A 210,990-nucleotide genomic window follows, 5' to 3' on the forward strand; every position below is an offset into this window, starting at 1 on the left:
TTGAGACAGCTTATAAGCAACAGCTTATAACCATCACTTTGCACCAGAGGCAGAAGTTTCCAGAGAGATGACTGCAGCCAGCAAAAACTCACTTTGTAATGTATTGTTTTAAGTTACCTTATCATAGTCCTGAGTGGAGTTAATCCTTTATCTTGTTTTCAGCAAACTCATTTGGTTATCTTTTCACTTTGCCTGAAGTAAAGTCTTTTTATTTGCTTTTGCTTGTGTCTAAGGCTGTTTCTGGCAAAAGTCTAACGAACTGACTTTTTTGTAATTTGTATGATCTGAATTTTAATGTATTTTATATTGATGATGTATATTTGTTTTTATCTTACTGCATTGAATCCTCTGTTGTTAGTCGGCCTGAGTCCCTCTCCGGAGGTCGAGAAGACTGCGTTATAAAAACTCTAAATAAATAAATAAATAAATAAAACTGGACAGGAAGAAGGCGGGACACACGGCAACTGCCCCAATCCTCCTTCCCATCTTCCTCCTTCTATCCTCGGGCTGTCCTCTTGGCATTATGCTGGGAGTAGTACAGATAGGCAGCAACTGAGTATGTTTCAGAGGACTCTCGGCCACTGCATGCCTTCCTTAAGCTGTCCTCCTGGCATAAGAATGGGGTCATTTGCAGCATCCTTATGCCGAGAGGAGGGTGAGACACAGAGTGCCTGAGAGCACTTCAGAAGGCTCTCAGCTACTACGTGCCTTCCTTCCCCATCTTTTTGGCCTAAGGACATGGCGAGCCACATTATCTGCTTTGAACTAATAATAATAAATAATAACACTTTATTTATAACCCACCACCATCTCCCCAAGTGGACTCAGAGCAGCTTACATGAGGCCAAGCCCAACAACACATCAGTAAAAACAACAAAGCAATAAGCAAATACAACAATACAATTAATATAACTTACATATAGACCAGGGGTCCTCGAACTAAGGCCCAGGGGCCGTATGCGGCCCTCCAAGGTTATTTACCCTGCCCTTGCTCAGGGTCAACCTAAGTCTGAAACGACTTGAAAGCACACAACAACAACAACAACAACAATCCAATCTCATCAGCCAAAAGCACGCCCACACTTCCTATTGAAATACTAATAAGTTTATATTTGTTAAAATTGTTCTTCATTTTAAATATTGCATTGTTTTAAGTGTTTTTTGCACTACAAATAAGATATGTGCAGTGTGCATAGGAATTCATTCATGGTTTTTTTTTCCAAATTATAATTCGGTCCTCCAACAGTTTGACGGATTATGACCTGGCCCTCTGTTTTAAAAAGTTTGAGGACCCCTGATATAGACAATAACACGCAGCGATTAAAAAACCTATGGCCGGGCCAGATGTAATAGTTAAAATTTTAAAAATAAACGCTGGGCATGAAAAGAGGTAGGATATATCTAGTAGAAGCGTTTAAAAGAAATGTAGGGAGTGGAACCCAACAGGTAGTTAAAGTGCTTCTGAGGACATTTTGCAGGGAATTGTTTCCTTTATTCAGGGAAGGCACACTGGAACAGCCACATTTTCAGGCTCCTCCTAAAGACTGCCAATGTGGGGCTTGCCTGATATCCTTGGGAAGTGAGTTCCAGAGTCGGGGGGCCACCATAGAGAAGGCCCTCTCCCTCGTCCCCACCAATTGCGCCTGCGAAGGGGATGGGAGCGAGAGCAGGGCCTCTCCAGATGATTGAAGAGATCGCATGGGTTCATACACAGAAATGCGGTCAAGCATTTAATATGAGTCTACACTGCCATATAATCTAGTTCAAAGCAGATAATCTGGATTTTATATGGCAGTTTAGATTGAACCTATTGCTGTGAAAGAGATAGAAATCTCAAAGAGACCACTATTTTATTTATATGTCACATTCATATCCCAGTTTTACTCTGTTAGGAAGCCATTTGTTAACACAAGTGGAAATGCCATTTAATTTTTTTCCCAATGTGATCAGGTCTTGGAGTCTACAGCAGTTTGCTTTTACTTTCTCTCTACAATGAGTTTGTTCCCCTGATTTTCAGAGCCAGGTAGAAGAAAGCAGTAAAACGACACACACAGAGCGTCACTAATTTATTGCAAGATTGCTGTTTCCCAAGGATGTGATCTAAGAACCAAGTCCCTTAAAATGTCAGATGCCCACACTTTGTATAATTCCATCTTCTATGGGAGAATAAGAGCCAGGGCTCAAGTGGCCATTGCCATGTAGCCGCTTCCAGATTCCTGCAGCGTGAGGAGGCTGTCTTTGGATGCTTGCATCTTCTTCATGGTTTTCAGAGCCCGGATGGTGCTCTCTGTGGAGCTTCTGAATTTGCAGTAGCGTGTCAAGAAGCAAAATGGAAGGGTTTGTGCAATGTAGTTCAAGAGGGCATTCAAGTTCTCCTCCTGCAATATTTTTTCCCAAACTCCGGTAAAAATCCTTTGGCACAGATCCTGGAGGCAACGGATCGTAGCAAGTGCCAGCTGGAGCTCTTCTAGGATGTAAGTGGCTTGAGGAACATTCTCGACCATCGTGGCCAAAAATTCATCAATGGTAAACAAGATGATCAAGTAGATGGTCCTCAGTGGGAGTGTTATTGTGTAGTACAAGGCTATCAGCCAAGCCTTCCATTCCTGAAATGCAAAGATACAATGGAAAGAATATAACTGGGAATGCAGAAAGAACATAACTGGGTTTAGTCTAGCTTAAAATTGTTGACACTGACTGGCAATTTCTGTCCAAGCATTCAAAATTTGATAATTTTTCAGTCCTATCTGGAGATGTCCAGGACTAAACCTGACTTCTGTGAGCAGAACACATGTTCTGCCACTGAACTATGATCCTTCTCCCCATTCAGAGACACATTTGGATATTGGAAATATGAGACCTACTAGGATGGGGTTGACAACTTAGTATCTTGATCCTATCTTTAATAAGCATGGTTTGTCCCATAGTTCTTGCACTCTTTGTAACAAAGAGCCCCTTTGGCCTGTATCCCTACCAGTCTCAGCAGTCAAAACTCAGATCTAAGGCAAACATATCAATCTTCTCCATACTTGCGATGACCATTTTAGCTCACAGCAGTATCTTCCTCATTGCAAATGGATCAGTAAACTGTTACAGCACAACAGAAATCCTGAGGTCATCCAACTTTAAGAAGTCTTGGGAAATCTGCTCATTCCCATGACAGGTAATCGAAGTTGAGAGTAGGATGCAGAACAATGGCTTCAAACTACAGGAAAGGAGATTCCACCTGAACATGAAAAAGAACTTCCTAACTGTGAGAGCTGTTCATCAGTGGAACTCTCTGCCCCGGAGTGTGGTGGAGGCTCCTTCTTTGGAGGCCTTTAAAGTAAAGACTGGATGGCCATTTTTCATGGGTGCTTTGAATGCAATTTTCCTGCTTCTTGGCAGGGGTGTTGGACTGGATGGCCTACAAGGTCTCTTCCAACTCTAGGATTCTATGATTCCATGAGTTTTTTGTAACCAAGGAGACACAACAGAGTGGAAAACCATCTCTACATTGCCTTTGGACCTTGCTTCTGATGAAAAAGTGCTCTAGCTGACCAGTGAAACTCATTCTTTCCATGTAGCAGATTGCCTGCAATCATCTAAATAATTCATTAATGTTTCAGGTGGAACCACTGATGGTTCCATGAGAGTTTAAAGAATCACTATCCTTCACAGAAGATCCTGGACTCAATGGACTAATGGCCTGATCCACAATAAGTCAGCTTCATGTTCCAAAATTGACAACTCCTTTCTCTATCCAAAACAAATGATGCTCACTTTTGTAGCCTTTCAGCACAGAAACCATGTGGTCAATCTAATCTTTGAGGGTCAGACTAAATATTAGAGGAATGTGCATTCCCTACAATTAAGTCCAATGGAACTTCCTGAAAAACAATGGAGTTTCCTGAAAAGCATTTGCTTTAGGAATCAGGCTTACTTTCACATGATTACTTATAAAACAAATTGCATTAAATATAATATACATATATGAAGAAAGTCATGTGACACAAAATGTCTTCCACTACATAGATGAGAATCGCTGTTAAAGAAAGATGCTAAACAACAACAATAATAATAATACCAATCTATATTTGAGTATAAGCCAACCTGAATATAAGCTGAGGCACCTAATTTTATAACAAAAAACTGGGAAAAACTATTGACTCGAGTATAAGCTGAGAGTGGGAAATGTAGCAGCTACTGGTAAATTTCAAAATAAAAATAGATATCAATAAAATTACATTAATTGAGGCATCAGTCGGTTAAATGTTTTTGAATATTTACATAAAACTGTAGTTTAAGATATGACTATCCAATTCTGATTAAACCATTATTCTAACCATCTTCAGTGTAAATGTGCTTAGGTATCCTTCCAATAATAATAGAGTAAAATAATAAATGTAATAAAATAATAATAATAGAGTAAGTAATGGAAATGTAATAATAACAAAAATAATAGAGTAAAATAATAATAATAATAAAGAGAGTAAAATAATAAATGTAATAATAACAATAATAGAGAAAAATGATAAATGTAATAATAATAGACTAGAATAATACATGTAATAATAATAGAGTAAAATAATAAATGTAATAAAATAATAATAATAGAGTAAAATAATGTAAATGTAATAACAATAAATAGAGTAAATAATAAATGTAATAAAATAATAATAATAGAGTAAAATAATGTAAATGTAATAACAATAAATAGAGTAAAATAATAAATGTAATAATTTTTTAAATAATAACTGAGTAAAATAATAAATAACCTTGACTCGAGTATAAGCCAAGTTGTGCTTTTTCATCCTAAAAAAGGGCTGAAAAACTCAGCTTATACTTGAGTATATGCAGTTGTCAGGCCCGTAGCCAGGATTTCGTTTCGGGGGGGGGGGGGGCTGAATTTTTTTCAGGGGGGGCTCGGGGGGGCTGAGTTTCGGGGGGGGGGGCTGAGTCTGAGTGAAAGAGGGTCTAGCCTAGCAAACTTTTTGTATCATTACCCCAATACCCCCATGCATATGGGATATATTGAGTATGGTGATCAGATCATGATATGAATAAACATAACAGTTTAAATAATGCACCAGTAAGGCCTTTTCGTAACCACCATGAGAATTTCGGGGGGGGGGGGGGGCTGAAGCCCCTCAAGCCCCCCCCCCCCCCCCCCCCCCAGCTACATGCCTGGCAGTTGTTATTGTTATTTTTATTATTAGAATCTAAACTGATGCTGCAGAATGAGTTTGGTCTTTAAATCCTTTAAAGATGATGATGATGATGATGATGATGATGATGATGATGATTAAACTACGGTACTCCCTTTTTCAAACCAGCATGATTATTATTCCTGTATCTACTTCAAAACAAAATAGAATGTGGAAATAAGAAATCCTGGGCCTTACCAGATACTGGTTCTCAAGTACTCTTTGGAGGTTGAGACTTACATGCCTCATATGGTGCTGAGATTGCCTGGAAGCAGCATGGTGGAACTTATTCAGCAGGGAAATCAAACAGGACAAGTACCCATCACATGCTATCTGTGTCTGTACATGCTGCATGGAATTCCCTAGTTTTGTTTGGTAACATCTTTTAACTTCAACTGAAAGAAAGAAAATCACAGTATGATTGTTAGATGAGGTCAGAGAATATAGCAAACACATTTTCCCTCTGTGTGCCTGGGACTGGCACCAAATCTGTGTCGATTGGCTGGTGTTATATATTTCCTTTCTGTGGAGATATCCAGCCACTGCCAGCAGATGGCATGGGGGATGGCACCAGTTCATGGACCACCACTATGGGTATGTGGAAAGCAGTTTCAAACAGAATAACTTGAAATAATCTTACTGGCATGATGAACACTGTACTGCTGCCAAACAGCTTTTACTATCAGGTAATTAGTTCATCCTCCTCCATAGTTAAAAACATTTTTTTCAGTGGTGTTCTATTTGCGATGCCATTAAAATCCCAAACATTTCTATAATATAAAAAGTAAATCTGAAGTCAAACTCCAAATGGAGTTCTTACTTGTATCTTCATCAGCAACAAGGAGGTAGTGGTCCAAGAAGGCGTGGGACCTGCCCAGCATCGCTTCCACGCTGTTCTTGGCCATCTGTCCCATTCTTGTTCCCATCACCAGACTCATACTGCCAGTCACCATGGATGTTGTGGTTTTCACACCACCCTGCATGGCATCTTTGGTCATACACACCATCCCTGATAGTTTGCGACTGACAGCATTTTTTGCACCTGTGACTTTAGAAGACATCAGCTCTTTGGTATCAGAGACAACCTGCAGGAGGTAAAGGGAAGGATTGATCAGATTGGATTGGATTGAAAGCAGAGCAGTCACCCTTTGATTGTAGTCTCTGTCCCATGGGGTTGATGTTTGTTTTTCTATAGTAATTGCGTATCTTCCCGTATTGACTACTGCAACGCTCTCTATGTGGGGTTGCCTCTGAAGACTGCCCGGAAGCTGCAATTAGTCTAACGTTCAGCAGCCAGATTACTAACTGGAGCAGGGTACAGGGAGCACACAACTCCTTTGTTGCACCAGCTCCACTGGCTGCCAATTAGCTTCCGAGCACAATTCAAAGTGCTGGTTTTAACCTACAAAACCCTATGTGGTTCCGGCCCGGTTTACCTGTCCAAATGTATTCTCCCCTATGAACCATTAAGACAATTAAGATCTCCTTGTGAGGCCCTGATCTCAGTTCCGCCACTTTCGCAATCACATCTGGTGGAAACGAGAGACAGGGCCTTTTCTGTGGTGGCCCCTTGGCTATGGAACTTTCTCCCAATTGAGATCAGATCTGTCCCCTCGCTCCTGTCCTTCAGGGGGCTGGTGAAATCCTGGCTATGGAAGGAAGCATACCCACAGTAATGGTTGAAACCGGCTAGAGAACAAAGTTATCGACCACAAATAAGGACTGAGTTGGACATGATTTTATCTTGGCAATTTGGCTTATTTGTAATTTTAATCGATATGTATTTTAACTCGTTATTATATGATGTTTTTAGATTGTACTGTTAGCATTGAATCCTTGTTGTAAGCCGGTCTGAGTCCCTCTACAGAGGTTGAGAAGATCAGGATATAAAAGTTTTAAATAAATAAATATCTTCAAGTTGTTTCTGACTTTCAGAGACCCTAAGGTGAAGCTGTCATGGGATTTTCTTGGCAAGATTTGTTCAGAGTGGGTTTGCCTTTAGCATCCTTTGAGGCTGAGAGAGTATGACTCACCCAAGATCACCTACAAGTTTTTCATAGTCAAGCAGGGATTCAGATTCTGGTATCCCAGAATCATGGCCCTATACTCAAGACATTATTATACAATTTACCTTTGTTTTTCTAAAGGTGTTTTTTTTCCCAAGCCCATTTTCCTGTTTGTGGATGTCTATACAGCAGAGTCTCGCTTATCCAACATAAACGAACCGGCAGAACGTTGGATAAGCAAAAATGTTGGATAATAATAATGTATGAAGGAAAAGCGTATTAAACGTCAAGCAGTTCAATACATGGTAAAGTTATGTAATAATTACTGTATTTATGAATTTAGCACCAAAACATCGCAATTATTGAGCAGCTGTGGATCCGGGTGGGAGGCAGATGGCATTGGATAATACAGAACGTTGGATAAGCAAAGACTGGATAAACGAGACTCTATGTATTTTTGATAGCTGTGCAGGTGATGAAATTTTGGTTTTTACAGCTTTTAATCTATATAAATAAAATGTAATGTTCGTTTGTGGGATTAACATAACTCAAAAACCACTGGGCGAATTGACACAAAATTTGGACACAAAACACCTAACAGTCCAATGAGTATCCATTACCCCTAAACACACACACACACACAAAACCCCAACGGAACAGACTTAAAAAACCCCCAAATACATCATATATACATGTACACATACACTCATATACATACACACATGCACACTTTCATACATACACACATATATATGCACAAATGCACACAAATATACACATATACACACATATACACATATATACATATACACATGCACACACAAATATACATATATACATACACATATACACATGCACATATGCATGCACACATACATATATACATATACACATGCACACTTTAATACATACACACATATATGCACAAACACACACAAATATACACATGCACACACATATATACATATACACATGCAGACACATATACATACACATTCATACACACATATATACACAATATTCATGTTCACACACACACACATATACACACACACACATATATATACACAAATATATACACACACAAAACACATACACAGACTGGGCCACAGCAACGTGTGACAGGGGATGGCTAGTACAGAAATAAGAATAGCTATGCCTGTTTAAGCAACACCCTCTTTGGTACAGCTACTCAAAGTTTTGGAACTATTGCAGGTCTTGGTGTATGATAACCCCCTTCAGTGGTCTCTTATATCTTCTTCCTTTCTCTAATGAATTATAATTTCACCCATTCCTCTTATATACTGTCCAAATAGTGTCATATTAATTGACTAAGGCTCAAAATTAAAAATATAGTGGTGTGCTGGTGGAGCTCATGATAGTTCAGAACGTTTCCTATCTGTAGGTCTCGGTCTGTTGTAGAATGGATTGCCTTTCCAAGGAGCTGATCACTTTTTCTTATGACTATCTGCCTAACTGTTCAGAAACAATTCGAAGACAAACAATAGCTACCTGATCAGCCGTCTGTTGAAGAATAGGTAACTTCTCTTCTACTGTGTCTAGGCCTCGACAAGCGTACTTGTTGGCTGTTGCAACTGATAACAGAAAACATTTTTTTCTGAAGTCATTTTCATAGCCATTACACTATTTACTCATGATTTATGGGTTGGGGTACCAAAGAAATTGTATTAGTAGGTCGCTTAAGAAAGGTTCAGAAACATTGCAATAGAGAACTTGAAGACCAAAACATACTCTGATGGTGGAATTTGCTTTTATCTTAGTGTACTGTTAAACAATGAACAATAACTGGATAAAATTGTGTTTCTAGGATATTCCAGAAAACCCACATATTCTCCTTGAAAATTCCTTGCAGTTATCCTGAACTTGGTGTAGTTAGAAAATATATTTATATACAGATGTGCTGTCATGCGCTGGGCCTATAGCAGTTGGCTTTTGAACAGGACGTGCTCTTTGTGCCCAGCGGGAAGCCGGGGTGCCTCGAGTGAGAGGCCCTAAGGATTTTCCTATACAGAGTCTTTAGAAGCTTGAAAGGTTTAACGAAGTCCTTTATTAATGCTTAAGTCTTCAACAAACAATCAAATACTTCTCAGATCTTCAACAAGTTAAACAAATGCTTCAAGGCTTTGAATCAACTGGTGGCTTTCTTAATCTTGTCCACAAGGGACAGGCAACTGGCTTCGTGAACTGTTTCTTTTCTTTAAGAGGAAAACCCTTTTTAACCCCTCCTTGGCCAATCTACTTTCTAAACTTTGCTGGTGTGGGCTCTACTCCCGGCTCCAAACTGCTTCTTGAGTCCCGAGTAGACCTACCAGTAAAGGCTTTGTAGATTCTCCAGCTGGAGTCCTTTGGAACTGTTTCCCCCCGGAATTTCCCCCGGATGCTGTGAGAAATGAAGCTTCTCTACAGGTGGAGCTAATCCACATCCTGTAGCTAAGCTTTCCAATGCAAGACTGACCTAAAATGGCCCCCTCTCTTCCCAGAGCCCTGGGGAAAGGGGCGGAACCAAAACTTAATAATGATTGATGGGTCATTGGCCCTATAATTGCAAACCAAGGGAAGCCACCTTATTGCAAAATGCATGGAACTTTGGAATACATGCAAACACTCAAAGAAAGAAAAGGAAGTTAGAGCTTTTGGTACAGCCGTACCAGCACAACAGATTAGTTTCTAACTACACCAAGTTCAGGTGTAGTATATATTTAATTTAATTTATTTATTTACCTCACTTGTACCCTACCCTTCTCAACCCAAAGGTGACTCAGGGTGGCCTCACAAAAGCAAAATTCAATGCAGTTTAGACACATGCATATTGGTAAATAACTGCATTAAAATCAACTCAATTAAAAACATAAACATCAAAACATCAGTTAAAACCACAAAATTCAAATCATATAGTATATAGAAAAGAGAGGAGATTTGAGGAAGATTGTGGGTGACTTGACCTTAAATGTTTATTGTCACACCTGACCATTATAATGCAACCCTCCAAATGTGGCAATCTGCATCTCATTTTGACTCACGTTGGGGTTCAAGTGTGGTCAAAAGTGGCTGTGCCCTGCTGACTGCAGCTCCAGTGATGGATTTCACACCTTTCTCTGCCCCATCACACACCGTCTGAAGATAGGAATTTTTTCTTTTCATGGAAACGTAGTTTGAAGACACCAAGTCACAAACAGAGCAAACCAGAGGCAGGCTGCCAACTCTCTTCAAGATATTCTGACATGGAAACACACAAAAAAAAAGTCACAAGTGGCATACAAGCTAGGCTGGTTTTCCAAACTGAATGGCTCCAGCCCTTCAAACACAATTTTCTGCCCAATATACAGATAGTTGTGTGGGATGGGATCTGAAGGTTTTTTCTAGTAAGGAAAATAGTTGCAGCAAAGGGTGCAAAATTGTGCTCTTCTAACTCTTGCCTTGAAATTGGATCTACATCCAGAATTGCTTTAGATTGCTACACTGAAAAATGGCAAGAGCTCCTGTTCCTTTAATGGCTCTTTAGAAGAGGCCACTTCTGCAGGTATTAACTTATCACAGTCTTGCTTATTACCTGGTTTTGACAAGCAACACCTGATGAAATGCCCTCTTCCACACAGCCCTTGCCAGTTTTTAGTCCAGCAATCCTAACAGCTGAAAGATTTATTTATACCCCACTCTTCTCAACCCCGAAGGGGACTCAGAGTGGCGCACATAAAGGCACAATGTCATGCATTACATACAATACATATCCAGAAAATAAAACATTTACATTAAAACACACACTAAAACATATCAACATTAAAATTATAAAATCACACAATCCAATATCATAGTCCAGGCCATTCCAGTTAGCATCACACCATTCCATGTTTACATATTCCACTAATTGATTATCCAAATGTTTGGGCCCACGTCCAAGTTTTCAGTTGTTTTTCCCCTTAAGGTTAGGAGGAAGGGGGCTAATCTGATGTCACTAGGGAGGGAGTTCCACAGCCAAGGGGCCACCACTAAGAAGGCCCTGTCTCTCGTCCCTACCTGTGAAGGTGGTGGGATTGAGAGCAAGGCCTCCCCAGATGATCTTAATCTCTGAGATGGTTCATAGAAGGAGATACACTTGGATAGATTGGGGGGATGAATTATCCCTCAAAATAACACTTATCTCCACCCATTAAATATGTTTTTCAGCACTGAAGTGACACCAATTCTCTTCTTCTACCACTATTTACAAAAAAATTACAGTAATTTTTAGCAGATGTAGAATAGTGTGATTATGAACATACACAGTTTTTTGAATGGATAACAAGGATTTTCATGCTGGCAAGTATCCATGACCACTGCTCACATGACTGTTGTGAAATTACTGCTTTATGGGATGAAGTCCTCTTTCACATTCACTTGGTTACTTTGCCTGTCTCTTTTCCTTGGGTGGCCAAACTACATTTCAAAAAGCTTCTAAAAGTTATGGCAATGTTAGAAATGTGGGCACTGAAGGGGCATTTCCTTATTGGGAACAGAATTATTATTTGGAGGGCCATGCCTTCATTTTATCTTCCCCTCAAATCCATGTATTCCTGAAAGAGAAATGAATGTGTGGTATATAGGCCTGGGCAATCCATGGTTCTAAATAGTTCTAAAGTACTTACAAAACTCAAGTTCTGGTGGTGAAAATTTCAGAACTCTAACAAAACTTTCAAAATTTAATTATTATTTCATTATTGGCGATTTTTACGACAGAATCAATTAGGAACTGCCATTTATAATTAAATTTTGAGAGTTTTGTTAGAGTTTTGAAATTTTCACCACCAGAACTTTAGTTTTGTAAGTACTTTAGAACCATTTAGAACCATGCATTGCCCAGGCCTAGTGGACACAATTTATATGGAGAAATTAGAAATATCCAAGTAAGTTAACTTTGCATTTGGAAATGTAAAATTAACTTATTTGGGTATTTTTTATGCAAAATGCTTGGGTCCAGAAATGTTTTGGATTTTGGATTGATTTGCTGAATCACTGTTAAAATATATATTGAGATTTAAATTGAGTTTGTGTTTACAGTATTCAGTATTAAGTTATAGTTGGCATAATAGAACTTTGAGAGAGGAATATTATCAGTGTTTGGTGAACCCTACTGAGAAGGAGTTAAGACGTCTATGAAACATTAAAACACGGAACCAATAAAAGCCAAAGGAACCTAACAGACAACTTTGCTTAAAAGTGGTGCCTCTGCTTGATCTTCCCCACTTCTCTCTTGAATCATGTGAGAAGATGAATTCAAAATATGGAAAGCAGTCCTCAGCTTAAAAATTATATATTCAGTTATGTGGAAAAAACTTGTCCAATTTTGCACGGTCTTAAACCAGAGTTTTGTCAGCTGCTAGCTAGAGGAAACAAATTTGCATTAAGAGTTTTAAAGGAATTTATCCAATATGTGGTCTGCAGTGTGCATGCACACATCTTTGGGGCTCCTTTCATTAGGAAGAAACATGCAAGCATCAGACATTTTTCTTTTTTAATTACAAGCACACAAAAGTAGCATATTTTTAAAAAAGCTGTGTATGAAACATATACATATTTCAACACATTTCATTCAACAGGAAAGTATAAAATGGGTAGATCAGTAAAAAGGTTGTACTAAAGTATACAGAAATTTTAATGTGGGGAAAATAAAAAAATCTCATTTGCAAAATTTGGATAGTATGATTAATGATGGTGGGTTTCTCTGAAACTGTTTACATCCCAACTGCCTGCTATAAAGTATGATCTATGGGACCAGTACCCATGGCTTCACCTTCGCACATTCAATAAAATATGTCTTCTAGATATTTTCTATTGTCACGCGCCAACATGCATCTGTGATACGGTGTTTGCTTTGTAGTTTGGCCCTCTTGGTTTTGTGTACTTCTAAATGAGATGCAATAGCTCCCCCCCCCCCCCCAGTGCTATACTTGTTCTGAAGGAAACATGGCTGCTCAGCTCCTTGGAACTTATCATTTTTCACTGACTGTTGTATGACGTTTTATAAGGTTTACCTGGATTGAAGTATCTGGAAGCTTATCTACGTCTCCTCGGTCAAGTTGAACACTGTCTGACAACATATATTTGGTTTAAGTACTGATTAAATAGAGAGCTACAGGATGCTCTCACAACCTCACACTTGCAACCAAATTATTGAGTCAGAATATCTAGGTTATCCAAGCAATTATGTGGTTTCGGTCCATCTTACCTATCCAAACGTATCTCTCCTTATGAACCATCTAGAACGTTAAGATCTTCTGGGGAGGCCCTGCTCTTGGTCCTGCCTTCCTCGCAGATGCGTCTGGCGGGGACGAGAGATAGGGCCTTCTCAGAGGTGGCCCCTCAACTGTGGAACGCCCTACCTAGAGATATAAGATTGGCTCCCTCCCTCCTGATGTTTCGAAAAAAGGTGAAAACGTGGCTTTTTGAGCAGGCCTTCCCAAATACAGCATAGTTATCCGGAATCATGGAACTACTTAATAACGCAATAGAATAATGACTAGGCATGGAGGCGCTCACGATAATGTTTTAAGGTTTTGTACTTTTTAAATATTTTTATATCATATGCTATTGTTTTTAACAGAATTTTATGATTGTTTTTATTTGTTGTGATTGTTGAGGCATCGAATTGTTTCCAATTTGTGAACCGCTCTGAGTCGCCTCTGGGCTGAGATGGGCGGTATATAAATATGGTAAATAAATAAATATATTCTGCAGAAGTCGCTATAGAGTTGCTCCTGAGAACCTCTCTGTTCCATTTCAGTGGAGTTTACTATTAGTCATGGTTTCCTGTTTCCATAGTTGGACTAGGAACATTTCCCATGTGGATATGGAAACCATACTGAGGATATAGGGATCGTACAGGCAACACTTCCCTTGAGATACTCATTTTCAGGATTTTGCATTCTATGCCTTTATTTGCCCAATATCCATTCCCTTTTCTCCCTTTATTTTAAAAACACTCTGCAAGTTATTTTCTGGACTACCCCAGAAACATGTAATGTCTCCCCAGCCAAAACAGTAGACAGACTCAGTCATAAACCTTCCCAGGTATAATGGCATATTAACAAGTTTGAGCGGAATTACCTCCTCTTCAAGACTGTCATCAGAGGTCTCCGAAGACATGATATGTGGTTCTGGCTTCTTAGTAGACATGATGGGCTCACTGGCCACTGGATGAGAAAACAAATGGATTACGTTAGAGACAGTAATGTCTTAATTAACAGACAGAAAGTGACCCACAAATTAGCTCCAGTGGTTGGGCAAGACTCATCAGTGCAAACGATAAGAATTCAGATCTCACTCAGTTATGAATTTTCTCAAACTTCAGTTCAGGGTATTCTTTCAGTTCACAAGATGTTCCTTCTAGAATATACAAGTCTCATACACAATTCTAAAAACTTAGGATAGAAACCCTAAATACTAGGGTTGCCACAATAAAAACTAAGACTTCTCCTCTACCTTTAATGCTTTTGTAGGGGACAATTTAAACAGATTCTGTTTCCTATCTGGTTGTGTGACAAATCACACTTGCTGACATTCCATCATCTATATGAGATGGAAGAAAAACTGCTTCCTGTTTTCAACCTGGCAACCATTAAAAAATATCAAAATACCGTATATACTCGAGTATAAGCCGACCCGAATACAAGCCGAGGCACCTAATTCTACCACAAAAAACTGGGAAAACGTATTGACTCGAGTATAAGCCGAGGGTGGGAAATGCAGATTCCACTGGTAAATTTCAAAATAAAAATAGATACCAATAATATTATATTAATTTAAGCATCAGTAGGTTAAATGTTTTTGAATATTTACATAAAACTGTAATTCAAGATAAGACTGTCCAACTCTGATTGAACCATTATTCTAACCTTCTTCAATGTAAATGTGCTTACGTAGCCTTCCAATAATAATAAATAGAGTAAAATAACAACAACAACAATAATAGTGTAAAATAATAAATGGAATAATAACAATACAGTAAAATAATAAATGTAACAATAACAATAATAGAGTAAAATAATAAATATAAAAATAACAACAATAATAAAATAATTCATGTAATAATAAAAACAAAGTAAAATAATAAATAACCTTGACTCGAGAATAAGCTGGGGGGAGACCTTTTCAGCCTAAAAAAAGGACTGAAAAACTAGGCTTATACTTGAGTATATACAGTACTTAAAAATATATTTCTCAAACCAGAAGATTGACCTCTTAGGATGTTTCCTAAAGAAGACAATGATTTTACTATCACACCAACACTGTCCTTCTTTCACATTTGACAATGAAAGGGGTGTTGTGTGTGCTTGTTGCATGACAAATGTGCTCAGGAACATGATGTGCTTGTTGTACAACTGTGAAATTTCGTATTTAAATTACCATGTAACCGTTGTGGTTAAAAGCATCCTCTCCTAAAGTAATCCAGTGTTCAAGTCTGTCTTGAAAACCAAAAGGAATTTGGGACTCCACCCCCAACACCAGAGGAAACACAAACCCATTTTTCAAATGAATCCAGTAGAGGGAAGCAAACTTCTTTTCACATTCTGCTGCTTTGAGTTTGGGACATTTTAGTTCTTTGGGTTACATTACAAGTTTGCTGGGAGCAGGAAAATCCATCACTTTCCCCTAATATTTTTGCAGGTTTGTCAAAAGTCATTATGAAAAGGATGGTGAACATCATTTAGACTGGTAGAGGCTCTTTAGTGGGAGATTAGAGGTTAGCATGTTGTGTGTAGAATAATAGGACTTGAATTTCTCCACCCCATTTGCGAACAAATAAGTTTCATGTGTTTTGTTGATTCATTAATTTTTTTTTCTGGAAGGAAATACTCTCCAACAGTTTCTTAAGTATCAGGGTAAGGAGAGTAGCAGTGGGTTGTTGTAGGTTTTTTCGGGCTATATGGCCAAGTTCTAGAGGCATTCTCTCCCGAAGTTTCGCCTGCATCTATGGCAAGCATCCTCAGAGAGTAGCAGTGTCGGTAGTCTGGCTACCATTTCATATCCTTCAACTATCTCAATTTGGTGGGGGGAAAGTCTAATTTATTTTCTGTGGTTCCATTTTTTCAGCTGCTTTTAAAGTATCCCAGCTTCCCTCCTCTACTCTCACTTCCTCCCTCTAGTTTATTTCCATTGGCATAAACTAAGTTCAACGTCCAAATTTAATTCATACTCAATTAACTCAGATGGGAAGATAGCCAAGGAAAGGGCAGAAGCAAGTCTTTCCCAGTAAAATCTGGCCAAAGATACCATTGCGGCTTCTAGCTCATCTATCCTCCCTTAATAATAATCTTAATAATAAATATCCCATCTTGACCACATTCTAATGTTGCTTTGGCATATCACAGTTTTGATTTGTGAAAATATTGGGAAGTATACTATTTTCCATCAGTCACCATATCCTAATGTCATTTGAAGTCAATAGGAGAAATAGTGCCTGTCACGAAATAAATAAAGGTTGAGGATATTCTGAGAAAATTCTGTGAAGTTTCAGTTTTCTAGTGACAGTTTCTGGAAGGGTGGCAGAGAAAAACAAAAAATCCCAAAAGTTTCATGGGAAAATGCCTTATGAGAAATTGCAGCTCGGTTGTTGAACCAGCATCATCCCCCAATATTGGCCCAGACTCAAGAGCAGGTGGTCTTATTACCTTTTCATGCAGCAGCACCTAGTTTGGAATGGAAGGAGAATGTCTGAATTATTCCATTGGGCTTATTGCTTCCCAATGAAAACTCACTATGTTAACATGTTGGACATTCTCCATTAGTGGGGGGCTACAGTGCTTCTCCAGGAGATGGCTTTCAGTGCCATGCTTTCAAGATGTCATCCCCAGAATGGATGAGGATGTATAGAAGCCAATTCTAAAATTGTCTTAAGACAATTCAGCAGGACAACCACTTAGGAGAACTCTCAGAGTCGTAAATTCTGAAGTTTCCATAGTTTCGTCTGTTTGTTAAGTAGCAAACAATGCAAATCATCACCCAATCAGGTTTCATATGTAAATTGCTTTCATTGTGATTCCTTGTCCACTTGGATTCGACACTAGTTCACCTTTAAGCCATCAGTCCTTCGCTCATTTCCTTGAATGTTGAGACCACTAAATATAGTGAGGTTTCTGTGTGCATTGTTCATGAGACGGATTGTCTCCAACTCTTGGCCATTGACCTGTGGAGTTCCTTGGGGTTCCGTTTTGTCCCCTTGCTGTTCAACATATACATGAAACCATTGGGAGAGGTCACACAGAGTTTTGGAGTGCAGTGCCATCTTTATGAGGATGACACCCAACTCTACTACTCCTTCCCACCCAAATCCAACAAGGCTGTCCTCACCCCAAACCAGTGTTTGTCATCAGTAATGTATGGGATGAGAGCAAACAAATTGAAATTTAATATAGACAAGACAAAGGTGCTCCTGGTCAGTCGGAAGGCAGATCAGGGAATAGGGATCCAGCCTGTGCTGGATGGGGTCACACTCTCCTTGAAGACAGAGGGTTTGCAGTTTGGGGATCTTCCTGGACCTGGCACTGAGGCCAGGTATCTGTGGTGGCTGGAAAGGCCTTTACACAAAATTTGTGTGCCAACTGCACCCATTTCTTGAGAAGCCAAATCTGGTCACAGTGGTACAAGCCTTAGTTATATCCCGTCTGGATTATTGTAACACACTCCACCTGGGGCTGCCTCTGAAGAGTGGTCGAAAACTTCTGCTGGTCTGAAGAACATCCAGCTTGCTCACTGGGGCTGGCCACAGGGAATGGACAAACCACCCCCACCCCCTGTTGCAGCAGCTGTACTGACTGCCAGTCTGTTTCTGGACACAATTCAAAGTGCTGGTTATGACCTTTAAAGCCCTAGACAGCTCAAGTCCAGGCTATTTGGCTGATCACATCCCCTTGTAACAACCTGCCCAGGCCCTGAGATCCTCAGGAGAAACCCTTCTCTCGGTCCCACCTCCATCTCAAGCTCTGTTGGTGGGAATTAAAGAACAGGCTTTCTCTCCTGGTAGCTGCCCTTCCTTGCTGTCTTCTAGAGGCAGGCTAAAATCTTTTTATTCAGACTGGCTTTAAACATTTGTAAGATCAGGGGGTGCTGTGGGTTTTAATCAGTTTTAATGGATTTTAACATTGAATTTTTATATCAATGATATTTAATTATGTTTTAATGTTTGTTTGTAGATTTTAAATTACAATTAAATGCTTACAATGTAAGCTGCTTTGAGCCTTGTGAAGAGAAAAAACAATATATAAATAAACATAAATAAACATAACAACAACAGCAACAATGGATTGGAAAAAGCAATGAGTTCATTTCTGTTTAAGTCCAACTTTATGTGGAGGTAACTAATGGGTTGACCTTGAAATTTTGCCATGCACAAGCAAGAAGAGCATGTAAGAAACAGGATCACCACTGAAAAGATTCCTTGTAGCCTTCACAAAAGAAATTCAGATCAAATCCTCTTCAGCTGAAACCCTGGGTTGAATGTTCATAAGAGGATTTTAGGGCCAATCCAGACCATGAGTGTCCCCAGATTAAATGCAGCCCATGAGAGTACTAAACGATAGCAATGACATACAAACTGGGGTGGATCTACACTGTAGAATTAATGCAGTTTGTCATCACTTTAACTACCATGGTTCAATGCCATGGAATCATGTGAGTAGTAGTTTTACAAAATCTTTAGCCTTCACTATGTAATAGTGCTGGTGTCTCACCAAACTACAACTCCCATTGTTCCATAGAATTGAGCAATGACAGTTGAAGTATAGCCAAACTGTTAATTATACAGTGTAGAATGATACATCCATGTCACAGTTGAGGTATTCAGAAGAAACTTTTCAGCCTCATCACACAGGTGATATCACCCCCCTGGTGACATGTTGCCAGCCTCCATGGCGAAATGGCAGGAACATGGGGCAATCACACTGGAGAAGCACCACTGAAGTGTGCTGGCTGGCCAGCACAACACAGGAGCCTTCCCGTATTAGAAGGGAAGCATCCTATTATGCTTCCACCCTGGTTGGGGACTTCAACAAGTAGTCCAGTGACATTGTGTGATGGGCAGCCTGCCCATCCATCACTGGACTGTCCCTTTATAATCCTAGGATGCGGAACAATGGCTTCAAACTACAAGAGAGGAGATTCCATCTGAACATGAGGAAGAACTTCCTGACTGTGAGAGCCGTTCAGCAGTGGAACTCTCTGCCCCGGAGTGTGGTGGAGGCTCCTTCTTTGGAAGCTTTTAAACAGAGGCTGGATGGCCATCTGTCAGGGGTGATCTGAATGCAGTATTCCTGCTTCTTGGCAGGGGGTTGGACTGGATGGCCCATGAGGACTCTTCCAACTCTTTGATTCTATGATTCTATGACTCTAAAAAAGATATGTGTGATGAGATCCTTAGAAGTACACCTTGAGTGAGCCCCGATTTGAGTGAAGACTTGCTCATGTTCACATCTGAAATTAAAAAATCCTAATTTTATTACTAATTTTATTACTTAGAAAATTATATTTTCCTTCGTGCTAGTTTTGAAAAACAGTTATTACTTTAAACTCACTCTACACTTCTGGAATGTTTCTATTAACAAGATGTTTTCCCTGAATGCCATACTAGTAATGGTTCAATTTGCCTGATGTTCCTTAAATGTTCTTTAGATGCTAGATTTGATTATTTCAAAATTCTTTCTACTGTCAGGACTTTCATAAAGGTCATGAGCCTCCTGCCTAATTACATCGCTTCAGAACCAAGAGAAGGGTGAGTCATCGATTGCAAGCAGGGAAATGAAAAAGTAACTTAATATTCACCTCACACCCACCCAGACTTGCAACAACCACAATATGCTAAGCAAGAGCACATATAAGCAATCTTCTATAGAGAGGCGTCTACAGATCTTTGCATTCCACCATTTCAACACTACGCTTCAATCTTTGGAATACATTTATACACTATCATATTTATGCAGCACCTTGCCATTTATAAAGTGGCATCGGAAGGGCAAGAGACCTTGTTTTTTTTTAAAGATTGGCTAACTGTGAGGGGTTAAGCATTTAGAAAATTTAATGTTTCTTCTGCTGCTGATTTTAGGGCATCAGAAGAAGCATTTCCATGGAGAAATTGGACCTATGCTAGTTCTGTACATTAATTTTGGTATTTCTGCAGCTGATGTGTGAAATCTGGAATCTTGTAAACCAGAACTGGCCAACTGTGGCCCTTCAGATGATTAGACATGCCCACCTAGCCATACTTTGGGCTATGGGTGGATATGGATTTCTACATGCATATCCTCTAAACATTTCACAAAAGAAAACCAAGACACCTGTGGCCAAACAACTTCATAGTATAATCACGATGGGAAAAGTTATTAATGGGGAAGAGTACATAAACCAAGAGAAGTTGCAGCAGTTTGCTGTTTCTTGACTCTATTTCTCCTCTTCTATGACCACCATGACAGGGTTGTTGAAATTTCCTCTAAAAACATCTTCCACCTACCCAACTGCAAAAACCAGACCCAGCATACATCTTGCCTCATATACTGTGGAACAGAAGGTTGATAGGAGACATGACAGCCATGTTTAAACTTTTGAAAAAATGCCATAAGGAACAGGAAGCAGGTTTGTTTTTTGCTGCCCTGAAAACTAGGACTCGGAGCAACAGGTTCAAATTACAGGAAAGGAGATTCCACTTGAATATTAGGATGAACCTCATGAATGTAAGAGTTGTTCAGTGCGGGAACTCTCTGCCTAAGAGTGTGGTGGAAGCTGCTTCCTTGGAGCTTTTAAACAGGCAGGATGACCATCGGTCAGGTGTACTTTGTGTTTTCCTGCATGGCAGGGGAGTGGATTGGATGGCCTATGTGGTGTCTTCCAACTCTATGATTCTTTGAGTCTACTGGACCAATGAGATGCTGAGACAGCCCAAGAATTGTCATTGTCATCATGAAGTCTTGTGCCAGTCCTGTCACGATGAACTTGGTGTGTATGTTGTAATCACCCTAGAGCCACAGTCCTAGGGCTTTCCAACATATTCTCCAAGACCACGTCTGCCAGCAAGGGACTGGTGGGCGGAAGTGTGGGTTTTTAAAATCGCATCAGAAGTGACTTAATAACATACTGCAAGTCACTTCTGGTGTGAGAGAAATTAGCTCTGTACTGAGACGTTGCTCAGGGGATGCCCGGATATGTTAGCTGGGAGGCTTCTCTCATGTCCCCTCTGATTAAGTGTGAGTGATACAACAACAACATCCCTGTTCTGTCTTTCTTGCTCAACACAAGGTTCCAACCTTGAAAATGGATGCCTGGATTTCTTTGTGAGGAAGACTGAATTACTATGGGTGATTGCAACTGCTGCCCATGGCCTTCCAACCCATGTTGGTGCTGCACTGAGTATCTGGGTGGAGCTATCTGGGAGAGATCAACTCCTCCAAGCTTATTTACCCAGGTCTCCATGATACCAGATTGGCCTCTTAATTCACAACTAAGGCCCCTTCCACTCAGCTGTATAAAATCCACATTGAACTGGATTATATGACAGTGTGGACACCGATAACCTGCCTTAATATTTTGGGTTATATTGCTGTGTAGAAGAGCCCTGAGTCTTGGATAGTAGCTGTTTGATTATCAATGGATCTAGCATTCAGGAGCAGCCCCTTTCCTAGTTATCATGGCATCAATGCAAAACCTGGCAGTGGAGATATCTGGGGCAAAGGCCACAGCGGATGCTCTGTATGGTCCGTACCTGATGGGGAATTGCTTGAGACTGCAAACGTCTGAGGTGAAATCATCATAGTAATAGCCCGATGCAGTTTATGTATCTTCAGTTCTAGATTATAAAAAAAATGTAATTGGGTCAAACTGATGATACAGATGTGAAAAGCTTTAAGTTAAGAACTTTGCAAAACATTTGTACACATTTGTAGCAAGTTACAACAAAGGGTGGAACAAAGAAACCTTTTCGCAAGGAACTCAATGTGGTGACATTATTAGCTTCACAAGCAACTGCTGGTGATTATTATTTTTTAATTACCCTTAAAGACCAGCTTTCAAAACATTGTAACAACATTTTTCCAGATTTTACAAGATTGCCTCCTGAAGAAGGATGAGTGAATAACATATAGGTTTATTCGTTGATTGTAAGTATATCCCACCTTTCTCTCAAACTGAGACTTCCAAATAAGAATGATCTCTTCCAACCCCATTTTATCTTCGATCTTCAAATATCTAGCTTTGTAGTTTACTCAAATTTTAACCGGAGTTTTCAGAAATACAGTTTAAGCACCCAAAGAAAATGGCAAGTTACCAATGGAGTGTAGACACAGTAAATATAAATGATCTTGGTCTGAATGAATTTCAGTTTCTCATCCTCTAGGATGACATTTGGGGACTGCAGGAAGATTCTAGGATAGGAGTAGATTATTATTTGTGGGACAATATTTTCATTTTGGCCTCATTATAACTATACCCCTGGGTGCAACCAATCTACCACAAAGATTAAAAGCACAGACTATAGGACATGATGCTGTAAAACAGCCTTCCTTTGCCTAGCACTTTCCAGTTGTGTTTAGGAATAAATGGCACCAGTTCTGGACATAAATTAGATTATACCATTTGTATATAACTGTCATATACCACATGGGGGATTACCAAGATGTTCTACTTGTAGGAAACAGTGTACACCCGAGCATTGATTTTTAGCAGTAACAATAATGATTAATGTGACAACAATTCCGTGTTCCCTTACCCAATGTGAACAGAAACACATTCAATTTTTAAGCTCTCTAAAAGTTAATATATTTTTTAGCTCTTTATTCTGCCAACCCAACCCCTCTGCATATCAACAGATCTTGCCTCAAAAAATGAGAATCCAACGTCAGGATTGTTTCCTTATCATTCTTTGAGAAGAAGAGGGGAGGCAAGATTAGGTCATAAAAACTTGATTTCTCTAATTCTGTCTCCCTGGGTGGTGATTTGCTTGAAGAGAATGTGATGAAAATTATGGCTGAGTGACAAGAAGGTATTTTAAAAGAGGTGGAATTTGGTAAAAATTGGCCTTTATCAATTTTTCAGATCTCAGTGTGGTCACCTGACAGAGCATGTTGTTTCCTTGCTTGGATCCATAAAAAAGGCGATTTGACTTGTAACTACACAATTTGCTGCAATTAATCTAGTGTAAAAAAGAACTGCTATCTTAATCAATGTTTTCTTGCAACAAATGGATGAACATGGTGAGAGCAATAAGGCTTATAAAATATGTAGTGTGTGTGCCCAGTAGCAGAAACACAAATCCTGCCTCACTTTTTTTCCAGAACTTCAGGAATTTCTGGGAGACGTCTCTCTCCTTTCCCCTTCCTTGAAGTGGCATTTCCCTTGTTTGGCATTGTCGCTGGAGGAATTTGGAACCCTTTCATCCGTTTGTCTTCCACCCACACATAAGAACACACCAACAATCCCTCAGATTGTTGCCTTAGAATACTGAGATCCTTAGCAAGATAGCAACCAGTTTGTGTTGCCTTCAAAACCCTCTTTGAAGGTTCCCCCTCTTTCATCCCATTGATGGGACCCAGAATAGCCAGTTCAGGGTCCACCAACACACTTTCAAGCAATTAAAATGTCACAGATGGCTGGAAAGGTTCATGATGACAATGACAACAGTGACCCCAAACTGGTCAAATGACCTGCTTTAACTTCTGGGCTAGCAGACCATGCGATCTGTGAAAGATGTCCCATTCTTAACTAGGAGTACCCTTTTGGTGAAGGCTTCTATTGTCTTAAATATGTGTGTAGTGTAGAATTAGATTAGATTAATTACAGTAGTACAGTAATGACACTTTCTAATGTTCTGGCGCACTTGAAGGCACTTGAAAACAAAATGTTCTCAAACATGCTGTTCTTTCCTTCAGTACTTCTGCTATCAAAAGTACTAGCCCCCAGACCTGCCTTGATGTACGAAATCACTATATGGATTCTGTATGCAAAACCTCTCCTCTTCAAATGCCTAAAATGATGCTACATTATTAACCCAAAACATGATGGAACCTTTTAAAAAATTGGACATAGATCAATTTTTAAGTGCCATTGTTACATTTCAGCACATTAAACAGACAAAGAGGTTTGCATCTACACTGTAGAATTGGTGCAATTTGACATCACTTTACCATGGCTCAATGTTATGGAATTGGGGGAATTATAGTTTGGTGTAGTTTGGAGAGAAGGCGAAAGCTACAATTTCAATGAATCCATAGCCTTGAGCAGTGAGCTAAACGAGGGGCAAACTGCATTAATTCCACAGTGCAAATACACCCATAGTAAAATGTGGAATATTAATATAAATAAGTAGGCCTTTGGTATCCACTGGGGTTTGGTTCCATGATCCCCTGAAGATACCACAATGTGTGGATGCTGAAGTCCCATAATATACAGTGGCATAGTAAAATGGTGTCCCTTACATAAAATGCAAAATCGAAATTTGCTTTTTAGATTTTTAAAAATATTTTCATGACCTCCATGGATACAAAGCTCATGGATAAGGGGGGGGGGGGGCTGATAATGTAGTGCTTTCAGTTAGGACTATGGATAGAGAGATCTGTGCCTGGTGAGCCTTCCCTAAACCAGATCAGTCAGTATAGAGTACAGGCACTCCGGGTTGAAGGCAAAACTACAGAGGTTTATTACAATTTGGCCAAATAGAATGCAAGTACAAGCAAGACGCTTCAAAAGATACCAGCGTAAATTTACAGAAAAATATATGACATCTTATACAGTTTTGACAGCTATTCAGACTTTCTGCTTCCTCCCCTGATTGGCTGAAAAGACAGACAGTCTGGGATCCACACCCAGATTGCTCAGGGATTCCCTTGACATCACAGCCTGCAGGAGGAGATTCCTGCGACAGGAAGAGAGACAGCTGATGGTTGGACAGCTTAAAAAGCCAATACGTTGCAGAGATTCCCCTTAGAAGGGCACAATCCAGAAGGAAATTGTGATGAGGATATGCTGATGAGTCTCTGATTAACTCAAGTGTCCAGTTCCATGTGAAACAAAGGTGCAAAACAACGCTGGTAATTCCAGACAATCAAGTACTTGGTTTCCTGGATAGCGAGTTAATGTGCTCATATATGCTTAGCCCCCTCTTTGGTGAGAGTGGCAGACTCTCAGTCCCAAGTTGAATGAACAAACATCCTGAGCTTGTTCTGGTGACAACCAGGATCATCTATCTGCATATACACACAAAGTTTTTGATATTTATCTGGTTTGGGAAATAGCTGGAAGGAGCTTGGCTGTGATTTCCTTTCCCAAGGGGTTAGGCAAACTAAGGGCATGGAAAGATAGCTGTCTTTTTGATACATTTAAAAAAGTTTGTACAGTTTATACTTTTAGAAATTGACACAGTACATAAAAATACAAGTTACACAAAAATCATCAAATTGATACATTTTATTAAAGGGTTAAATATGATAGAGGTTTTAGGGTACAACTGCTGCTAGGTCCATTCTGGAACTTCTAGTGCTTCCACATTTTGAAACCTAGGGTTTGAAAATAAAAAAAATCATATATCTTGCATGGAGTCCCTTGATGATCTATAAATCTTGGGGCGGGAGGTTGCCATGGCTCGACAACAACAATATCTTACATGAGGCAAACTACGATTGAAGGAGATGAGTTCTCACAGAGAAGTAGTAACTGTAAAAATGCATCCAAGGCTGAAATGTGGTTATTGAAAAAAAATCAGTTGTTAGTAATGCTATATCTGCATTATCATTATGCAAATAAGTAACATGCATAGCTATAATAAATATTTGCAAATTGGCTGCCATGATTAATTAGGAATATAACAATCCTAGAATTTGGGAGATTGTAGTCCAAAACAACCAGTAATGTTTCCAAGGTTTGAGTTCAGCATGTCTTCTAGCCTTGACAGTTATTGATTAGTATCCATATCAGATCGATTTCCAGCGGTCTTAGGATTCATGGTTCATCCTGCAGTTCACACTGAGCTCTGAGTCATCTGCTTAGAATACTGAGGGGGGTGAAAAAAGAGGAGAAAAATAACTGTGCAGCAGCTTCAAGATGGAAGAGTAGAGAGCCTTGTTCTCTAGGGGAGCAAAAATAATAAAAGCAATCAAATGTAACTGCAAATGGCAAGCATAAAATATTTCCTCTTTTTTCATTCTTATTGTTTGTGCAATTTTGTGCTGCAGAATAGCTTGAAATGACAAGCAATTCATCTCAATATACAAGCAGAATTCAGTTTTCCCTTTAGCATTTTGATGGGGCTGTAATTTGGATTGAATTGAGCTTGTTCCCAGCCAACCATTTTGCCTCTGCTTCTGGTTATCAGTTTGTATTACTATTTCCTTTTCACAGGTGCAAAGATTTAGTTATGCATTTTAGGGACTTATAAATCCTCTTTCCATCTGGCTCTTTTGAGCTGCTCACACAGCCAGTTAATAACATAAGATGTTTGGGACCATAATATTGCCTTTTGATTTGAGATATGCCTTCAAATACAGTGGGCCCTTTGCATCCCTTGTGGTTTGGTTCCAGGACCCTCCAGAGATACCAAAATCCATAAATACACATGCTCCATTATATAGAGTGGTGTAGTAAAATGATGTTCCTTATATAAAATGGCAAAATCAAGATCTTCTTTTTGGAAGCTATTTTGAATATTTTCAAGGCATGGATGGTTGAATCTGTGGATGCAGATTCTGTGGATTTGGATATTTGACTGGAAATACATTCTATACTTTAATTGTCAGGACACTGTCAGGCACTAGAGATGCATCTGTGGCTTATCTACTACACTGTCATATAATCCATTTTCTGAATGTAGTGTAGACTGATATAATCCAGTTTAAAGCAGTCAATATGCATTCAGAAGTTGGATTACATCTCAGTGTAGATCCAGCCTACGCTATAGAATTAACGTAATTAATGAACTCCTTTAACGGCTAAAATACTATGGATATCTGGGATTTGTAGTTTGATGAGGCACCAGCACTCTTTAGAACAGAAGACTAAAGGCTTTGTAATTCTGCATGTCCACGACTTCTTTCCTAAAATGGAATAAGCCAGGCTATGGCGCCTCTTTCATTGTCCACCTTCCTGCACGTCCTTATACAACATGAAATTTGCCAGTCACCTTCAATGGGATTATTTTTATTTGCTGATTGGCTTTAGACATGGCTTTTTGCCTACTCTGAGCTGTATTTGATTTGTCCCTTACTGTTTATTGGACTTTTTGGTGTTGCTTTCTCACAACTGTCAAGGTGCATCTATCTATGAGAGGCTTGTTGAGGCACCAAAAGGTGAAGGAATGCTACCCACGTGTCTCACATTATTGCCCAGCTTGAAGTGAGGCAATTCTTTGCTCCAACTACGGACCTCTTCTGATGCAAATCCTCTCCACACTTTTGCAACATTTCAGGGACAAAGTGCCACAGAGCCCTTCACATGACGTTAAACTACTTATGGTTGTCATCCATTGCCTTTCATTCCTGAAATGTAGCAGAACTGTTGAGGGAAAAAAAAAAAAAGGGGGGGGGGGAATTAAGGAAATGGGGAGAAATCATCTTCTAAACAACTGGAGTTTGTGTGTGTGTGTGTGTTTGTTAGCCGGTCTGAGTCCCTCTACGGAGGTTGAGATCGGGATATACATTTTTAAAAATAATAGGTAAAAGTAGTCCCCTGACATTAAGTCCAGTCATGTCTGACTCTGGGGTGTGGTGCTCATCTCCATTTCTAAGCCGAAGAGCCAGCGTTGTCCGTAGACACCTCCAAGGTCATGTGGCCAGCATGACTGCATGGAGCGCTGTTACCTTCCTGCCGGAGCGGTACCTATTGTTCTACTCACATTTGCATGTTTTCGAACTGCTAGGTTGGCAGAAGCTAGGGCTGACAGCGGAAGCTCATGCCGCTCCCCGGAATCGAACCTGCGACCTTTTGATCAACAAGCTCAGCAGCTCAATGCTTTAACCCACTGCGCCACAGGGGGCTCCTTTTTTAGAATAATAATAATAGTAATAATAATAATAATAATAATAATAATAATTATTATTATTATTAATTTGTATCAGGAGCGACTTGAGAAGCCGCAAGTGCTTCTAGTGTGAGAAAATTAGCCGTCTGCAAGAACATTGCCCAGGGGATGCCCAGATGTTTTACCATCCTGAGGGAGGCTTCTCTCATGTCCCCGCATGAGAAGCTGGAGCCGACAAATGGGAGCTCACCCCACTCCCCAGAATTGAACAGCTGACATTTTGGTCAGCAGTCTGCCAGCACAAGGGCTTAACCCATTGTGCCACCGGGGCTCCCACCTGATGTGGGTGAAAATGAGTAAAAGGGGAAAAACACATGGTATTGAATCCATCAGATTCCTGAGGTCGCTTTGGTTGAAGTGACACAGAGCAATAGGCATTCCTATGAGTGTTCTCCTACCAAGCATTGACATTTCCAATCAGAACTTTCCAGGCATCTAAGGGCCCTTCCATACAGCCACATAACCTGGAATATAAAGGCAGAAAATCCCACAATATCCGTTTTGAACTGGGTTATCTGAGTCTACACTGCTATATATCACAGTTCAAAGCAGATACTGTGGGGTTTTATTCAGCTATGTGGAAGGGGCCCCAGTGAGATATTGGTAGACAATTCTGTTTTTCCTATGAGTCATAAAATTCATAACAGTGAATTCAACATCTTCAAAAGTATCATTGTCTGCTTGCATGCTTGATTAGACATGTTAATTTTCCATTACAACAAAGTTCTAGATTTTGCAAAACCATAAATATAATCTTGTGTTCTGAACTCCTTTAACCTCTTTTGCTGGTAACTAAATTATCCGAAGTCCTTGACTACCAGAATTTCATTTGGACTTCTAAAAATATTTAGCAGGGCTAGACTTGAGTCCACTTTGACTGATTGGTGATTCTCTCCATGTCATTCCGTATATCTTGTTGTGCAGGAAATGAAATGCTCAGAACAATCTCCAGATATGATGGATGTGTGTCAGATTGCAGCTCTTCGATTTTAGTTCTTGTTATTAACTAAGAAGGCTCTTATTAATTTTTGCTGTAAGAAAGTCCTTGCCCACAACATTATAATCAAATCGGGTAAAAAACACTTTTGAGAGGTTAACAGCAAGTGTTGGGGGCATGATCCAGGCCAGTACTGGGTAGATGGCTTTAATGCTCCCTTTGCTCCCTAATGTAGCCTCAGTCCAGACACAGGGACTGTCACCTGCTATTTGAACTGGAACAAGTCTTATTATTATTTGTGCTAATGAGTCTCTCTTCCTAGACAAACAACAAATAGATCAGTTCTGGAGGGAGGAGTAAAAGATTCTCCTTTCTACCTGCCCTTCCTTACACATCTTTAGGGTGTTGGTGCTCATCTCCATTTCTAAGCCAAAGAGCCGGCATTGTCCATAGACACCTCCAAGGTCATGTGGCTGGTATGACTGCATGGAGCATCGTGACCTTCCCACTGGAGCAGTACATATTGATCTACTCACATTTGCATGTTTTCGAACTGCTGGGTTGGCAGAAGCTGGGGCTAACAGTGGGAGCTCACGCTGCTTCCCGGATTCGAACCTGTGACCTTTCAATCAGCAAGTTCAGCAGCTCAGTGCTTTAACTCACTGTGCCACTGGGGGTTCTTAAAAGTTTTCCCCTGACATTAAGTCCAGTTGTGTCTGACTCTGAGATTGGTGCTCATTTCCTTTTCTAAGCCGAAGAGCCAGCGTCTTCCATAGACACCTCCAAGGTCATGTGGTTGGCATGACGGCATGGAACACCATTTATTTTCCCAAAACCTTTTGCAGTGATAAATTGATATGAAGTCTGGACTACGATGTCTGCTGTCAATTACATTTTTATATTCGTCTTCCTTTTTAGGGCTACATCTATGATGTTTTAAGACTTAAAAGGTGCCTCAATAACTTGTCAGTGGAACATTTCTAAATGACCATAAATTCATTGCACAATAGGAATAAGCAACAAGGAAAAAAAATGGGACTTGCAGGAACTTCTTTCTGGAAGTGCAGTTAAGCCAATCCTCCCAGAAATATTAAACTCCCTTTTATGAACTGTGAGAGAGAATCCTTGCAATTTGACACTATCTATTTCCCATAAAGGAATTTAATTGACTCATCCAGTGGCACTGCTTAGCACTCTAAATGGGAGTATTTCTAGGACTTCATTGGATGCATTGCGGAGAGTGGGGGGACCGTCCTCTTAGAAATGATCCTTCTATTTTAAAAGACATTATTTCATTTTACAATTCCAATCAGATGCTTTATGTTCTCCATCATTCTCCTGTTGTGTCCCATGTTCTGAACCATAACACCAACAAGTGCAGTCCCCTTCGACTCTGCATTTTTTTTCAAATCAGGGAAAATTTCAAAGAAGATGAATGGATAGAAAGAAGGCAAGAAAAGGAAAAGGAAGAAAAGGAAGAGAAAGGAAAGAAAAGAAGGGAAGGAAGAAAAGATGGGGGAAAAGAAAAGGAAGAAAGAGGGAAAGGGGGAAGGAAAAGAAGAAAGAAAAAGAAAGAAAAGGATGAGAGAGGAAAAGAAAAAAAGGAGTATGAGAAGGAAAGAAGGCAATAAGGAAAGAAAGAAAAGGATGAGAGAAGAAGGGATGAAAAGAGGATTGGAAGGAAAGAAAAAGGAAGAGATGGATGACAAGAGGATGCAAGGGAGGAAGGGAAGAAAAGGAAGAGAGAGGGAAGGGTGGAAGGGAGAGAGTAAGAAGGAATGGCCGGAAAGAAAAGAAGGGTTTGGAAAGATAGATTGTGGCGCAGCTGGCAGAGTGTCAGCTGCATTAAGATCACTTCTGACCAAAAGGTCATGAGTTTGAAGCCAGCCCTGGTCGGAGTGAGTGTCCGACCAATTGTGTAGCTTGTTGTCGAGCTTTGCAACCCGAAAGACAGTTGCATCTATCAAGTAGGAAATTTAGGTACCACCTATGTGTGGGGAGGCTAATTTAACAAAATTTACAAGGCCATAAAAAGACTCCAGCAATGCACTCCAGCAAAAGCAGGCGGGGAATGCGGAAGTACTTCATCAGTGTTGCAGATGGACGGTGAAAGCGACAGCTCCCGTGGCAGCAAGAAAAAGTTAAATAGCCTCTGACTGTCTTCTCTATGTTGTGTGTCTTGGCATTGAATGTTTGCCATATATGTGTACATTGTAATCCACCCTGAGTCCCCTGTGAGGTGAGAAGGGTGGAATAGAAATACTGTAAATAAATAAATAGGATAGAAAGAATGGTTAAAAGGGGCAGATGTGCTTGTGCGTGTGCACGGTACAGGCACAGAAGAGGCAGTGGGAGCACACACCAGCCTCCCTGCCTGCCCTAAGATGCCACCGCCTTCTCCTCCTCTGCTCCCCGGACCTGTGCACTTTGCCTCCGCTCGCCAGGGTCTGATGCCTCACCAGAGCCAGGGCCGCCCTCACCGGCTTTGTGCCACTGGACTGTACCCTCTCCTCCTTGTTCTCACCGCTCCAGGAGGGAGAAAGTGAAGGGGGAGTGGAGCCAGTGGGGGCCATGTGGCCCTGGCTCTGGCAAGGTAACAAAGGTAACAGGTCCTGGGAGTGGAGAAAGAGCAGGCAAAGGTGGTGGCAACTTTGGGCAGGCAGGCAATGTGTGCTCCCACTGCCTCTCCTGTACTTGCCCTTGGTCTTCTCTTTACATTATTATGCAAATGTAATGTGCACCCCAATTTTGGCAAGATCAAACGTGAATATATATTAATGTACATCCAGTAATATAAACAGAACTTCAGATAGAAATATACAGAAAGCCCTCCACTTTCTCAGTGGTTGGGGTGCAGGACCCTATGGAAGTGGAAAAATCATCTCATCTCTCCTTACCAAATGTGTTTCTGTAAGTGGAGAAAGCAAAAGAAAGTCTGCCATTGAATATCATAGACCTTGGGATGGAAGCTGTAAAAGACTTTATAGATCGTAAAAACACTTTGAGTTGGGCCCATGAAATTGTTATAACAAGGATTTTTTTTTGTTTGTTTTGTAACTAGCTCCAGTCAGCAGTCCAGCTTCGATGTCCTGGATCCGATGAAGTTTCTGAATATTTTCCAAAGACAGACTTACACACATTACACAAATCAGGCATGCTTTACCATGGTCTGATCAGACATTTCCCTGGACAAGAGCGTATCATTTTTGAACATTCTTACTTAAAAAATTAACTCCAATTTGTGCTATTGCACTGTTATTTTGACAGCAATCTTTACATAGTTACTTGGAATTAATAGTTATTAAACCCAAAGGCACACACTTCTGAGTAGACATTATTGTACTGCCAATAATGTTTTGCTGTTTAAAAAAGAACTGTGCAATTTCATGCATGCTTCATTACAATTTGTAGAAATGACTTTTAAAACTGTTAAAGAAATGGCATGTGCAAGGTTATTTCTTTTTGGCTACAAATTTACTCCAATGACATTAATGTCATGTGATCTCCCTACTACTGTTTGTCAAATGACCACTCATAAGATAATCATTTGTGTTTCAACTCTTGGCAGTTCTAGTCATCAACATCCTTTTCCTATATTTGCATGACTTGTGTAAATATCTGCCAACATAAGTAATATAGTCCAGCCATTTAATGAAGTTTCAATTGGATTTTCTTTTCAATCCTGATAAGAAGAGAATCATATCACTTGGAATGGGGAGCTGGAGAAGAATTCCACCATGGATTGCCAAAATGACAAATGAATGGCACTCTGAACTCTTCTTTGAAGACTAAACTCTCCTTAGAAGCCAAGATGATTAAACTGAGGCTGTCGTAGTTGGGCTATATTATGGGAAGAAATTACTATTTATAAAAGGCAATATTCATGGGGGACATGTTCCTGAATTTACCATGGAAACAGAATAATAGTGAATGCTATTGAAATTAGCTATTTCTGACAGAGGTTACTATAGAGTCACACTGGAGGACCTAGGAACTCTCTAGAGCAGTGGTTCTCAACCTGGGGTCTCCAGATGTTTTTGGCCTTCAACTCCCAGAAATTCTAACAGCTGGTAAACTGGCTGGGATTTCTGGGAGTTGTAGGCCAAAAACATCTGGGGACCCCAGGTTGAGAACCACTGCTCTAGAGAGGTCCTCTCTAGTAATTTGCTAGGTCCTCCATTGAAATGAGTTACTCTAGACAGAATCATGGTTAGAATCAACTGAAGGACCTAGAAAATTCCTGGACAGACATAACAAGAAGACATTGGTGATTATATATTTTTAATGGTTTTTGTATGGATTTTTATAATGTTCTAAATGTTTTTAATTGAATTTTATGACTATTATGGCATCAAATTGCTGCCAATTTGTAAGCTGCCTTGAGTCGCTTTTGGGCTGAGAAAGGCGGGATAGAAATATCATAGATAAATAAATAAATAATTTTCTGAAATGTAAGTAAAACTGTAAGTTCTGGGCCCATGGGTATGGGGTTGCATTGTAATACTTGTAATGTAGAAGGTAATAGGAAACAAGGAAAAAGATGTTATGTATGGATAAACTCAAACAAGGAAACCATGGCCCTGACACTGCAAGATCTGACTAGGATTGTTGATAACAGGGTGACTTGGGTCATCATAACTCAAAGCTGGATTTTTGGGCATTAACAATAAATTAGACATGGGCTGTATTCCATAGAAGCTTATCCCAGATCAAATTTGTTAGGACATTAGCACAAAGGGTGGATTTTGATGGCACACACCAGATCCGCCCTACTTCACAAACAGAGTCTGCCAGCTCCCATCAAATGATGCTCGTGGGGCTCCATAGGTGGAGCCAACTCATGCCTCTGCCACGATAACACGGGAAGCTTTCCGTGCTGCCATTGGAATCCATGAAGGGAAGCTGCACAATCAGTGCTTCCCCCCATGGGATCACCCTCAACTGGAGCCACGTGATGCGGGGCGTGGGGTGCCAGGTTCCCTATGCCCCCCAACAATGCACAACATTTCTGGTGGGCCTGTGACAAGGTAGTATGTTTTCTAGTTGCTAGCCACTAGAGCAGTGGTTCTCAACCTGTAGGTCCCCAGGTGTTTTGGCCTACAACTCTCAGAAATCCCAGCCAGTTTACCTGCTGTTTCTGGAAGTTGAAGACCAAAACATCTGGGGACCCACAGGTTGAGAATCATGGTAGTACAGTCATTGTTTTTCTTTAGCCAGGGTCAAGTCAGGGCCCATATACACAGGCCTGGAAGAAAGTGGAATAAAAATGGGTGGATCTGCACTTGTTTGCAAAATGGCATGGACAACACATGATAAAAAGTTCGAATAAAATCCAATATCAGGTGAAAAATGAGAGTTTTCTGCGGTACTGCTTCTCATTTCAAAATCCCAAGACAGCTGATGGAGAAATGTAAACAGGTGGCACCATTGACACACAGGTAGCTAATTTTTTTTTGTCGTGTCAGGAGTGACTTGAGAAACTGCAAGTCGCTTCTGGTGTGAGAGAATTGGCCGTCTGCAAGGACGTTGCCCAGGGGACGCCTGGATGATTTGATGTTTTTATCATCCTTGTGGGAGGCTTCTCTCATGTCCCTGCATGAGGAGCTGGAGCTGATAGAGGGAGCTCATCCGCCTCTCTCCGGATTCGAACCTGCGACTTGTTGGTCTTCAGTCCTGCCGGCACAGGGTTTAACCCACTGCGCCACTGGGGGCTCCAGGTAGCTAAATGAAAGTACGAGAGGAAAGCAATTCCCATGAGAACTCTCTCCAGCCATTTCTTTCTTCTCATTTCCTGTGTATTACTGAAAATTACACAGCAGGCACCAGAATGTCACAAGAAAGTGACCCCAAAGGGAGGTGTGGTTGAAGGGGGCAAACCTGGAGGCACCAAGAGTGAGGGTGAGGAGAGATGATGACAGAAAATCTATTTCTGCGCACGTTATTATATCCTCATTGGTGCTACAACATTGGGGAAATGCTTATGAGGTGCAGTGCATCTCGGAGAGTCATTACGAAAAAATAAAGGGAAACTTCCAGTAGTTTTTGTGGTTCCGTTCACTCTGCATTAACCAGATCTTTGTGGATGCTGTGAGACCATTTATCAAGATGAATGGATCCGTGTATAGACTGTCCTTCAGGCACCGGGATTCTTTAATCTGCTTTGCTAGTCCAGATTAACCAGCTGTGTGGAAGGGTTCTGAGAGACAGTGTTCACCTAATTTGCTACTTGATTCTTTTTAACATCCAAAGGTTGGAACTAGGACCTTCTACTTGCAAAGGATTTACTTTATCGTTGTGTTCAGTACCTTTGCACTAAGTCAGGCAAATGTGAAATTTCTTTCAAGCCTACTTTGCCCTCCCCCCAATCCTTTTTCCTTTGCTACAAACTTTTGCACTCTTTCGGAGAAGAAGGTTATCATTTGCTCATTTCCAAAGCTTTCTGCTTTCACTTAACCAAATCAAAGCCATGGGAAATCACTTCTCATTGCTAAGCTGCTAATGATCCTGACATTTTCCGAAAGCTGCTTAGGAGGATTCCAGAGCTCCCTGTTCTTTAAAAGCAGTTATTTAAATGAGTCTCATTTTCACATCCAAGCAGGGTGTCCTCAGTTGGAGAGAATAGAGTGGGCTTATTTTCTGCGTGTGATCAGATAATGCAAAACAAAAACAAAACCTTAAAAAATCCATTTGGATAATGCTGATTATTGTTGTTGATGTTGCAGTATCATCAAGTTTGTAGACAACACCAAATTGGGAGGGATAGCCAATACTCCTGAGAACAGGAGCAGGATTCAAAACGATCTTGACAGACTAGAGAGATGGGCCAAAACTAACAAAATGAAGTTCAAATGGGACAAATGCAAGATACTCCACTTAGGCAGAAAAAACGAAATGCAAAGATACAGAATGGGGACGCCTGGCTTGAGAGCAGTATGTGTGAAAAAGATCTTGGAGTCCTCGTGGACAACAAGTTAAACATGAGCCAACAATGTGATGCGGTGGCAAAAAAAGCCAATGGGATTTTGGTCTGCATCAATAGGAGCATAGTGTCTAGATCTAAGGAAGTAATGCTACCCCTCTATTCCGCTTTGGTTAGACCACACCTGGAATATTGTGTCCAATTCAGGGCACCACAATTGAAGAGAGATATTGACAAGCTGGAATGTGTTCAGAGGAGGGTAACAAACATGATCAAGGGTCTGGAGAACAAGCCCTATAAGGAGCAGCTTAAGGAGCTGGGCATGTCTATGCAACAATTTTTAAGGTTAGCTTTAAGCTGACCTTTAAATCTCTTTTCCTGTCTACCAACATTCCATTTTCTGTTCTTGGGTTGAGAGTAGAGTAACAGTTTTGGAAGTCAGTGATTGGGTATTTGGATAACGTGGCCAGTCCAGCAGAGTTGATGGTGGAGGATCATCGCTTCAATGCCGGTGGTCTTCGCTTCTTCCAGATCACGGTCTTCCCAAGTGATTTGTAGGATTTTTCCATGTTTCACAGGCATATAACTGAGTTTGGAGGACAATGGCTTTATAAACAAGCATCTTGGTCTTCCTAAGGATGTCCCGATCCTCAAACGCTCTCTGTTTCATTCAGAAAAATGCTGCACTCACAGAGCTCAGGCGGTGTTGTATTTCAGTGTTGATGTTGATTTCTGTGGAGAGGTGGTTGCCAAGGTAGCAGCATAAATAATCAGCATTTTCTAACATGATACCATTCAGCTGAGTTTCTGGTATTGCAGAGGGATTGGTTGGTGCCTGCTAGGAGAGCACTTTGGTTTTCTCAATGTTCAGTGAGAGGTCAAGCTTTCCCTATACTGCTGCAAAGGTCTTGAGAGTGGCTTGTAGATTTTCTTCTGAATGAACATATCATCAGCATATTGAAGTTCTATGACAGATGTTGTGACTTTGGTTTTGCCTTTCAGCCTGCTGAGGTTAAATAGCTTGCTACCTGTCCAATAAGTGATTTTCAGTGGAAAGCTTCCTATCAACAAAGGAATAAAAAATCATAGTTATGAACATAGAAAATAAGGTTGGGACAGTAACACATCCTTGTTTGACATGATTCCATTTTAAATTGGTCACTTTGGGAGCCACTGCTGTCCAAAATAGTTGACATGATATCGTCATAGAGGAGCTGCAAGATGTTTACAAGTTTATCAGGGCATCTGATTTTTAAAAGGATGGTTCAGAGAACAATGCAATTCACTATGTCAAATGCCTTTGCAAGGTCAATGAATGCCATTGATTTTGTTCCCTACATTTTTCTTGGAGCTGACACACAATGCAGATCATATCCATTGTTCCTCTGGAGGAGAATGTCTTCTGAAATAGGTAGAAAGCAGTTTGCAAGTATTCTTGCAACGATTTTCCTAGCGAAGGTTAAAAGTGAGATACCTTGATAGTTTTCACAATCTGTTCTCTCTCGCCCCCTACCTTTTTTTTAAAGGGTGATGATAGTGGCATCTAGAAGTCTACTGGGATCTTCTCAATCACCCATACTTTTTCCAATGAGTTAGAAAGATACATAGAATCACATTGGAAGACCTAGAAAGGTCCATAAGCACTTCCAGGAGGCAATGTTTTTGGGAACATGGGAAACAACATAGAACCCATGGGAAAGGGGGTCATACTGTATTTAGTCCAGCTTAAGTAGCTACTTTGTATTTGGCTAGCAGACTTTGTATTTAAGTAGACTTTGTATTTCTAGGCGCAAAGATTACTGCAGATGCAGACTGTGGCCAGGAAATCAGAAGACGCTTACTTCTTGGGAGGAGAGCAATGTCCAGTCTCGATAAAATAGTAAAGAGTAGAGACATCAGACTGGCAACAAAGATCCGCCTAGTCCAAGCCATGGTATTCCCTGTAGTAACCTACGGATGTGAGAGCTGGACCATAGGGAAGGCTGAGCGAAGGAAGATCGATGCTTTTGAGCTGTGGTGCTGGAGGAAAGTGCTGAGAGTACCTTGGACTGCAAGAAGATCCAACCAGTCCATCCTCCAGGAAATAAAGCCTGGCTGCTCACTGGAAGGAAGGATACTAGAGACAAAGTTGAAGTACTTTGGCCACATCATGAGGAGACAGCAAAGCCTAGAGAAGACAATTATGCTGGGGAAAGTGGAAGGCAAAAGGAAGAGGGGCCGACCTAGGGCAAGATGGATGGATGGCATCCTTGAAGTGACTGGACTGACCTTGAAGGAGCTGGGGGTGGTGACGGCCGACAGGGAGCTCTGGCGTGGGCTGGTCCACGAGGTCACGAAGAGTCGGAGACGACTGAACGAATGAACAACAAGAAGTAGCTACTATGATTAATTCATATTTTGATTTTATGGCTGGTTAAGTGACCACTAGAGGGGGACAGTGTTACACATTCAATGAGCAAAGGCAGCCAGCCCACAAAATAGCTATGAACAATAAACCAATTGTTAGAATAGTAGCAACTCTAATGAAGTATGATGGATGAACAGCTAATTGGTATTTAATGTGAAAGGAATGGGCTGTGATTCTGTATAAACCTTTACAGCTTTAAGTGTTCTGTGGCTCAGAAGAGCAGAACTGCTTCAGCAGAGCAATAGGCAATTTGTGGCCTTCCAACGGATTCCATGAGATCTGAGCATTGGATATTCTGCAAAGGGCTGATGGGATTTATAGACCTAAAACATCAAGTTGTGCATCTTGCTTTAAGAACCAAATGCTAGCCAAATTCCATCTTCAAACTCTCTACATTTTAGAGTAATGGTTGTGCTCTCAAGTCTGTGTGAAGATAAAGACACGAGATTAACATGCCCACTCTTATTTGCTTTCTCACAGACACATATACTCCATCCATACACATATCATATCTGTCCATGTTTTCTGAAAGATCTGTGCTTTTGAAGGAGTTGAACATGTCAGATAGGTTGCAGACACTTTTGGGTCTCACAGACTAGAGGTGGCTTAAACACAGGTTTACATTGCTGTTCTTGAAAGCACTGGCTGAGTACTCCTTATCTGAAATGTTTGGATCCAAAAGTGTTCTCTATTTTGGATTTTTGAATGCTTTCAACTATGAGATATCTTGGAAATGGAACCCAAATCTAAACACAAAATTCATTTATGCTTCATACACACCTTATCCACATAGTCTGAAAGTCATTTTATAGATGAGACCAATCTTGATAAAAGAGTGAAGAGTAGAGACATCACATTAGCAACAAAAATCCACATAGTTAAAGCAATGGTATTCCCCATAGTCACCTACGGATGTGAGAGCTGGACCATAGGGAAGGCTGAGTGAAGGAAAATAGATGCTTTTGAACTGTGGTGTTGGAAGAAAGTGCTGAGAGTGCTTTGGACAGCAAGAAGATCCAACCAGTCCATATTTCAAGAAATAAAGCCTGACTGCTCATTGGAGGGAAGAATAGTAGAGGCCAAGATGAAGTACTTTGGCCACATCATGAGAAGAAAGGAAAGCTTATAGACCAAGGGCAAGATGGATGGATGATATCCTTGAAGTGACTGGATTGGCCTTGAAGGAGCTGGGGGTGGTGACGACCGACAGGGAGCTCTGGTGTGGGCTGGTCCATGAAGTCACGAAGAGTTGGAAATGACTGAACGAATGAACAACAACAATCTAATAATTATGCAAGAAATAAAATCTGTGTTCACTGAAGCAACAAAAAAGCAAATGTGTGACCAGACACCCATGCAGGCAATTTTGAAGTATTCTGGATTTTGGAATTTTGGATATGGGATGTTCAACCTGTATATGCTATATGCAGTTATGTGGAAAGTGTGAATGAATGGAGCACTTTGGCTACTGCAGTCATGGTAGCATCTTTCCTAGTTGTAGGTCTTGACCTGAGCTTCTGCTATATTTCATGAGATTTCAAGATGCATGTCACTAAATCAAGTGGCCTGAATGGTTTTCTCTGGCAAAGGAAGCTGTTAACATATTATTGGCTATACAGGAGCAGTACTCAGCTCAGATATGTAACCTGTTGTGCTAATGCAGAAATATTACAGGAGTGATCCACTTTTGTGTGACCCAATTCTTCCATTCTAATTCTTCCCCATCCCTAGTTTTGCTACACATAGAGACAGAACGCCATAGCTTGGAGATGTTACCATTTTGGACTACAGCTTGCAGAAATCTTTGGCTAGCATTTTTAAACTCTGGAGAGGGAAGGACTATCTCTTGCAGATTTTTTTTAGCCAGTATAAATTTGCCCTGAGACATTAACTCTAGAGGCTGGATTATATACAGTACATTGTTTTACTATGGTATTTGTTGATTCGCAAATTTCCTTTATTTCATAGATTGCATTTCATATTAATTTTTTCCATCAAAGAAAAGAACTGATTAAAAAGCTGAAAATAATTCACAGAAGTGTAAGCCAGTTTGACATGAGTTTCTTCAGTTTATCAGATCACACGTTTTCCTTTTAATAAACGAGTCCGCAAATTAATCTATATCTTGATGTTGGAAAAGACAGCTTCTTGGCAGAAAAGAGCTACTTCTTAAAAGCTGAGGTGGCAGAAAGAAATATATTCTCTCTCTTTATAAAAAGGAGTTTGATGTGGTTCTATCAGTATTTTCCCAAACTGTGTGCCAAGTCTCAAAGGCAACCCATGAGAAAACCATGAGAAATAATCAAAATGCTCCTGTGGGGCCAGGACACTGAATCATACAGAGGGGATTGCCTGCTTTATGTCTACATATGTAATAAACTGCTTTAACTTTATCCCAATGTTACAGGTTTATCTGACTCGGGTCCCATGTACTCTGCCATATAATCCAGTTTTCGAATAAAAAATAACTGCATTCTGGATTATATGGCAGTATAGACCCAGCCTCAGTGAACATAGGACAGAAGTATGGCTATGGGACTTGGGTTTGGAATAGCCGTTCTTTAGGAATCCTTCCCATTGTGATTACAACAAGGGGTTTGTCTACACAAGGGGTCCTCAAACTTTTTAAACAGAGAGCCAGGTCACAGTCCCTCAACCTGCTGGAGGGCCGGATTATAATTTGAAAAAAAAAAATGAATAAATTCCTATGCACACGGCACATATCTTATTTGTAGTGCAAAAACACTTAAAAACAATACAATAATTAAAATGATCAATTTTAACAAATATAAACTTATTAGTATTTCAGTGGGAAGTGTGGACCTGCTTTTGGCTGATGAGATAGGATTGTTGTTGCTGTGTGCTTTCAAGTCGTTTCACACTTAGGCTGACCCTGAGTGAGGGCCGGGTAAATGACCTTGGAGGGCCATATCTGGCCCCCGGGCCTTAGTTTGAGGACCTCTGGTCTACACTATACCTCATCACACTAGAGAATGAATCTGGTTGCTGTCTCTTGCAGAATTCTGGGGTTTGTAGTTTAGGGAGGACCCTTTAATAGTCTTACTAAATTACTAACCCCATGGATTCATTCTCTAGTATGATGAAGTAGTACATGGTTATACCTGTTCAATACCACTTTGGGCAAAAATGAGCAACTGCAGAGGAGCGGGGGGCCGGGGGCATTTGTGTGGGATGCAGTAATTCTTCAGCTGTGACTGGAGTGATGCCATTGGTTTGTATTTGGAGTGATCGGAATCTATTTGTGAATTTTTGAAAAGTTGTTTTTAAGGGAAAGGTGGAATCATGGAAAAGTGGGGAGACTTTCATAGCAAAACCACTGTATCCAGTGATAGTTTTGAGCTGTTTCTGCCCCCTCCCCCTTGTCTTCCTGCCCACCCAAAATTGCAAAAATAAAATAAAAAATGAAATATTTTTGGTGGATGTTTTTTTGGTGGCTTTGGGGGATTTCAAAACCAAAAACAGGTCCCTTAAAATGGTATATATCCTATTGTTTACACGTGGCCATCTTTATATTTATTTGGTTATCTGTTTGTTTGATTTATATTCTGGGATTTTCCCTAATGTAGTACTTGAGATGATCATGACACCATCCCATGGAGTTCTGGAATTTGGTTATGGACTACTGAGAAGTTTCGGCTAGGCAGTGGTTCTCAACCTGATGGGCCCCAGAAGTTTTGACCTTCAACTCCCAGAAATGCTGGCCAGTTCACCAGCTGTTAGGATGTCTGGGAGTTGAAGGCCAAAACATCTGAGGACCCACAGGCTGAGAACTACTGTGCTAGAGGATTATGGTTAATTTTCTAGAGCACTAGAGTTCTTAAGGAGATAATTCTAAGCATCCCACCAAGCTATGTATCCTAGGATTTTTCAGAAGAGCATTGCATCAATTAAAATAGCATGAAACTACTATAATTTTGTGGTGTAGGTATGCCAAAGGAATAGACCATATATGTTGTGCTGATGTCGCTAAAGCTTTGAAATACTAGGTTCTTGTGGGTTTTTTCAGGCTATAGGGCCATGTTCTAGAGGCATTTCTCCTGACGTTTCGCCTGCATCTATGGCAAGCATCCTCAGAGGTAGTGAGGTCTGAGGATGCTTGCCATAAATGCAGGCGAAACATCAGGAGAAATGCCTCTACAACATGGCCCTATAGCCCGAAAAAACCCACAAGAACCTAGTGATTCCAGCCATGAAAGTCTTCGACAATACTTTGAAATACTGTTTCAGGGCCACAGATGTTGAACAGTTATTTCTCTCAGTTTATGTGTAGAGAGGAGGTTGTTGCAGCCCTTTGTTAGTTAAACCAATAACAGCTGTGTGTTTAATCAGCCTCAACTGTTCCTTATTTGGGAAGGTGGGAAGAAAGGAACAGATAAAGCATCCCACAGTGGAACTGAATACCTGACTGTGTTTTATGGCATGTGAGCTTGATAGCCCAGGCTGTCAAAAAAGTCTAGCCAGTACCTTTCTGAAATAACAAACTGTTAATATCAGACAGTTTGCTCACAAAGTGTCTGTATGCTGGGAGAGCCTCAAACTGTTACCATATGTATGTCTGTTGTCACAGAATCTGCCAAAATAGTGCAATTGTTGACAGAAAATGCACACATAGAGTCTCTGCCACTGACAACAAAGGTTCATATTTCTCTATTCTGAAATAATTTTCATTGAATCAAGTGCATTTGAGCATTGACGTGTTCCATGGAAGTGACGGCACCTTACTGAAAAGGGGCTGAGATGGCATAACTGAAGACAGTGGAACCTTATTTGGGCATCTTTCTGTATCCTTTCTGATGTTCCTTTCTGATGTTCCGAGTTTAAAACAAGGTAGGCAGTTGTAGGTTACCAACTGAAAAGTTTACTAATGATTTTGCATTTATTCATGGAAAACACACATCCTAATTGACCAATTAAAACATTAGGTAAAGTCTTCATTCTTAACTCATCACCTTTCAATGGAGGCATGAAACATGGATGGAGATTAGAAACAGATAAGAGAGAGAGATCAGAAGAGAGACAGTGGTGAGAAAGGGAAGACTTTATATAACCAAAGGCCCCAATGAAGTGACCAGGGCCACATTGTCTGCTTGCAAGGTATTTATGACCATGCATTTTAAAGGATTATAAGAACAAATGTGGAGATTTAGATGAGAGAAATAAACAGAGGGATCTGACATTCAAGAAATCCTGCTCTGTCTAAAAACCCTGTTACTCTAACTGCACAAGAGGGTGGAGGAGGGAATGCTGTTATTTTCCAACATGAAAGGTGCAGTGTCTGGGCACTGGACTTGAATGGTATCCTCATTGCACAGGCTGGATGTCAGGGTTTCTGGCAAGGAAAAATGCTCCAAATGTTTGTAGCTACTCTGCAGATCATCACCTGCTAACATGTAATCCTGTTGGTACATGGAACAGACTGTCTTGCTGGAACGCCAAAGCCTCTTCTAAAAGCTGTTTCTCAAACAGCTGCTTAATATTTTTTTAAAAAAAGCCAAACCCTGAATGTAGAGTGTGGACTGCTTTAAAAGGAAACCTCTGATCCTCAAATCAATGAAAAAGGGAGTAAGCATGAAAAAAGAAAAACCCTGGGTACATGCCACACACATAGACTTCAAGGGGGGAATTGTCCTGCCAAGTCAAAGAATTAAGGCTGTTCCAGAGATGGGGAAAGGTTTGGCACATGAGCATTCCAAATACTTTCCAGATTTTCTCTCCTTATTGAATATAGTCTGGGATGGGAACTTTTGTGGCCAGATGGTAAGGTGGAGCGAGAGAGAGAAAAGTTACTTTCATATAAATGCAAAATGCTACCCATTAAATTGTCTGGAAATCAGTTATCACATTCAGTTTGGGCATATAAAGTAAATCAAAAATTTACATTTTAAAATAGATTTAAATCATGACAGTGAGATCAGTGCAAAATTCCCACTGACTGGGATAAAATTGGTTCAGTAGAGTCTTGCTTATCTGACATTCGGTCTTATTTGACATTCTTGTCCAGTGTCCCCCTTTTCCTCCAGCATTTCCCCTTCAATTAAAGGATTGTGCCCCATCTCTCCATTCCCAATAAGTGAAAAATACAAGACAAGGAGGAGGAGGTGGGAGGAAAGGGGGAAAAGAGGCAGGACCAGAAGCAGAAGCATCCTCCCTCCTTCCGTCTGTTATTTCCACGCTCCTCTTCCACATCTGGGCACTTTCGGCTGGGCCGCTCTAGCCCTGAGGCATTGGCTTGCCTTAACCCTTTGAGTCCCTGTTGTTAGTATACTAGGTGTCTAGCGCCACATCGGACTAGTAACAGTAGGAGTATTATCTGACATTTACATTTATCCAATATTCTGCCCACTTATGTTGGATAAGTGACACACTACTGTACTATAGACAGGATGAGACTGGTTTGTGATGCTTCACAACCTCTGAGGATGCCTGCCATAGATGAAGCATCAGAAGAGAAGGCTTCTGGAACATGACCATACAGCCTGGAAAACTCACAGCAACCCAGTGACTTTGGTCATGAAAGCCTTCAACAACATATTGAAAATTGTTTGTTTATATAAACATACTAGCTGTCCCCTGCCACGCGTTGCTGTGGCCCAGTCTGTTGATCTGGAAAATAAAGTAATGAGAAAGTGTTGGTTTCTTTTATATGTAATTTCTTTGTGCTTGTGGGTAAACAGGATTTCTTGCTGTTTCTTTGTAAGTGTTGATGTGGAGAGTGTCTGGTTTGCCCACCCTAGAACATGCAACATATCATTGTCCTTCTTTAAGGATCCCTTTCAAATCTATGATACTATATCTCTCTGTGTGTGAATCATATCTATCTATCTATATCTATGGCTGGATGGCTCTTTGTCAGGAGGGCTTTGATTATGTTTTCTTGCCCTGATGAAGAGAGTTGGATTGGATGGCCTTAAGTATTTTCTGTTGGTCATGGGGGTTCTTTGTGGGAAGTTTGCCCCAATTCTGTCGTTCGTGGGGTCAGAATGCTCTTTGATTGCAGGTGAACTGTGAATCCCAGTGGCTACAAATCCCAAATGTCAAGGTCTATTTTCCCCAAACTCCATCTGTGTTCATATTTGGGTGTATTGAGTGCTTGTGCCAAGTTTGGTTCAGATCCATCATTGTTTGAGTCCACAGTGCTCTCTGGATGTATGTGAACTACAACTCCCAAACTCAAGGTCAATGCCCACCAAACCCTTCCAGTATTTTCTGTTGGTCATGGGAGTTCTGTGTGCCAAGTTTGGTTCAATTCCATCGTTGATAGAGTTCAGAATGCTCTTTGATTGTAGGTGAACTATAAATCCCAGCAAATACAACATTATGACAAAATCATAATTTTTTGAGTGATGGTCACTCCTTGTGTTGTGAGATGTTTTGTTGCCAAATTTGGTGTGATTTCGTTCATTGGTTGTTTTATTTTTAAGGTACTCATTATGCACAGAGTATTTATATATAGATAGATAATAATACAGCAGATTTTTAAAGAATATTTTGCAGTATAAAGAAGTGCTAATATGTTTGTTTGGAAACAACTAACTTCAAACTCCATGTCATCTAAGAGTCAAGTTTCTGTATTTTATCTGTGCCCTTGTCTGCTACCAGATATTCTGCTTCTAAAAATGCTGGATGCAATCTAGCTAGAAGAAAATTGAGATCATAGTAATCTCAATGAGAGAAAAGGAAACCCATGATCTTAGTTATTACTCCCTATTACTTCTTTGAAAAGCTTAACTTTGGAGCAATTGTCTACTGAAAAAATCTTGCAGTTATATCTTGCAAAAGCCATGTTAGAAATTTTAAGAACTAGAAGGTTGTGTTAAGGCCTTCCAAATCCTATTGATTTCAGTGAAAGCTAAGCACATGCTTAATTTTAACACAGCTAAATCAATGGGGCTTCAAAGTGTTTGACTTGGGCTAGATGATTCTGTTCATTTGTTGAGCAGATGGGTGATTTATCGCCCTTTCATAGAGACAAGACCCAGCTCTTTGTAAGTTAGTCTCTAAGGAGGTTATTTAGCTCCTCTTGAACTTTGACTGTTGGTTGTAACAGAAAATGCTTTTTATGTGTCTACATCCAGACTTAAGAAGTGAAAAGACAGACAAATCCATAAGGATAGGTGTGGGTGAATGATTTCAGAGCTTGGAAGAGTTGAATGATTTCAGAGCTTGGAAAAGTTGCTTTTGGGCAACCCGAGATCTCCTAACCAGTACAGGCATCGATGAGAGAACTCTGGGAATTGTCTTCCAAAAACATAATTGGGAATTTCTGGGAATTGTACTTCAAAAGTTAAGTTTTTGTTCCATGCTAGTGTAGTTTTCTTCAGTTCTTGAGAGCGTTTTGGGGGACATGGGAGGGCTTCCAATACTGTGAATTGTTTTTGTTTATTTGTTCCGATCCTACAAATCCTCTGAATGCCTATTTTTTGGATCAGGAGTTCCAATGGCAACAGTCCTGTGCTACATGCATGTCCAGGGGTGAAAGCCCTTATTTCCAGGAGGAAATTAAGTTTTGCTTGTTCCTGTTCCCAACAATTCCCACTCAATATTCATAGGATTATAGCCTAAATCTTTAAAAATATGCATTTTAATTCTTGCAGCCATATACAGGAGGCCCTTGATATCTTCTGGGGTTTAGTTCCAGGACCCTGAATGATGAGCAGAGTCCAGTGATTCTCAAGTCCCATGATATACAATGGCCTCGTAATATGGTATGGTGTCCCTTATATAAAATGGCAAAATTAAGGATTGCATCTTGAATTAATTTCTTTCAAAGATTGGCTTGCTGTACGGAAAGGTGAGATTGAAAGGGTTTTTAACAACTGGCTGTATCAAATCAAAGCATCTTCTTCTGAAACCACGACTCCTTTCAGGTTCTTGTTCTATTACAGTCCCGATGGGTAACATAACTCAATAGGTAGCTTGTTGAAAGAAAGGAACAATGTTGTTCATGCTGATTAAACTCCACTGGGTGCTTTTGCTGGAGAGTTATACCCGGAGGAACATCACTTGCTTCTGTAATACATGCAAGCAACAGATCCATTACTGCAATTTAAACATTTGCCTACAGCCAACACACTCAACCAGAGCTGGTTTTTACTATGCCTTTTGAATGCTAATAATGCTAATAACCATTATTCCTTACAGTGGGAACAGAATTCAACAACAGAATTATTCCAAAGGCATTTATTTATTTAAAACATTTATACCCCGTCCTTCTCTACCTCCGAGGAGGGACTCAGAACGTCTTCCAAACAGGCAACAATTGAATGCCAACTTAGTAAAAACACATAATAAATATATCCATATACATTAAAATAGTTAAAATATACATAAGAACCAGTAGGCATTTAATGTTTGCCTTTGTGTGTGTGTATCCTGGAATCCGCCCTGAGTCCTCTCAGGAAGATAGGGCTTAAATTATTATTATTATTATTATTATTATTATTATTATTATTATTATTGAATTCAACATTAGTTTAGTTATTATTTTATTTGTTTGTATGTATGTATAGCTGGTCTTTCCTCTATGGGGGGCCATATGTGTGTGTGTGTGTGTGTGTATGCACCTTCAAGTTGCCTAGCAATTTATGGTGACCTTGTGAATTTCATAAAGTTTTCTTCATTTTGAAGAGCATGGTTCAAATATGTTGCTTGTTAGTATGTGGGACTGGAACTAGGGATCGTTGGCATTAAGAATCATGGTGTCCATATGAATTCATTTAAAATTTCGTTCCATATGTAATCACTGATTAGTCAGAGAGGCACATAATATTTTATGCAGATTTTTTCAGGGAATCTTTATGTGGCTGAAGGGCTTTTCTTTGCATGTAATCCCATCTTGAAAAAGAAAACTCACCCAGGCTAAGAAAAAAAAGCAAATTTATGTAATGGAAGGTGATGGCTCTGGCATCACTAGGTACTGTATGTGCTTCACGTTCCTCTCCCAGTGGTTTTATGTAATTATTACACACCATGTGTGATAGCACTAAGATGTTATGGACTCCATAAGTGAATGCTCAGGACCACATTCTGAGTTTGCCCTTCCAGAGGCCCTTTAACGCAGCCATATAACCTAGAATATAAAGGCAGAAAATCCCACAATATCTGCTTTGAACTGGGCTATCTGAGTCCACAATGCCATATAATCCAGTTCAAAGCAGATGATGTGGGATTTTATTCAGCTGTGTAGAAAGGGTACCAGAAGAACAGTACCCCCAAGTCCCATCCTAAAGAAATGGGCAAAAGGATACCATGATTGATGGTATGGAATACCATTGGCATCAAAAACTGCAAAACCAACAAGGACATGCTCCTGTCTTGTTCCTGATGTAATAATGATGGTTTTATTATTGTTGTTGTTTTCTTACCTCTTTCTGTGTATTGAGGTTAGAAACCACAACCAATAATATAACTACATATGCATATACACAGTTTTATAAATAGAAAATATACATAAACACATCTAACACAAATACATATTTAAATCCATCAAACCATAATTTTAATCTGCATAGGTCTTCTGGAAAAAACTGGCCCTTACTACTGACATAAACTTGGACAGCAAATCAAGCTGATGAATCTTTTGTAGCAGATCATTCCACAGTCTGGGAAGTTACTGGATGAACTATGGATAACATTTAACTTTCAATGTTACCATATGGGCAGGAGGGAAGGGGGGAAAGCAGAGCAGAGCAAAGCTGTGGAAAGTGTAATGTAGAGTGGGGGCCTGTCTTACCTTGGAAAGGTCCATCTTTGGGGATGACCAGCCAAGATGTCGTATGCCAGCAAGATTTATCCCATTGGCAGCAACCAGAAGTGGGATGATCTCCATGGGACTCTTGTTTTGCCAGTGTGCGAAAACAGAGATAAAATGGGGGAAAGGTACAATAAAGTCCCTAGTTTTGGTTGGTGGAAGTTGATGTCTTCCAGAGAACTTGAGGTCTTTGACTAAGGTGATCAAAGCAGTTTTATTCTCACTGCAAAATCTAAAGCCTGATTGAAATCTAGATATCTGTTTAACCTGGAAACTTTGGAGTTGGAATACCATGCAGAACTTGGCTCAAAAATGGGATATTGGTTGATCATGTTGGGGAGTATGGTACTCCTTGCCCAGGGAAGCCATAATGTCCCTCTCCCTGTTGTCCTTCCAGTGGCAGGCTAAAACCTTTTCATTCAGACAGGCTTTTAAAGAAAAGGGCTTTTCAAATCAATTCAGGCAGTGTTGTGGTTTTTAACTTTGATTATGTTTTAATGTTTTTTAATTGGGAATGTTGGGGAGGCCTCCCACAAGGATGATAAAAACATCAAATCATCCGGGCACCCCCTGGGCAATGTCCTTGCAGACAGCCAATTCTCTCACACCAGAAACGACTTGCAGTTTCTCAAGTCACTCCTGACATGACCAAAAAAAAAAACAAAAAAAAAACTGGGAATTTTTAATACAGTTTATATTTAATCCTGTTTTAATGTTTGCATATTTGTATATTTTAAATTTTATGCTGATGCATTTATGTTAAGCTGCTTTCAGTCTCCTTTGGGAGAGATAAAGTGGGGTATAAACAAACAAACAAACAAACAAACAAACAAACAAACAAATAAATAAATATGATGATGAAGAAAAAGAAGCTGAAAAAAACAAGCCTCACCATGGACAGTTCCTTTGAAAAATTGAGAGCAAAATTGACAAGGAAAAAAACATGGATGTGTCTCACAAATTGAGAGATGGGGGGCCTGATTCTTGGAGCCCAAGAACAAGCAATTAAAACCAATGCCATCAAAGCCAGAATTGAAAAGTTGACAACAGATTCCAAGTGTGGACTCCTCAAGAAAGCAGATGAAATGATAGATTACATACTCAGCTGCTGCAAGAAGATCGTGCAGATGGACTATAAGCAGAGGCATAATACTGTTGCTCAGATGATCCACTGGAACTTGTGTCACAAATACCATCTGTCTGTGACAAAAAACTGGTGGGATCACAAGCCTGAAAAAGTTACACAAAATGAACACATCAAACTACTCTGGGACTTCTGAATTCAAACTGACAGAGTTTTGGAGCACAATACTCCAGACCTCACAATTGGAGGGGAGGGGTGGGGGGACAAAGCTACAAGGCGTAGAGCTTTTCCGACCTATGCTCCAATTCTGTGGAACTCATTGCCTCCATACATTAGAGCAATGTCAGAGTTGCGACCTTTTGTAAAGGCACTCAAGATTTGGCTGTTTGGTTGTGCATTTAAGTAATCAGAACTAATTTGCCAAACAGTCACTGTTGGATGTTTTTATGTTGAATGTTTTTATATTGTGTAAATGCTATTTTAGACTGTAAGTCGCTTGGAGCACCTGGTGGAGAGCGACTAATTAAGAAGTGAAGTGAAGTGAAAGCAGAAATGACGAGAAGCAACTGAAAAAGCTGACACAATATGAAGATTTAAGGACATAACTGCAAAGACTCTGGCACAAGCCAGAAAAGGTGGTCCCAGTTGTGATTGGCACATTGGATGCAGTGCCTAAAGACCTTGGCCTGCACTTAAAAAGAATTGGCGCTGACAAAATTACCATCTGTCAGCTGCAAAAGGCCACCTTACTTGGATCTGCACACATTATTCGCTGATACATCATACAGTCCTAGACATTTGGGAAGTGTCCAATGTGTGATCAAATACAAAAACTAGATTGTGATCGTGTTTGCTGGGTACTAATCTTGTTGTGTATCTCATAATAATAATAATAATAATAATAATAATAATAATAATAATAATGTAGAATTTAGAGAGTTTTTTTTAAGTAAGGGCTTTGTGGCAGCCTCTTTTCAGAAGCATGGAAACCTGCTTTGCCATTCACCACTGCACTCACCCACTCACCACCACTTACATAATCACCTAGATCTGATTGAGTATATGTTGACATATCTCCATCACTTACATGGGACCAAAAAGAGAGCTGTGAAGAGGTGGCATATTATATGCCAAAAAACCAAGCTGGAAGTGATTTATGAAAGCACTTTCTTTCCTCCTAAAAATTTCCATAGGTCAAAACTTTGGCACACCTCTTCTTCTGACACTCCTACATGACCTCATCTAAGCAAAAAATCCAACAGAGCCGTTTTGGAAACAAAATGAGTGTAAAGCCAAGTGTTGCTAATCCTCAAACAAATATAAAAGGTTAATCCATTCTTAATGTATGTTTAAAAGTCCTTTTTGCATGAGCAGTCCTTCTAACAATTTAACATGTTGCTCATCTCTCTTCAAACAGCTTTGATAAATGGCAGCATATAAGCTGCTTTCTTCTACCAGCAACAGCAGTGTCAGCCCCACTGTATCCATAAACAGACCCCAGGAGGGAGCAGTTAGAGAAAGCAACTGCAGGAACAAACGATGGGTGTGTTCCTCTGGCTGGAAAATGGCTCAGATGACTCCCTAGTCAGGACTTTGTTGGTGACTTACAGATTGAAATCCCTTATTACAACAGAGTAAATACTTTTTAAAAAGCATTGTGGAAGGAGGTATGCTCTACCTCCTAATGTAATGTCTTGCTCCCAATGCACAACTACACTCAGGGTGCATCTACACCAGGGGTCCTCAAACTAAGGCCCGGGGGCCGGATACGGCCCTCCAAGTTCATTTACCCAGCCCTCACTCAGGGTCAACCTAAGTCTGAAATGACTTGAAAGCACACAACAACAACAACAACAATCCTATCTCATCAGCCAAAAGCAGGCCCACTCTTCCCATTGAAATACTAATAAATTTATATTTGTTAAATTTGTTCTTCATTTTAATTATTATATTGTTTTAAATGTTTTTTGCACTACAAATAAGATATGTGAAGTGTGCATAAGAATTAATTCTCTCCCCCCCCCCCAAATTATAATCCGTCCCTCCAACAGTTTGAGGGACTGTGACTTGGCTCTCTGTTTAAAAAGTTTGAGGACCCCTGATCTACACTGTAGAATTATTGCAGTTTAATTGTCATACTTCAATGCTATGGAATCATGGGAGCTTAAGTTTGGGTTTATTTATCATGTCAGAAGCAAATTGAGAATGTAATTATAATACATACAAAATCCACAAAGTTAGAAGCTTGGCATTGTACTAAATTTCCTTTGACCAGAAGTTGGCCTGTTGGAGTACCTCTGGTGCTGCTATAAGAAGGACCTCCACTGTGTATGTGGCAGGTCTCAGACTGCATTGTAGTAAGGGGTCTGTGGTTTGCTCTTCTCCACACTCGCATGTGTTGGACTCCACTTTATAGCCCTATTTCTTAAGGTTAGCTCTGCATCTCGTGGTCGGAGCGCAGTCTGTTCAGCGTCTTCCAACTTGCCCAGTCTTCTGTGTGCCCAGGAGGGAGTCTCTCATTGGGTCTCAGCCACTGATTGAGGTTCCAGGTTTTAACCTGCCACTTTTGGACTCTCGCTGGTGCAATGCCAGTATAAATTCTTCAGTGGTGTAGGGCATAGACATCCTTTGTTTGGTAAGGTGCCAACATTCTTTGGCAGAGAAGGCCAAAGGCCTTTTAAAACTACAGCTCCCATGCATCAAGCCATGGCAGTTAAAATGGTGCCAGACTGCATTAATTCTACAGTTTAGATGCACTCCCAAATGGGGAAGATGATGACAGAAAGCTGAAGAAACACAGGTTTTTGGTGCTGGGTTGCAGCAGAGCATGCGGAAGGTATGGGGAAGTATAGCATCACATTTTTGGGCCAAATTTGTTCTAAAGGGGTTTGCAATTCATTTGCATGGTTACATATCACGCCAGCAACATGGCGTTGACAAATCTCAGGGATATACATTGTAGCCTCTGATGCAAGGACTTGGCCAAAGATCTAAAATTCTGGTTTCTGAAATAGAAATCTGTGGAAAAGCAAGTGTGGTAAAAGACAAAAAACCCTTCCTGGATGCAATTTGAAAGAAGTTATGAAGTGGTATCTAAAAGGTTCACAATGTTTTTGCTTGCTTATATAAGGCTTACCAGAACTGGTTGTTTCATTCCACATGTACATGTTGTTACTTTTGTATAAAATGTTTACTGAAAAATGTTGGACTGCTTTTCTTTATTGTGGTGTAGGAATTTATCTCTATTCTTTTTGTGGTATTTCTGCCTCTAGTAGCAAATTTTCTGTTAAAGATGTAATGCCTAGGAAGAAGTTTGCTTTGCTCGCTGACATATACCTCTACTGCTTTAGATGAACAAATACACTGAATTGGTATAAGGCAGTTTCCTATGGTTCTGCTGGAAGGCCAATAAATGAAGAACCAAATGTCTTCTAGAAGGGATTGGGTCACGGCCAAGAACAGCAATGTGTTTGATTGTATTTAGAATCCAGCTTCGTGCCCCAAGCCCAAGAAAAAAAATTAAATAAGGAATTGAATTATTCACCAAATGTGAAATATAATGCTAGCAAATGAGATTACAAGGAAACAAAATGGGGAGATACCACGCAGACTGGTGCATTCATCATTTTTAGACAAATGGCCGAAGAAAGCCTTATGATATCCTTCCATCAGAGTCCAAGAAATCCTGGATCATTGCAAGAACAGATATGCTGGCAGAAGGAAATCAGTGTTGTTGGCAGGAAGAGTTGAGAATGCAAAGATGCAAATGTTAATAAGGACTCCCTTCCATCCCTATATTGCCAAGAAGGGTGAGTGAGGTTTTGCGGCAATTATTTCTGTATCCAATCCAGATGGGATCTGAAGCCAGTTCGTTGGTTTTATAAACATCAAGACAAAATTTGGCAATTCTTGGGCAGATCAGAGTCAGAGCAGGGACAAACAATGCCAGATGAAGCCACACATCTGGCCATTGTCAGGAAGGAGTTAAACATGGTTTGTTTCATTTTCTGAAATAATGCTTTGATGCAGTGGCAGCTGGTGACCCCATATCAGAGGGCTTGTAAATCCACTTCAGGGTTTAGTCCAAACTCTTATGGGGCTATCCAAGAAGTTGCATCTATTTTGGAAAAAGGATTTGGTAGCTGGATGGCACCTTTAAGGTCTCGACTGAGTGCCAGAGCAGATGTACCTACCTCTTCTGATACGGGGACTACAAAGGGCTATTTCTTCTCATTGCTAAGATGTATAACTCTAAATGTAACATTTTCTTTTTGGTGGTACAGAGCAATACAGGTAGCTCCCCTGTTCTGAACAAATAATGTCAAGCAACTTATATGATGTTGGGCTCCTTGATGGTGCAGCGAGCTAAACCACTGAGTTGCTGAACTTGCTGACCGAAAGGTAGGCAGTTCAAATCCAGGGAGCAGGATTAACTCCCATTGTTAGTCCCAGCTTCTGCCAACCTAGCAGTTTGGAAACATGCAAATATGAGTAGATCAATAGGTACCACTTCTGCAAGAAGGTAGTGGTAGTGTTCATGCTGGTCACAGGACCCTGGAGATCTCTATGGACAACACCAGCTTTTTGGCTTAGAAATGGCTTAGAAATGTCCAGAATCGGACACAACCAGACTTAATGTCAGGAGAAATCTTTATCTTTTCTAAACTATATGACAGGTTCATTTTAAGGTTGCCATTGGTTGGCAATGACTTGAAGAGGTACAACAAAATATCCAAGAACATCTAAAGGCAATGTGTACCTTATTCCTGCAAATAAAAATCCACATTTGCTCATGGGAGGTCTTGGCAAAAGTGCTGTGTTGCCAGGTGTCTTTCGGAGTTCTGAAAAGTTACTTTTGTTTGGACTGTTCTGAAGATCCTGGCTGGATTGGGTGAGTTGAAGTCCAGCTCAGTAACTCTCCATGCTTTGGTCTGCACTTCTATTTATCAAACATATCTGTTTAATGCATTTTCAAAGCCTTTATCCAAGGCTACAGTGTTCCAAGATTGCTCAAAAGATAAAAATGAAGAGCAAAAGTTTTCGACTTACTGAAACTTCCTGGTAAGCCCTTTTGGTTTAACTGGAATTTAGCAACATGTGTCTCCAAGATCTTAGCCCACATGCTTTATCTGCTGGAGTGGGAAGGGAAAGAGGGGAGAGAAACACTACTACTATTCAGTGACAGAATGTACCAGAACAGAAATTTGGCCTGGATGGCTTGGAAGACACACTTTTCTTGTAAAATTGTATCATAGCTACGTAAACAAGAAGCCAGAAAGAAAAAGTCTAATCTTTTGCAAGAAATCACTTAAAAAGTAGAGCAGAGAGGAACAAAAATGGGTCGAACAGAGGGTTTGTTATGTGGACAAACTTCTGCAAAATGTCACATGCCTTTTACAAGGAGGAAGATGGTGGAGAATGTAATGAATATGGAAATTTAGCCAAAAGATGTGCTAGAAATAGATGTCTTTTAATAAGATTTTAAAAATCACTTTTCTGTAGATTTAGAAAGTCATAGACTAGTGTTCCCATTATATAATCATCCTGAAATGAATGAGGGACCTAAATAGGATTGAATCTGAAGTTAGCTGTGCTGAGACAGGATTTATGTAGTTCTGTTGAGGGCATATATTATCATGGTCTATTGATGGGTGACTGGGAGAAAAGATTTTTTCCTCTGTGTATAGCAGGAAAAGTTTCACTACTTTTCCTGTCATTCAATGTTGTCCCCAAAAGGGATGTGTCACACTGAGAAATCAAGGATATTTTTGAGATTAACTGAATTAAATGTTATTTGAAGGAATTTCTTTGGTTCAAAACCTTGCTTGTCCATATCCATGGCTGAGAAGGAATGGGTTACCAACTTTTAAATGTATTCACTGCATATGATTGATGGAAAATCAATATATAGAAATGTATGCAATTCCCCCCCCCCTCTATTTATGTTTATGAAAAGGACAATCTCCTTAACTTCTGGATATGCTTTTTGTATAAATCATGACAACAAGAAAATCAAATACAGGGGATCTTCCAGTGCATTGAGTATACAAGATCCGAGCAGTGCTGCATATGTGACTTGGAGCCTCTCATTCACAGAGTCACCATAAGTTGAAGTTGACTTGATGATCATTAGTAACAACAAGGAAGTTGTGCTATGACCAGTTTTTCTTTTTCTTTTTGGTTACCTACGTTACTTTGAGAAGTGGATCCTGTGGTGATGAATTTAACAAATATTGCTCCTCTGCTCTTGGCTCTTCTCTGTTTGGAACTAATGATTATTACTAGACTGATTTCTTGCTGTGTAGAAGTATTTATCTTAATTTCAAATTTATTGTGAAAATGTGGGGTTTTTCTTCTTTTATTTGTTTATAAGCAAGATAGTTTTCACAGCTTGGATTGATGAGCCTTATATCGTTTGCCATGTCACTCAGATTATGAAATAATAAGAACCAGATGAAGCAATGTTTTGGACACTGTTAGGTTACTGATGCAATCTTTTCATTAGGATGACTGCAGCAACAAATAAAACTGGGCTAAGGAACTCTGTATTTTGGTCCCGTTCACACTCTTATATCACACTGTGATTCTGCTTTAAATGCCATGGTTCCATCCTATGGAATCCTGGAATTTGCAATGTTGTTGTTGTTGTTGTGTTGTTGTTATAGTTGTTGTATGCCTTCAAATAATTTCTGATCCTTCGGGTGAACCTATCATTTGGTTTTCTTGGAAGGATTTGTCCAGAGGGCATTGACTTTTGGCCTTGTGTTGTGCCTCATGATTTTGTGGGTGTTGAGATGACAAAGCAGTAGAGGCATCTGCACTGTAGAATTAAAATAGTTTGGCATCACTTTAAATATTATGGCTTGATACTATGGAATCATGGAAATTGTAGTTTTACAAGATCATTGGTCCTTTTTGGCAAAGAGTGCTGATGGTTCACCAAACTACAACTCTCCTGATTCCATTGAGTCATGGCAGTGAAAGTGATGTCAAGCTGCATTCATTCTATAGTGTGTAGATGTAACCCAGGACTCTATTTTGTTCTATGAACATGCTATTGTTAACATTCGGTGTTTTTATTTTTTTAAAGGGAATAATATGTGTATCTACATCAGATTATTTTGAAAAACAATAAAGAGTTGCTTTTAAAATCTATACAACATTAACTAAAAAAAATCTGGAATTATAACCATAGCTAATTATATTTCAAAAATAATGTTCCTAAATTATGTGAACTGATTGATTTCTCTACCACCCTCCAAATTCAAACTTTAGCCTTTTGAGCTTGATGGCTGAGTGGGCTTCGAAAAATAACAATGGAATTACAGTCCGTTCTTTTTTAAAAAAATAACTTCTTTTACTTGTTATTCCTCTATTCCTTGTTATTAATATTACTATGCTGTTAGCATTTGGCTTCTTTCCGCTTAGAAAGAGTCTCACTTTGTGATAACCATGGGAGAGCAATTGTTGTTTAATGAAAGTGCGTGTTGAGTTTTGTATGGCAACCTCCACAGCAATTATTTCAAATATCAGAACAAATAAAAAGGCAATCAAAGCACATGCTTTGTGATTATGGAATCTCATATATATGTTAATACTAGTAGACTTCCTGCATCCTTCAATTTGCTCTTTGCCATTCACACAGGCATTGCCTCCTCTGTGTTTTGGAAAAAAATGGCATAAGTTGCAACAGTACACATCTTGTATTGATGGCAACATTTGCTGATTTAACATTATTGGTCTCAAAACTCTGCTGCACAGATGCACCATGGTGCATGCCTGGCATTTGGAGGATACATGGGCTACACAGCTTAATCTGAGAGTATCACTTCATCTTTCAGGTGGGAGCAAACACTAAAGACTTGCCTACGCTTGAAAAAACAAACAAACGCTTTATTCGCTCCATATTTTCTTTATCCGCATAGATCCAAGTATGCCTTATTTGCATCATACAAAGCACATCATGCAAGGCACACACATTGTGGTGAGTTCACCTTATGTGGCCACATATGACCCCTGGGTGAAACTACCTCAGTGTGAGTTTGCTTTTGGAAAACCTCTCTTGCTTGCACTTTTTTCCTCTTCAAAACATGCAGGCAGATATAGGTATTTTCATCTAAGTTGTCATTAGACATCCTGTTATGTGGAGGTGTGCTAATACTGATATATTGATGCACTGATATGTAAGTATGAAGGTTTTCCAGAAAGTAAGATTACAAGGCATGTAGCTCTCATGGGGAATTTTCGTGAGGGGAGGTGGTATCTCTGCCACGTAGTGGGAAGCCAGGTGGAAGCAAGCAAGCGGTTCCAGTCATCAGTAGCTCATCGACTGGCATTGTGTTGAAGGTTAGAGATGAGCATTCTCATTCTGGTTACCTCCAAGTGTGAAGTTCGTGCTGTAATCATTTCAGTTTATGGAGAGAATGTAATGTCAAGACAGCATGTGACAAAATGGGTACGGAATATATTGTGACATCATGAAGAAACTTTGCAGAGCCATCTAAAACAAACATCATGGGATGCTGACTGCGGGAGTCTGTCTCCTTCATGGCAATGAGCATTTGCACACCCAGTTCTTGTGGGTTTTTTCGGGTTATATGGCCATGTTCTAGAGGCATTTCTCCTGACGTTTCGCCTGCATCTATGGCAAGCTTCCTCAGAGGGTGAGGTCTGCTGGAGCTGGGAAAAAAGGGGTTTATATATCTGTGGAATGACCAGGGTGAGACATTTGCACACCGCTCATGTAGCACAAGCATTGTTGACTTCATTTGGTTGGGGTGTTTTAAGCCACCCCTCTCACAGCCTCAATCTCACACCCAGTGACTATCATCTGTTCGCTAAATTGAAGGAACACCTTGATGGAAAACACTTTTTCCATGATGATGAGGTGAAAATCGAAGTGACGAACTGGCTGAAAAAGGTGGAGGGAAACGTCTATGACACAGGCATCAAAAACCCGTCCCACAGATGACAAAATGTATTGAACTGAATGGTGATTATGTGGAAAAATAATGTAGTACCTATGCCACAATTCATGTAAGTTTTATTAAAATATTTTCATTGTTTGTATTTTTTAAAAATCTTGTAAACTTCCTTTCTGGATAACCCTTGTATCTATGCACATGCTCCTTCTTTTAAAAAATCAAAATGCAAGAGGGTACGCCACAAAACTAGCCATCAAACAAACAAATAAACAAAAGAGAACCTCAGCCAAAATGCAGGATAAAGGGCAATTCTTTTAAAAGCAGTTGAAAGGCCAAAGAACTGGTTGGGAAGTGAATCATCATGAATGTCATGGGCCATGGTAGTGGCTGCTACAAAGTGAGTACTATTTTTTTTTGTCTGTGTATATAGGGTCTCATTTGTTTCTGTACAAACTGATTTTATTTTGGAGAATCAGCATGACCTTTTCTTCCCATTTTTTTTTTACTAGAAACTCTTTGTGTTATCAAGAACATTTCATTTTTGCTTTCCATGTCAATTTAATACAGCACAATATTTTTCTGCTTTGCAGCCTGCTTGTATGGATGCAGAATCCATGGATACAGAGGCCGACTCTGTTCCAGAGCCAGCGAAGATATCCACTCTGTTGTAAAACACAGCTCTTGTTTTGAGGACATAGATTCAATTGAGATCAAGCAAGTGAAAAGTAATGTTTGCATCAAAGCAAAACAAACCTAGCATTTAACGAATACAATATTGCAAAAGCACTCTAGCACTTTGATTATAGCTTATGAATAATAATAAATAAGGCTCAGAGGAAATGAGTGAAATTTAATTTTGGGACTGAATGGGATGGAGAGGAGGAACACAAGGGAGAAGGGAGGAAGGGAAACACAGAATGTTTCAAGAAAGTGTTTGACTCTAACTTGGAATTCTGCAGGTGAAATCAAAACAAAAGAAAGGGAAATTAGTGATGCATCTTTGGAAACTCCCTCCTTCAATATTAGGGACAAGGACAGCAAAGGTGATTCACTGCACTTCTTTAAGAGCTCCCAGAAAGAATCTTGCTGGTTGTTTTGGTAAACAAAATGATGGTGAGTCACTTTAGGTCCCATTTAGGGAGAAAAGTGCGATACAAATAAAGATTTAATATTACTAATTAACATTTAGATCCCAATTTTCCTCTAATGAACTCAGAGGGTTGCCATACCACCCACTTTATCTTCACAACATACTTGTGAGATAGACTAGACAGTGAGGTCACCAAGTGAGTTTCATTGCTCAGTGGGAGCTCAAACCTGGATTTTCCAGGCTCCAATTCTTCTGCCCTCTAACTGCCATAGTGGCATTTACTTGAATGAATGTGAGAGCCATTAAGCAGTGGAACTCTCTGCTCTGGAGTGTGGTGGAGGTTCCTTCTTTGGAAGCTTTTAAACAGAGGCTGGATAGCCATCTGTCAGGGGGGCTTTGAATGCAATTTTCCTGCTTCTTGGCAGGAGGTTGGACTGGATGGCCCATGAGGTCTCTTCCAACTCTGATTCTATGAATTATTTTTTTGTTTGATCCCATGGGTATTCTGCCTGGAGGATTCTGGTAGCTGTAATCCAAAAAGGTTACTTTCTTATGCTATGGTCTAGAAGGAGATTAAAAAAAATGACATTCAGCTGAATATAACAGCATGAACCAGGAGAAGCATTCAATAACAGGAAGAAAATCAAGTTCTTCTTACATAAACAAAACTATTATTTGCCTCAAGAGTCAACAGAATTTGGACTAAAAAATCATTATCAGCCCCAAATAGTGCCTAGTTATAACTCCACTTTTCCTGATGATTTGCCCAGAAAGTCAATTAAGAGAAATATAAACCACATTACCATGAAACCCACAGGATATGCAAATATTATGATTAAAGCTGGTCATGCAGGGCCGAGACCTGCAATCCAATACCCAGTTCATACTCTCCAAGTTTGCATTCCATTGGGGCATCTAATTTCTTGGCTATTTAGTCTTCGAAGATTAGTTTGCGTACACCATGAAATGGTTGTCACCTAAATAATCATCTAGACTGTAAATGGCAACAAGCTTATCCTACTTCTACGTCATGCCCAATTCGTTATGCCTGTGTAAAAGAGGTTACAGTAATGGAATGGCATGTATCTCGCCCTACAATGTTAAGGAATTAGTCAAGCTTGACAGCTATATTAAGTTTGGCAGGAGACATTATGTTTTGGAGCCAAAAGGGGTCTTCAAGCTTCTGGGATACTAATATGCCATCTTCTTTAGGAAGAAACATTCAACGCTTGAGTGAGGAACCATTTCCCTCATGAGGACCACATTTCCTTTGGGGAATTTGTTGGGGACCTCATGCTGATGGAAGCTAGTGGAGAATGTATTGCCATAAGTGAGCAGGAGCACCTTTCCTCTTCTTCTGCATGTTCTCTTTGGACCCTTCCATGCTACTCAAGAATAACATCACTATTCAATCTAGCTGCCATGACTGCATCCTATGGAATCCATAGCTTTGTTTTCTTGATAAGGTACTTCCTTGTTAAGAATTTTAAATACAACCCCAACTGCACATCCTAGATTTTCATAAGACAGAACCCTGGCAATTAAAGTGGTATGATGGTGTTGTGTAGTGTGAACAGTCCCTTTGTAAACTTCTCCTTCCTCTTGCAAACAGCAATGAGCAATATATGAAATTAGGCTATAAACTAATTTGAAATCTTGTCTTCTGAACGGACAACTGCTGCGGCTACAGGAGAAGGCACCAATGGTTTCCAATCACTGTCTTAGTCTAGGGGTGTCTTAGTCTAGGGGTGTCAAACTCATTTTTATGGAGAGCCACATCAGGCTTATGGTTGCCTTCAAAGGACTGTTGAATTCATCAATGGAGAATAATACATGGATTCAACGGGTCTACAATAATTTTCTTACACAGTGGTCAATGCTGTTTAATTTTTAGCCAGTTTGCATTCCCAGATGTTATTGAATGACAATTCCCATCACTTTTGATTATCTGCTATATGAACTTAGCATAATGACTGTTTCAATTCAATAGCACTTGTGGCCCTGAAGTTGAGGAAAGGTTAACAGACATCCAGGTGATCCTGGACTCATAATTGACCCTGGAACCCCAGGTGTTGGCAGTGCCCAGGAGCACCTTCTCACAGTTAAAACCTGTGCACAAGCTGAGCCCCTACCTTGAGATGCCTAACTTGACCATTGTAGTCCATGCCTTAGTCACATTCTGTTTGGACTACTGCAACCCTCTCTATGTGGGACTGCCTTTGAAGATAATTCAGAAGTTACTGTTAGTTTGGAGATTGGTAGTCAGGCTACTAACAGAGGATCTGTACAGGGAGAAAGCCACTTCCATGTTGTGGCAGCTCCACTGGTTGCCGGTATGCTTCTGGGCTAAATACAAAGTGCTAGTCATTACCTATAAAGCCCTAAACGGTTCGGGTCCAGGCATCTCCCTATATAGACCGTCCCATGCACTGCGGTCTGCGAAGGAGGCTCTGCTCTTGGTCCCACCCCTCCGTCACAAGCACGGCTGGTGGGAACGAGAGAGGCAGCCTTCTCCATGATCACTCTCTGCCTCTGGAACTTCCTCTCCAAAGAAATGCACCTTGGTGTATGGAGAGGAGGAGAACTAGTATATTCCAAATTAACTCCATCGGAATGCTGGCTAACCTATTTGTATCTTATGGCTGTTATAGTACATTTTAAAGAACAATTATGATAGGCACTTAGACCACGTTTGCACTAAAGAACCAGAAGATGGTTGTGGTAGTTTGTAAATAATGTTTTTAAGGTGTTAGAAATGAGAGTGGCATCCCACCACCAAAGCAGATAATGTTTTAAGCTCGTATTGATTTATGTATTTGGGAGTATAAATGCTTCTGTCGCTTCCTGCCATTAAGCAATCCAGTAAACCTGGATTAAGCCCACGCCTTGAAAAATTACCCAAACTATCATTTCCAAATTCAGTACCTAGAAATAGAGGTTGCAAATCAGAACTGTTTGGCTACTCCTGAGCAAACTGCAACATTACACCCACCCACTTATTTTATATAATCAGACCGTGACTATATATGAGTCACACATATCTTTATGTAGATTGATGAAACACTGCAGAATAGTAGGCAGAATGGGGGCAGCAGCAGCCTTGATATGGTTGTATGATTACTTAATATAAATTTGCGTAGTGCTTTACTGAAGATTAAGTGTCGCAATCATAGATATCAACAGTACTGTGACACTCTGAGACAGATGAAGTGTCACTCCCTCACAAGCAGCACCCCCATGTGAATCTCCAGGGGTCACAAATAAGATTCATCTTTCCTTTTCCAGCATCAGTTTTTTCTAAGATTTCCCAGTCACAAAGAAACTTGGAATCCCATTAAGAAGAACAAGCCTTTAAAGGCTATAGTTAGTAACCAGTACTGGTGGAGCTTCTAAAGGTTGAGAGTTGATCAACCAACCTGCATAAGTCATGAAGTGGCCAGAAGGTTATTGTTGGGACACCGACTCCTTTCCAGCGGACTCAAACTGCAGCTTCATGGAGTTGGCCAGGTTATTAAATAGTCTCTTAGACTGGGCTTTCCTGCTCTTTAACCAGTTCAAGACAAGACTATATTTTCCCTTTAATGTCTTGCTTCATTCAACATGTCTTTTTTGCATTGGAATTCTTAATGTCTCACAGTGCTACCCAAAATTCTAATGAGTGTCCAAGAACGCAGTTCTTTTCTGGACTCATTCAGGAGTATCAAGAGGTTTATGAGTACATGTGTACATCCAGGAAATATTCCATGAAAAACAATCTGATGGCTAAATTTCTGGAAGGAGCTGTGACTACCCATGATTTATCTGATTTCAATCAATCTATGTAGAGAAACCTATCCAGCTTGGACCTCTTTGCTTTATATATAAGAAATTGGCATATCTGAAGATGAGCAATTCCTGTTCATGTAGAGAGGCTCCATGTAAGTAATACTCTTGATTCTCTTCTCTCTCCACCCAAGGTTTGTCCATGCTTGAACAGGGCTAGCACAGCTAGTTAGTAGCCAGCTGCATTAAATCACTATTGACTAAGATGTTTAGAGCTTGAAGCCAGCCCGGGTCAGAGTAAGCTCCTGACCATTAATAGTCTAGTTTATTGTTGACCTATCCAGCCTGAAAGACAGCTGCATCTGGAAATTTAGGTACCGCTTTATGTGGGGAGACTAATTTAACTTATTTATGATGCCATAAAACAGTGTTTCTCAACCTGGGGGTCGGGACCCCTGAGGGGGTCGCGAAGGGGTGTCAGAGGGGTCACCAAAGAACATCAGAAAACACAGTATTTTCTGATGGTCATGGGGATTCCATGTGGGAAGTTTGAGCCAATTCTATTGTTGGTGGAGTTCAGAATGTTCTTAGATTGTAATGAACTATAAATCCCAGCAACTACAACTCTCAAAAGTCAAGGTCTATTTTCCCCAGGCTCCACCAGTGTTCACATTTGCGCATATTGAGTATTTGTGACAAGTTTGGTCCAGATCCACCATTGTGCGAGTCCACAGTGCTCTCTGGATATAGGTGAACTACAACTCCCAAACTCAAGGTCCATACCCACCAAACCCTTCCAATGTTTTCCGTTGGTCATGGAAGTTCTCTGTGGCAAATTAGGTTCAAATCCATCGCTGGTGCAGTTCAGAATGCTCTTTGATTATAGATGAACTATAAATCCCAGCAACTACAACTCCCAAATTACAAAATCAATCCTCCCCTAACCCCACTAGCATTTACATGTGGTTGCATTGGGTATTTGTGCCCAGTTTGGTCCTGTGAATGAAAATACATCTTGCATATCTGATATTTACATTATGATTTATAACAGTAGTAATATGACTGTTATGAAGTAGCAACAAATACAATATGGTTGGGGGTCACCACGACATGAGGGACTGTATTAAGGGGTCACAGCATTAGGAAGGTTGAGAACCACTGCCATAAAACCTTCCATCAGTGTGCAGAAGAATGAAGAAGTACTCCATCAAAGGACCCAGTGTCACAAGTGGACAGTGAAGCGGCAGTTCCCCCTGTGGCTGGAACCGAGCATACCCTCATGAAGCCGGAAAAGCTGGAATGCTAAATTGCCTCTGTGTGTGTCTATATATGTTGTATGTTTAAATGGCATTGAATATTTGCCATGTATACATGCATTGTAATCTGCCCTGAGTCGCCTGTGGGGTGAGAAGGGTGGAATATAAATACTGTAAATAAATAAATAAATAAAATAGCATCACCCCACTTTTGCTTTGTTTATGTTTATATGTTTTTCAATGCTGATGTTTAAACCAGTAATGTAGAAGAGAAAAAGCAGATACTATGTAAACCATTTGAAAGAACCCGTAACACCTCTTTTTCTGGACAACTTCTGGCCTGGGGATCCTGCTGACTGGGAAATGCTGGAAGTTATAGCTTGAAAAAGGAACTTTTCTAAGCTCTGTAAAATTCCAGCCCAGAATTCTTAGTTCTATGGATGTTTGAGCATTTATTACCATGGAGCTAGTTTTGTGTGTTCTGTGAATTCTGTGGGTGTTTGGGAATTGATTGCCATCGAGTTAGTTCTGTTTTGTTACTTCCATGAGTGTTTGAGCATTGACTCCCATTGTTGTTGTTTATTCATTCAGTTGCTTCCGATTCTTAGTGACCTCATGGACCTCTTTGTGACCTCATGGGTTCAGTTATTTTTCTGGATGTTTGGCCATTGATTTTCATTGAGTTAATTCTATGAGTTCTGTAGTGGGTTGCATAGCCAGATGACTTCACATTGCTCCCACCTCTATCAGTCCCAGAATGGTTATTCTGGCAGATATATCACTTTAAAACCATGAACTGCGAGGCTGAGTAATGGAGTTCTATCTGCATTCTGCTATTTTCCACAATGCAGGATCTGAGACATTGAGACCAAGCTGAAATAAACCTACAGTTCTTGATAGACTGTCAAGGACTTTCCTTATAAAACCTGTACTTTTCTGGAAGTGGTTTCAAACAGCGGAGATTCTTGTGTATGGTATGAATGGAGGAGTGGTGAGAATATGAAAGCAGGCAGAGAAGAATGGATGGCAGCTTTTGTGGAAGCTCTGCCTGCCTTTGTCTGCTTTTTTTTTGCTTTGTGTTAATGGAGTTATTAGAGTTAGCTAAAATGTGCAAAGGGAAAAATGCTACTGGAAAGAAACTGATGAATGGTAAGATGTTCCTGGAACTACTGCAGGTTCTGAGAAGAGATGACGTTCTATTTCATAAAATGGAAGCCTTGGAGTGCATCCTTTTTGGGGATTATAAGAAGATCCTGTGTCTGGACCTGCAAAAGGGAAGAAAGAGTAAAGATCTGTCTGTGAAGATCCTCTCCTTATGTTTATAATAAAGGCACCCATGTAGCAATGCTGGCAAACATGACCAGGAGGTGTCTATGGACAGCAGGCTCAACTTGGAAATGGAAAAAGAGCACCTCCCCATGGCCTGAGTAGAGCACTGCCTCCAGAAGCTGGAGATGAAAGGGGAAGCCTTTACCTTTGTTCTGTGTATTTGTGGGTCATTGTTATTTCACTTTTTTATTGTATCAGGAGTGAACCAAGGGTATAGTTGTAATGCAGTGGTTCTCAACCTATGGGTTCCCAGGTGTTTTGGCCTACAACTCCCAGAAATCCCAGCCAGTTTACCAGCTGTTAAGATTTCTGGGAGTTGAAGGCCAAAATATCTGGGGACCCACTGGTTGAGAAGCACTGTTGTAATGTATTTAAAAAAACACGAAGTTTAAAAACTTGGCATTATATTAAATGTTATTGTATTATATGTTATATTAAATGCTATTCCACTGTATTAAAGTCATTGAACGTTTGCCTATCTGTGTATGTTGTAATTTGCTCTGAGTCCCCTCGGGGAGATAGAGCGGAATATAAATAAAGTATTATTATTATTATTATTATTATTATTATTATTATTATTCTGACACAAAAACACAGTATGACACAGCAAACGAGATATATATGCTGGATATTGTATCATAAAATCCTAAGTCAAACACTTCCCAAGTGTTTAGGACTGTGTGATGTATTTTTGAGTGATACTTGCAGATCCAAGTAAGGTGGCCTTTTGCAGTTGACAGATTGGGATTTTGTCAATGTTTATTGTTTCCAAATGCCGGCTGAGATCTGTTGGCACGGCACCCAGTGTGCCGATGATCACTGGCACCACCTGTACTGGTTTATGCCAGAGCCTTTGCAGCTCTACTTGGAGCTTCTTCTTCTTCTTCTTCTTCTTCTTCTTCTTCTTCTTCTTCTTCTTATTATTATTATTATTATTATTATTATTATTTCTTTTCCCTAGGGTGTGCCCTCCAGTCTGGAAAATGATACATCAGGAAATATCAGTCTTCATATGGTGCAAAAATAAAGGTTATCTGTGCTGGTTTTTAAGTTCTTAGAGTGGGGAATGTGTTCCAAATTTAAGCCAAGCAACATGCAAAAACAGGCAATTGTTTTATTATCAGGTACAATACCACAGTATTCCATAACATGTTGGAAATGCCTATAGCAGAGAAGTCTTGAGAGTCTATGTACTCCACATGTAAAATCATCATATCAGCCTCATCCCGCCTGTCATAACTTTCCCTATGCAAAAGCAATATGTCAAAAAATGAAAGCATTTTCCTCTTTTGGAAACAAGAGATGGTTCTTTATAAATGTTTACCAAAAATCAAAATCTATTGAAAGCAATTGGAGGAATGTGGTAAATTCTTTCCGTTGATTTCAAAAGCAGAGTCATAATGGTCTTTCATTGGACTGGACTCTTAATCGTTCATTTCCATGTCACAGGATAAGGTGACTGAGATATTATATTTAAATTCTGGCACCAAAGGAAGAACTCGCGTCCAAAAGCCCAGAGCTTTTAAAATTACACTTTTATTATAGATTAATGTTTCCAAGGGAAATAAAGTCAGCTATGTCAACTGGCTGAGAAATATTGTTCATTTAAAGCCAATATATTTTACAAATGCCTTTCTGTTCTGAAAGACAGCATTGAATAGCTCAAAAAGACATTAAAAACAGAACCAGCTAAACCTCAGACCTTTCATATCCATTTGGCTGAAGTTTTCCAGATACCTTCCACAACACCATCAAGAACAGCAGCAAATGTCTGTTAAAAACAACAACTCCTTGTCTGCTCCTCCAAAAATCAATAAAAGATAATTTAAGATTAAAAATAGCAATGGAGAATATATAGTCTGGATATCAGGGTTTCAATGTCCTTTTTTGCTCCTTCCTGCTATCCCTGTGATGCTGATTAGTTGAAAGATATGGCTGATTGTTTTAACTTGGAAGAGATTCAAAAATTAAAAAAGACAGACGGTACAGTTTGTACCACCTCAAACAAATGTTTGCCTGCAAGTCACTTGTTTAACATAGCCTCTCTGCTACAAGTTTGGGTGTACCCACACGAAAACAGCTGAGATGTATCATGAAGTTCCACCATAGCAGAACTAGGAAACATCTTCCCATGTCCTTCCCACATGATTCACCTTCCTTCTGAGACTGTTACCCTGCACCACAGCCATGCTAGGTGGGTGGAAATCTGGGAGGAAGAATAAGAAGTATAGCTAGATGTACTATAGCTAGATGTACAATGATGACTCTGTCTTCCAGGTCTTTCTGAGGACCAGTGGAGGTTGTGGTTGATGCCTTCATTGTTATGCATGTGGCTATACCTTTCTGGAAACACTAGAGCAGTGGTTCTCAACCTGTGGGTCCCCAGGTGTTTTGGCCTACAACTCCCAGAAATCCCAACCAGTTTACCAGCTGTTAGGATTTCTGGGAGTTGAAGGCCAAAACACCTGGGGACCCACAGGTTGAGAACCACTGCACTAGAGTATCCTTTGGTTTGGGGCAATCTGAAGAGCAGGATTGGATCTGATCCATTGCCCAGATTAGACTTTATGGTGCCATTGCCCTTTCCCTGCACTCATCAGCACAGTGCCACCCAGAGCTGACCCTGCTTAACTACCAAGATCTGATAAAATCTGGTGCATTTAGCGTCTTTAGATCCTGAGCACAGCCTAGTGCTTTCAAAATTGTCAGAGTATATTAATACGTGTGCATTGTTCCCAGAAATCTTCATTTCAGCTCTTTGGCAGCTGTGTTGAAAGGAGTTAATGTAACACAATTCCATTTTGACAGGATTCCCAGTGACAGACGGTAGCAAAGCTCAAAGAGTCTTGATTGCTCAGTGTAGATTTATTTTCCCTTCCTTGAAAGATTGACAGTAATTTCTAACTTTTGTCATGTTCTTCTCACTAGTTAGACGACTCCGATTTCTTATACTTTGCTTGTTCATGTTTGTTTCCTGCTATAGAGCCTTGTAAGCCTTTAGCTGGAGGGCCCTGTTCCTCTACTGAGTGTATGAAAACATTGGTCAGGTACAAACAGACCTTGGATATGTAATTGAGTACACTTCTGCACCATGGAAATAATGCAGTTTGACAACACTTAAATTACTATGGCTCATCTCTTAAATTACCATGGGGGTTGTAGTTTGATGAGGCACCAGCATTCTTTGGCAGGAAAAACTGAAGACCTTGTGAAACCACATGTCCCATGATTTCAAAGCATTGAGTCATGGCATTTAAAGTGATATTAAACTGCATTAATTTTACAGTGTAGATGCACCCTCAGTCAGTTATGACTTCATTGACCACTCCACATCTGGAGGTGCATTGCTGCAGCTACAAACCATCCTTGCTTGCACATTCATGAGCAACCTTATCCTGGTAGGATTGCCATTGGTTGGGAACTGTGTTGAAAAGCAGATGCCTGTCTGGAAAGAAAGGGTGGCAATCATATTTTAACATTGCAGTAGTCGGATATGTTGGGATTTAACCCAGACAGGGATGTAATTATTCACTAACATTCTTCTCAAAGGTAGCAATGGATAAATTCAGGAATTGTTTCCCTGCTGTGAGAAATTCTTCTAAAACTCTGCCATTTTGAAAGCTATTCACCATTGCGGACTGTGCCAAATTCACATATGGCTGTTTTGTGCAGCAGACAGCACTTTCTGCATAGGGAACAGCATTGTATGCATATAAAATAGTATTTCAATAAATATTTATTCTTGCAAAGCAAATGCAATTTTATGTGCAGAAATGAATACGTCTGTGATGAAATATTTTCTGTGACACATACAGATCTGTACCCAAGTCCTTCCCATCACCCTCCTCAAAATAGTGACTTGATTCTGTCTAAATGTTGGATCATCACCCTCTCTCTTACACACATTTGGTTGTGTACAGCTGCATGTTTCTAATGCATATAAAACCCAAAAATATCATGTGCACTCATGCATCTTCAGTCTGTATCAAAATTTCAATATAGAGTTGACCACCACTGCAGTTATTTTGTTGTTTCTCGATGTTGTTGAACATTGAGAAAACCAAAGTGTTCTTCACCAGTCAATCCCTCTGCAATGCCAGAAATACAGCTTAACGGTGTAACATTAGAAAATGTTGACCATTTCCACTACCTTGGCAGCCATCTCTCCATAAAAGTCAACATTGACACTGAATTATAACACTTCCTGAGCTCTGCGAGTGCAGCATTTTTCCAAATGAAGCAGAGAGTGTTTGAGGATTGGGACAGCCGTAGAGATAACAAGGTGCTTGTTTATAAAGCTATTGTCCTCCCAACCCTGCTATACACCTGTAAAACATGAACTGTTTACAGACGTCACACTCAACTCCTGGAACGATTCCATCAGTGTTGCCTTCAAAAAAAACTTGCAAATCTCTTAGGAAGATAGGTGGATAAATGTTAGCATGCTGGAAGAAGCACAGACCACCAGAATTGAAGTGATGCTCCTATGCCATCAACTCTGCTGGACTGGCTATGTTGTCCGAATATCCAGTTGCCATTTCCCTATACTCCCAACTCAAGAATGGAAAATGTAATGTTGGTGGACAGGGAAAGAGATTTAAAGATGGACTTAAAACCAACCTTAAAAACTGTGGTATAGATATCCAGAACTGGGAAGCCCTGGCCCTTAGAGCTCTAGCTGGAGGTAAGCTGTGACCAGCAGTGATGCAGAATTTGAAGAGGTACGAATAGAGGGCGAAAGGGAGAAATGCATGAAAAGGAAGGTGCATCAAGCCTACCCTGACTGGGGCCACCTTCCACCTGGAAACCGATGTCCTCACTGCGGAAGAACATGCAGATCAAGAATAAATCTCCATAGCCACCTACGTATCCACCGCCAAGACACTGCACTTAAAGGGCCATCATCCTCGGGCTATAAGGGTTCACCTAAGTAAGTCAGTAAATAAGGTACAGAATCTCTTTGTAGAGCTATCACACACCAAAAAGGGTTTTCTTTCCATTAAAATCTAGAGACAGGTGGGCACATCTGGCTAGCTTTTGGGTTCATATGGGAGGTTTTTTAAAACATGGGAACCTTCCCTTAATGCAGTGGTTTTCAACCTGTGGGTCCCCAGATGTTTTGGCCTTCAACTCCCAGAAATCCTAACAGGAGGTCAAGTGGCTGGGATTTCTGGGAGTTGTAGGCCAAAACACCTGGGGGCCCACAGGTTGAGAAACATTGCCTTAATGTATGGATTTGGAAAGACAGCTCCACTCCGCATTTCCAAAGACATTTCCAACCCATCAATGGCATCTGTCCTTGACACTCTACCAGCCCCCCTTCCTCTCTGCTAATTCACCTTCATTTGAGGTAGAAGCAAATGGCATGATGCACACATTTCTGTCTTTATGAAGGTTCACACGTCAATATACAGGATTCTTTGGTCACATCATTCAATATAGAAAAAGCTTTCCAATCTCAAAAATAACATCCCTTATAATAAGGGACACCAGCCAATCCTGTCAGTCAAGTCCAAGTTTTCTTTTTACAGAAACCATCAATCATAATGAAATCAGATGCCAGAACAACCTGCAATGTTGATATATTTCAGCATCATTCTCAAAGACCACCAATGGGTTACTAATCTTTGTAATCTACACATATCATTGACAAATATATCTTTTTGTATGATCCATGAGGATGCCAGTATTCAACACATCAACACTAATAAGAGGTGAGCTGATGTGAGCTGTGTCTCTCCCCATCTGAGGCCTGTTTTGAGCCCCAGTTCGCTTTAAGTTAGGAATAAATGCACCAATTATGGACTCAACAAGAAAGCAAAATCTCTGTGAAAAGAGTAATTATTACAAATGCTGTCCAACTTTGCAAAGTTTACAGACATGACACTTTCCAGCCAAGTATATACTTCCTTTTTGGTACAATCTGTTTGCAGCTGGGTGATTGGTTATTGTAACATTTGTGCAATGCATTAGGAAAACCTTCACAGCTGAAAAGCAACGTAAGAAATAAACAAGGCAAATGCAGTGGATTCCATCAACCCATTGGAGAGCTTCCATTAGCTGAGTGCTTGAAGATGTCCTACCAAAATGTAGGTATTATAATTGTCCAGGGAAAGAGACACAATAGAAGCATTGTCATCATTCTTTTAAATTACGATGCATGAGAATATAGTGCTTCAAAAGATCTAAAGTCTATACTATGTCATCCACAGATTGCCAGCAAGATATATAAGCATTCTAAAAGCTTAGAGACTGACTATTGGTAAACAGGTCATTTATCAATGGCCAACTTCACTACAATGAGCATATAGACACCTGCTAAGCTGGTTGCCAGGCTGAAGTGTTCTACAAAGTACAGTGGAGAACACAGCCAGAATCCTGGTAGTGTCTTTAGATTGGTGTTAAGTTCCCCTATGCACATGGTTGTAGATTTTTTAAAACCATTGTGCAATTCCGATGTTCAGAGTATAATCAAGAAAATGAGTATAATGCGGATACACATTTTTGGCAGCTGTGTAACTGTTGAAGGTTTTCATGGCTGAAGTCACTGGCTGTTGTGCATTTTGCGGGCTGTATGGCCATGCTCGAGAAGCATTCTCTCCTGACGTTTTGCTTGCATCTATGGGCAGGCATCCTCAGAGGTTGTGAGGTCTGATCTCACAGTCTCTGAGGATGCCTGGTCATAGATGCAGGTGAAATGTCTGGAGAGAATGCTTCTCGAACATGTCCATAGGTAAAGGTAAAGATTTTCCCCTGACATTAAGTCCAGTCATGTCTGACTCTGGGGGTTGGCGCTCACCTCCATTTCTAAGCCGAAGAGCCGGCGTTGTCTGTAGACACCTCCAAGGTCATGTAGCCAGCATGACTATAGCCCAGAAAACTCACAACAACCCAACTGTGTAACTCTTGTCATTGGGATGTTCTGGTGCTGTTTGGCTTTTTAAAAAATTTGGATGTCATTGCAATGGTAACATGACAACATCTGATGAAGGTAGATATGCATGCATTTATTTAGCATCATCATTCTCTAGAAGAGTGATGTAATGAAGCCATTAGGTAGAACTTTCCCATATGTAATCTCAATCTGGTCATTAAATTCCCAGATCTTTGCTTTCTTGGGTTTCCAGTTATGTCTCATCAATTGTCTGGGTGTTATAGATGAATCATTTGTGAATGATTACAGGGGTATTATGGTACATAGTTGATGGCAAAAGTAACAATCACTGGTAAAAAGTTACCTATAGTAATACAATCAAACTGAAGAGTAACCTATTATCCAATGAAATGTCATCATATAATCAAGGTTGGTGAACATGCTGGGTAGGTAAAGGAGTAACCCATAGGACCCATTCTAATACATCCCTCATTCTCTAAGTTACGTGTGTTTTTTAAAAAGAGAATATGATTTGGCTGTGAACTAAACTGGAGTGGAGCAACTACCCTCACTGTAAAGCTTGCATTACTTGCCATAACTTCAGGAAGAATAATGTGATAGTTTAAAAGAGAGTGCAGAACACATGGAGTGTATTCTTTATTGACTGAAGTCAAGAGCTTGGAAAAGTTATTTTTTTGGGTAATACAGCTCTGAGAAAGCCCTAGCTAACATGGCCAGCAGCCATGCTGTATGAAGGATTCAGGGAGCTGTAGCCCCACAAAGCAAATTTTCAAAGCTCTTTTATAATCTGACCATGTGATCTCTTTTCACCCAAGTTTAACCTATCTCTACAATAAATGTCGAAACACACACACACATATTATTTAACTGCTGATTTTGGTGAGCATCTTGTTGATTGCTTGTTTGACATGAGTGGTTGAGCTCCTTCTCCTGGTCTTTCCTTGGACCATCTTCCGTCGCCGTACTTCCCGGCATAACTCATAAAAGGCCTCCATGATGTTGCCTTCTCCTGTACAAGCAGAGCATTCATAAAATGCACATGCTAGTTCTGTGGCCAGCTTCTCCCCTTCTTCTGTGGTGACCTGCCTTGAGTGGTCCAGGTCTGCTTTGTTTCCAACTAGGATCAAAGTCACGTTTTTTGGCTTTTTGACTTCATCCAGCAAGTTCTTAAGTGGGAGGACCTCTTCAAAGCTTCCTCTGTCAGTGATGTCATATACTAGCACAAAGCCCTCTCCCCATCGTACGTGCCCTTCCTTCTGAATGACGTCTTCCTGTTGGAAAGGAGAAATGAAGGAAAGCTGGGTTTGAAGGCAAAAGAGACAAATATAAGACATTTGGTACCTGGGATAACAAAAACTGCTAGGTTGATTTAGCAGCTCTGTTATAGAGTCTGCCTATGATCCATTAAAGTGTCAGAAACTTCTCCAGGGCCAGGTACTTAAAAATGCAAGTGCTGAACATAGCAGCAGGAGTAAAGCATAATTCTACATTCTTGTGTGACAAGTACTTCAATAGTTTTATGGTGCTTTCCAACATGAACCATGAAGGCATGGCTGAATAAACAAGAAAAGAAACATCAGAGGGCTGGTACAATTGAGAACTCAGGAACTTGTTCTTTCTTGATGTCTGCACCATTTACAACACTCTAACTTGCCACCATGTTATCCAACAAATCTGAATCCTCCTGTTAAGCCAGAGATCAGAGAAAAGTTGTCTTTTGAGATATAGCTACACCTAGCATAGCCAGTGGTAAGGGACTATGGGGAGCGTTGCCCAAAATCTCTGTAGGGCAAAAGGTTCTCCATTTTTTCTTTGCTATGACCTGGTTTATGGTGGTAGAATATAAGCCACCTCATTGATACATACATACATACATACATACATATGCTTGTGTGTGTATGTCTGTGAAATTAGTTTGCTCAAATTGAGTTTGGAGAGCATGTAGCGAGTTAAAAACAGAAAGGAAGCCAAAATGATAAATTGATTAGATTTTTGGCCTTACATTTTGGAGATCAGTTCAAAAACATGCAAATGTGAGTAGATCAATAGGTACTGCTCCAGCAGGAAGGTAACGGCATTCCATGCAGTCATGCTGGCCACATGACCTTGGAGGTGTCTACAGACAACGCCGGCTCTTCAGCTTAGAAATGGAGATGAGCACCACACCCCACAAATGGACTTCATGTCAGGGGAAAATCGTTACCTTTACTTTGGAGATCCAGGTTCAAATTTCTACTGTCCTAATACAAAGAATATTAAATTCTTTGCATCCTTAATGAAAAGGACATACCGAGACACTATCAAATAAATGGTCAACCCCTGTCAGGGCCTTTTTAGCTGGAGGGCCCTGTTTCTGTACTTTGTTGCTGCTTTTCTAGACTGATGGGAGATCTATATCCGGAGGTCCCTAGTAAATATTTTTCATTTAAAGTGGTTGTACCCCACCAAATGGGACCAATTTGTGTTGGGGACAATTCACAAATAACTCGATGGCACCTCTATACTTCTTTTTGAAAGCAATCAACAGTTTCAGAGGATGATAACCACAGATCAATTTGGTTATTCCTTACCCTTGTTTTCTACTATTGTAATTTGGCTTTGATAAAGCTAGCCTTCTTGAACTTTCACACTCATTCGAGGCTGGCCCAAGATATCTGGCATGATAAGATGAAGATGGTGCTCTCCCTCCACTTCTATCTAGAGAAGAACCTGAGGCATTAAGGAGGATATTTGCTCCCTCACCTGTGGATAGTAGACCATGAGATTGCAATTCTTTGATCTTCAACCCCTGCACCATACATTGCCTGAGGCAATTACTCTGGATGACCTGGGTGCAAATCACTGATTTATATTACCTAAGGGCTGGGCTAGATCTAGACCAGCTGACTTCTTAGGAGTCTCTCCTAGGGAAGGAAGCAACCATTGTTGGTCTTTTCCTTTGTAGCCACTGTCACTCCTAAATACACTTTCTGCTCCTCTGAGAAAAGCAATCAAATAATCAGGGGATCAAAAGAGAATCCTTTCCCTCTTTTTTCTTCCAATTGTCCTACTGAGTTGGGATTGCTCCATTTTTTTCCTGTTCCGTTTTTGCCTTTAAAATAGCTCATTGCTTTTCCCTCATGTTAATTTCTATTTCCCGGTGCCAGAGTTTTGCTGTGATGACCAGCAGTTCTTGCTTACCTGCCCAGCTGTATCTAGTATTTCCATGGAAATGACTTCATCATCAATGGTGGCTTGATGACGATAAGTGGATTCTTAAGAAAGAAACACAAACAAGAAGCACTAAGTTAAATAAAACATCTTTCTGCTTGTCTTACCAACTTGGAACCCTTTTCTTCTGTAGTAAAAAAATCTGTCTTTTGTGTTATATCTATATTATCAAGTATTTATTTATCCATCTGTTCTAATATATACATCAAAATGCTTGAGCACAGTGTCACCAAATTTGGTATGTCAGTTAATAAGGTCAATGCAGATTTGGACTTGATCCATCAACTAATAATTCTGAGTACATCAGGCATAAACATTTTGACTTTCTGTTTTTTTTTTGTTTTTTGTTTTTTATTTGTTCAGTCATTTCTGACTCTTTGTGACCTCATGGACCAGCCCACGCCAGAGCTCCCTGTTGGCCAGGGCCACCCACAGCTCCTTCAGAGTCAAACCAGTCACTTCAAGGATAAAATCCATCCATTTTGCCCTTGGTTGGCCCCTCTTTCTTTTTCCTTCCATTTTCTCCAGTCTTCTCTAAGCTTTCCTGTCTTCTCATGATGTGGCCAAAATACTTCATCTCTGCCTCTAATATCCTTCCCTCCAATAAGCAGTCAGGCATTATTTCCTGAAATATGGACTGGCTGGATCTTTTCACAGTCCAAGGCACTTTTTTGTTTTAGATTATATATTTTAAACTTTGATGAAATGACTCAGGTTGATATTCTAAATATTTATGTGAAAATTTGGGACCAACCGACTGACTTTGCTTTTCTCATCCCTATACAAAGACAAATATGACTTTAGAGCAACAGTTACAACACTGCAAATTTCATCACCTGGCCTCTTTAAGTGTACTATACTAAATAGTAGATACAACCTTATAGTTGTGTGCTCGTTATGGAATGAAACTGAGCAGAGTATCATTCAGGAGAATTTGGAGTGCGTAATTTTGTCTGTAATTCATAATTTGTATGTTTGAGTTATGTGGGCCTGTTTGCTATTAGGAAACCACTCTTTAGCCATTTCTGTTCATTCCCTTTAAGTCTATTTTATTTTGTAAAATTAGAACTTTTCCACTTGAAGACTTTGTTAAGGTCTAAATCAATTTTGGAAGTTCTCTACAAATAATTGGAAGCTCTTCATAAGGAAGCATAGAGGAAAACCTGTTTATAGAAACTTTTGTTGGAAATTTCCTTCTACAAGAAAGAAAAAGAAACAATTATTTTAAAGAGGAAATCTGTTTAAAGAAACTTTTGTTGGTACTATAGTATTCCACTGAAGAATATGCCCGTCCAGGGTCTTGTGATAGGGCCCATAGGGCTCCCTAGCCTTCCACAGTTGCCCCCCTTGCCCTGTTTGATCTAGGAGAGCCCTTCTTATAATGCCTTCTGTCCAGAAGCTGTTGGTAAATTAACTGCAGCCAGGAAGAAGTCACTTTACAGTGCCTCCCCTGAGTTGTTACGGAGCTTTTCTTGTGAAAGTTCTTTATCCCAATGGATCCTTGGAATTGGGAAAGCTCTCATCCAAATTAGGAGTAAATCTGAGAGAGGATTTGCTTTGACAAAAAATCCATTGCCTACTCCTTGAGTCTGACACCTTTACTTTGGATGAGCAAGAGTGCCCTTTTGAATAGCAGCAATGAAAGAGAGAGTTCTTTTTTGTTAATAGGATTTGTCCAAGGGACAAGGAATTAATTCTGCATGCAGCTTTTTCTGGTTCATTCCTATGACAAATTGCTCAGACCCTTTTAGGTAATGAGGAAAATGGAATTTCTGCACCTTTTGAGGAAAGATGACTCAGTATTTTACATACCAAAAATAGATGATCACGTTGCATGCATTGATGCAGGGAGTAACCTCTAATTTTCAAAAGTAAATACAGGTTGAATATCCCTTATCCAGAATTCCAGGTAAGGTGGGAGGCCGATGGTTCAATGTACACAAACATTGTTTCAGGAACAAAACTATTCAACATATTGTATAAACCTACCTTCAAGATATGTGTATAAAGTATAATATAGGGGGGGGGGGGGGAGGCAGGAAGCGAGAGCCAGGTTTTGTGTTTATTCTTGAATTCCATCTGTGATCTATCTCATTATGGATGTATATGGAAAAATCGCAAATCCAAAACACTTTTGGCCCCAAGCATTTTGGATGAGGGAAACTCAACTATACCATCTTCAAGTAAATTATTTTTGCTGTTGCTATAGCAGCTGTTTGTCATCACCCTTTCCAAATATTATATCCACTTGCCCAAAGGAGAGAATATTCAAGTCACTTAACATCATACAAATTTAATACACCTTCTGTTGCCACCCTGTGCCCAGGCTTCTCTCCTCAGGCAGGAGGAATTGGGGTAGCAAATGTATCACAGAAATCAGCTTTCATAATGGCCCTGAAGAGATGCTGAAAGTAGCTTCTTGCCTTCTGTATCAGAATGGAAATAAATGAGCATAGCCTTGGGCTTTTTAAGAGCCGGGTCTATAAAGACAGATTCCAGGATGCATTCCAAAGGGACAGAACAGAATGCCACAAAGAAGCCTGAAGGAAAGGAGAGGTGCTGGTGAATTGAACTTTGGCTTTTAAAAAAAATAACAACACTGCAAACTTCCATGTGGCAGAAAGAGAATTGGATCTATTCTGTAGTTTTCACTGTGTCTGCCCCATCTTCCACTTCCCTTTAGGCAATGGACTTACCACAATAAACTGTGCCAGAGATGTTCCTATAGATCTTAGAGACACTCTGGTATTATTTTGTCTAAGGGAGCCAGTGTAGTATAATGGGTAGAGCACTGGATTGTAACTCTGGATGGCCAGGGTGCAAATCACTGATTTGCTTGGAAACCAACTGAGTGAACTTGAGCAAGCTATATTCTCTCTGCTTCAGAGGAAGGCAATAGCAAACTCATTTTTTAGAGTACAGATGAAACATTTTCTGCAGAGTCCACTGTAAAGACTACATTTGTAGCTAATGGATTTGGGCAAATGTCTACATGGCATTCAGAAACCTTTCATTTTTGCCTTTTTTTCCCTACAACCCCAGCAATGAGCTAAAGGGGGATCCCATTTGAGGTTGAAACCCACAGTTTAAGAAGCAGCATCTTAGAGGACCTCTTTTAGGGGGTGAGAACCTATCATAATATAAAGCCATCACTGGGCTGTACCCATTGATGTGGCTGGGGAAGAGATCCAGCATCGTGCAGAGTTTCTACGTGCAAGAACTGCTAATTGTTTATTTTCCAGTGTTCTTATTAACTCCATGGCACAAATCAACCCAGGGGAGTTTTTTCTTTTCTTCCCATTCTGCTTCCTCCTTTTCTTCTTGCAGCTTTTCCCTTCATAAGAACTATATACATCTGGCAATTTGGAAGTAAATTAGTTTGGGAGTAGAAAGGACAATGCACGGCTGCGTTACTTCTTCTGCCTGTTTTTTTACACAAAGGCAGAGCTAAACAAAACTATTGTCTTGGGCATGGATCTAAATATTTAAAGTGTGAGTTTTACATATCTCAAAATATTGGCTTTTTTGAACCAGCTGGGGGAAAAGAATGTGATATAAGAGAGAGCCAGATTCATGTCATCAGAATAGCAACTGTGGGAGAAGGTCCAAAGCAATTGGATTGTCAAATGTCTAGCATTGTGTTTACTTATTACGTCTGTCATTTCATATCGTACATTTGTACCCTTGAGTTGCAGTTCTTTAATAGCTTTGTATTCATTATAATACATATTCACAACAGTGGCACTGTTAGCATGGTTGATAATAATCCTGCCCCCCCCCACCCCCCCCCCCCCGCAAAAAAAAAAACTACCCGAAAAGCTCGCAGATGCAGCAAGCAACAGAGATCTGTACAGCTGGGCAACCAGGGCACAAGGGGTGACATTTCCAGCCACATCCCGCCAGCAAATGAGGTTGCAATGTCAGAAGCAGAGCCCCTGTCCCATGTTCTTATAATACTTGATTCAGCAGTGCAAGTGGGGTAGAAGTGTCATTCTCCTTCTGCCTCGATTGGAAGCCCAATTGTTGTCCCAACAACTTATAGAAGGTACAACACACAGTAATATACAATGAAACATAAGTTTGTTATATGATCCAAAGTAGGGATAGAATGAATATGCAAGATATATAAAAAATGGTAGAATACAGATTTTTCATGTATCGGAATATCCTGATGGGGGTTTTCTAGATTGGTAAGTATCTTCACAGTTTAGGACTTATCCTGCATTCATTTGGAAGGATCACTTTTGTGCGGTTTCTTGAAGACAACAGAATTTTGATCTCTATGTGAAAATGTGCAGTTTCTGATTGCTTTATGATAGCAAGGAAAACATTGCAAAATGATCAATTCTTGCCTTCAAGCATTTAAGTCCTATATGCTTAAATTTCCCAGCAAAGGAAAAAAGAGACATGTTGTGTCTGATTCTGGAGAAAACTTGTATCCATTCACTGTGACTAGTGACAACCACTACCTTTGTCTTCCATGAATTCGCCTGATTTTTTAAATAAAGCTGTTCCTGTTGATGATCTTCTTGCAAACTGATTTTGTAAGTGAGATTTACTACTACAGCTATGTAATCTAAGGTGCTTTATGTGGCATGCACTTTGTAATGATTCTTACCTAATAGGTCTAAAGAAAAGCCTGAGATATCAGTGAGGTAGGCCTCCATTTTGGGAGTGTAAGCAAAGGAAGCAGACATCTTGGGAGTGTAAAGTGAGAAGAGGGGAGGAGCTGGAGATCTCTTAGGACTGGTTAGGACAGATGGGAGGAGCTAAATCCTGAGAGGGAAAAGTGTCAGCTTCACAGAGAGCAAGGAGATTGAATTTGGAAACATAAGAGAGGAGAGGTATTTTTGAGCTTAGGATTTTTCTGACAGAGAGTGTTTGTGACAGGCAAGGCTGCATTATTGGCCAGGACGGTCAAGTAGTTGCCTGGGTGCTTGTGTGGGTTTACACAAGTGGTTTGCTCTCTGGATAGAGTAGATTAGCTATATAGAGAACTCTGCTTAGAGTGGGCTAATTGCTCTGAAGACAGCCTGAGTAGGTTAGCCTGGGGAACTCACTGCTACTGTGTTACTGTAGAGTGAGGAGTTTTGGTAGTGATTAAGTCAAGAAACCTGTTTAAAGAAACCATCAACAATACTGTACTTTAGTAACCATTTAAGCTTTTGTGCTTCATCGAAGAAGTCAGTTGTTTGTTTGATCTTATCAATAAATATTTCAACTTTTAAAGAAGCCTCAGTAATAATTAATTCCTGTGGGAATAATTCTAGTTGCTTTAACATAATAACATCACAGTCATCTCTGGGAGCTAAGGGAGAGCTGGGTGGCAGGAAGAAGTTTACCTCAGTGAATCATCTTTAATATCCTAAGTTATTTTAGGTGGTGGCAGCAAAGCTACCAGAGTTCACACGTTACCTCATCTACATATAATAACTCCGTGTCAGGATCTATATTCTTTATACACTTCTTTATGATCCTTCATGGATCATGAAGAGCATGCCACATAAAGCACCTTCTTCATGGAATAGAATTGGATTGCATACCTTCCAGTTTTTCACACATGAAAACCTAGATGCGTAAGGTCAAACAACACTGGATTGTGGTGAAAATGGAAAATATGACTCTGCTCCTCTTCTCCTCTCCTCTCCCAGCTCTACTTCAGCATTTTCAACTTAGTTTACAGCAACTGAAGTAAGAAGAGCACAAATGGGGAAAGTGGAGGAGGAGAGAGAAAGTGGGATATTTTAAATGAAGCTGAGAAAGCAGGACAGCAGAGGATTAATTAGAGATTGTCTGACTAATTGTGTCAGAACCTTGCGATATGTATTAACAACGTGCTTTGAGTTGAACTCCACAGACACTAATAGAATGGGTTTCAGTAGCTAATCTTGTAAAAGCACAAACTCTGCATTCACAAGATCCCAGGTTCAATCTAACATCTGAAGAAAGGCAAGGAAACAATCACTGCAGGAAATTTTGGGAGATAGTAAAGGATCGCTGCATTAGATGGATCAATGATCTGAGACAGCTTAATACACCTTCCTTGATACCAGTGGTTGAAAATATTACCTTTGGGCTACAACTCCCAGAATCCCCAGCCAGCATTACCTTTGCCAAGCTTTGGGTTCAACACAAAATATATTTTTTTTGCTTTTTTGAGGAAATTATTCTAAGTTGGTCCATAAGTTACACATAGCCCAGCTATGTTTTTTAAAGCTGCCTTTTAACTCCAATGATTTTAGAAAGAAATAAAATGTCCAATTTTATCAGTGCCACTGAGAACCCAAACACATTTGTGAAAACCTCAAGTAATGTGTATTCTATGGATCTTGTTGTTTACAATAATATTGTATCACTGCTGTGTAAAAAAAAAAAAGCCACGGGCACAAGAGAAACATTTAAAAAGCAAAGGTTATAAGTGGTAGAAAAAAAACTATAAAATGAATAGCTTTGTTTCCAAGAAAGATTTTTCCTTGCGTTAATGTTGGCTTATTTTTAGTAAATTTGGCAGTCATCTGCATGTTCTTTAAATTGTACTTGCTTTAAAGAATATGTGACTTCAGAACGGCATGACAGAATCAAAAGAAACTGCCAGAAAAAGCATGAAACAAATTCTGACTTTGCTTGATGCTCTGAAGCACTATTTATTTTGAGGCAGACCACGGCCACAGAGCCAAATCCTTTGGTTTTCAGAGGAGTTTGGAGAATCTGAATCATCACGAAGAGCCAGGAGTTCTCACAAAGAATGCCTGATGAATTGATACTTCAAATTCAGCTCTAATTGCCTTGCTGGAGGTTGAGTCGGATCAAGGTTATATTGGCTAGTGTATTGGCAGGCAAGAGTTCTTTAACAGCATTGGTTTGGCTCATCTGCCAAAATACATTACATTCGTTCATTACATTGAAGGAAAGGCATCACAAGTGTGGTGACCCTTGGGTGGGAATATTATGTACATTTTTAAAAAGATGTTGGCATAGCCAACTCAAATTCTGTGTCAACAAAAGCCAAGTTCTTCAACATTCACCACATTATAAATGCAGTCATATGTGGTTTGATTTATGATTTTGTTTATGTATGTAAGACACTGGATTTTGCCATTATTTTTTGTAAACCTCTTTGAGACCCCCAAGGGATGGGAAAAGTGATATATAAATACTTTAAATAAATAAATATAAACACAGATGTCAACACAAAAATCTGATGAAGAAAATGTCTCCCCAAATTCCCTATTCCATAGGAAGATGGCAACTCTGATCTTGGGGGTTCTCTGGAAATGTTGGGTGTGTGGATCATGAGGACCTCTGTTCTACGTTTTTTTCCATGTTATCTCCTACCCTATGCATTGGCTACTTTTGGCCACAGCCTGAAAAAAAAAATTTTTTTTTGAGCTCTGATCAAAAATACCCCAGTGGGAATAGTGAATTCAGACCAGGTTTTTGTACAAACTTTGAAGGGAACTATCCAAAGTGTTAGATCAATTTGGAGCTAGACTGCAGAACTATGGAGGCTCTTTTAAGGTATGGAAGTCACCATGTGATAATCTTTTTGGACTACCATAAGTCCAACAGATGGGGGAAATGGAAGGAAACAGGAAGAGGGGCCGACCAAGGGCAAGATGGATGGATGGTATCCTTGAAGTGACTGGTTTGACTTTGAGGGAACTGGGGCTGGCCACAGCCAGCAGGGAGCTCTGGAATGGGCTGGTCCATGAGGTCACAAAGAGTTGGAAGCAACTGAATGAAGAAACAACAACAACAAGTCCAACAGGACCTTTTGGATGATAACTGCCAGACCTGAAGTTTTTGAAGCACAACTCTCAGAATCAACCAACTTGCATTCGGGCCTGGGAGATTGCAGGCCTTAAAAGGCATTTTTTTCAGCTTATGGTCCTCTGGATGTTGCTGCACAGCACCCCCCATCAGTTCTGTCTAGGGCAGCCGCTGTTGAAGGGTAATGGACATTGCAATGTAAGGTGGCAATACCTGTGTTGCTCATAAGTATAGAGAAAAATTAGGACCTTCTTCATGCAAAGTGTGTACAGTATTATTGGGTGACTCATTCTTACTACTAATAGCCCAGTTTAGCACTATATACTTTCTTGCTAGCATAGCCTAAAGTGTTCAGAAGAACTTCCTAACTGTGGGAGCTGTTCAGCAGTGGAAATCTTTGCCCCAGAGTATGGTGGAGACTCCTTCTTTGGAGGTTTTTAAACAGAGGGTGGATGGCTATCTGTCAGGGCAGCTTTGAATGCAATTATCCTGCTTCTTGGCAAGGGGTTGGACTGGATGGCCAATGAGGTCTCTTCCAACTCTATGATTCTATTCCATTATTAGAGGCAACAGAAAATAACTCACCAAGTGTAGGGTCATATTCCCATATGAACCGTTTGGTCAGGAAACGCACAACAAGAGCTATGGAAAACAAAGAGAAAAATAATCAGGTCAAAGGAGCGAACATAATGCCTAATTTTATTTAGAAAAGTATTTTGGCACTTTCTCTAGTTACACAGTATTTCAGGTTAGAACCAATGGTGACCTGGATGTTGCTAAACTGCAACAACCATAATCCCACCAATAAATAGGCTTCCTAAACTTCAGAAAAAGGTCATGCCTTATAATAATGGACACCTGGCAACTCTAAGATCTAATGAATTTTCTGTGCTGACAACTAGAAATTTGGGCACAGTTCTTGAAAGGCATATCTATAATACCATGCCTCTCTCTATTGTATGAAACAACCCCCCCCCAAAAAAAAACCCCAAACAAATCAAAAGCAAAATGTAAAGCACACAGTATCTAGAATTTTTAAATTAGGAAACCCACATTCAAAATATTACCGAGAAAGGCAAATGGTTGTAAACACTCCAACTCTATAATCTCACAATATTTTATAACATTGCTGCATTTAGATCACATTGTTCTTTGAAGGAGCTCAAGGCAAAACATGTGTTCTCCCCAATTTCTCCTCATTACGATCTCTTGTGAGCTCTGGCTTAGTCAGAGCTTGTAAAAATTACTTTTTTGGAGCACAACTCTCAAAATCACACAGTTACCCTGGCCACTGGCCAAAATTGCTGGGAGATTCTGGGAGATATATGCTGCAAAAATACTGTTCACAAGCTCTACTTTGGAAAGAGAAATATCTGTTGGACACAACGCAGAAGACGTTATTGTGGTTCTGTCACTTTTCAAGTGTCTTTTACTAAACTAGAGACCTTCTCCAGACGTTTTGGTCTTCAACAGATTCAAAGGTCATTGACAAAATCACAGCTTACCTTCTGCTTACATCTGCTGCAGAGTGTAAAATAAAGGTACCTATTCTAAAGGACCACAACAAAGCTTACAATATGGCTGGACAAAATGTGGTCTATCAGGATAAAAAAAACATTCAAAAGTATATTTAAAAAAAACCCTTTGGCCCTCACATGCCCTCTAAGACAGTGGTTCTCAACCTGTGGCTCCCCAGATGTTTTGGACATCAAGTCCCAGAAATCCTAACAGCTGGTAAACTGGCTGTGATTTCCAGGAGTTGTAGGCCAAAACACCTGGGGACCCACAGGTTGAGAACCACTGCTCTAGGAGATAAATGGGTCATTTTTGGCATGTCTCCTGCCATGTCTTCAGGATATTTTAGGTTCTGGGAAAGCCTTTTTTAAAAACAAGAAGTGGACAGAATGTGACCTATGTTGCTAAGAAACCCCATCTCCCAAACATGTCACTCCAATGGTAAAAATGCACCAAGCCCCTTAGAGAAAGTTTGAGAGAAAATGTCTCTTGGTAGGAGATAATAAAGCCTCTAAAACCTCCTGCAGTTGCCCACTCTTGACTTTCAAGATCTGTGTAAAATGGGCCACTGCTGGGATAAGTGCTACCACCACCATCAACTTTAACATGAAAATGGAGAAAGGTTGCTGTAAGAGCAGCATCTGTTTGGCTACATTAACAACAGAAAGATACCTGACCCAGGTTCAACGTCAATCTCACATGCACTTGTTCTTTGCAACAGACCTTGACAGCCAATTCACCAGGTTCCTGTCACAATTTCGAGACTCAGAGGCCTTGGCCATCAAGAGTGATTTCTCAATTGTTTACTAGTGTAGCGCATAAGGTGCTCACGGTACGGGAAGTGCTTACTGATTAATTCTGACAGTTGTATGGCACCAGCATGGGCCTGTGGTAATTGCAATTTAAAGCAGTACATTTCTTGGGCAGCGTCCTTGCCTGAATCATGTCTCATTCCATATTCAGACATTTCAATTAAAAATCCAGACCTCTTGCCTGTGGACCTGCAGAGCAGGCGATGCAAACTATAACTTTGTCTGTCTTGATGGAATTCATTCCTGCTTTGGGTCTCTTTTATTCCATGTGAAGGGCAGACGCTAATTATCCAGCTATGATTTACTCTTGATGCCCTAAATCCTATGGTTCATTTTGTTTCACATTGATTTCTTTTCCCCCCATTCACTCATTTAAATATCTTTTCCTGCTCCTAGTATAGGATCTAAAGTGGCTTGGAAACTAAACAAAGTATAGCTAAAGCCCTATTAATAAAGAATTACAGCACTTTTCAGCAGTTTAAAAGACGTTTACACCATATTAAAGAAGATATAACTCAACACCTCCCACTCAAAGACATGTTTATTACAAGTAGTGAACATCCAAGGGCATGTCTGATGCAAACAGGTTTTGCCTGCCGGTGGAAAGAGACCAGAGAGAAGGCCGACTGTGCCTCCCATAAGCAGGATTTCCATAACCTGATAGAAGTCACCACAAAGTCCTGTGTTCTCACCAAATGTGTCTGTGACACTAATGAGGGAAAGCCCTTCCCCAAAGATCTCAAAGGTCTGCCAGTCTTGTATAATTTATTTATGTATTTATAGTATTTCTATTCTGCCCTTCTCACCCCACAGGGGACTCTGGGCAGATTACAATGCACATATAAATGGCAAACATTCAATGCCATTTAGAAATACAACATATATAAACAGACATAATGTAGCATTCCAGCTTTTCCGGCTTAATGAGGGAATGTTCGATTTTGGCCACAGAAGGAGCTGCTGTTTCACCATCCACTTGTGACACCAAGTCCTTGATGACTTCCTCATTCTTACCCACTCTGCTGGAGGTTTTATGGTGTCGTAAATTAGTTAAATTAGCCTCCCTGCATGAAGTGGTACCTAAATTTCCTACTTGACAGATGCAATTGTTTTTCAGGCTGCATAGGTTGACAGCAAGCTAGACTATCAATAGTTGGGAGCTTACTTTGACTCGGGCTGGTTTCGAACTCATGACCTCTCGGTCAGTAGTGCTTTAATGCAGTTGGCTACTAATTAGCTGCGCCATAGGAAACATTGGCCAACATTCTGTATCGGATACTGAATTACCATTTTCAGATAAGGCTATAACTGGAAGGCCAGTTGGCCACATGACGTGGCCCACAGGCATGGCATACATTCATGCACAGTGACATAGTTATGCATCTATGTCTTCAGGAGGAGTCCAACTCCATCTAAGGAAGACTCTTACAGTTCCCAGACCACCAAACCTGCCAGTCTACATTTTATTGAGATTCAGCTTCAATTTATTGGCTCTTGACTATCCCATTACTGCATTTGGGCACTGATTCAGTACTTGCACAGCCTCAGCTGATTCTAATGACAAGGAAAAGTAGAGCTGAGCATCATCAGCATACTTATAGCACCTAACCTTCAAACTCTTGCCGGTAGCTTAATATATATGTTAAGCAGCAATACCATTGAGTTTGAATAGAATTGTACTTTGGGAAAATGGCCAACTTGGCACTCTTTTGATCCTGACCCATACACTGCCTGCTTTTGGAATATGTCTCCTAAGATGCTTGTCATGTTGGTATTTGGCAATGGAAGACACTTCCTAACAGAGAAGATGAATGAGGCAAAGAAGCATATTCTGGCTTGAATGCTATTTGTATTCCTGATTAGAGTGGATGCTCAATGATTGGTTTAATAGGTTCAGTATACTTGGGGCCAACCTATAGGACCCAGGCTATCGCTTCCAGTTCACAAATAAAAGACACTTCGTACTCCAAAATGTAGAGAATGAAGATGTGCCAAATTTTGGATACATCAACATGATTTGATGTATCTAAAATTTGGCAGGGGGCTGGACTGGATGGTCCATGAGGTCTCTTCCAATGCTACAATTCCCTTCAAATTAACTTTGTCCTGCCACCTGATCCCATCAGTCCAAAACAGGATGTATGCAAGATTTTACCAAAGGAAGGTTGACTTGAATTTTGACTAGATTTTGAACAGTTTCCATTGGTGTGTGTGTGAATGTGTGTGTGCTTGTCGATTTCCTCTCCTTTAATGCACATCCATCATTTCTGGTTTTGGCTAGAATTAAAGACAAAACCAAAGAACTTACTAAGTATGTTCTTTTTCTTGCTGGATAAACTGACCATCCGTCAACAGGCTGACCTGTTAAATCCTGGGAGAACATCTGCTTTATGAATGAATTGAAAATCTGGAGAGGTTCAGGTAAACACTCTTAACATTTACATTCTATTTTCAAACACCCTTGAAAGCATTCTGTGGTTTCTGTAGCACTTGATCTACATGGAGATAAAGCTTATGAAATAACAAGTCTGAGATTAAGACTGAGTTACAATTGTCATATCATGACCTTTTTACTTCTGTGGTCTTCAAATGGGACACTTGGCAAATGTATTTCTTGCTTCTCCTCTGTCTTAATAGTGTCTATGGAACATGTGTCTAAAAGCATTTTGAAGGCCAGCTGCTTCCTGTTGCATTTTTAGGTCATTTCCTCAAATACTTTTAGAAATCTAGATAGAAGTTAAATAAATACACACTGGAGATGTGGCTTTTTGGAAAAATTCATCAAACAATTTTTGAAATGTCATGTTTCTACTCAGTGTTTCTACAATACAATATTTAAACAGATAAAGGCCCATGTCAAACTACATGGTTCAGACCATTTAAACTGATATGTCTATTTCAGTCCCATGTTCATGTCACATCTTTGCAGATGACACCAAATTGGGAGGGATAACCAATACTCCAGAACACAGGAGCAGAATTCAAAATGATCTGAACAGATTAGACATATGGTCCAAAACTATCAAAATGAAGTTCAACAGGGACAAATGCAAGATACTCCACTTAGGCAGAAAAAATGAAATGTAACAATACAGAATGGGGGACACCTGGCTCATCAGCAGGACATGAGAAAAAGATCTTGGAGTCCTCGTGGACAAGTTAAACATGAGCCAACAATGCCACATGGTAGCAAAAAAAGCCAATATAATTTTGGCCTGCATCAATAGGAGTCTAGTGTCTAGATCTAGGGAAGTCATGTTACCCCTCTATTCTGCCTTGGTCAGACCACACCTGGAATACTGTGTCTAATTCTGGGCACCACAATTGAAGGGAGATGTTAACAAGCTGGAATGTGTCCAGAGGAGGGCAACTAAAATGATCAAGGGTCTGGAGAACAAGCCCTATGAGGAGTAGCTTAAAAATTGGGCATGTTTAGCCTGAAGAAGAGAAGGCTGAAAGGAGACATGATGGGGGCCATGTATAAATATGTAAGGAGAAGTCATAGGGAGGAGGGAACAAGCTTGTTTTGTGCTGCCCTGGAGACTAGGACGTGGAACAATGGTTTCAAACTAACGGAAAGGAGATTCTACCTGAACATGAGGAAGAGCTGTTCAGCAGTGGAACTCTCTGCCCCAGAGTGTGGTGGAGGCTCCTTCTTTGGAAGCTTTTAAACAGAGACTGTGTGGCCATCTGTTGAGGGTGCTTTGAATGAGATTTTCCTGCTTCTTGGCAGGGGGTTGGATTGGATGGCCCACAAGGTCTCTTTCAACTGTATGATTCTATGTCAGGAAAACAACGCCCTAAACTTATAATTAATCCTGTCTAGAGTAAAGCCATTGAATCAATTAGATTTCCCTATGTGTGAGTAAAGGTTTTCCCTTGACATTAATTTTAGTTGAGTCTGACTATAGGGAGTGGTGCTTATCTCAATTTCTAAGCCGAAGACCCGGTGTTGTTCGTAGACACCTCCTAGGTCATGTGGCCAGCATGACTCCATGGAGCGCCATTACCTTCTTGCCAAAGTGTTACCTATTGATCTACTCACATTTGCATATTTTTGAACTTCTAGGTTGGCAGAAGCTGGGACTAACAGCAGGAGCTCACCTCCTGACCTTCCGGTCAGCAAGTTCTGCAGCTTAGCGGTTTAACTTGCTGCGCCACCATGGCCCCTCTACTTATGTGTATAGTAACTCAATTACTGAACAAACAGATCTACTCTCATTGGGATTAGTCAACAGGATTTTAGCCGTGTTACAGATTTTGAGGATGAAACTACCTATTATTTTGTATTAAGGAGATTTTTCCCCCCATGACAAATTTTGGCTACATGATTAATATACAGGAAAAAAAAAATAATCTCTTTACATTTTTGTGTTTATTCTGGGTTTTCCTGATGGGTTCACAAGTCATACATTCAGGGGGGGGGGGGCGTAGCTAAAACCATCAAACGAGATAATAAACTGAGTCTGCTTGCTTCCTCAAATGATTACATTCATCTCTTTAAAATAGCACATGTTTTTCTTTACTTAAGTATCTTACATGTAGCATGCTTTGCTTTATGACTGTTTTTGGTGATAAATATGAGCTTTGATTCACAAATCCGACTACTGAATCATGCAACTCAGAATAATTCACAGTGTGGGAGTTCAAATAGATGTATTGTAGGGAAAACACATTTCCTGTAATGACTCTACAGCTCCAGACTCTATCCTATACCTGTGATTATATAAAGCGGCTCTCTCCAACCTGCTGTCAATTTTCACCTAATACAATTGATGCCTTACAAATCAGGTCTTAGAAAGATTACATTTTAGAATATAACTCCCATAATCCAGTAGTTAATATGGCCATCATGGACCATGACCATATTGCTCAGGTTTTTTTTTCTGTGTCAGGAATGACTTGAGGAACTGCAAGTCACTTCTGGTGTAAGAGAATTGGCTGTCTGCAAGGTTGGTGCCCAGGGGATGTCCAGATGCTTTACCAACTTGTGGGATGATTCTCTCATGTCTCTGTATGGAAAGAAGGAGCTGACAGGTGGGAGCTCACCCTGCTCCCCTGAAATGGATTTGAACCAGTTCAGCTGGCACAAGGGTTTAACCCATTGCACATCTCCTATATTGCTCAGCAATGAAATAAGAGAAATGGATGGTTAGAACAGAACAGATAAGAAAGAACTGTAGATGTGTGTGTGTGTGTTTGGGTATGTGTATAGTTCTGTATTTCAATGACTGACATGAATAAATACTCATCAGTACATTGTATAACCCTCATTTGTTAAATGTTCCCTGCAAGACAACCCGCATTTTGCCTGATTTCTCCGTCTTTTGTGTATGTTTATTCATGTTTATAATGAAGACAGCTGTTCTGCTCTTATTGTTTATCACCTAGCATCTGAAAATATGCAGTCGATAAAATACCCTTCAGAACAGTAAACATTTTTATTGTCACACGAAGACATGCAGCTCCATTAAATCACAGCCAAGGAAATAAAATTAAAAAATCCAGAATCTAAACATCTTGATGGGTAGAAACACAAAACTTCCCACTTGGTAGCTGGAGTGATATTCCAAATGCAACATAGTTTCCAGTGTTTAAAGATCTTTAAAAAGACAAAAGCTCTACAGGCACAAGTTTTCCCATTCACTGCTGAAGATCTCACTGCTTTGGTTGCTCAAAGGGATATGAACCATACCTGATTTGAGATATAATCATGGCACTCCTTTAATTGGACAAAAATGTATATCTTTCTTTGCTCCTCCAAAGCATAGTAGAAGATGCCACATCACAGGGCTTTGTATCCAATCTACAAGGCTGGTTACAAAGTAGTATAGAGCACCCTTGTTTAGCCCAATGGCCACTGTGCTATGGCGCACCACTGAGCCCTATCTTGCCTCTCATGCGCTTCAATATCTATATGCAATCACTGGGAAAGATCATTAGGAGTTTTTGGGTTGAGTGGTATCAATATACTATAGGCTCTACTTCTTGTCATCAGTTAAGATCTCCTGGGGAGGCCCTGCTCTCGGTCCCACCTGCTTTGCAAGTGCGGTTGGTGGGGAAGAAAGACAGGGCCTTCTCCGTGGTGGTTCCTTGGCTCCCTAGTGAAATTGGATCAGCACCATCCCCACAGAAAGAGAACAAAGACATGGTTATGGAACCAAGCTTTTGACTAGTAAAGAGGCAAATATGGAATATGTTCAATCGACATTTGGAATGGCCCAGTCTACGTACATGGATTATGTGATTTTAATGTTTTTATTAGGAATTTTAATTTTTATATTTCATATTTTAAAGGCCCTTTTATCTTATCTTATTGATTTTATGCTTAGTTATATGGTGTTGATTGTGATTTGGTAAATGTATGTAAGGCATTGAATTTTGCCACTATTTCTGTCTCCCCAGGGGTGAGAAAAGTGGTATATAAATAGTGTAAATAAATAAATGAGTAAATAAGATGAAAGGTTTGTGGACTAGAAGGTTTTTTTTTTTTTTTTTGGTCCTGGACTTGTTGTCCTGAATGGAGTTGTTCTCAAACTGAAAGAGCAAGTGCATAGCTCAGAAGCATTCCAGGATCCATCACGGTCGGTGGAGTTCAGGGCCTTAGGGCTTCAAGGGAGTAGCCTCTGTGCCTCATGCCTTGTACTCTTGTCTGCTTTGCTCTTGTCTGCTTTGAGGAACTTCGGGTTAGTTGATTTAGTGCGGTTTTTATTCCTGGTGTGTTTGGCTTCATGAAGAGAGAGAGAGGGAGAAAGAGCAAGAGAGGGAGGGAGGCTGGAATGATCACAGTATGAAGAAAATGATGCTTCTGCCTCTTAACTTTGTGCTTCCTTGGCACAACTTTGTGCTTCTACCATTTTAAATTTGATTCATCCATGTGAATATGCATTTATACATTATCTGTTATTTATGATTACATTTTCTTATTGAAAAATACGTAACAAAAATTGGGGTGGGGGGTCAGAATGATTAATAGCATTTCAATTGGAAATTTGCTTTGAGATAATGAGCATTTTGAGTTAAGAGCTCAGCTACGGGACGAATTAAACTCTTAACTGAAGGTATCACTGTATAATGATTTTAAAATTATGATAGTGCCTGACAATATGTTTCTAATTCCAGTTCAAAGTGCTTGTAGAGTTATAGAATCATAGAGTTGGAAGAGACCTCATGGGCCATCCAGTCCAACCCCCTGGCAAGAAGCGGGAAAATCGCTTTCAAAGCAACATATGGCCATCCAGCCTCTGCTTAAAAGCCTCCAAAGAAGGAGCCTACACCATACTCTGGGGCAGAGAGTTCCACTGCTGAACAGCTCTCACAGTTAGGAAGTTCTTCCTTATGTCCAGGTGGAATCTCCTTGTGATGGCTTTTCAGTTGTAAACAGCCAGGAAGAGTGTTTCTGCCCATTCATGCCGACTCAAGGACTGAGATCTTCTCCCTCTCAACAATGGAATTTATACATTGTGGCACTCAAGTTCTAGAATGACTTCTCCTTGGGTTCATTGTCATTATAAACTGACAAAACTGTAATTTGTTTCAAACTGATTCTAAGTGAGTAGAAATGGTCAAGATGGCAAACATCATTAATCAGGAGGAATAATGAGGCAGCAGGTTGCTTTTGTTTGAGCCTATTGGAAAGGGCAAGCTTCTGCACCTCCTCTGAACTGATTGAACTGAGTGAAACTACATTTGCAGACTGAACTTATTTTTCAGCAGAGGGAGGAAAATGGGGTGATGAGAGAAACTGGATCATTTAAAAAGCAGATGAAAAAAGTAGAATGGCACAGGATTAATTGGAACTGCCAAATTAGGACAACTGAGGCTCTGCCTTCAAAGTTTCAGAAGTTTTATAATCATGAGCATTATGTCCGCTGCTCCAAGGCCATTTGCTAACTGAGCTCAAGGTATTAATTTGGTGCAAATGATCTGCTGCAAATAATTTCCTCCACATAATATGTATAGTTATGTAAGTCTGCCCTTTTTCAGTTCAGTTGCCTTGAATTTCTGACATTTAGTACTTTTCCTTCCTTGTATTGTAACAGCTACTTAAGAGAAATGGGCTTACGAAGATGTGGCAAAGAAAGGGTGATGTATTTGTCCATTGGTTGTTTCCCTGTGAATAATATTTGTTGGAGTGCCACAACCATCTGGCTTCTGTGTTTCCTCAGCTTCAATTCACCAGCGGTGTGGGCATGTAGGTGACAAGGATGGTTAATTGTCTGCCCTTTATAAAAATCAAACAACTCATAGAAAGCAGAAGGGTGCTACATACAGCCTGACATGAAAGAAGTAGTAGAGAGGCAAAGCAAAGTATGCATACGGATGGATGGCAAAATGTGATGCCAAGGGGAAAAGAAGCCTTTTTGCATAATGAGGGGTGGGAGAGAACTGAGCATTTAAAAGAATTATTGGCTTCACTGCAAAAACCTTCTTCCCAGAATGTGTCGCTTTAGCGTGCAACCAAAGAATAGAGCCCTACTGTTGAGAAAGGCACGATTCTTAATGGCTGAAATCAGCAAAGGCAAAAAGACTGGACAGATCAGTGAGATAACATCTATTATTGTAAACTATGGATTCCAACACTGAAACCCCCTCCAAACCTATGCTTAAGTTTTATAGTCATTTTGCAATGGTTTTCAGTTTAAAACTCAACATATTTTATGCAACTGTGAACTTGAGTGTGTCATCAACACTCTAAAATCCAGAAGAAGAACAGGTAAAGAAGTGATGATCAAAATGGGCAAAAGAGATAGGACACATGATAAACATGAGAGAATGGGAGGAAATGTGGACTAAGAAGCTGAAATACACCTACTCAACAGAAATAAAAGAGAATTGGTATAAAATGTTTTACATGTGGTATCTAACGCCAGAACAACTGGCAAAATATAACCAAGGAGGAAAGGATGAGAAATTTTGGAAGTGTAGAAAAAACAAGGGAAACTTTATGCATACGTGGTGGAAGTAAGTTAAAAGGTATTGGCACCAAGTATATACAAATATAGAGTCAATTCTTCATTTAAAATTTGAGTTCAAACCCGAATATTTTCTATTAGGAATGGCAGATTTTGAGATGGAGAAAAACACAAATAAGATTTTTATTTATCTGGTAACAGCAGCAAGGATTAATCTGGCTCAATTATGGAAAACAAAAGAAACACCCACCATTGAACAATGGATTCTAAAAGTAATGGATATCATGAATATGGATTTGCTAACACAAAAATTAGCACAGAATAAATCACAAAGAACAAATTGGGGAAAATTCAAAGAATTCTTAAATAGAGAAAATATAAAGATATGTGTGAAAAATGACCTAAAAGAAAGGCAAAAGTGAGATTAAAAAGAAAACCGACACGATGAGAACAAAGTAGTAAATTAAACAAAAGAAGACTCCCCAGCCGGAAGAGACCTGGAAGTACAACTATATTCCCCCCCCCCCTTTTTTTTCTTTTTTTAATATATTATTTTTTATTTTTTTTATTCTTTTTTATTCTTTCCCCCCTATCTTTCTTACCTTTTCTACTTTTCTAACCATATTGTTCACCCACTTTTTATGTAAACAAATATTTTTTTCTTTTCTGAAATCTTTTATTCTCAATAAAAATCAACACTCAATCCAAAAATCAACACTCTAAAATCTAAAATTGCCTGATTTGCTCCAAGTCTGGGCCAGCATATATAAGTGTTTAGAAATGAAAAGTCTTTGTTTTGGAATGCCAAAAAAACCCTGAGAAACAAGTGACTCAGACCCAACATTGACTAAATTGCTTCAAACCTGGGATAGTGTTTTGCAATGAGTAACAGACCCGTCAACTCAGAATTCATGATGAAGATCTGAACATCCAACACTGTCTGATTTTGAGCAAAGGATATACCTTGCACAATCATTGAGTTCAATTCCATGCATCGCCATCAAAGGGATCACATAACAGGATATGAAAAAGTCCCCCAGTTCGCCCCTCAGAGTGTTAGTGCTAGTGAGTGAGTAATAATACTAGTCTACTCTTGCCATGACTTGGGAATGTTACTTATTTGGCCTACTACTTCTAGAACTGTCTAACCAGCATGTCCACGATTGAAATGTCCTAAGGAGTTGTACTCGAAAAGAATAGATTTCTCAAGCTCTGATTCCTATGCATTTATTTGAAAATTCTTTCTCCTCTTTCCTTTAGGTGTTTCTAACTCTTACAGAGGCTAAAGAATAAGGCAAACAGCATAAACAATAAAAACAGCAAACCAAAATGCCCAATGAAAACACACAAAGCAGCAGAAATAATGAAAAACAATGACAGTAAATATAAAACCAGTTCAAATGATTTTTAAAGGTTTGGAAAAATGCATAGATATTTTCCTGGCACCCGAAAGAAGACACCAGACCAAACTCACTAAGAAGACTTATAGAAAAGGCACCCGCTAATGCTCATTGTTGTCACTGTTGTTGTTTTTCTATTCATTTATGTCTGGCCTTTTCTCCAGTTTAATATTCTGGGATTCCAAAATATTAAACTATGAAATATTAAAAGCAGGTGAAAGTCATAAAATCAGTAAAATATATTAGTAACTCTAAAAAGCAGTCTAGCTTATTCAGACAAAACATTAAAACACCAAACAAACCGCCATTAAGAGTCTATTACAGCCAGTTTCTAAAAAAACTGTTGGAAAAGAAAAGTTTCACTTGGTGCCAGAAGGAAGGTGGTGGGATTGTAAAGTAGATTCTTTGATTTGGGAAGAAATTTGGAAACCAATATATATTATTTGAGCTCTATTGATTTGCTGAGTCTATTAACAACTAACTCCAGGTCTACAAACTGAACAATTTGTTTCCCCTTCAAAGTATTCCACATTTGCGCTTCAGGCAGCCATCTCAGTCTACCTAATAGTACATGGCCTGTCCTGTGGCATTTCTCTTAATATCATGGTAATTCTTCCTCAATGTATATCAATATGAAAAATTAATACATTTAGATTGTGTGCCAATATTAGTTTTCTTTTCTCTATTTTTAGGATTCATGTTCTCTTTTTTGGGGAGGGGGTGAGGTTTAAGAAATAGCTCTAGCTGTATGCATTTGTTCTGGTGGCTTTTAGGCCATTGGAACGGTTAGCTCCACGTTCTAGTCTAAAAGTTGCAGAAGCTATCCAAGGTGCTGAACCTATTTGGAAGAATGGGCTCAATACCTTGGATAGTTCCTCTAAAATCCAGATTCAAATTGGGACACAGAGTTACTAATTCCTTGGATGTGGAACCTATCAGTCACTGCTAGGTGTACCCCAAACTCACCTGACATCCTGCCTTCCCCATAATATTGTTCATAGACATATCTAAAGCACAACTCCATGGCCCAGGAGTTTCTATAAAGTTTAGAATGTACTGATTCATTTTGCTTTTCCTTTCACATTTTAAAAACCTGTGTAGGGGAGAAAATGTCTGACTGTGTCTGTAATGTCAGAGAGGTCAGACGCAAGATGAGTCCCTGAGAGAGGGGCTGTCAGTCCGAGAAGTCCATACCGTTGGATGGGCCAAGAGAGTTCTGCCAACAGAGCTCTGCTGTTTATGAGCAAGTGCCAGGAGAAGGTTCAGGGAGCCTTGTAAGAGATGAACTCTGTACTTGCAGGATCTGCCTGATTTTGCAGCTCTTACCAGCAACACAAAGGGATGGAGGGAAGAATAATGTCTCACTCTTTCCTCATGGCTAGCTATTATCACTACTGCTATTACTATAGTGGGCTCTCCACTTTCATGAGAGTTATGGGTGCAGGATTCAAACAAAAGTAGAAAAATGAGATTTTTAAAACCCCCTTTTTGAAACCTGATAGAAACCCTCTTTAGGAATCTGGTCCTCTAGCATGAATATAAATCCACCTTCCACTGGACGTTGGCAATAGAATCATGCTGAGATGTACTAGAGATGTACTATTTATTTATTTATTTACTGTATTTGTATACTGCCTTTCTCAGCCAATTGGCGACTCAAGGCGGTTTCCAACAAATCAGTATACATAAAACATAATATAGATAAAAACATTAAACAGTATAAAACATCACAAAAGCAATAAAAAAAACATCAGCAGCATCTCATTATTCTCAAGCATTGTCCAATTCCATTGCCAGGTCATTTGATTTCCTATATTAGCTACTCTGTATTTGTAAACGCTTGCTTGAATAGCCATGTTTTAATTTGCCTCCAAAATGTCAAGAGGGAGGGAGCAGATCTGATCTCCCTAGGGAGGGCATTCCATAGCTGAGGGGCCACCACTGAGAAGGCCCTGTCTCTCGTCCCCGCCAAATGTGCTTGTGACGAAGGTGGGGCCTCCCCAGTGGTTTGTAAGGGGTTTGTAAGGGGAGATACGTTCGGACAGGTAAGTTGGGCCAGAACTGTTTATGGCTTTATAGGCCAAAGCCAGCACTTTGGCCTATAAAGGCCAAAGCCAGCACTAGGTCCTCCAGTGACACTCTATGAAGTGTTTTCAAACACTGCAAAAGAAGTAAGAGAGCACCAATCTTTACAACACACTACCGCAAAATACAGTATATGCAAATGGGTGGATTAGTAAGGCAGGTTTATTCCTGCACACATTACTAATAGTATGCTGGTCACAATCTGATGTGGCCACCTTACTCTGCTTTATGGTAGGCAGGAACTTTAGTTTCAATTCATTTCTCCTTTGGGCTTTAAGAATGAATGGTTCACTGTTCTTTCCTCCCAGCTCTTCCATTCATCTCCAATCTGTGTATTACTTTCAAAAGGCTCATTTATAATCCTGGATTTATTTTTTCCCAGGTGTTTTTCCTCTCTCCTTTCAAATGCTTCAGCTACATACAGAATTCCTTCGTGCAATCAGCAAGTTTGCTGCTGTATTGGGATTTATCATTTTTTTAAAAAAAATACAAAGGATATTGTAAAGTCTGTGTGCAAATGCAAATTGTCAGTTCATTACCATATCTTCTTCTCTTGAGCTCTGAAGATAAATGCATTCATTTTTTCCTACAGCCCAGCCAAACTCAGAGATATGGTACATTTCCCTTGATTTTCTGCTGCAGTTCAGCATCTTCAGGAAGGGGATTGAGACCAGAAGGAAAAGGTGTTAACTGCTAGACCAGGGCCCCCTTTGATTCCACTTTAACAGTCATGATTTGTTGGGTCTATTAACAACTAACTCCAGGTCTAAAAACTGAACAACTTGTTTCTCTTTCACATCTTCTCTACCAGATTCAATAAAATCCTGGGTATTTCGAATTCCTAGCCAGAGAGCATTACTGCTTTCATCCGCTACAAATCTTACTTTATTTAGAGATGAAAAACTACAGAAAGGGCAGAGTGTAAATTTAGTCCCTGTTATCACCTCAAAGGCTGACCAGCGTGTCTAGACATATTGGAAGTAATAACATGTAATTCCTGGACACCATTTTTAGGCTTATAAACAGTTGAAACCAAAGGTTGGGTGTTTGGGGATGGGGGAGAGGAAAATTGACATATTTGTGGATAGTTTTTGGTAGTTTGTAGTGAGCAGCCCCCAAATATGTCTAAATGGGTGAGGGAGTGTTGAAAGGCTCTTATGATCCCAGAACAATGTTTGAAGTTCTATAAAGTACAAAGGCTTTCCCATCTCTTTACTAAAACATCTATCATCAAAGGGCTGTCAGAGGACAATGTTTTAGTTGGAACTTTCCCATATCTGAAGAATTGTCCAATCCAAGAGCAGCTAAAATATGAAGAGCGGTAGGAAAGACAGGAGAGACTCTGAAGTTCTACTTGGTTTCCCCAAGGTTGGAATTCACATGTTACTTATATATCATACAGGTTACCAGATACTATGCAAAAGGTAACTGGTACATCTTTGGGCAACAGTTTTGCCAGGTTACATAATGATAGTTGAATGGTGCCAAGTTTAGCTTCATTCTCCTCATCCAAACGATCACTTGATTGCAAAGGTTGTGTTGGGGAGTTCTGTCAAACCATCTTCCAGCAGCAGTCCTCCACAAATAGGTCTATGGTAGTAAGTTGTTGTCATGTTGACTAGGCTTAGGGCAATCCTATGAATAAGAGACCTCCAAGTCACTCTATCATCAACAGCCCTACTCAGGTCTTACACACCCATAGCCATATATTTCTCTAATTTCCTCAGCTTTTCACCAACAATGGCATATCTGTGCATTGATGAATCCTGGAGAGGCTTTGGATGTTGCAGAGGGAAGAAGCAAGAGCCAACCTCTGCAATGATCACACACAACTGCACACATCATTGGTGCATGTCACTAAGAGGATACTCCCTGACTGCTCCTACTTTTTGAAGAACAAAACAAGGCTCTTTAACATGCACAGATGACTCAACATGCAAGAGCTGACCTACATGGACGAAGAGGTGTGAGATGTAGAGCAAGCCTCTAGGGACTGTACCATTTCACAATCCAGGCAGGAAGGGGGCTTTGTGTTGGAATGCTCTTCATTGTCAAGAAGTGCCACACATCAAATGATCACTGGAAACAGAGGGATAGACTGATCTTTTGTTGTAAGAGGGAAGATTTTTGAAGATTTTTTTCTTAAAAGAAACATTTAAATCTATTTGTCTAAAGGTGCTTCAGCTCCTCCAAAAGAATGGTTCTATACAATGAGTTCCAAGTCTCTAACAACTGATGAATGCAAACCAGGATGGGCAATTATGTCAGATTTGAAGACGATATAAAAATTGGAAATGTTGGTACATCCTTCAAACAAACGTAAAACAAATCCTCTCCTATGCATACTTGCCATGTTGAATAAGAAAAGCAGTTTCTGGCACAGAGAGGTCCATGGATGCATCTACACCAGCGTTTCTCAACCTGAGGGTCGGGACCCCTGGGAGGGTCATGAGGGAGTGTCAGAGGGGTCACCAAAGACCATCAGAAAACAGTATTTGCTGTTGGTCATGGGGATTTTGTGTGGGAATTTTGGGCCAATTCTATCATTGGTGGGGTTCAGAATACTCTTTGATTGCAGGTGAACTATAAATCCCAGCAACTATAACTCCCAAATGACTAAATCAATCCTCCCCTCCAACCCCACCAATATTCAAATTTGGGCATATTGGGCATTTGTGCCTAATTTGGTCCAGTGAATGAAAATACATCATTTACATGACAATTCATAACAGTAGGAAAATTACAGTTATGAAGTAGCAATGAAAATAATTTTATGGTTGGGGGTCAACAAAACATGAGGAACTGTATTAAGGGGTCACGGCATTAGGAAGGTTGAGGACAACTGATCTATACTACAGAATTAGTGTAGTTTCACACCACATTAACGGACACATCTCTATATTGTGGAATCAAGAGAGGAGATGGGATCTTGTCCTTCCTGATAGGCAAAACCAAACTGCTGCAGCTTGTCCTAAATTGTGTTTTCTTTTTCATTAACAACTTTTGCCAACTTTACAACACTTGGCTACAAATGTCCCAGGCTTTTTTTGTGTAATGCTGGAAGGCTGGAATGGAAACCATAGGCTGGAATGGAAAGAAATGTCAGTTTTGTTTTCTCCCACATTCAAATGTCTTAAAGCTGTAAGGTCCTTTCATATTTAATATGAAGAAATGTGTGCATTTCTATAAAAGCTTCTCAAAACAAAGTTGAAAAGGAATTCACTTCTATCCATAGAGGCCATCATGCCTTGAACATTTCAAGTTGTTTCTCGCTGATGCATTACTTGAATTCACACTGCCCTGAGACTAGTCTCTGGCGAGAGCTATGGGTTACCCTGAGGAAAGTGGTTTAAGGAGCGCAGGTAGAAAGCCGCCTTAAATGGAACGATGCTCAGGCAGCCGCTCAATAATTCATATCTGTGGGCCCCTGAGAGAGGCAGCTGTGTCATATTAACACATGAGTATTTAATGAGTTTCTCCAGCAGCACAGAAATTGAAAAGGGCTGCTGGGGAGCTCAGATCTTCCTTTCCCCCTGCTCAGCTTCCCCTTTCCTCATACACTGTAAGCCATTGGGATTCATTTGAAATGACAAATCTTCCTAGCGCTTTAATAGCCTACTTTTTGTCTGGTTGCTGCTTCTGGATGAGTCACTTCACACTTTTATGTGAAGCCAAGGGACACTGGTATTTGCTGTGATAACCATGGTGATTATGAAGGGAAGATCTGCTGTTGCTTGTTGCTTTGAGGTGCCTTCAAGTTGATGATAATTTATGGCAACCCTCTCATAGGTTTTTCCAGGCAAGGTCCATCCAGAAGAGGTCCTCTATTGCCTTATTCTGAGGCTGAGAGAGTGTCACTTACCTAAGGTCAGCCAATGGGTTTCCATAAGTGAGTGAAGATTTGAACAGAGTATTATAATAACACTCAAAACACAATGTCAAGTTGGCTGATGTTGTCAGGGGAATGGATTTCTTTATAGCTTAAACGCTCAGAGAATAACTATACCATACAGAGGAGTTCGATTCCACTTCTAACTGTCATGGCTTTATTTTGTAGAATTCCTGGAATTGGTAATCTGTTACTTTGAATTCTCTGCTAGAGATCTGTAGTTATCTCCCGTGCAACACAAGAGCTCTCTTCTCTCTCTCATTTGGGATGGAGAAGTCATGAAGCGGGAGCCAAATGGACTGGTTGTGGCAGGAAGGGATCTAGGCATAGAAAAGTCTGGCTGTTTTGGTTTAATAGGTTTTGATTAATATAGGAATTTTGTACTTGCTGAGACTTAAGGAGAGAGAAGAATGCCACAAATATTGCAGAAGTACAAGGCTTGTGGGCTATTGCATAGAATTAAAAGACACACAAAAAGATGTGTACATTCTAAAAAGTGAACAGCTAAAATGGTGGTAGTGCAGCATGCCTAAGTTAGGTAAAACCTGTACACTTTTTTCATGTCAGGGACAACTGCAAGTCGCTTCTAGTGTCAGGGGCACCCAGATGTTTTACCATCTTGTGGGAGGCTTCTCCCATGTCCCTGCATGAGAAGCTGGAGCTGACAGATGGGAGCTCACCCCACTCCCTGGATTGGAAATGCTGACCTTTTGATCAGCAGTCCTGCTACCACAAGGGTTTAACCCATTGTACCACATTCCTGTACATGAATCCATGAGTTAGAAAAAAATGCATTAAATGTACTTGAGTTTCCATGAAACCCCCTCCGTAAGTTTTACAAACTGTTATGAAACAAGGATCACACAAAAAAGGCAAGTGGCATTCAGAGTAAAGCTCCACACTGGGAATAGTTACAAAGTCTGAGAACTATCCTCTTCAGCATGAATAAGAATGCAAAACCTCATGCAAGCTAGAAAATATTGTAGCCCTTTCGGAAAACTTGACAGATTGTGAAATGCTGAGACGTCCTCTATATCCTTAATCCAGTGATTAACTACGTATATACCAGAAGAAGATATATTGCCTCTTATATATCAGAATATTAAATTTGACTCTACTGAATCTTTTCAAAGGGAAGCTTATGCTTTCTCCAAACAGTCAGGGTCAAAATGGGAAACCGATTGCATTTCACTTGGCTATTCATCATTGCAAATTCCTTCCAAGCCACCACTTCTGCTCAGTAATCCCCTGCGCATTTGCAATAAAGGCCAACGCTACCTTGCAAATCCTTGACTTCACCATGTAAAATCCAACAATGTATCGTAAAGGTAGAAACAAGGCCTGAGTAAAAATTGGATACTTTCCAACATTTGGTAAATGCCAAATGGTAATTAATAGTAATATGGATGAAGTGCTTTTACGCACTTTTGTTTTGAAAGTGCTCTTGGGTTATTTTCATCCTTTAAAGAAAAAATAAAATGAAAATATCTGTACCAGCATTCTCAAGACTAATGCTGTCTTGAAGGAGAGAGAGGAAACTATATTCAGGTCAGATGTTAAAGGGCAGAGAGTGGTAGGAAAGTTTTGCAGGTCAGAAGTCTGTGAGACACACGGCACACAATGGCTGCAATCTGACATCACTTCAGCTGGTAGAAATATCAATATGCAGATATATGCTACATGAGCTCTATGAAACTCCTGTGCAGAATTGTAACATTGCATACCATGTCAATGACTTCCTGATGCTGTGTAATGCATCCAATGCAAAGTCATGATGCACAACCACAATGCAAAGGATGGGATGCACAAATGCAAAGAGCAGTGCACGACCACAATGCTATATGTAGGATGGATCACCAAAATGCGCCATGCATAAACTCAATGCTTAACATAGGATGCCCAACCACAATGTATAATGTGCAGCTTGCAAAGATGAGACTCAGATGAACATGCTTTCTACATGATTCTGCTTCTGTTTATATCACTAGAATACACAATACGCAATGGTGACTTTTTGGTTTAGTGTGACTTATCCATATGTTGCCAGCCATTCTGTTCTTGTACCCTCTATTCAGAACTCTATACAGAAGAGATAGTATAAATGGTCCCATAATCAGTGTTGAAGAAAAGTTCAGCTATTGGCTTTGCTGGCCTCTGTACATAGTATCAGTGGTGACACCATTTTGTCCACCACAGACAACCAAATGAGATTGGTTTTCTGTGGTTATCTTTTGAGATCTGCCTAAGACATAGACAATAAATAGGATGGGGCATGACCTTTGTGCTGTTACAGCAGAACTGTAAGATACAATTAGAAATATAATATTATTTTCATTCATTTCAACTGAGACATGACTGGACATAAAAGATGATATAGTGCAGATGGGGCAGGGCATTTCCTCTGAGTTTTAGTCTGAACTTCATGGCCTAAATCCAAGTGTTCATCCTAATAAGAGAAGTCCTGCTGAATCCATAGGAAATTGGGAATATTTATGTAATTTACATTGATTTGGTGGATTGCTTTAGGTGTGATTAACAACTGATTAACAATTGGATTCAGGTCTAAAGGTGCGAAATCTATTTTGGAGGGTTAGATTTCAGCACCTTGGACAGCTCATCTGAGGTTCAAAGAAAATACTAGCTTGCATTTGCCACACAATGGACATCTCAGTGATCAGCCTCCACATCAATTATCACATGCATTTATGTGCTACCAAAGTAATTCTTAGCTACCTCAATTTGTTTTCAGTCACAAATTTAGCAACTTTATTGAGCTTTAAAAGCATATTAGTGAAAATAAAGATAGAGTAATTGATTCCTGAAGCAGTCGTTCCATTCCAATCCAAGTAGGTGATTGTCATGGTTAAAATAGAGTTCTTATGAGTCACTATTAATCAGAGATTAAAGATTAGGCCTCTAAGGCTGAAGCCTGGGTATAATCTTCAAGGACTCAGACAAAGGAAACACTCAGTGGCTTGGCTTAAAATCTAAGATGTAGACGGACTTCTGGCTACTCATTCCCAATATATATGAATATCATCTTCACGTCAACAGTTGTCACTATCAGCTACTCCAGCCAGTGTTTATGTGGATATGGATGCCATATTGCTTTTTGTAACAGGCAGCAAACTGTTTTGTCACTGTATCATTTGTATCATTTCAAATTCCAAGGATAGCTGTTCCTAGGTCAAGAACAAGCTTGGTGAATATTCATTTTGGGATGAGCATTTTCATATTGAATAGTAGAATTTGTCTCTTTGTTTCCTCTTCACCAATGGATATTCATCTCTCATACACTGTGCTGTCTTAAAGCATCATTCTCATCAGATATTTATGGACTCTAAGAACGACGCAGGAAGAATGACTCACTGGTGTATTCACAAGATAACACATAAGAGGGAACTGGCCATAGCAGCCAACGGGCTTAGTTCTGAGTATTTTGAGTGCTACAAAAGTGTCACACAGAAAACACTATTCCCTGCTGAATAGAGTGTTTTTAAGTGAGTGTGATGAATGCAGGCGGGTGGGAAGGAATTCATAAAATGTTGATGACTTTAGGAATGACATTTCAGAAATGGGACAAAGCAAGTTAGGAGCCTCAGAGAACAACACAGAGAGACTATGAACCACAGATTTAACTAAGGCATTGAAAGAAACATTTCAACTTTTGATAGTAAGGTTGGCTTGGATGTGGACATGGACGGCCTGCTAAAAATGCTGTCAGCAATGTTTGGCCAATGCCAGAAAATCAGTAGAAACATTATGATCAGATGGGATTTGACAGGGACAGTCCCTCATTGTACTAGCCCTGGTCCAGCCCTATTATAGCTATTCATTTGATCTCCGAAGGATGAAACCTGGAGCTTTTGGCCAGCAACACATTTATTTGCTCTCAGTTACAGTTCCTAATGAGAAACTTATCTGCAGACAGAACAGAAAAGGAAGAAGTTCATAATGGCAGATTTCAGTGTGAGATTCAACCCTAAATTCTTTTTTTCCTTGAGGGAGTGCCTGGCCTTCTGTGAGTGTTGACTTAAACTAGTAAGGGATAAATTTGGAAGTTTTCAAACAGTGAAGCAAAATGATAGGTTACTGGTAATATTTATAACCAGTTAATAATTCTTCTTCACCAGTGACTCATTCATCTCGCCTGACCTCCTTTGAAACAGGCAGGATGCCAAATCCTAAGAAAATGTGTGTGTATGTGTGTGTGTGGGGGGGGGGGGGGGGGGGGGGGGTCCCTCCACTTTCAGAAAAATCCTTCCACTTTCAGGCAATTTCTACCAGAGCTTGTTTTCCACTCTGGTCTTTTGGGGTTTAAAATATTTAAAGCTCCCCATAAAAGAATGATAATGGGACTGGAAGTCACACACAGAGTGTATAAAACAGAAGGAACTAAGTGGAATCCAAATGAAAAACAGCTGTCTGGAAAAGGGATTGCTCCTTTACAGAGCTTGTGTGTGTGTGTGTGTGTGTGTAATTGGGTATGCAAAGAAGATGGTTAGAAATATATTTACCTTATGGAATCAGTGTATTGAGTGGACAGCATTTGACTTGGATGAAGGAGATTGGGTTTCTTTTGCACTGAACTGTAACCCACTGACATTGCTTGAACTATCATGGCTACTTATATGAAATTCTGTAATTTGTAATTTGGTGCATTTCTCCATGCTGTTAAAGGTCCAGTGCCTCACCAAACTCCAGATCCCAGGAATCCACAGGATGCCACCATGGAGGCTATAAGTGGTGTTGAAGTGTCACATTTGTGTAGTGTGAAAGAGACCTAGAGTACAAAATGCAGCCATGTTGTGAAGCTCTCACTGGATGATCTTGAGTCAATCAATTTCAACCCAGTCTATCTCATAGTGAGGATGCAACGATCACAATGTCACTGTGCAAGTATTTCTCTCTTTTACTGTGTGTATACTCCTTTTTATTTTAGGCATAAAATACTGTATAAACCTGACAATCCATGTGAAAGCCCAAACGAGTTTGAATCCATTTTCCTCTGTTGAAGGGAATGAATCACAGGATTGATACTTCCATGCATCCAGGTCTATACTGTACACACATTACCAATAGCAAGTGGTTGATTTGATATCAGTGTGGTAGTTAATCTCTTCCAGGTTTTAATCCAAACTTTAAGGAACCTATCTGAGATGGTGAACCTTTGTTTGCAGACAGGATTCAGTCATTGGGTAGCTGTCTTAAAATTCAGACTAAAACCCAGAACAGCATACCTAATTGTCCTACTGACATTGAACCTTTAAGTTGCCATTCCTTATATTTGGCCCAAGGCATGGTAGGAGTCCCCTGGGCAACGTCCTTGCAGACAGCCAATTTTCCCACACCAGAAGTGACTTACAGTTTCTCAAGTTGCTCCTGACACAACAAAAAATGGTAGTAGAAAAGGAGAAACACAGAGACCTATTTCTTTCAGCATGAAATAATCCCCAGCTGAGTTTGTGAACCAGCCTCTCACCTTGGACAATGTTTACATTTGTTTGTCTGAAATAACCCCTCTTGTTTCTTGTCCATGCTATACACAAAGCAGAAACAGTTTTTCCCGTCCATAATTCTACATTCTGCTGGCAGTTGTGAGCATCGCTGAATCAAAACAATCTCCGTGTATCTCATCTTGTAATCTGATCCTTGGGGCCAGTGTGTGGTCTTCATTTATCTAGAAATTCAGAAAGTACTGGCTCTTTTTTCCTGCTGTAAATGGGCACCAGCTGGGAAGAAATTGCTCCTGGAATGAAAGGCAGTTTTATCTGCCATCCTGCTGCACACTGCACAGTGGGTTCCTTCGCCAGCGTATATATAGGGCTCACCCTCTGTTGACCTCAAATCAATGAAGTTTAAACCCTAATGGCAGTGGAGCAGACTGTGCAGAGAAGATCAGAAAACAACTCTGGGTAAAGCAATACTGACAGTACATGCCAGGGGAAAAAAGCATTCTGTATCCTGTGATTTAAACTGGAATAGGCACTGAAGGCATCAGATCCCGTTTGATCTTTGAAGCTAAGCAGGGTCAGAGCCATTGTCAGAGAATACTAGATACTGTAAGGAATCATTCAGAAGAAAACAATGACAAACTAACAAAATTATGTGATGTTGAAAAGGTCATCATTAAGACAACAGGCTACTTCAAAGCACAGACTTTGCTTTACACCGCTGCTTCTTAAACTGTGGATCCTGATCCCAAATGGGGTTCCCTATGCTCAAAAAGTGGCAACAATAAAAAGCTGTCTGAATGCTATCTACTTGTAATTTTAAATATTTGCACAACTCTGTTGTGCAGTGTTTATAGAAGGCTCTGCAGAAGATGCTTCAGCTGTACTTCATAAAAAGAAAAACCAGCTAGTTTAGCAAGCCTTGCAAATGTCTCCCCCCCCCCCCCCGGTTGAGAAACTGCAAGTCGCTTCTGGTGTGAGAGAATTGGCCATCTGCAAGGATGTTGCCCAGGAGACGCCTGGATATTTTGATGTTTTACCATCCTTGTGGGAGGCTTTGCTTATATCCCCACATGGGGAGCTGGAGCTGACTGAGGGAGCTCATCCACGCTCTCCCTGGATTCAAACCTCCAACCTGTTGGTCTTGAGACCTGCCGGCACAAGGGTTTAACCCATTGCGCCACCAAGGTTCCTCTTGCAAATGCTGATTTGTTATCAATAAAGGTTTCCCTTTTATATAAATGTCGTAAATAATAAATAAATACATTTTATGCCTGGGCTTATGTAAACATTTCTCAGGCCAAAAGAAATCACAAGTGGAAAAGTTTAAGAATCTGTTTGGCATTGCAATGTTCCCAGTATGCATGGGCCATGCAGTGATCCCTTTCATGCTACACTCATTACACATTTTTCATTGGCCAGCTCACATTGCTGTTAGGGAGCAGTGCACATTTTGCATTATATTTGGCCACAAAGTGGCTGCTCTGTTTAATTTTGTTTCCCCTCCATCGTGCATGCAAGGAGTCCCCGGTGGTGCAATGCGTTAAACCCTTGTGCTGGCAGGACTGAAGACGACAGGTCGGAGGTTTGAATCGAGAGAGAGAGCAGATGAGCTCCTTCTGTCAGCTCCAGCTTCCCATGTGGGGACATGAGCGAAGCCTCCCACAAGGACAGTAAAACATCAAAACATCCGAGCATCCTTGGGCAACATTCTTGCAGATGGCAAATTCCCTCACACCAGAAGCAACTTGAAGTTTCTCAAGTTGCTTCTGACATGAAAAAAAAGTCATACATGCAAATATATATAAATGTGTGTGTGCACTAATACCACTATACTGATATGAAAGTATCTGTATATATGCATCTTCTTTGAAAAAATAAATTTTGACCCAGGAAAAAAACCAGTTCCTGGAGGGAATGCTCACCTCCCACCAACTAATTCCACTTAGCGATAACTCCTCTCCTAAACTACACAGTGAAGCAATGCTGCCAGGAGGGGGAAAAAACATCCAGATTTTCTATAAAACAACAAGGTAAAGAGCAAGTCTTTTTGAAACAGTCTAAAATCCAAATAATCATATTGCAAGTGAATAATCAAGACTCATTTGTCAGGATCGCAGCACCAATGAGGTGAGCACATTTTGTTTTAGTCTGTGCAGAATAATCTGTTGAATGGTTTGAATGGTTGAACAATTAGACAGGGACAGTCTTAATTAAAACTCTGTCCTCATCTTTCATTTTCAGCTGCTTTAAAAATAGCCCAGTTTCTCTCTCCTTTACCATTTTCACCTTTTGTCCTCAGATTACTTTAGATGCTATAAACTGAGTGTAAAATTTAAAAGTAGTTTCCACTCAGTAAATTCAGGCCTCTTCTGCATTGCTATTTAAATCCAGATTATCTGCTTTGAACTGGATTATATGGCAGTGTAGACACATATAATCCAGGTCAAAGCAGATAATGTAGATTATCTGTTTTGATAATCTGATTATAGGGCAGTGTAGAACTGGCCTCAGTTGGAAGGAGGGGAAGGGGCAAAATCTTGTCCTTTCCAGTAGGCCCAGGCAAAAGCAAACTGTTGCAGCCTCTACTTCCATTTGTGTTCTTTGCCATCAGGAAATTCTGCTATCTGAAGTAAGCTAGGGAGAACAGGAGCAAGTAAGAAAGAAGCTGAGACATTTTAAAATCAACTGAAAAAGTGAGCTGACGAAGAATTAATCTGGTTTGTGTTGTCGAAGGGTTTCATGGCCGGAATCACTGGGTTGCTGTGAGTTTTCCAGGCTGTATGGCTATGTTCTAGAAGCATTCTCTCCTGATGTTTTGCCCACATGTATGGCAGGCATCCTCAGGGGTTGTGAGGTTTCTTAGAAACTATGCAAGTGAGGTTTATATATCTATGGAATTTCCAGGGTGTGAGAAAGAACTTTTGTCTGCTTGAGGCGAGTGTGAATGTTGCAATTGGTCACCTTGATTAGCATTGAATGGCCTCGCAGCTTCAAAGACTGGCTGATTCCAGTATTAAAAACTCTATAAATAAAGAGGAACACTAAAAAACAGGGGAATTCCTGACAAGAAACAGTCAGGGTCAGCTAAGACCTCTCAACAAAGGATTCCCCCAGGCAGGAATCCACCAGTCTTTGAAGCTGCATGGTCATACATCAGGCATGGTAAATTTTCTAACTTTGGGGCCCCATGTTAGCACTCCCTGCTAGGAGGACTGGCTGCCTGGTAATAGAAGGAAGGCAGGCATGGAGGAAGGAAAGAGAGAAGGAAGGAAGGGAGGAATGGAAGGAGAAAGAGGGAGAGAGGGAATGAGGGAGGAAAAGAGGGAAGGAAGGAAAGACAAAAGGGAAGGAAGGATGCAACGGTGGAATAGAAGGATGGAAGGAAGGGAAAGAGGAAGGAAAAAGAAAACCAATGAAAAAAAGGGATGAAGAGAAGGATGGAAAGAAGGAAGGAAAGGATAAAGGAAAGAGAGAAGGAAAGAAAGACAAAAGGGAAGGAAGGTGAAAGAAGGAGAGAGGGAGGGAAGAGGGAAGGAAGAGAGAAGGAAGGATGAAAGGGTGAATGGGAAAGATGGAAGGAGAAAGAGGGAGGTAAGGAGGAAGGAAAGAGAGAAAGAAGGAAAGACAAAAGAGAGGGAGGGGGGAAAGGGTGAAAGGGAAGGAGAAAGAGGGAGAGAGGGAATGAGGGAGGAAAGGGAGAAGGAAGGAAAGACAAAAGGAAGGAAGAGTGCAATGGTGGAAGGGAAGGATGGATGGAAGGAAGGAAAGGAAGACGGAAGAAAAAAACAAATGAAGAAAGAGATGAAGAGAAGGATGGAAAGAAGGAAGGAAAGGATAAAAAAGAGAGAAGGAAAGAAAGACAAAAGGGAAGAAAGAAGAAAGAAGAAGAGAGGGAGGAAAGAAGAAAGGAAGAGAGAAGGAAGGATGAAAGGGTAAAAGGGAAGGATGGATGGAAAAAGAAGGAGGTGAGGAGGAAGGAAAGAGAGAAAGAAGGAAAGACAAAAGAGAGGGAAGGAGGAAAAGAGGAAAGGGAAGGAGAAAGAGGGAGGGAAGAAAGAAGGAAAGAGAAGGAAGGAATGATAAGATGGTGAGAGAGAGGAAGGCTTGAGAAAAGATCCCAAGGGGCTGCATATAGCCTCTGGGCCTGGGTTTCTCCATATCTGCCATATACAGGGCAGTTGGCGGGTAGGTATTAGGGCTATTGTGATGTGACAAATCTAAAAGATTTGTAGAAAACAAAGAATGTCTGTTGAAACTGGTTGAGAGCAGCCACCATACTCAGCCAATTGAGCTCCCCGTTCCTGCTTCTCCAAGTACAATTGTAAATATCAACCCAATGTTTGCCCCTTCCTGGATACTATTGTGTTAGGTGGACTGATGGTACCATGACTCTGTATCAGGCAGTTTCATACACCAGATGTCTTGATTTTTCTGTTCGACTTTTTATTTTCTTTAGATTGCAGCTCTCACATTCAGTGCCCCATGGATTTCCACAACATCTAAGAGTTAGAGAGACCAACTGGTTTCCCAAACCTGACTCATTAATGTGAGCCTTGGGTTCTCCCACATTCATCTTGAAACAGAATCATTAAAGGTGTGATTCCCAGTGAATGCTTTCCTTTACCGCTTACTTAAATAGCTTGTGACTCAAATATTGTACTGAAAAACCATTAAACCTCTTGCAAAGAAATTTTCACAGATGGGTCCCAGATGTAATATTTGGAGCAGAATCCCTTCTTTTCCACTCATCTTCCTATGAGTCTGGGTCCATCTCTTTTCCTTTCCTTTATTAATAGGAGAGTGTACTACAAGCTGAAAATATAAATCAATGTACTGCAGTTACGGTTATGAGCCACTCAATAAAATAAAAGCTGTAGTTTTGAAAAATCAGGATTGTCTCTGCCATATGAGACAAATGAATCATGTGAGAAAGATAGGACAGTAAAACAAATAAACATATATATATATATATATGAAAGAATGGGTTATGATATTAATAATCACCATCTAACCCAGGCATGGACAAACTTTCTAACTTGGGGGCCACATGATGGGCTGGAGCGGGGTGGGCTAGCCAGGAGGAAGGGGGTTCTCTTCAAGTCCCCTCCCTGCCCTTTCTTGCCCTTCCTTTTGAAAGTGAAGGAAAGACAGGAAACGTTTGGATCTCAAAAGGGTTGGCCTTGGTCAGGATGAGATGGTGGATGAGAGAGACAAAGTGTATCCACGAGACCCCCTACTGCCTACTCCTGATATATAATCCTAGAATCCTAGAGCTGGAAGAGACATCCAAGGACCATTCAGTCCATCCCCCTGCCATGCAAGAAGGCACAATCAAAGCACTCCCGACAACAGCCTCTGTGGAAAAGCCTCCAGAGGAGACTATGAGGCAGCCTATGTCACCCTCCAATAGGTCTTACTCTCAGGAAGTTTGTCCTAATATTTTAGTTGAATCTCTGCCATTTGAAACCATTGCTCCCTTGTGCCCTGGTTTCTAGAGCAGAAGAAAGTCAGTTTCCCTCCTCATCCTCTGCAATGGGACACCCTTGGACATTTTGAAACATGGATCTCAGGTTCCCTCTCTACCTTCTCTTCTCCCAGCTAAACATCCCCCAGGAGGAAAGGAGGAAGGAAAAAGTAAGGGAGGGAGGAAGAGAAGGATGGAATGAAGGAAGGGTAGAATGGAATGGAATGGAGGGAGGGGAGGGAGGGAGGGAAGATGGAAGGAAGGAAAGAAAGAATAAAAGGGAAAGAAGGAAGGGTAAAATGGAATGGAATGGAGGGAGGGAAGAGAATGAGGGAGGGAGGAAAGAAGGAAGGAAAGAAAGAAAAAAGGGAAGGAAGGAATGAAGGAAGGGTAGAATGGAATGGAGTGAGGGAGGGAGGGAAGAGATGGAGGGAGGGAGGGAGGAAAAAAGGAAGGAAAGAAAGAAAGAAAAAAGGAAGGAAGGAAGGAAGGAAGGAAGGAGAAAGAGAGGAAAGAGGGAGGAAAGAGGGAAGGAAGGAAAGACAGACGAAAGGGTGGAAGGGAAGGGAGGGAGAAAGAGGGAGGCAAGGAAGGAAGGGAAGGAAAGAGGAAGGAAAAAGAGAAGGAAGGAAGGATAGGATGATGAGAAAAAGGAGAGCCTGAGAAAAGAGCCCAAGGGGCCCGGATTTGCTCATACTTGATCTAACCACTTGGCCCTTTCCCCTTTAAAGGGACCACTGCTAACCTAACCACAGTGTCCCTCCCTCCTCCCCAATGAAAGAATATGGTCCAACCAGCTTAATGGCTTAATCATACTTAATTTCTAAATCACAATGGGAAAGGTAAGGCAAGCAAGTGAAAAAGCAGGCCATTGTTAAAAGTTCTGTGCCAAGAAAAATATACAATAGCCAACCAATTAATCAACAAACAAACAAACAAACCTACAAGCCTGAACTTAGGGGTGTATTTTAAACTTGTTCCATTACATTTGTAACACACTATTTTAAACATGTATAAATGAATACAATATATAGAGAACTGTAGAAAATTGTACATTTTCAGGCTTATGATGCATTCCACAAAAGAGCAGGAGGGAGAGAACAAGAATGTATTCAACAATATGTATTCACTGTGTTTGGAAAATGTGAAAATCTCACTGGATACTTTTCTAAAATGCCAACAGGCCATGTTTCCATTAATAGGAACTCACACCCACAACTGCATTAGTTAATATGCTTATTTGAAAAGGATATATATCTGCACAGCCTTCCCTTTTTGTTTTCTAAATCCAAACAGAAACGGGACAGAATGGATTTCAGAAACAAGAAATGAAGGATGTTCATGGAAACAGGCTTGATAGATCTGTCTATTCTTGCTTTGGACACCATCCTAATAAAAATTCATTTCTGGGCTATATAGCCTTGCATTAGTGAGACCTCAAAGATGCTAGTTAATCTTATTAGGCATAGATTTGTATCTATAATACATGCTCAGGAAGAAATGCCAATTTTAAGATTTTTACATAATCACCTTACTGTATGCTGCTCATAAATATTTATACAAATGACTCTGTGGAATGCGCCAGGACAATCCTGTTATCCGCTGGCGCTGCAAATGAATGCAGATCTTTTATTTACAATATCACATTATTTTTAAAATGTATGCGATTAGCTCCTCCTGGTGTTGTCTTGATTGCTGGGATAAAGTCATCTATATTTTTGTTTCTGAAAGCAAAAGCTTTCTTCCTGGGATTTTTAGCCTCAAGAAGCATCACAAGCTGGAGACTTTTTTTACACATAGTCAGAGTCAGTAGGGGACACAATTGCCATTTAGGCTAATCCCCTACAAAGGCAGGAATCACAGCTGAATAATCTCTTCAGGGGTCTTCAGGCTCTGCTAAAGAATTTCCAATCAAGTTCACCACACTCGAGGGAGCCTGTTGACCTCCTCTTGTCACCAGGAGGTTTCCCAAATGTTTAATCACAGTTTCCTCTCCTGCAGTTTGAATCCATTGGTTTGGGTCCTGTCCTCTGGAGCAACAGCAAACCAACTTGCCCCATCTTTTACATGACATTGCATGATATACACTATCATATAGAATTGTAGAAACATGGAGTTGGAAGAGAACACAGAGGCTATCCAGTCCAACACACAGCCATGCAGAAACATACTATTAAAGCACTCTCAACAGATAGCCCTCCAGCTTCTGTTCCCAAGCCTCCAAAGAAGGGTCCACCACGGTTTGAGGAAACATATTCCACTGTAACCAGCTCTTAGCATCAGGAAGTTCTTCCTAAACTTTAGGTGGAATTTCTTTTTCTATAGTTTGTATCCATGATTCCATGTTGTCATCTCTAGAGCAGCAGGGAACAAGTTGCCTCCATCTTCAATACAACATCCCCATCCGTCTTCTCATGAGTCCCCGGTGGCGTATTGGGTTAAACGGCTGAGCTGCTTAAGTTGTTGATTGAAAAGTTGAAAGTTTAAATCTGGGGAGCGGGTGGGTTCCTGCTGTTAGCCCCAGCTTCTGTCAACCTAGCAGTTTGAAAACATGCACATGTGAGTAGATCAATAGATACTGCTCCGGCGGGAAGGTAATGGTACTCCATGCAGTCATGCTGACCACAGACCTTGGAGATGTCTACGGACAATGGCCTAGAAATGGAAATGAACACCAACTGCCAGAGTCGGACATGACTGGAAACGTCAGGGGAAAACCTTTACCTTTACTATCAGTCTTCTGCTACCCTTCCTTCTTTCCTATCCTTTTGTTACTGTTCCCCCTCTTTCCCTGTGTTGATTTATAAAATGTTTAATAAAAATTATTTGGAAAAAAAAAGACTAAATCCAACTTAGTGAACCAGTCCTCATAGAACTGTCTTGAACACATTTTGACATCTTGGTCATCTTCCTCTGGACATATTATTATAGCTTGTCAATATGCTTCTTGAACTGTAGTACTCAGAAAATATCCTAATGCTTTAGCAGTGTAATGTTGCTAAAGTACTTTAGCCCTTTGAGTAAACTTCTGAATAATAATATTCAGTGGATATATTGGTGAAAAACAATTTCTGAAATGCTGCATGAGACTGGATGTGACACGTGACCAGTGGGAATGGGAAGATCACAAAGGAGGGAGGAAAAATAGTATATTTCAAGCAAGAGACTGAATGTAATCTGTGAATAATAAAAATACTATTTAAACAAAAAGGAACCCAAAACCCTTGACACTTCTATAAACTTGTCCTGCCTTCTGGAGGCTAAGTGTGGGTAAATGTTTTCTTCTCTGATGAAATTCAGTGAAATGCCTTTCACAAATCAACAAACATTGGAGTATGATGATTTTCAGCTGTCATTTGTATGCATGAGCCAGAATGATGTAGTGGTTTGAGTGTTGGACTCCATCTCTAGAGACAAGGGTACAAATCTTCCCTCAGTCACAGAAACCGACTGGATAACCTTGGAGAAGTCACACACACTCTGCCCGAGAAAACTCTGACAAAAAACAACTTAAAGCAACAAAATCCCATACAACAATAACAAAGTAAGTAATGGATAATTTGCTGCCCTTTTGTGACAACTTAAGTCAACTACATCATTTTGCCTAACATGAAGATGCCATAGGAGTGAGGCTACATCTTTCACTATTCTTTTTCCCTGGCTTCTTCCGTGGGACATAGAAACAAACAGAAGTGCATGTGAAAATCTGCAATTGTTTTAATTTTCCCCCTAACCTTGGCTCCTACAAAAAATATATAACCAAAATAATTAGCTCAGGATTGTGTCAAGTGAAGCTCTTGTCTGACAGGCAGCTTCTCTGAAGATCACTCTCCATCCTTCTTTTCAGAAGACTTATGGGAAACATTCCATTCATTTCAAAATGTCAGCACTAAATTCAGAGCAATTTGTTTCGGCAGGAGAGCTGCTCAATTAGAGTTAAGTATGGGCCAGAGTGGACATTTTATTTATGGTCGAATGTCACAGAACATGAGCATGATGGTCGGCTCACCGCTCATGAAGATAAAGTGTGTTGTGTTGACTTCACTTAACAAGACATTTGGAAATCTGCTCATGCGAGGGAAAGTCAATGTTCCCATTTCCTCATCATTTTCAGCAATGGTAATTTCTTAATTGAAATTGAATCAGGTATGGTAAAAGGCCCTGTCCACAAAATCACTAGACTTCTAATAGTGATGGGAAAATGTTTGTACATAGTATTCCAGAAGAGCCTGCAGAAGTTAATTGTTGGGACCACAATCTCTAGAATCTCCCAACCAGTGTTTGTTGATGTGTGCTTTTAAGACAGTGGTTCTCAATCTGTGGGTCCCCAGGTGTTTGGGCCTACAACTCCCAGAAATCTCAGCCAGTTTACCAGCTGTTAGGATTTCTGGGAGTTGAAGGCCAAAATATCAGGGAACCCACAGATTGAGAACACTGTTTTAAGATATTTCCGACTTCTGGGTGACTTTGAGGACAACCTATCCTGGAGTTTCTTGGAAAGATTTAGTTGGAGAGGGCTGGGATTTGTGTTGTTGTTGTTATTTTTAGTATTAATTTTAGAGTTTATATTCCACTTCTTCTCTCCCAAAGGATACTCAAGGTAGCTTGCAAATTTTCAGGTGCACTTCTGTTTATTTCCATGCCCCACAGAGTAAGCCAGGGAGAAAGGGTGGTTCTTCTGACTTGTTTTCTGATGCCCTGGAGACCAAGACATGGAACAATGGCTTCAAACTACAGGAAAGGAGATTCCACCTGAACATGAGGAAGAACTTCCTCACTGTGAGAGCTGTTCAGCAGTGGAACTCTCTGCCCTGGAGTGTGGTGGTTGCTCCTTCTTTGGAAGCTTTTAAACAGAGCCTTGGCAGGGGAAAGCAGAGGCTGGATGGCCATCTGTTGAGGGTGCTTTGAATGTGATTTTCCTGCTTCTTGGTCGGGGTTTGGACTGGATGGTCCACAAGGTCTCTTCCAACTCTATGATTCTATGACTTGACCAAAGCCACTTTTCATCCATACATGGATGCGATTTCTACCTCAAAATCACATTATGAAGTGTCTGCTCTTAGCATCAAACAATAACAACAAGAAAAAATCAGCAGCAAACATGGAAAAAAATCACTGTCAATTACATTCTTCTGTACAAACAAGGAATAACAGTGTTGCACAACTTAACACTCTCTGTTAGTGATGTTTAGTAATAAAACCCTTGCAGTTTAGTTGAGTGAGATCATTAAGAGGTCAATGAATAGAATTGTGGTTCTACTCAGAACTTGTAAAAATAGATTTTGAGTCATGATTGCATTTAGTGGGATTTAAAGAATGACACAATATATTGCTCTTTAAATGGCAACTGAAGCATTTTGTCCTTTGCTTCAGCGCATGTCATACAGGCAAGAATTTAGACCACAGCTCTACAGATTATGATAGTGGTTGTGATGATGAAGCACCCTTTCTAAATGTTGCACCAAGAAAGCATTTTCACCACACCAGTTTGGCTTCTGGAGCTTGTTTGTCTAAACATTCAGCCTGGATACATACTTGGATCTCTACTGCACATCAGTCCAGTGAAGTAGATGAAAGAATAGGATTTATTTGTTATTTTTCTACCACTGCAGAGCCCAAGATAATGTCCAAGTTGACAGCAGACGGCCTGACTTTGTACCCTGGTTTGGCTTTAGAAAACTCATTGCAAGAGTTTGGAAACAGTATTCTTTGGTGCCACAACTCACAGAGTCCTTGTGGTCAGGCTGGATGAAGAATTCTAGGAGTTCTAATCTGGAGAGTAATTTCCTCAAGTTCTGGTCTTGATTTCTCAGGTAAATCTACAAAGCCATATTGTTGTGCAGAGATAGAAAAGATAAAACTGTATACTGATATGTGTCCCTGAGCTTTGTGGAGAACGGGGTCTGCACAAGTAAGATAAATGAATATTGAGGTGTAGTAGGTGAATGGAATATAGAATTGTGTTTTAAGGTAGATAACATGATACGTATGGATCCTGATCTGGCATGGAAAATCCCAATCCATTTCCTTCTGCTTCCCCCTGCCAAGGCTCCATCTACACTGATCATTTAATCCAGATTTAAAACAGTACTAAAACATCATTTTGTGCAGATAATTAGCAAAGGAAATCTTGTAACCACTTTGAGGCATGGGCAGTGATTACACAAACAAGAGCACTGATGAATATTAGGGACTTCCTTTTGTGGATGTTGTTGTATGTGCCTACCACGGTTTGGAACTAGCGTCAACTGCGTTAAATAGTCAGTGTAGATGGGGCTCAAGCCACATGAGTGCCTTTGCTGACTGATGGCCAGTAGCTCTCTGGAGCTCCATGGCCAATGCTGAAGCAACATAAAGTGATAAAGGTGATTGTCCGATGGAGCGGAATTGGACAGTTAGGGACTCTACACCATGCCAGAACCTTGGGCTGGTTCAAAGCAACAATGCCTTGGACCAACCCTGGATTCTGTGGCCCATGCAGATAGGCCCTGAGGTTATTCTACTTTGGCTGTATCATGAAAGAAGGTGACTAACTGGAAAAGATGATAACACTTGGGAAAATGGGATGCAATAGGAAAAGAGGAAGAATGCACTACAAGTGGATTGATTCAAGTAAAGAAGGCACAGCACAGAGTATCCAAGATCTGAGAAGGGCTTTTGGTAGCAGAGGCTCCTGAAGAGTTACCATAATCAAAGCTGACTTGAAGCCATATAAAAACAACAAGCTTTCCTACGGCATACACTGCTTCACCCTTGAGTGGTAGGATATAAATATCTCTAGGGAATGAAGAAGTAATGAATCAATAAGAATCTTGTTTTTTATCTTCCAGCCAAGGCTGCCCTGCATTATTTCTACTTTGGCCAGACTAACTTAATACATTTTGTTACCTGAGAGGAAGAAAAGATCTCATATAGAAGCCAGCTGTATTGGCAACTGAATCTTTTTTCAATCTTGCTGATGGAGCAGCTTCATTCACTACATTTGAGAGCAAGCCGGTTATCATGCACGGCTCCATGCTCCTATACAGAGCACAAAAAAAGAAATTCAGATGAGGAGCACTGCCATGGTTGTCACTGTGTGCCATGCCATCACCTGCAATGTGAAATAGCAGCCTCACCTGCCCAATGGAAGGACCAGCCCTGGGGGTTACTCTGAAATTCCAGTTGACTGTCCTGACAAGAACCAAGCATTTGCTTTAGCCTCTCTGCACATATTTCACTGTCAAGGCAGCTTGCTCCTTCCAAATATTTCCACTTTGCCATTTGGTGATTAAGGAGTTTATTGAGGCAGCTGTAATTTTTGCATATTTCAGAGAAGAGACATTACATGTATTTTCCTATATCACATAAACCCTGGCATATTTGTGGATTTGCACTGTAGGAATGTCTCCTGCGAAGGCCTCAAGAAAACAGTAATATCTGGAACATGTGCCAAAGAAGACAATAAATTACACAAATGCTTCAGGCTTAAAATGCTGAATAACTGTAATTTGGTTATTAGTGAGTAAATACAAGGAACCAAAAAGAGTGTTGAGGGGAATGGGCAAAGGCAGACCCTCTTCATCAAAACAACGCATAGCAGTTCTGTATGTAATCGACACAATCATGAAGATCTTGGCTTCCTTGAAAACATACAGAAATGCTCACTGAAAACTTCAGCAGGTCAAAAATACTGCAGCTATTATGCTGACTGGGATTGGTTGCAAGGAATATAGAACTCCTGTTCAAACAGCTTCATTCACTATTGGCTTCTTCTGAGCTCAGCTAAAAGTGGTAATTATGACCCAGAAAGTAGCACATAGCTTGTATGCAAAAGACTGTATCTTCCTACATAACCCTGTCCCAGGGCTTTCTAAACTAGTAAAAAGACCTGTATCCACTCCAAATCCAGGATCTGCAGTCTTCATGAAGCATAGCACCTCCCAGTTAGTATCCAAGTTTTTTACCCTTAACACAACTTTACTCCTTGTTAAGCAAAGTCGGCATTACACCTGGATCCATGGGAGATACTTTCCTGAACTTATAATGGAAACACAAAATCATGGATAATAGCAAATCCTACTGAAATTAATGGAAAAGTATGTCTAGGAATTTGCTAGGTCTTCCAGTAAGACATTGTAACAACTTCTGATTGAGAGATTCCAAAACACTGCCTGGAGGGCCTAAAAATTGTCCTAGAGGAGACATATTCTCTTGTATATCGGTAGGCGAAACCACCAGCCCTGATCCTGCAGGAAGAGTACTGCATTCCCAGATCTGAATTTGTCCACATGGGGGTGGGTGGGTTGTTTGAAATAGTGACAGCTTTGCTTTCTGATGGTTCAATGCAAACAAACAGTTTAAAATCTTGCTAGAATTACATACAGACAATGTGTAGAAAACATTTATGAAACATTCATGAATTTCATGTTTAGATTTTTGGACCATCTTGCTTACTTATTTACTTAGGTGATCCCTCGTAGCTGAAGGATGATGGTCTTCCAGATGTGGTGTCTTGGCGGTGGGTCCTTAGGTGGCTGTGGAGCCCTATTCTTGACCTGCATGTTCTCCCGCAGTGAGGACATTGGTTTCTAGATGGAAGGTGGTCCTGGTCTTGACACACCTTCCCCTTGGCACGTTTCTCCCTTTCGCCCTCTATTCATGCCTCTTCAGTTCTCAGTGTCTATGCCACAGTTTTAAGGTTGGCTTTAAGCCCATCTTTAAATCTCTTTTCCTGTCCACCAACATTACGTTTCCCGTTCTTGAGTTTGGAGTAGAGTAACTGCTTTGAGACATGGTGATTGGGCATTTGGACAACGTGGCCAGTCCAGCGGAGTTGATGGCATAGGAGTATTGCTTCAGTGCGGGTGGTCTTTGCTTCTTCCAGCACACTGACATTTGTCCACCTGTCTTCCCAAGAAATTTGCAGGATTTTTCGGAGACAGCACAGATGAAATCATTCCAGGAGTTGTGTATGACATCTGTCGACAGTCCATATTTTGCATGCCTATAGCAGTGTTGGGACCATCTCTAAAATATCATAATCATATGCAAATACAGATATTCCAAAATACCTGTAATCCAAAACACTTTTGTTTCCAGGCATTTCAGAGAAAGGATATTCAATTTGTTTTTAGCTTCCTTGTGTGATACATCTTTCTTTGTCTAATGATCTGTTACCAGGACCAGGTTTCTGCTTCCGATTTATTCAAGTGTATTTTTCCATCTCTATTACTGCTCTTCTGAAACTCTTGACATTTACAGCAATGCGTTCTTGGAATTCTTCTTTAGCTTGCCATATTGTTAACAGACATAACCCCCAGCATTTCACAGATGAAAACGGCGACACACGTTGCCAAGCAACATCAGCATGTGGTCAAGATTGTGCAAGTTATCAATGCAGAAGAACAGTTAAGCTAGGAAAGGCTGCAGCAGTTTGCTTTTGCCTCAGATTATTTTCCTTCGCTGCTCTTCTCAGCCACTGCTGAGTTAATTGAGTGAAAACTACTTTGGCATGTCAAACATTGTTTTCCAGCAATTTAAATAACAGAGGACAAAGGAGGAAAATGAGAGGAGAGAGAAACTGGGAAATTTTAAAAGCAGCTGAAAAAGTGGGGCAAGAGGGGATAACTTGGGACTTCCTCTGCCAGATCAGGACAATTGAAAGGTATAACACTGTTTAGCTGGTGTGTGCACATTTTTCATTTTGTACTTTTTATAGTAGGAATTTTATCCTTTGTAGAATCATAGAATCATACAGTTGGAAGAGACCTCATGGGCCATTCAGTCCAACTCCCTGCCAAGAAGCAGGAAAATCATTTTCAAAGCACACCCGACAGATGACCATCCAGCTTCTGTTTAAAAGCCTCCAAAGAAGGAGAAACACCACACTCCAGGACAGAGAGTTCCACTGCTGAACAGCTCTCACAGTCAGGAAGTTCTTCCTCATGTTCAAGTGTGATCTCCTTTCCTGTAGTTTGGAGCCATTGTTCCGCGTCCTAGTCTCCAGGGCAGCAGAAAACAACCTCGCTCCCTCCTCCTTACGACTTCCCATCACATATTTATACACAGCCATCATGCCTCCTCTCAGCCTTCTCTTCTTCAGGCTAAACATGGCCAGCTCTTTAAGTCACTCCTCATGGGGCTTGTTCTCCAGACCCTTGATCATTGTAGTCACCTTCCTTTGGACACATTCCAGCTGGTCAACACCTTCCTTAAATTACGCAGTGCCCAGAATTGGACACAGTATTCCAAGTATAGTCTGATCAAGGCAGAATAGAAGACAGCATGACATCCTTGGATCAAGACACTATTCTCCTATTGATGCAGGCCAAAATCCCATTGGCTTTTTTTGTCACTACATTTCATTGTTGGCTCATGTTCAGCTTCCTGTCCAAAAGGACTCCAAGATCTTTTTCACATGTATTGCTGTCGAGTCAGGTGTCCCCCATTCTGTATCTTTGCATTTCATTTTTTCCTGCCTAAGTAAAGTATCTTGTATTTGTCACTATCAAACTTTATTTTTTTTGTTTTTGTCCAATCATCTCTCTAATCTGTTAAGATTATTTTGAATTCTGCTTCTGCCTTCTGGAGTATTAGCTATCCTTATCAATTTGGTGTCGTCTGCAAACTTGATGATCACATCTTCTAACCCTTCCTCTAAGTCATTAATAAAGATGTTAAACAGGACTGGGCCCAGGATGGAACCATGCAGCACTCCACACGTCACTTCTTTCCAGGATGAACAGAAAGCATTGGTGAGCACTCTCTGGGTTCGTTCACTTAACCAATTACAGATCCACCTAACCGTAGTTTTGCCTAGCCCACATTTAAAGTTTGTTTGCCAGAAGGTCACGGGGAACCTTGTCGAAAGCCTTACTGAAATCAAGGTACACTACATCCATGGCATTCCTTGCATCTACCCAGTTTGTAACTCTATTGAAAAAGGAGATCAGATTAAAGGAGATCAGATTGTTTTTGATAAATCTGAGTTGACTATTAGTAATCGCCACATTCCTTTCTAAGTGTTTGCAGACCACTTCCTTAATTATCTTTTCCAGAATCTTGCCTGGTATTGACATGAGGCTGACCAGACGGAAATTGTTTGGGTCATCCTTTTTTCCCTTCTTGAAGACAGGGATCACATGTGCCCTCCTCCAATCTGCTGGGACTTCTCCTGTTCTCCAAGAACTCTCATGTGTCATGTGTCATATGAAGCACCAAATATACTTTCAATGTTTTATTCATAGGTATGCTGCTTTGTAATTCTGTATCTATCTGTATGCATGTATGGAGATATAAACTGTTTAAAGGCCTTTGAAGTCAAACTTGTGGGCTACCCATCTATTAATTGATTAAACAATCTGGACAGATAAATAGAGCGAGAGCAAGAGTGACCGAGGCAGAGATGGATAGTCTAAAGAATTTTAATAGGTCCTCTGAAAACCCAGTTTATATCCTACCAGTTCCAAGATCATCTGGCACTGTCTGGAAGCTCTCTGTGTTAACAGGAAGCACTTTATGGCAAACCATGTTAAAATTTATAGCTGCAGTATAGAGATTGCTTATGCTGAATCTGCCTGCCAATAGGCTCAGTTTATATGGAAACTAGCATTTATAGGCCTCTTGCTAGAAGCGATGTGTATGCAAAGTTTTAGGAGCAGGTGTTTGCAAAAGACCCTGCTGAATGTTAAGCACTGCTGTCTTGAATGAGAGCTTATACACATGGCATTGTGTAAGTCCTGCAAATCCCTGGAATGGGGGTCTTTATAATTACTCATGTGTCATGCAAACATTTGGGAGAAGCTTTTCAGTTCAGGGACACAAAATATGTATTTCATCTAGATGTGGCGTGATGTCTGCTTTTCTTTAAAGCAATAATAAATATTCGCAGCACCCAAACACTAATCAATGAACATGAAAGGCTCTGCAGACTACTTCAACCAGAAAAGTCAGCCATAGCAGAGCACCTGATGAACCAACCTGGACATAGCGTATTATTTGAGAACACAGAAATGCTGCACCATTCTAACAACTACCGTGTCAGGCTACACAGAGAAGCCATTGCAATCCACAAGCATGTGGACAATTTCAACAGAAAGGAAGAAACCATGAAAATGGACAAAATCTGGCTACCAGTATTTAAAAAACTCTAAAATTATAACAGTAAATAAAGAACAAAACTCAAACACAGGAGAACTCCAGACAAGAAACAATCAGGAACAGCTAATCACCTCTCAATAAAGGATTCACCCAGGCAGTAACAAGTCACACCAAAAAATTGTCAGGCCATCAAATGCTAATCAACATTCACACTTAACTCCAATAAAAGTGAGTTCTTTCTCCTACCCTGGTCCTTCTACAGATATATAAACCCCATTTTCCTAGTTTCCACCATACCTCACAACCTCTGTGGATGCTTGCGATAGATGAAGGCAAAACATCAGGAGAGAATGCTTCTAGAACATGGCCATATAGCCCAAAAAACCTACAACAACCCAGTTGGAACATTGTTTTTGGTACATTAATTACAGCATGACAAATCTGAAATTTACATCTGTTTCCATGCTTTGCTTGGTGGCCACTAGTATTTAAACATTTAATACCTTTGGTGACATTTCTTACAAGAGCTGACTGCTGATTGGAATTGCACACACTGGTGTCAGCTATGACATTGAACTTTCTAATGAGAATAGTTTTGATGATCTACCACCACAATCCCTCCCAACATGAGTTTGAATGGGAAAGGTGGACATGAACATCAAAAATGCCTCTGTTCATTACATCTTATAGATCTGACACCTGTGACCAGCTGACAAACCTTACTGAAAACAAGACAACTGAAATTCTAGTAGAAAGAAACCAGAATTGGAGCCTTTAGAATTAGTGGCTTTGGAGAGATCATAACTCAACAATGGAGCTTATTATTTGTGCTCAAACCAGCGTAGGTAATGTCCCTGCACTCCCAGTAGAATTGGAGGGGAAGTGGTCCCTGATCTTGCACCAAAATATACAAAGACCCATAAAGCAAAAGAACATACAGCTCTGAACACAGTTTCCTATACTGCAGTGCCAATGAACTAAGAACTCATAAATGTATGCACTGCCAAAGTTTACTTCCTTTTTATAACCTCATACATCACTGTGCAACACTATAGGCATATGGATTAAATCACTTCGGGACACACACCTCGCTGACTGCCAACTTGTTATTCTTGTGCTTTCTGGGTTTAAAGTTGAAAGCATTCCTCCTCCTCCTCTGACACTTCCGAGAAGTCAGCGATCACACCCACCGGTACAGTTCCGCCTTCGACAGTTATACACGCTATTGCTTCAAACACAAACACTCGCTCCTGCTTAAAAAGCAGTGTTCTTATCAAAAGCTTGCCGGCTTCAGCTGTCAGGACTCCAAAACACTTGTTACCGCTTTCCTCAGTGGGATGCTGCCAGCTGTTATATGCTCAAATTAAAAACCCATCCAAATGTTCAAAGCTCCTGATCTTCCTTCCAACTCTTTCATTCGCCTCATTTCTCTCCATCCCTCCTTTCATAAAAAAAGACAATAACCAACCACTTCCTTTTAAAAATAGATTAAAATTTAAAATTCATGAGGTTGTCTTTCTAAATTCTTAAGACAGCCAACAAATTCTATGTAGACAATTCATCGGATCAATTTAAAATATTTTGCATCTCCAAAGATAAACACTCAGCAGTGTGGAAAAAACCCCCCTGAGTTTCTTTATGTTTTAGATTTCTTAGAATCATAGAGTTGGAAGATATCTCATGGGCCATCCAGTCCAACCCCCTGCCAAGAAGCAGGACAATTGCATTCAAAGCACCCCCGACAGATGGCCATCCAGCCTCTGTTTAAAACATTCCAAAGAAGGAGCCTCCACCACACTCCGGGGCAGAGAGTTAGGAAGTTCTTCCTAACGTTCAGATGGAATCTCCTTTCTTGTAGTTTGATGCCATTGCTCTGCATCTTAGTCTCCAGGGCAGCAGAAAACAAGCTTGCTCCCTCCTCCCTATGACTTCCTCTCACATATTTATACATGGCTATCATGTCTCCTCTCAGCCTTCTCTTCTTCAAGCTAAACATGCCCAGCTCTTTAAGCTGCTCATCATAGGGCTTGTCCTCCAGACTCTTGATCATTTTAGTTGCCCTCCTCTGGACACATTCTAGCTTATCAACATCTCCCTTCAATTGTGGTGCCCAGAACTGGACATGGTATTCCAGGTGTGGTCTTCTTGAAAGCGTGGATCTTTCCTTCCTTTGTCCCCTTCAATGGAAATTTTCCTTCTAATCTGAGGATGAGTAACTCACTGGGCATGTGCCCTTCACCAGTCTTTCCATTGTCTTGAGTCCCTTCCAAGAGCAAACGGTTGTTTGTATACTGTGACTTGCAGTTTCTCAAACCGCTCCTGACATGCACGCACGCACACACACACACGAACCTGTAACTGAGAGGATAGTCCTCAAGAAAATGGGATTCCATTTGGAACCAAAATGCTTCTCCTCCCCAAACTTTGCTTGCTGTTTCTTAAAGTATATTTAAAAATGGAAATTGAATCCTGCCCCTTTCCGATTTTACTTTTGCCCCCTATGTCTTCATCATTGTTTTCCTCACAGTGCAATTTGCAGCACCGCATATAAGTGGAGAAAATATAATCTGAGCCTAAAATAAATCTACGAGTTGTGAAAAGCAGACGCCTATGTATGTTGGAAACAAACAGCCCCCACTGCATTTAATAATTCTTACTCCACAATAAGTGGGTTTAAGACTGCAGCCTAGAACTGCCAGACTTGGAGGATCCAATTACTATGACATGCATGGATGACTCAAATGTATAAGAGAGAACCTTCGGAAGAAGCGTGTGACTCATTGGAATTTTCTCCAATCATCAAAAGCTTTCTTTATATGCAAAATGTCCTGTCAAGAAAATACTGATATGAGAAATAGCTAAAATTCCCTCAAGAGAAGTGTACAACTATTCACAGAGGAAACAAATGAGAGAGGATGAGCGGAAGAAAGAAGACAGAGAGAGTAGTAAGGAACACCATGACTCATCAAAATCAGATTGGTGGAACATTTCCTCTTCATCCTGAACACTGATGGACCTGCAATTAGGCAGGGAGAGGCAGCCATATTAGATGTGGAAAGATGGCAGCAAGACGTTGGAGAAAGAAGTGGTGCACCAGGGGACCAGCTCTGTCCTCTGAATTGAGGCCCCTCGCTTGATTTATCTGCCAGTACAGTTGCCTTTTGTACATGGATGGAGAAGTGTGCTATCTTATTCTTTGGTTTAGACAGCAAAATCTTTCTGTGCCCTTAAATGTAGTGCTCAGGAAAACATGACAGAATTACTTGGTCAACAGGCCAGGGTTATAGAACAAAAGCAAACCATTGGTCCCAAGGAACTACAGGAACTTCCTGAGAGAATTGTAAAGGGATTCATGTGAGGGAAAATAGGCTTTATGCTGAGCTGGGCAGACTGTCCCTTGAGCAAAAGCAGAGTGAGGTCAGGCACAGCAAGTCTAACTTGCACCAAAGACAAGTGGCATCCAGTGTCAACGGGGAGCATCATGATGAACATTGATACACCAAATCCTGATGGCAGCTCCACCAGAATGTCCTCAAAGCTTATGAATAACATGTCACACTTTGGGGAGGGTGTGATCACTACTCGTATCACTGGCTAATACACATTTTGATGCCTCAAATATTAGCCCTATTTCTGGATACATCTGACCTGCTGATTCCAACAATGGCACCAGTTTCCCCCTATCAGCTCTAAATTTTGATATTCAGAAGGAATGTCATTTACCAGTTGCCATCTGTTTGCCCATAGAAAATCATGCTAACCATAGCTAAGAAACTAGAGCTGATGTGGTCTATCCTATACAAGTTTCTGAATCAGTACCCCAGAAAACCCCAGGAAAAGTCCTAAAACTAAGACATCAAGATTGGAGTGGGGTGGGTGGATGGGTGGGTGGGCTATGTATTTATTTTGTGCCAGATTTTCATATGACATGTATAATAAAATTAAGAGATATCTGGGCAGGGGGGAACAAAGAATCCCACCGCTGCCACCAATATAATGGAAATACTGGCTATTAATGCTATAAAGCTATTAACGACCGATGTTATTGGTAGTATTAGCCACCACCCCCTCAGCTTTATTGGTCTGAGGAACCAAAGGTGTGAATGTGTTTTAGGTAAGGTGTGTTTGCCCGTGGTTTTTCTATTGCTTCTTCACTGGCTGACTGGACTTTAAAAGAGCTTGACAGAGTGGAGCTGACACCAGTTAAAAGTGAACTAGAAAGAGTTTATTGAACTTGGAACAAATATCACCTCATAGAATGAGGGGTACAGAAACTTGATTCAGTTGCAGAGACTTAGTTGGATTAAACAGTTAGTTCTACTGACCAAAAAGCTTTTAAAACTGTGAGTTTCCTTAAACACACTGTTCTATCCTTAGAAACAGTATCTCTTAGAGAACAGACTCCTGTCTATCTCACACATAGGGCAATAAGAAATCTTAAACTTCTCTTAAGTTTAATAAGACAAAACTCTCTTTTACTGGTCCTCTCAACACAGTAAAACCCTAGCCTTTGTCTCAACCTTATTCCCTAACCTTAAGGCTCACTTTAAAAACTCTTCTTTCCTGTCAGAACCCTATTCTAGCTTCCTCTCCTAAAATCCTATCCTTCTGTGTCTGATGTCAAGACACTTCTTCTCCCTGTCAAAAGCTGACAGCTTATTTCCCTCTCTCAACCGACTCCTCCCCTAACTGCTCTACCCAATCAGGAGTCAGCTTGACTCCTCCTCCTGCCTCTGCCTGTCTTTCAAGATGAAAGCTACTGATATTCAGGCTTCGGCCTGGTCGCCTAATAGGTAGATTTCACTACAACATATGATGTGTGCAGTATGTTTTTATATTGTTATGTTGACTGTTTTTAATAGCACTTTATGAATGCATGGCATCAAATTGTGTCAATCTGTAAACTGCCTTGAGTCACCGTATGGTTGAGAAAGGCGGGCTATAAATGTTGTAAATAAGTAAATAAAGATTTGTTGGCTTTCTCTAATAACAGAAAGCAATTCTTGCATATCAGAGGATGAGTAAAGTTTTTAACTCCATGTAACCATTATAACAGCAACAAACAGAAAATCTTAAATCTTACTTTCCCAGATAATGTTGGATCAAGCTAGAATCCCATTGATGGACGTCAATATAGTATCATTGTACTATATTTGTTGCATGGTTGCATACTGGCTGGGACTGAAGGCAGGCAGAGCTGTCACTGTCATTATTACTGGAAGAAGGGTTTCAGGGCTGAAAAGTTTCTTTCTCCAATGATTGGTTCCTTGGCAGGTGCTCAAAGCTAAAATCTTCCGGAAAAGTTGGGCTGGAAAATTGCCTGTGCTGAAGATTATGATTTGGATAAATGGAACAATAACAGTTCCATTTAGGTAACTACACATGACTAAGCTATGAAGATACACGCTTCCACAGCCTGAGCCTCGTCCCTTTTATGCAATGCTACTATCTTACAGGGCGATGGGAAGATAATGTGTGCAAAGTGCTTTGAAGTGTTAAAAGCACTGTAAAATTTAAGGCCAAGTGGGCAATATTTGGGATTGGGTATTTTAACAATCTGGAGGGAGCAAAAAATGTTGTAAAATTGTAGGGGAATTAATTATAGCACCAACAAACAGATTTTCCTGGTTGCTGCTGGGCAACATTAGCTTTTCTTATTTCAGGATCCATCTGGTAGATAGATCACACTGCTTCCAGACAAACTCGAGGTCATGGGGAGGGAAAGGCAGCCACAGGGGAAAGTCCTGTTTGCTACTGCTATTGGCAGAGGTGAAAATGATGAGGAAGGGAGGCATTTTTTGCTTCTTGTTTCTCTCTCCACACCGGTTTTTGGATAAATTCTTATACACTTATAGACTCTAGACTTATAAAATTCTAAATAGCAATGTTGGTAGCAGTTCTGCTTCTAGAGAAAAAAGTAGTAATAATAAACCAAAATGATACACATTTGTGGGTGGCTGTGAGTTTTCTGGGATGTGTGGCTTTGTTCCAGAAACATTCTCTCCTGACGTTTTGCCCACATCTATGGCAGGCATCCTCAGAGATTGTGAAGACTTCACAACCTCTGAGGATCCCTGCCATAGATGTGGGTAAAACGTCAGGAGAGAATGCTTTTGGAACATGGCCATTCAGCCCAGAATACTCACAGCAACCTAGTGATTCCGGCCATGAAAGCCTTCAAGAACACATTTGTTTTGAAATGGAGAAAAAGGATAGTATAAAATGTATTCAAAATGTTCATATTTAACTTTCAATGGAAACTAGCAGTTTGAAGGCCCTTCAAAAATAACAATAAATAAATAAATAGACTACAATAAATAAATAAATAAATAACAATAAATAAATAAAATAAGCAGAAACCTAATTATTAGAAAATTTAAAAATGTGGGATCCAATCTGATCTTGGAAGCTATGCAGGGCCAGCCCTGCTTAGTACTTGGATGGGAGACTGCCAATTAATACCAGGTTTTGTAGGCTACATTCCAAAGGAATTGTATTGTATGAAATCCTTGGTGCTGTTAGGCAACAGGCAACCTGAAAGCACGCAAACACATAAATACAAACTTTAGGGATATTTCACTATTTTTGACTTTCCCCACATTCTGCAGATTGGCAGGCTGATACATGTACTATTTTAAGTGTTTCCCAACTGCTCCTTTTAAGAGTTTATAAGTTCAGGTCTACTGAATAGTATGACATCACGATCTCAGGCTTTGAACCAAGCTAGCCGTTGCGGTCTTCTCCCACATCATGTTCCAGCGAATGGCTTGGGAGTGGCTGAGAATCAAACTTTTCCCATAGTGTTCCATGTTAGAGGACTGGTAGTGAACCTCTCTCTTAGACATGTGCAGTTGGAAAGCTTAAGGCATTTCTGCTGAGAGAATCCATTGTCAAGAAACATTAAAAGATACGTAATTTCATATGGCTTTGTTGCAGCCAAACACTCCTGATTCTTTTTTAAAGCTTCTTTTTCCCAGTCCCCAGTGGGATAAATGGAATGGGGGATGCATGGTTCGAGAGCAGTACATATGAAAAAGATCTTGACGTCTTAATGGATCACAAGTTAAACATGAGCCAGCAATGTGATGCGGCAGCAAAAAAAGCCAATGGGATTTTGGCCTGCATAAATAGGAGTATAGTGTCTAGATCAGGGGTCCACAAACTTTTTGAACAGAGGGCCAGGTAACAGTCCCTCAAACTAGTGGAGCGCCGGATTATAATTTGAAAAAAAATGAATGAAATCCTATGAACACTTCACATATCTTATTTGTAGTGCAAAAACACTTTAAAACAATACAATAATTAAAATGAAAAACAATTTAAATAAACATAAGCTTATTAGTATTTCAATGGGCCTGCTTTTGGCTGATGAAATAGGATCGTTGTTGTTTTTGTGTGCTTTCAAGTAGTTTCAGACAGGTTGACCCTGAGTGAGGGCCGGGTAAATGAACTTGGAGGGCCATATCCGGTACCCAGGCATTAGTTTGAGGACCCCTGGTCTAGATCCAGGGAAGTAATGCTACCCCTCTATTCTGCCTTGGTTAGACCACACCTGGAATACTGTGTCCAATTCTGGGCACCACAATTCAAGAGAGATATTGACAAACTGGTATGTGTCCAGAGTAGGGAGACTAAGGGTCTGGGGAACAAGCCCTATAAGCAACTCAAAGAGCTGGACATGTTTAGCCTGAAGAAGAGAAGGCTGAGAGGAGATATGATAGCCATGTATAAAGATGTGAGAGGAAGCCACAGGGAGGAGGGAGCATGCTTGTTTTCTGCTTCCTTGGAGACTAGGACGCGGAACAATGGCTTCAAACTACAAGAAAGGAGATTCCACCTGAACATGAGGAAGAACTTCCTGACTGTGAGAGCCGTTCAGCAGTGGAACTCTCTACCCCGGAGTGTGGTGGAGGCTCCTTCTTTGGAAGCTTTTAAACAGGGGCTGGATGGCCATCTGGCAGGGGTGATTTGAATACAATATTCCTGCTTCTTGGCAGGGGGTTGGACTGGATGGCCCATGAGGTCTCTTCCAACTCTTTGATTCTATGATTCTATGATTCCTTATGTCATGTATGAATGACATCTCTCATTCATTGGATTGTCATGAGCTGAAGTCCACTTGGCAGTAAATAAAAGTAATAACTACAAACCTTTAAACTAATCCCCTTTCTCAGTGAGTGACCTCTTAAATGTGTGCACATGTATTTACAGGTACCCTGTACTCAAAGTGAGCAGTCCCTGGAAATTTTCAAGGAACTAATGATAGAATTATATTAAATGGGCCCAAATATATTGCTTGTCCCTGGCACCCTGGGGGTGGGGGTGGGGGGTTGGCCCCTCACATTAGAGACACACTGCCTTTCATCATTTCCATTACAGATGGCCTTCTTTAAAATGGGAGCTGAGCCATCTTAGTTCAATGAGTTGTTTTGAAGATGAGTGAGATTGAAATATTGAATGCATTTTGCTTATCATAACATATCAATAATTCACTGTAGAGATGGGCCTACTTATTAAGATATGAAAGGGAGTGAGGCAACCATCTCTGGGAGCAATTTTTTTGCCTTATAAAAGGGCAGAATGTTTTTAGCATTCTAGTTATCACATTATTGTCATAAAAATGGAGCAAATTGCGCCTTTTGCCTTCTATGTTATAACTACTTGGCTTGACTTGGGAACTGTGTTTGAACTGAGTAGCCAGGTGTTACTTTTGATGATTAGTTCAATGGATTAAACCCTTGTGCCAGGAGTACTGCTGACCAAAAGGCTGGTGGTTTGAATCCAGGGAGCAGGGTGAGCTCCCTTCTATCAGCTCTAGCTTCTCATACAGGGACATGAGAGAAGCCTCCCACAGGATGGTAAAACACCCAGGCATCCCCTGGCCAATGTCCTTGCAGACAGTCAATTCGCTCACATCAGAAGTGACATGCAGTTTCTCAAATCGCTCCTGACACACACACACACACACAAAAACCCCAACAACTTTTGGTGGTCAGCTTCAGCAAAATGTCTTGAGACAGCTCCTCTGTACTGATAAAGGTAAAGGTAAAGGCTTTCCCCTGACATTAAGTCCAGGGGGGTTGGTGTTCATCTCCATTTCTAAGCCGAAGAGCCAGCGTTGTCCATAGACACCTCCAAAGTCTTGTGGCCGGCATGACTGCATGGAGTGCTGTTACCTTCCCTCCAGAGCGGTACCCATTGAACTATTCACATTTGCATGTTTTTGAACTGCTAGGTTGGCAGAAGCTGGGGCTAACAGTGGGAACTCATGCTGCTCCCCAGATCTGAACCTGTGACCTTTCAATCAGCAAGTTCAGTAGCTCAGCAGCTTAACCCACTGCACTACCGGGGCTCCTCTCTGTACTGATACTAACCTAATATTATTTTAAATTGTTTGATCTGCTTTATTCTTAGGATTAGAGAAAGGGTTGCTATACCACCCCTGCCTTTGGATAAATGGCAGAATCATCATCCTCATCCTCATCATTTTCTTCAAAGACCAGAAGCATCAATAAGTGGTTCTAATGATGGCAAATTACCTTGGAACAGGGGTGTCTGTGACGCACACAGAGGCCAGCATTAAAAAACACACACAGTGTGCACAATCCGTTTATCTCAAATGCACCCCTTTCATGGCGGCTTCTCTGGCAACCTTTTGAGGCACCAAAATAGCAGCCCACACCAAAGGCAAGCAAATCATAACTGGTGAATAACACAAGCGGAGGCACTATTTTTAATTTCGACCCGGTGGCATGCTGGGAGTGAAAAGAAATTCATTGCTCCTTTTCTTCAACCAGAATATCTTACCTGATTAAAGGCATGTGTGGGTGCATTTCAACTGAGGCCAGAATGGCTCTTAGAACTGCAAACAATTCTATTCATGAGAACGGACACCAAACTGTTTACTCAAGGCTGGGATTTTAGATATCAGGAAGAGCAGGAACCCAAGGGATTCAACAACTCTTCCACCAAGACAGTGGTGGATGGGGCTTCTGAGTCAGTGAGGAGGAGAACCTGCTCCAAGTTTGAAGTTTGGATTTTATAGGAGCTATCCAAGGTGCTGAACTCTATTCTTCAAAACAGGCTCAGCATGCTGGACAATGCCTTGAAAGTGGATTCACAGTGCCAGAGGTATGGATGCCATCTGTTGTCGCTATCTCAGATCATCCAGAAAAAAACACACAGAATCAAAGATGTCCTTAGTAGAATATATATGTGTGTGTGTGCGTGCGTGTGCGTGTGTGTGTGTGCGCGCGCGCACGCGTGTGTGTGTGTGGGGTAAAGATAAAGGTTTCCCCTGACATTACATCTAGTCATGTCCAAGTCTATGGGGTGGTGCTGCATTTCTAAGCCGAAGAGCTGGCATTGTCCTTGGACACCTCCAATGTCATTTGGCCACCATGACTGCATGGAAGGCTGTTACCTTCCCACAGAAGCAGTGCCTATATATCTACTTACATCTGCATGTTTTCGAACTGCTAGGTTGGCAGAAGCTGGGCCAACAGCAGGAGCTCACCCCTCTCTCCAGATTCGAACCACCAACCTCTTGGTCAGCAAGTTCAGCAGCTCAGCAGTTTAATCACCATGCTACCAAGAGGGGGGGGGCATGTATATACATATGCACACACATATAAAATAAGTGCTAATTTCATTCTCAGATGAAGCAATAAGTAATATTAGCAATTTACAACTCAGGACCTATTCTGTGCAAATCTGCATGTGTTGTTTTCAGAGAGAAAGCTTTTTCTTTGTAGAAAAATAGCCTTTTTGGTACAGTAAATTGCACTCTCTATGTAGATATCATTTTCAAGCAAAGGGAGGAAGAGGAACAGCAGAAGGAGCTGTAGCTGGGAATTCATTCTAGACAAAATTCACAGAAGTCTCTCCATCAATCTGGGATCCTACACATCAGGGTTTGCTGACACTTAGCTCAATGGTACAGAGTCATAGGAGGTGTAGTAACTACACTATTGGGCAGAGAAGGCTAAAGACTACAATCTTTCCTGCACTCCTGTAAAAAATGTATTGCACTCATTGAATCTGTACCTCAGCTATGTTTCTTTCAGCCATATTGTTTTTATATTGCTTTCAATTGTGTTGTTATTTGTTTTATCTGATGTTTTAATTGGTTAAAGTGTTTTACATGTGTGTTTTAATTGTAAGCTTGGGCTTGTCCCTTGTAAGCCGCCCCAAGTCCCCTAGGGGAGATGGTTGGCAGGGTATAAAAATAAAGTTGTTGTTGTTGTGTTGTTGTTGTTATTATTATTATTATTATTATTATTATTATTATTATTCTCATGATTCCACAGCACTGAGACAGGGCAAATGAAGTGGTGCCAAACTGCATTAATTCTATAGTGTAGATGGACTCACAGTCACTTTCTGTTTCTGTAAATAAGCAGAGAATAAATGAGTTGTGATATCATGAGAGACCTTTGAATTTCCAGTAGGGAAAATACCTTTCTCAAATTGAAACAGTCAGTGTCTGAATAACTGATATCAAACTACTGTGAAATCATAATAAAACAAGATCTATCCCAGTGAATTGTGAAAAATAAATTTAACAGACGCCACACTCGCTTATCCCTGGGACCGTTTTGTCCAGGCAGCATTTCTCTTCAGATCTTGTGGGTTTTATTTCTGAATTTCCCAGAGCACAAACACAAAGCACTGCCAACTCAAAGAGAGACACACCCTTTAAGCACATAAAACAGCATGGCCTTAGAAAAGTAAATGGAGTAAAGACATCCCTGAGAAGAAAAGGGCATGCTGCGACATGTCACTCAAACTGGCAGGGAGAAGAAGAAGAGAGAGAGAAAAACCAAACCCTTGGAAGAAAACGTATTTCTTCTAAACATTCGTGAACAACACCCCCCATAACATGATAATATTGTAGTTTAAAACTGGCTTTATTGTGGAAAGAAATACTCTCAATTTCTGTTCTAAACCTCTGGTCTGCAGGTAAAATTGGATGGCTCTGGATGTGCGTGTTATGTTTTGGGGTCCTTTCCACCCACCTGTTCCAACCCAGGCATAATTTCATCAGGAAGATTGCTTTGAGAAAGTATGGCTGACCCTTTGCTTCCTCATTTCAAATAGCAAAGAGCTTCATAAAATGATTTGTCGGTGTTCCAAAAATATAAAACCTGAAGCACCGAACAAAACAAGCCAATAGGATTATTGATTCAACTGTGATATTAAGGCCTGGAGGGCATTTATTCATCTAAGTAATTAACTGCACAGTTTTCTTTACATGGCAGATTTATTAAACCCTTACATAAAATGCAGGAACTAGAAATCAAGGAGATAAGACAGACTCTGACAGAGAACATGCTGCAGTGGTTTGAGTGTCAGTGTAGGAATCAAGGAGACCATGGCATGAATCCTTACTTGGTCATGGCCACTGGGTGACCTTGGGAAAGTCATGCTCTCAGCCTCAGAAGAAGACAACCACAAACCTTCTCTAAACAATTCTTGCTCCAAACACTACGCCTGGTTATCCTGAAGCTTACCCTAAATTGGAAATGTCTTGAAGGTGCACAACAACAAAAGACGGATTCTCCCATAGAACACTGTTGGCACAATCTTTTCCCAGGAGAGGGAAACCCCTATAATGGGTTGCTGTGAGTTTTCTGAGCTGTATGGCCATGTTCCTGAAGCATTCTCTCCTGATGTTTTCCCCACATCTATGACAGGGATCCTCAGAAGTTGTGAGGTCTGTTGGAAACTTGGCAAGTGAGGTTTATATATCTGTGGAATAATGTCCAGGGTGGGAGAAAGAACTCTTGTCTGTTTGAGGCAGACGTGAATATTGCAATTGGCCACCTTAATTTGCACTTAATAGCCTTGCAGCTTCAAAGCCTGGCTGCTTCCTGCCTGGGAGGAATCCTTAATTGTTTCCTGTCTGGAATTTCCCCATTTTCTGAGTGTTGTTTTTTATTTATTGTCCTGATTTTAGAGTTTTTAAATACTGGTAGCCAGATTTTCTTCATTTTCATGGTTTCCTCCATTCTGTTGAAACTGTCTTACCCATATAATCTCTTTATTTTGGGTATGAAGACGAAATTTATTTTGCAAATTGATGCCATTATAAGTTATAATACCAGGCCAGAGGCTGATTTGTAACCCATTGGTCCCATTCCCACACCTAGCCAGATGAGCCAATGATTTGCTTTCCCATAAAGAAGTGTCCAAACTTTCAGAGAATATCCTTCTTCAGATCATCTAGATTACTAAATTTCAGTTTCAAGCATCCAAATGCTAACTCAAAGGTCACAGGGCTGCTTTGAATATGCAATCCGAATAGGAGTAGTTCTGGGGAACTGAACATTTCCAATATATTTGTCTTATCTGGTAACATTTATTCTAACTCTTTAGATTTCACTTACAAGGACACTATGAATAAATAACAACAGAATACATAATTAAGAATTTCAATCCATAGTAGCATTAATTCTTATAGGATTTGTATAAGGGAGAACGAGAGATTTAAGTGTGTCCCAATGCTCACTGGAACTAACTTGTTCTCATTGACCTCTTCCAAACCAATATCAAGCCGGCTTCTTGACTCTCTCAAGGGAGGTTTATTTCTGTGACTTGAAATATTTTCTGCACATAGCCGACACACAGAAAAAAGGATGCATCTAAATGGCGGCTTCACGATGGTCAGAGTGTCCTTGCCAATTTCATCAGGAGATTAGCAAGGGCTATTTGAAATTCTCCCAGCCTCTGTGTCTTTGGCTTTGACATTTCTGCAGCATTAAAGCAGATCTCCCTCCTCTTAGTGGGCTTTGTTTGCTTGCTTCGTTCAGTATCTGGGCATTGTTGAAACAAGCCTTATGAGATAATCATGTTTGTTTAAACAGTAATGCGATAGAATAGTGTGGAAATAATGATCTCTACTACCCCCGTACAGTCTCTCCAAGAAAACTAATTCCAGTTAAGTAATGTTGATCAGATAGAAAAGATAAGCAAGCAGTCCTACAGTGAACTTACTTGCTGTGGAACAAAAAGCCTTGACGAAGTATCTTGCATGCTGTTTATTGTGTTCCATGCTCTCTTCCATTGATACTATCTACTCTATAAAAATCTGTGCAAATTTTGTTTACTTATTTCCCTCTCAACGAAGATACAACATGGTGTAATGGTTTGAGCACAGGCTTGAGCACCAGGGCTTGAATCCCCACTCAACCATGAAAACCCACTGGTGACTTTGAGCAAGTCACACACTCTCAGCCTCAGAGGAAGGCAATGTCAAACTCCTTCTGAATAAATCTTGCCAAGAAAATACCATAATAAGTTCATCCTAAGAATATCACAAGATAGAAATGATTTAAAGACACACAGCATTGGATACAATCTCAGAATTCCTCCACACAGCCCTATGTCCCAGAATATCAAGGCAGAAAATCCCAAAGCAACATCTGCTTTGAACTGGGTTATCTGAGTCCACACTCAGATAATGTGGGATTTCCTGCCTTGATACTCTGGAATATAGGGCTGTGTGGAAAGTTCCTCAAAGTGGGTTGACAGCTAGCCATTAACACAAAGGAGGGGAACATCTGTGGCCTGTCAACCTAAATCAGTCTTCCATGGTTTCTCAGTCATAACAGGTTGTTCTCCCCTTGTGTTTTATCAGTGGCTGAAAATAAGGAGCTATTTAAAGCCCAAGAAGATTTTTGCAGTAAAATGAGTTTTAGAGCCCCTTCCACACAGCCCTATGTCCCAGAATATCAAGACAGAAAATCCCACAATATCTGCTTTGAACTGGGTTATTTGAGTCCACACTCAGATAATGTGGGATTTTTTGTCCCGATATTCTGGGATACAGGCTGTGTGGAAAGGCCCCTAGTTCCCAACCTTGGAAGGTTTTGTGCTGGGAAGATTTCTGGTTTACAAACTGGTACTGTTTTTCTTGGAGCAATAGAAAGGGGGATAGAAAGAACAGATCATGGGTTTCACCACTGAGACCCATTGTTGGAGAAAGGAAAGAGTGGAGTAGAAAATTCTTTCTCTTGCTATCATAAAACAGAGTTTACGAGTGATGTTCAAAGACAATAGCTTCGGGGAGGGCAAAAGTTAATATCTTTTCACCCAATGCTTGATCAACTTATGGAATTTCAAGTAATGTCACTGAGTCTCACAATTCCTTAGGCTATCAACTAATAACCAGCAGTTTATAATGCTTACTGTGAAGAAAAGATGAGTTTGCAACCCCACATTTAATCCAAATCAAACACAAATTCATCTCTCTCTCTTTCCCTTCCAACTGTTTATGTAACTGATGCTCTACAGTTGGAAGTATTCATGACTGGGAGGGCAGGGAGAAAGAAATTTTTGGAAGAGATTGAGCTTTTCCATGTCCCCCTCTCCACATCACACTGTCCCTGGCATCTGGAAGGCTAGAAACGTTGTTTTCCCAGAGACTGCAATAAAAAGTCATACCCAAGTTTAGAAGTCATATGAAAAATCAGTTTTCTTCCATTTATACTTTTATTCTTATTTTTACCACCATCAAAAAACTTATATGAAAGAATGAATTGCAGCAAAATACTGCAAAAAAAAATCTTGTTGGTGAGGCCTATGACAGCAAAGAGCAATGCAGAACAGTGGCAGTGGTTGCTAGCAGGCTGGGGAGCAATTAGGTCGATGCTGCTAAACGTTTCATGAATGTCAGAGTTGCCTTAGAAGAAAATTTCAATGAATATGGGAAATATTGAGAAGCAATGAGAATCTGTAGAGAAGGGAGGAAAGGAGAGAAAAGTAAATGAGGATAGAGAAGGAGAAGGATCCCATAGCTGTCTGCTACAATATATGTGCACTGTTTGACTTCTTGCCAGAAAATCAACTACACCTGCAGCATATTCAGATTAGAAGAGAAGGTCAGTGCACTAACGCTACCCCAGGACTTCCTTCGATGTATCAGAGAACAGGAGAACTTCCTGGATAGAACACAGAAGAACTGAGTCTACAGAACCAATAGGAAGAAACTGCTAAAGAAAATGAAGAGATCTATAACAGGAAAGAAACATCCTCGAAGAAAGTCACAGTTGGGAACAGACCATGCAAATGGATTAAAAACCCCTCAACTAAGTAGTCTTCAGGAGAAAAGTAGCAATGAAGAACCCCAATCAGGGAACCAACAAGGAAGCATTCCAAGGAAGGAGTCAAAATAACTGCCAACTGCAACATGAAGAAAAGGGAAGGTACTGGTTGCTGGGAACATGTTGCTCAACATCTGTGTGCTGACCTAACAAGAGAAGTCAGGAACTGTGTTGTGAGGTACACACATCCACAGTGGCATTGAGAACTTGTCAAAACTAAACAAGAACACAGATCAGTACCCATTTTTCTTCAACTATGTGAGCACCAATGGCATCACCAAGAACAGTTTTGAGCAAATCACCTCTGACTATAACTTTTGAGGCATGAGGTCCAGGTAGCATTCTTCTTAGGAACTCAAGAACAAGAAGATATTTATACTGTTGAAGGCTTTCGTGGCCGGAATCACTGGGTTGTTGTAGGTTTGTCAGGCTCCATGGCCATTCTCTCCTGATGTTTCGTCTGCATCTATGGCAGGCATCCTCAGAGGTTGTGAGGTCTGAGCTTGAAGTCCTAGACCTCACAACCTTTGAGGATGCCTGCCATAGATGCAGGAGAAATGTCAGGAGAGAATGCTTCTAGAACATGGCAATATAGCATGAAAAGCCTACGTACAACAACCCAAGAAGATATTTGTATTTTCTTATGATTTACTTTATTTATACCCAACATTTCTTCCCATGGGGACTCAAGATAGCTAATAATCCCACACTTTGGTCATAGTTTTTAAAAGCACAATATAAAATGAAATAAATAAATAAATAAATAATACAATGTGGGTTAAGATAAAAAAAAACAAGTTAAAAGATAATGACTACACTAAAAATAGCCCTTAAAACTCACCCCCTCCCAAATCACACCCACATTTCCCGGATACTAAATGTGAATGACTGGCTATATAGATGGGAAAGGTTTGGCTTCTGGGATTATGGTCTTCACTTCTTAGACAGATGACTACTGGCCACAGATAGGCTGTACCTCACAAAGCCCGGGAAGAATATATTTGGTATCAGCACTGTCTGATTAAGACAAGTTTAAATGAAATACTTGAGTTGATGGTTGAGATGATAGCACAAAGGCAAGCTCTAAACATAGGGATGTAAATTATAGATCTGAAGCTGTCAGAGAAGATGAGATTGATAGAAAAATGGTCAGTAAACGAATAGATGAAAATAAAAAAAGCTTCAAATGTCTGTATATACCAATACATAGAATTTGGGAAACAAACAAGATGAGCTTAAAGTCCTAGTGTAGGAAGATAAAAATGTGATATGTTGGAGGACCCTGATGATTGGAATATTACAACTGAGGGGTATAATCTATTTAAAGGCAGAAAGAGAGGGAGGTTAGCATTATATGTCAAACACAAATTCCATCATAAAAATTGGTCCCAAACTCAACTGACTCCATTATACAGAAATCTATGAAAATGAAGAAAGAAGACCGAGAGCATTTTGAGTAAAAAGTAAATACATAAAAATAGCAACAACATATCTTCATCAAGCAAAATATGCAGACTGAAGGGTGACATAATTGCACACTTTAAATATCTCAAGAGCAGTACTAGAGATGAGGGGACAGCCTGCCATAGAAGGTAATGTCAGGGCTAATGGTTGTAAGTTACAGGGGAATAGATTCCGAGTATTAGAAAGAACCTCTTTATAGTAAGAACAGCTTGACAATAAAACCAATTGCATGGAGTGGTGATGGGTTTTTTTTCCTCTGGATGTCTTTAAAAAGTGGTTGGGGGGGGGGTACTGTTGGGATCATTTTAGCTGGAGATCCTGCTTTGAGAAGTATTGAGCTCAATAGCCTATGAGATACCTTCCAATTCTATGATTCCATCTTATTTCTCTGTACTGTCATGAAGCTATGCCTGAAAATGGCTTTCCCTCTCAAATTTCCTTTCCACATTATTTGAGAAAGTGATTTAACCTGAAATACTTCTTCGTCTGGCTAATGTGAGGGAACATTTTATTTTAGAATGTGTTATTTTGCACCGGTAATTTGTTACTTGATTCTGAGGGTCCTCAAAACATGTGTTATTGATACCGAGAAGCATTGGCAGATAGCTGGAATCACACCAAGTAACCTTGCTAGGTAGAGAAACGTTCCATGATGAAGATTAACTTCTTGGTGGATTAATATTATTGTTTATTTTCATTGGATTTCAACTTTGAATGTTTGCCAGGGGCTGCCATCCAGTAAAAATGTTATTCTGTTTCTAAGGGAAACACAACAAATGAGAACCTTGGGTTTTTTAGCGTCTAAATAAATAACCCCCTCGTTTCACTATGTTTTCTCCATTGGGTTGTTCCTTAGAATTAATTTTGATTTCTAAATCTAACCTTACCTAGTATGGGCCCAAATAGTGTGGGTTTTCAATATCTAGGTTGTGCATTTCCAAGAAGCAACCCTACTGTGAAATGACTTCTGAAGCATTGCAGCCGAAACAGTTGGGGTCTGAGGCCTGGCCAGACTTTGGATATTTATATAGACCTTCCAGCTGTTAGGAAAGGCAAACTAGGGGCAGTTAATTTGCATATCATGCTTATATCTCAACTTTTTGACAGGTCTCCAAACCACATTTTACTCTCACTACAAATGTATGAATTAGAAACAAAGTGTTTTGTGCCACTTTAAAGTAGAAATGACAAGTCTCTTCCCTTTCACATAGAGCTGAAAAATGGGAGATTGAGTAGATAAAAGTCTTTATTTTCTGTACCTGCATTAGGTCCTCTGTGTTGAAATGTATAATTGAGCTACTTTGCTAACAATAGATCTGGGAAGGATGCCCCAGAACACAAAAGTCTGTATGTCTGGTTTCCATAGATAAAGAACTGTCTCACTGCTGAGGAGGATACTTGCTGTTCTTAAAAGAAGACTATTACAGATAATAAAGCAACATCTCAGCCTTGATTTCTCCCTTGCTCATTCCTGCCTTCCTGACGTCAGGAACTGAAAACACACAGCTCAAAGCTACTTCTAAAAACCAGCCAATATAGTTTCCAGCAATGGGTGGTTTTGTTATTATAATGTGTGTTTGCTTTTGTGTTCATTTTAGAATCATTTCTAAAAATCACCATCCTATTTATAGCACAAGAGTTCAGCAGGTTGGAAATCTGGACACAGATATCATATCCAACTATGGTTTGCCTTAACTGTATTTCAGGACCTAAACTGTGGTGTGAGCTTCTAACAGACCAAGGAGAGTAACTGTGGGGAATATAGGAACCACCCCTCCAAGTTCCTACTCACTTTTGAAGTCTCACCTTCACTCTTTCATTGAACTGGAAGTGACTGGGTAGTCACTATTTCGGGCATCAAATGGACTGAAGACCTTATTACAAAGGCCAGGTGAAGTATCTTGCTTCAACGACTAAAAGAAAGGCAGCAAAGTGAATCCGTCACCGCACGCACCACTGCCTCACAGTGATACTATCCCTATCACATGTGAGAAGCATTGCCCAAGCAGCAAGGATCCATGTTGGTTCCATTGGAGCCAGCACAACACAGGCAGGCTCTTGAGTTGGGAGGGAAGTGTTGTATGACACTTCCATTCCATTTGTGGACAGGGCCTCTGCCAGAAATTCAATGATGTCGTGTACCCATCTATCCTACGACACTTCCCAAGCCCTATCTAATGAGGTGGTTAAATAACATTACATGGAATAAATGCATCCTTTGATACTCCAACGGGACAGTTGGTTTGGGGCCAATTTTTATGATGGAATCTGAAGAGTTCGGTCTTGGTAGGCTGTATGTATCCTCCAAGCCAGACAATTTTCAGCCCTTTTTTTATTCAGAACAACATGATTAATAACTATTTATCTTCAGCAGAGAAGCAATAAGTACAAAAGAGAAGAAAATCAAAGTAGAATTCAGCCAAATTCACTGGTACAGGTTGAGTAGTCCTTATTGGAAATGCTTGGGGCAGTAAGTGTTTTGACTTTGGATATTTTTAATACTTGCATTTGCATATACTTCCATAATGAGATATCTTGGAGATGGGACCAAGTCTAAACACAAAATTTAGTCTATGTATACAAGGTATGTGTGTGTGTGTGTGCATGTGTGTATGTATGTGTGTATATCTGAAACATGAAAAACATTTATGTTTCATACACTTGCACACACACACATATATAGACCTTTTATACATTTTAATACTTTTGTGCACACTAAACAATCAGAAAGAAATGTGTCACTATCTCAGCCATCCATTTTGTATTTTGCATTTCCAAGTATTTGAGAGTTTCGAATTCAGATAAGGGATGGTCAACCTGTATCAGTCTCAGTGTGACCAACATATACCTCATAGCAAAACTTTGAAAAATTACTTTTTTAGACTACAATGTCCAGAAAGTCAACTCCAGGACCATTTTAATGAGAAGGCTGCATTCATCCTTCTATGTTATTTATTAAAGTGCATCACAAGCAATCCAATTTGGGAGTTTTACAATCATAAGATTGCCAAAAGTCAGTCAGTTTGATGTCAAATAACAAAATAACAACACTGATGTCTAAATTGGACCAGCAGATAACATGATTTATGCAGGTTAGACTTTCATTGGTTATAGTATTTTTGATTTGTTTTCTGCTATCATCAACATATGACTTCTTTTTGACCCAGGTCTTTATGCTAGAATTGGCCAAACTGCTCAGAAGCAGAAAGGGGGGGGGGGGTATTTCTACAACAACAGGAATTTATCTCCTGTGCTTTGAAAAATAACATATTCAGCTATGTGAGAAAAGAGGTCTTGAAATAATAGTTGGGAAGGTGATATTGTGCTTTCCAAAACAAGAATGGGAAGCTTCAAAGAGTCAAAGGGCCACAAACGGACCTATTCCCACTAGTTGGACTGTAAGTCACAGCTGACTTCATCCAACATGGCCAAAATAGTTAAACAATCCAAAGCTTTCTTCAAGGGGCAAAAAAAATTGCTTTCCCTATAGTGTCCCTAAATTGTCCCACAATAGTTCAATCCAAGCAACAAATGACACCATAGGTGTGACAAAAGCAGCAAAACCTGTCAACTAAGAGTTGGGATATTTAAAATTGCTTCTGAGGTGCTACTGCATCAAAGGAAAGAAGAGAGGAAACAGGAAGACCATGTTCCCACCATGCAAGCAGCTGTTTAGACTCCATTCAATGTCCTTGAAACAAGCAAAGCTGGGAAGGAAAACAATAACAATGTAGGTTTGGCTCAGCAATCTTCCTTGAATGCACATTGTTGAACCAAGTATATTGAAGATATTACCCATCTGTCTCTTGGGTGAGTGGGAGAAACGGTTGTTACTATTGAACATATAAACACATTGCAGTGTGTAGTTTAATCATTTAATGACTGATTCCTCCCCTGATGGAGGTGGAAGATTCCTTCATTTTCCCAGGGGGCTAGAAATTTCTGCAGAAATGCCTGCCTTCCTTCCTTCCTTCCTTCCTTCCTTCCTTCCTTCCTTCCTTCCTTCCTCCCTCCCTCCCTCCCTCCCTCCCTCCCTTCCTTCCTTCCTTCCTTCCTTCTATCCCGCCAAGCCACGTTAATTAATGTAATGTTTCAGAGATGGAGGGAGAGAGACAGAGACAGACAGACAGACAGACAGAGAGAAAGAAAGAAAAAAGCTGCTTTCAGAGTGCATCTTCACTGCAGAATTCATGCAGTTTGACACAACTTTAATTGCTATGGCTCAATAGTTTGGTAAGGCACCAGCACTCTTTGGCAGAAAGGGCTAAAGACTTTGTAAAACTACAATTCCCATAATTTCAGAGCACTGAGGCATGTCAATTACAGTCATCCAAGGTAATTTGTGTTAGGGAGGACAGGTTTTGTCAAATGTAGGGAGCTGAAACTGTGGATATCAGTCCTATGGGTATTGTCAAAGGCTTTCATGGCTGGAATCGTTAGGTTGTTGTATGTTGGAAAATAGGAAAATGGGATTATATGTCGGTCGAATGTTCAGGGTAGGAGAAAAAACTCTTGGCTGTTTGAGGTAGGTGTGAATGTAGCAATTGGCTGCCTTAATTAGCATTTAATGGCCTAGCAGTTTTCAAGGTATGGCTTCTTACTGCCTAGGGGAATCCTTTGTTGGGAGGTGATTAGCTGGACCTGATTGTTTCTTGTCTGGAATTCTCCTGTTTTTGAGTGTTGTTCTTTATTTACTGTTATGATTTTAGAGTTTTTTAAACACTGGTAGCCAGATTTTGTTCATTTTTCATGGTTTCCCATCCTAGATATATAATCCTATTTCGCTAGTTTCCAACAGACCTCACAACCTCTGAGAATGCCTGTCATAGATGCAGGCAAAACATCAGGAGAGAATGCTTCTGGAATATAGCCATACAGCTCGGAAAACACACAACCACCCACTGCCAGCTCAGTCACATTTTTCTGTATGGAATAGAGGAAGGGACACCATTTTTGTCCTTTTCCACAGGAAGCAAAGACATGGGTTGGCACTTCTATATTTTTCCTAAGTTAATGGCCTAGGTCCTGCATCATGAGCTATATGTGAATCATGAAGCTACATCTCTGCAGCTTCATCTCCCAATGTTACTTCCTAACCCCACCTTGTAAGCAGAGCAGCCTCTCCACCACCTTCATTATTTCTACACTGTTGGAGAGTGGAAATAAACAAGGTTGCAACCAGCTGTTTTCCTGTATCTGGATATACTGAAGAAGTCATTGCTGAGAGCCCACAAAGACACGCAGAGTTCTGCATATATGCCCACTGCAGTACATTCAGCAACAGGAAAATAGCTGGACACATCCCACTCACTCCCAGCTCTTCAACAGCATAGAAATAACAATGGGGGGCGGGGGGGGGGGGGGTGTAGGGTGCAATGCTTACGAAGTGAGGGTTTCTTTGCAGCAGAATTTTGTTCTTGTATGGTTGGATTCTAACTTATGTAACCATCATAAAATTGAGTTGTGAGGGCATAAGCTTGATGTACACCATTGCATTTCACGAATAGGATGTTAGAGTGTTTTCTGGAATCCTGAAAAAATAGCTTTCTAGCAGAGATGGATTCACAAGCCATTGGGAATCCAATGAGTCCCCAGACTTTCTGTCCCATATATTTAATTGCCAGGTCACTTCTGAAAAAGATGCACACAGAGAGACACGCACAGTGCCTTAAAGATTGCCCAGAGGACAACGCAAACCGTGATATGTGACTAACCTTACTGAAAAAATGTTGAGGGAGTTTAGCCTCACATTCCACGTTTGTTAAGTAAGAGCAAAAATGATTAACTGAGGTGACAAAGAAGAGTCGAACAGTCCTATTAATAGAATGATCCTGAGCTGACATTTTGCTCAGTTAAAAGGCTTTCAGTAAACTAATAGAGCAATTGTAACCTTGAAGCATGCCCTCTACAATTGCTCCACATCCACCTCCTCGTAGCAGAACATACATATTCAATTCCAATTTAAAATATCACACTGGACAGGGCCAGGACTACCATTAGGAAGAGTACCACATCTTCTAGGTCAGAGTTATGTGTCTTTCCATCTAGCTTGGCCCATGCCTCCTAAACTACTTGCTGCCTTCAAGTTTGACATGGGGTCAATTGCCTAGTATATACACATAATCATTGGGAAATGTTCTATTTTGTCAAGAGATGGTTGGTATAAATTATTAATTAACATTATAACCCAATGTTGGTATAAAGTTATGCCTGGAGCAGAAGCCAAGTTTGGAAATTTCCATTGGAGCCATGAATACTGGAAAACATGGCTATTTTCGTGGTACTATTTGTCAAGACTTTGTGGTTGATATCCAGAGAACTAGTCAGCAGTATGAGAAGGGGGCTTCACATTAAACATAACAGAACTGTCTGGTTTACCACATTTCAAAGAAAGTGAAATAATGGATGTTTCCAACTCAACCATTAAGTCTAGAGTCAAAAATCACTTAATGGCACCATTGGTTTCCACTGGTTGCTTCCACAGCCATGACAAAAGATTGGATTTCAAGCCATTTCTCTGTAGCCAATTGTAGCATACTGCCAAGATTATATAAGACTGATTTTTAAAGAGAAGTCTAAACCTATTTTTATTCCAATTCAAAGTCAAGAACCACTGTTTTGGAATTTTGGACAGGAATTCTACCTTTCCTTCCAAAGCTCATCCAACCTCAATAGGCTAAACTTTCACAGTCCCTTATTCTTCCTCTTCTGCAGATTTGAGCATGTCTCAATAGCAGACATTTGATTTTTTCATGCTACAAAATGGGAGGTGGATGAAGAGGGGCACAGAGTACATAATGATGCACTCTGCTATCTGGAGATAAGATATAGATGTTCATATTGAGAAAGATTACCCATGTGTCCTCTGCAGAGATAACCAATATTTCCAAGTTATTAAATGAATGGAAGGCATCTCTCTGCAGACCATCCCTGAGTTAATCATTCAGAGCCAGCATGTTATAAGAGGGCTATGGGCCTCCTCCTGCTTTTAAGCTGTCAATATTCCAAATGAAAACACTACAAAAAGCTGTAATCATTAATGGTGATCCAGGTGAATTGCTTCATGGCTAATGAAAAATTGTGTCGATATTTGAGATGCTGAACAGCAGTGTATTACATAAAACTAAAATATGTCTCAAAGTGAACTGAGAAGTCAATAAAAAATACTTGACTGGCCTGTTGCAATGCCAGAAATAAGTCCCGCACATTTTGAATGCCAGCCTGACCATGAGGCAGAGTAAGATAACCATATTAGCTATTGGATTTTGGTTGTCAAATTGCTACTTACTTCATTGGTTATTGTTGCTTTTTTATTGCTAGGGAAGGGGAATGATGCTCAAAGGATTTGGGGCTTTGGGTGCCAAAATATCTTGGCTGTATTTGAGTAATAGCTCTGGTTTGGCACCCGATTTAGCAGTTAATGTCAGAGCCTGATTTCGCCAGGTCTGATCCAGACCCAATGTGAATTAAGATCTGGGAATGTAGGTCACCAGTCATCCCCCTCCCCCAACTTGAACTGGAAACAAAAAAGGGCTATGGCTTTTAATTTTTTTTTCATATCTCCATGAAATTTGGGAACAGGAGATCCAAAAGAGGGGATTTACCCAGAAAATGGCAGCGAATCAACTGCGGATTTGTGTGTGCACCCAGTTTGCTGTTTTTCTAAATGGAAATGGGATTTTTAAAAGCTGTAGATTGATCAGATTTAGCAATCTGAGCTTCTTTTGTCCTGGCGCTGTACTCCAAGGCATCAGTCGGTTGAATCTGTTAAAGTTTAATTAAGATATGATAATCAGAATGATTAATGATAAGGAAATGATGGCTTACTTGGGTAAAGAGTGTTGTATTGCTTTCTTCTATGACAATCCTGTCAAGGAGATTCAGTGATGCAGCACAAAGAAAGTGGAGGTGGAAGTGAAAAGAGGATGGTTTACCAGCAATCAAATGGGCGAGATGAATCTTTCTACTTCACCTTCAGAAATTAGGCAATCTGGGTTTATACATGGAAACGTCCCTCCAGTGGTCCCTTAGTTTTGTCACCTATTTGTTCCTAAACCTCTTGGAGAAGAGATGAAATTGAAAACTTCTTCTGTCCTGGGAATCACCATCTATGTTTTTGTTCTACTAGTCTTGCCACTGCTGTCTGGTGGTTTGAACTGATGGAGCAAACTGCTAATGCTGTAATGCCTTGGCAATATATATTGTTCATTTACAGTTAAAACAGATAAAACTACATCCAAGTGGTTGGAGATATATGTGTTCTGCCTTTTCTCTGCAGGGGAGAATATGTTTTTCTATCTTACATACCATAGTATATTAAGAGGTAAATTAACAAAGGCAAACAAGAGATTAAACTACAAGGAAGGGACTGGAAGAAGCAACTCTGAATATTTCTTGCTAAGAGAAACTTATGAAATCCATGAGGTCACCTTACGCCAACAGGTGATTTGAAGGCACACACACATGCAACATAAAATATAGACCCAGAGATATCAACTCAGATGAAATAAAAAATGACCCATTCTTTACCATGTCTCCTTCATACTATTCTATTAACAGAGAACAAAGAAAAACCTCAGTAACCACATAATCCTCCCTTGTAACTGTGATTGGAGAATACAGCTGAGATTCTTGCCTTGCACTGCACAATTGAGTTGTCAGTTATCAAAGCCCAGCACTCTTCATCTCCTCTACATTGTGCCATTGTCCTTATATGGTCATTTTAAAGACACACCATGTGTTTACATTCCTCCTTATTTTCAATGACCAAGTTTCTGGATCAGCCCAAACAGCTTCAGATTGTACTGTTCTATTCCAGAACAAATTGGGCCAATCTGGTCCGATCAAGGAGCTTGTACGAGTATAAATCAGTCTGAATCAGCCCAATTGTTTCTGCTGAATTGATTGCACGGCTCTTATTTGGGCAAGTGGGGCATCATTGGCTTCTCTACATTGGCCAAGAACTGCACATTAATTTTCTCTTTTACAGGAATTGGAATTCAGCATACAGTCCACAAAGCTGTATAAGAGCCTTTCCACACAGCTGAATAAAATGCCATATATTCCAGTTCTGCTTTGAGCATGGACTCAGATAAACCAGTTCATAGCACATATTGTGGGGTTTTCTGCTTTGATATTCTGGGTTATATGGCTGTGTAGAAGGGCCCTCAGCCTTCCATATCCATGGATTCTATATCCACAGTCTGAAAATATAATCATAGAATCATAGAGTTGGAAGAGACCACATGGGCCAGCTAGTCCAACCCCCTGCAATGCAGGAAAAGCATGATCAAACTATCCCTGACAGATGGCCTCGTAGTGTGGTGGAAGCTCCAAGGAAGGAGCTTCCACCACACTACGAGGCAGATTTCCACTGTTGAACAGCTCATAAAGTCAGGAAGTTTTCCTAATGTTCAGGTGGAATCTCCTTTCCTGTAATATGAATCCATTGCTCCTAGTCCTAGTTTCAATGTATTGAAACTAATATTTCCAAAAAGCAAAACTTGATTTTTGCCATTTTATACACTACTTTATGTATGCCACTATACATAATGGGACTTGAGCATCCACATATTTTGGTGTCCATGGGGGTGAGGGGTGGGAGTCCTGAACCCAACCCCAGTGGACAGCAAAGCCCCACTGCATTAGATGAACAATACTGGACAGTAGTCCAGAAATTTAATGACAATGAAGAAGATTTTAGGGCCATGTGAGCTGACTAACTGGTTAACCTTTCAGAAACCAACTCATAGTTCTTGTACGTTTCTTTGTTCCCCAGCCTCACTGTATAGCTAATTTGGCTGTGTCACATTGATTGGGCTTTGTCTATACCACTAAGACATAAATGGGCCATTTCAAAGCAGATACAAGGGGCATGTAACCCTCCAGTGTTATGGGACTGCAGTTATGATCCTTCACAATTAGCTATATTCTGTAACTCCAAAAATATTTGAAGAACCACATGTTTTTAGATCCTGTTTTAAAGGTCCACATAAGCGTCTTCTGAATTCTAATCAAACTGGATAGAAATTCAGGAGTTGCTATCACAATAGATATGGAGGGAGAGATAGGACAACTGAATAACCATTTGCTGCTTCAGGAAATAGGGCCAATGGATTCAAATTCCACTTAAACATTAGGAAGAATGTACTTACTGTAAGATCTGTTTGACAGTGGAATGAACTGCCTCAGAGATGGTGGAATATCCATCTTTGAAGATATTTGAAGCTTTTGGTGGGTATCTTTCAGAAGTACTTTAGTTGTGTATTTTGCAGGGGTAGGATTAGATGGTCCTATGGCACTTTCAAACTCTGTGATTCTAATGAGTTTGGAAACCTCTGAGTTAGCAATAATAATAATAATAATAATAATAATCTTTATTTGTATCATATTCTATCTCCCCAAGGGTGGTTAACAACATACTGTAGCCAACATTCAATGCCATAAGGTGCAACCAACAAATAATAAGACTACCATAAATTAAATAATAACACATTAAACATCGACATCAGAAAAAATAAAACAGTACAGTAAATTAAAAAGCACACATCAAAAGATTACATTTTAACTGAACTATTAAAACCGGACTTATAATGGCCCAAGGTCTCCCATGGAGCTTCATAGCTAAGTGGATATCTCTGATTTTAGCTTAGTCCTCTAACCACAATGGTATACTTCCAACTTGAGCACATCACCTTCTAGCATGAATACACCGAACTCCATGCAAGATTGTGACCCTACTATTCCGCAGTCAGTTCAGTCAATAAAAGCCTCTCCCTGATTAATCTTTTATGTTTAGTTTTATGTGTTGCTTATTGGGCCACAGAGAAGGAGCATTCAAAGAGGGTTTATTAGACACCATGACATTTTAAACTGCAACATGGCCAAGAGGCAACACATGCATTTTATTAGTTGAGCTGCTCTCTAGGAAAAGCAAAGAAAGCCCAGGAGGTACCTTCCTTATATATTTCCTTCCAAACTGCTTTGGGTTGTTGTATTCATTTTTGACCCCCTACAAGGAAGTGGTCAGCTTGGGCCCCATGAATTTAATGGAAGCGGGTTTAATTTTCCAGATATCTGTCAGTCTCAAGTAGTATGAAAATATAGCTGGCAACGTTTATGCTTTGCAATGTAGAAAGACAGCCAAAACTAATTTTTGGCTCCTTCAGTGAAAAGATTTTGACTGTAGATCACAAAAGTTTCTCCATATGTCTTGAACAAGAGAGGTACTTATTTTGGCTGCTGAAATGACACGAAATGTCTCAGGAGCTTGCTTGTGGGGGGTCCTTCCTCATTTTTCTGAAAAGGGTTTTCAAAAAACCAGCCTTTATAAGGCTTCGAGGTCTCTTCAAACTTTCCACTGCTACCTTATACTTGTGGGAACTTCAGAATTATATTGGATTGCAACACAGTTCATCAGTTCAAGGTCAATGGCAGAAATTGAGAAGTTGCAATTTTTGGCAACTTTCGGTTCATTAGCATTCTCTGGGGTGACCCGCTGGAAATTATTTTCTGGTTTTCTTCTAGTGTGAATATAGGTGGTGATGACAGAGGAATAATGGGTGGCACAGGAAGCAAATAAATATATGCAAACTTGCAAAGATTGGTTTTTCTTGGAGCATGGTTCCACCTACCATTGACAATGGTTCCCAGTTGACTTCAAAGGGAAAGGTTCCCCACCCCTGGCCAACAACCATGCTGTCCATATTGGATTAGGCTTGAAAATATAACCCAAAATGTTTTAAAGACATTGAGGCTATTTCCTAATTTTTCAGAGAAATTCTCTTCCTGTCTCCCTGGAGTTCACCCCAAAATTGGCTGTGGGTTGCTCTCTGCCCATAAGAAGCTGGGTTTGTAAGCATACAGGAAACTATAGCAGCAGAAGGAGTGGCTTTGTTCCTATTAGATTCTGCCATTCCATCATAATTTGAAAAGAAGATTATCTTTTCAATGTTAAATATGCATTTGCAATCTAGACTCTCTCTTCACCAAAATTAGAACAAAGAAAGCCCACTTTCTATCTGACTAAAAACCCCTGCTTGACCAAGGAAACTCACTTGTTGACTTTGGCCAATTCACTCTTTTTCAAAGTCAGAGGAAGGCAATGGTAACCTACCCCACTAAATAAACCTTGCAGAGAAAATCCTGTGGATAGGTTCACTTTTGGTTGAGCAGCCAGTCAGAAAGCACTGGAAAGCACACAACAGTAATCAGACCAATGTTATGTGGAGGATGCACATGCTATGGAGAAAATTACTGCTTTTGAACTACAAGTCCCAGAATTCCACTGGTAGCAGGACAGGAGTTGTAGTTACTTTTTAACTATTGATGCTTTGGAAAATGATTTATTGCTTAAAATAAGATGACATAAACATTTAAAAATAACGTTAAATAATGTTAAAACTTTAAAAAGTAATGCTGGCTATTGCAATACAGGGCAAAAGGAAGAAGCAGCCAAAAAGAAGCTGTATTAAACAAACCCTTGGCATGACAGCCTACCACCTGGAAAGCCATTGTGAAAAGACCTACTGCCAATACTCTCTCCTTGGAAAACAATCATACCCAGCCATGATGATGATGATGATGATGATGATGATGATGATTAGATAAAATTGGTTAGGCCCTGTTTTGACTTGGTGACAAAACAACACTAGCACTAGCATTTGTTGGGTTTGTAACATGGCCTTAAGTTGGGTCTCCTCTTTACAGTGGTAAGGTGTATTACTTCACTCACTTCAAAAAGAGCTGTTCATTTTACAAGTGCCATCCCTACATATTTGCCCTAGAGTCTTTCCCTCTCTACATCACTGTGTGTGACAAAGAGCTGAAGCTATTTTAGAAATAATGCTCACCTCTTTGGATAGCTCCTTATCAGTTTAAAGTGACTGAACCCTGTTTTGGATTGGCTACAGTACTGAAAGGGGTCAACAAACTTTTGCCACTGGTTGGAAAACTAAGGGTGTAGCTACACTACAGAATCAATGCAGCTTGACACACTTGGCTCAGTGTTATAGAAACATAGAAGTTGTAGTTTTATAAGATCATCAGCTTTCTCTGCCAAAGGAAGCTGGTGCCTTACCAAATTCCAATTCCCATGATTCCATAGCACTGAGCCGTTGCATTTAAAGTGATGTCAAACTGCATTCATTCTACAGTGCACATGTACCCTAGCATGTCAACAGAATGAAAACAAGAAGACAACTGTTTACTCAAGAAGAATAAAATATTTTGAGAGTTTCTAGTCAATTATCAATAACCTTTTGCACTTGAAGCCAGCTACTAAAAGCCTGCACTTTAAAGGCTCTAATTCATGTTTTAAAAATTAATTGAAGGCACACGGAAAGGCATTGTGTATTAGCTTGGTTCGTTATCTCCTTCCTAACCTATTCAGCCTTGAAATCAAACAATGGTGCCTATTTTACCCACACATGACTCTCCGCTCTGACCAAAAGTGACATGACTAGGTCTAAACCAACCATCACTTAAAAGAAACCTCCTGGCCTCTCACCCAATGGGGCAAACTTTTTATGCAAAGATACAGAGCAGTGGTGATGGATGAGTCCATCAACTAGAATGAAAGCATCTTGAAACAAAACAAAGCCATGCCAACTCTGAGTGCTTTAATTGTAGGTGCATGAATATCGACCCTCGAACTTCCATTTGAAGAAAGGGAGAAAGCAAGAGAAATGCACCAAACAAACTGGGTCATCGGAGGTGTCACAAAACCACCATTATTAAAAGACCTTTTGTTCAAACTCTAAATGTATCATCTGAAGTGTCACAGAGACGAATCTGAGACAGCCATGGAAGTCACGAGCCTTTTGTCTCCGCATGAAAGGAGGTATTTTTCACACTGCAGAATGGCCAGCATGACGTGAAAGGCTTGCAAGCAAAACAAAATCCTTGGAAAGCGTCTTGGTCTTGGGCAGGCGAGAAGAAAAGTCTTAAGAATTCTACACTAATGGATGGTGTTGTCACCCTTTCAAAGAGTGTTATATAAATATGTAGACAGGGTTTAAAAAGCATACCTTCTGTGAATAAACAGATAACAAATGAACAACATCATGATTTTCTTCCAGAGGCAACAGAGGTTTAAAAAAAACTGAGCCTACTCACACCAGTGGAGCTACAACTTCTTAACAAAAGCATACCACATACAAAAATGATTAAACTCTACATCAATGGTGAGCACCTGTGGAAGAGGCCACTTTTCACCCTGCACCCCTCAGTAGACAATATAATAATAATAATAATAATAATAACAATAACAATAATAATAATAATAGAAGATCTTTATTTCTACCATGTCATCATCTCCCCGAAGAAACTCTGGGCGGCTTACAAAAGCACTCCAAGTGCCACATATAAACAACAATACTTAAATATATACACAGTGACCAGGGGCAGCTCAACCCATTACGAAAAAGTAAGCATCTGCAGTATAGCTGATTTTGCCCAGGGGCGCTCTTGAGGCGCTCTTGTGGGAAAACAGACCTTGACATATGTGAGTTGTAGTTACTGGGATGTATAGTTCACCTACAATCAAAGAGCATTCTGAACTCCACCAATGATGGAATTGAACCAAATATGGCACACAGAACTCCCACAACGAACAGAAAATATGTATCAGTGATTGGTTGGGGGGGGGGGGGCAAAAGACTGTTTGCTTATCATTGAAAATTACCTAGGGCCGCCTCTGACAGTGACAGAAGTATAAAACAACAATACACATAAAATCCCAACTAATAAACTTGTAAAAATTGTAAAAAATATAGAATTTCCTAAAATGTAGTAGAACCTGCAAATAAACCTGGCTATCTGCAGTAACAAATCAAAGTGCGGAGTGAAACAATAAGTGGATCATCGAGCTGGCCGTAGATTACTCAGTGTCAAAGACCTGTCTGAAGAACCATGTTTTTAAACTCACTTGAAAGTCTTGAAGAGTGGGGGCTAATCTAATTTCTTTGGGGAGGGTATTCCAGAGCCAGGGAGCCACCCCCAAGAAGGCACGCTTTCTTGTCCCCAGCAATCACACTTGAGATGGTGGTGGGACCGAGAGAAGGGCCTCCCCAGCAGATCTCAATGCCCATGCCGGTTCATAGAAGGAGATGCAGTCTTGAAGATAGGTTGGGCCCAAAACATATAGAGCTTTATATGTAATCATCTGTAGTTTGGATTGGGCCTGGAAACTTGTTAGCAGCCAGTGGAGCTGCTTTAAAAAGGGTGTGGTATGCTCCCTAAAGCTTGCTCCAGTTAGTAATCTGGCTGCTGACCTTTGAATTAACTGCAGTTTCGGAGTCATTTTCAAAGGCAGCCCCACGTAGAGTGAATTGCAGTAGCCCATTCTGGATGTAACTAAGGCATGGACCACCATAGCCAAGTCAGGCTTTTTGGGGTACGGTCACAGTTGGTGCATAAATTTTAACTGTGCGAAGCCCCTCCCAGCTACCGCTGACACCTGGGCTTCAAGTGTCAGTGATGAATCCAGGAGGACCCCGAGATTGTGGGCCTGTGTTCTCAGGGGCAGTTTAACCCCATCAAGCACAAGTAGCCACCCTATACCTCGATTGGCCTTGTGACTGACCAGGAAGACCTCTGTCTTGTCTGAGTTAAGCCTCAGCTTGCTGACCCTCATCCAATCTGTCACAGCTGCCAAGCATTGGTCTAGATCCAGGGGGCTTCCTTGGAATTAGGTGGAAAAGAGTAGAGTTGTGCATCATCTGCGTAGAGATGGTACTAAAGACCCCCTCCCGTCCCATTAAAAAATCAAGGTTTTCAATTCTCTCCATGGCTCCATATTATTTTCTTCCCCAACCTGCCCCTACATATTTTGACAACCCTCTAGAAGACCCCCTGAAAGCACCTAAAATCAGCCAAAGCCAAAGGAGAACATAAGTAGTGTAACTTCCTTATCTGAGCTGAGTTAATCTTCAGCCCTTTCTTAAAGGAGGAGAAGGAGGAAGAAGAAGAAACTGATGTGTTGTGCAGTAGCATTTTTAAGGTGGATTTAGGGAGCTTCAAGGAGTACAAGTGCAGCCCTCTTCATCACAACTCTCACAATCCCTCACCATGCCAATGGTGGCTGGGTTGGAAGGAGTTATAGGCCAGAAACCATAAGCACTCAACCCTGATATAAAGCATTATTTTTGGAACTGTTTTTTATAAGGAGTCTGACCGAGGGGGGGGGGGGGAGGGGGTCCATATAAAACCCTAAAGACAAATACTAGATTATTGCATAAAGAATATATATTAGTTTCTGACGGTTAGGGGAAGGACTTCATGGTGTGATTGATTCACATTCTACTGAGATCTACATCAACCTCTTAGCAGGCCTTTCCCATAATCCCAAAACCACAAAATCTTCCATTTTATACACGCCTAACCTAATTTACCAAAACATCACATGCTACAAAACCAGGATTGAATCTGTTTCATTTCATCCCCATTTCAATTTCCTCCAGCTGTGCATTGCAGTTAGTAAGACAGTTTTCAAGATCCATGCTGGACTCCTAAGACAGCTACTTCCAAGAGCAGTATATGCTTAGGAGCATTTTGGTTTGCTATTAATATCCAAAAAAGGATGCTATATAATAAGAGCTGCATCTGCTGTTATACTTAATGCAGTCAAGCATTACCAAGGCACAAAAACCAAGTGTTTGAGGAATATTTATCACTATGTGGAATGAAGATGAAATCCTTGGATGCTTTATAAACACACACACACAAACAATGCACCTGGAGCCCATGGTGGCACAATGGGTTAAACCCTTATGTTGGCAGGACTGCTGACAGGTCAGCAGTTCGAATCTGGGGAGAGTGGATTGAGCTCCCTCTGTCAGCTTCAGCTCCCCATGCAGGGACATGAGAGAAACTTTCCACAAGGATGGTAAAACATCAAAACATTTGGGTGTCTCCAGGGCAACATCCTTTCAGACAGCCAATTCCCTCACACCAGAAGCAACTTGCAGTTTCTCAAGTCACTCCTGATACAAAAAAGTGCATTTGAAGAAATCTAATATCTATTCTTTAGGAATTTCTAAGTACTTGTAATGCTGTTTGGTTGTAACTCCAGTTTCAAATAACCATGGGAACATATGTTCTGTGATTATGGGCATATAATAATAATAATAATAATAATAATAATAATAATAATAATGGTGATGCTGCTGCTAATAATAATAATCTATATAAATAAGAATGTAATGTACATTTGTGGGATTAACATAACTCAAAAACCACTGGACAAGTTGACACCAAATTTGGGCACAAGGCATCTATCAGGCCAACAAGTGACCATCACTGAAAACACAGTGGAAGGGACTGAAAAAGCCAAAAAACAAAAAATACATTACAATGCATGTGCAAAACCACATATATGCACATATACACAAACACACACACACACACATATACACACACAAAACATATATACACAGACTGGGCCACAGCAACGTGTGGCAGGGGACAGCTAGTAATAAATAATAAATAAATAATAACAATACTGGGTTGTTGTAGGTTTTTTCGGGCTATGTGGCCATGTTCTAGAGGCATTCTCTCCTGACATTTCACCTGCATCTATGGAAAGCATCCTCAGAGGTAGAGAGGTCTGTTGGAAGTAGCAAAATGGGTTTATATATCTGTGGAAAGACCAGGGTGGGACAAAGGACTCTTGTCTGCTGGAGCTAGGTGTGAATGTTTCAACTGACCACCTTGATTAGCACTGCCTGGAGCAATCTTTTGTTGAGAGGTGATTACATGTCCCTGGTTGTTTTCCCTCTGCTGTTTTTGCTGTTTTAATTTTAGAGTTTTTAAATATTGGTAGCCAGATTTTGTTCATTTTCATGGTTTCCTCCTTTCTGTTGAAATTGTCCACATGCTTCGACAATACAATAACAATACTATTGGAAGCAGCCATGATTTCCTTCTAGTATGGGATGCCTAGGCTACCTACGAATTAAGCAGCAGGTTTTCCAAAGCTCAGTTTCAGTGCGCAAATAGCTTAATAGGAGATGTTTTCTTTGGCACCCTCACTCTTTGCCCCCTTCAATGGTGGCCTTTCATTCATCAGCTCATAAGTCACAGGCTATATATTGTCTGGCCAGACTGAGTTCCCAAATACATTTCTGGGAGCAGTCTGGGGAATAGAATGAACATTCCATGTGTGAACTTGAAGAAAGCCAGAGGGTGGGACACTGCACAATTCTTCTTTCTTTCATTTTCTCCATCACACGTAGACTTGAAGTGACCCAATTAGATTGGCTTGCAGTAAATGTAAAGGGAATTTGTTTTTCACTAGAATGCAAAATGAAGTTGGCGATTTCACTGGCACGATGACAGAACTTGAGGAAGTTATCTTTTTTTGAATACAATTGCCAGAATCCTACAACCAGACTGGCCAGATGACTTTGCCAGATGCAAGATTGGCTTAAAGTGGTTTGAGTCTTGGAATAATTCCAAAAACAACCCCTTTGTGCATTCCACTACTGAAAGGCTGGCTTTTCACAGTGCTGAATCAGGCTTAGGGGTGCTGATGGGCATAGAGGACTCTTTAAGCCAGTCACCCCCTTCTAGACACAAATGAGATTGGGGGGCCTTTGAGTCTCTCCTGTAGGGCTTCAAAGTGAAAACTGGAAATAGCTTCTGTACCTTTAATAGTGCCCCCTGGTGGCACAGCAGGTTAAACCGCTGAGCTGCTGAACTTGCTGACCAAAAGGTTGGTGGTTCGAATCCGGGGAATGGGGTGAACTCCTGATGTTAGGCCCAGCTTCTGCCAATGTAGCAGTTCAAAAACATGCAAAATGTGAGTAGATAAATAGGTACCATTTCTGCAGGAAGGTAACGACGCTCCATGCAGCCATGCTGGCCACATGACCTTGGTGTCTATGGACAACACTGGCTCTTCAGCTTAGAAATGGAGATGAGCACCACCCCGCAGAGTCAGACGCAACTATACTTAATCAAGGGAAACCTTTACCTTCTTTTAATCATTACATGTAGCCCGCCCATTGTCACTGAGTTTGTGCTTATTGTGATTTTATATTGTTATGCATTCACCTGTTTTATGTAATTATGATGTTGTTGTTATTGTTTGCGTTTTCGGTTTGCATTTTCGATTTTATTTTAATTGTTGTCCGGGCTTGGCCTCATGTAAGCCGCTCCGAGTCCCCATCGGGGAGATGATGGTGGGTATAAATAAAGATTATTATTATTATTATTATTATTATTATTATTATTACTACTACCTTTACTTTACCTTTAATAGTTGTCTAGAGTAAGATATTTCAGTAGGTATTGCTTGTTACCTGTTGTATTACAAGTAATATATTTTGAAATTCACTCTCCTACACAACCATATGAAGTGCAGTCTCCCATTCCATTTTTCAATCTGGCAAGTCTGCTCTCTTCCTTGTGTCTCACCTGGCATGACCAAGGCCAGAAATAATATTCCCCTCATATCACCAGTTCCTTCATTTACTTCACAGCTGGAAAGGGGAGGGGTCATAAAAGCTTAAAAACATTTGTGAGGGTTGTGGAAGAAAAGTAGACTTTTTCCGGGGGCATTCCCCCCCCCCCCCCAATATATGGCACTAGCTGTCTGAGCCTCCCCTACCTTTGAGGGCCTTAGTCTTTTGGGGCCAGCTGCCCTGGTCAATTAGCCTTGATAAAATGGCTTATGTAATTTCTCCTTTGAATTAAAGATGTGACTCACCATTTATGACTGTTAGCATCATGAGAACTACAGAAACTCTGCAAACCCAAATCCCAGATAACGGGACAAATAGAAGTGCTGCAAGGGTAGGGAGGGGCTGTTGCCTTCATGACCTGCTTGCAAACTTCATAGTGGTACCCAAGTGTCCATTGTGAGCAGTGGAATGAAAGGCTGGATCAGAAATAGGAGACATTCAGGCACCTGCTCCTTTGATGAACTTCAATTTTACCTCATTCATGAACAGGTTGGCTAGGGTTTAAGGGAATGGGAGGAGAGTCAAGCTCCTTCTGTACCCTTGAACCATTTCAATTTTGAAGGGGTAGTTCTCACTTATTGTCTGCCATCCCACTTTTTCAGCTGCCTTTAAAATGTCCCAATTTATCTTTTCTACTCCCACTTTTTTCCTTGGTCATCATTTAATACATCTCCAGTAACCTGAATTTAAAGTGTAAAACACAGTTATCTTAAGCTCAACACAGTTATCTTAAGCTTAACACAGGAGATGAGGTAGAAAGTCTTGTACTTCCCAGGACTGGGACAGTGTCTCCTAGCTTGTCTATTCTACCTCAACAACATTTACTGTCTTAACCACAATCTGATTTTTTTTAGTAGCACACATCCTGATGTTCATATATGAAATGCTAGAAGGTAAGCTGTATGCTCTGTGTTATTAAGTTGAAGCCCCCAGTGGCTCAATGGGTTAAACCCTTAGAATCATAGAATCAAAGAGTTGGAAGAGACCTCATGGGCCATCCAGTCCAACCCCCTGCCAAGAAGCAGGAATATTGCATTCAAATCACCCCTAACAGATGGCCATCCAGCCTCTGTTTAAAAGCTTCCAAAGAAGGAGCTTCCACCACACTCTGGGGCAGAGAGTTCCACTGCTGAATGGCTCTCACAGTCAGGAAGTTCTTCCTCATGTTCAGATGAAATCTCCTTTCTTGTAGTTTGAAGCCATTATTCCTTGTCCTAATCTCCATGGAAGCAGTAAACATGCTTGCTCCCTCCTCCCTGTGGCTTCCTCTCACATATTTATACATGTCTATCATCTCTCTTCTCAGCCTTCTCTTCTTCAGGCTAAACATGCCCAACTCTTTCAACTGCTCCTCATAGGGCTTGTTCTCCAGACCCTTGATCATTTTTGTCGCCTTCCTCTGGACACATTCCAGCTTGTCAATATCTCTCTTGAATTGTGGTGCCCAGAATTGGACACAATATTCCAGGTGTGGTCTAACCAAAGCAGAATAGAGGGGTAGCATTACTTCCCTAATCTAGACACTATGCTCCTATTGATGCAGGCCTAAATCCCATTGGCTTTTTTTGCCGCCACATCACATGGAGCTGGCAGGACTGCAACTGAAAGGTCAGCGGTTTGAATCCAGGGAGCAGGATGAGTTCCCGTTTGTCAGCTCCAGCTTCCATGCGGAGACATGAGAGAAGCCTTCTGAAGGATGATAAAACATCCGTGCATCTCCGGTGCAAAGTCCTTACAGATAGCCAATTCTCTCACACCAGAAGCAACTTACAGTTTTTCAAGTTGCTCCTGACACGAAAAAACAATCAAGTTTGATCACAGCAACTGTAAAAGAAAAGCCAAACCCGGTGCAGGAGATATGATCATGTGGCAATTTTTTCAGTATAAGCCTGATCTATGCAATTTTCCTCCTTGTTCTCTGTAGAAATATACAGATTGTGATGTGGGGAAGGGGAACACTGGGGGAATTGTACAAAGTTGCCTTTCAGCTTCTCAGAACAAAATATTTCCACAATCTTGCGGCCACAAATGTCTGCTATTTCATATCCACCATTTCCTTTACAGCTCCAGCATGAAGACAGAATCAGTAACCTATGAGCACCAAGGGATTTTGTACTCTTTCAAAAGTAGGTCTGATCTTTTCAGCACATTTCTGCTTCCCTCCCTCTCCTTCTCCTGTACACCAACTACTGTCTAATAATGTTTCTGGAAATCCGGCTGGCTTCTGTTGTGCTTTGCTGTCTATGGCAATCTACGTTTAATAAATAGGTGTACCAGCGGCTTTTCTTTTCCTTCGGATTTAATACTTTTCACGCTAATAGCTTTTGGAGCTGTGTGTCTAGAATGCAGATATCTCCTGTTGCTACACTACACTAACGGGAAATATCTACAGCTTCCTTGCAAGGCTTTAGCTGTGGCATAAATCGGGTCTCAACAGACTCAACAATACAATGGATTGGTCAGAGCCTGGAAGTATTACTTATGTATAAGTCTAGAAGGTTGAGCCGAAATATGATCCCAAAACATCTAGGTCAACTTATTCACGGGTCAACGTAAGTCCTGTACATTCCCTCTTATCCCAAGGCAATCATCCCTTTCTCTGAGAAAAGTAAAGAAAGGCAAGAATGTAGCCCATTCTGGGGGACTCTAGAACAGTGTTTCTCAACCTTCTTAATGCTGCGATCCCTTAATATAGTTCCACATGTTTTGGTGACCCCCAACCATAACATTATTTTTGTTATTACTTCATAACCGTAATTTTGCAACTGTTATGAATCATAATGTAAATACAATTTATCTTTCCTTAGCTTAAGATTGTCTGGGGAGACCCTGCTCTCGATCCCGCCTGCATCGCAAGCGTGATTGGTGGGGACAAGGGACAGGGCCTTCTCAGTGGTGGCCCCCCAGTTATGGAACACCCTCCCCTGGGATATTAGATCATCCCCCTCCCTCCTGACTTTCCGAAAAAAGGAAAAAAACTTGGCTCTTTGCACAAGCTTTTGAGAATGCAACAGAATAAATAACATGAAACTATGAATGATGAACATGAAATGGCCAGATGATGTTACTGGAAAACGATTTTAACAAGATGATATCAGTGACTACATGTTTTAATGGTTTTTAAATATGTTTTTATATTGTTGACTGTTTTTAATCACACTTTTATGAATGAGAAAGGTGGGCTATACATGTCGTAAATAATAATATGCAGGATTTATTTTCATTCACTGGATGACATTTGACACAAATATCTAATACACCCAAATTTGGGGGAATTGATTTTGTCATTTGGGAGTTGTAGTTGCTGGGATTGATAGTTCACCTACAATCCAAGAGAATTCTAAATTCCACCAATGATAGAATTGAACCAACCTTGGTACACAGAACTCACATGACCAAGAGAAAATACTGGAAGGGTTTGGTGGGCATTGAGTTTTGGATTTGTAGTTCACCTACATCCAGAGAACACTGTGGACACAAACAATGATAGATCTGGGCCAAACTTGGCACAAATACTCAATATGCCCAAATGTGAACACTGGTAGAGTTTGAGGAAAATAGACCGTGACATTTGGGAGTTGTAGTTGCTGGGATTTATAGTTAATCTAAAATCAAAGAGCATCCTGAACCTTACCAATGACAAAATTGGGCTAAACGTCCCACATGAAACCCCCATGCCTTGAAGGGACTTGCAGGTACAAGGCTCCCTCCAGCCTCGCACACTCTCCTTTGCCCACACATGTGCACCACACTGCCTTGCGCAGAGCACGCCTGTTCTCCCCTCCCTGCTTGGAGTCTCAGAAACAGCCCTCCCCTTGGCTGAGAGGCCATCCAATCACAGTGGAGGAGGGTTTTTTGGTGGGAGGATTCACCATCTGTTTCCAAAAAGAGAAGGACAGGCAGAGAGATCTTCAGCCTTCTCTGCCAAAGGGGTTCCTAGGACCATCAGAAATATATGTTTTCTGATAGTCTTTGGCGACCCCTCTGAAACCCCCTCGAGACACCCCAGGGGTCCCAACCTTCAGGATGAGAAATGCTGATTTAGAAGCACTGAGTCTCTTCCCCTGAGGCAGCATTGGTGCTTTCCCCTCTCCACAAAATGACCCCTGATTTATCCACAAGCCATATCAAAATTCTTAATTTTAGTTCTCAAACTGGCTTTTGTCATATACATGAAGATGGCTAATACATTCACAGTTTATCGAAGATATTTAAAAGCAGTAGCAGTAAAAAGCAATCCACAAAAATAGGTAAATCCAATTAGGTAGAAAGATAGATAGAAACAAATAGTCCAGGAAATTAGTCCATCAGAGTTCATGAAAACAAATACTGAAACTTCCAAGGTAAAACCCCAAAACTTGAACATGAATCAAACAAGGCACTTAACACGGGAATCTATCCAAGGCAAGACTTCCAGGGACCAGAGTTGCTTTGTCTGGCTACAGATTCTGTTCTTGGCACTTTTATACCCTAATCTACTCTATATCCCAAGTGGCCAGGAATGGATTTCTTTTCAGCCTTGAATCTGTTATCAATCTCTCCCACAATCTGGCAGAGCACCTGAGAGCCTGGTTTGTTTGTCTTTGCTCACTGAAAGCATTTCTCCTATCTACTGGCTCATTAATTTCTGCAGCTGGCCCAGGTGCCGAGCTTTTCTCAGGCTCAGCACCTTGGGAATTCTCTGATAGCAATTCAAGCCCAGGGAACATGCCATCATCCCCAAACCCTTCGGGAACATTCTCATCAGAAAAGTCACTCTGAACAGGAATCCCATTGTCACTCTCTGCATCTAGAGCAACCTCATCATTAGAAACATCATTAGATACATGAACCTCATATTGTTTTTTATTCGTTCAGTCCTTTCCGACTCTTCGTGACTTCATGGACCAGTCCACACCAGAACTCCCTGTCGGCCGTCACCAACCCCAGCTCCTTCAAGGTCAATCCAGTCACTTCAAGGATACCATCCAACCATCTTGCCCTTGGTCGGCCCCTCTTCCTTTCCCCCCAACATCATTGTCTTCTCTAAGCTTTTCTTTCTTCTCATAATGTGGCCAAAGTACTTCATCTTGGCCTCTACTATTCTTCCCTCCAATGAGCAGTCAGGCTTGAACCTCATAGTCACTTCCAATATCCAGAGTACCCTGATCATTAGACACAATCACAAACTGAACTCCAACACCACTGAGAATAAAGTTATTAATTGTTATTCATCATGATGGCTAGTTATCACCTTCACCATCACTATGTCTGCTACATTCCTCTCCTTCCCTTTCTTTTTACATTGAAACAAACAGATACAGCTATTTCCTTGGAAACTGCCCCAACACCAGTTTGCTGAAGAACATAAATGGAAGGCAACAAATAAGCTCCTCTTCTATTTTGGATTCCAATGATGGTCAAGATGGGATCAGAATGTTGGATCCAGTGGGCCTTTTGGCTGGGTTCTTGTTATATTAAGGAGGGTTTGGATTGAAACTCGTTAAACAAGAGACTATTTAATTACTCTACATTTCCAATACCATGCTGAGGCTTGTTCTTAACGTTCTCTACACATTCATTTGATCCTGTCCTTTCCACTCCTTCTTCAGTGCAATTAATTATTAGACTACAAACCTCATCAATCCACAGACTTGCCACAACGATGGGGAAATGAAGCAGCCTCTCCTCATAAACTCTGCCCTGTTGAAGAGTAAGCCTATACATTGTCAGCACCGGTTCTGGATCACATTTCACAAAAGCCTATTCATTCAAAGCTTTCCCTCTTAATTTCTCCCTCTTGCCAAACCTAGAAGAGTCTAAATAAAGCAATGCAAATGAACATATGCTGCTGCTCTTTAAAGTCAGTCTCGAAGGGCTGCCTAAAGAGTAGGTGCTACATGTGTGTAAACAGTCTAATTTTGGTTTTGTAAGCCAAACAAGGGTTGTCTGAGCCACAAACTCTAAAACCTTACTTGAATTTCTTGGGCACTCCTGAAAATTTTAGCCAGTTGTGACAGGAAAAGTGTTGTGGTTTCCACCCATGAAAGAAAGATCTGGTTCAATGCTTAGATGGACACAAGAAAGTCTTAGGCTTTCATGTAATCATTAGCCCGGACTTGAGTAGGCCCATTGAATAGACCATTGCACATACATAGATGCTTCAAAATTTACAGTATGTATGCTTCAATGTTTATGTATTTTCAGTCTATCTATTGGAGTCCTGTTAAAACATACTAACTTACCAAGGTCCCATGGAGTTTAAGATTATATTTTGTTTAAAAATAGTTTAATCTGTAGCACTAGCCACTCATTAAATTGGTGGCTGTTTACACAGATATAGTTTCACACTTCATGCCATAGACCCTCCTTGAAATAAGTTATCTACACAGGGTATTTCTCCTCTCCCTTCCTGCTGCCTCAAGTCAAATTTCCTTTTGGACAGAATTTAGCAGTAATGAATTCACATTTTATCAAAGAGACTGGTCCAGCAAGCAAATCAAACAAACCAATTGTGCAAGCTGTTATGCAATGCCATGCACCAAATTGCCAAGGAGCACATTAAGGCAAGAGTGACCTAAGGAGGTTCAAGGAGGGCAAAGTATTGGAACACATTCATGTCACTCAGGACCAAGAAGAGAGCCAAAAATTCCCCTGAACAAAGCCTTCATTGACCACATCTAAATAATAAAGCCAAAGGACTTTTAATTAAGCACTTAATTAAGAGATGTGCTCTGTTTACTTGCAGAGAGCGATAGAACAAACAGTAAGGTTGCAGTTCTATAATGTAATTAGTAATCAATTAAAGAAATGGCATTGCAGCCAATTCCCTTTCTAAAAACAGAATAAGTGTGTATTAATAAAATAATGAATCCAATCCCTTTAGTGCATAGTTTCAACCCATTTTGCTATTTCTTTATGAGTGCTCTAGGTTGCCCTTCCCTTCCCCAACATTACTCACAAATTCTGAAATACAATTTTGTAGAATTTGTTTAACAACCACTGCAAGACACTTTTAATCCAAAACACCATTTATAAACCTCCATATGGCGTAAAGCCGGGAAAGAAAATTGCTGAGTTTTTACTTCCATATGACAATACACACTTTGTACTTCCTAAGCCTGGCAAAGAGCCACAATATATTCTGGCAAGGAAGAAAGGGCACAATATTATATAGTATATACACTTGAAGTAGGGGAGAGACACATTTGACTGAAACATGCATATTTTGGAAAAGGGGATGCAAACTCATTCCAATACTTACGTTTGTGTGTATCAGATTTTGTATTACAATATTAGGCATTTGTTTTGTATATATTAGATATATGTGCATACATTTTATTCATTTTTGTACACTTCTCATAATACTTTGCATTTATTTTTTAAATATTTTTTTTCTTTTTTGGAAATATTCCTTAAGGGTTTATTTAGAGGGGACTTATTTTTTTTCCTAGCCTTTATTTTGTTTTTGGATTTCCTTTTCTGTTACTTTAGAGAATTTTGGTTGTTTTTCTTCCATACAGTACATTGCTTACCATAACAAATGCAGACACATATTTGTACTTTGCATAGCACTTCCTGGGGAGCCATGCATTGGAGTGTTTAGAGTGATGAACCAAGACAGGGGCAGAAATAATGTGAGCTACATGTAGTCCTCAGAGAGTGGAGTCCATTGAGGTCCTGTCAGTTAATCCTCAAAACATACAATTAAATCCATTCTTTTTCCAGTTAGGAAGTTTATCTATGGGTGTAGTTTGGGGGGAAAGAACTAGAAAAAAAAGCAAAAGACCTAGAAAGCGACCAGAAGAATTGCTTCTTTTTTTGGGTTGTTGTGTGTTTTCTTGGTTGTATGGCCATGTTCCAGAAGCATTCTCTCCTGATGTTTTGCCTGCATCTATGGCAGACATCCTCAGAGGTTGTGAGGTCTTACAACCTCTGAGGATGCCTTCCATAGATGAAGACGAAACATCAGGAGGGAATGCTTCTGGAACATGGCCCTACAGCCTGGAAAATACACAATAACCCAGTGATTCCAGCCATGAAAGCTTTCGAGAACTACTTCTTTTTTGCTTGAAATACCAAGCCAAGTGTCACAGGATACAAGTGTAAGAAGTGCATGCTTTCTTTTCTATGGCAAAAGGTAGCTGTTGAGAAAATATTTACCAAGTTGATAACCAAGGATTCCTACAAAATCCAAGAAGGTTGCACAGCCATTATTTGAAAAAAAAATCTGAGAAGATTCAAGTTGACTGCTTTTGGTGGAGACTTCACAATACTACCCAATACATCCTGTTTTAGCTTTCTGGTAGCCTATAATCAACATATTGAAAATAGAAACTAGCTTTCTGAAAACCACGCTTGGCCTTAGCTGTTGGTAGAGCCAAATGGCTGCCTCAGACAGCTGTTTTTAGGTATAATGAAAGTGCAGCAAATTCTTAGTTCCTCTATTTACTATTATTGGGTATTTATTCTCAGAGAAAGGAGGAAAGTAGTATTTGCTGCACCATCATAGACAACCCAAATCCTGCTAAATACACATTTAATAACTAAATATGTTGTTTGTTGACTGAGCTATTCAGGAATTGAGTCTATTCTTTCACGTTGCTGGGCCAAACAGTAGCACTGAAAACAATGTCCTTTTTTTTGAAGTGCAAAAATTGAAAGGCGATCAACAACAACAAAAATCTTTTCAGAATCCTATAAGAGTGACCCAATTATCTGTTCATTTGACCTTTCCATTCTGGGTAGCTTATTACATGAAATTAGAAGACAGCAGCTGACACAAAAAAGCCCCCCCCCCCCCCTTGTACACCTTCTCATGAATTGATTTAGATGGGGAATTTTGAAACCTGAAAATCTCACAGTAATTGTCAATGAAGGCGAAAACTATCCCTGGTATTTTATACATGCCTAGAGACAAGGGCTGCTTCAAATGGATACAATGGGTCTTGGAGAGCTCCCCTAGTATTCCACCAAGATCTATAGCAAATTTAAAGCTTCAGTGACAAACCAGCATTTTCTAAAGGAATTGTCATTTCAGAGAATAATTGGACACCTTGGAAGAAGTCCATTTGGTCCAGGATTTGTTCAACAGTGACAAATGCAAAACTCTACTTAGGCAGAAAAAACAAAAGGCAAAAATACAGAATGGGGGACAATGCCTGGCTCGAGAGCAGTACGTGTGAAAAAGATCTTGGAGTCCTCATGGACAACAAGTTAAACATGAGCCAACAATGTGATGTGGCAGCAAAAAAAAGCCAATGGGATTTTGGCCTGCATCAATAGGAGCGTAGTGTCTAGATCTAGGGAAGTAATGCTACCCCTCTATTCCGCCTTGGTTAGACCACACCTGGAATATTGTGTCCAATTCTGGGCACCACAATTCAAGAGAGATATTGACAAGCTGGAATGTGTCCACAGGAGGGCGACTAAAATGATCTAGGGTCTGAAGAATAAGCCCTATGAGGAGCGGCTTAAGGAGCTGGGCATGTTTAGCCTGAAGAAGAGAAGGCTGAGAGGAGATATGATAGCCATGTATAAATATGTGGGAGGAAGTCACAGGGAGGAGGGAGCAAGCTTGTTTTCTGCTTCCCTGGAGACTAGGGCGCAATGGAACAATGGCTTCAAACTACAAGAAAGGAGATTCCATCTGAACATGAGGAAGAACTTCCTGACTGTGAGAGCTGTTCAGCAGTGGAACTCTCTGCCCCAGAGTGTGGTGGAGGCTCCTTCTTTGGAAGCTTTTAAATAGAGGCTGGATGGTCATCTGTCAGGGGTGCTTTGAATGCAATATTCCTGCTTCTTGGCAGGGGGTTGGACTGGATGGCCCATGAGGTCTTTTCCAACTCTATGATTCTATGATTCTATAACTCTACCTCAGAAGCAGATGCACATCCTTATCCTAGGCATAGTATTTGGCCGTTAATTTGGAAAGGGTGAACCAAAGAACAAAGTTCATGATAAACTCTGTCATGAATTTTTGGCGACTAAAGTCATCTTATTGATGGCTTGTGTTCTTGATCCACCATCACCTTTTTCTTCTCCTCCTCCCAGATCTTGGATAATGTTTTGGCTTCTTCTTTTTGGCATGAACTTTCAGCTGTCTGGCCAATATTGCTGAATAGGGAGGAGGCTTGCAAGCAGTACAACGTGCTGCCACATTAGTCATCATGATGGAAAGACTTTTCTTCTGGCTGCCTTGCAAGAATGGCACCCTTCCTTTGATGGCATGAAATCCTGAGGATCTGGAGAGGGAGCACATCATCCATCACATCACAGCTATCTACAAGGACCGAGAGCAGAGCACTTCTATCAAGCTCCTCAGAAACTGTACAGCGGCAGTTTCATAATCCAGAAGTGCACCATTCTCAAAGTAAATTCTACATCTCTTTAACAAAATGATCTACATAAGTAGAAAACAGGATAAACAAAAAAGAATGAAGGGAGACACAAATGGGATGGCAAACCGTTAATGGGGAAATCCCGGATTTCAAACTAATAAAAGTTGAGAGCCAAGACTGCATTACAGTAAAAGCAAGAATGGGGGACATATGGTTCTCCAGTTGCTGTTGGACTCTAGCTCCCAACATGACTCCTGCTTGCCATCTTTAACATGGCTTTGGTGTCGTCTGCACTGGACCTCTTGGCAGCCCCATGAATTAGACCATGGCTGCTAATGATCTAATTAAGTAGCACCAAAAATTATTATGGTTGCCAACATTTGACGGGAGCAGCAGAATTTCTCTGTATACATCAGGGTGTCAAACAACCATCCTACACCATAGAGTCCTTTCAATGGACAAAGTAGAATTTCTGGCATTCTGTATTGACATTATGGGTTTATAACCTAAAGTTATAGATGTGTAACTACTTGTATTCTGTAAGACTTTGTAGTCCTATTGTCGGGCTACATAATGCTCTCTGTGTCCACCTTGACAACAAGCAGCCATATAAGTCAAAGTGGTGCACAAGGAGGAGAATATTTCCAGCTCCCTCCCACCAATGAGCAAGACAATGCCAATCTGAAGCAACACTACTCACAGCTGGCAAGAAGCTGGAAATCACCCCATCTGTCAGGGGTGATTTGAATGCAATATTCCTGCTTCTTGGCAGGGGGTTGGACTGGATGGCCCATGAGGTCTCTTCCAACTCTTTGATTCTATGATTCTATGATCCTCCTTGAGCCCCACTTGTCAGCTGAATATACCTCCTTTGCCCAATGTGATTGCTGACTATTAAATGGGGGTTTGGACAGATTGGCCAGGAGATCGCACATCTAACTTAGTCAATGCAGAATATCATTGTATGTCTCTTTCCTATCCAAAAATAATGAAGTCCCTAGCAAATGGTGATCAGTAGGAACCAAACAACAACAACGCAGGAGTTCATGGTTCCTACTCCTGGCTATGTCAGCTGCCATACCTTGCACAGCCAATTGTGAAAGAGTATAGAAACTACAATCCGCAAACCTTTGTAAGATCACAGTTCTATGCGGACAGTGTTAACAAACTGGTGAATTTTGGTGACTACTTGAATAATTAATTTACCTTCACAAGAAAGCTTTGACCTACAAAATAGAACTCAATATGCTTTGGCTTAGTTCAACTCTTGCTGTTAACAAGATTTAAATTGACAAATGAGTAATTTGGAATGGTGGGGTTTTTTAATGGACACCATGAGGAAGATAATCTGTGATTTGCAGGCTGGCAGGTCTTTTCTCCTTGCTGACCCAGCTCCAAAACACCAATTTGATGTATTCAGGCTCTGAATACATCAAATTGCTGCAAAGCTTGGCCATTCCAAAAAGTCATGCTGACCTCACCCAATGTTCCATTGATGCTTAATGCTACTAAAATGCCAAGGATAACATAAGGCCCATGGGTAGAGCTTGTTTGTTCCATTTCAATTCTACAAGTCAGCCTGTACTTGCCTGACTCAGAACAACCAGCCCTGTAGAACAGGGTGGACAAAATGCAGTTCCTGCTATGGGCAAAAAAAGCCCTCCAATGGACAAAAAAGGCAGGCCCCCAATTGTTCTGATTTGGTGAAGGCAGTCCCAATTAATTTTCTGTCATCCCACATTTTCATCTATTTTCAAAAGGCCCCTGTTTCCCTATTCTCTAGCCACTTTCCCCCTTTGTCCTCAATTTGCTTCAACTGCCACAAACAGAGTTCAAAGGGGAAAAGTCACTTGCACTCAACTTAGCAAGGAGAAAAGAGAGAGGTTGGCAGAATCTTATACTTCCCACTAAATCCAGCCAAAAGCAAACTCTTTTCTCATTAATGACTTCTGCTATTTTAACCACGTATATCCCTGTTTTCATCTGTGAAAGGTTGGATGAGATAGGACCCTCAAACAGGGAAACATGTTTTTGCACACTTGGCCATTTTAGATCCACAGGATTCCTTTCATGCCTAAATAAGCAAAAGACATCTGATCTTAGTTGCTAAGCAGGTCAGCTCTGGTTAGTAAATGGATGTGAGGCCAACAAAATGATACAAAAGCATATGCCAGGAAGTGCTTATAAAAGAAAATAAATCAACAGGACACTCAAGGCCTAGGAAAACTGTTTGCAGAAATGTAGCTACGAGGCAAAATAGTTACAGAAATGTTTGTATTAAGACAAATATACACAGAAATGCATTATCTATTTTAGAGTTGATTCTTTAGGGGAATTTGCAAAGTGATGCAGACAAGGGGACGTTTCTACACCGCCCTATATCCCAGAACATCAAAGCAGAAAATCCCAGAATATCTGCTTTGAACTGAGTTATTGGAGTCCACGCTGCCATATATTCCAGTTCAAAGCAGATAATGTGGGATGTTATTCAGCTATGTGGAAGGGGCCAGGGACCAAGTTTGGTACCAATAGAAGGAGGAAAATCTAGTTAATATTAGACATATTGGTTTGAGGGCCTGGAAAAGTTGCAACATCCAGAATCTTGCAAAGAGCTAGCACAGAAGTGGAGAATGTATGGCCTTTGGAAAAGTCATCCTCAGCAGAAGAAGAGAGCCAAAAGGATGAGCTCCAGCAAGAAGGATTATTATACAGTGGAGGGCTATGACAACCAGATCTCCCCTGGGTCATTTGGAGGCTGGATCAGAGTCCTTAACAGGAATCCATCTCCCCCTTCAAGAGCTGGGGAGGACGTTGATGCTGAGCCTCCAAGCCTAGAAACAGATGCTGACATAAACCACAGCTGGAGAGAACTCAATTGCAGAGGAGTGCTAGACTGCAAGAAAGGCAAACAACAGAAGCAGCCCTAATTATTATCAGATGCCTTTCTCAAGAGAGTCGAGGACAAAGCATCCACGCCAGAGACCTGCGCTTGTTGGATTCAACCTCTGCCTTAGCCTGCTGGTACTCCCTGTTTCCAGCTTCCTCACATTCCACTCTTTAACTCCCCTGGCTTCTTGACCTTAGTATGCTCTTTAGACTCGTCTTTGGCTTCCTTGCCTTCTTCAGAAACTGGTAGTGTGGCTATATGGGTGTATGTATATGTATTTATTTAGGTACTCAGGGCAGCTTCCAACAATATAAAAACACCAATAAAATACACAATTACATAAAATGATAATAAATATACATTTAAAAACGGCTCACCAAGTTTAAAACGTGCTCCAAATCAGTCCAAAAACTGTGATCCATACAATCTCATCTAAGCCAATAAGAACCGTCTATTCTGCAAATGCTTGCTCCCACAGCCAAGTCTTAAGCGAAAAGTCAGGAGGCAGGGAGCAGATCTAATCTCTTTAGGGAGGGAGTTCCACAGCTGAAGGGCCACCACAGAGAAAACCCTGTCTCTCGTCCCCACCAAACGTGACTGTGGCAGGACTGAGAGCAGGACCTCCCCAGATGATCTTAAAGTCCTTGATGGTTCATAGGGAGATACACATTCGGACAGGTAAAGTCGGCCAGAGCCGTTTAGGGCTTTATAGGTCAAAACTAGCACTTTGAATTGTGCTCGGAAGCTAATAGGCAAACAGTGGAGCTGGTCCATCAAGGGAGTTGTCCACTCCCTGTACCCTGCTCCTATAAGCAACTTGGCTGCTGAGCATTGGACTAGCTGAAGCTTCCGAGCAGCCTTCAGAAGCAACCCCACATAGAGTGCATTCCAGTAGTCTATTTGGGATGTAACACCCTGGCTAAGTCATCGTGTATCTTTATGTTGCCTGTTGAAAACATAGGTGTTGGGATGAAAAGGATTTTAAACCCTGGCTGTCTACATTGACCCATTATCCTGAATAGCAGGTGAATCATCTCATTGGCAATTGCATGCTGCCACCAAGATCAACCACATTGACAACAGTAATGGGCTATTTCAAATTCTCCTGAAGAATCCGGAGTTAATCACAACTTTGGGACCCATGTAAGCAGTCAGGCTGGTTCTGGATCAGCCCCAAGATGATTTTGATCACCAATCTCTTGGCTGCCAACCTCCGTGGCAGCCAAGAGGTTGGTGATCAAAATCATCTTGGGGCTGATCCAGAATTTGACTCTGGATGAGCCTGTATAAAGAGTCAGTGTAAGAGCCACTTCTAGTGTTCTCACCAACGTCCCACCTCTTCTTTTAAACCCTCAGTTGTGTAGGGCTGACTATACTATAATGTAATGGAATATCTTGAGAATTCTGGAGACATTTGCCCTTCCCTATGAGTCATCTCACACTTACCTGCATGGACTTGCCTACAAAACACTCCAATAAAAATGAAAACATAGCAGAGTTCCTTACAAGTGTAGTAAGAAACTCTGGAGGAGAAAAGAGACTTACCTGACTTCCCCACTCCAGCTCGACCAAAGATGGCCAGTTTAACTTCTGCACTCTTGGCCATGATGAAGGAAAGCAGGCAGTGGAGGCTGGGTGCAGCAATGTCAGTGAATTACCCAAACTGGCACAATTGATAAATTTCCACGTCCTTTCAGGCTGACCATGTCATTGTCATTGCCACTGTCAAACAACACCTATGAAAAAAGAACCCAAACAAATGAACACTTCACAGTAAATTAAAGTATGGTATTGCAACATCCTGAACCTAGGGGTGGAATGACAAGACACTGCACCCAAATAGCGGTCAAACTGAGCAAGATTTTTGACATTTCAAGACTTAATAAAAAAGCAATTTGAGCAAAAGTAAAATAGATTATTTCTGTCAAAAGTCCTAAAATAAAAAGCTATTGAAAATCTATGGTGCAACAAGCTTGTCTGAGGCTGCTCCAGAGACTAGGACATACACTACAAGGAAAAGAAATTCCATCTGAACATTAGAAATAACTTCCTGATGATAAGAGATGCTTGACAGTGGAATATGTTGCCTCAGAGTATGATGGTGTTGGGTGGCCATCTGTTGGGAGTGTTTTGATTGTATACACCTCATGACAGAATGGGGTTGGACTGGATAGCCCTTATAATCTTGATTCTATGATTGAGTGTGAAAATTCTTGTGATCTTGCCAACAGGTAAAAGACCTTTGAAATTCTGTGTTTACACCTCTACTTGACCATTTTCTCCAAATTTGGAGAAGGCATTACACAACCAGGCCAAAATCAAAAATGTTCAAAGCTGGACATCTTTACTAGTGTTTGTAACAATGCCAGTTACATAGAACGATTTGACATCATACCTATGCAATCCCTCATTTGCTTGGGCTTTTTTTCGTGTCAGGAGCAACTTGAGAAACTGCAAATCGCTTCTGGTGTGAGAGAATTGACCATCTGCAAGGATGTTGCCTAGGGGATGTTTTGATGTTTTACCATCCTTGTGGGAGGATTCTCTCATGTCCCTGCATGGGGAGCTGGAGCTGACAGAGGGAGCTCATCCTTGCTCTCCCCAGATTCGAACCTCTGACCTGTCTTCAGTCCTGTCGGCACAAGGGTTTAACCCACTGCACCATCGGCTAAGATAGTAAGACACTTAGCTTGGGCTAAGATATTATTAGTCTGCTAGAAAGTACAGTGTGGTGTTAATGGTTGAACTAGGACTTTGCAGTCCAGAGTTCAAATCCTTGCTTAGCCATAGAAACCTACTGGGTGACCCTGGGCAAGTCCCATGCTTTCAGCCTCAGAGGAAGGTAATGGCAAACTCTCTCTGAACAAATCTTGCCAAGCAAACACCATGATAGCTTTTCCTTAGGGTCACCATGACTTACGAAATGACTTGAAAGAACAAAATGACAAGATACTACACAATGCACCGTTGCACAAAGCATTAGGGCTGAGATACTATATCAGTACCATGTAGCATAAATATCTACATACAAAGTTACATACTAATTATGCTACATAATTCCCTATGTTTGAATGGAGATACCACACGATCAAATGTGTAATCACTAGAAGCACTATATGTGAAACTCCACTTCTGTGACCTTAGAGTGAATGCAGGAATTTGTTTATGTTGTATCCCTCTGAGTTGTTTCTATCTATGGTGAATCATAGAATAGAATAAAAGAATCCTAGAATTTGAAGAGACCTCATGGGTCATCCAGCCCAACCTCATTCTGCCAAGAAGCAGGAAAATTGCATTTAAAGCACCCCTGACAGATGGCCACCCAGCCTCTATTTAAAAGCCTCCAAAGAAGGAGCCTCCACTACACTCCAAGGCAGAGAGTTCCACTGCTGAACAGCTCTCACCACTAGGAAGATAGATGTCACTAAGGCAAGCCTATCATGGGGTTTTCCTGGCAAAAAGCATCCAGAAGACGTTTGCCATTGACTTCCTCTGAGGCTGAGAAAGCATGACTTGTCCAAGATCACCCAATTGCTTTCATGGCTGAGCAGGGATTCAAATCCTGGTTTGCCAAGGTGTAGATGCTCAAACCACAGACATTTCTTCATTGGGGAATGCAAGCCTGTATACAATAGCAGGACTCCAGCCAAAACTATTTTTCCGTGGTGTGTATCCTGATTTGCTCTCTACAAACAGCCATCAGAAAACATACATATGCACACTATATCAGTACATCTAAAAAGAAAAGGTTCCAATTTTACTTTTTGTTGTAAAGCCAGCCAAGAGCGTTTCGGTCATCATCGCTAACAGTTGGCTTGACAACTACTTTTGATACTTTTTCTTTTTGTTGGTAAAAAAAAAAATGCTTGTGAAGTGGAGAAGGGAAGAAAAACATTGTAATGCTTTTGCAGAGAGTTGGCTCCCTACAGTTTATAGTAAGTCCCTTTATTAGTCAGCAGGAATTATGTTAAAAGCCACGCCAGTTGGACAAATATACTCATTTTGACACTTCCCCTAAATAAAACTCAGTGCTAAAAGTACTCGGAAGCACTTTGTATAACCTGCCTCTGAAGGAGAGCGCAGGGTTATATGAGGCTTGTAATGTTGCACTGAAATGTGTGTTTTATTAGGGAACACAAGAAGTTCCTGCTCCCCGCTTCCCACTCTTGTTCTATTCTTCTGAGTAAATGGAGGCGCTCTTACCCCAAAATGTAAGTGACTGAGTAGGTGGTTGCTAACCTCCTGTGGTGTAGCAGAAGGGAACAGTCAAGAAAATAAAATTATGGGACTTTTCTCAGAAGAGAAGCAGTGAAGTCAACTGCCTGAGGAAATCACAGCTGCTCCTTACTGGGGCAAATGTGGTGATAACAACAATAATAATATAATACACTTTATTTATACCCCACTTCCATCTCCTCGGTGGGGACTCGGGGTGGCTTACATGAGGCCAAGCCCAACAGCATATTACATAAAATAAGATAAAACCAAAGCACAAACAACAACACAGTAAAATACATAAAGCATATAAATAAAGTAAGCAAAGTAAAAATAACAAGGCTTTCAAGTTCTACTATGGTTTCCTACAGGTTATTATGTAAGATATTAGAGAAGGATAAAAATAAACCAAGCCAAAGCTGACTACATTAGTTTTTCTTTAATAGGGTTCGATGCTGGCTCTTCGTGAAACTGAGGATGCATCCACAGCATAGAATTAATGCAGTTTGGCACCACGTTAACTGCCATGGCTCAAAACTATGGAATCCTGAGATTTTGAGTTTGGTGAGGTGCCAAGCCAATGGCCTTGTAAACCTACATTTCGCAATGGTGTCAAACTACATTAATTCTATAGTGTAGCTGCACTCTGAATGAAGCCTTGGATGGGAAGATGCTGGGATGGAGTGATGCCAATGTCTTGGAAAGGTGCCATATGGCCTGCTGTGAGTCAATTACATATGGTGGAGAATATGGTTCTGCCAGAAATGTTGGAATAATGTTGCCACCCTAGTCAGTTTTGAACCTGGGCCTTTTAATGCTATACAAATATGGCATTATAGCATTATATAGCAACTTTGAATGTCATGACAGTATCTTATGAAATCGTGTAGTGTGCTTATTATGGGTGCCTTCAAGTTGTTTCTGCCTTATAGCGACCCTAAGGCAACCATATCACAAGGATTTACTGGCATGTGGTTCTCAACCTGGGGTCCCCAGATGTTTTTGGCCTACAACTGCCAGAAATCCCAGCCAGTTTACCAACTATTAGGATTTCTGGGAGTTGAAGGCCAAAAACATCTGGGGACCCCAGGTTGAGAACCACTGTGGAGTTTGCCTTCCTTTGAGGCAGAGAGACAGTGACTTGCCCAAGGCCACCTAGTAGGTTTTCATGACTGAGCAGAGTTTCAAATCCTAGTTCCATGAAGTCCTAGTCTACTTCACAACCACTCTCTGAATTCTGTTGAATGCAGAACTCTGGATCCCATACGATGGAATCAAGGCAGTTAAAGTGGAATAAAAGTGTTGTCTTTCTATTGTATGGAATAGACCAGTGCCATCTTGCTCTTTGCCTAAGACGGCAAAAAATAAAAAATAAAAATGCTTGAGTCACCGCTGCTTCATGCTACCCAGTAGTTTCAATGGTGACATTTCTTTGCAAGATCATTTGCATTTCTAATTCAAAATTGCTTTTGTTAAAAAGTCAGATTGTTTATATAAAGCCAAACTTAGGCAGACAGAAGTCTGCAGTCACAGCTGAAGGTGCAAGAGGTTTCAGACTGTGATGACATTATTCTTTTGGATGACAGTTCCCAAAACACTCTAGCCACCACAGGCTGGGGGATTCTGAGCATTTCGCTCTAAAAATAATTTTTCTCAAAGCTCAAGTTTAAGCCAGAAGTTGAAAGTTATAGTTTAATAAAGAAACATTGCCACAATTGAAGGCTTTCATAGCCAGAATCACTGGGTTCTTGTAGGTTAATACAGGCAAAATATCAGGAGAGAATACTTCTAGAACATGGCCATACAGCCCAAAAAACCTACAACAACCCAACATTGCCAGAGTTTGGGTTAAAATGTGAGGTAGTTGATGATGAACAATGCCAGGAACTGACACTCCTGAAGAGCAACTGCCAGTTAAAATAGGCTATATGAGCTGGATGAATAACAATTTGACTTGGTATAAGGCAGGTCTGGGTAAACCCAGGCCCAGGGGTTGGATGCAGCCCCTTGGGCTCTTTTCTCAGACCTTCTTCTCTTTCAACATCTTATCCTTCCTTTCTTCTCTCTTTCCTTCCTCCTTCCATTCCTCCATTCCTTCCTTATCTCCCTCTTTCTCCTTCCTTCCCCCTTCCTTCCCTTCCACCCTTCCCTCTTCCCACCCTTCTCTCTCTCCCTTTCTTCTTCCTTCCTTCCCTTTTGTCTTTCCTTCCTTCTCCCTTCCCTCCCTCCATTCTCTTCCACCCTTCCTTCCATCCTTCTCTTCCTCACTCCCTTCCTCCTTTCCTTCCTTCTCTTTTTCCTTCCTTCTTCCTTCCTGGGGGATGTTTAGCTGGGAGAAGAGAAGATAGAGAGGGAACCTGAGAGCCATGTTTCGAGATTTCATAGGGTGTCCCATTGAGGAAGAGGAGGGGGAAAACCAACTTTTTGCTGCTCTAGAGACCAGGGCACAAGGGAGCAATGGTTTCAAATGGCAGAAAAAGAGATTTAACTGAAAATATTAAGAAGAATTTCCTGAGAGTAAGAGCTGTTGGAGGATGGCATAGGCTACCTCAGAGTCTCCTTCTCTGGAGGCTTTTCCTCAGAGGCTGTATTTTAGGAGTGCATTGATTGTGCCTTCCTGCATGGCAGGGGGTTGGGCTGGATGGCCCTTGGGGGTCTCTTGCAGCTCTAGGATTCTAGATCAGGAAGAGGCAATACAGGGTCTAGTGGGTACACTTTTTCTCTCCCATCCACCATCTCATCCTGACCAAGGCAACCCTTTTGGGACCCAAACATTTAACAACTTTCCTTCACTTTCTGCCTCCAAAAGAGAAGTGGATTCTATATAGGATTCTATATCAAGAACAGGCAATACAGGGTATAGTGGGTACACTTTTTCTCTCCCATCCACCATCTCATCCTGACCAAGGCCAACCCTTTTGGGACTAAAACATTTCCCAATTTTCCTTCACTATCTGCCTCTGAAAAAAAAGTGGAAGGGGAGGAAAGGAAGATCTCCTCTCTTCAGCTGCCATTCAGCTTTCTCCCTGCCCCCATCTCAATGGACCCCCTTCCCTTCTCATACACCCCTATTTGTGTAAATGCTGAGCCTCCGGGGGGGGGGGGGGATGTGTGTATTGGTGCGTTGCAGAGAGGAAGAAAGAGAGTGAAAGTGAGAGGTGGGTGTGACAGGAGGGAAAAGCCCTCTTCCTCTCTGGCAGGGAGGGGACTTGGGGATAATACTCTTCCTCCTGGCCCACCCGCCCCCACCATGTGGCCCCCAAGTTAGAAAGTTTGCCCAGGCCTGGTATAAAGCCATTTCTCATACCAGACTGCATGGTATGCAATTGGTATTTCTGTCCTATTTGCTCTTCCATCCCTTTTGCTGAATCCATTTTGTAAATTTATAGTCATATTTATCTGTAGCCTGTGGATAAAACCAATAAAATTTGGTTTGATTTATATTACTTCCAAGCTGGGAGAGGTTTGCACAGTCAGCATTATACAACCATTCAAAAAAGGAAAATAATATAGATAAGAGATGGAAAATATTCAGACTTCAAGGTACTGTTAGACTGTAAATCCCAGCAACATTAGTTGGTGTCTCCAAAAATGAGGAATGCTGAGCATTGTAGTTCAGCAACATCTGGAGAACTACATAGAGTGGGTCATCCACATTCACTAGGGTTAGGGGAGCAAGACCCTCGTAAAGGTGGAAAATCTATGAATAAAAACACCTCTATTTTTTTCAAATTATGTTGCAACTCTCTGTTGAACAGGTAGATCTATATATGTTCTCTCTAGAAATCACTGGATCCACCATAAGTCAAGCACAGAGTCATGCTAAAGGATCTTGAGAGATTTCTAAGGAAAGCATACTAATCAAATCTGTGAATAATCAAATCCACAAAACTCAGTCCCATAAATGTGGAGTGCCAACTGTTAACTCCCACACCTAATACATATGATCAGTGAGAAGAGAATGTGGAAACTGCTCTACATCAATCTGGCACCCTTCAGATGTGTTGGACTACAACTCCTATTATCCCCACCCAGCATTAATTTTAGGGAAGGTTGCATTATATCAACTACAATACCATAAGTGCTGATACAGTAAAGGGCTGGAGGAAAAATAAGGATATAATCAGGATGGGAATTTTGAAATAAAATCTCACAGCAACACACATGCAAACAAAATGTGAAGTTGTGAAGTAAGTGTGGGCAAGATCATTGCTGCAGATGTTGTTGGAGTACAACACTCATCCACTCCTTAGCCAGCATAGCCAACAGCACAAAGGAAGCAAATTGGAGATTAGCAATATCTGGAAGGTCACAAGTTGTTTCTCTTGGCTCCAGTTGAGCACTAGAAGCAAGTTTTGGGGACATTTCACTGTTGTGATTGTGTGCCTTCAAGTTATTTCCAACATATGGTGATTCTAAGGCAGTCTTTCTGGAGCTTAAGAGTATGTGACTTGTCCAAGTGGGTTTCCATGACCAAGTGGGGAGCTGAACCCTGGTCTCTAGAGTCATAGTCCAACACTCAACCCACCCTGGATCATATAACACAAATATATACACACAAATACACCATTGGCTTGGGATCCTCATACTGAAAGCTTCAGAGGGGATGTCTTATTGGAGTTGTCAACAAGTGACAAAACGTAATCCTCCTGACCAATTTATATTAAGCATTTGTCTACTTATGGAAGTATCTAGCACTTTCCCCTATATGGTTCTGTTAAACTGCACAAAGAATCCAATGAATCTTTGGATCCAAATGCTAACTTTTTTTTCTTCAAGGGCATGATGCAGACAGCTAGGTCTCTATACACTCTGTTATCCAAGGGTTTGCCATCAGACAGCATGATGGCCATGATCCAACAGTGTCATGCCTGTTGAAATCAATTGTTTTAAGCACACTTAATTCTGTGTTGGACTGCGGAGGGTGCCTGCAAAGAGCCTTTGGATCTCTTTTTAATTGTAACATTGCTCCCTGGTCAAGGGTGTTTATAATACCAATAAAACATAATCCGCTAAAGGCTTCAGTAGAATGAAAGGAAGGTTACACAAATAAAATAAAAATGAACGGACACTCTGCTTGTCACCAGTCACCAAAGAGCCATCACCATAAAATCTTCTTCCATTCCACACATATCCACCTCTCAGTTTCAAAAATGGCTGAGAACCAGCTATAGAGGACTTCGGATTTTCAGAGTTAACAAATAATTAATCATCCTGGGCCATAAAAAAATAGAAACTCAAATCTATGGTCTGAGAATTTAGGCCAACTAAATATGCAAAATATTGCAAGAAAGAGTTCGACAACAGACATCCAGAACTCAGAGCTTGGAAGAATTGGACTACAATGGAGTGTTGTGTGGTTTCGGTATGGCCATGTTCTAGCAATGCTATTATCTCCTGACGTTTCACTTGCATCTCAAGTGATTCCGGCTGTGAAAGCCTTTTCGAATTATGGACTACAATTCTCAGAATCTCACAGTTAAGTTGGGAGTCATAGTGCAAAAGAATATTTTTTCCAAACTCTAAACATAATTCTGGTTGTTATTTTCTGACGTTTTAAGAAACAGTAAATGAGGTCAGGAGTCATACGTTCCATCTGATGGCCAATTGAAACATTAACACCTGCCTCAAGCAGACAAGAGTTCTTTCTCCCACCCTGAACCTTCCACAGATATATAAGCCTCACCTGCCTAGCTTCCAGCAGACCTCACAACCTCTGAGGATGCCTGCCATGGAAACGTCTGGAAAGAATGCTTTTGGAACATGGCATACAGCGAGAAAACTCACAGCAACCCAGTTCCATCTGATGTTGCTGGACTGCACCTCCAAACATTCTTCACCATTGGATATAGTAGAGAAGAACTCCATGGTTCTTTTAAACCAATGTACATTTCTAGGTAACAGTCGGAAATTTTGATATATTTGCAAGCTAATAGCAGGGAAGCTGGTGCAACTGCATTCTTAAAAGGAAACAAGTGGTGCATCTACACCAGGTATGGGCAAACCCTGGGGATGGACACGGTCTCTTGGCTTTTTTCTCAGGCCCTCCTCTCTCACACCATCCTATCCTATCCTTCCTTCCCTTTTGTCTTTCCTCTCTTCCTTCCCTCCCTTCCTTCCACGCCTTCTTCCATCCCTCCATTCCCTTCCTTCCTTCATTTTTCTTTCCTCCTTTCCTCCTGGGGGATGTTTAGCTGGAAGAAGAGAAGGTAGAGTGTGAACACGAGAACCATCCTTCTCTTCAACCCTTCCTTCCATCCTTCTCTTCCTCCTTTCCTCCCTTCTCTTTTTCCTTCCTTCTTCCTTCCTGGGTAATGTTTAGCTGGGAGAAGAGAAGATAGAGAGGGAACCTGAGAAGAATGTTTCAAGATTTTAAAGGGTGCTCCATTGAGGAGGAGGAGGGGGAAAACTGACTTTCTGCTGCTCTAGAGACCAGGACACAAGGAAGCAATGGTTCCAAATGACAGGGAAAGAGATTTGACTGAAAATATTAGGAAGTGGCATAGGCTGCCTTGGAGTGTGGCAGGGTCTCCTTCTCTGGAGGCTTTTTTTTGCAGAGGCTATTGGAAATGCTTTGATTGTGCCTTCCTGCATGGCAGGGGGTTGGACTCGATGGACCTTGGGGGTCTCTTCCAACTCTTGGATTCCAGGATTATATATCAGGAGTAGGCAATATGGGGTCTAATGGATACACTTTTTCTCTCCCATCCACCATCTCATCTAACCAAGGCCACCCCTTTCAGGATCCAAACGTTTTCTGTCTTTCCTTCACTTTCTGCCTCCGAAAGAGAAGAGGAAGGGGACAAAAGGGCAGGGAGGGGTCTTGGGGAGAAGCCCCTCCCTCCCTACCTACCTACCCACTCCATTCCGGCCTGCATGCAGCCCCCAAGTTAGAAAGTTTGCCCATCGCTGATCTACACTGTAGAATTACATCACTTTAACTGCCATGGCTCAATGTTATGGAATCATGGGAAGAGTTTTTAGCTTGGTGAGGCACCAGCACTCTTTGGCAGAGAAGGCTAAAGACCTTGGAAAGTGACAACTAACTTGATTCTATAGCATTGAGCCGTGACAGACAAAGTGGTGTCAAGCTACATAATTCTACAGTGTAGATGCACCCAGAGATAAGGTTCTGATTATTTAGAGGGAAAAGAGAAATGTGACATGCTTCTGGAACATGGCCATACAGCCTGGAAAACTCACAGCAACCCAACGTGACAGAGCGCTCTGTGAATGACAAAAAAACCACAACTAGTTTCACGTTCCTGGAGCTGATCAGGAAACAAACTGTGTTTTGCAAGTTTTTACATCTGGAAAATGAATATCCTAGAGCTACTGATGTTTTCTTACAAAAATAAATGAAAGCATGTACTTTCATCCATCCCTGTAAAGCTGTGTTTAAAAAGCTTGTATAAACAAACAGGCTGATCCATTTATTTCTCCTCCCGGCTTCTGTCCCTATTTGTTTTGTCGGCAGCAGAAGTAGTAGTGAGATGTCATGGTGAAAAGGATTCTGCTTGGACACCCGCCTCCAAAGCCACAGATTAGATCAGCAACTGGGAGAAATCTGCCCCATCTATTACCACCCTCACTGTCAAAAGTAAAGCTTGCAGATAAGGTATTCATAAAGGTTAATAAAAGACTATGAAATGGCAGCACATGCTATATGAAGAGACAATGCTGCACAGCATTTCGATGATTCAAAAAGGTACATGTGCTGCAACCTGGTGACGCATGTAAAAACCTCCTAGGATGCATCTACACTGTAGAATTAATGCAGTTTGACACCACTTTACTTGTTATGGCACAATTCTATGGAATCATAGACATTTTTGTTGAGACACCATTACTCGTTGGCAGAGAAGAGAGAAAGCTTGTAAAACTATTACTCTCATGACTCCATGACATTGAATTAAAGTGGGGCAAGCATTCCTTCTACATCAAGCATGTGCAAACTTCAGCCCTCCAGGTGTTTTGGACTTCAACTCCAATAATTCCCAACAGATGGTAGGCTTTCAGGAATTGTGGAAGTTGAAGTCTAAAGCACCTGGAGGGCTGATGATTGCTCATACCTGTTCTAGATGCACCCTTTGAGGCAGAACACTGCCTCAAGTAAGTTTGACACCAGTTTCCCACAGTGAAATATATAAAATAAGGATAACAGTTGGTGCCCTTCAAGTGGGAGCATATTGCCTTTTTTGCACCATGAAATAAACCATAGAAGTACGCAATTATTTCAGGGAGGGCCCAATCAAAGATGCCATGGTCTCCATGTGTACAGAGGAGGGTGACTAAAATGATCACGGTCTGGAGAACAAGCCCTATGAAGAGCGGCTTGAAGAGCTGGGCATGTTTAGCCTGAAGAAGAGAAGGCTGAGAGGAGACATGATAGCAATGCATAAATATATGAGAGGAAGCCACAGGGAGGAGGGAGCAAGCTTGTTTTCTGCTTCCCTGGAGACTAGGACACGAACAATGGCTTCAAACTACAAGAAAGGAGATTCCATCTGAACATTAGGAAGAACTTCCTGACTGTGAGAGCCGTTGAGCAGTGGAACTCTCTGCCCTGGAGTGTGGTGGAGGCTCCTTCTTTGGAGGCTTTCAAACAGAGGCTGGATGGCCATCTGTCAGGGGTGCTTCAAATGCAATATTCCTGCTTCTTGGCAGGGGGTTGGACTGGATGGCCCATGAGGTCTCTTCCAACTCTATGATTCTATGATTCTAACCCTGAGCACGTCTTCAGGTAAATTAAGTGTTAGAAAGAGCTGGCTGTCAATCCTAAAGCCTAAGGCAAGCAATGGAAACAAGTGAAGCCAACTTGAGAATAAGATTACCTCTAAGTCAGGCTGGTGTATACCTATGGTCTGTGGGAACATCAGTTCAGTGCCCTCCTTAAGGCCCTATGGACACCTTTCCTTCCAATTTTAGCTAAGCTAGCAACAAAACATATGTTTCAACCAAAACTATCCTTCTGTAGACCTTCAAAACATTGAAAGATGCTATTGTCGAAGGCTTTCATGGCCGGAATCACTGGGCTGTTGTAGGTTTTTTCAGCTATATGGCCATGTTCTAGAGACGTTTCACCTGCATCTATGGCAAGCATCCTCAGAGGTAGTTTATATATCTGTGGAATGACCAGGGTGGGACAAAGGACTCTTGTCTGCTGGAGCTAGGTGTGAATGTTTCAATTGAACACCTTGATTAGCATTTGATGGCCTGACAGTGCCTGGGGGAATCTTTTGTTGAGAGGTGATTTTCCTAGTTCCAACAGACCTCACTACCTCTGAGGATGCTTGCCATAGATGCAGGTGAAACATCAGGAGAGAATGCCTCTAGAACATAGCCATATAACCTGAAAAAACCCACAACAATTGATTGAAAGATGCTGTTTAAAAGACTCCAAAAGAACAATAATGTGGTCCAGCATCACTTCTGGATGGCACAATGGCGCCCGCAAAGGTGTGGATGGGGCCCCGAGATCAGTGAAGTCAGGCATAACCACCCCCACTCTAAATATGTGCAGAACATCTGCTCTTCTTTATTTATCTCACACATTTTTTTCTAAAATACAGAGATAGGAACTTCTGAAGCTTCCTTATTCTGAATCAGACCCTGGGTTCATCTAACTCAGTGGTTCCCAACCTGTGGTCCGTGGACCCCAGTGGTACACAAGAACGAAAATATGGTCTGCGGCCTCACAATTACTACATTGTTGCCTCCAAACCATGCGGCAACAAGAGCGCTTAAGCAGCTGAGGGGGAAAAGGAAGGAGCCCGAGACTGTTAGGAATGCTGGGAGTTGAAGTCCAAAACACCTGGAAGGAGGGCCCAAGCTTGTCCCTGCCTGGATGAGAGTAACAGAGGAGCACTATACCAAAGTCACATAGGCTTGCCAACCATTTGGATTGGGTTCTTTGGCCTCTCAATATTCTAGTCCCCAAATCATTACACATGCAGGCATCACTCTTGGTGTACAACACCCAGAAAGCACAACTTCTAGAGCAGTGTTTCTCAACCTTCCTAATGTCGTGACCCTTTAATACACTTTCTCATGTTGTGGTGAGCCCCAACCATAAAAATATTTTCGTTGCTGATTCATAACTCTGATTTTGCGACTGTTATGAATCGTGATGTAAATATCCAATGTGCAGGATGTATTTTCATTCACTGAACCAAATTTGGCACAAATCCCCGATACACCCAAATCTGAATACTGGTGGGGTTGGGGGGGGGGGGATTGATTTTGTCATTTGGGAGTTGTAGTTGCTGGGATTTATAGTTCACCTACAATCAAAGAGCATTCTGAACTCCACCAACAATGGAATTGAACCAAACTTGCCACACAGAACTCCCATGACCAACAGAAAATACTGGAAGGGTTTGGTGGGCATTGACCTTGAGTTTTGGAGTTGTAGTTCACCTACATCCACACTGAGGACTCAAACAATGATGGATATGGACCAAATTTGGCATGAATACTCAATATGCCCAAATGTGAACACTGGTGAAGTTTGGGGAAAATAGACCTTGACATTTCGGAGTTGTAGTTCACCTACAATCATAGAGCATTCTGAATCCCACCAACGATAGAACTGGGCCAAACTTCTCACACAGAACCCCCACAACCAACAGAAAATACAGTGTTTTCTGATGTTCATTGGCGACCCCTCTGACATCCCCTTGCGACCCCCAGAGGGGTCCCGATCCCCAGGTTGAGAAATACTGTTCTAGAGCTTAGCATCCCTTTCCTAAGGATTAGTTATGCAAACAACTAATGGCTCATATCCCCATTGGCAAACCTGGAGGAAAATAAGGATCTTGAAGCACTTTTAACTCAAGTAGGGCATCCTCCATCTGCGTTGGACTACCCTGCCCATCATCCTGTGTGCCAACTGGGATGATGGGGATGGCAACTCACCTGGGACAGCAGCAGGTAAAAGGCATGCAAGAACTATGGGGGAGAAAAGGGTTGACGTTTCTGCAGCCCTAGTAAAGATTTACTAGGGGTGTGATGGCAAAGTGGGTTGGCCACAACAAGGTAAGTTAATACAGGAGTCTCTCTCCATGGGAGCATCCACACGGTAGAGTTAATGCAGTTTGGACTGCCATGGCTCAATGCTATGGGGGGAAAAATTGAAGTTGTAGTCTTAAAGGGTCCTATTGCTCTCTCCCTCATTCCTATCCATCTTTGGGGAGGAGAAAACGGGAAATAGGTTACTAAAAAGTGCAATTTGCTCCGCTCCATCCCGGCGTGTACACGTGTCCCTGCGTTCACACCCAGACGCGTGTCCCGCCTCCTTACCTCCGCGTCCTTGGCATCTCCGGCGTTTCTGCAAACCAATTCACTCCCTTTCGAAGTCTTTTGGGAGACGAGAGCTGCTGCTCTCCTTTCCTCTCCAAATCTGAACCGTTCTGTTCAAAGATGCCACAGGGCCATTGAGGGGGGGTCTCTGCAGTGGTATCCCTTCTCTCTCAAACACCCCCCTTTCCCAAAATGCAGAAAGGAAGGTGCAGAATGCGGGTCAGGAGCGAAAACGTCCGCACACAGACGCAGCCGAGCCGTGCTCATCCACGCCGCCTTCTCGCCTTCGCTTTTGTAAAGCGGGAGGAGGCGGCTCTACGGCGCCACCTGCAGGCCGCCCGTCTTCATGGCGTCCTCTGCAACTGGAACCCGTCCAAAGCGAGCTGACAAGAGAGTGCAATTAGAGACCCTGAATAAATGCAGTTTGACATCTCCTGGACTGCCATGGCTCAGGACCATGGGATCCTGGGAGTTGGAGTTTGGAGAGGCACCAGCACTCTTCTGGTCGCTTCTGGCTGGCTGGCACAACCTGAGGATCACAACTCGTGATCCCGCCTGCGTCGCAAGCGCGTTTGGTGGGGGCACGAGACAGGGCCTTTTCCGTGGTGCCCCCCCGACTCTGGAACACCCTCCCCAAAGATCTTAGACAGGCCCCTACATTGGCAGTCTTCAGAAAGAACTTGAAGACCTGGCTGTTCCGATGTGCCTTCCCCGAATAGGAAATCTCCAATACCAAGTCCCATAAGCACCTTATTAGAATTAAGATTGCCGCACACTGCACACTGCACTTGCCCTATTATCCGTACATATCACCTGTCACATCAGCACTGTACCGTTTACTCTGGCCCGGCCCAGTTTTATTGTGTTTTGGTGTATTGTTTATTGCTTGTTATTTTAATATTGCTTTAATTGTTTTTAATTTGCTTTAGGTGTATTGTTATGTTGTGTATTGAGGCCTTGGCCTTTGTAAGCCACATCGAGTCCCTTGGGAGATGCTAGCAGGGTACAAATAAAGTTTAATAATAATAATAATAATAATAACCAGATACAGCGAAGACATCTGCCCTTGCGCTTTGCTACTCTGCTGCTGAGTATGCATGCCCATGTGGAACACATCTCACCACATTAAAACAGTGGGTGTGGCTTTTAATGAGACATGCCACATTATCACAGGGTGTCTGCACCCTACACCACTGGAGAAGTTACACTTTACCGGTATTGTACCACTTGACATCCACCGGGAAGTAGCAGCCAATAATGCGTGCAGATCTGAGTAAGGAAGGAGCCTGAGGTGGCCTTTTGCAGCTGACAGATCATAGTTTTGTCAGTGGCAATTGTGTTTAAGTGCAGGCCAAGGTCTTTAGGCACGGCACCCAGTGTACCGATCACCACTGGCAGGCCTGTAGCCAGGATTTAGATTCGGGGGGGGGGGGGGGGGACTGAGTCTGAGTGAAAGAGGGTCTACGCTAGCAAACCTTTTGTATCGTTACCCCAATACCCCCATGCATATGGGATAAATTGAGTATGGTGATCAGACCAGTTTAAATAATGCACCAGTAAGGCCTTTTCACGAACCACCATGAGAATTTTGGGGTACATGCCTGACCACTGGGACCACCTTGACTGGCTTGTACCAGAGTCTTTGCAGTTCAATATTTAAATCTTCATATCATGTTAGATTTTCCAGTTATTTCCCTTCAATCCTCCTGTTGCCTGGGATTGCAACACTGACAATCCATACTTGGTTGTTGTAGGTTTTTTTCAGGCTATATGGCCATGTTCTAGAGGCATTCTCTCCTGATGTTTCGCCTGCATTTATGGCAACCTCTGAGGATGCTTGCCATAGATGTGGGTGAAACGTCAGGAGAGAATGCCTCTAGAACATGGCCATATAGCCTGAAAAAACCTACAACAACCCAGTGATTCCAGCCATGAAAGCCTTTGACAATATCAGCCACTGATTGAAGTTCTGGGTTTTAACCTACCACTTTTGGATTCTCGATTGCTTAGGTGTTCCTGCAAATATCTCTGTAGATCTTAGGAAGCTGTTTCTTGATTTAAGATATTGGCACACTGGCTGATATTCAAACAGAGGATGGGCCGGAGATGTCAGTGCCTTGGTCGTTTCATTGCTGGCTACTACTTCCCGATGAATATCAGGTGGTGCAATACCAGCTAAGCAGTATAATTTCTCCACAGGTGTTGGGCATAGACATCCTGTGATAATGCGGCATGTCTTATTAAGAGCCACATCCACTGTTTTAATGTGGTGAGATGTATTCCACACTGGGCATATATCTTCAGCAGCAGAGTAGCAAAGCGCAAGGGCAGATGTCTTCACTGTGTCTGGTTGTGATACCCAGGTTGTGCCAGTCAGCTTTCATATGATATTATTTCTAGCACCCACTTTTTGCCTGAAATTCAAGTAGTGCTTCTTATAAGTCAGAGTATGGTTCAGGGTAACTCCTGGATATTTTGGTATGCTGCAATGTTCCAGTGGGATTCCTTCCCAGGTAATCCTCAGAGCTCAAGATGCTTGTCTGTTCTTAAGATGAAAAGCACACTCCTGCATTTTAGTTGGATTAGGAATCAGCTGGTTTTCCCTGTAACAAGCAGTAAGGGCACCTAAAGCTTCAGAGAGCTTCTGGGCAACCATTTCAAAACTCCCTCCGTGAGCAGTGATAGCATGATCATCAGCATAGATTAAACTCTCTGTCCCTTCTGGGAGTGGCTGGTCATTAGTGTAAATGTTAAACATTGATAGAAAAGCATGTTCCCCTGAGGCAGGCCATTCTTCTGTTTTTGTCATCTGCTTCTCTGACCCTGGAAGTCAACAAAAAAGCTCCTGTTTTGTAGCAGCTATCCCAGGTCTGGTGATGTCCTCCTTTTGTATAGCAGTTAGATTGTTCATCTTTATAATGAAAGATCCTTATTGGCATGTTTCTCTATGCAGAAGTATCGTGTCAGAGATGTTTATGAATAATCCATGGCTTCACAACTACAATATATACAGAGAGAAGGGCGGGGGGAGTTTAGCTGCAATATATTTTGGTTTATTCCAGTTTCAGTGGCCCAGCTGATTAATTTTTATTTGTGCTTTGATTTCCAGTATCTCTATGGAAGTAGTTTCTTCAACAATCCATCAATAAAGTTAACAGGGAAATGCTTTCTGGTTCATCTCCAGGGGAAATTTTCTTTGCGAATTGGTGAAGCATCATTTTCAATTGAACCATTTTGTATGTCATAATACTTCCTTATTCTGACTTGTGATGGGACAGCTTTTAGCAATCACAGCAAATAGTTTACTCTGAGAAAAATATCATTACAGGATAATTGTTTCAGGTTTTATTATCTCTATGTTTGTGTTTTCTTTCTCTTTTTTGGCAATGCACTGTATTTCTCTGGTATGTCTCCAATGAGTATTCATTTGAGCAATATCTCTAATACATCTGCAGCTCAGTTGTAAATGACTTTACACATCGAAGCGGATTGCTGAGTGTATAACAGGATCATTGAGGGCCTTTAGATCTGGATTAAAATTCCACATTTCACATGCTATCCAAGTTTGCAATGTGCATTTTGAATCAGAAAACAAAATTAAAATGTGAAACTATAGGCTGCTATGGATTTATGGTCACTCCCTGCATGCTTTGACTTTAGTAAGAGCCAACTGTGTATAAATGAAAACTCAGAAACTGTCAATTATTATTATTTATTTAAAACATTTATATTCCACCCTTCTCACCCCAAAGGTAACTCAGAGCGGAGCACAGCATATCCACGGCAAACATTCAATGCCTGGATACAATACTTAAACATTAAAAACATTTATCAAAATATTAAAATACACCATTTAAAATAACACCATTTAAAACTGTCCTAACCATGTGCATCAAATCCAATTGGCCCTGTCATCTTTCCCATTGCTGCTTCATTGCCCTGTCCCGAAAGCTTGGTCCCACAGCCAAGTTTTTACCATCCTTCTAATAGACAGGAGGGAGGGGGCTGACCTGATCTCACCAGGAAAGGAGTTCCATAGCCGGGGAGCAATCACCGAGAAGGCCCTGTCTCTCGTCCCCACCAATCGTGCCTGTGACAATGGCGGGATGGAAAGCAGGTCCTCCCCGGAGGATCTTAATCTCTGCGATGGTTCATAGGGGGAGATGCGTTTGGACAGGTAATTTGGGCCAGGGCTGTTTAGGGCTTTATAGGCCAAAGCCAGCACTTTGAATTGTGCCTGGTGGCAAACTGGCAGTCAGTGGAGCTGGTGTAATATGGGAGTTGTATGCTCCCTGTATGTGCCCCACTTATTAACCTGGCTGCCACTCGTTGGACTATTTGAAGCTTCTGAGTAGTCTTCAAAGGCAACCCCACGTAGAGGGCATTGCAGTAGTCTATTCTAGATGTAACGAGAGCATGAACCACTGTGGCCAAGTCTGACTTCCCAAAGTACGGCGCAGCTGGCACACAAGCTTTAATTGTGTGAATGCTCCCCTGGCCACCGCTGCAACCTGGGATTCCAGGCTCAGTAATGAATCCAGGAGAACTCCCAAGCTGCGAATATGTGCCTTCAATATGTCCAATATGGTCAGAGGACAATGCCATTGCGTGTCAGCCAGCAAATACTATCAAAAATTGATGTCATTGCATGCTCGTGTTGACATATTACCAGAAACTAATTATTGCATATTAAGTGTCAAAATACAGTGATGTTAAATATCAGATATTATATTACATCAGATATAAGATATTGTATTTGGCAGACAACATGGAATAGTGCTCCAAATAGCCAATCAAAAATACAGTGATATTAAATATCAGTTTCTCACTGGTATAAGATACTGCATTTGTTGACATGGAATAGTGCTGGCTTGCATCAATATTTCCTATGGATCATAATCCATAGCACAACCATTACATGTCACCTGTCAAATACGGTCCCATGAATTATGATCCTCCATGGGATAAAAATGAGTGACACACTTTCTGTAAGGGTAGGTTCGTAATAAAATGTTGGAAAGTTTACTGAATGCTGAATAAAGCAACAACTTGATACTCCAATGAGCGTGAAATAGGAACCTTATAGCACTGGAGTTGCAAAGCTAGAAGAAACAAAGGGAAACTGTTTTCTGCCTAGCAAAAAAAGAAACGTTGTTCTTTTTCATCTCCTCCCCTTCATACTTTTTAAATATATTTTAGGAAGCAAAGTATTTAAACCTCATGGTGTATATATTCTTCTTGACATCAACTCTCACAGATCCCTGAAATGGTTAAGAGATGAACCAAATAACACACCTAAACACTCCTCTTTCTGCAGCTTCCAGATGCACTGAGTTCTTGCCCTATTTTTAAAGTACTCTTATTTTCAAATGATGTAAAATACTTCATTGCATAGCAGGTTCTTTGTATTTTCTGAGGTTTGCTTCCAGGACCTCCTTCAGATGCCAAACTCCTTGGATGCTTAAGTCTCATTATATACAATGGTATAGTAAAATGATTTGATTTTGGGAATTAAAAAAATCAAGTTGTGAGTGATTGAACCTGTGGAAACAAAATCCATTGATATGGAGGGCCACATACTGCATCTTGTAGTTTGGTGAGGCACTTTCTGACTGAGAATTTCAAATACCTTGCATGAAACTGCAAAACACAGGTTGCCGTAAGATGTTACCATGGCAAGTATAGTGGAACCGTGGCACTATGATTGTATGGTGTGAAAAGGCTCAAAGATTAGTGAGTGTAAGCAAGACCTGGAATGTTTTAGAATCATAGAATCATGGAGTTGGAAGAGACCTCGTGGGCTATCCAGTCCAACCCCCTGCCAAGAAGCAGGAAAATCGCATTCAAAGCACCCCCAAAAGATGGCCACCCAGCCTCTTTTTAAAAGCCTCCAAACAAGGAGCCTCCACCACACTCTGGGGCAGAGAGTTCCACTGCTGAACAGTAGGCCTGGGTAACAACGGAAAAATTTGTTTCTAAAATCGATTCGTTTTTTGGGGGGTTTTGCGTTTCGTTATTTAAAATAATTACAAAATTTTCCTTTAAAAAAGTTCAATATTTACGAAATTTCGTAAATGTGAAAAAAAATTACAAAACAATAAAGAATCGATTTCCGAAACAATAACAAATCGATTCGTTAATGGCGGACGCAACTGTGCAATAGGCTAAAAAACCTCCAAATGGGACAGGGGGAACTTCTGAAGCTTAATTAAACCAAAAACAACTATAAAAACCCTTAGAAAACCAAAAACAACTATAAAACTTGCCCCAGACATGTGGAAATAATAACGAAACGACCTCAAAACGATAACGAAACGAATACAATAACGAAATACAAAACATTTACGAAATGATTAAAAATTCGTTTTTTAAAAAATTGCTCCAGACTGGTTTGTTATCGTTTTGTAATTGAAAAATTAACGATTTTTTTAACGAATTACGAATTAACGAAACGAAACCGCCCAGCCCTACTGAACAGCTCTCACAGTCAGGAAGTTCTTCCCAATGTTCAGATGGAATTGCCTTTCTTGTAGTTTGAAGCCATTGTTCTGCATCCTAACTACAAGAAAGGATATTCCATCTGAACATTAGGAAGAACTTCCTGACTGTGAGAGCTATTCAGCAGTGCAAAACCCAGGTTGCCATAAGATGTTACCATGGCAATCATAGTGGAACCGTAGCACTATGATTTTATGGTAAGGGCTCAAAGATTAGTGACTGTAAATAAGACCTGGAATGTTTTATTCTCAATGATCTGCCATATCTGTGGCCAAGGGTAGGATTCCAGACTTCAGCTCAGATTCATAGAGTCATACAATTTTTAAGTGGAACAAGACCTTAAGAACCATATAGACCAACTTCCTACTGTACAGAAATAAACAAAGCAGTCCTGAAAGATGACCATCTACCTTCTATAAAAAGACCTCTAGAGAAGGATAGTCTGCCACTCTTTGAGACAGTTCATTCACCTTCTGAACAACTCTTATACTTAAAAAATGACTTTCTCCCCTAATGTTTAGGTGGAATATGTTCTCCATTTGCTTTCTATTCTCTTGAATCACAAAAGCCTCCAGATACTACAAGCTGGCAATCAAGTCATCTCTCAGTCTTCTCTTCTCCAGGCAACACATACCCAACTCCCTTGCATGTTCCTCATAAGGCTTGGTTTCCGGACCTTTAATCACGTTGACTACCTCATTGGGGATGTTTCGGCTTGAACTGTGGCACCAGAACAGGACAGTTTTCCAGATGTTTTCTATTTTAGTCATTAAGTACTTCTTTTGACTTTTAGCTTTCTCTTTCAAAGTTAATATTGGCACCTTGAGTGCTTTTGAGAGCTACACCAAGTCCCGTCGAGGAGATGGGGTGGTGTATAAATAAAGTATTATTATCATTATAATTATTATAATTATTATTTGATACATAACAAGATTAGTAAACAGCAAACAAGATCACTATGCTGGCTTTTGTATTTGATCACACGTCAGACACTACCCAAGTGTCTAAGACTGTGCGATGTATTGGTGAATAATGCAAATAATGCAAATAATAATTGCTACTAAAGTACATGCTCAATCAGTGGGCTTTTAGGATGTGCCTGAAGAATGGAATGAGGTTTCTTTTTCTCTCCAGCTCTGTGCTTAATGGCCATTATGAATGGTGAGAAAATAGAATTGAACAGTAATTTCAATTTCATCTATTGGAGTTCGATTAATTCATTTCCTGGTTTGTACTGAAGCTGACTGCATGTGAACACCATGACCAGTTAATCAGAAAAGCTTCACTGTCCAACATTCATCTGTTCTTCTTCCAAGCACTCTCCCTGTTCTAAGAAAATACCTCAGATTAAAAACACGCTCTAAACAATAGCAATTGATCAAAAGTATGCTTCGGTCTCTTCAAAGAATTTCTTAAATGAATGGTTTGTCTTTGTCATTGTGATATTTATCGTAATTTGCTCACAAATTACTCCAGATGGTTAAATATTCAAAAGCTCGTTAAGCATCTTCATGATTTCAGCATAGATTGAAAATGAAGCTTCAAAGAAGATTTTTTTTAAAAAAAACCCAACAATTTAGGCAACTCCCATAAAAATGTTTTCTAGGTGTGAAGGGTCACGACATGGTGCCATCTGAAAAAGACAATCTGGTTTTGTGTCCTTCATTCTGATTTGAGAGTTTATGTATTCTTTTTAAAAATCTATTCAGTTATCCCATCTTTCTGCTAAAAATAGCATATACAGCATTAGAAACAATAAAGAAAATAAACATTTAAAAACACTACCATAGATCAGACATTGATATTATGAATATTAATAACTAATAAATCAGACTGAGGAAATAACTCGTGTTTCTAATAAGTTGATTTACACGTTACTTTTGCACTCATGAGCTGGAATGAGGTTGCCTTTTTTTACCTGTAATAGCCATGTGTTTACGCAATCACTTTTCAGTGGAACAGGAATCAATTCTCTCATGGGAAGGATTTCCAAGATCCAAGATCTGAATTGGCCACTTGGGAAACCAGGGAACATTTTCCAATATTTTCCAGAAGCATCATAATAATAATACTAATACTACTAATAATACTAATACTACTACTAATAATAATAATAATATCACACAGTCCTAGATGCCTGGGAAGTGTTCAACTTGTGATTTTGTGACACGAAATCCAGCATATATATCTCATTTGCTGTGACATACTGTGTTTTTGTGTCAGTAAAATAATAATAATATGTCATTGTATTGTCGAAGGCTTTCATGGCCAGAATCACTGGATTGTTGTAGGTTTTTTCTGGCTATATGGCCACGGTCTAGAGCAGGGGTCCCCAAACTACGGCCCGTGGGCCGCATGCGGCCTGCCAAGGGCCTTTATTCGGCCCGCGCGGCCTGTCCTGGCCTGTCCAAAGCCCCTCACTGCCACCAATGCTGTCTGCTCTGCTGCGCTTCTCCCTCCACACAGGATGGAGAAGCCTGTGGAGGGAGAAGCGCTCTCTGCTCTCCCGCAGAGAACAGAGAGAAGCAGAGCGGACGCCATTCCTCTGTAACAGACGATCCCTGGTGGCAAGGAAGGTTTCCGCAAATGGTGGAGGCGGCCCCGGGTGGGCGTGGCCAGGCTTCTGGGCCAGGGAAGCCAGCATCGCTTGGCCACGCCCACCTGGCACCGCCTCCACCATTTGCGGATGCCTTCCTCGTCTCCAGGGATTTTCTCTTACAGAGGAATGGCATCCGCTCTGCTTCTCTCTCTGTTCTCTGCGGGAGAGCAGAGAGAGCTTAGATATTCCAAAAATCACTTTCAAAAAGACAGAAAATAGAATGCTTTCCTCATTTTAATTGGAACTATTTTATCTCCAGAAATGCTAAAACGATGCTTTATGTTCAGATTGTAACAATAAAAATACATCATGCATATCAGATATTTACGTTACAATTCATAACAGTAGCAAAATAGGACATGTGTAGTGTGCATAAGAATTTAGTCATCGTTTTTTTAAAAAAACTATAGTCCGGCCCTCCAACAGTCTGGGGGACAGTAATCTGGCCCCCCGTTTAAAAAGTTTGAGGACCCCTGGTCTAGAGGCATTCTCTCCAGGAGAGAATGCCTCTAGACCATGGCCATATAGCCTGAAAAAACCTACAACAATCCAATAATATGTCATAATAATAATAACTTTATTTTTATACCCCACCTCCATCTCCCCAAAGGGACTCAGGGAGGCTTACACATGGGACAAAATGTCCACAGAACATCAAAGCAAAAACATCAAAGCAAAAATAAAAAATCAATTAAAAACAAAAATATGATTAAACTAAAACATAGCAAAACATCAGATCAGATAAAATACAATTAAATCAAACATATGGGGACATAAAACAGCACTCAGACAATACACAACAAAACCCAATAGCCAGAAATACAAAGATGGGCATGATTAGGCCACAAAAAGGACCTGGTATGGGGTAGTGCAAAACAGCGTATTATAGGGCCAGAGGATTGAAAGAAGTACAGAGAACAGAGTACGTCTGGCAGTCTAGAGTCTGGGCTTTTATAAGTAGGGACTACTCATTCTTAAATGCTTGTTGGAACATCCAGGTTTCCAGGTCCCTATGAAAGGATAGTGTAAAGGCTTGCCTAGTCTCCCTGGCATTCCAAAGTCGGGGGGGGGGGGGGGGCAGCAATAACGATAACTTGTTAGCAATAGTGGGTAACTTATTGAGTTACCTTCTTGAGTACTATTCCATTATCCAGGCAGAGGCCACAAGGGGGCACTAGACAGAGAAGAATAGTCCATTTTATAGGGGTGGGGGAGGAGGTTGAAGGAGGGAAACCATTTTCCCCTGCTTTCCTGTTATTTCTCCCACCCATGTCAGAGTCGTCGAAACAACCATTGTTTATGACATGGGAATGGGTGTGTGGGGAGGGAATAACCAAATAACCAGTGACAAAGGGGAAAACAGTTTTCGTCCTTCAGCTCCCCCCCCCCCCCCCCCATAAAATGGACTATCCTTCTCTATCTAGGCCCCTTTCAGAATCCGCTCGGATGATGGAACAGTACCACTTCCTGGAATGCAAAAATAGAAGCCATTATCTGGTGACTGATCAGAGTAAAGATGAAAGAACTACCTACTGGTAGTTCATTCTAAAAGGTAACATCTTAAGCTCTAAAAGATACATAAAAATGGTTTAAGAGGCCACTTGGAAACACTCATCCTAAAAACAGTAGTAGTAGGATATGATCACATCTCTGAGAGGAGCACATTCTGTAATCTGAGAGCAACAAAAGAAAAAGCTCTTTCCTTTTTGTCTGTCAAATGGGCCTCCGTATAAGATGTCTTTGAAAGATCTAAGCTACGGGTAGTTTCACAATGTTGTCTAAAATAAATTGTACCTTAGCGGTAATGGGATCACATCCTTCTCTACACTCAAGGACTGAAGCAAAGTCTAGGAGATACAGAACATGTGGTTAAGCAGACACAGGTCTGTCCTCTATAAGAAGAGCACGTCTGGGTAGATTGTGGAGGAAAGGAAGCATTTCTGCTAGTCATAAGTCCAGTCTTGACTACACATTTACAGATTAATTGTACCACAACTTATATCATGATGGCAGCCGTAGTCCAATGTATCTGGGTAGCATTAGTTCAGGGAAGGGTGATGTAAGTACTTTCTGTCTCATACTTTCTAAATCTTGAAACTTAGGAGGCTACATAATGTACCGGGTCAAACGATTTGCTCATCTATCATTTGACATTGTCTGCAGCAAATGGAAGACATTCTCCAGGGATTCCAGCAGGTCTCTGTCTGGTCAGCCATCACTGGCAACTTTTAAATTGGAGATATGAAGGTTGAACCTTGGACTTTCTGCAGGCAAAACATGTATTTTTGTATTGAAGACATATTGACCTTTGTTGAGCAAGAAAACAACCTGTACAGGAGACTAATGTATTTGTGAGATATCCTCTGTTGCTTTAGTCAGTGCTTACCAAAGGTATAAAAATGTGTCAGGTGGCATAGGGGAAGGAGCAAAGAGGAGTCATTGTGACCAGTCCAACCTTGCTGATTCACTCCATTTTTTGTTTTCAAATATATAGACTTGCAAAATGCCTAGTGTCTTATCTTACCCAGGGCAAAATATAAATCTGTCTACACTTGGAGACACAATATGTTGTACGATATCAGGAGTCTTGTAAGGCTGGCACAGAGATATTTAAAGTTTCTTGCTTAAGTTCCCCAACTCATTTTCTGAAGTATAAAAGAAAAAGTTTTGTACAGGCAGAGAGGCTGTTAATAAAGTGATGTGGTGTTTTTGTTAAGATATTTCTCCAAGAGATGTTATGATATCTGTGCTTCCAAAGGAGTGTTAAATATTATTATTTCTTTGGTCAGGGAAAACCATATCATCCCTGAACATAGTCTCTAGCCCTAAATATTTACAGAAAGCTCCTTCCCTCAATGTCTTTACATTTCAGTTAAAAACTTTCTTTTCCCCAACTCCTACAAGCTTTTGGAATTTTATCTGATTTTCATTATCTGATAAAGTAGTCCCAAGCCACATCTTCACTGACCATTTAATACAGTTTCAAACCTGTATTGAAGAAACTGTTTTTGTTGTGCAGATGATTACATAAGAAATCCTGTAGCCTGTTTCATGGATTCATAGAGTTGGAAGAGACCTTGTGGGCCATCCATTCCAATCACCGGCCAAGAAGCAGGAAAATCGCATTAACCCCCTCCCCAACAGATGGCCACTCAGCCTCTGTTTAAAATCCTCCAAAGAAGGAGCCTCCACCACACTCCAGGGCAGAGGGTTCCACTACTGAACAGCTCTCATAGGAAGTTCTTCCTTACATTCAGGTGGAATCTCGTTTCCTGCAGTTTGAAGCCATTGCTCCATGTCCTAGTCTTCAGGGCAGCAGAAAACAAGCCTGCGTCCTCCTCCCTATGACTTCCCCTCACATATTTTAAAAGGCTATCATGTTGAGACTCAGTTTGAGACTCTGATGGTGATTACACAAATCACAGAGCATTGATATACATCCAGTGCTTTCTTTCCTGCAGTTTTGTAGGACTTTGTTGTCTGGCTAGCTTCAAACTACATTAAATGATCAGTGTGGATGGGGCTTGAACTTCTTTCTCTCAGTCCCAAAGGTGTTTTAAAATCCCTTTGTGTGCTGCATCATTTATTTGCAGTATAAAGCAATATAAAATAATCCTGTGACACTTTTGTGAGTGAGAACATTTTCTAGCATAAGATTTTGATAATCCAAGGCAATTGCATCTAATTAAATGGGACATACTCTATAAAGGTTTATGCTTGGATTTTTTCCCAGTGGGTCTCAAAGTACTGCAGGCCTACTTTATATCTCTTTAAAGTAGTCAGACTCTCAAATAAACCTTTATTCTTGCAATAGTATATCTTGATGTTAAAGTTGCAGCTTCCATAACTGACTTGATTGCTCAAGCGAAGAAAAGTCTGTAACAAACACCACCAAAAGAAGCCTGCCTTGATGTCCAACTTCTGAAAGAAAGTGAGGCATTACTATTTTTCAAACGAAAGCAACTGGTCTCTCATTCTTCACAAATGTTGCCCATTGGCCCAGTGGCAGCAGATGCATTCAAACACTAACATTAACCATCTCAGGAGTTAAGATTGTCCAGGGAGGCCCTGCTCCCGGTCCCACCTTCTTTGCAAGCACGACTGGTGGAGACAAGAGACAGGGCCTTCTCTGTGGTGGCCCCTCAGCTGTGGAACTCCCTCCCCAGTGAAATTAGATCAGCTCCCTCCCTCCTGACCTTCAGGAAGAAAGTGAAGACATGGATGTGGGACCAAGCCTTTGGACAGTAACTCTCAGTGCAATAAGTGACTATGCACTGGAATAGTGCAATTTATGACCAGAATGACTCCTGGAATATGCCTTTGGATTGTGTGGTTTTAAGTAATTGGTTTTAGGATTGATATGTTTTTAATTATTTGGTCTTAATGTATATGTTTGGTTGCATCGAATTGTGCCTTTTTTGTGAGCCGCCCTGAGTCCTCTTCAGGGTGAGAAAGGCGGGACATAAATGCAGTAAGTAAATAAATAATAAATAAAACATTGTTGATCTTTACTGTGCAAGGCATCAAATAACAATAAACTTACTTGAATGGACTGAAAACAATTAAAACACTCATGGTGTGTATGTGTGTGTGTGGGGGGGGGGGGATTAGGGATATATGTTGCGTGTGTATGTGCCTTAAGTTGACTGTCAACTTATATGACCCCATGAATTTATGATTTTTTTAGAATATTCCTGGAAAATGATAGGGGTGGTTTTGGGAGTTCTTTCCTCTCTTCCATGATATCATTAAGCCAGCTGTTGGATGCAAATATTGTTTGATAGCACCATCTACAGGCCACTTTGATCCCCACAAGGTTTTTCTTTTTACTCCAAGTCCACCTGCTTCTTCCTATTACTGCTCAGTTATGGATGACTTCAGATTATCATTGTTATCCATTCTCCTGAAAAGCAACCTTCTACGTATTGATTGCTCCCATTATTTTTTCTTTTGTGTTTCGAGTAACTCAAGAAAAAGATCTTGCGAAAAGTCTTTCAACTAAAATGCCCAGAATCCTTCATGTGGAATTTAGAAAGCTGTGACACTGAAAAGGAACATTTCCATTCTCAGTCAAAAAGATAACACAAACTACAAGGAGAGCCCTGATAGATCAAACCAAAGGTTTACCTTATGTGAGTGTGTTTGTTAGGAAAGGAGGTGGGGAGGGTTGGAAGTGAGATGGTCCCATTCACTTTTGCTTGAGCTCCAGCCATTGCTGGCATGCAGACCTTGGAAGATGAAAGGAAGTGAAGTTGAAACATAAACAAAAGAAATTATTATTATTATTATTAGAAACACAACAAGATGGGTCCACAGCAGACAAGATCACTCTGCTGACTGTTTTATTGGATCACGCGTTGGACACTTCCCAAGTGTTTAAGTGCAGGCCAAGGTCTTGAGGCACTGCCCAGTGTGCTGATCACCACTGGGATCACCTTTACTGGTTTGTGCCAGAGTCTTTGTAATTCAATCTTTAAATCCTCATATTGTGTCAGCTTTTCCAGTTGTTTCTGTTCAATCCTGCTGTCACCTAGGACTGCAACATCAATGATCCATGCTTTGTTTTTTTAACACAATTGTGAGGTCAGGAGTATTGTGCTCCAAAACTATAATAATAATAATAATAATAATAATAATAATAATAATAATAATTATTATAATATTTATATCCCTCTTAAAAGTGAGGCAAATACAACTAAAAACAATATAATACACAGATCTGATTGCCTCATTAGAGACATCCAGTACCTGTAACTCCTGCCAGTGATTCCCCCCGCCCCAATCTCTCTATATATTATAATAATTTATCATTTTTCTTCAGACAGAGACTGATGACTCTGTCACTCCAGATAGAGTCATCAGTCAATTGTTGTTGCAATTCATTAAGTAAATGAAAACATGCCATCACTGGAATCATCTTTCACATTGCAAAGCAACTGTGTGATGCTGGTATTTTATTCATGTGTGTTGTAGCCCTGCACAACATCTCTAAATATAAACAGCTACTCACTACTCTCATTATCAGCCAGTCCATGGTCCAAGCCACTGCTAATTATGACAGCGAACTGTGCAAGGGTATTCCAAAAGTCTCATTAATAGTTCATTCCAAAGGTATTCACTAATTCATCCAAGTTTAAGCATAATCCAAAGTTCCAAAGCCAAGGTCCAAAACACAAAGATACACATGAGGTCACCAAACAAAGCTCACGTAAACTATAGTAGGTTCCAAACATTGCTCCCAGAAAAGACCAAATCCAAACTGCTACTCTTTATGCCCCATGGCACAAGTGCTCTCACCTGTTGTTGGCCCTTCTCTGTGCCCCCTGAATAGCATCAGTCCTCAGTTGCAGTCTTTCTGGGATACTAACCTCTACCTCACTGCTCTTCTGATCCTCAGTTAACTCAGGACTCCATGGGTAGCTTCCTCAGTGTCAGGCTGCAGCTGTTCTTGTTCCTTGCTTGCTACTGACTCAAATGCAGGGCCTGGCAGCTCTTCATCTTCATCTGTATTGCAGACCCTGACAATGTGAACCAGTCTTCCACACAACCCCACTTCCTGCCCATGTTTGCCCTACCCAGTGCATGCACACTGTGGGTTTTTTCTTCTGTTTTTCTGCAACTGCATAATTGCACAGTTTCTGAGTTCTTGTGAGACCTTTTTCTGCAATACCAGGACTGCAGCAAAGGAGATTATTGCACAGGGAAGAACAATGGAACAACAATGATATTGGGTTCATTGATGGGTTTTCACCATTACTGAAAAAGAGAGGATCTAATCTTGAATCAAGAACAATGTGATTGTGGGACAGACATTACATTGTGCAGTTAACCCCACAGACCAGTTTTTTCCTGCAGTAATTTCCCTTTGGTGTCATGTGATAAAGTCTTGGGACTCATCTACTTTGGAAAGGGAAATGATTGCTTGGTTCTTCTCATCCTCTGCTTTGTGTAATATCAAACTTCATGCAGAATTTTACAGTGCATGAAACCTTACATACCTTTGTGACATTTTAGGTGTTTCTAATAAAACTATTGCCAGGCCTGTATCTCTGCCACCTTCCCTTAAATTAGCACAATATTTTTTGTTTTCAGTCTTTGCTGGGCCGCAATGGCTTGGTGAAGGCACATTATTAATACTATCATTGTCACTGTGCAGAAGTCATTGTTATTATGTTTGTGTTTAACTGTTAGAGTATGTATTTGTGTTTGTAACAGTAGCTAAAACTGGAGTCATCTGGTCTGAATCCACAGTGAGCATTGCCAAGGAGACGAGGCTGGCTAGCTCATGAGAGGGAGAAGTGGGCGGAACCAAGCAGGAAAAGTTAGGAGCGTTTTTTAAAAAAGGCCAGAGAGGGAGGCTTGGAAAGGCCCGAGAGAGAGGCTTTTGTGTGAGTGGCTGGTGTTTTTTCAGTCTAGGAGGGCTGAAGAAAGAAACCTGGCCAGATTCTTTAGTCAAAGAAGACTAAAGGAAGCCTAGTTAAGATCCCTAGTTAAGGAAGGACTAGAGATCAGAGATTTGATCGAGGGAAGATCAAATTGAAAGGCTAATTGTAGTAGTGAAACATTGTTCACTAGAGAGCTTCACCTCAGTGAAAGTTAGCCACAAGCTGTGTTATCTGGAAGAGTGGACTATATTATAAACCACGTGATATTCAAAGTTCCATAAGTTATTTAACAGCCTGCAACTATAAGCTTTATACACAATAAACTTGTTATCTTTTGTTAAAGACCGTCTCATCTCAACTAATCTGCGTCTGTAGAGCCAGATCTCATTGGTGGTACCTCAAATACCTCACGTTGGTGGCAGTTACCTTAATTTACTAATAATAATTGGCCTTCTCCATAATATACTCTTCTACACAATTGAGGCCTGAGGTAAATTCCCTCCATAACATCCACATCTGTACAATTGGTGGCAGCGGTGAGATTAAAAAATTATCTTGTGATAATTTGTACTATGTAAACTGCTTTGAGTCGCCCAAAGGGGCTGAGAAAAGCGGTATAGAAATAAAGTAAATAAATAAATAAAAAGTGCCTGAGGTAAAATACCTCCATTATTAGGGCCTGCCGTTGCCAACCTCAACAACACACAAGCACCTCCTCGCAATTGGTGATAGCGGTGGGGATCTTCACAGATAAAATTCCCTATACCCTGTCCATCGTTGAGTTCACATCATCCCAGTCACCGTGTCTACTTTCTGCAATTACATTTCTGCAGATTTAACTGTCAATAATCCTCAAACACATGTTGGGTATGTGTGTCTATTTTTTAAAATTAACATATTTATACCCCATTCTTTATCATAAAAATCTCAAGGGAGTATACAAACTATATCACTTTACATATTTTGTAACAATGTTGACTTTGAAACAATAAAGAAAAAAAAAAGGAACAGACTTGAACATAATACACAAGGCAGCAATTTAAAATGGTTAAAACAATTTAAAATAATCAATATGCACAATGGGTGGGTGGGTGGGGAGGTGGAATCAATGTAGCCAGAGGCATGTATAAAAAATACATGTTTTAGCTTAGCAGCAGAATGAAGCCCTATATAACTCTTTATCACACATTTTATAATGGTTCATGCATCTAATGAAGTAGGTAATAGCTGATGTAAGACAGCTAGTCTTTATGGTGCTACCAGACTTTTTATTTTTGCTCTGTATAATTCAATTGTTCTATAATGTGCCAGTCCAAGTCATTTGGTCGTTGAAGCCAATAGCTGGATAGCTTCTTTGTTCTATCCTGATTTTACAATAGAGTGTGCTACAGAATAAGATACAAGATCTAATGATACACTTGCTTTTTGTATTGTCAGCTTCTATACAGTTCAGAAGTAAGAGAAATATGGGTTGCTCTGATTTTACAGGCTGTATGGCCATGTTCCAGAAGCATTCTTTCCTGACATTTCACCCACATCTATGGCAGGCATCCTCAGAGGTTGAGGGATAATATGTTTACCATCCTCCAGTAGATTTCTGCAGATGGTACAGTGTCCTGGAGGTACCAGATCCTGCCTGATCTTGGAAGCTAAGATGGATCAGCCCTTGATGGAAGAGTGCCAAGGTGCTATAGGTTATATTTCAGAGTTAAGAAATGAAATGGCAAAGCAATTTTGATTGTTTCTTCACTAAGAAACCCCTATGACATTCATAAAGTCACCATAAGTCAGCAGGCAATTTGAAGACATGCTCATACTGTTTGCACATGGCACTCCTACACATCCACTTGGTTGCATTCAATTCAACTGGAGAGAGTGGCTGAGCATTCTCAGAAAGATGAATATGCAGAGTTTTCCCATCTGGGGAATGAACTAGATCATTGCAGGTTCATTAAATTGATCAGTCAATCACATTGTAGGTATTGGGTTGGAATGGATGTAAATTCCATTTCAATTCACTCGGATCCATTTTGCATTTTATCAATCTGTGTTAATGCAGTTGAACTAGTTGTGTTGTTGTCTGGGCTTTTTCTGAATCATGAAAAGAAAAGCAGATGGAAATATTTACTGCTTCTGTTGCCTGGATACTGGAGGGCAATATATTTATTCAGATGTGGTCAACAGTGAATGCTGAAGAGTTTGGGGAAAGGGCACTGTCTTTACAAGCAAGTGGGGTGAAGTAAACAAGTCATATATTCTGTTTAATATTTCACTTTCCTTTAAGGTGTTCAAATACAGTCTAAAGGGGGGGAGAGAGCTGAGATTGAGAGAGAGAGACAGAGAGGCAGACAGATATAACGCATGTCTTGGAAATGTGATTTAATATCGTCCTTTCTTCCAATATGGGATCCAAAATGGTTCATAATATAAGTTAAAACAAAATAGCAAAAGCAATATATAATCCAAAATCATTACATAACCAACCCAATTAAAATATTTCAAACAGTTAAAAATACATTCAAAACATTATAAAATATACATTTCAGATTACAG

The 210,990-nt window shown here is 40.7% G+C and overlaps 2 protein-coding genes across 3 annotated transcripts; both read right to left on the reverse strand.

Annotated features, from left to right (window-relative positions):
• Positions 1 to 2,067: 2,067 nt before the first annotated feature.
• On the reverse strand, positions 2,068 to 23,555 carry LOC132777350 (perilipin-3-like). Its single transcript, XM_060779699.2, has 8 exons — positions 23,489 to 23,555; positions 21,933 to 22,016; positions 14,294 to 14,379; positions 10,234 to 10,429; positions 8,705 to 8,787; positions 6,007 to 6,271; positions 5,385 to 5,581; positions 2,068 to 2,606 (listed from the first exon to the last, which is right to left on the reverse strand). The coding sequence occupies exons 1-8, from the start codon at positions 23,553 to 23,555 to the stop codon at positions 2,181 to 2,183; spliced, it is 1,404 nt and encodes a 467-aa protein (XP_060635682.2). The 3' UTR covers positions 2,068 to 2,180.
• Positions 23,556 to 70,429: 46,874 nt separating this feature from the next.
• RERG (RAS like estrogen regulated growth inhibitor) lies at positions 70,430 to 192,239 on the reverse strand. Of its 2 annotated transcripts, XR_010910060.1 has the most exons (6): positions 191,956 to 192,239; positions 177,985 to 178,175; positions 85,172 to 85,228; positions 76,787 to 76,860; positions 71,934 to 74,877; positions 70,430 to 71,790 (listed from the first exon to the last, which is right to left on the reverse strand). XR_010910060.1 is itself a non-coding variant. In XM_060776647.2 (5 exons), the coding sequence occupies exons 2-5, from the start codon at positions 178,043 to 178,045 to the stop codon at positions 74,470 to 74,472; spliced, it is 600 nt and encodes a 199-aa protein (XP_060632630.2). In that variant the 5' UTR covers positions 178,046 to 178,175; positions 191,956 to 192,239; the 3' UTR covers positions 70,430 to 74,469. The 2 variants fall into 2 exon arrangements, 1 of the variants encoding a protein (XP_060632630.2); XM_060776647.2 differs by having other exon boundaries at positions 70,430 to 74,877.
• Positions 192,240 to 210,990: the final 18,751 nt, after the last annotated feature.

This window comes from Anolis sagrei, chromosome 5, assembly GCF_037176765.1.
Source record: "Anolis sagrei isolate rAnoSag1 chromosome 5, rAnoSag1.mat, whole genome shotgun sequence".
NCBI lineage: Eukaryota > Metazoa > Chordata > Lepidosauria > Squamata > Dactyloidae > Anolis > Anolis sagrei.

Excerpts from the sequence above, each read along its gene's own strand:
- LOC132777350 (XM_060779699.2), bottom strand. The coding sequence starts at position 23,555 with ATGCCACTTCAAGGAAGGGGAAAGGAGAGAGACGTCTCCCAGAAATTC. Across the intron at positions 10,430-14,293 it reads ATGACAGTCTTGAAGAGGAG|AATATCTTGAAGAGAGTTGG; the intron begins GTAATTCCGCTC and ends TTTCCATGTCAG. Across the intron at positions 6,272-8,704 it reads TTCAACAGACGGCTGATCAG|GTTGTCTCTGATACCAAAGA; the intron begins GTAGCTATTGTT and ends TACCTCCTGCAG.
- RERG (XM_060776647.2), bottom strand. The coding sequence starts at position 178,045 with ATGGCCAAGAGTGCAGAAGTTAAACTGGCCATCTTTGGTCGAGCTGGA. Across the intron at positions 85,229-177,984 it reads AGCTGGAGTGGGGAAGTCAG|CTCTTGTTGTGCGTTTCCTG; the intron begins GTAAGTCTCTTT and ends TGTTTTCCATAG. Across the intron at positions 74,878-76,786 it reads TACTAGATACAGCTGGGCAG|GAAGACGTCATTCAGAAGGA; the intron begins GTAAGCAAGAAC and ends CCTTTCCAACAG.